Raw genomic sequence first — 249,540 nt, 5'->3', positions numbered from 1 at the left:
GAGATTTGGCATGTCAACAAATCCACTCAAAACTTACATTGTTGTACCATGGAGAGCATTCTGATAGCTTGCATCTCTGTCTGGTATGGGGGGGGGGGGGGCTACTGCACAAGACCAAAAGAAGCTGCAGAGGGTTGTAAATCTAGTCAGCTCCATCTTGGGTTCTAGCCTACAAAGTACCCAGGACATCTTCAAGGAGCGGTGTCTCAGAAAGGCAGCGTCCATTATTAAGGACCTTCAGCACCCAGGTCATGCCCTTTTCTCACTGATACCATCAGGTAGGAGGTACAGAAGCCTGAAGGCACACACTCAGCGATTCAGGAACAGCTCCTTCCCCTCTGCCATCCAATTACTAAATGGACATTTAATCCTTGGACAATGTCTCACTTTTTTTTTTAAATACATAGTTTTTATGTTTTTTCAACAATTTTTAATCTGTTCAGTATATGTATACTGTATAAAATATACTGATAAGATTTACGTTATTTATTATTTTTTCTATATTATGTACAGTATTGCATTGACCTGTTGATACTAAGTTAACAAATTTCACGTCACATGCAGGTGATAATAAATCTGATTCTGATGGATGTCACCTTTTTGGAAGCAACGCCTTGTGAAGATGTTCTCAGTGGTAGAGAGGCTAGTGCCTATGAAGGAACTGGCTGAGCTTGCAATCCTCTGCAGCTTTTTCTGACCCTGCGCATTGAATCTCCATACCAGATGGTGATACAACCATTTAGAATGCTCTACATGGTACATCTGTAGAAATTTGCTGGAGTCTTTGGTGACGTCTCAAACTAATGAAATATAGCTACTGGTGTGCCTTCTTAATAATGACATCAATATGTTGGATCCTGGGTAGACCATAGATGTTGATACCTAGAATTTGAAACTGTTCACCCTTTCCACTCTGGCCCCTTGCTGAGGACTAGGGTGAGTTCTCCCAACTTCTCTTCATTAAGGGTAAGGTCTTATCTGGATTGCTACTTTGGATTCCCTAATGACGACATTGAAAAGTTTAAGAGAAGGGACAGAAATAAATTTGGCAGTAAAGATTATAAATTAAGGATAATAATAGAAAAATCCTCAAGGGTAGTGAATATAGGCAAAGAATAATAATGTCTGCTTAACCCATCTTGACCACCAGCAGAAACTCCAGGCAGCACTATTGCTTTGTTAATGTATACAATTGAATAAACCTGCTCTTTGTACCTAAATAAAATACCAGTAGCTCAGAAAACTGTTGTTAAGCAATCAAGTTACCACAAACTGAACCTTTTTCCCCATTAAATTCTTGGCTGATTAAACTGATTGTTCCTTATTTTTAATTATAGCATTCCTCTTTTTCTTTTAATTCTAACAAAGGGTACCTGCAACATTTATGCTTCTAGTGATAAAATTTAAGAAAATGAGCATAATTACCAATAATTTCAACTAATCTTCATTTTTTTTCCTATATAAAAAAAAGTTGTACTACTTTAGCAACACACAGGCAATTCAATCAGAATTGATTTTGGCAATCTAGTTAAGAACCAAGACCAAAAGATGATTTCAAGGGCCTTTCAAGTCTGCCCACCATTTTAGACCATAAGATATAGGAGCAGAATTAGTCCATTTAACCTATCAGGTTTGTTCTGCCATTTCATCATGGTTGATCCATTTTTTCTCTTAGCCCCAAACTCCTGCATTTCACCCATATCCTTTCATGCCTTGACCAATCAAGAAACTAGCAAACTCTGCGGTAAATATACATAAAGACTTAGCTTCCACAACTGCTGAGAGTAGCAAAGAATTCCACAGATTTGCCACTCTGGCTAAAGAAATCCCTCTTCATCTCTGTTCTAAAAGGACACTCTTCTATTTCTGAGGCTGGTCTTAGGCTCTCCCACCTTTGGAAACATGGTCTACACATCCAATCAAGGCCTTTCACCATTCAATAGGTTTCAATTAGGTCACCCCTCATTTTTCTGAATTCTAGTGAATACAGGCCCAAATGCCAGTCAAAAGACAAACTGTGCAATCCTGGAATCATTTTTGTGAACTTCCTTTGAACCCTCTCCAGTTTTAGCACATCCTTCCTAAGATAAGGGGCCCAAAACTGCTCACAAAACTCCAAGTGAAGTCTCACCAGTGCTTTATAAAGTCTCAACATTAGATCCTTGCTTTTATATTCTAGTCCTCTTGAAATGAATGCTGATATTGCATTTGCCACCCTCATTACAGACTCAACCTGCAAATTAACCTTTAGGGAATCCTGCACAGAAACTCCCAAGTCCCTTTGTGCCTCCGATTTTTGCATTATCTCTCCTTTTAGAAAATAGTCAACCCTTTAATTCCTTCTACCAAAGTGCATGACCATATATTTCCTGATGCTGTATTCTATCTGCCACTTCTTTGTCTATTCTCCTAATTTAAGAACTTCTGTAGCCTCTCTACATCCTCAAAACTACGTGCCCCTCCACCTAAATTTGTATTATCTGCAAACTTTGCAACAAAGCCATCAATTCCATCATCCAAATTATTGACATACTGTGTAACATAAAAATAATTAGTCCCAATACAGACCTCTGCCACTGCTTTATCCATGCTGGAATCTTTCCTGTAATACCATTGGCTCGTAGTTTGTTAAACAACCTCATGGATGGCACCTTGGCAAAGGCCTGAAAACTCAAGTAATTCAGAAGGCAGTGGAGGCCAATTCACTGGATGCTTTCAAGAAAGAGTTAAATAGAGCTCTTAAAGATAGCGGAGTCAAGGGATATGGGGAGAAGGCAGGAACAATGTACTGATTGTGGATGATCAGCCATGATCACATTGAATGGTGGTGCTGGCTCGAAGGGCCGAATAGCCTACTCCTGCACCTATTGTCTATAACATCAACCAATTCTTCTTTGTCTATCCTGCTTGTTACTTCTTCAAAGAATTCCAACAGATTCGTCAGGCTGGAATTTCCCTTGAAGAAACCATGCTATGACCTATTCTGTCATGTACCTCCAAGTACCCTGAAACCATATCCTTAACAATCAACTGCAACATCTTCTCAACCATAGAGGTCAGACCATCTGGCCTATAATTTCCTTTCTTCGACCTCTCTGCCTTCTTGAAGAGTGCAGTAATATTTGCAATTTTCCTGTCTTACAGAACCATTCCAGAATCTAGTGATTCTTGAAAAATCATTACTAATGTTTCCACAATCTCTTCAGCCACCTTTTTCAGAACACTGGTGTGTACAGGTGACTTATCTACCTTCAGATCTTACAGTTTCCCAAGAACCTTCTCCCTAGTAATGGTAACCTCACACACTTCATGAATACTGACACCTGGAACTTCTACCATACCACTAGTGAAGACTGATGCAAAATACTTATTCAGTTTGTCCACCATTTCCTTGTCTCCCATTACTATCTCTCCAGAATTGTTTTCCAGCTGTCTGATAGTTACTCTTGCCTCTCTTTTACACTTTATGTATCTGAAGAAACGTTTGGTGTCTTCTTTAATACTATTGGCTAACCTACTTCTGTATTCCATCTTTACCCTTTTAATGACTTTTTTAGTTACCTTTTATCAGTTTTTAAAAACCTTCCAATCCTCTAATTTCCCACTAATTTTGCTCTATTATATGCCCTCTCTTTGGCTTTTACGTTGGCTTTGACTTCTCTTGTTAGGCATGGTTAGCCACATCTTGCCTTTAGAATACTTCTTCCTCTTTGGAATGTATATATCCTGCGCCTTCCAAATTGCTTCCAGAAATTCCAGTCATTGATGCTCTGCCATCCTCCCTGCCAGTGTTCTTTTCCAATCAATTCTGGCCAACTTGTCTCTCAAGCCTCTATAATTCCCTTTACTCCACTGTAATACTGATACATCTGACTTTAGCTCCTCCTTCTCAAATTTCATTGTAAATTCGTTCATATTATTATCTCTCTCCCCTTATAAGCTCTCTAATCAATTCTGGTTCATTGCATAACACCCAATCCAGAATACCTGATCCTCTAGTGGATTCAGCCATGAGTTGCTCTCAAAAGCCATCTCAGGCATTCTAGAAATTTCCCCTCTTCAAATTCAACACCAATCTGAATTTCCTACTACCTGCATATTGAAACCCCATATGACTATTGTAACATTGCCTTTTTGACATGCATTTTCTATCTCCCATTGTAATTTGTGGACCGCATCCTTTCAACTGTTTGAGGGGTCTGTGTATAACTCACATCAGGGTCTTTTCACCCTTGCATTTCCTTAGCTCTATCCACAATGATTCAACACTTTCTCACCCCATGTCACCTCTTTCTAATGATTTGATGTCATTTTTTACCCACAGAGCAACACTAACCCTCTGCCTTATTTTCGATACAATGTGTATCCTTGAACATTAAGCTCCCAGCTATAATCTTGTTTCATCCATGTGATGCCCACATCATACATTCTCAATCTGTAACTGTTACAAGTTAATCCACCTTATTCTGTAAACTGCGCATTCAGATATAACACCTTAAGTCCTGTATTCGCCCTTTTCGATTTTGTCCTCTTTTTGCATTGGGACTCATCCTGTTAACTGCAATTTTGCCCTATCATCAGCCTGTCATTGCTAGGAGTCTCACTGCACATTACCTCTGTTTTTAAAATTAACTTAAAACAACTCTAGCCAGCCTGCCCACAAGGATATTGGACCTCCACCCCCCCCCCCCCCCCCCCCTTGGTTCAGGTGTCCCTTTTGTACAGGTCGTACTTTCCCCAGAAGAGATCCCAATGATCCGTAAACCTGAATCCCTGCCCCCCTGCTCCAGTTCCTCAGCCATGCACCCAACTGACAAATCATCCTATTCATACTTTCACTGCCATGTGGCACAGGCAGCAAGCCAGGGATTATTACCCTGGAGGTCCTGATTCTCAACTTTCTACCTAGCTCCCTAAAATCTCTCTTCAGGACCTCCTCACCTTGTCTACCTATGTCATTGGTGCCAATATGTACGAAGACTTCTGGCTGCTCACCCTCACCCTTGAGAATGCCATGGACCTGAAATACCATCTGTGTGTCTCTTTCAAGCCCACAAAACATCTCTATTCTTCTGACAAAGGAATCTCCAATCAACACTCTACTCTTCTTCACCTCTCTGCTCTACTGAGCCACAACACCAAACTCAGAGACCCAGTCACTATAGCTCTCTCCCCTCCCCCCCCCGTAGGTTGTCCCTCTCAATAGCATTTGAAGTTGTATAATTATTCTTGAGGGGAACACCCATAGGTGTACTCTACACTGGCTATGCATTTCCCTTTCTTCTGACAGTCACCCAGTTACCTGTCTCTTGCAGGGGTGACTACCTCCCTGTAGCTCCTGTCTATCACCTCCTCATTCCCCCGTATGAATCAAAGATCATCGACCTGCAGCTCCAGTTCCTTAATACATTATCTCAGGAGCTGTAACTTGGTGCACCTTGTGCAGGTGTGTTTGTCTGGGAGACTGGAGGTCCCCCAGACTTCCCACATCCCACAAGGAGTGCAAAAAAAAAATGCCCCGGAGCCATTCTCACTAAACTACTACGCCCTATCAGATGAGAAATGAGCAAATAAGAACAGAGAGAGAGTAACCTTCATAATACTTTACCTCATCCAAACCTGATGAGCCAAAGCCACTCAAAAGACTGGCATACACAAAAGAATGGCTGCACTGCTTGAGCTGAGTTATTTTTATTGGTCCTTTCTAATGAATCCCTTGCTGATTGGTTGCTCCTGAACGCAGAGAAACTCTGCCTTAAAAATCTCAGTTGCTGTCCTGATTGAACAGTAACTCCTTTAACACAGCCCTGAAATTGATTTTGTATGATAGTGGCTGATCTGCCCCAGGCATCAACACCTGTGCCAATTTCACATTGCCCTCAATTCCCCAGTCTTTCAAACACAAAACATCTACCTTCTTTTTCAATACCTCCAGTGACTCTCTGGTAGGAAGTTCCATGGACCACAACACTTTGCATGGAGAAATTCCTACCTACCTAAGTTTTAAATGTCTACCCACTTGAATGTATGTCCCCCTTATTTGAGGAGTGGAAACATCTCAACATTATCATATGCTTCTAGAATTTTTTAATGTTTCAATAACTCCTAATTCTTTTAAACCCTTAACATTTTTTACTGTTTATGATGGGCCATTCCAAGAATTGGTGCACCTTCTCTAGACAGCCTCCAAAGTTCATATCTGGGTGCTTATTTTTTTTAATTAGAAGCCAAAACTGTTCACTGCCCCAGATGCAGCCACATCAAGACCCTGCAGAATTGGAAAAGTACTGGCCTATGCATATCAATTTTCACAACCTTCTACAGCAGTGCAGCTGAGAGCATCCTAACATGCTGCATCACCGTGTGGTACAGAAATTACTCTGTGGTGGACAGGAGGGCTCTGCATCAGGTAGCTAAAATTACCAATACATCACTGGCACCAGCCTATTTGCCATTCAGGATATACAAACAGAAGTTACCGAGAAAAGGCTAGTGATAGATGGAGTTCAACCCAGATAAGTGTGAGGTTGTTCATTTTGGTAGGTCAAATATGATAGCAGAATATAGTATTAATGGCAAGACTTTTGGCAGTGTGGAGGATCAGAGGGATCTTAGGATCCAAGTCCATAGGACGCTCAAAGCTGCTATGTAGGTTGACTCTGTGGTTAAGGAGGCCTTCATCAATCGTGGGTTTGAGTTTAAGAGCCAAGAAGTAATGTTGCAGTGGACCCTGGTCAGACCCCACTTGGAGTACTGTGCTCAATTCTGGTCGCCTCACTACAGGAAGGACGTGGAATAGAAAGGGTTTCAATGTCCATAGTAGACTTGGATAGCTTAGACTCTGCTCCTTCCTCTAAGACTTAATAGTTTGTAAATAACTGAGGATCAGGTACTGACCCTTGGGATACTGATACTGCACTTGTTACATCTTTCTCAAGCATCTGTGGAAAGAGAAACAGGAGGCACTGCCTTGACATCTATCATCAAAGATCCCCATCACCTGGGCTTTACCATCATCTCACAACCACCATTGTGCAGGAGATACAGAAGCAAGAATTCCCACACAAATTCAAGAAAATCCACTTTCCTTCACCAATTGATCCTTGAACCCACCGGCACAACCCCTATTACTGCAGTTTAAAAATCATTTTGCTTATTTTATTCTAATTGTGTTCTTTATTGAGGAAAAATATGCATAATTTCATTTAATTTCAGTTTTTCTTGTGACTGCTGCTTATATGATACAATGTGCCTGTAACGCTGCTGCAAGTAAGTTTTATACACATACTTATGCTTATGACAATAAACTTGACTTTGACTTTAACATTGATAATATTGTATTTCTTCATGACAATAAATGTGACTTAGGTTTAGATTCACTGACTGTTAAAAGACAAATACCAGACAAATCCCCCCTCCCCCACCCATCTGGCTTCACCTATCACCTAGCTTGTACTCTTTCCCCTCCCCCACCCTCTTACTTTGGCTTCTTCTCCCTTCTTTTCCAGTCCTGTTGAAGGGTCTTGGCCCAAAACATCAAATGTTTATACATCTCCTTGGATGCTGCCTGACCTGCTAAATTCCTCCAGCATTTTGTGTGTGTTGCTCCAAATACAAAGTGGCATGCTTTTAAATGAAAGCTTAAAGCAGACGTGCAGCACGAGGATTGTTGTTAACATGGAGAATGGTGGGTGCCTGGAACAGACTGCCAGAGGTGGTGGTGGGTGACATTAAAAACTGGCTGTTAGGCACATAGATATGCAGAGAATGGAGGATATGGATCATCTGCTGGCAAAAAGGATTTAACATAGCTTAGTATGGCATAGTTTAGTATAGTACAGTATGATTTTGTTTCCCTTAGTTTAGTTTAATTGGGTACCTTGGACAGCACAGACATGATGAGCTCAAGGGCCTGTTCCCATGTTGTTCTGGATTTCCATCACCTACAGATTCTTAAGAGATTGAAGATGAGCTTGATTTGTCACATGTACATCGAAACACACGGTGATAATTCATCGTCTGCGTCAAATCAAACCCAATCGTTATGAAAGGTTCGATGGTTCAAAAGGTTCATTTATTAACAATGCATAAATCCATATTCAACTCCGGAATTTGTCGTCTCCAGATCGCTACGATGCAAAGAAAGAACATAAAAGTCATTCTGAGAGAAACATCAAACTCATCCACCCCCGCACAAAAAAGGGCATCTCAATCATAAATCCCCAAAATATTGAAACATTAAAAAGGGAGCAGGTTATTAAGGGTCTCAGCCTGAAGCATCAAATGTTTATTACTTTCCATTGATCTTCTCTACTTGCCGAGTTCTTCAGGCATTTTGTGTTAACTCTGGATTTCCAGCATCTGCAGAATCAGTTGTGTTCAAATCAAATCAGCAATCATTGTGCTGGGCAGCCTTCAATCTTGCCACACTTCCAGCACCAATAAAGCATGCTACAGCTCACTAACCCTAACCAGTCTTTAGACCGTGGGGGAGGACGTGCCAATTCCTTACAGACCCTATCAGCCCCGTTCGAATTGAACCCGGCGCTATAGAATGTTACGCTACCTCTCTCATCAACCTTCCCCCACCTCCCTCAACCTGTCCTGCCCTCTAACCCGACACTAATTAACCTTTGCCCCCACTGACCTGACCCTCACCTTACCTCTCCCCCAACAAACTGGTTCCCATCGACTTCTTCCCATCCACTTGACCCCCACCAATTTCAGCATCCCGTATCACACATCTGCTATCAATAATCCACATCCCTTAATGTTAGTGTCTTGTCCCTTATAAACAATTGTCCCTTGTAAATATTACCGGCCTCATGTCCATCGTCCTTCAGTAATTCCCCCAATGTTTGTGAGCAACTTGTCCATTCCTTATGAATCGTTTTCCTTAGCTACCCTGTCCCTTAGCAGCCAATCACTCCATTTCTTGTGAACCATCCTTTCTTCCATTTCCTTTTCCACCGCCGCCGCTCTTCTTCGGCTCCCAGCTCCAGGGGAAGACACCGCCCGGTCGGACATGTTCCGCTCGCCTCTGCTGGGCCCGTCTCCCAGCAACCACACAGGCTCGCTCAGTCGATACGGAAACCATCGATGGCGATCATCGCCAGTCGCTGGTGGCGCTCGATTGGTGGCGCCTGGCGGAGCCCGGCGGCACAACATGGCGGCGGCGGCGGTGGCGCGGGCCGGGCGGTTGCATGGGCGGCGGATCCCGGTGAGCCAGTGCCACTGACGGCGGCGGGACAGGGGGCGGGTGACTCGTCCCGGGTTGGCCAGCCGCGATGTGTGAGAGTTACGGTCGGGCGCTGCTGCGGGTGGCGGTGGCGCAGATCTGCCAGGCGCTGGGCTGGGACTCTGTGCAGCTCACGGCCTGCGACATCCTCACCGACGTGCTCAACAGGTACATGGAGCAGCTGAGCCACGGCTGCCACCGATACAGCGAGCTTTGTGAGTACCGACGCCGCCGTAGCGCGCACCGGACATATGGGTAGAGGGAGGATTGTGCGGCGGCGGGCATCCCGGAACAACCTGATCCCACTACGATCTCTTACCCCATCAACATCTCTTTCCCCATCAGCCTGTGCTCCCTTCGAAACTGACCTTCATCAACTTCTACTCTCACCAACCTGACGCCTTCCCCGTCAACATCTATCCCTCATCAAACTCTCTCAAGCATCAACATCACATCAACCTGTCCTTCCTTATAACCTGAATCTTATAAACTTCAACCCCCCATCAACCTGTCCTCTCTTCTAACCTGACTCTTATCAATTTCTACCCCACCAACCTATTTCCATCAAACTCGAGCATGAACCCCTCATCAACCACCTCCCATCAATCCCTCCCCTATCAATCTGTCCTCCCTTCAACTCTTATCAATTTTGACCCATACCAACCACCTCCTGATCTCTCCGCATCAACCTGCCTTCACCCCTCTAACCTGACTTTTATGAATCTCTTACCTATCAACCTTTCTCCATCACCTTCCTCACCCAACCAACCAGACCCTCACCTGAATTCTCTCCGTCCACCTGACACCCCCCCCCCACAATTTCAATATGCCTTACAACAGTTTCACTGCTCCTTATCAATAACCCCATTTCTGCTCTTTCAGTCACCCATCTCTGTTGCCTACCTGTGCACCCCCTTTCTCTTCCCCCTCAACCCTCCTTGACCCTGTTGGTTGTTTCCTCCCATCCATTATCAACAGCCTTTCATACCAACAAGCCAACACTCTCTCTAGACTTGCCCTCCCCATTCCTGTTACCCCTGCCAAAGTCCCCCAGTTCCCTGTATTTATCAGTATCTGGTTTTCTATTAACCATTTTCACTGCTGCCAACCCAACACTCACTCAGCTCTGTCCTCTGTTTAGCACAGGACAGTGAATAGAGAGGTCAGTGATTAACCACTAACTAGCCACATAACCGTGCTGCACAGCACACGTGAGCGGGGAGCAAAACTTCTCCCTATTCTCGTCGGACCCCACTAACTCAGTTATCTCCGCTAACTGTGCCACAGCTGGCCTGATGCTATTACAGCTCGAAGTGTTCTGGAGTTTGGAGTTCAGTTCTGGGACTGTTATGTAAGAAGTCTCTGCACATCTTCCCTGTGGAATGTGTGGATTTCTTCCCACAGTCTAAATATGTACTTCGTAGGTTAATTGGTTATGGAAGTTGTCCCGTGATTAGGTTGAGTTAGTCTTGGTTGTGAAGTTGCTGAGGCATCGTGGCTGGAAAGGCCAGAAGGGCCTACTACATACTGTATCACTAAATAAAAATAAAACTCCCATTTACTGTGACCACCATGTCAGTCTATTAATTGCCATGCTCTCCCAATATCAGTTTACTCATCACTAATTACTGGTTTACTCCCTCCTTTGACCTCTGCACTCTCTGTCCTGAGCCAGCAGCCCTTCTGATGTTTCTTCCCTCCCTGCACCTCTCACAGGGGCACGCTGCCAGCAGCCCACAGATTGGAGGCATACTGCTCCAACATTTCTGTTCTGCATTTCGTGAAATAGGGCTAGAAACGGAATGGGTTGCTTGTGCTGGATGAATGGGTAAGACAGATAATTGGGTATAAGAACATAGAATATTTAGTCCTATTTATTGCCACAGATGGCTGTGGAGGACAAATCATTGGGTATATTCAATTCAGTTATAATTGAATGGCAGAGCAGACTTGATGGGCTGAATGGCCTAATTCTGGTCCTATGTCTTATTCTGTGACTTAACAACAACATGTTTGTTTAACAAATATCTCAATCTGTTTGTGAAAGAGAATTCAAAATTTTCTACTACTTACTAATTCTTTCCTTATTCCATTCCTGAAAGCCCTGGTTCTAATTTTTGAACCATGCCCTCTAGTTCTGGACTTTTCAACAGGAGAAAATAGTTTCTTGTTATCTGTTGTAACACACTACATTTCACGATATTTATGATATTTGAGGCTTCATTTTGAGTGTTTATAGAGTTAGATCTATCTTAATTGTAAACACACCTCCATGTGTTTGTGATTTCACATGAAAGTTCGTATCTAATGTGATTTTCCAATATTGATAGCTGGCAGTCACTGTAAAGCAACACTAATGAATGGAAACTTATAAACTCCCTCTTTTTCCCTTTCATACCCACTGTATCTTTGACTATTCAAGTGCTGTAGAAGCAATTAAGAAGCAGTCTATTTGCTTGTTATCTGCACATTTCACAAAACAAGTAAAAAGTAACACACATTCAAAACGCTGGAAGAACTTGGCAGGTTTTGCAGCATCCGTGGAGGGGAATAAACAGTCAATGTTTCAGATAGTGTAGCAGCTAGTGTGACACTATTACAGCGCCAGCAACTAGGTTCATTTGTACGTTCTTCCCATGACTGTTCAGGTTTCCTCTAAATACTCTAGTTTCCTCTCATATTCCACAGCTAAACTTTTTTCTTGCTAATGCATTAGCTTTGGAAATACTACTTTTCTACATTATAAACATAATCATCTGTAAGAGTATTTCATAATTAGATTTACAGCAGTATGTTATTTTTGAAGTGTGTCTTGAGAACTTCTCAATTAAGTATTAAGTAATGCCAACTGTCAATGTTATCACCAGGTATAAATTGAGCTGGTGGATATATATGTTATGCTTAACATGACCACAAATATGCACGGTGAGATTGCATTATATAGGTCTACTCTTTGTACAGTTTATACAGTATATAGTAAATTTTTTGAGACTAGTGTTGCAGTGATGGAGAGGAGGCATTGTTTATTGAGCCCCACGATGAATACACAACAATTGAGAGTTTCGGTGCTACAATTTTTAGTTTACTTTTGATTTGTCCCACCTAAATTATGTATTTTGTGAATGGTTTGTGGCTTTCTCATTGTAATTTGAGAATGTAGTTAGCGCAACACTATAATAGCTTGGGATGTTCCAGTGCTTGGAGTTCAATTCCAGCACCATCTTTAAGGAGTTTGTACATTCTCGCCATGACAGCGTGTGTTTCCTCTGGGTGTTCCAGTTTCCTCCCACAGTGCTGACTACAAACATGGATTCAGTCTATGAATTCAATCAAATGTAGCTCCAGAACAGACTAGAAATGGAACATTTGGATGATCTAATGAGGATTAAAACTTAACTTTCTTCTGATGTGAAATTAACTAGACAGTGTTTATAGACAATGAATTTATAATAAAGACAGGTGACAAAAAGATTTATGAAAGGTAAAAGATTTTCTTTGTACTGTACCCTTAATTATACCCTTTGATTAATAAATAAAATTAAAAGTATATGATTTATCAATTTTCATTGTAAATATTCATAGTGTGTATATCAGAATCAGGCTTATTATCACCAGCATGTGACGTGAAATTTTTTAACTTAGCAGCAGCAGTTTAATGCAATACATAATCTAGCAGAGAGAGAGAGAAAAATAATAATAATAATAATAAATAAAATAAAACATAATAATTAAACAAATAAATCAATTACGTATATTGAATAGATTTTTTTAAGTGCAAAAACAGAAATACTGTATATTTTTAAAAAGTGAGGCTGTGTCCAAAGCTTCAATGTCCATTTAGGAATCGGATGGCAGAGGGGAAGAAGCTGTTCATGAATCGCTGAGTGTGTGCCTTCAGGCTTCTGTATCTCCTACCTGATGGTAACAGTGGGAAAAGGGCATGCTCTGGGTACTGGAGGTCCTTAATAATGGACACTGCCTTTCTGAGACACCGCTCCCTAAAGATGTCTTGGGTACTTTGTAGGCTAGTGCCCAGGGTGGAGCTGACTACTAGATTTACAGCCTGCTGCAGCTTCTTTTGGTCCTGTGCAGTAGCTCCTCCATACCAGACAGTGATGCAGCCTGTCAGAATGCTCTCCATGGTACATCTGTAGAAGTTTTTGAGTGTATTTGTTGACATGCCAAATCTCTTCAAACTCCTAATAAAATATAGCCGCTGTCTTGCCTTCTTTATGACTACATCAATATGTTGGGACCAGGTTAGATCCTCAGAGATCTTGACACCCAGATCTCTCTCCACTTCTGATCTCTATGAGGATTGTTACTTGTGGAGACCCATTGAGATTGCGTCTGCTGTTGACCTATTGTGGCGATAGGCAAATTGCAATGGGTTCAGGTTCTTGCTGAGGCAGGAGTTCAGTCTAGTCATGACCAACCTCTCAAAGCATTTCATCACTGTCGATGTGAGTGCTACCAGGCAGCCCACATTATTCTTCTTTAGCACTGATACAAAGAAAACTTATATTACAAAGAAAAAGCATATAAAGTGCCACGCAGTTTTCAAGCTGCGTAAAAATTTGTTGTGCAGCTGTAAAAAAAAGCTAGAGAGAACATTGCTTAAGACAGTCACCTCCTACTTCTAATTTTTAAAATTAGCTTGAAATCCATGTAACCTATGCAGCAGAAGTGTAGATTTTTAAATAATTTCCACTAACTGATTTCAAATTATTTAATTAAATCCTTCTTTTAGTTAGTGAAGTTGACATTAAAATGAGACTTAAAAGTAACCACTTGTATGTTGTGGATATTTGACAGTTTTAAAGTGTTTGGCTGGAATAACCAATCCTTTTCCAGTAGAGTGGAAGTTAAAAGAATGATTGCCATTGCATTGTGTCATCAGCCAAACTTTGTGCTATGGCTCAGCAGTTTCCAGCATTTTGGCTTAAAATATGTTAGTGACTTTAGAATGCTTCCAGCTCCAATCATCCCAGCCCATGTACTGTAGGTCCTTGCTCCAGCATCAGACAGCAGACTTTGAAGCTCAAAGGTAGGGCAGACTCACTGTAGAGAAACAATTCCCATGTGTTATGCCATTGCATCGTCTTACTAAAACCATTGACTTAAACATGGTCATTGTATATTTTGAAATTCTGATGCCTTTAGTGGGTTATTATTGAAAAATGCTTATGAAGCGGACTAATTGTCTTCTCATTAATTTCACTAAAAAAGCTACTAACCAAGTGAGTTTTTATATCTATATTTAGTGCTTGAAAATTTGTTTTTATATTTTATTTTATTTGGGATGTGGGCGAGTTCAAATTTAATTTGTCCACCCCCTAATTGCTTTCTAGAAGGTGATGGAAAACTAATTATTGAATAACTGCAGCCCTTGTGTTGAGTTCAGGCTGATCAACACCTCCACCCATTAACCTGTCCCACCACCACTACATACACGTCACCTAGCGTCACTTTATGCACATACAATCAGTCTATATATATGACAGTTACTTGTACATTGTGTTTTATAACCATATAACCATATAACAATCACAGCACGGAAACAGGCCATTCCGGCCCTCCTAGTCCGTGCCGAACTCTTAATCTCACCTAGTCCCACCTACCCGCACTCAGCCCATAACCCTCCACTCCTTTCCTGTCCATATACCTATCCAATTTTACCTTAAATGACACAACTGAACTGGCCTCTACTACTTCTACAGGAAGCTCATTCCACACAGCTATCACTCTCTGAGTAAAGAAATACCCCCTCATGTTTCCCTTAAACTTTTGCCCCCTAACTCTCAAATCATGTCCTCTCGTTTGAATCTCCCCTACTCTCAATGGAAACAGCCTATTCACGTCAACTCTATCTATCCCTCTCAACATTTTAAATACCTCGATCAAATCCCCCCTCAACCTTCTACGCTCCAATGAATAGAGACCTAACTTGTTCAACCTTTCTCTGTAACTTAAGTGCTGAAACCCAGGTAACATCCTAGTAAATCGTCTCTGCACTCTCTCTAATTTATTGATATATAAATAAATTTTATAGGATTGCTTTTTTTTAATGCTGCATCATATGCAGAGTAACAATCATTTTATTCTCCTTTACACTTTTTTTTTACTGAGGAATGATAATAAACAACATTGAATCAATGCTGTTGAGTTCCAGGATTTAAATACGATAACCTTGCAGAAATGGTGATGCATTTTCAAGTCAGGTTGTGACTTAGACAACATGCACCTGAAGCTTTGCCCTAATTAATGGTAGACAGTATCGGAATGTACCGTCACAATAGTCATTAAGTTACTGCAGTGTATTTTGGCGATGACACACTGCAGGTACATTGTGATGTGATTGAATGTTTTGGGGAGGATGGGAGCCAGTCAGGTGGCTGCATTGTCCTGGGTCATGCTAAAGTTCAGGCTTGGGAGAATTTTAATTTGGATCTATCCAGTCAAAATAATAGATATATTATTAATAGATAATTAATTACAGTTTAAATGCTAACAAAATAGAATGCTCTTTTATTCTGCATATATTTTCATCATCTTTATTAGTCACATAGATCAATCCAAAATCTTGTGGTACTCACCAAACTCAGCTAGACTTCTACTGGAAATGTTAGAATTTTGCTTTGTGGACTTGGTGTCTGTGTATTGAGGTAACGAAAATCAGCTCAACTTCTCATCCTTGCTTTGAACTTTGGTGCTTTGACAGGTTGATGTGCAGCTTTGAGTGAAAACACATGAAAGCTCACTGTCTGGTTACGCAAAATACATAGCAACAAAACAAGCTATTGGAGGAACTTGCGAGTCAGACAGGATCTATAGAGGAAGTGGATACTCAGTGTTTCAGGTTGATATCCTTCATCTGATCTCCCCTGCTCAACAACCTCCAACCTGATAGTTACCCAACCCTATACAGGTTTCCCCCGCCATCAGAAGCTAGAGCGTTCCTATGAAATGGTTCGTAAGCCGGAATGTCGTAAAATGAAGAAACAATTACCATTTATTTATATGGGAAAAATTTGTGAGCATTTGCAGACCCAAAAAATAACCTACCAAATCATGCCAAATAACACATAAAACCTAAAATAACAGTAACATATAGTAAAAGCATGAATGATATGATAAATACACAGCCTATATAAAGTAGAAATACTTTTCTGCAATCATTGCAGCACTGCCCACTCTAGCGAAAATCTCACGCAAGCGCTCTTGGCAGAAATACTCGGCACAAGCACTCTCAGCAGAAACACATGGCGCAAGCGCTCTCAGCAGAAGCATTCTCTCCAGTAACCTTTAAGCTACGAAGCTGCCAAATCATACCAAATAACAAATTGTACCAAATAACACATAAAAATACACAGCCTATATAAAGTAAAAATAATGTACGTACAGTGTAGTATCACTTACCTTCATCGGGAAGACAGCGAGAACACTGATGATGGTGTGTTAGGCTGAGTCGTCGGAGACTGGGGTGGTGGGACACTGGGGTGTCATCTCATCGTCGTCTGTTTCCATCAGGGTAGGCAGGTTATCTTCTATGTCTGCCTGCCTCGATGTTGAAAGTCAAGGTTCGTCATCTGCTGTGGCTGATGTGGAAGGCTTGAAAAGTGACAGTATGCTTGACCGCTTAGCCTCGCGCATTTTTCTATCATACAGTTCTTAATAAGCACTCAAACCATCCTGCAAATATGCCCTAAATCTATGTACCCTTTCAAAATTAAAGTCGTACTTTTATGCAATCGTTGCAGCATTGTCAATCGCAGCGAGAATCTCACGCAGTTGCTTTACGTTCAGTTCCTGGACGACTTCACTTTCGGTCTGTTCGGTTTCCATTGTTATCCTTTCCTCTTCCAATTGCATCTGCTCTTCATCTATCAGTTCTTGGTCATGGGATGTCAAAACCTCTTCAACATCATCTTCGTCAACTTTCACAAACCAAACTCACTTTGTCCTTACTTAGTTCACCACGATCGAAACGCTTAATTATGTCTAGTTTTACCGTAAGTGTAACACCCTTACAAGCTCTTTTAGGCTATTCCGATACCTTAGAACTCATCTTGCTAATGGATGCACAAAATAAATTGACATAAAGCACAGATGCTCACAGGCACGTGTTCAAGCAGTGGCAGCTAGAATGCAGTTCCGGGGGGAGGAGCTTGGCTGCTCGGGGCGCACGCTGCCTTTTTCATGCGCTACCTTTTTTGCGCACTGTCTTTTTTCATAACAGTGAAATCACCTTCTATTAGCGAAAACAGGTAACTAATGTAGGTTTTTCGTAACAGTGAGGTGTCGAAAAGCCAACGTTCGAAAACCGGGGGACACCTGTACTGTGTTTCTATCTCCTACCCAAGAATCATAAACACTACTCCCCTGGTAGGTGCATTGTTTCTGCCTTTACCCCACTACAGTTACCTCTTCAAACCTTAACGCTTGTCCCTTCTCTTCCCACCTATATCCAGGACACCTTGTGTGCTTCCAACCATTTTAACAACTTCTAATACCTTGACCTTCAAGGTGCATTCCACACCCCTCCCACCCCCATCTTCATTATGGATGTTCGGTCCCTATATAATCCTATTCCCATCAGAAAGGCTTTTAAACTCCATTTCTTTCTAGAACATAGATCCAGCCAGTTCCTCTCCGTCACCTGCCAGAATTTCTGCTTATCCTGAAAAATTTCTCCTTTGAGTCCTCTTGCTTTCAACAAATCAAAGGTGTAACAGTGGGCACTTGCATTGACCCTAGCAATGCCTGCCTTCTTTGTCTATATGGCACAGTCTTTGATCCGAACATACCCTGGCATCACTCGCCAGCTCTTGACAACATCAACTTCACTACCAGCTTCCACCCTGCCTTCATAACAGATAGGAGTTCCCAATCCAAAATGTCGTCTGTCCATTTCCCTCGATGGGTACTACTTGACCTGCTGAGTTCCTCCAGCAGCTCATCTATTTTATGTTTTTATTTGAGATACAGCACGGTAATAAGCTCTTCCAGCCCAACAAACCCATGCTGCCCAGCTACACCAATGTGTTCAATTTACATACATCTTTGGAATGTGGGAGGAATTCAGAGCTCCCAGAGTAAACCCACATGGTCACAGGGAAAGCGTACAAACTCCTTACTGAGATTAGTGGGAATTGAACTGAGGTTGCTGGTGCTGGAAGGGTATTATGCTAATTGCTTTGCTACCATGCCAGCTAAGTTTGCGCTCTTGATTCCAACATCTGCATCTAGTGTCTGCTCATAATACATTGCCTTAAGAAGCAATGGAACAAGTTGAAGAAATGGGTGGTCTACTCTATTTCTATCTTTGCACCTGAGACACTTGAGCAAGTTACTAAATAACTTTGACTGCTTACAGAATAGCAGTGCAAGTTTTTAATACGTTTAGAAGAGTGGTAGAAAAATGAAATGTGCCAAGTTATTTATATAGATGTTAACGCATAGTAATGCAGAAGATTAATTTTCCTGTTTATATACCTTGTAATCACAGTTAATCAGTCAGTTCCATGTGCACCTTAAATGCTGTATTATCGTAGCAGGGATATTGCAGACTGTTGCAAGAAATATAAAGTGCGTGATTTTAACTTTCCACCTATTGATTGGAGCTCCTATTCTGTAAAAGGACTCAATGTGATCAGGGAAGTTTTCTGAATCAGTATATAGAAGTCCCAATGAAGGTCTGCGATACTTGATCTGCTATTAGGGAATGAGGCATCGCAGGTGACAGAAGTTTGTGTAGGGGAACACTTTGCATCTAGTGATCAGAATGCATTTTAGTTTCAAAGTATTTATGGAAGAAGATAGATCTGGTCTGTGGGTTGAGGTTCTAAATTAGAGAAAAGCCTGTTATGATGGTATCAGAAAGGATCTGGCAATTGTGGATTGGGACAGGCTGTTTTTTATAGGTTAAGATATACTTGGTAAATGGGAAGCTTTCAAAAGTGAAATTTTGGGAATATAAAGCTTGTATGTGCCTGTCAGAATTAAAGGTAAAGATCACAGGTTTAGGGAACCTTGGTTTTCAAGAGAGATTGAGGCTCTAGTTAAGAAGAAAAAGGGTGTATAGCAGATATAGGCAGCTAGCAACAAATGAGGTGCTTATGGAGTATAAGAAATGCAAGAAAACACTTTTAGAAAGAAATCAGGGCAGCTAAAAGAAGGCATGAGGTTGTCCAAGCGGACAAAATAAAAGAGAATCCTAGGGATTTTACAGATAATGTTAAGAACAAAAGGATTGCAAGGGACAAAATTGGTCCTCTAGAAGATCAGAATGGTAATCTATGTGTGGAGCCGAAAGAGATAGGGGAGATGGTAAATGGATTTTTTGCATCTGTATTTACTTCGGAGATGGACACTGAATCTATAGAAGTTAGGTACCAGAGGATTGGAAGGTAACTAATGTTGTTCCGCTGCTTAAGAAAGGCTCAAAAAATAAACCAGGAAATCAGTAGTAAGATGGTATTTTAAGGGACCGGAATTATTAGTTTTTGGATAGACATGGACTGTTTAGGGATCGTCAGCTTGGCTTTGTGCATGGTAGATTATGTATAACCAATCTTAGAGTTTTTTTGAGGAAGTAACCAGGAAAGTTGATGAAGATAAAGCAGTAGATATCGTCTGCATGGACTTTAGCAAGGCATTTTACAAGATCATGTGAGGTTAGTCAAGAAGGTTCAGTCGATTGGCAGTCAAGATGAGGTAGTAAACAGGATCAGACATAGGCTTTGTGGAAGAAGCTGTAGAGTGGCAGTAGATGATTGCTTCTCTGACTGGAGGTCTGTGACTAGTGGAGTGTTGCAGGGATCAGTGCTGGGTCCATTGTTATCTATATCAATGATTTATTTGAATGATAATGTGGTTAAATGGATCAGCAAATTTGTGGATGACACCAAGGTTGGAAGTGTAGTGGGATGGCACCAAGATTGCAGCGAGATCTGCACCAGCTGGAAAAATGGGAGATGGGAGATGGAAGTTAATGCGGACAAATGTTGTAGAAGGAAGGGACCTGGGAATACAGATCCATAATTTATTGAAAGCAGCGCCATAGGTAGATAGGGTCATAAAGAAAGCTTTTGGCACATTGGCCTTCGTAAATCAAAGTTTAGAGTACAGGAGATGATATATTATTTGTATTGTTAAAGTTGTATAAGACAATGGTGAGGTCTAATTTGGAGTATTATATGCAGTTTTGGTCACCTACCTGCAGGAAGGATGTAAGTAAGATTGAAAGAGTACAGAGAAAATTTATAAGTACGTTGCTGGGACTGAAGAATCTGAGTTATAAAGGAAAATTGAATAGGTTAGAACTTTATTCCTTGGATCATTGAAGATTTAGGGGAGATTTGATGGAGGTATACAAAATTATGAAAGATGTAGATAGGGTAAATGCAGGCAGGCTTGTTCCACTGAAGTTGGGTGAGGCTACTAGAGGTCATGGGTTGTGAAAAGTTTAAGGGGAACTTAAGGGGAAACTTCTTCACTCAGAGGGTGGGAGAGTGTGGAATGAGCTGTCAATGCAAGTGGTGCTTGCGAGCTCGATTTCAATGTTTAAGGGAAGTTTGTATACATACATGGATGGTTGAAGTATGGAGGGCTGTGATGGTTTAGGTGCAGGTTGATGGGAGTAGGCAATGATTCGGCTAGAAGGGCTTGTTTCTCTGTTGCATTTTTCTATGACTATGACTCTTAAGTTACATGAGTTAATTTTAAAGAAAGGTCCGGGAAATCTAAAATAACAACAGTTCATGCAGCACCTTTGGAGGGAGAAACTGAATATTTCAGTTGATACTGTTCATCAGAACTGCGTTGATAACTTTCTTTCTCCACTAATGCTAACTTGATCTGCTGAGTCTTATTACATCTCCTGTTGCAATTTCTAGACATTGCATTTTATTGCTTTTTGATTACTTCTGAATTCACTAGCACTTTTGTTCAAGGAATGCTTACCTTGAAGAAGCTTTGTTTCTCTCCATACTTCCATTTGTCTTTTACCTTGTTCACTCTCAAAGTTTCTGTTAAGGTCAAAATAAGCTGTTTAATTCAACTTGCACCCTTAGTTCTGATGAAGGACTATTCATTGCTATACAGATACTGTTTGACTGGCTGAATGTTTCCAGAATTTTCTGGGTTTTTTTGGTTAAAAATATTCTGTTTATTATTTTAAAGTACCAAGTTTGGTGGAAAAGGTCAGGTAGCTTGTATAGTTTAAGCATTGGTCTGATTAAAGAGATGATTAAGCTTCAAAGTGGTATAATTGAGTTAACCTTTTCCTGGATTATTGTTTTGGCCTGAGGTTTAGGTTAATCAGCTAAATTAGATTTGGAATTAAGTACATGAGTATTTGTTTTAGTTTTAAAATGGATGCACTGGGTTAGTAATATTTACTAATGTGGCTAAGAACACTTATATGAAAAAAATGCTAGTTGAGCTCATCTGTAAATGTATTTAAAGAACTTGTCCAGAAACATTCACAACAATTTGCCTCACTATTTGAACAAAGTCTATTTTTATTTTAGCTTTTCTATGTTGGAGATTTAATCATAACTCGGTAAAGATAAAGAATTTCATAATATTGTAGTTGTTGTAACTTGGAATTTCTACTTATGTCAAATATGCAATAAATCTTCCCATGGTTCACTCTCAGTAAAATAAATGTTGAATTTATGTACCATGTTTCACTTAATGTTGTTGAAGACTGATTCAGTACAGATAAACACTGAATTTAAGAAGCACTGTCTTTAAATAATAGCATTTAACTTACACAAGCACATCTTCACCCCTGCCTCTGTTGCATTTTTCCTTATTGAGATCATTACTCTTCTTGACTGGACCCATTTCCTTGCTATGACCCCTCATATATTTCTATAAACCCCACGGTAAGTAGACTTAAGAAGACATAATAGACAACTGTTTAGCCAATCAGTTAAATCTGGCCTTCTAGGGTCCTATTGTTTGCCCAAATTGTTCACCATTTTAGGGTGTGTCACATTATAAAACTAGACCCTTCTACATTTTTTTCCCCTACCATAAATCTTTTCTTAAGTCTTCACTCTCACCATGGAATTCATTGTCACTAAAATTGAAGGTATTTTCCTTCCACTGATCATGGGGTCAGTCTTGATTTTGAAGATCTCACTAGTCCTACATTCGCTTTCTTTCCAATCTTGGTCTGTTTTTTTTCCTATTTTATATCAGGGGAGATTGAATGTCAGAGGGCTGATAGAGTAGGATGAAAGAGATTAATAAAGGGATTAACAAATCACCAAGAAAATACTTGCACATGTTTAGAAGCTCCTGGTTCCCTCTAGATATTATTCGCATTGTCTGAAATTCACCTTGAAACCATATATTGTAGAGTGATTTATGAAGGATTAAACATTGTGCTGCTTTCTTGAATTAAGTCAAAGTACAACATTAGATAGTTTGGGATGCCGAACAGGGATATTTTGGTCTTAATATTAATGCATTTTACTCAATTAAAATGAAGCAAAAGGCAGCAGTGTTTCCACCATCTGGTAGTTTGGTATAGAGATGTTGATGGAGACAATTTGGATTGAAATGAACCTTGTGTGTGTTGGTTGGAAACACAAACAGCTCATTTCACTGTATGTTTCGATGTACATGTGATAAATCTGAATCTGAATGCGCAATGGGGGTGCTATGATAGCATAGTAGTTAGCACGGTGCTGTTACAGCTTGGGGCATCGGAGTTCAGAGTTCAATTTCCATGCCGTCTGTAAGAGGTTTGTACATTCTTCCCATGAGGTCATGGGTGTCTTCTGGGTACTCCAGTTTCCTCCCACATTCCAAAGACTTCAGGTTGGTAGGTAAAGTGGTCATTGTAAGCTGTCTTGTCATTAGGCTGGGGATAAATAGGTTGTTGCTGGGCGGTGCATTTCGTTGCACTGGAATGGCCTGTTTCGCGCTCTATCTCTAAATAAAGAAATAAAGTTCAAGATACATTTACACCACAAAAGAACAAATTTGGGAAAAAAAGGGAGTTTAAATAAGAAAAACTGAATAATTATCTGAAAAACCATTTGGGGAAAAAAATAGAGTGCTGGAAAGTAGAAACATAGAGGCAGGTATTGCTGACTATCTGGAACTGTTGGATGTGGAAGGCTGTAATGTGCCCATGGTGGAGATTCTGCTTTTCAGATTGCAGTGAATTTCATTGGAACAGTAAAGAAGGCAAGGACAGAAGAAGTTCGGTATACAATTAAAGTGAGAGCATCCAGAAGCTCCAGATCAAATTTCCTGGCTCAGGGTGGTACAGCAGTGTAACTCATAGTTCACAGTGCCAGAGACCTGGGTTCAATTCTGACTTTGTGCTGCCTGTTGAACACTCCCTGTGCTAGAGCCCTATACCACTCAAAACTTAAAGACAGGTTATCAGTTCAGAAAAGTTTGGTAACTGTAATGAATGTCCTTAAAGTGACGTGAAAGGCATTGTATAAATTAGATTTGATATTTGGTGTCAGTAGGTAGGTCAAGAACTGTAACAGAATAAAAGTAGAGGTTCTGAAAGGTTTTTGTTGCAATTTATTGAAATGGTTGGCAGCAAAGTAGATAAGTCCCAATCCAGAGGGCTTTCATCATAAATTACTACAGGGAGTATGGTTGGAAGCTATAGGGACTTGTGTGACTTAATTTTACAGTCTTCCTTAGAGCAGGAAATGATGCCAGAAGAACACTGGGTTACACATGTTCAAAACTCAACAGCTGCCAGTATGTTTAGCTAAACCGTGCCAGAGAACTTTTTAGTGAAGTACTTAAGTGGCCCTTGCAAAGGTAGGAGCTAATTAATCATTGTTGACACCCTGTTAAAGGCTTTCACAATCTTAGAAGTTGGGAATACAGCTGAAAGTTTTAAATAGCCAAAGTACTTCAGTACTTGTATTATTGTAAAGCTATTAATAAAGTTTAGAGTTGTGGAAGTTTGCTTGATCAGAAACAAGCTGCACGGTGAAAAGCAGCTGTTTTAAAATCCATCAGGCATTTTCAGTCAATGTCAGCAATGACAAAATATTGTCTCATGAAACATTGGCTGTGCATTGTGTTGTGTTTCAAGGAATAAGTTGTTCTTGCCTTTTTGACAAGGGATGCAGTAGGTGAGTTGTAGGAAATAGAAAATGTAAAATTAAAAATGGCTGCACCAGTCATTCAGAGGTTATATACAGGACTCTGAATAATAGCCAGAATGTCAGGTACAAATTACGACAGGAGATAGTAAAAGCATATAAGAAAGGGAATGTTACAGTGGTCATGGGGGACTTCTTTATGTTGGTAGTCTAGGAAAAACAGGTTGGCATTGGATCTCAAGAAAGGGAATTTGTAGAATGCCGAGGAGATGGATTTTCAGAGCAGCTTGTGGTTGAGACCAGTAGGGAAAAGGCAATTCTAGTTTTAGTGTGGTGCAGTGAACCAGTTTTGATTAGGGAGCTAAAAAGGAAAAGGAAAAAGAACCCTTAGAAGACAGTGATCATAATTTGTTCAACTCACTCTACATTTTGAGAGGGAGAAGCTCAAATCAGATTTATCAGTTTGACAGTTGATTAAAAGGAACTACAGAGGAATGAGCGAGGAGCTGACCGAAGTTGATTGGATGACAGGGATGGCAGTAGGGCAGCAATGGCAGGTATTTCTGGGAGTAATTTGGAAAGTGCAGGATCATTTTATCCAAAAGAAGAAGAAACATTGTAAAGGGAGGATGAGGCACCTATAACTGACAAGGGAAGTCAACGACAGCATAAAAGCAAAAGAGAGAACATTTAATATTGCAATGAAGGTAAGCAAGCGATTAAAATGAAGATACCAGAAGTTCTTTTTCAGATGACAAGATGGAGATGTGTCTCTATCAAAGGAGGTGTAAGGCACTCCATCCCTTTGCTAGCCTGCAGGTTGACTTATCGAGTCCTTAGTGAGTACAGGCCCAACACTGGCAAACACTCCTCATATTTAAACCCTTCATTCCCGGAATCATCCTCGTGAACCTCCTCTGGACTCCTCCCAATGACAACACATCCTTTTTGAGATACGGGGCCCAGAACTGTTGACAGTACTCCAAGTGCGACCTGACTAGAGTCTTATAAAAGCTTAGCATTAGCTCCTTGCTTTTATATTCTATTCCCCTTGAAATAAATGCCAACATTGCATTTGCCTACTTTACCACAGATTCAACCTGTAAATTAACCTTCTGGGAGACTTGCATGAGAACTCTTAAAACCCTGTGCCCCTTCTCCCCATTTATATAATAGTTCCTTTTACCAAAATGCATTATCATATGTTTCCCAACACTGTATTCCATCAGTCACTTTTTGGCCCATTCTTCCAATTTGTCTAAGTCCTGCTGCAATCATGCTTCTCCCTTAACACTTCCTACCCCTCCACCTATCTTTGTATCATCTGCAAACTTTGCCACAAAGCCATCAATTCCATTATCCAAATCACTGACAAACAATGTGAAAAGTAGTGGTCCCAATATTAACCCCTGAGGAACGCCATTGATCACTGGCAGCTAACTGGAAAAGGCCCCCTTTATTCCCACTTGCTGCCTCCTGCCTGTCAGCCATTCCTCTATCCATGCCAGTATCTTTCCTGTAATGCATATATGTCAAACTCAAGGCCCGCGGGCCAAATCCGGCCCGCGGTGGAATTATCTTTGGCCCGTGAGATAATATCTAATTACTATTAAAGCTGGCCCCAGTAATCGAAGCGCCTATGGCGTATGATATGGCTAATGCTGAGTTTATTCAGGTACCAGGTTTTCAGGGTTTTTAGTGTTTATTCGGCAGTCTTGCTCGGCAGTCTTCTTCATAAGAAACGGAATTTGTAAAGTGAAACACTTTAGTTATAGCAGAGACTGAGACACGAGAGCAGGCTGAAAAAACGGAGGCAACGAAAGCTGCGTTCGCACGCGTCCGACTGATCTGGCCCGCATGAAGCTGCATTTTGCTCAATCCGGCCCGTGACCTAAAATGAGTTTGACACCCCTGCTAATGCCACAGCATTTTATCTTGTTAAGCAGCCTCATGTGGCACCTTGTCAGAGGCCTTTTAAAAATCCAAGTAAATGGCATCCACTGCCTCTTCTTTGTCCAGACTGCTTGTTTCTTCCTTGAAGAACTTTAACAGCTTTGTCAGGCAAGCTTTCGCTTTACAGAAACCATGCTGGCTTTGAGTTATTTTATCATGTCTCCAAGTACCCCGAAACCCTCATGACTCAGAATGAGATCTGAGATACGAAGATCCTTTGCCAGTATAACAGGATGTTTAGACTCTTCAGGCAGGGCTGCCCTACTAAGCCGGCCACCAACTCTCAGAAAACCATTTTCAAGTACTGGATTGAGCTTGAAAATATGGCTGTTCCTTTTCACACTTTCTTCCCTTGACAAGCTTGAGAATTCATCTGAAAGATTCTTTCTTTGGCAAAACCCAGTGATCTCTATTTCAGCCTTTCTGAGCTCCTCCACTGAGAGACAACATTGGCTGATCTGACCTTTGGCCTTTTCAATCTCTGTCTCCAAAGAATACCCTTGTTGTTCTTCATTCAAGTCAGGCTGAGCAAGAGTGATGTTCAGCTTTTTTCTAAGAAACATGAGCAGATTCTTAAACGTAAGAATCCAGGCCACTCTCTTCCTCAAATGGGTCCAAGATAAGAAGGGTCTCGGCCTGAAACGTCGACAGCGCTTCTCCGTATCGAAGCTGCCTGGCCTGCTGTGTTCTACCAGCATTTTGTGTGTGCTGTTGTTTGAATTTCCAGCATCTGCAGATTTCCTCGTGTTTGCCGAGATAAGAAGTGATAGATTATATGTGTTACTGCATGTACCTCCTCTTCAATCTGCACAACATTCATTGTAACACTGCTCCTAACTTCCAGATAATCTAGCAGGAGTTCTCCAGAACAATTGGGATTCACAGGCCATTCCTTTTCAGGCTGAAGAAGATATTGAAGCCCTGACATCCATGTTTCATTCATCAAGAATGCCGCCATCTTCAACCCTCTAGAGGCCACATCTGTCAGGTTGCTTGAAGTGTTTACATACCTCCATTGAGATGCCTCTGAGACCTTAAGAATTTCTGAAACTCTGATTGCAATGAAGGTTTGGTACCTGGAAGTTTCATTCTTAATATGCTTCAGTACTATCAGTCCAAAAAACTGAGTTGTGCAACTCCTTCCTCCACAATGTGTCCATACGGTTTGCCATCATAGCAACAGTGAGCTCCATACGAAGGATGGAAACTGACTTCAATGGAGCTACCCTAGATTTTCTCATGATAAAAGCACTGTGCATCTAAGAGCGTGTGTTGTGCAACAATTGATAGGTCACTGCTCTATAGCTTTCTTTGCCAGAACCTGTAAAGTGGTGTAATTGTGCAGCAATGACGTTGCCAACATCCAGGGGTTCCAAACATCTAACAATATTGAAGTCTTCCAGCTGCCAGAGTTCTTCCAACTAGCTTGTCCACTCATGAGCAACTGATGTAGATAGGTATAGTATCATCCCAGCCCAGCTCTTTCTGCATAGATCTTGTAGGATTTTCTTAGCACTTAGTAGTACCGGACTCAAGATTCCTAAAGGATCATAAATGGAACTAACTTTGGAGAGGACCCCCCTTCTGGCAAGTGTTCTTTCTTGAATGGTGATCTTAAATTTGAAAGTAGCAGATTGAATGTGAGGCCCCATGTGCCACCTAGGCACTAACGGTTCAAATGATGACGAGATTGAATGCACCATTGCACACCTAGTACTCTCTCCACCAAAGGTATATCTTGATCCACATCGAAATCCTTCATGTTTTTTGCTCTTTGCTCCTCTGGTATCACAGCTAGCACGCCATGTTGCTTATCTACTTTGCGAGTCAAAAGCCACCTTTAGCACAAATGGGAACAAGGTCATTATAGAGAGACACAGCTTCTTCCTCAGAGGACACTGACACAAGGCAGTTATCAACATATGAGGGGTGATTGATAACTTTGTGGCCTAAGGTAGAAGGAGATGAGTTATACAACTCTTGTCACATGCACATGCAGTTCAACTCTGAGCGAAAATGCAGTAAGTTTGAAGTTAGTAACTCATAATCCAAGTTCAAAACTGAGATCCTGTTAACTGTCAGCTCTGGCTGTGCACAATCCCTCCCATCACCATTGTCTCCTTTCAGTGGTCCATTCACAGTCCAACCCAACATTGTTCTAATTGCATAAGGTCCATTATTAACAGTGTGAATTACTTGCAATGGCTTCAATCCTTTAATCAGCTCAATTTCCAAATCAATCTCTGGCAAATGGACATATTTCAAGTGAGACTATTCCTGGAGATCCCTCTGTCATGGAATGTTCCCTCTGTGTACAAGCATACCATACTTCCCTGTATATAGGTGTTATTTAGTTCACAATAGTTTTCACCATCTAAGCCAGCCACTGCAATGTTGAAACAATGTAGCTCCTCATGATCTTCTCTTGACCCATCATGCGTAAGAGAATGCCTGTGAGTTTGAACTTGTACGTTAGGCCTATTGTAGAGAACACTGCTATACTACCGTGATCTAGGAAACCATCAGTAACCACTGTCGTGTTATCCTTCTTAGACTACACTCGTACTGGAATTATGGGAAGTTTACAATCATGATTGCCAACCCCTGTAAAGCCATTGGATACCAGGGCATTGCTGTATCTAATTCTTTCACAGCTTATTTTGATTCTGCACCATTTTTGTTAGAGTGAATATGAAGTATGCTGAGATGTTTAAAACTGTATACCTTGCATAAAAGATGCTTCCTGCAATCTTTGCTGATGTGTCCTATACATAAACAACCAAAGCAGACACCATTTTCTTTTAAGAAGGCAATCTTCTCACTATGAGCCCCTTTCACCAGATGATGGCACAAATCTAGTGTGTGTTCACCCTTGCAGAACAGACAATCCCCTTTAGCTGATGAGACCATTTCCCTTCCATTAGTTCCAGGTTCAGTTTTAGCTTTACTTCTCACAGTGGCAAATCTGCTTTCTGTGGCCTTAGAACAAAGTTGTAGTTAGTTTTGTTCACACATTTGCTTTGCAGTATGTTGATAGAATATCCAGTATATTACCAAAGGCAATCTTTACTTGCCTTTCAATAAAATCAACAATGTCAACAAAAGTGGTCTAAGGGTTGTGCCTTTCTTGCAGTTCACAGACCACTATTCTCCATTTATCCTTAAGCATGTAGGGCTGTTTTTTTATGACAATCAGAATGTTTCAGGCTTGTTCAGCTCATGCATGTACTCCAGGTACTTCGTCCATGGCATTGCAATAGCCTCTAAGAAAAAGACTGCAATCTTGAAGGGCTTTCACATCTTCAGACTTGTTGGGTACCCAAGAAAGAGTGTTTTGCATTTGGCGGATGCAATTTTTTATTTATTACCTAAATGATCCTGCAGTTAAGCCTTAGCCTTGATATATACTTTCTTAGGGTCGAAATGTTGGCAACTTCTGACAAGTTCTCTAGTCCATAGTGTACCGTATCACCATCAAATTAAAATTTTTCTATGTGCTTTTTCAAGATAGGAACTCACACCATAGGACAGTCCTGCTGGAGTACTTTGAGCACTAACTACCTTTGAAGCCCTAAGCACACTAACTTTGGCCATAAGTACGGCAATTTCTTCCTCCATCTTCTTCCTTTTTCATAGCTGTTCCATGAGGAACAGCTTTTGCTCTTCCAGGATATGTTTATCCTTCAGTAATCATTGATGTGTCAATAATGCAGCTAAATCTGCTCTATTCCAGAGGAGGTAATAGATAGAGAAGATTTTCTTCCTGTAGCAGAGCTTCGAGTACTGGCATTTGACATACTGTCGTTAGTTTCACATCATCTTGAGGGTCATCTGCTATATGCATAGTCAAAACATGCCATGGAATTTGAGAAACATTGTCTGTTGGAAGGTGAGGTGCATTTTCATTTATTGCAGCAATATGACCTTCAGTTTTCTCTTGTTCAGTCTAACATGTTTGGGTCAACCATTGTTTCACATCGTCTGTGAATGCACTGCTATAGCTATCAGTGCTTGAAAAACATTCATTCTGGTTTTTTTGCCCTGTTCATCCTTGGGAAGTAATGAAATCAGTATTTGAGCAATACATACAAAATGCTGGAGGAACTTCGCAGGCCAGGCAGCATCTGTGGAAAACAGTCGACGTTTTGGGCCGAACCCTTGTAGATTTAAAAGGTGAGGATAGGGGAGAGAGAACCACCACAGATGAAGTAAAGAGCTGGGAAGTTGATTGGTGAAAGTGACACAGGGCTGAAAAGCGGGATCTCCCAGTGGCCACCCATTTTAAACCCTGTGGCCATTCTTTTAATTACACTTCCCATTCCCATTTTGATAGGTCCGTCCATGGCCTCCTCCACTGTCATGATGAGGCCACACTTAGGTTGGAGGAACAACACCTTATATTCTGTTTGGGTAGCCTCCAACCTGCTGGCATGATCATCGATTTCTCAAATTTCCAGTAATGCCCCCAAATGTCCCGCCCCCTCCATTACCCATACCCTTCTCCCTCTCTCACTCTCACCTCATGCCACTAACAACACAAAGGGTGAACTAACAACCACAACTCATTTACTGTATTTCTCCAAATCTCAACCCATGTGACAAATTGCCGTAACCCATAATAAAAAGGACAACACAATATACAATACAGACAGGCAGAAAATAGATACGTAGCTCCTACAGATGGGCTGAAAGACTGTTTTCTGTGCTTTATAATCCCATCATTCTGTGATTCTATGACTCCACAGCCTTATGTTCTAACCCTTAGAATTAAAGTTGCTTTACATCTGAAAGCAATTTCTCTGTTTAAAGCAACATTGATGCGGTATATTACGTAAAATGTCATAATACAAAACTTAATGATTTTGTTTAATATATATGGATTTCATGTGTTGGTGTACCTTGCTCTTAGACCAGAATAAAGCACATAACATTTTGTTGCACTGGGTATCCTGTACAGATTCCAGTATTTTGCATTCCTTTAGGATGAAGAACAACTTCTTGTATGCCAGTTCTGTGGGTGTTTGAGGTTGTTGGCAGGGCTGTCAGATGGGTATGTGTATGTTCCGCCTGCCTTATAATCTGGGCTTCTGTGTGTTTTTTACGAGTGAACATGAAGTTTTTTAATGCTCTCTTCAATACTCCTTTGTTGGTTTGAGTGGTTGTGTTTTGGGGATTTGGTAGGGAACGTGTCAATTTTACAAGGAGGCTTTGAGTGCATCCTTGTGAAATTTCATCTATCCACATGGTAACCTTTTGCTTTGACAGAACTCCATTGATTTCAGCAGTCAGTTGTTCAGCATGCGGGGAACTTGACTATGTCTGATCTAATTAGGGTTTTGATGTTGCAGATGTTGGTCTGGGAGAGATGTAAACCTGCCAGCAGGTTTAGAAGATATTGCAAAGACACCCATCGAGCACGGACACCTATCCAGGTAGCACGGTAGCATAGGGGTTAATATAAAGCTTATTAGCGCCAGATCAGTGTTCAAACCCTGCCCCTGTCTGTAAGAAGTTTGTATGTTCTCCCTGTGACTGTGTAGAGTTTCCACTGAATGCTGTCTTTCCTCCCACATTCCAAAAAGACATACGGGTTAGGGTTAGTAAATTGTGGGCATGCTATGTTGGCGCTGGAAGCATGGCAACACTTGTGGGCTACCCCAGCATATCCTCAGTCTGACAGTGTTTGACGCATTTCACTGTTTTGATGTTTCAATGTACATGTGACAAATAAAGCTAATCTTTAACTTTAATCTCCAGTGTATTGAAGCATGTACTGCAGGTCACTGTGGACCATGAGCTTTGTTTCATATTGCAAGGGGGGGGGAGGTGTACGCAGTATTGTAATGATTGTAATAGTTACCATGACGTTATTACAGTGCTAGTGAAAGAGTTTCAATTCCCTCTGCTGTCTGTAAGGAGTTTGTATGTTCTTCCCATGATTGCGAGGTTTCCCCCTGGTGCTCCACATTCCAAAGACATGCTGGTTAGTTGGTTAATTGGTCACATGGATGGAATCAGGCAGCATGGGATTGTTGGGCTGGAAGCACAAGTGACTGTGCTGTACCTTTAAATTTTTTTTAGCATGTCGCACCAGACAATCAGCCATTCTTATCTGGTGCGTGGTGTCAGGATTGGTCTCCTTTTGGATTAACCAGGTCACGATATGAACGTTCCTGACTCGACCCTTTTTTTTAATGAGGCCGAGTGGCTAGCTCGACGCTCAACCTGGCATGGATGGAAAGCGTGCTTGGGGGTGGCCTGACTTGGATTCGAACTCAGGAGCCTTCGCTCCAGAGTCCGGCGCTGATGCCATTGTGCCACCAGCCGGCCTATCTTTAAATAAAGATTAGCTAAATAATTTTTTTTTGAGAAGTCAGAGGATCTAATCTGTGGGCATGCTATTTAATAGAACTTTAGACAATAGACAATAGACAGTAGGTGCAGGAGTAGGCCATTCGGCCCTTCTAGCCAGCACCGCCATTCACTGTGATCATGGCTGATCATACACATTCAGTACCCCATTCCTGCCCTCTCCCCATATCCCTTGACCCCGCTATCTATAAGAGCTCTATCTAACTCTCTCTTGAATGCATCCAGAGACTTGGCCTCCACTGCCTTCTGGGGCAGAGCATTCCACATATCCACCACTCTCTGGGTGAAAAAGTTTTTCTGCATCTCTATTCTAAATGGCCTACCCCTTATTCTTAAACTGTGGCCTCTAGTTCTGAACTTACCCATCAGCGGGAACATGCTTCCTGCCTCCAGTGTGTCCAATCCCTTAATAATCTTATATGTTTCAATCAGATCCCCTCTCATCCTTCTAAATTCGTGTATACAAGCCCAGTCGCTCCAATCTTTCAACATATGACAGTCCCGCCATTCTGGGAATTAACCTTGTGAACCTACGCTGCACTCCCTCAATAGCAAGAATGTCCTTCCTCAAATTTGGAGACCAAAACTGCACACAATACTCCAGGTGTGGTCTCACCAGGGCCCTGTACAGCTGCAGAAGGACCTCTTTACTCCTATACTCAATTCCTCTTGTTATAAAAGCCAGCATGCCATTAGCTTTCTTCACTGCCTGCTGTACCTGCATGCTTGCTTTCATTGACTGATGTACAAGAACACCTAGATCTCGTTGTACTTCCCCTTTTCCTAACTTGACTCCATTTAGATAGTAATCTGCCTTCCTGTTCTTGCCACCAAAGTGGATAACCTCACATTTATCCACATTAAACTGCATCTGCCATACATTTGCCCACTCACCCAACATGTCCAAGTCACCCTGCATTCTCATAACATCCTCCTAACATTTTTACACTGCCACCCAGCTTTGTGTCATCAGCAAATTTGCTAATGTTACTTTTAATCCCTTCATCTAAATCATTAATGTATATTGTAAACAGCTGCGGTCCCAGCACCGAACCTTGCGGTACCCCACTGGTCACAGCCTGCCGCTCCGAAAGGGACCCGTTAATCACTACTCTTTGTTTCCTGTCAGCCAGCCAATTTTCAATCCATGTCAGTACTCTGCCCCCAATACCATGTGCCCTAATTTTGCCTACTAATCTCCTATGTGGGACTTTATCAAAAGCTTTCTGGAAGTCCAGGTACACTACATCCACTGGCTCTCCCTTGTCCATTTTCATAGTTACATCCTCAAAAAACTCCAGAAGATTAGTCAAGCATGATTTTCCCTTCATAAATCCATGCTGACTCGGACTGATCCTCCTACTGCTATCCCAATGTGTCGTAATTTCCTCTTTTATAATTGACTCCAGCATCTTTCCCACCACTGACGTCAGGCTAACTGGTCTATAATTCCCTGTTTTCTCTCTCCCTCCTTTCTTGAAAAGTGGGACAACATTAGCCACCCTCCAATCAGCAGGAACTGTTCCTGAATCTGTAGAACATTGGAAAATGATTACCAATGCATCCACGATTTCTAGAGCCACCTCTTTAAGTACCCTGGGATGCAGACCATCAGGTCCCAGGGACTTATCAGCCTTCAGACTCAACAGTCTATCCAACACCATTTCTTGCCTAATATAAATTTCCTTCAGTTCATCCTTTACCCTAGTTCCTTTGGCCACTATTACATCTGGGATATTGTTTGTGTCTTCCCTAGTGAAGACAGATCCAAAGTACTTGTTCAACTCATCTGCCATTTCCTTGTTCCCCATAATAAATTCACCCGTTTCTGTCTTCAATGGCCCAATTTTGGTCTTAACTATTTTTTTTGCTATTCACATACCTAAAGAAGCTTTTACTATCCTCCTTTATATTCTTGGCTAGTTTACCTTCGTACCTCATTTTTTCTTGGCGTATTGCCTTTTTTGTTATCTTCTGTTGCTCTTTAAAAGCTTCCCAGTCCTCCGGTTTCCCGCTCATCTTTGCTATGTTATACTTCTTCTCTTTTATTTTTATACTGCCCTTTACTTCCCTTGTCAGCCACGGCCACCCCTTACTCCCCTTAGGATCTTTCTTCCTCTTTGGAACAAACCGATCCTGCACCTTCTGCATTATTCCCAGAAATACCTGCCATTTTTGTTCCACTGTCTTCCCTGCTAGGGTATTGTTCCATTGAACTTTGGCCAGCTTCTCCCTCATAGCTCCATAGTTCCCTTTGTTCAACTGTAATACTGACACATCCGATTTTCCCTTCTCAAATTGTAGGTTAAAACATATCATATTATGGTCACTATCTCCTAATGGTTCCTTTACCTCGAGGTCCCTGATCAAATCCGGTTCATTGCACAACACTAAATCTAGAATTGCCTTCTGCCTGGTAGGCTCCAGTACAAGCTGTTCTAAGAATCCATCTCGGAGGCACTCCACAAACTCCCTTTCTTGGGGTCCAGTACCATTCTGATTCTCCCAGTCTACCTGCATGTTGAAATCCCCCATGACAACTGTATCATTACCTTTGCGACATGCCAATTTTAACTCTTCATGCAACTTACACCCTACATCCAGACTGCTGTTTGGGGGCCTGTAGATAACTCCCATTAGGGTCTTTCTACCCTTAGAATTTCTCAGTTCTATCCATACTGACTCTACATCCCCAGATTCTATGTCCCCCCTCGCAAGGGACTGAATATCATTCCTCACCAACAGAGCCACCCCACCCCCTCTGCCAGTCAGCCTGTCCTTTCGATAAGATGTATATCCTTGAATATTCATTTCCCAGGCCCTGTCCGCTTGAAGCCATGTCTCAGTTATTCCCACAACATCGTACTTGCCAATTTCCAACTGAACCTCAAGCTCATCTACTTTATTCCTTATACTCCGTGGATTTCATATATAATACTTTTAATTCGGTACTCCCCTCTCCTTTCATATCAACTCATATTTCACTTGGCTATACTGTATGATCTCTTCTTGAGCTTTCTACTCCATTGATTCTGTTGTCCTTTTTAACTTTTCTTATTTTCACTTTCCCTTTAAATCCATCCTTATATTTCCAGTTCATCCCCTCCCCCCCCACTACTTAGTTTAAACACATCCGTGTTGCAGTGGCAAACCTGTCTGCCAGAATGCTGGTCCCCCACCTATTAAAGTGCAACCCGTCCTTTTTGTACAATTCATCCCTACCCCAAAACAGATCCCAGTGGTCCAAGAATGTAAATCCTTGCTTCCTGCACCAGTTCCTCAGCCACACATTCAGATCCATTATCTCCCTGTTCCTGCCCTCTCCAGCACGAGGAACTGGAAGCAAACCAGAGATAACCACCCTGGAAGTCCTGCTTTTCAGCCTTCTTCCGAGTTCTCTGAAGTCCCGCTACAGAATGTCCTTCCTCTTCTTCCCGATGTCATTTGTGCCGACATGCACTACCACTTCCGGCTGTTTACCTTCACCCTTGAGGATTCCCTGCAATCGGTCCGTGATGTCCTGGATCCTAGCACCAGGGAGGCAACACACCATCCTTAAATCTCACCTGTTGCCGCAGAAACCCCTTTCCGTACCTCTTACTATGGAGTCCCCTACTACCACGGCTCTTCCTGATGTCTGACTCCTTGGCTCTGCTTCTGCACCAATTTTCGGCTCACAGACCTGTCCACCTCTCAGACTGGTAGTATCTTCTGTCCTGACACCTTCCAAGAAGGTGAACCTGTTTACGAGAGATACATCCCCTGGGGTCTCCTGTACTTCAAGCATCCTTTCCTTCCTCATCGTCGCCCCCTTTCTCTCTTCCGGTATCCTCGGTGTAACGACCTCACTGTAGGTCCTGTCCAGAAAACCCTCGTTTTCGCAGATAAACCTGAGGTCATCCAGTTCTTTTTTCAGTGCTGCAACATGCTCCTTCAGAAGCTGAATCTGGACACACTTTCCACAGCTGTAGCAGCCGGGGGCACCATCAGTGTCCCTGACCTCCCACATCATGCACGTAGCACACTGAATCAGCTTAGCGGTCATGTCTTCACCCTCTGCAATTGTGCCTGGCGTAGTCTCCTCGCCGAAGACTCTCGAGCCAAAGACTAGCACTTTTCACACCAGGCACTTCCCTTGACCAGTCCACTTCCAGACAGGGAATCAATCGAGTAGAACTTTACAATAGAATCAAAGCTGTTGAATAGTTAGTGCATTTGTGGGAGCCTGAGCGAGTTTAGAGCTACATATAGCAGTTTCCTTAAGAGTCTTTGCTTCTCTGCTAAAACTATATCAACAGATTCTTAAAGTAAGCATTAAAATATGATGGACTGTGTCAGTCGGCAATAAAATGAGTCATTCTGGATGTACTATGAAAACTTAGAGACATGAGTGTTTTGACATCTTTTTACTGGGAAAAGAAAGAAAATGGGCACTTAAGCGTAAATAAGTATCATGGACAACCAGTGATGTATAAAGACAAAGAGGATGAAGATTAGCTTTATTTGTCATATGTACATTGAAGCATTGAAACACACATTGAAATATGTCGCTTACATCAACGACCAACTCCATCTAAAGGCTGATTTATACTTGTGCGTACGGGCTATGCTGTAGCCTACACCGTAGCCCTGATTTTCACTTCTGTGTCGCGAGCATGCGTTGTGTGCGCCAAAACTAGTTGGCGGTGGGGTTTCTATGCCACTGTGTTGAATTTCTTCATGAGAGACATGGACGAGGAAATGCATTTCAAACATTTTCGCATGTCGGCAGGTAGATTTGACAATTTGGTTCATCTATTTCGCATTGGTGTATAGACACGGTGGAGAAGAAGCAACCGGAAATGCGTAGGAGGAAATGAGATGCTACCAAGCAGACCAATCACAGTTGTTGCGGTCTGCGTCGCCGCGACGTGTGAGTTACTTTTTAGGGGAGGTGCATGCCACCCTACAGTGTAGGGTACGCGGTACCTACAGCGTAGATGCGATGCACAAGTATAAATCAACCTTAACGATGTGCTGAAGGCAGTTTGCATGTGTTGCCATGCTTCCAGCGCTAAGATAGCATGAATCAAGATGTGTGAAACATTCAATCATTTGTGAAGAAGGCAGGACTACTTTTCATGGCCAGTAATATTCTTGAGGTGGAAGACTGTGCATGGACATTTTGAGGGAGGGAAAATGATTTGACTGACAGAGAACAGCAGCAAGGTATATTGCATATTCACTAACGGTAGCTCTGCAGAAAGTTCAACATATTTCATTTGCAGAGGTAGCGCGGAAATGCAAAGAGTGCTTCAACTTGCAGCCATTTAATATGGTTAACCAGAGAGCTATAAATTTGACGCACAAAATCAGAAAATGGGAGTAAGTGCGAATGATTACATTGTCACAGTGAAAAACAATCAAGGCATTGCAGCTTTGCAGACTTTTTAGATTGTATTTTGAGTGACAGACTTGTGTGAGGTTTCCAGGGTGGTCAGTTTTGCCATAGGGTGTAATTGAATGTTGATCATCAAAATAAAATGTAATTAAAAATGTGCTGTCCAGATTAATGTATGAATAGCACAGAGGTTCCCAATCTTTTTTTTAATATGTCATGGACCCCAGGTTGGGAGCCTCTAGCTGTAGAGAAAGATTTCACTGTTACAAGTATGAAAATTGCTAAAGTGATTCAGAAAGGTGTGTTGTTGAAGTGAGTATGTGAAAGAATTCTACAAGAATTGTCAAGTGTCCAAAGTAAGTCTTATAGTCTAACATCGAAGGAAGAATGAAATGATGGCAGCTGAAACACTAGCAATAACTAGAGGCAAAGAAGAGTAGTCTCAATTAAATGCAGTACTGATAATCTCCAGACCAGTAAACAAATATAAAAATCAACAATGGGACCTCAGCAACACACACAAAATGCTGGACAAACTCAGCAGGCCAGGTAGCATCTATGGGAAAAGTACAGTTGACATTTCAGGCTGAGAGCCTTACGTCAGCTGTACTTTTTGCCATAGATGCTGCTTGGCCTGCTGAGTTCCTCCAGCATTTTGTGTGTGTTGCTCGGACTTCCAGCATCTGCAGATTTTCTCTTGTTTGTAATGGGACCTCAGTGAAGTATTCTGAAATGTGTCACCTGAAAAGAAATTGAGTATGTATTGGAAATATGATTAGAATTGTCCATGTTTGATCAAATCATCAGAACCAGAATCAGAATAACAATCATGTTTAATATCACTGGCATATGTCATGAAATTGGTTGTTTTGATGCACAGTACTTTGCAATATATAATAATACTGGACAGCAATTTTTTTTTCAAAAGTATTTCTTCCTCAGATATTTTTGTGGTTATGATAGACTACTTGAAGCTGAACACTAATATAATTTGACTACTCGTATCACATGGGACTTTGGATAAACAAGAAATTAATTGTTATTGAATATAATGTGTTTATTTGCATAGTGGTGCTGACGCTTTGCTATAGTTCAACTAAGATAAAAATGTTTTTTTGATGATGTTTCTTTGCACTCAACATCTGAGGTATCTCACTAAATGTCCAACAATAATCAGCCTGGATTGATAGATTCCAGTTGCCCTGATACCATTTCTCCATGCCTGCAGTGTCCTGGTGAAACCTTTCACCATGCTCGTCAAAGACAGCACCAGGATTTGCAGGGAAGAAGTCTAAATAGGAATGCAAAAAATGAATCTTCAGTGACATGTTGCACTTCCATGATTTTGTACGCTTGAATCATGTTGTCAACCAGCTGCATGTAGTTTGGTGTTCTGGAGTTGCCAAGAAAATTTTCAACAATGTCCTTGAACACTTTCCACAAACTTTTCTCTGGTCCCACTAGTTCTTTGAATTTCTTGTCATTGATGATTTGTGGACCAACAATAATACCTTCCTTAACCTTGACATCAGTTATTCTGGGAAACATCTGTTCAAATATCAAAATTATTCACAGAAATTTTTCTGCCTGGTGACAGCAGATTCCATCCTTGCAGTCTTGAACCTAGTAATTTTGCTTTTGCCTTTGACCAAAATCTCTGACCAGGCAATTTAAGTCAGATTGAGTTATCAGTTGAGGCCCACTTGACATAAAAAGTTCAATATCTGTATCAGTTTTTGTCTTTTTACATTCCTGGCTTGTGCATCATGGCATCTTCATCTGTTTCTTCTAGAATCAGTGTCTCTGTTGGCTTTGGTACTGGAAGACTATGGTCATGTAGCACAAGTCTCATGGCTGAAGGAAAATTGGGGTATTCAATGGATTTATTGTTTTTAGCAGAGAAACCAGACACACTGGTCAGACAGAAGTAGCAGTCTGTCACATGATTTTTCTGCTCTCGCCTTATCATTGGGACAGCGAACAGCATTAACTTCCTAATACCTCTGAGCCAGGCTTTAAAATTGACTGCACATGTTGCACAACAAATGTCAGGAACCCTGGCTTTGTCTTGGTCGCCAACACCCAAAAGAGAGCTCATAGGCTTTCTTAATAAGTGGAGTTGTCCTCTGTCTTGGAGATTTAAGCATATGCTCACCAAAAATATACAAGTATTGTGGCTGTTGCAACATTGGTGAGACAGTTTGCTATCACAAATGCTCCTGAAAATACAAATACCTTATTATAGTAAGTACACACAATATGCTATTTGTCTAGAGCTTGCTCATCATTGTGATTGCAAACCATGTACATATAAATACAATGCATGGAATGGTGTGTGCATGATGCTTTTATAGCCTTTCTAAAACCTGTCCTGCCATGCAGCATCCACCCTGCCTAAGCATGACCAAGCGTACCTGAAAAAGATAGAAAACTTTTCAGCTTACACTATGGGCAACGTTTTAATTGATTCAAAATAACAAATATATGCAATTTCAAAAAAATGGTCCATGGTAGGGAAATTTCATGTAATTTTCATGATCAGGAGCCCAATATCCATAAGAAACACCCAAAAGTATTCAGGAAGTAAAATCTTCGATGTCCAGTGTAATAAAAAAAACTATAAATTACAATAAGAAATAAATATATATATAGCGCAAAAACAGCAAGAAAAAGAAAAAAAATCTATAGTGAGGTAGTGTTCATTGTCCATTCAGAAATCTGTTGGCAGAGTGGAAGAAGCTGTTCGTGAATAATTGAGTGTGTATCTTCAGGCTCCCGTGCTTCCTCACTGATGATAGTAATGAGAAGAAGGCATGTTCTGGCTGAAGGGGGCCTTAATGATGGATGCCACCTTTTTGAATATGTCCTCATTGGTGGGGAGGCCAGTGCTCATGATGCAGCTGGCTAAGATTGCAACTTTCTGTAGCATTTTCTAATCCTGGACAGTGGCCTCTCCATGTCAAAGGATGATGGAACCAGTTAGAATGCTTTCCATGGTACATCTGTAGAAATTTGCTAGAGTCTTTGATAACATTCCAGATCTCCTCAAACCCCTAATGAAATATAGCCACTATCCATGCCTTCTTTATAATTGTATCAATATGCTGGACCCAGGATAGGTTTTCAGAGATGTTGATACACAGGAAATTGAAACTGCTCACCCTTTCCACTGCTGATCCCTCGATGAGGATTTGTATGTGTTCCCTTGACTTACCCTTCCTGAAGTACACAATTCAATTCCTTGGTCTTACTGACTTTGAGTGCAAAGTTATTGTTGCGACACCACTCAACCGGCTAATCTGTCTGGCTCCTGAATGCCTCCTTGTCACTGTGTGATCCAACAATAATTGTGTCATCTTCAAATTTATAGATGGCACTTGAGCTGTCCCTAGCTACACAGTCATGGGTGTAGAACGAATAGAGAGGTGAGCTAAGCACACCTCCTTGGGATGCGCCAGTGTTGATTGTCAGAGAGGAGGAGATGTTATTTCCAATCCACACAGACTCTGGTCTCCCAGTGAGGAAGTCAAAGATCCAATTGCAGAGGGAAGTACAGAGGTCCAGGTTTTGGAGCTTGTTGATTAGATCTGTTGAACAGCAGCTTGATGTACAGTAGGTATTGCTTTTGTCCAGGTGATCCAAGACTGAGTGGAGAGTGAAATTACATCCACTGTTGACCTATTGTGGTGACAGGAAAATGCAGCATGTCCAGATCCTTGCTCAGGCAGGAATTGATTCTAGTCAGGACCAACCTCTCAAAGCACTTAATCACTATAGATGTTAGTACATCTGGGCAATTATTGTTGAGGTAGCTCATTCTGCTGTTCTTGGACACTGGTATGATTATTGCTCTTTTAAAGCAGTTGGGAACCTCTGACTGTAGCAGTGAGAGATTGAAGATTTCCTTGAACACACTGGCCATCTGTTTAGTATAGTTTTTCAATCCCCTAGTATCAGGGCCTGAGGCCTCTTGAAAGATATTCTGATATTGGCCTCCAAGACAGTGGTCGCACAGTTACTAGATGCTGTAGGGATTCATAGAGGTGAGTTTTATTCTCCCTTTCAAAGCCTACGTAAAAGGCATTGAGCTCAACTGAGAATGAAGCATCACAGCCATTCATGATGTTAGCTTTCGCTTTGTAAGAAATAATGGCCTGCACACCCTGCTTGACGTGCATTCAATTCCATCTCTAACTTCAATCGGAATAGTTTTTTTTCCCCTCTCTTAAAATAGCCTTCTCTCGGTCAAAACTGAACTTCTTGCATAGTTCTGGATCACCGGTCTTGAATGCCACAGATCTAGCTGTCAGAAGATTATGAATCTCCTGGTTCATCTGCAGCTTTTGGTTTGGGTATGCCCAATATGTTTTTGAAGGCGTACACTCATCCACATAGGTCTTGATGAAGTTGGTGACAACTGTAGTGTATTCATTCAGATTCGAAGATGAGTCCCTGAATATTGTTCCTGAATATTGACTCAGAGCAGTCCTGGAAGTGCTCCTCTGCCTCCCTTGACTGGTATCTTATTTTTCCTCACCACTGGTGCTGCAGTCTTTAGTCTCTGCCTAAACACTGGAAATAGAAGGACATCCAGGTGATCAGACGTGTAAACATTGGGTGGTACAGTAATTGTTCTTGATGATGGCATAACAGTGTTCAAGTATGTTGGCTTCTCTGGTTCCACAGCTAATATGTTGGTGATAGTTGTTCAGACTTATTCAAGCTTGCCTAGTTGAAATTGATCACAACAATATGGAAGGCATATGGGTGCGCTGTTTCGTAACTGCTGATCATGGTACTCTGCTCCTCCAGTGCATGCCTGATGTTGGCCTTGGGTGGAATGTACACCGCTGCCACATTGATGGCAGAAAACTCCCTCGACAGATAAAATGGGCACCATTTGACTGCTGGCTGTTTCAGATATGGTGAGCAGGACTGAGACAGAACGGCCTTGTCTGTGCACTATGATGCATGCTCTGTGCACTTGATGTGCACTATGTCTGTGCACTATGATGTCTTTAAAAGACTGAGCTGTCTTGTCTTTGTGGAGAATAGTGAAGCCATCGGGCTGTGTCCAAAATGGCAGAGGTGAGCCATGTTTCAATGAACCAAAGTACACAGCTGTTCCTGATGCCCCTCTAGTACTGCCATCTTCCTCTGAGGTCTTCAATTTTATTTCCAGAGACTGTACATTCACCAGCAGGAAAGTTGGGAGTGGGGTGGGGGGGGTGGGGGGTGGTGGCCTCAGGCTTCTGTGTTTCGGTCATACCTGCAGACCGGCTCATCTTCCATGCATCCATTTTTTAAGGGGGAACTGGACTCACAACCCAAGTCTGCAGTCCAAAATCAGCTGATATCACTAGATTTGAGTAACAGTTTGTTTCTTAAATGCCTTAAAATGAAGTTGCTCACTGAAGTATGAATGTCTATGACTGGATTTCAGTTGTAGTAGTCCTGAACAGGAATATTTTATGAATCTACTTGGAGCTACACGCAAAGTGTTGCCATTTATCGCTGCCATCATACCACTAGTTTCGCATTTTCAAGTATATTTGATGATGAAACTGTTGTTGGTGTCAATATGGATGGCACTTGTGATATGCAGCAATGTTTGGTGGGCAGCTTATAATAGTACTAGATGTACTTTTTCTGAACTACGATCACTGCAATCCACAGCCTGTAACTTCCCTGTAAGGACTGTACTTTTGAAATATCTAAATGAACTATTGATTTTACGATCTCCTGAAGGACTTGGTGAACTCAACTTTCAGGAATGCAGGTACAGCACCTTGAAGTGCATGAAGGTTGGTTATCGCCGACGAGAGGTTGGAAGAGATGGCCAGGTTAAATATCAAGTCAGTGTCAAGGCTCGAGGGAAGAAAACGAACCGGTATTCAGCCAGACTACTCTTTGCCATCCAGGATCCCCCACCTGAGCTAGTCATGTATGTCTGCATTTGACCTGCCTCCTGTCTTTTCGACAGTACCACCTGGCAGAACGTGCAGGAGTCTTGGACATCACACCTTCAGCTTCAGGAACAGTTGTTGCCTACAAGCATTTGGTTCCTGGACTTGCATAGATGGCTTCACTTGCATCAGCTCTGAACTGACTCCACAGCTGTAGACTCACTTTCAGGGTTTTTGCTTTAGTTATATATAGTGGTACATGGATTCTGAAAATCCATGGGTGCCTGCAAGAAAATTAATCTCAAGGTTGTATATGGTATACATACTGTGATAATGAAGTTACTTTGAACTTTAGAAGGGTTCCAGTGAGTCAAGCCAAATGTTTGCAGGTTCACCAATTCAGGGAACTTTTACAACATTGGAGACAAGTGCATAGCTGATTTGGTTGAACCAAGAGAGGGAAACTAGATACAGGAGACTGTAGATGCTGAATCTAGAGCAAAAACAAAACTATTTTCTGGACAAGACTATCAGTAAGCTTCAAGACATTGGCTTCAATACCTCATTGTGCAATTCAGTCCTTGATTCCTTGCTGTTAGGATTGGCAACAACATCTCCACAACTGCCATCAGCTCGAGTGCTCAGCTCCCTGCTCTTACACTCATGACTACGTGGCTCAGCACAGATCCAGTGCCATATTCAAGTTTGCTGACAACACCACTGTTGCTGGCCAATTCAAAGGTGGTCATAAATCAGCGTATAAGAGGGAGATTGAAAATCTGGTAGAGTGGTGCAACAACAACATCCTCTCACTCAGTGTTAGGAAAACCAAGGAGCTGCTTATTGACTTCAGGAAGAGGAAACCAGAGATCCATGCGCTAGCCCTCATCAGAGGTAGAGAGGATCAGCGACTTTAAATTCCTCAGTGTTAGCATTTTGGAGGACTTGACCTGAGTGGAACACATAAGTGCAATTACAAAGAAAGCATGGCAGCGCCTCTACTTCCTTAGGAGTTTGTGAAGATTCTGCGTGAAATTTAAAACCTTGGTGAATTTCTATGGTCGTGTAATGGGGAATATGTTGACTGACTATGTCACAGCCTACTATGCAAGCTCTAATGCTCTTGAATGGAAAATCATACAAAGAGTGTGAATAAGGCCCAGTCCATCACGGGTAAAGCCCTCCCCACCATTGAGCACATTTACAGAAGGCGTTGTTGCAGGAAATCTGTATCCATCAATGGGGACCCCACCACACAGGTTGTGCTCTCCTTTCGCTGCTGCCATCAGGAAGAAGATACAGATGCCTCCGGACCCTCATCACCAGGTTCAGGAACAGTTATTACCCCTCAATTATTGGGCTTTCAAACCAAAGGTGATAACTTCACTCAACTTTACTTGTCCATCATTGAAATGTTTCCACAACCTATGGACTCACTTTCAATTACTCTTCATTTCATGTTCTCAGTGTATTGCTTATTTATATATTATTGTTATTACTTTACTTTTGTATTTGCAATTTGTTGCCTTTTGCACACTGGCTGAACACTGTATTTCATTGATTCTGTTATGGTTATTATTCTATTTATTGAGTATGCCTGCAGGGAAATGAATCTCAGGGTTGTATTTGATGACATATATGGACTTTGATAATACATTTACTTTGAACTTCTGAACTTTGGAGGAACTGGGAGTCAAGGCAACATCTGTTAGGGAAAAGGGACAATTGAGGTTTTGGTCTGTGACTCTTCATCAGACTGAAGGAGTAGAGAAGTGAGAACCAGCATAAAGAGGTGAGGTGAAGGGGTAAGAACTGGCAAGCGATAGGTGGATCTAGATGAGGAGTGTTGATTGGCTGATGGCAGAGGAGGACAAGGTGAAGAGGGCAGCAGAGTCTGGGAGGTGATAAGTGGAGACAACAAAGGACTGTGGAGTAAAGAATCTACAAAGAAGGGCAGGTACTGTTCTTCAATCTATATACAACTACTGTAATAACACACACTAAATGCTGTAGGAACTCAGCCTGCCAGGCAGCATTGATCGAAAAGAGTACAGTTGACATTTTGGGCTGAGACCCTTCATCAGGATTCAGGGAAAACAAAAGATGAGGAATCAAAGTTAGAATGTGAGGGGAGGGGAGCCTATTATATCTACAACTATTATAGATTCAGTCTATTAACTACAGGTGAAATTACTTGATAGACTGAATCTGTAATAGTTATATATAGAATATAGAACAGTACTACACAGTACAACCCCCCCCCCAACCTTTTAGCTTATTCCAAGATCAATCTATCCCTTCTCTCCCACATAAACTTCCTTTTTCTTTCATCCATGTGCCCACATAAGAATCTCTTAAATGTCCCTAATGTGTCTGCCTTTACCATCACCTTGGCAGTGCATTCCATGCATTTACTACTCTGTAAAAAAAACTTCCTCTGACATTCCCCCTCCCCCCTGATACTTTCCTCCAATCACCTTAAAATGATGCCCTCTTGTAATAACCATTTTCACCCTGGGAAAAAGACTCCAGCTGTCCACTCTATTTATGCCTCTTATATCATCATAATACCTCTATCCAGTCACCTCTCATCCTCTGCTCCAAAAAGCCCACTCAACCTTTCCTCATATGACATGTCCTGTCATCCAGTATTCTGCATGAAGAGTTTACACAAACTTATTTTCAAAGACAGAAAGCTGTGTGGTGTAGTTATGTGTATTATGTAAATAGGTTATGTAATGGCATGAGCATGATGTCTTGTGGTACCTTGCTGTTGGATCAGAATTAAGTACGTACATATGTTCAAAAGCCTGTAGTGCCCTTGAGACATTATTTACATTGTGTGAAGTCCACCTTGAATTATTTTACAATTGAAACCATAGATTTTGGAGTGTTTTATGCAGGATAAAACATTGTGCTGCTTTCTTGCATTAAATCAAAATACAACCAGTCAATTTGGTCTGTTGAACATGGACAATTAAAATGTAGCAAAGAACAGCCATGTTGCTGTCATCTTGTAGTTGAGTGTAATGATGTTGATAGGGACAGGTTGATTTAGAATTGAATATGGAATAGATATCAAACTGTGTTTATGCCACATGGTAACAAATTTCATGACATATACAAGTGAAAATAAACTTAATTCTGACATCAGAATAGTCCAAGTCCTGATATGTACGGGATGAGCCAGGAACCTGGGTCTTTTTCTAGTTGGCAAGATGTTGTGAGTGGTGTAGTACAGGAATCTGGGTTGAGGTCAGAATTCATATAAATGACTTGATTGAAGACACTAAAGGTATGGTTGCTAAAAATGCAAATGACACATATCTAGGAAAGTACATTGTGAAGAGGACATATGTAGAGATATATATGGGGCTGTGACATAAGTCATTGGAGAAACTGGTAGGTGTGCAAGGTCTATGGTCATCAGGACAAGCAGACATTCTCTTGCAGAACCTCTCAATAGAGTCAGTATACTTTGTTCACATGGCATCACAGAGCAATAGAACACTGATACAGGCACTTTGACTCAATGAGTCCCTGCCAACCAGAGTGCCCAACCAACTAGTCCCAATTTCCTGCAATCAGCCCATATCCCTGCAAGCTTCTTCCCTCCATGTATCGATCCAAGTGCTTCTTAAATGATACTATAGTGTCGGCCTCAACTGGAAGTTCGTCATATACTCACGACCCTCTGTGTTGAAAAAGAACAGATGACCGTCTTTCTAATTTCAAAACTGATTACTGGTTGTACTTTACATTTCAAAAGGGTTTTTGAAGATTGGTTCTCATTTCTATTCAGGCCTGCTACCCGTATTCTGTAACATCTGAAATATGCCCCATGTCTGATATTTCCCTAAAAGGCAAAGACCTGCAAGTAGAGTGGAAAAATGTAAAACTGGTCATTCTGAAAGGTGAAAAAAGTATTTATAAAAATGAGGAGGGGTTGCAGAGCTCTAAGATTTAGAAAACTAGTAACTTTGTTTCTCGATGGAGAAATCAAATACAAAAGTAAAGAATTTGGGCTTTAGTCATTGAAGACACTGATGAGAGTAATGCCTGGAATGGGTATTAAAACAATAGGTTGGACGGGCTAGGCTTGTATTTGCTGGAGTACAAAGAGGTGGACTTGATTGAAAATATAAAATTCTGAAATATTTTGATAGTGTGTATATGGAGAGAATCTTTCCATTCATAGGATCTTAAAAAATATGGGTCACTGCTTTAAAATAATGGATTATTATACAAGACAGAGAAAGGACTGTGAGTCTTTGGAGCTCGCTTACTCAAAGGGCAGTGCAAGCAGAGTCTTCGAAAAATTTTAAGGCCGAAATAGATGGCTTCTCGATAAACCAGGGGATGAAAGGTTATCACATTAGTGTGAGTGTAGAGTTGAGGTTGTAAACAGATCAGCTGTGCTTAAGGGGCCAAGTAGCATATTCCTGCTCCTAATTCCCTCGTTCATACAACTTAAAATATAAGAAACCTTATAGAAATACCTTTCTTCAAGGATCAAGGATCAACTTTAGTCACCATATACATTTACAAACATTAGGAATTTCCTGGAACATGCATTAAAAATTAACAATATTCAACAATTATTAAAAATAGAGATATAAAAAATTAAGTTGGTTGAAGTACAGATATGGAATTGAATGTTTTTTTTCTATAATTACAACTTAGTGACCACTTTATTAGGAACCTCCTGTACCTATTAAAGTGGCCACTGTGTGTGTGTTCATCGTCTTCTGCTGGCGTAGCCCACACATTTGATGTGTTGTGCGTTCAGAAATGCTCTTTTTCACACCACTTTGTAAACCATGGTTATTTGAGTTACTGTTGCCTTCCTGTCAGCTTGAGCTAGTTTGCCCATTCTCCTCTGACCTTTCTCATTAACAAGGCATTTTCGCCCACAGAACTACTGCTCACTGATTTTCTTTTTGTTTTTTCACTTTTAAAAAACTTTTTTTAGCATGTCGCACCGGACAGTCAGCTATTCTTGTCTGGCGTGTGGTGTCAGAATTGGTCTCCTTTCGGATGAACCGGGTCACGATATGAACATTCCTGACTCGACCCTTGATTTTTTTTTACGAGGCCGAGTGGCTAGCTCGACGCTGAACCTGGCACGGATGGAAAGCATGCTCAGGGGTGGCCCGACTTGGATTCAAACTCTGGAGCCTTCGCTCCGGAGTCCGGCACTGATCCCATTGCACCACCACATTAATTTCTGTACATTCTGTAGACTGTCGTGTGTGTAAGTCCCAGGAGATCCCAGGCTATTTGGCCCGTAAAACCAGCTAAAAAGCAAATCAAAAGCACTCAAACACTAATTCCTCCTACTTACACCATATCCATATCCATCCATCTTCCTTACATCCACGAGCCCATCCAAACATCTCAAGAGCCTCTAATGTATTTGCCTCCACCACCATTCCAGGTATCCACCACACTGAGTAAAAATACTTACCTTCACATCCCCCTTGAATCTACCCCCTCTCATTTTCAATGCATGGCTTCTGGTTTTAGACATTTCAATCCTGGGAAACGGATACTCTGTGTCCACTCTATTTATGCCTCTCATAATCTTATAAATCTCTGTTGGATCTCCCCTCAGCCTCTGCCACTCCAGAGAAAACAATCCAAGTTTATCCACCCTCTCAAGATAGCACATGCCCCCTAAACCAGGCAGCATCCTGGTAAACCTCTTCTGCGCCCTTTCCAAAGCTTCAACATTCTTCCTATAGTGGGGCAACCAGAACTATATACAATACTCCAGATATGATCTAATCAAGAGTTTTATTATGTTGCAACATAACCACTTGACTTTTGAACTCAATGCCTCGACTAATAAAAGCAAAACCACTTTCAAGGAGTACGAGCTTGGATCCCAAAATCTCTCTGCTCAGCAACATTGTTAAGGACCTTGCCCTTAACAGTGTACTGTCTCCTTGCATTTGCAAAGTGTAACCCCTCACATTTATCGGGTTTAAACTCCATCAGCCATTTCTCAACCTATATTTTCAAATGATCTATATCGCACTGTATTCTTTGCCAGTCTTCTACACGATCCACAACTCCGCCAGTCTTGGTATTATCCACAACTTACTAACCCACTCATCTACATTTACATCTTAGTTTATATGCATCACAAACAACAGGGGTCCCAACACAGATCCCTGTGGAACACCATTAACTACAGACCTCCAGCTCAAATATGTTCCTTCATGCACTACCCTCTGTCTTCTATAGGCAAGCCAATTCTGAATCAAAACAGCCAGTTTGCCATGGACCCCATGCATCTTAATCTTCTGAGTTAGCCTCCCAAGAGGGACTTTGTCAAATGCCTTACTAAAATCCATGTAGACAACATGGGTTTCCAAATGCTCATGTATCCCATCCCTAAGAATTTTCTCCAGCAATTTTCCTACAATTGATGTGAGATTCACCGATCTATAGTTTCCAGGACTTCCCTTTATTCCCTTCTTAAACAGAGGTACAACATTAGCCACTTGCCAGTCTCCAGGACCTCACCTGTAGCTAGAGAGGACACGAAGATACTGATCAAGGCCCCAGCAATCTTGTCTCTTGCCTCTTTCAAAAACATGGAGTAAATCCCATCAGCCCCGGGACTTATCCACCTTAATACTCCTTGACCTCTAAACATCCTAATGTATTTATACACTAAGTAGTGATATCCTGGTCTTGCATATCCTTCTCCTTGGTAAATACTGAAGGAAAGTACTTATTAAGTACCTCACTCACATTCTCCACATCCAAGCTAATGTTCCCTTCTTTATCCTTGAGTAGTCTCACCCTCCCCCTAGTTATCTTCTTGCTCTTAATATACAGTCAGCCCTCCTTATCCGCGAATTCCGCATGCGCGAATTCAACCAACTGTGAATCGCGAAAACCCGAAAGTGCTCTTCTAGCACTTGTTGTTCGAGCTTGTACAGACTTTCTTTTCTTGTCATTATTCCCTAAACAATGCAGTATAACAACTATTTTACATAGCATTTACTTTGCATTAGCTATTATAAGTAATCTAGAGATGATTTAAAGTATATGGGAGGATATGCGTGGGTTATTTTGGATCAGGATCGAAAAAAAATCAGAAGTTCTCTTACTAAGTAAGTCGGAACAGATACATCCAGTATTATTTAGCGTCAGTTAGTCAAACGTTTGTCCGAGTATATAGTTTATATTTTACCTTTCTATGCATATAAAACACTTAAGAACGTACGTTTCAGTGCCAGGCTTGGGAACGGAAGTTCCCGAGTTCGATATAGTGACAGATCGCTCCTGAGTGCGCTCTCCACCTTGCTGGGTTGCTGTGGAGGATCAAAAACCCAAAACCCAATAATTAAACCACTGCATTGCTTAGTAATAATTGTAGCTTTCATCGGGGCAGGGCCTGTCTCACTTTATCCTTTAAAATTGTTCCGATCGTTGACCGATGTAGCCTAATGCTTTTCCAATGACCGATGGCGTTTCACCTCTTTCCGATCACTGTATTATTTCCACTTTATTTTCAATCATGATCGTGATTTTTTTCGTGAACAGAAACACTGCGGATTCAGAGTTCTGCCGCCAGGTCCTAATGTCCACCGCACTGAGACAGGTTAAATAAGGTCTGGGGTTCCGCTGGGTCCTAAGGTCCACCACATTCAGCCAGGTTAAATAAGGGACTTGAGCATCTACGAATTTTAGTATCCGCGAGGGGTCCCGGAACCAATCCCTCACGGATAAGGAGGGCCGACTGTATGTATAAAATGCCATGAGATTCACCTTGATCCTACCTGCCAAGGACTATTTATGGCCCTTCCTGGCTTTCCTAATTCCCTCCTTTATTTCTTTTTTGGCTTTTTTCTACTTGTGCTTTGTTTGATCCTAACTACCAAAGCTTTACATATTTTTCCTTTTTCTTTCTGATTAAATTCATCACCTCTCTGGACATCCAAGGTTCTCTTATTATCCAACCCCATCCTTCCTTCTAATAGGAACATACCTTTACAGTACTCTTCTTCTTCATTCTGATGTTTGGTTTGAATAACAACTGATCCTCTTGAACATGTCTGCATGCTTCTATGCATTGAGTTGCTGCTACATGATTGGCTGATTGGATATTTACATTAATCAGCCGGTGTACCTAATAAAGTGGCCCCTGAGTGTACATACTAATTTAAGTGATATAGACCTTCAAATTGCATACTGTCCTTATTAAATTCTGTTAATGAATTTATTTAAACCTTTTGTTATTAAAATACATTTCATTGGGTATTACAGGTAAACAGTGACTGTCAGTGACCAGCAGAAATGTTTTCTTGGAAAAAGCAAATTGCAAGAAGAAAATGGCACACTTTATTGATATACTAGCACCTTGATTAAGAGGGGAAAAATACATTTGTAGCCATAGTCGTGGGCAGAAACTTAAGCTGATGTTTCCTGTAGCATAAGCAACCTGGCATACAAGTCTGAGGAATTTATCAAAGTTATATGAATATTGCATTTGAAAACTGCTATATTTCTTGTAAAAATGCTGCACTTAGCCATTAACCTTTTTTACTCTTTATCAGATGGTCGTACGGATCCTGTTTTGGACGATCTAGGTCAGGCCTTTAAACTAATGGGAATCAGCCTTTCAGAACTCGAAGACTATATTCACAACCTTGAGCCTATTGGGTTTGCACATCAAATCCCAACATTTCCAGTCAGCAAAAACAATGTGCTTCAGTTCCCACAGCCTGGAGCCAAGAGGCTTGGGGAGGAGAAGGAGTATATTCCAGAATACATGCCACCTCTCATCTCATCACAAGAAGGTGAGCCCTGTATTACATCAGACTTCACTCATTAAGTACTTGAACATGTCTAAGCAATTAAAAACAGCTACTTTTTCTATAATGTCTTTAACATAGCTAGCTGACTGATAACATCTTGCAGGAATGTTAGCAAACACAGTTCACCAATTAGTCTGGACATGCGAGCAGGTACAAGGACAGATGACTAAAGACAATGAAAGAAGCACATCCCTTAAGGGTAAAAAGTGAAGTATGGACACAGATAGTTTAGTGGGAGGAATTCCAAAGTTAAGAGCCTCAATATCTGCCAATATTGGAGAAGCTAAATTGAGGGATAATCAAGAGTCTGGCCAGTGGAAGACAGATAACTTGATGGGTTGTAGCTCTGCTGTTTTCAGAGAAGGGGGAGATGCCTCAAGGTGCAGCGTAGCTGGACATCTTTAAATGTCATGGACCTTTTTTCAAACCAACATCACATATTTTTGACTGCAAGGGGAGCACTAAGTAACTATACATGACCTTGCACCACCATTCAATGAGACCAGTGATTGTGTTTTGTCTTTGCTTAAAATTGCATTCCTCTTGAGGCCTTTTAATTTTGAAACTGATGTAAAAAGCATTTAAAGAGTTCACATCACATTCTCGAAATGTGCAATATATAAGCGATTTAAAAGTGTAATGCTGTTGTTTTGTTGAGACAGCCATGGCAGCCAGCTTTCACACAAGGCATCATGAACAAATAAGATGTATAGTTGGTTTATTTATTTTTGACAGAGTTTCAGAAAAGTACAGGGAAACCCCCTCCCCCACTTTGCAGCTGTTTGGGTCTCAAATTTTCCCTTATAAACTTGATAAGTCACTTCCCAAAGATCTGGGATACAGAATATAAGTGCCTCTCGATGAATTTATATAATTTTAATGTATCCATAGATGTTGTGACTTTGCATTGTGGAAAATCGCAATATAGACCACTTTCTAGGAACACAATCCTGTCCCATAACACAGGTGCCAGATGCAAGGCAACACTTTGACCTTTCACACTCAAACACCCACCTTGTATGGTAAGATGGGGCTTGAGTATAATGTCATTTGGTGACTTCTCCAACAATGAAGCATTCCTCCAGTAATTAACTAAAGCATCAAAGCTAATAATATGTTTAAATTTCTGTTTAAAACGATCAGATCAAGCTTAAGGAATAAGGGTTATCTATTGTGATTAAATACATCAAAACTTGTCTCAGTGGTTGGTTTACTTTCTTTTTAACATTTTGTTGCTGCATATCTCACCACATTGGAAAAGATTCTATATTGGGATGCTCCTTATAACATTAGTTGATGCAGGTATGTGCTATGTTGCAGAAAAATATCAAACTGACACATTTAAAAAAACATACTGTAAGCCTAGAAACTTCAACATGCTTTTTAAAAGTATAACTTTAAGATTGCAAGTTGTCTAGTATATTATCATGCAGTTTCTGTGGAAAGGAATAAAGAGTCAATGCTTCAGGCCAAGACCCTTCATGAGTCCTTATGAAGGATCTCAGTCTGAAACATCGACTCTTTATCCTTTCCTTAGATGCTGCCTGACCTGCTGAGTTCCTCAGCATTTTGTGTGTGTTATCCTGGATTTCCAGCATCTGCAGAATCTCTTGGGTATATAATCATCTTCTATACTGTTTGACATATATAAGCTTGGTAATGTTATATTAACTTCATTTGGGAGAGTTCCTACTGCTTGACTCAGGAGATTGTGGTTTTAAGATGCATTCCAGGAATTGAGTACACAGTCTTGGTTCATTCTCCTGTATAATACAGAGGAAGCACCTCATTGAAAGAAGTGCCAATCTTCTGATGAGACTTTAAGTAGAAAACCAGTCTTACCAGGTAGATGTTAAATATCCTATGGCTTGTAATGTGTGTCACATTGGTTGACCTGCCTGCCATAATAACAGTCATGTACTTCAAAGTAATTCATTTTTGTATTTTATTTTATTTACTCTTGGGATACGGTGTCACTGACAAGGGAGGATTTATTGTCAATCCTTGAAGGGATTAAGAGTCAATTTGTAGTGTGGGACTGGATTCATTTATAGACTAGTTAGGTATGAATGAGTGGCAGTTTCTCTTCTTTAAAGGATATTAGTGAACCAGCTGTGTTTTTACAACACTCTGACAGCTTTCATGGGCATTTTTCTTGTGGGTGCCATGGCACTAATCACCAGATTTATTGAATTTAATGCCACAGTTTGTCATAATGGGGTTTGAACTCACAACTTTTAGATTCAATGCTGTCTGTCCAGTAAACTCTGTGCCTCCTGTACATGAACTCCTTGAAATTTTCTGATGGCATGAAAATGTGCTATAAAATTGGAAATGGTGAATAAGTTATGTAAACTTGATTCTTATATTTAAAGATTATAGCATATCTTAGAATTTGCTATTCAAAGTTTCATTGTGATAACTGACTTGACGTTACTCAGCAGTGTTCCGGGTGACTACTTCAGTGACAGGCAATCTCTTGCAAACCTTATAACTGTTGTTAACATTTATTAATATAACCCTATTTGCTCTGACAGTTTTATGTAAAATTACCTTACTTTTTGCAATTTTACATAAATTTGGCCTCTCTTAGTTGCACATTTTCCCTTGGAGGGGTGCTCTACTATGTTTTTTCTGTGTCTGTAAAAATTTGACCCATCATTTGGGAATTGCTGCCAGAAGCCAAAGTCTCTTTCGACTCTTTCTTCTGTATATTGTTTCCCCCACCAGGGGTTCCCAAACTGGGGTCCATGGTTAATTGTAAGGCTCCATGACATAAGAAGGGTTGGGAACCCCTGCCTTAGCTGGATAACTGAGTAATTGAGTAACTCCATAATTCGTTGTCAGTCCGACCACTGGGCTGTCTTAAAAAATGATATTCTGGCATGTGTTATAGACTAGCTGGATCCGAGTTTTGTTTGTGTGAATCATTGAAGTGGAGTATTGAGAGACACATAAAATTTTAAATCAGTGTTCCCATTATTTCATGCATAGATTGTGTAATGAATTTGAACAAGTTGTGGTGAACTAATTTAAAGATTAAAGTTTAGCTTTATTTATCATTTTGTATATTGAAACATACAGTAAAATGTGGCATTTGAGTCAATGACCAGCACGGTCTGAGGATGTGCTGGGGGCAGTGTGCAACTATTGACACAGCTCTGGTGTCAACATAGCATGCCCACAAATTACTAACCTTAACCTTTTCATTTTTGGAATGTGGGAGAAAATCAGGCCACCTGGAGAAAACCCACATGGTCACAGGGAAAACATAGAAACTCCTTACAGACAGTAGTGGGTATTGAACCCAGCTCACTGGCACTGTAAAGCATCACACTAACTTCTAGGCTACAGTGCAGCCCCACAATTTGGGATTCAATCAATAATTAGATTTATGTAATGCCTTTTGCAACTTCAAAATTTTCCATGGTCCTTTGATTTACTGACATTGAAGTTTGTTTAAAATGTCATTATGTTATAATGCAGGAAAGACACAGACACTTTGCACAGCATTTGTGGTGGATATTCAATGGAATTTTGTGTGAATGGATAACTGAGGCAATTAGATTTCTCAGTGAGCAGATGTACCACATCTCATCTTCTGTTGAGCTCTTTGCTGCCTTCCAGACTTGACATTGAATTCTCCAATTTTGGATTACCCTTTCTGTTTGTTGGTATTGGGCCATTTCTCCTTGTCATCATTTTGGCTTTTTCTTGTGTTGTTGATAAAGCTTGGTCTGCTGGGCACATTGCTATGAGCATTACACGACACAGACAGAGATAATCTAACACTAAATGCAAGTTCTCCATTAATGCATTTGATTTCAGTCTGTCAGAGATGTTTCATCTGTTCTACCTATTCCTCTCCTACCATCTCAGCTGCTGAAAACTAATATTTCAGAAATGTAACGTGATAGGGGTGTTTTATGATGATAAAGAGACATTGATCGATTGGATAGCCATTGCCTTTTTTCTAGGGTGAAAATAACCAACATAAGAGGTCATAATTTTAAGGTGATTGGAGGAGAGTACAGGGGGATGTTAAAGGTAGTTTTTTTTTAATACAGCAAGGTGGGTGCATGGAATGCACTGCCAAGGGTGATGATAGAAGCAGATAAATTAGAGACATTTAAACGACTCAAATAGACACATGGAGGGCTATGTGGAGGAAAGGGTTAGATTGATCTTGGAGTGGGTTAAAAGGTCGGCACAACATCATGGGCTAAAGGGCCTGTACTGTGTTGTTGTTTGATGTTCTATATTCTCTCTCTCTTCCAATTCTGATGAAAAGTCTCAAACCTGAGGCATTCGCTGTTTCTCTTCCTTTCAGGCTGACCCACTGGGCATTTCCAGCATTTTCTGCTTTTTTACCCAGATTTTCAGCATCTACATTTAATTTTGATTGCATGTTGTCAGAATCAGAATCAGGTTTATTATTACTGACATGTTGTGAAAATTGGTATTTTGTGGCAGCACAGCTTTCAGCGCAGACATGGAGAGCACCTATGGTCTTCACTTGCTGAAAGCAGCAAATTAATTCCCAATTTTACCAGAAAAAAAACTTTTAACAATTTGTGATCAGCTGTAACTCTTCTAACTCATTTGATCCCTATATCTGAATTACCACATTAAAAATCACTGCCTTGTACCCATTATTCTATTCTGGTGTGCTGTCTGTAAATTGAACTTTCCTGTGTTTGGCACACAGTAATTTAATATTAGCAAAGGGACACAGCAAAAGAAAGTACAGTGAGAAAGCCACACATAATAAACAATCTTTTTCAAAAAATTTGACCCAGATATCCTTGAGGTGGTGAGACCTAATGTGGATTGGGGGGTTTACTTTGTCTCTGTCCACAACAAGTAGGGTTTCCTAGTGGCCAACCATTTTAATTCCAATTTCCATTCGCATTCAGACTTGGCAGACAGACATACTTTATTGATCCCAAGGGAAATCATTTATGACCCTCCTCTACTGCCACATTGACGCCACTCTCAGGTTGGAGGAACAACACCTGATGTTCCATTTGGGGAGCCTCCAACCTGACAGCATGAACATTCACTTCTCTAACATCCAGTAATTTCTCTCCCCACATCCCTTCTCTGGCTCCTCTCTTACACCTTCTCTTTACCTGTTCATCACCTCCTTCTGATGGCCCTCCTCCTTCCCTTCCTCTTATGGTCCACTCTCCTCTCCTATCAGATTCCTCCTTCTTCTGCCCTTTACCTTTTCCACCTATCACCTCCCAACTTCTCACTTCATTATCCATCTCCTACCCATCTACTTCCCCCCTCAGTTGGCTTCACCCATCATCTGCTAGCTTGTACTCCTTTCCTTCTTTCACTTGGCTTTCTGCCTCCTCCTCTTTTCCAGTCCTGATGAAGGGTCTCAGCCTGAAATATTGACTGTTTATTTCCTTCCATATGCTGTCCTATGGAGTTCCTCTGGCATCTTGAGAGTATTACTCCAGATAACCTTGGAGCAACTTACCTCCTTGGGATGTCAGCCAGTTTCTTGTTGAATCTTCTCTTAACTTTGTGTAGACTCCCCAGTACAAAATTTCCCAACAGAACTATCTCTGCCTTGATCAGTGAAAAGTCATACCATTAAAATGTAAGTTTTAGAATTTTTAGAAAATAAAAGTAAATGAATCAAAAGAAAAATGTAAAGATATCTGCCACCAATACCTCCTCCTCAAAATCAGTCCGATGGGTTCACAGATACAGTGAGATTTTCCCATGTAATTGCTGGAAAACTGCAGGAATTACAATTTCACCACTGCATTGGCGAGGGAGTAAGTCAAGAGCACAATCGGGATTTGTTGTCAGATGCTGGATTTTTTTTAGAAATACAGAATAATAGCAGGCCCCTCTAGCCCAGCGAACCCAAACGGCCAACCTGTGTGACTTTGGAATGTGGGAGAACATGGACCTTACTGCATTCAGGGGGAGAACACACAAATTCCTTACAGAGAGTGGTGAATTTGAACCCAGGTCGCTGGCACTGTAAGTGTATCATAGAAAGTGATTGGTTAACCCTCTGTTCAAGGACAAGCTGAAGGTTTTTGACATAAGGGAGGAAGTCAGAGCACCCAGACGAAACCCACACGGCTGACCCCTTAGAGAAAGTGGCCAGAACCAAACTTTGATTGGAGATCACTGGCATTGTAAAGTGATTGCCCTAACCGCTGTACTGCTGTGCCACTTTTAAAAGACTGCTTTGAAGGAACTTACGTTGCTGTTATTACTGGGAAGTTCAAAGCCTGAAGCAGGGACAATTAATAATTAAATTGCAAATTATTTATTGCAGAATTATGGTCAGATAGTCAGACTGACCAATAGTTCAGGCTTAATCCCTTCAACAAACTTTTTATTTTTTATATATTAAAAGAAGATAACATGAAGGTTGTGAAATCTGTTTTACATTATTGTAAGTTCAGGAGTGAGACACTTATTTGCATGTGCAAAGTCAACATTTTTAAATTAAAGAACTAAATTATTCTAGCGTATGATTAGAATGGGATGATTATTCTTTCATTTGGGATACTGTGTTTATTGTGACAACTCAGCATACCATTTCCAGGAATTCAAATAATCTGTGACCTGTAACATCTTTCCTTTGTCAGTTCCCCATAACCCTCAATTACCTGAAATTTTCAGTTAATTGAGCCATTGGTTAATCAGGCAGCCACTTATTTACTATGCCACTTAATTGGGACAGGAGACTGTCAAACAATTTCTACAAGCGTCAGTTGCTGGCACTTGCGTAGCTGTTAAACACAACACCGTGCTTTGAGCAAAGTATTTTTAAATAGCATCAGTTGCATGTGTTTGCATTCAAAAAGCTGCAATTTTTGTCACTGATATTTAACAAGAAATAAACAGTAAGACAATTCAAAATTGTTTTGCTCACAGCAGTTTCAGGCATTCAGAGTTGAAGATGCCAGAAACAGCTGGGAGTTTCATGAAACAATTTTATGACTTTAACTAGTTAGGAACTATGAAAAATTTGAAGGTATTGACAGTTATCTTGAAGGTTACGATGAAAATGAAGATTTAGAGGATGTAGTCATTGAAACATTGTATCTGTGTTTGCACTAGGTGTCTGTGCTGATTTTGTTGATTTACTGTCAGAAGAACACATTAGCATACACTGGATAAATTCCACCATCGATAACTATTAAGAACTAATATACAGTTTTATAGTACTGTGATCATATTGGTAGTGTTCTGATTTGTTCTGTATTTCAATTAAATACATAATCTGTTACTCAGTTTTATCTTTTTATAACTTTTTAACTATTTCCATAAAACTTCTGTTTAATTGAGGCAGCCACTATTTTGGGCCAAAATGTACTGGTCCTGATGAATTCCAGTTAACTGGAATCTACTGTATTTATCTACCTTCACATTCAACTATATCTAATGATCTGGAATCCACCACCCTTGGGGCTAGGAATTTTTGAGAATACTCACTACCATGAAAGAACAAATTTCTTCATACCCTAGTTTTAAATGCCTGAAACCTTATCTTTATAGTCTTGTCGCCATGTTTATGGCTCTCACTAGTGGAAGCATTGTGGCATCTACCCTACCAAGCCTCCTTAGGATCTTCCATTTTGGAATAAGATTGCTTTTCATTCTTGTAAGACATAGTTGCCAAGTTAACACTGATCAAGTCAACTGCTGGAGGACTCCAGTTCTAGGTGCTCTCATATCTCCTATTTAAAATCTGTTTACATCCCTTTTTGTGCAAATCACCAGGACACTCATGTACTGAAGAATGACAATAAACAAACTTGAAGCTGATCTGGCAAGGATTTTAGGTAAAAGAATATTGTGAAATATGTAGTTTGAGCAAAGATGATGGGTGCAGTCATTTAATTGAATTACAGAATCTGACTATCCTCAGATTTCCAGATAAATTCACACTGTACATTTGCTGGAAAGACTCTTGAGACCATTTAAATGGACACGAGAGGGTGAAGGTGAAGAAAGGCCAGAAATATTGTCTTCACTCCTGCCATTAAACACAGCAGATGGTATTGTGAGAGTTAACAGTAACAGCGGATGGGGTTGTCTTAAGTTCCAATATCATTGTGTTTCTTCATTTAACCTAATATCTGATCTTGCATCTGAGTACTGTGGCTGCATTCATCAGAGTATAATGCATTTTTAATTCCAGGGCCACGTTCATTAGTAACTATGGGGATGGGGATTCATCCTTTGTCACTTGCACAAGATGGGCAGTTTACTTGAGGCTAGAGATTATATGAGCTGGAGGGGAAACAGGAATAAAATAGTTCTGTCATCCTAGCAGAGAATAAATTAAATGGAGGACACCAACATTTATCTTGAGGATGGAGGGAACACGATCAACATAGAGCCCATTATTTTTGCAGCTTATGGGACTTAAGAGAGAAAGAGAAATCACAATAACCGTCTAAAAGTTCTATTTACAGGAGTATAATTGAGTAATCCTGTTTTTTATTTTGAATTGTGTGAATAACTGTGATTGCAGATGGCTGTGATTTTTGGTTCCAGATTCAGATTCATTTATTTATTGCATGTCCATCGAAACATGCAGTGAAATACACCGTTTCCGTTAACAACCAATGTAACCTAAAGATGTGATGAGGACAGCCCGCCACATTCTGATGCCAAATTAGCACGCACACAATGTTCAGCAGAGTAACTCACAGCAACAGAATAACAGCTACAAAAGAACAACAGGAAAATAAGCCCTGATCTTCACACCCTACCACCCATCCATGCACACACATTTTTATACACTGAAATGAGTTTTCTATTAGTTTCCCATTGCCAGATAAAATTAAGAAATTGCTGCATTTATATGTAATTATAGGAGAATTTTTGAAAGTGAAGGATTTACTAAGAAGGAACTAAGAAAATTAAAGCAAGAAAAATTAATGGCATGGGCTTTACTTTGAATATATATCGGAATATATTGATTTTTCTGAATAAAAATCAAATTATTATTGGAAGGAGCCTACAGGAGGTAACATTGGGCATAAAGTTGGCAGCAGAAAGCAGACCAACAATAGTTTTATTTCTGGCTTCTTCCCCCTTCCCTTCCATTTCTGATGAAGAGTCTTGGTACAAAACATCAACTGCATAATCCCCTCCCATAGATGCTGTCTGACCTGCTGAGTTCCTCCAGCATTTTGTATGTGCTTTTCTTGATTTTCAGCATCATGTAGAATCCTTTGTGTTTATACTTTTATAGTGTTATCAGTTTGATCTGCAATGGCCACCTTATTAAGTACAGGTTTGGAACCCAATGTTGTCCCTTGCTGCTGTAGTTCAGCGCATGATGGGCTTAGAGATGCTGTTCTATACAACACTGTTGTAAAGTGTGATTACTTGAGTTACTGTCACCTTCCTGTTTGCTTGAACCAGTCTGGCCATTCTCTTCTGACCACTTTCATTAACAAGGTATTTATGCCTACAGAACTGCCACACACTGATTGCTTTTAGATTTTTGCCCCATTCTCTTAAATTCTAGAGACTGTTGTGCATGAAAATCCCAGGAGATCAACAGTTTCTGAGTTACTCAAACTGCCCCATCTGGCACCAATAATCATTCCACTATCAAAGTCACTAAGATCACATATCTTGACCATGTCTGCATGATTTTATGCATTGAGTTGCTGCCACATGATTAGATATTTGCATAAACCAGCATTTGTACAGCTGTACCTAATAAAGTGGCCACTGTGTAGATGCCATGAAAATTAAGTTTTTTTTTCAGTAGCAACATTCCACTACGAGACAAGGACAAATATAATTTATATTAATTTTATGAGTATATTCACTTATACATAACTTGCATGTATGCAAAATGAAATAACTAACATAAATCAGATTTAGATTTATTACTTGTATATGGAAGCATACAGCAACACAACCTTAGGATGTGCTGGGGGCAACCCACAGGTGCCGCCACACATTCAAGATAAATATAGAAATATTAGTGCAAGAAAGAGAGAGTGGAAGGAAATATAATTCAAGGGCATGTTAATCTCCAAAATTTATGCCACTTACATCTTCCTATCCCCCTTCTAAAGAGACATTCCCCTCTGCAACCCTATCACCCACCTTCATCAACCATTCCCCACCTCACATCTTTCCATGCAATGGCAGAAGATGCAACATAAGGCCACAAGGAATAGGAGCAGAATTAGGCCATTCAACCCACCAGTCTTCTCCACCATTCAATCATGGCTGATTTATTTTCCCTCTCAACCCCATTCTCTTGTCTTCTCCTTGTAACATCTGACTACCTTACCTCTACTTTAAATATACCCAATGCCTTGACCTTCATGACTAACTGTGACAATGAATTCCACAGATTCACCACTCTCTGGCTAAAGAAATTCCTCCTCATCTCTGTTCTGAAGTGGCATTTGCCTTTTACTCTGAAGTTGTACCCTCTGGTCCTAGACTCTCCCACTAATGGAAACACCTTTCCACGTCAACATTGTTCAAGATGGCATCTGCATTTTATCTCCTCTTCTCCCACCATCTAGGAACCCAAACATTACTTCTTGGTGAAACAGCCATTCAATTCTCAATGTAATATCTTCTTGGAGAAAACAAATATAGACTGAGTGATATTTTGTAGAATACCTCAATTCAATTCACAAGAGCAAGTCACTTGCCTTTTTTCTTTTTTTTTCCTCATTTATTTTGAATTGCTGCTGTAAGTGTTATTCTCAATTTTGGTGAGTGCTCTTTCACAGACCATTCCCCTCCAGTAACTTTACATATTTATTTCTTTACCTTCCTAGTTCTGACGAAGGGTCTTTGAACAGAAATTTTAACTTAGCAAGTCTTTAGTACGAGGAGAAACTAAGTTTCTTCCAGCATTCTCTGAATTTGGAATATTCGACTTTCTTTTTTCTCTCTTGTTATAATAAACCCTTGCTGGTTTATGTTGAAAACATGTTTGGTGTTGCAGACAGTGTTGGAATCTCTTTTTTCCCAACTTTTTAATGTAATTTCTAAATATATTATTGCCCAGTTCATTTGGTTGTCAAAGCAAATGATGCATTTGTTTCAAAAAACATGTGATAAATGAATCAGAGAATGCTAGGAGTACTCAGCATGATAGGCAGCATCTGTAGAGAGAGAAGTAAAATGAATGTTTCCAATCATTGACCTTTCATCAAGAATCTCTTCTGATGTTCTGATTCAGCAATTTCTGTTACTATTTCAAAATTACTTCTGATTTTCAAATAATTGTTTGATACAGCATTAAGTATTTAATTTGGGAATTTACTTTTGATCACCATCATCAGATACAATCAGTCTATGTATATAACAGTTGCATGTACATTGTGTTTTATAGGATTGCTTTTGTTTTTATGTATTGTGTTTTTTTGGTTTTTTTTATTGTGTTCTGTATGCTTATTGTGATTTTTATGGGCTTCATCAGATATGGAGTAGCAGTCATTTTGTTCTTTACACTCGTGTACTAAAGAATGGCAGTAAATAATTTTGAATCATGAATCTTGGGACTTGCTTCTTTTGATCTTAAGTCTCATCTTGGACTTGCTGAATTCTAACTATGCCCTCAGTGTTATGGACCCTCCACTTTACCCTTATCTGTTTCCTTACATTTTGCATAGTCGTTATTTTGTACACTTAAAGGAATGTTGCGTCTGTCTCTGTTTTTTGAAAAAATCGATTTTTTTCTGCTGAGAGGATAGATTTAAGTTATAATGAGATGAGACAGGTAAAATGAAGAGTAAGTTTCAGAATGTCAAAAATCAAGATGCTGGACCTTGTTAGCAAGCAGGAAGTAAAGTTGAAAAGGGAATAAAGTAGATCATAAAGTTGTCCAGCATCCTTTCCAGAGAAGTAGCAGTCCACATAAGTAAGCCAAGTATGAGAGAGGGAATTAATTAGCCTGTTCAGAATTTGGCTTTAATAATTTACATTGTGATTAATACTCCTTTGAAATTAAACAGTGTAAAAAACACATTTAGCTCATTTTATGGAATGAGTCTGACATAATAGTACCGTAGATTCCGGACTACAGAGCGCACCTGATTAAAAGCCGCTGGCTCTAATTTTAGAAAGAAAATCAATTTTGTACTTGTACAGGCCGCACCGGATTTTCGGCCGCAGGTGTCCCACATTGTAATATGAGATATTTACACAGAAAGATATTACACGTGAGGATTTTTTAACTTTTAATTAAATCCATATGGTAACATAAACAAATACATATTGCAAATGCGTTTTTTCGAACCGTGCCTGTAACGCGGCTACTTTTAAATATACGTTGTGTATACTTTTTTACTGAACAACATTCCAATATCTCCTAACGACTGGTAAAAAATATATATACTGCAGCCTACCAGGAAAAGTTATTGATCGCCTTTAACTTAAAAGCAGCGTTCGCTCAGATCCAATGCCGCTCGCGTAATGTGCTCGCCCCCCTCCTTCCCGTTTATCGCAAACGGCATTTTTCCCACAAGACGCGGCGAAACCGGGTGTGACGTCATAGCATCCCGCGATGTAGTACAGAAAGCAAATATAGTTAAAACACTTCTAACTTTAACTAGAAAATGAATTACTAAGCGAAAATATTATAAACTAAATAACTGCCATAAAGGCAGCACAATGCTTTTCTTCGAGTGTTTTCCATGTTGATGAGGGTGAGTACAAATGACTGATTTACAATAATTTAATTGTGAAAGTGCGCTTGATTTATCGTACAATTTCATTGGACCTCTGTGAACTACTCATCAATTTTATTGGTCTACTGTTACAAGGCAAAATGTTTTGGGCGGCATGAAAAAAATCATGCGTTAGCCGCACCGTATTAAAGGCCGCAGTGTTCAAAGCTGTTCAAAATGTGGGGAAAAAGTAGCGGCTTATAATCCGACATCTACGGTAATTACTTTTGCCACCTATTTTGATCAAGCAAACTGTTTTGAAACATCTGTTGTAGGACACTTGCATAAGGCAGTCTTCAGCTACCAAATTATTTATGTGGTGTGGCAATAGTATTTTCATTATACTATGTTACTGCCCAAAACTTAGTAAGATACCATGCTAGGAAAGACTTAATAGATGCGTTAATTTACAGTGTGAGGTAGTTCTTAGTAAATACTAGCTTTTAGTAAATACTAGCTTTTCATTGTTCACAAAATGGATTTCCTAATGTTCATAGAGCTCTAAGTTAATAAGGACTTTGATGATGTGCAAATTGTATAATTCATTTTGATATTTTATTATGTAAACTAATTTCTAAATATTATAGTCATTTAGAGTCAGTCTTGCAGTGTGCTTCAACTCCTCAAGGTGGCAATCTTGGTTCAAATTTGGTTATATTTCTGAGCTTTGTCATTAAAACAGAGTGATACAAGAAACATAAGGAATAAAAAGCAAGAATCTGCCATTCAGCATGATTATGGCTGTGTTTTTATCTTGGATTCCCTTTCCTGTACTTGCTCCATATACTTCGATTTCAATAATATCCTAAGATCAAGTTGAGGCACTGAAAAACCCAATAAACCTCAGAATGGCTGGATTGGATGCAGTATCAAAATTCAGGCACCTTACATATATATTTTGTAGAAAAGTATGAATTACTTGCTTAAGTGACATCAGTCGCAAAGTTCAATGTTTGTCACTTTTTGCTATAGAATTTGCTGAGTATGATTTTTGTTGCATGGCAGTGAAACAGTTAGCATAACGCTATTACCATCCCAGCAATCCAGGTTCAATTTCCACCACTCTGTAAGGAGTTTGTACATTCTCCTGGTAACCAAGTGGGTTTCCTGTGGGTGCTCTGGTTTCCCCTCACATTCAAAAGACATATGGGTTAGAGTTAGTAAGCTGTGCGCATACTATGTTGGCACCAGACGTATGACGACACCTGTGGGTTACCCCATCTAGTCATCACCCTTGGGACTGTGTTGGTTATTGACACAAATGATGCGTGTGGTAAATAAAGGCAATCTTTTTTCTCTTTTTGAATATTGAATATTTGACTCAGTCAAATGAAAATTACCTATTATTAATGTTCTGCCTTATGTTGTGTCCATCCCCAATATTACAAAAAAGATAATTCGCTAATAGCATCCGGTCTTAATGCAATTATCCTATTAAGACCATGCTGAACGGTCTAAATGTTAATAAAGCAATGTCCTATGCTGAGGTTTTAATTGCACTTAATTAGGTGTAATCACAATGACTTGATTCATTTTTAAAAGTGGAAAATTTACCTTGTTTGCATGGGAGGTCTTGAAGGGGAGGACTCCTGGCGGTCCTGGGGGAAGGACTGAAACAGAGACCTGTGACCTCTGCGCAGTGCTGTCTGCTCTTTGGCTTTCTTACTGCTCCTACCCTAAATCAAGATTCATTAGAGTCTGCAGAACCAGTAAATGAAATCTTCCTTTGGATATTCTGCAGATCTTGGGAGACCCAGCATGGACTCATACAGCCCATGACAGCATGGGGGTCTCATACTACTGGGACCACAGAGAGTACAGTACTCTCCAGTCAGCAGAGTCCACTGTCTGCCTGTCGCTGATAGTATTCCTTTTAAGTAAAACTGCCTGCATTTAGTGAGTGAGGGTCACAGGCTCAGACGTTTTTGAATTAGTTAAGAATTCTACAGGTCTCATTCCATTCCTTTTGTAGAACACTAATTATCCCTGTCACACGCTATTAAGAAAGAGTTGACAGGAAATAATAGTTCAGGACCAACCGGCAATTGAGTGAGACATGCAGGAACCTCTAGTGCCACATGAACTCAGGAAGGATCGCTTTTCATTTCCTCCTGGCTCCAGCGTGTTTAGGGAGAAGAATGCCTGGCTTGAATTTAAAAGTGCAGGCTTAGATTCTTTTAGGGTTTCTCTACCCTCTGACAGCACAATAAATAATGTTGGTTTCCTGATAGGTGACTCATCTCAGCTGGACTTCAGTTCAACATGAACTACTTCTGACCACTGAAAAACGCTAACCATTGGCTACTAGTGCTTGCAGAATTTTAGAATCCCTCGGTCTCAGCCTCCTCAACTGTTGTAACTAAGCTTTTAGATGACAGTTGTGTGCAATCTATTCTGCTTTAATAAGGTTACTGTGAATTTAGACATACTGTAGTCCTTCTTTCCCCATCATAACCTGCCAAAGATTTACAAGCATAAATTGAGAAAACTGTGACAATAGAGTCATTATGCAACATACGCTGTCAGCGATAAATTGTATTTGTATTTAGATGGATAAAACATTGTTTGCTCAGATTCTAACATATTGAAACAAAATGGTTTCTTTTCATTTTAAATGTCATAAATATAATGACAGTCTTTTTGCTGTTCTTAAGAAAGAATACTTCTGTAAAAGGAAAGAAGTCTGACGCTCTACTGACTGAGTATAGATCCAATGGATAGCCACAGTCATTTTCACAGGGCAGAAGTGGTAAATACAAGGGGGCATAACTTGAAGGTGATGGGAGGAAAGTATAGGGGGGGGGATGTCAGAGGTAGGATTTTTCACACGGAGAGAGATGTGGGTGTTTGGAACGGTTGCGAGGGGTGGTGGTAGAGGCAGATACATTTAGGAAACACTTAGATAGACACTTGGATGATAGAAAAATGGAGGACTATGCAGAAGGGAAGGATTAGATTGATCTTAGAGTAGGTTAAAGAGGTTGACACCATATCATGGGCTGAAAGGCCTGGACTGTGTTGTAATGTTGTAATCCTGACGAAGGCTGTCGGCCCAAAACGTCAACAGTGCTTCCCCCTATAGTGTGTGTTGTAATGTTCTATGTATGAATGTTTAAGGATGGAAACCAGAACATCTCAGTGTGGCTAAAGTCAGTTTGTCACATGGAACTAGGACATTAATTAAAAAAAGGAAGACTGTTTTGGAAAATGGAAAGCACTAATTTTTCCCGGAATTAAGAAGCCACTGTTGTGCAGATACATATCCCCGGTAATTGTCCCAGATATTGCTTGTCTCTGCAATTGCATGTGTGTATCAATGGAATTTCTTTTATCAGGTGTACATATGGAGTGATAACTTCTAGTTTTCAACATAGTTGAAATTTAGTAATTTTGTTGCTGATTGTGTATTTTGTTAACTAGTTCCTTTCTTGGAAAACATGAGGTGCCAATGTTATAAAAGTGTTTTGGAATTTTGCTAACCAGTTGTATTCATTATCCATTCCCTGGTTTCTGTTAAGAAAATTATATACTTGATTTCAAATTGCATAAGAAACAATTTTCCTGTGAATCTCCTGTCACATGACTTCCTCAATAGCCATTCTTTTTTCCCCCCATTCCACCTAATTGTGCTCCAGGAGCTCAGCAGGTCATGCAACATATATGGAGAGGAATAAACAGTTGATTTTTTGGGTCAAGACTTTTCATCAGGACATTCTTCTCCATAGATACTGCCTAACCTGCTGAGTTCCACCAGCATTTTGTGTATTCCTTTGGATTTCCATCATCAGCAGAATCTTTTGTGTTTATAACTGTTCTCCAACAGGATTCAATTGTCAGCATCTCTGTGCTTCATTCCCCTTTACCCAAACTCTGTGTTAGATTTATTGCTATCATTGCAGATCTCAGTTTACTTCCAAGATGCTCTTTAACTTAATATATTTTACCTTGCACATCATGAAAATGTGGACGGTAACGGAGAATAAACCATACTGATTCTTAAGTGGAAGTCGTTAGGTTTTCTTTTGATACCATGAATGAAATCAGATGTATTTTACTGTGCTTCTTATGGACAAACAACAAAAGCTCTTGAATCCCAACCTGGAATTATATTAATTGATAGATGAATCTTCAACAGATTATTTTGTGCGTTGGTGTTTTACTTGCCCTGCCCTTAATTCAGCACATTCCACATTCTCATGCTGACAGTTTTGTAGTTTTTTTTAAGCTTTGTGTAGAACCATGATATTCTTCTGACAAACGTTTGTCTCCCATACAAATAAAGCTTTCCTGTCTTTATCACCAAATGGCTTTATAAAACACCGCTCATATTACAAATAAATTCTTCTTGAGCTTTTGCCTGGATACTGTTCCCGGCTGGAAGCTCAAGAAGAGTTTATTCTTCTTGTACGCTGGGTAGCACTAGATTATTAGTATTAGTTTTTTTTTAAGTCAGAATGAAATTTATTTCATGAATAACTATAAGAGGCAGATTATATCTTCGTTCTCAGAAAGAGAGCTGCATTTATAACCAACCTGGACTAATATAAAAATTTACAGAGTGTTAACACCTTTTTGTAAATATAGTCAAAAACATATGTGACAAATCATTTCCTGCAAATCTGTACTTCCTTATCTTTCCACTGGGTGGTGATGTTAAACCAAGTTTCTCATGGTCAATTGCTTAGTCAACAAGATGTCTAAACCAGATGTCTTTATCCTTCATGACCACATTTTTAAGTTCACTTGGAAGCAATATGTAAATGCAAAATAATGCTAAATGTTTTTATTATTGATATGTGAATAAAAGCAGTTTGGCTAAGTAATAAATGTATTCAAAACAAAATAGTAAATGATACATAGACTTTATATGAATTATGTCAACTCCATCCTCAAAAACGTATTATAATAATACGTCTCTCAGAGAAGTTTTGAAGGAAATACTGTATTTGGATTGAATGTGTTATTGACACTAAGTTTATTAAAACATCAGTTCATGAATTAAAATCTTATTGAATTTTTCTTCTAAAACTTGCAGTACTTTTTAATGTAAATTTTATGGTTGTTTTCTTTGCAATCAGTGGTTTCTTCATTGTGTGCTTTGCAGGTTGTATCAAGTCTGCTTATAGATCTAAATTGTACAAGACTTTGGGTAATTAATTTACTTGGGACATGTCTGTACTTATCTTTTAGAAAATGTTTGAAAAGGAATTTTTGTGGGTGATATTTGGACTAATATACACGTGGCTATTTCTGAGCCGCTGGTTCTAATGATTGGCCATTCCCAGCAAGGGGACATTTCTCTTGTATTTTTGGAAACTACTGTTACATTTTAGCTGAACATTTATCTGAGTTAATATTCCAGCCCTTGTCCAAAGATATAGAATAGAAGGGATTCGAAGACGAAAATATTATGCTATTGGCTTAGAAGCTGCATTTACACAACAGTCTTCAAAGATGGACCCTGATCTCCAGTGTTGATTTTGATCATCAGTTAAGGGTATTTATATTTTTATAGATTTATTTAGGAGCTAAAACCTGTAAATGTTGACATTCTTGAAATTCCTCATTAGTGCTAGATATTTTGCTGCTTTCTTTGGGCAGTTTGATTACAGGATTTTAAAGTCTTATTACTATTTATACATATATTACAAATCTGTTAAAAGGAAACTGCCTTTATGTACACATACACGAGTTATTTATAATATGTTCCCTAGATTGCTGCAACAGCCATTTGGGAATTTTTAATTTCATAGCTAGAAATATGCGCAATAAATTGGTAAAAGAAGGTAAGGTATTTTATCATAATTAATTTAAAAAACTAATTGTTTTAGCACGACATTTAGTGAGAATCTGGACATGTTATGATTGGTACCGATTGTGGGCGACAGTCATATAAACATCTTAAATGTTAAGCTCTTTCATATGAATTTAGATTGTAATGTCATTGTGGAGGACTTTATTAATCCTTTTAAAATTCAGCCTTATTTCTTGCTGCCTTTTTCTTAACCAACTGGTTGAATGAAACTGCTTAGCTTTGTCTCTGATTTTATGGCATGTGTCCAAGTGTGTTTGCAAATGTATGCTTGCAAAGAAAAATGATTTGAAACATTGTTGACACTTAAATGCGCCACAGTCTTAGGCTTCTAAGCATCTCTGAAAAGCAACCTCATCTCCCAGCAGAGACTAACAAAGAAATGCTGCTGGGCTTCTTTGCTAACACTTCATCGGATGAGGTATCTGGGGAATGGAATGGGTTAAAAATTAAACTTGCTAAGTGCTGAGAAAGAATGTTGACCAGAAGTAGTTCATTAAATTCTCACTGACTAAAAGCTGTATCCAGAGGTTCAAATCCAAATTCTCTAGACCAACAAAAATGTACCAAGACAAAACCATGCAGTCCAGTATTACTTTATTTAGAATTCAAACATCAAATAACTTATATCAAGGTTTTTCTGGTGGAGGTCAGCTTTTTCAATTGCATTGGGTAAGTAAAATGGAGTTGAATGGGAGAGAAACAATCATTTTATAAAGCATACTTTTCTGCTTCTGATCTGTTTCTATCCAGGCACCATCAGGTTAATCAGATTTTAATCTTTTCTTAAGAAAAAACAATCTTAATGAAATGGATCTGTCTTTATTTTACTGCAAATGAAGAGGATATGTTGCTCTTGTAAATTATCTGAGGGCTGTAGTGAATAAAATCCAGATCTCAGGAGACTAATATGCAGATTCATCTTATTCCTGTCCCTGCAATTGTTTTTCAAAAGAGTTAGATCAATTTCACAATAGTTTTCCTTCTACCAACTGATTTTGCTGCTGATATACCCTTCCAATATTATCTCTACAGCTCTTATCTCTCTACGTTTCACTCACTGGAGGCTATCAGTTTTTGTAGTCTTCAATATTTCTTCAGTACCAAGTCCACATAATTTAAAGAGACCGTTTCATTTGCACAGATAAGAGGGTTGGGATCAATGCGGTCAGAATTTATTTTGCTTTGTATCAAGTTTGTTTGCTGATTTTGGTCAGGATTAGTTCTGATATTTTAAATGCTCCCTTTGACTTGCCATTGGCACAAGAAGTCCAGACTTCAAAACAAAATTATGTTCCATGTAACAGTACTATATATCATAATGACTTTTATTCCCTTTAACCTTCAGTCTGACATATATTTGAACAAGAGAAATAAATTTGGGGGTGGTACGATAGCGTAGCAGTCAGGGTAATGCTATTACAAAGCCAGCAACCCGGATTCCATTCTTGCTGCAGTCTGTAAAAAGTCAGTAAGTTTTCCCCATGACCATATTGGTTTCCTCCAACATCCCAAAGATATGCAGTCAGCAGGTTAATTGGTCACATGAGTGTAATTGACTGGCATTGGCTTGTTGGGCCATAAGGGCCTATTGCCATAATGTGTCTCTAAATTTTTTTAAATGTACAGAAAGTTCATTAATGTTCTAGTCAGTTTCTGTATATTTTAGAAACTTTATGTAGAGGGGTTGAGGGTCATTCTGTACATAACTGCTGTAAAATCAGAAGTCATACATGCAAGTGGAAGATATTTGCAGAATTAATGTTATTGGTTTATAGTTAAGTGCTGCTAAAGCTAAGTCCATAATATTAGAATAGAGGCTATATTCATTTTTGTTGTAAGATAGAGTAACCCAGCAGTCTGTCTCATCCAGCTGGCAGATGATCGGAGTGATGGTCAAGGGCTAGGGAAGTATGATTTGTTCATGCAGAGGCAAGGAGATATATGTACTAATGCATCATGCATCACTTTTCTATTCCAATGACCTGTCCCAAATCATCGTAAGGGACTTTGGGACTAAATCTGATCTTTTCTCAGGTACATGTTATATGCCTTAGAAATGGACTTCAAGATTGTTTTATTATCGTTCTTCAGTAAATGAGTGTAAAGGAGAATGAAATGATAGTTACTCCAGATCTGTTGCAAAATAAAGAACACAATAAAAAAACAATAAGTATAAATATAAAAGCAATCCTATAAAACACAATGTACAATTAACTAACTAAACTTTGCTGTATAGAAGGCATGAAAATGCATGGTTTAGGTTTTGAAGTTTAATTGCTTCCTCTCCCCACTAATTTTCCTTCGAACTTTTCCTTTTTTTTCCCTAAAAAGTTGCAATATTATGGGATTCAGTACTCAGGATTGATTGTTGTTTCTGCCTCATATAATTGGTTCTGCCTTGTTGTTCTTGTATGTGGTAAATTGAATCATGACCCTTGTTAAAGACCCTGTTAGGCTATAGATTTCTTAGCAGTACAATAGCTAGTTTATAGAGCACAAGATATTCTCAATTGAATTTATTTGTTTTAGTTATTAGTTAAACATAACGAGTAACAAAAAATTGAAAGCAACACACGCAAAATACTGAAGATCAGGCAGCATCGATGGAAATGAATAAATAGTTAACATTTTGGGCCAAGACCCTTAATCAGAACTGGAAAGAAAGGGGCCAGAACAAGAGGGTGGGGGAGGGGAAGGAGTACAAGCTAGAAAGCGATAGGTGAAGCCATGATGGGTGGGGGAGGAAGTAAGAAGTAGGGAGTTGATAGATGGAAAAGGTAAAGGGCTGCAGAAGAAGGAACCTGATAGGAGAGGATAGTGGACCATGGGAGAAAAGGAAAGAGGAGGGGCATGGGGGGTGGGAGGAGGTAATAGGCTGATGAGGAGTAGAGGAGAGGTGGGAGGGAGCCAAAATGGGGAATGAAAGAAGGAGGTGGGTAGAAGGGGTAAAATTACCAGAGATTAGAGAAACCGAAGAAAACCTACTGCACGTAGAATATAGTCAGCATAGAAACAGGCCCTTTGGCCCATCTAGTCATGCTGAACTATTAATCTGCCTAGTCCCATCAACCTGCACCTGGACCGTAGCCCACCCATACCCCTTCCATCCATGTACTTATCCAAATTTTTCTTAAATGTTGCATTTGAACTGGCATCCACCACTTCCACTGGCAGCTTGTTCCACTCTCTCACCAACCTCTGAGTGAAGAAGTTCCCCCCATGTTCCACTTTAACATTCCACCTTTCAACCTTAAGCCATGACCTCTAGATTTAGTCTCACCCTGCCTCAGTGAAAAAAGCCTGCTTGCATTTTCCCTATCTTTACTGCTCATAATTTTGTATATCTCAATCAAATCTCCTCTCATTCTTTTAGGGAATAAACCTATTCAACCTTTCCCTGTAATTCAGGTCTACAAGCTTTGGAAATATCTTTGTAAGTTTTCTCTGCACTCTTTCAATCTTATTGACATTTTTCCTGTAGGTAGGTTACCAAAACTGCACACAGTACTCCAAATCAGGCCTTACAACATCAACATAACATCCTAACTCCTGTACTGAATACTTTGATTTACAAAAGCCAACGTGCACAAATTTTCCTTGTTACCCTATAAACCAGTGATGGCACTTTTTTATGTTTCCAGATGCCTATGTTCTACTGCACTGCTCAGTTCCCTACTGCTCACTGTGTAAATCCTACCCTGCTTCGTTCTCCCAAAGTGCAACACCTCACACTTGTCTGAATTAAATTCCATCTGCTATTTTTCAACCAATTTTTCCAGCTTGTCCAGATCCCACTCCAAGTTTTGATAGTCTTCCTTGCTGTCCACCACACCCCCAATGTTGGTGTCATCTGCAAATTTACTGATCCAGATAACCACATTATCATCCAGATCGTACATCCCATCACATGATCAGCTACCTTCTACCTTCCCCTGCAACTCTTGATTCTGTGCAAGAGATCTTCAAATAGTGCTATTTTAATAATAAACTGAGTGGGATGTTTTGCTGTGGGCTCTTCAGCACTTGGAGAAGGTGTCAAGCACAATACATCTTTGTGCAATTATATGTTCACAGGCAAAAGCCAAATCATTCCCTGTAGCTTCCACAGTATTTACTTGGTGGAACTAATTGGATACAGAGTGTTTGCTTTCTTTAAGAGGCTCCTGCCATATTTTGTCATTCCAGCCATCTGCCTAATTGAAACCTATCAAATATTGAAAGGCATAGATAGAGTGGATGTGGATAGGATGTTTCTTGTAGTGGAGGAGGCTAGGGCCAGAGGACACAGCCTTGGAATGGAGGGATATCCCTTTAGAACAGAGCTGAGGAGGGATTTCTTTAAACATATGGTGGTGAATCTGTGGAATTCATTGCCACAGATGGCTGTGGAGGCTATCATTGGGTATATTTAAAGCAGAAGTTGATAGGTCTTTGAATAATAATGGTGTCAAAGGTTATGGGGGAAAAGGAAGGAGAATTGGATTGAGAAGGATAATAAAGTCAGCCATGATGGAGCAATCTCAAAGGGCTCCTATGTCTTCAAATTTTGCTCCTATGTCTTATTGTCTTGTGGCCTCAATAAACCCATTCAGTTATTGTTTTGATGTTCTGGGATAATCTTGCTGTTCCTTGACTTGAAGTAAATTTCTAAAACTAGCCTTATCAAAGCAGTCTTTACTGGGCTAAGTTTATTGCAGCGGCAAGGTATTTCATTTTTGAAAGTTGATTGGAAGTTGAGGCCTGATGGCTGGAGCTCCAAATCTGTGAATCTCTTAGTCAGGTTCATGTGGCTGGGATTTGACAATTTCTTTGGGGACTGTGTTTGTGCGTGGGTAGAAAGGAGGGAGGTGTGGGGCTTGATTCGCTTTTGTTGCTCGGTATGTTCTGTTTGTTGTGTTCCATGTTGTTCTTCCAAGCATTGTGAGCATGCCATGTTGGCAATGGAATGTGTGGCAACACATGCAGGCTTTCCCCAGCACATCCTTGAGTGGGTTGGTTGTTAAAGCAAATGACACATTTTGCTATATGTTATAACTAAATGTGAATTTGTATCTCCGGTGTTGTCTGTATGTCTATGGTTTTATAAGGCAGAAGAATGGGATTGAGAGGGATAATAAAATCAGCCTTGATGAAATGGCAGAGCAGACGTGGTGGGCTGATTGGCCTAATTCTGCTCCTATATCTTATGGTATTCTACGATGTTAAACAGTTATTGGCTATGGTAGGATTCACTAATGAAGCTTGCGTTCCAATGATAACTTCTAGAGGCTAATTCAGTAAATATAGTACCTTAACCAAAAGCAGCAACCCAGGCAAGTAATCAGCTCCTATATTACTGGAATATCTGGCAACTGTTTTTTGTTTGAAGACTTAATACTCTGCTTCAGTACAAGGCCTCAGCAGAACAATAGGTTATTTGTGAGTGGTAACTTAAAAGGGTCAGCCTAATCGGTACTACAATAGCAACTTCATACAGTACTAAGGTGCTGCTCAACAGCATGGGGAAAACGGATGTTCAACCAAGGAAAGAGAGATCTGGTGATGACTGATAACTAATTAGTGTAGTGCCAGTGCTGGAGACTGAAGAATCAGTTACTAAATGGAATGAGGAAAAATATTATCTGCTTAAGGGATTTACCTTCCTCTGGTAACACGTTGGTTAACATGATCCCCGTTAAAAAATTCTGTGCCATTTCAACACTATCCAGTACAAAGGTTGAAGTATATTAAAGAAAAATTAAATCTACATTAGTGTGTTCGTTAATTTACATCTGTAATATTAAATCATTATTGTGACTTTTGCTTAGTAACAGAAAACAGAAAAATACTTTGGTGTGCTGTGGACATTTTGGGAAGTACATAAGTGAAATTTGAATAAGATCTGTAGGAAAGTACTAATCTAACAAGTATTAGACTAATAGCAGAAAGTTCCTTATACAGTCATAGAGCACTCTAGCACAGAAGCAGGTGCCTTAGACCATCTAGTCTATGCCAAATTATTATCCCAACGACCGGCACCCAGATCATTGCCCTCTGTACCCCTCCCTTCAGCTATCCAACTTTTTCTTGAATATTGAAATTGAACCCACAACCACCACTTCCCCTGGCTGCTTGGTCCACACTCTCATCATCCTTTGAGTGAAGAAGTCCACCCTCATTTTCCCTTTAAGCATTTCACCTTTCACCCTTAACCCATGACCTTTAGTTTGTAGTCTCACTCAACCTCGGTGAAAAAAATCTGTTTGCATTTACCCTATTTATATGCTTCATAATTTTGCATACTTATTATAATTTGTAAAAAGAACAGAAATAATCTCCATTATCGGAAGAACTGAAGAACATTTTGGAAGACATGACACTTTAGACCTCAGTACTTATTGGTTGAGGTCACAGGATTATCAACTCAACTTCATCTAAACCATTGAGATCCGAAGTTCAAAAGCTGAATGCTGGAAGCAGGAAGTGTTGCAAACGCTCAGCAATCAGGCAGCTTTCTATGGAGGGAGAAACAGAGTTAATGTCTCAGATCCACAACTGTTCTCAGGACTGTGAGAAATCTACACGTTTTCTAATTTCCTTGTGCTGTGCAGATTCTATTTCTGTAGTGAAGTCCTTAAATTTTTTTTGAGTCAAAAAGAGGTCTGAAATTACTTTCAATCTGAAAGATAATAAAATGCATTCTTCATGAAGACTCTTATTGATTAAAAAATACCAGTGCCCACAGAAATCCAATTCCTTCCTTCCTATTCCAGTGGTTTTCTATTAACAATTTAGGGTTTATCCTAACTATCTGTACTCAAGCTGAAATGAGCAGGGAATTTAGAAGCTAAAAGCAGATTCAGATTCAAATTCAGATTTACTTATCGCATATACGTGAAAACATACAGTGAAATTCTGGGACTAAGCAGAATAATATTTCAGCACAAACTAGATGGGCCAAAGGGCCTGTATCTGTAATGGAGTGTTTAGTGACTATATCACTCTAAATTTGTCATTTGTACTGAAAATCAATACACCTAAAGATTTAATGGGGACAGTGCACAGTGTTGCCACACATTGCGGCACCAGCATAGTATGCCCACCATGTTCAGCAGAGCATCACAGAACACAACAAGCATCAAAACAACAATAGCAAACAAACCCCTTTCCTCCTTCCCACCCACTCACCCACTTCATCTTCAGGCCTCCAGTCTCCAGGCCTTCATCAACAGTCTTCAATTTCCAGTCTTTTGATCAATCTTCAGGCTTCAATCTAAAGTATCAACCTTTGGACTAGTTGATAATGGGATCCCAATCTCCAGGCTTGAACTCTGAATTGGGTGGCCATTTTGCAGAAAACATATAATACCAATTTCCAGATGCCCGTCACTTCAGTCCCACTCCACCACCACTTTGAACTCTGCTTTGGGCCTCTTACAATGCTCTACTGATGCTTCATCTTAAGCTCAACCTTCTGTTTGGATAAATTGTAGTGACTCAGAACTTAATTGTTAGTGTATTCTTTCACTAACTACTATTCTCTCCCCTCCAGATTTAGCTTTCAATTTATTACTTGTATTGTTTTTCAAGGAAATTTCTCCACAATTGAGATGTGCTTATTCTCACATTTCCAGTTCGGATGAAGGGTCCTTGGCCCAAAATTTCATCTTGGTTTCTCTCTTCACTGATGCTGCTTTACCCACTGAGTATTAAAGTATTTATTACTAGTTTTTTTTAAATACTGGCTCCTATCTTAAGCTCCCTCATTACAACATCCATCACAGCTGTAGAGATTATTAATAGATCAGTGCCGACTGCAGATCGTTTGTGATTCTAAGAATGTGTAGCATTGGTTCAGACAATCAATCAGAAAGCACTCGGTTTCTCTATATTTTAATTTTTGATGAGTCTTCCAGCACAACTGAACAGCTTGCCTGCACCTTCCTCCCCCCATGTGTACCTGTAAATGAAAAGTAGCCATTTGGTGTAGAAGTTAATTGACTATCTATGCCTCAGCATCGTTTATTCACCAAACATGAAAACAAATGCTTGTTTGACACATTTTTCAAACTATTATTTGTGAACTACATGGAATCTTACAACAGATAAGATGGCCACTTTAGATCATAAGACAGGAGCAGGTATAGGCCATTTGGCCAGTCGAGTCTCCTCCACCATTCTATCATGGCTGATTTATTAGAACCACTCAGCCCCATTCTCCTGCCCTTTCCTGGTAACCTTTGATGTCCTTACTAATCAAGAACCTATCAAACTCTGCTACAAATATACCCATTGACTTGGCCTCCACGGCTGTCTGTGGCAATAAATTCCACAGATTCACTGCCCTCTTGCTGAAGAAATTTCTCCTCATCTCTGTTCTAAAAGGAGGTCCTATTTCTGAGAGTGTGCCTTCTGGTCCTAGAATGCCCGTAAGTCCTAGACTTACAGGAAGCATCCTCTCCATGTCTACTCTATCTAAGCATTTCAATATCCGATACTTGTCCAATATTATATTGGTTCTACCCAAGTACAGTCCTAGACTTACAGGAAGCATCCTCTCCATGTCTACTCTATCTAAGCATTTCAATATCCGATACTTGTCCAATATTATATTGGTTCTACCCAAGTACAATCACAAAGAGAAAATCTGCAGATTCTGGAAATCCAAGCAATATAAGTGCTATCTGGCCTGCTGAGTTCCTCCAGTATTTTGTGTGTGCTGCCAGGACAAGTACAAATGGGAGAAAGGAATTGAAGAATGCAAGTACTTACCTAGTTAAAACACAATGAAATTTTTCTCTAAGTCCAGCCTGTTATATCTCTTTGTTGCAGGTATCCCAGACTTTTCATGCATTTGAGACATTTGAACACTCAGTTCTACTAATCATCTGTGTAAATCCTCTCATTTTCACAAGCACTTCTGTACCAATTTTGTAATAGGAATATCAAACTATGCATAATATTCTCTAATTTAACCAAGTTTCTTCACAATTTTGTCTTAACTTGTCTGCTCCAGATTGATCTTTGTTTGTACTCTATTGCATTGATTTAAGTTCCTCTACCCCTAAATTCCTTGAATCTTTCAACTCATTTGATACTGTTTTCCATGAAGCAGATTGTTTCCTTACTCCTCTTAACAAAACTCACCACCTCTCTCTAAACTAACATGGAATTTATTTGCCAACCATTGGCGTTACTGTTTTTTGACAAAAAAAAATTAACCTGGAATGTTAATTCTAGCTTTTCATACATGCCTGTTCAGTTGAGTATTGTTCACCAATTTTTCAAGTTTTTTTTTTACTTATTTCAAGTTTCCAGTTTACATCTTGTGTTTTGCAAGGAAACATGAGCAAGTGTAGCCTGTTTGGCCCCTTGAGGCTAGTCCCATCATTCATGACTAGTCTGCTCCATGCCTCATTATGTGCCATAAAGCCATAAGACCATAAAATATAGGAGCAGAATTAAGCCATTCGGTTCATCGAGTCTGCTCTGCTATTCCACCATGGCTGATTTATTTTCCCTCTCAACCCCATTCTCCTGCCTTCGCCCATGACCTTTGTCACCAGTTACTAATCAAGAATCTACAAACTTTATACCCAATGAATTGGTGTCCACAGCTGTCTGTGGCAATGAATTCCACAGATTCACCATCCTTTGGCAAAATAAGCTCCAATCCGTCTCTGTTTCTACTTATTTATGTCCATCTATTCTAAGTCGGTACCCTCTAGTCCTAGACTCCCCCACCACATCCTCTCTACATCCACTCCATCTAGACCTTTCAGTGCTCAATAGATTTCAGTGAGATTCCCCGCCATTCTCCTGAACTCCAGTGAGTACTGCTTCTTAGTCTTCAATTCATTGATCTCTCAAAATATTTAAATAGCCCCAATAATCTAGCGTGTGCAATCCTTCCATGCAGAAAACTACAGAAAATTATCATTCTTCTTTTCTTCATATTATGATTATTGTCTTGATGTACATTGATTGCATTTGTGTGGTCCAGAATGTGTACTATGTTTCTGTAACCTTAGGAGCACTTATATTTTGGCTCACTAAGTAAAAGAATATTTGAACAAGTTGTCTGAAGCTATCACTGATCCCTTCCTGGTACCAAATAAGGCAATGTGCTGCCAAAATTTTTCTTGTTTGTAGGGTGCAAAACAGCAACTTCTATTTAAAGAACATACTCAATGAGATAAAATGAGCCAAGCTACTTAATATGAAGAATCTTAAACAAAATATTGACAGAGAGATGTATATGTGAGACCAAATGCTTGCTCACAGAGAAAGATTTAAATGAGTCTTAAAGGAAGAGAGAAGAGGAACAGTGACTGGAAGTTTTGAGAGTTTGGCATCTGGGGCAGTGGAGCAATTAAACTCTGAAGTGAGCAAAAAGCCAGAATGGAAGGAATGTAGATGTAGAGTGACACATAAAAAGTGCTGTTTGGAACTCAGCAGGTGAGGCAGCATCTATGGAAAGGAATAAGCAGTTGATGTTTTTGGCTGAGACCCTTCATCAGGACTGGAAAGGAAGGGAGAAGAAGCCAGAGTCCTCTCTTCCTTTTCCATCCTGATGAAGGGTCTTGGTCCAAAACATTGACTGTTTTTTACTTTCCATAGATCCTGCCTGATCTGCTGAGTCCTTCCAGCATTTTGTATGTTACTTTGGATTTCCAACATCTGCTAAATCTCTTGTTTGAGTGTAGACGTAGAGCTGAAGGAGATTACAGAGAAAGCAGAAGGCAAAGTCATAGAGCAATTTAAAAAGCATGCAATGAATATGATTTTTCTTGAGTAATTTTATACATTTATTGTTCAATGCTTTTATTTGATGTAAGTTTTAGCTTGAATGAAACACAACTTGTATTTACAGTTTGATTAAAAAGCCCAGGCAGTTCTTAAGGAGAGGCTCATATCAATGCAATGTTTTTCATAACTTCAAAATATGCACTCAATGCCCACGTAATTAGGTACACCTATACACTTGTTTGTTAATGCAAATATCTAATCAGCCAATCATGTAGCAGCAAGTCAATATATAAGAGCATGCAGATATTGTCAAGAGGTTCAATTGTTGTTCAAACATCAGGAAAATAGGAAAAAATGTTATCTAAGCAAATTTGACTGTGGATTGGTTGCTGGTGCCAGACAGGGTGATTTCAGTACCTCAGAAACAGCTGACCCCTGGGATTTTCATGCACAAGTCCCTAGAACAGGGGTTCCCAACCTGGGGTCCATGGACCCCTTGTTTAATGGTAAGGCTCCATGGCATAAAAAAGGTTGGGAACCACTGCTCTAGAGTTTAGAGAGAGGATGGTGTGAAAAACAAAAAGAAAATCATCCAGTGAAATTCTGTTAATGAGAGAAGTCAGAGGAGAATGGCCAGACAACAGCAGAAGACCACGAGTTCCTCTCCTGTACCTCATAAAGGGGCCACTGAGTGTATAGGTTCATTTAGAATAGCACTGTTCATTAGAGGATAAATTTTAAGTATCAAAACGTTTGACTTGCTTACTATTAGCTATATAGTTCCTGAAGTGCTTGAAGTTTACCTTTTGTGTAGGTTTTAAAAATTCAAAAAGATTACTGGATTGCTTCAACAAGAATACCTGTTTAAGGAATTTGGTGCCTTGATTGGCAGAAGTTACTAGGAACTCTGATCCATTTTCCAGAAAATATCTTGATCTTTGCAGTTTAGCTGAAGGATTGCAGGTGAAATTAATGTGGATGTTTAGGAAGCCATCAAGTGAAAGGTTCTAATGTCATGCAACAATAAATAATTGAAAAAGCTGATAATACGTTCTGTATTTTATTCGTTGCATACAAAGACTGAGATAGCCAGATTAAGAAGATCAAAAGTACAGAACATGGAACAGATTATTGTTTCTAGTGCAACCTGGATCACTGGTTTAAAACAATCTATTATGCCTAAAACTGCTTGACCAATCATGAGATTAGAGAACAGAAAGTTGCTGGTGGTTTCTAAGCAACAGACAGATACTGTAAAATTACAAATCTTCATTGGGGAAACTCAGCTAATCTCATAGAAATGCAGATAGTTTTGTCAAGTGAGAAAGTTTAGATCCACTTTTATGTGTGCAGATGATTTTTGGCAGCCAAGCTTCCATTCTTTTCCAGTTGCTTGGTTAGGACAGTTTACCTTTGTTGCAAAGAATAGTTTTGAATTTTATAGCCTACAGTAAATGTCATTCATACAGGCCTTGATAAAATCCCATTTTGTGTATGACAGAACAGAATTGTCTTTCAAAATGTGTGCTGCATTTCCAATTGGTTGATGTCAGAGAATAGATTTTGTCTATTTTTTCTATGGAATAATGTTATATGTGTTTATTTCAAGTGCAAATTAATATTTAGTACATTGCAACCTCACTGTTGACAGTGAACTTTCAATGAGAATACTTTAACTAATCACACGAAATTCTCTTTTGTGAAAGTTTACCACAATTGTTCCTTTTTTTTAATTCTCCTAATCAGTGATTGGTATTGGATGTCTAATTGGATGATCTTGATAATACGTTCTGTATTTTATTACTTAAACCATGCAGTATTAAGTGGAGGGTATGTATGAAATATTACTTGTGAATATTTAAATACACATCAGCTTAAAATATAATTGTAATTTGTGTGGGAAAGCTAGATTTCTTTACACAATGAATTATACTGATTGGCTTACAAATGTTATTTGTTCTTTTACTCTTTTTAAAATCCAAAGGCTATAATCTAAAGTAACCCTTTTTAGGATTATAAAACGTGAGATTCTTCGGTGGTTTTCTAATTGCTTGTGACAAATTGGCATATCACAAAGTGATTGTTTTTCTTTTTGTAATATCATATGCCATTCAGCAGTAATTATTAGGTTTAATATTCATGATAATTGAACAAATAGTTTTCAATGATTTGAGCATCTAGCTACTTACTTATATGAGAATACCACTTTACATTTGACTTGCAGGGACGGCTGTTATACACATACTACATTAAATTAAATTAAATTAAATAAGGCACAAAAAGTGTGGAGCTGTTGCATCTCCAAAATGGATTAGTGCAAAAGAAAATACATTTGTTAGAGCTAGTCAGGCTTTCCTTCCTGCTAAGTATTTGAGCTCTTGGATGGGTTGAAAGTTAATGATTAGCATCAATTTGGATTATTAGTGAAAGCCAAGTATATACATGCTCGGAGTTCTTTATTCCTTTGTTTTATCAGCAATGACTTTAAAATTTGAAGAAAAGAAAATGCTTGTGTTAACAGTATACTCCATATTGTACTTAACATATTTTTAATTATTCCAAGAAATTTTTGAAGAAAAAAATGACTAGCTGCCGCAATGGCAGTGGTTTTACTAACAGTCAGGTCCACAATGTAAATCACTCCTCATATTCATCATGGTGTGCATATTGCATTTTTCTTAACCACCATACCTCGGTTTTTAAAATACAATGTGCACAAAATCTGTAAACTGTTGGCCATTTACCATTTTCCATTGTTTTAAGTCTTCCTCATTTATGGCAATTAAGTTTTTATGTTTCACTATTTCTGGCTATTAGATTTAACATTGTTGGACTAATTAGAGCAATATTAGTAGAAAATTGTCCAGATGATAATTGAACTAAAACAATGTTGACTTCAGTTTTAACAGCATTATCAAAAAGAGAATCTGGCCTTTGTATGCACTAAATAAGGTACAAAAAATGTGGAGCTGTTGCTTCTCCAAAATGGATTAGTGCAAAAGAGAATACATTTGTTAGTGCTAGTCAATCTTTCCTTCCTGCTAAGCATTTGAGCTCTTGGATGGGTTGAAAGTTAATGATTAGCATCTATTTGGATTATAACTAAATAATAGATATCCGTTTCACTATTTCTGTTGGGGAAGAATATAATTGATAGCCGGTGGTGTTTGAGACCACAGATCTCCCTGTCAGGTAGTGCTGTGCCTCTTTCAGATTTGTGCTTGCAAAAGCAAACGCAAAAGCAGCTGAACTGTGTGCAACTCGTATGTAAGTACTGAACCAGGTGACCCATCAAAAAGGATTAGGAACTGAGGAATAAAATTGGTTACCTGATCATTTAAATTGCTTAATAATCCCAGTCAGGCTTCACTTTGACGTCCCCAATGTCGGTGATCTGATTGTTTTGATAAGAAGCAAGTAGATTAGTTTGGTTGGTATATGTGCAAACCTTCACATTCTTTTCAATTGAATTCCTTTCATTATTTTAGCCTGTCATCTTTGGTATTAGAACCTGTTAAGTTATATTATGTAAAAATCAGTTGAATGATCCAGAAGTAATTTCATTATTGAAATAATTGAAAATTGGAATTTTTTAAGAGTGCTGCAAGAAGGAAAAAAGGAATGTTTTAAATAGCCAGAACTTATGGTTAATAATTATATTGAATGAACTTGAAGGCATTTATTTAGTATTATTAATTTAGTTTTCCAACATCAGGTAAATATACAAGAAATTCATTAATTTCTTGAGGATTATATTGATATGGTTAGATGATTAGAACAAGGAGGTGTTTAAGTACCTGTTGGGCCTGTTTCTCAGCTATACATTTCTAGTAGATTCCCAACGATGGTACATATCTGTCATGACGGCATGCAAATATTCCCACAGTTGCAACATTCCTGCGTTTGTCAATGCCGTGTGAAGGTGGTCTTCAGTTTACCTTGTTATTTCTACACTAATTAATATATTTTGATCTTCTCTGAAGTGTCCATATTCCTTCTTTGCTCTCCGTGACTACCACATACCTTACATTGTGTGAATGGATTTTAACACCCACTCAGCCTAAAGTAAATGTATCCCTGTTTAGTAACCACTTGCCTTAAGTGTCCACTTTCATCAGTCCCACAAAGACCACTTAATGACACTTAAGTGTGGAAGTAATATCCACCACATGTTTGTGTCCGATGGTGTTTTTCCAATCAGTAATAGGTGGCACAGGTATTGTTTTCAATGTTTTCTTTTGCCAGCATGACATCACCACACATTGTACATTGTTTCATTGCAATTAGTTATGCATTTTTGTGAAATAAAAGAAGAAATATCTCATTACAAATTATTTGCCTTGCCTGAATGCTTATTCAAGTTATGATTGTTGCATATGAAACTTATTCAGTTGCAGGGTTGAATTGGAGTTGGAATACTGCTGCCAGTGATTATAAATCTCCACCTTAAGTAGCATTAGATGTTCCGAAACAACCACCTGTCTGCTGGAAGGTTTGAAGGCAAATCCCTTTAGCTGCTGTAACTAATAAAGGGTTCAAAATGTGCATACGCATGAATGGTTCATGCTGATTAATCTTTGTGCTTTCAAGTCTATTTTCCCAAACAGGTACTCAATTCATGTCATTGTTTAACTCAACATTTTTAATGGCCAGCAGCAGCTAAAATCAGAAATTTACAGCTCTCTCAATGGACCATATCCTTTTTGAAGATTATTTTTATGTATACAAGACAATATGTAAACTGCGTAATAAACATTCTAGCCAAAGGGCTTGATTTTTTGCCATGTTATTTTAAAAATGTTGTATTTTTGAAGATAATGGCCAGTGAAACTTGACATTAATTATTTTTTCCATGTAAACTATGCTTTGATGATACGTTTGGAAAGATCTGTTTCTTTTCTGAGACTTAAGTGTTTATAATGTGCAACTACATTGAATGTGCAGTTCAACACCACTAATGTATGCCATTTAAGCTTCACGTGAGCCCTACTCTGACTTTTACTTCATGTAAAACAGCTTGCCCACACTGGTTTCTGGACACTAACCTTCCTTGTAGTTTGCTATTATGTCTTCTCAGTCTCCCTTGCACCTGCGACATGAGCTATGTGTGTACTCTTTCCACCGATGATAAACAATGAAAGTACAGAGACGATCCCATGATCAGTATGTGAGATCTATTTGCCAGTGTTCGTGTTCAAATTAGATAAGTTAGTGACAGCCTCTGGGGGAAGGATTATTAATGTTGAGAAACACACTCAAAATGCTGGAGGAACTTAGCAAATAACAATTGGGGGGGGGAGGATGCAGAATAAATATTGACATTTTGGGCTGAGCTCTTCATCAGGACTCCAAGACATTAATACAAACACGAAATTTGGAACAGCACAAAAAGCAAGTTCAATTCAGAGAGTGAGGCAACATCTTTATAGGGGAATAAACAATCAATGTTTTGGCTAAGACCCTTCACCAGGACTAGAAAGGAAGTGTGCAGAAGCCAGAATGAGAAGGTTAAGGGAAAGGGGAGGAGTGCAAGCTGGCAGGTGATAGCTGAGACCAGGTGGGGGGGAAGGTGGGTGGGTGGGGGAATTGACTTGTACACTCTGGAATTTTTTTTCTGAAGTACTTAGCAACAAGAAATGAAGAGAAGCTTGTTTGGCACCACTGAAAACAGTAGATTTCCTTCCTTTGTCACAGTTCAATAAGAGATAAAGGAAGGAAGAGAAAGTCAGATAAATCATTGGTTTTATTTTGGAGAACACTGCCCCTATTACAGTGATTCTCCCTTGAGTTTTATGTGCACATTAGCACTTGTAGCCTTTTATCTGGTTCACTGTTTTTGGGCAGGTGCAATAAAAAATATCCAGCAATAGAATTAAAGGTCAATTACTGTTGTCAGTAATGCTTCAGAGTTCGTGAGATTTTGGCTGTATGGTCAGTGTTTATGTGATTGTGCTCTTTGCTTTGACTTCACTTGATATACTAAATGACGGTGGGATATAATGTGATGGTAACAAAAATACTCTTTTCCGGCCAAGCCTTTTATTGAATATAACATAGTTATGGTTTTTCTTTGTCTTAGAATCAAAATAATAGAATAGCCTGATGAGTGTTACCTATTTTATATAATTCTTTATAATTGCTGAATTTTTTTTTTGTAATTTGCACCAACACACCACAGCAAATTTCTAATTCATGTAAATGTATGTGTTGCATATAAAGTTGATCCTTAATTAAAAAGAATTGGGTTAAATATGAATCAGAATCAGGTTTAATTTCACTGATACACAAAAGATTCTGCAAATGCTGGAAATCCAGAGCAACATGCACAAAATGCTAGAGGAACTCAGTAGGTCAGGCAGCATTGAAATGAATAAACAGTCAGTATTTCAGGCCAAGACCCTTCTTTGGGACTGGAAGGGAAGATGCCAGAATAAAAGTGGGGGTAGGGGAAAGAGGACTAAATAGAAAGTGATAAGTGAAGCCAGGTGGGTGGGAAAGATAAAGGGCTGGAGAAAAGGAATCTAATAGGAGAGGAGAGTGGACCATGGAAGAAAGGGGAGAAGGAGGGACACCAGGGGGAGGTGATAGGCAGGTGAGGAGAAGATGTAAGAGGCCAGAGTGGGGAATAAAAGAAGAGGGAAGGGGGAGGGGAAAATATACCAGAAGGAGAAATCAGTATTCATACCATCTAGGCAGGCTACCTAGACAGAATATGAGGTGTTGTTCTTCCACTGAAATCATGGCAAAAATGGAGGCCATGGGCTGACATGTTGGAACAGGAATGTGGATAGGAGTTAAAATGATCAGCCACCAACAGATTCCGCTTTAGGCGAAGGGAGCAGAGGTGCTTGACAAAGCGATTTCCCCAATCTATGTTGGTCCTCACCAATGTAGAGGAGACCGCATCAGGTGCTCTGGATACAATAGACAACCCCAATAGATTTTGCAGGTGGAGTGTTGCCTCATCTGGAAGGACTGTTTGGGACTCTGAATGAATGTAAGGGAGGAGGTGAATAGGCTGTGTAACATTTCTGTTGCTTGCAGGGGTATGTGTCAGGAGGGACATTAGCGGGGAAGGATGAATAGTCAAAAGAATCATGGAGGGAGCAAGCTCTGCGGAAAGCAGAGATGTGTGAGGGCGGTGGGGGAGTTAAAGATGTGTTTGGTGGTAGGATCCTGTTAATGATGGCAGAAGATGCGGAGGCTCATGGGGTGGTAGGTGACGATAAGATGGGGTGAGTGAGGATGTCTGGGAAATGGAGAATGCAGGTGAGGGCAGCATCAATGGTGGACGAAGGGAAAGCCCATTATTTGAAAAAGTAAATAACAGTGATATATGTTGTGAAAATTGTTGTTTTGTGGCAGCAGTACAGTGCAATGCATAAAAAGCTATAATTTATAGTAAGAAATATAGTGCAAAAAGAGAGCAAAAATAGAGAGGCACTGTTCAAATCTGAGGACGGAGGGGAAGAAGCTCTTCTTAAAACATTGAGTGGGTGTCTTCCTCTCTGATGGTAGCAATAAGAAGAGAGCATGTCCTGACTGCAGTGCCCAAGATTGTCATTGATGTAATGATTAGGACATCTGAGGATCTTAATGAAAACTGCTTTTTGTATTACGCTTGATATTTGATCATTCTAATAAGAAAAAAGGAATAGCAGCGTTCAATCAGGTCACAAGCAAAATGTATAAATTAGGCAATTTAGTTTTAAGGTAAAACACTTCATTTTGCCTTTCAATCAAATATTTTCAAAACTGTAAAGCTAAATTATAAAATAAGGAATGAAATGATACTCCAGTGTAAAATTACATGGATCTATTAAACAGGCAATTTGTCAAGGAACATTTTTAAACTTTGTGGCCACCTGGTTACTTAAGGGATTATTATGGAATTTGTTGGCAAATTGGTTTCCAAAATGTGACATGCATTAAAATAATTTCAATTTATTGAATGAAACCAAAGATGAATAAGTGAGTGCTATAACTGCTTTAGGCTCAGTTAACTTTGCAGCTGGCAGTTTGTCACTTGGCAATTTGCCAGGAGTGTCATGTACAGTCACTGATTTGGCAAAGTGCCAAGGGATCTGGTCTGAGGTTGTTCCCAGTACTAGGGTTAGATTTTAGGTTAGGAAACATAATATGGTATATGTTCTTTTACTGGTGCTGATATTCTGTCTAAGAATCGCCAAGAGTTAGCACTTTAACTTGGATTTTGCCTTCATACTCTAAGCTCAAAAATAGTGACAGTGCTTATTTGAAACTTGGAAGTGCAAGAGGAATGAATATCAATGTTCTGATTTATTCTATGTTTACTTATTTAAAGAGAATAAATTTTGTTGTGGAGAAATCGAGTTGAACTTAAAATACCTGATAAGTGCAGTTGTTCCCAACAGAATTTGGAAATGATAAGTTGCCAGGGATAATAAACATTTGAAGACAGTACAGACATTTCTGCTAAAATGTGCCTTAGGCTTTATCAATTGTTTGGTTTTAACCATCAATTCTGTAACAGTATTTGCATGAGGAATGCTCCTTCGGCAGTATTCAACAGTGACTCTTAAACTAATTTCAGAATCTGCAAAATAAAATACTATATTATAGAGTTTTCAAACTTCAGTCCAACCCTGGTGTTGAGAACGGACCTGATCTCTTGATTATTTCCTCAAGAAGTCCATTGGAATTGAAGGCTCAGAGCAACTATACTTATCAATTGGATTGTAAAGGGTAACAGTCCCTTTATCTGCAACATCTTAAGCAGAAGGTTGTAGAGAAATAAATTTGTGTTGGTTATGTGGATTTGACAAAAGTTTCAATTTGTGCTGCATTGGAAGCTTGGTCATAAACTATAAGAGACAAGTTTTAAACACCTATCAGGAAGTGCTTTACACATTGTTGGGGTTAAACTAATAGATCAACTGAAGAGCAAAATGGATGCTCCAATAGAAAGAGTTGTATCACAATTTTGAATGATTGAGAAAAGATGTGAATCACTTTCATTGAACCTATAACACTTTGCATGCAAAGGTATAAGTTCCTCGATGTTCAAATTTGTGGGATTGTTGGGTAGAGAGGAGGAGCAGAACTTCACAATAGAAATATGTTTCAGAATAAAGGTAAGTGCTGAGAGCAAATAGAGAATCAGTGAGGTTTCAAAGTTGTCCAAATCAAAAATACAAAATGCTGGGAAATAATAGGTCACAAATCAAAGGAATCAATCACATACTTCCCAATGTCATTACCCATATAGTTGGTTATGAACTCATTGCTAATTTTATCGATGTTTTGCTAAGTCTTTGAACTGTTTTTTGGACGTGTAGTTTTATACCAGCCACTGAGCTAGTACACACTACAGTTAGCCCATTGTTCACTGTAGAATAGTTATCTTGCCATTAGTATTTCTGACCTCAATATTCGTCCACATGAGCTCTACTCAAATGATAAAGCTTGATTTTTCAGAAGTTAGAATTTTAAAACTTCAGAGCATCTTGGGTAGAATGTAGGCAGAACCAAATTACTAACATCAGAACCCAAGCATATACTGTGGGCAGTTCCTATGTGTCACTGCACATTCTGACACCAACATAGCATGCTCACAATGTTCAGCAGAACAATACAACAGCAGCAAAGCAAGCCCCTTTTCTCCCTCCCACCCACTTGTATGAGTCCTGGGTGGAAGCCTGGAGGCAGCCGGTTTTGAGGTTGGAGATCCAGTCCTCCAGCCGTAGGACAGGCTACCTTTGGGCTACAGTGGAATTGCAGAGTCACAGACATCAAGCCTCCGACTTTCCCACTGGACTCGCTGATTAACAAACATCGGACCTTCGAATTTTGGGCGCACTGACCCAGGGCTTCAACCATCAGGCCTTGAGTTCTGGACCTACCGACCAGCCTTCAATCTTCAGAATCAACTACAATACTCAACAGTGACTGCACCCCTAAAAATTCAGACCTCAAACTCGGACTTGCATAGCCCTACGATACTGGAACTCAGTGACCAGAGGCTGTGTCCAGCCCTCATGCCTGCTGCACACGTGGACCTCCAATCTTGAGACTGCTAACCTGGGGCATACTCACGAGGCCCACTGACCTCACTCATTGACATTAAAGTTTACCTATTAATTCCAATTAGATAACTGTCTTAACTTAGGAATTAATTATATTTCTTAGAAATTTGCATAAACATTTTGATGATTAATGATCATACACACCTTTATCTCAGATCTCACTCTTAAAGGAGTTCAGGCATCTACGTTCAGCTTTGTGGATCTCTTTTTATCTCCTTATGTAATTTGTGCTCTTGAGTTTCGCATCAGACTGAATGATTTTTGCCTGCAGCAAATTTGCATTGTAAATCTAGAGTAGTAGCATAGCCTGATGATATAGGAAGCCCAGGAGTTGTAGGCTTGCACATTTTGTTTAGATACTGCAGAGGGGATAAATCCACCACTCATAAATCCAGGCACTCCAATGCATTTAGGATCTTGTTATCCTTAGTTAAGTATTCTTGAGATGTTCAGAGACAAGGGTTCTCCAACAGAAAGTGGTGGGTGGCCCTCTTCACCATTGATACATCATCAAAGACCCCACTATTCAGGCTTGCCCTCTTCTTGCTACTACAGGAGCTTTAGGTCGCATATCACCAGGTTCAGTAACAGTTATTACCCTACAACCATCAGGCACCTGAACCAGCATGGATAACTTCACTCACCCCACTCTGAACTAATTTTCTGACCTACTGACTGACTTTCAAGGACTCTACAACTGATGTTCTCAGTACTTTTTTTATTTGCGTAGTCTTCTAAATGGACCATGGACCCATGAATGCTACCTCACTTTTCTCTCTCTTTTTGTACTTCTTATCAACTTTTTTGTATTTCTTGTAACTTTTTATTTTTATTTTCATTATGATTTTTTATGTCACAAAACAACAAATTTCATGACACATGTCAATGATGATAAAGCTGACTTTGATTTTGATTCTTTTGCACATTGATTGTTTGCCAGTCTTTCTTTATGTATGGTTTTTCATAAATTCTGTTGTTCTTTTTAACTCTTTTAGTAAGTGCCTGCAAGAAAATGAATTTCAAGGTAGTTTATGATAAAATAAACATACTTTGGTAATAAATTTACTTTGAGCTTTGATTCTTGTTTATCATTATATTTTCAACCATGTATGGAGTTGCAGCTGGACCCTAGAAGCAACTCTGGTTTAGACCTCTCCATGTCTGGAACCTGAACTCCGGGTATTAGTGTCCAAGTATATCAAACCCTTTAGGTGGTCCATTATGCTGTTGAGTGGTTCTTTTCTTGATAAGCTTGAATTTATCCAGAGTTTTACTTTAACTGAAGCCAAGAAACAGAGTTGGTTCTTGACATTTGAACGTCGAAACCCAATACCAGATGACAGTTTATGAAATGTTACAGCTTTCAACCGCCAACTGATTTGTGTTAACTTAAAAGAACATATGCACACAAAATGAAAGTGGTTTGATCTTGGACTTTTAGAGGATTAGACAGTTCTTTACAAATTATGATGATCTGTTTATGAGATTTAATCATTATTTCTCTCAAAATAAACCAAGTTTAGTGATTTTCATTGATAAGTATAACATATCCAGAGAATAATTAATTTGATATCAACGGGTCTTTGACTGAACAGGAAAACATCCTTGGGTGAACTGTATGTGTCTTAAAAGCACAGAACACCATTGGCAATGTATAGTGAGAGCACTCGTACTAACAGACTGCAGTGGTTCAAGAAAATTTCAGATTCAGTTTCTTTCAAATTCAGTTTATTTGTTATTCTTTTAATTATATAGAGATACAGCACTGTAACAGGCCCTAACGGCCCAACGAGCCACTGCTACTCAATAATAGCCATGTGACCAATTAACTTACTAACCCGTATGTCTTTACAGTGTGGAAGGAAACCGGATGCAACGGCAGTAAATGAACCTGGGTAGATGGTGCTTGTAAACGGAACGGTACCATCCTGCTCTACTATTCATTTATTTATTCATTCATAACATGTAACACACAGTGAAATGTGTCATTAGTGTTAACAACCAACATAATGTAAATATGTGCTGGGGCAGCCCGCAAATGTCACCACATACTCTGGCCTCAACGTAGTATGTCTACTATGTTCAGTAGAACAACACATCCAACAGAACAACAGTAACAAAAGAACATCAGGAAAACAAGGCCTGTTTCATCTCCCACCCACACATTCCACCAACTGCACCACCACCAACTTCAAGAGCAATTAGAGCTGCATCATTAATGCTGGTCTTGCTAGTCACAGGCAGATAAGGATAACGTTTAAACATCAGGCAGGTAAAATGCAAAGGTCACCAAGGCATAAAAGAGCTTGGGAGAATGATGCAGCACTAGATCTCAACTTGATAGATGGGTAAATGGGCATACTATTACTTGAAGAAATTTTGTCACCCTGCTTGTGCTCTCCTTACAAAGTAATCAGTACTAGATGGCTTAATGATGGATACACTTCTGGGGTCATGGAATTTGATTCAAGTGGATGATCTTGTTTAGTACTTAGCAAAGCAACTTTATCTTGTGATTCATTTTCTTGCAGGCATTTATAGGACAATAAAGAAATACAATAGAATTTACAAAATACTATACGTAAACAAAGACTGACAAACAATGAATGTGTAAAAGAAGACAAATTTTACAAATAAAAATAATACTGAGTACATGAGTTATAATTAGTACTTGAAAGTGAAACTGTAGGTTGTAGAATTAGTTCAGAGTTGAGGTGAGTGAAATTATCCACGCTGGTTGAAGAGCCTGATGGTTGTTGGGTAATAACTGTTCTTGAACCTGGCGGCGTGGTACCTAAGGCTCCTGTACCTCCTGAATGATGGTGGTAGCGAGAAGAGAGCATAGCCTGGATGGTGGGTGGGGGGGGGGGGGGTGTCTTTGTTTCAATGTGCATGTGATAAATCTGAATCTGAACTCTTATTGATGCTTATAAAATAAAAGTAACTTTGAGGATAACTGACAGATTGAATTTGGCACTTGAAAACTCTTTAACTCACTCATTTACTGGACACATTTAATTATGGGCCACCTCAGCTGAGCTCTTCACGGTGAAAGTTCTTTGAGCATAGAAAGTTTCTATGTGATAATGTATTACAGTTAATTCATAAGATTGCTATATTGCAACAGACTAGTTATTTGATATGAATTACTTTGCACTCTGCATTTAGATAGGTATTTAAACAAATATGCTGAGAGCAATAGAGAGGTCCAGCATGTAACAGGGCCTTCAGCCTTCCCAGTCTGTCCTGACTGACTGCCCGTAAATGTCGTAGCAAAGCAGGACACACTTGGAACAGGATTTTACTTATTCCACACTATTTTCTATTCACAAAAATCTGATCACTGTGGTCCTCTGTTTCTGAGTAAACAGAAGAAACATTTAGCAAATCCATACTGTTGTGGGCTCTATGGAACTAAGGGATTAGGCAAATTGATCACAAATCTGAGGGTGACAGGGAGGAAGTCATTAAGGAAAATTATGTCTATTCAGGGGCTTTAGTTCCATTATAGAATAACTGGATTGATGTGTTGAAGAGGATTTGACAAAGGGTGATTCTGGGAATAAGACTTATAATTTGTCCAATCCTATGATTCTTAACCTGTCATAACTTACAGTATTGTTCTTAACAAATTTCCTTTATTTCTATTAGCTTTAGTTGCATGGAAAAACTTGGAAAACTGGCAACTTTTTTCCGTTAAGACAATATGATCCCGGGCAGAAGGCATCAGTACTGTGCAGATAAGGAAGTTATTTAATTTTGGACACAAATTTAGACCCAGAGCACGAGCACAAAATTAGCAAAGCGCAAATAAAATTAGTTAGGAGAAATGCTCCTCCCCTCAGAGCAGCAGAGCAGAGGGTAAGCCTTCAAGCAAGAACTTAAGTGAACATCACGCATATCTTTTAATGAAACAAATAAATAATCATTTAAGAACAACATTGAAGGTTCAAGTTCAGTACCCCTTATCCAAAGCGCTTGGGGATTGAAGTGTTTTGGATTTTGGATGTATTTTTTGGATTTTAGAATACATAATGAAATAGCTTAGGAACACCATAATTTCCAACTCTGAATTTATGTGCTATCGGTATGCAGTCTTTGTCTTACACTTGTCCATCACATAGATGTATGTACTTAACAGTAAAAATTATTACATACCATTAATATTATGAAAATAGGTGTGCAGGGTAACAGAAGCAGTACGGCAGCTTTTGAACAACAAAAAAATGGCAGGCTTTCATTCTCCACCTAAAATGCTATGTTTTGATTAGAAGGTTTCAGTACAGTATATTTGTATTTTACTTTTTATTAAGTTTTATGTAAGGTATAAAAAGAATCAGCATCGTAGACTTGTTCTGGTGCTAAATTTTCATGATCAGTAGATGCTATAAAAATTTAAAGCCATGCCTTTTCTTACATTTCTGCAAACAGCCTACTGAATAATCATAATTACCTTCAATTTTCAGTTTGTTGTGATAGATCTTTGCTTGTTTCATCATCAGCATTCAGTTAAGCAGCATATATTTGCTGACGAAACACAATCGAGATCTCTGTATTTTGATTTGCAGTGTTTTTTCTATTTTTCATTCACTTCTGTTCATTACATATGTGAGGGCACTTCTCAGAACTGTCTGTGGTGCACAGGGGCCTGCGCAATGTCTGGGAACCTTCCCTGCGTCATGTGTAATTTTCCATTTGTGATGTCATGTCAGCATTCAAAAACAAAAATTGAATTTCAGAGGCTTTCACAATTTTGGATAAGGGGTGCTCAACCTGTAAGGAACTAAATTCTCACGGGAAAATGGTGAGTCCTGAGCTGCAGGGAACTTCAGAGTGTTAAAAAGAAGCAACTTACGAATAAAAGAATGCTATACTTCCTTGAAAGAAGCTGCCTTGTGTCAGCACTGTTTAGAAATTATATCAGTATTGTACATGTGCATTTCTCACTCATCCTAAAATATTCCCATACCTACCAGTCCAGCTGTCATGAAATCTACAAATGAACTGCTGACTGATTTTCATAGTTTAAGTGAACACAAGGCGACCAACACTGTTGAACACAGAAATCTCAAGGAAACGCCGTATATTGTAAAGTGGTAAAATTAACTAATTGTAATCACTTTTAAATGCACCAGATTGGTATGCTTTGTGTACATGACATTGCAGTTTGATAGCCGGGAGTTTTGGGAAGGGGGCAATTTTGAAATTATTAAGTGCATGAGCTTGTTGTAAATAAGACCATAAGACATAGGAACAGAATTAAGTCATTCGGCCCATTGAAGTAGCTCCACAATTCTAACATGGCTGAATACCAGAAATTCAGGTGTGTTCGGGGGTGGGGGGGACACAAAAGATAATAGCAATTGCATTCACAAGCAGAAGGTGAATCTGAAAGATCTGATAGATAAGTCACCTGGACCAGATGGAGTATGCCCCAGGGTTCTAAGAGAGGTAGCTGAAGAGATTTGTAGAGGCTTCCACAATGGTAGTGAAGGGAGGAGGTGTAGGGGCAGGTGTAGCACTTCCTCTTCCCTCACTACCATTCAGAGCCCAAACAGTCCTTCCAGGTGAGGGACACGTCACCTGTGAGTATGTTGGCATCATATACTGTGTCCGCTACTCCCGGTATAGCTCCTGCATATCAGTGAGACACAATGTAGATTAGGAGACCACTTCACTGAGCACCTACGGTCCATCTGCCAGAAGAAGCGAGATCTCAGTGGCCACCCATTTTAATTCCACTTCCCATTTCTATTCTGATATGTCAATCCATGGCCTCCTCCATAGTTGAGTTAAAGCCACACTTAGATTGGAGGAACAACAGCTTACGTTTGATATGGGTAGCCTCCAATGATGGGATGAACATCAATTTCTCAAATTTTCGGTAATATCCCCCACCCCCTTTTCCCTTTCTCACCTTTTCTCCTTCCCTGTCATTGCCTCCCTCTGGTGCTCCTCCCTTCCTTTTCTTTCTTTCATGGCTTCTCCTATTAGATTCTCCCTTCCCCAGTCCTATATCTCTTCCACCAATCAACTTCACAGATTTTAACTTCACCCCTCCCCCCACCTTTTAACTCTACTCCCCATCTTTTTTTCTCTAGTTCTGCTGAAGGGTCTCAGCCTGAAATGTTGACTGTTTACTCTTTTCCATAGATGCTGCCTGGCCTGCTCAGTTCCACCAGCATTTTGTGTCTGTTGCCCAGAATGAAAGTGTTGCATATTTAAAATTTCAATAATATTTGAGTAATCGTGTTGTAAATTGGTTGATTAAGCATTCTTGTTTGTTTAAATAATTAATTACAGGTTATATGAAAAAATACATTAATTGCATATGTCATCACATTACCATGTGATACATGCACGCTTTGCTTTAAAAAAATTTGAACTTAGCCCCGCATTCCTGCACTCTATGTTTTCCTTTCAATTTGATTAATATTTTGAAGTTCCAAAACATAACATTGGCAACAAGGTATTTTTAAAACAAACCCAGGATATCTACCAACCCATTCAAACACAGTGAGACATTTGAACTAAAAAAAATCACAGCGAGAGCAATGGTGAGTAAAAAATGCAAAGCAACCCAGCATGTACAGAGAGTTGAATTACAAAAACTAGAGCAACACATGTTCTTTGGAAGGAAAGATACAATAACATTCATAAAAGAAGTCGGAAAAACAGAAGAATTCACAAATTTGTAGAGTGATTATCGGGTGATAATAATAATTTAAAAGAGAATCAGAAATGCCAGGCTACGTCAGGAAGATTGATGCATTTGATTAAGCAACAGGTTAACTGGCTCATGTATACTGAGCTATTGGAACTGCATCTTGACGCAAATGAAATAGCCAATGAGAGGCGGTGCCAATTTTCTTAAGTACATTGGGTTTAAAGGTATACAGTTTGCTTCAAAGTTTGACTGCTCCAGCCAAACTTGCAGAAATGAGATTTGCTGATATTGTCAAAATAATGTAGGAACATATAGAACCAAAGGCATTGTTGATTGCAGAATGTTTTAGTTTTAATAAGTGGAATCAATAAAGAAGGGGAGTCAATTTAGATACACTGAGATTGTTTTGTTTGTGGAACCTTACAAGAAAACAATCAAAAATGGCTCCTAACTAAAGCGCAACTTATATTTAAAAGAGCTGTTGAAATCGCTGTTTCAGTGGAAACCGCAGACAGAGATATGTAATTGAGTTGCTGTCAGGAATGAAAATGAGCATGAATAAAATTGCGGCATCTAAACAGAAACCAGCCTGGCCAAACAAATTGTGTTACTATGTGGCAAGGGCTCACCTGCAACAAACAAATGCTGATTAAAAAACGAAACTTGGAGAAAATGTAACAAAGTTGGCCACATACAAAGAGCATGGTGGACAGACAAAAAATGGACTGTACAGAGAAGAGAAAAAGCTAAAGTGTCAAGTTGCAGTTTCAAGAAGATCACTAATCTGCACACTATTGGTGAAAAAAAACTGGTGATGATGAGAGTGACTCTGGACTGTGTAGCCTTGAGAGTTACAGTGTGAAAACTAACAATAGACGAGCAATATGGCTTATGCAAGAAGTGAACGGCAGATTAATTAAAATGAAATGAATTGCTGGTTCAGCTGTTTCAGTCATTCCACCAAGTGTGTTTTAAAGATTCGAAACTAAAGGCTGCAAATATTCAACTAATAACTTATACCGGAGAAAAGGTAACTCCTGTTGGAGTGATATCTGTAACAATGAAATACAAAAACCAACAAGCCACATTGAGCTCATATGTGGTAAAAACAGAAGGACCAGGATTGCAGGGACATGATTGGCTGAGACAACTACAACTTGATTGAAGATCCATCCACAATTTGCAAGTTACATTGCCTATATAAAAAAAAGTCCACTGGACATGAATTAAAAAGGTACTGAGTGATGCCAAAACTGTCTCTATGCTGCACACAATGAACCATTGCCCAATAGAGGGCAAACAGATATTGGTGCCAACCTCTGTGCCTCTGGTTGAAAAGCATATTGGACCAAGGAAGGACCATGCTGCTCAGAGGAATCACGAAGTAACGAAAACAGTGGTCCAACTACAGCAGTTTTATTGGCAGCATTTCTGAGAAAGCTTCTGATATGTAAATCAAGCAGTTACTTGTGAAATGTGGCTTGGTTTTAGGCTGGAAGAGTTCAAGGAGCTTCAGGAAAGTTACAAGCATTCAGCTTTTGTGAGTACAGAAAAGTTATTGCATGAACTTCAAGTGGGAGAGACAAAAAGCTGTTTGTAAAAGTAGATGCAAAGACCAAAGCCCAGCTGGATGAATGGAAGGCCTAAGACAAAGGAGTCAATGGAGATATGAAAACAGGATTCAAAAGAGGATGTTGTGGATGAGAAAACCAAGAGGAGAGATCAGATCGTAAAGGGAAAAATAAGAAGGATTAGTAAGAGAATATTCCAAGGAACTGAATGCACCTTCATTCAGTTTGTGCAAAAAGAAAAACGAAGGAAGAGATGGAGAGAAAGAAAATGAATGAGAAAGAGAAAGGTATGACAGAGAATAAATGTAAGAAAGAAACAGAAAGGGATCAATGTAGATCCATAGAGAGAAAAAGAGAAGAAAGGTGTCCAAAGCTGTCAGAACTACTTCCTGCAGTCTCAGTGTCATCTCTACAACCACCACAGGGAAGGTCCCCGAACTGAGATTGTTTCACAACTACAAGTCTCACCTGCTTGTCAGGAAAGATGTTATCCCACGAGAGTAAGAAATCCTCCACAGCATTTAAATCTTTCACCCTGAATGGGACAATTTAAAATTTACTATGCTGTGGATGATGGTACTGCTAACCTGCAGCACAACCTTTTAGTGATCAGTGTACTTGTATACTGGGTATGCCTTTGTTCTTTTGCCACACCTTGACTTGTGTCTTTCAAGTAATGTGAAATCTGTTCTTCCTACCAAAATGTGCTGTCTTCTGTTTATCTGTGTTGAGCTTCTGCCAAGCGTGGGCTCTTTCTCTAAGCTTATTAATATCTTCCGGTAATTTGTAGCAGCACTGACTATCTTCTCTCTTTCACACTTCCCCAAACAAGGAAGCAAAGGTTTTGGTTCCTCCAACAACAAGCCTCACAATCCCTGCTCCCAGTACCTGAAAATATTGGGGAATTCTTGGTGTTAGAATTTCTGTCTCCAATCTTCGGGGATTGGGCCCATACCTTAGCTGGAATTCTGTCACCAGTGTCAGAGAGAAAATCAAGATGTACAAAAAAGCTGGATGAACTCAGCAGGTTGGGCAGCATCTGTTGAAAGAAGCAGTCAACGTTTCGGGTTGAAACCCTCAGAGAAAATGTGTGTTCCTGGGGCTTTTCTGGCTGACGGTTGTCGTAGGTTAAGGATGAAAGATGAATTTAAGGGGAAACTTTGAGGGAACTTCTTCACTCAGAGGGAGGTGCAAGTGTGGAACAAGGTGCTAAAGGAAGTGGGAGATGTGGGTTTAATTTCAACAATTAAGTGAAGTTTGGATAAGTATATGGACAGGAGGGGTATCAAGGGTGTGGGTTGATGGTACTGGGCAGAATAGTAGTTCACCATGGACTACATGGGTAGAAGGGCCTGTTTCTGTGCTGTAGTGCTCTAGCACTCTAATAACAAAGAAAGTACAACTGCAGTGCAAGCAGACAACAAGGTGCAAGACCATAATACGGTAGACGTCAAGAGTCCCATCTTATCATACATGTATGAGACCATCAACACGCTGGAGGCTGCCTTCATCATTGCCGGTGACTTTAACTGAGCGTCGCTGATGAAAGTCTCTCTGAAGTTTTGTCAGCACATCCAGGTGAGCACTTAAGGAGTTATACTTGACCATTTATACACTCCTTTCCACAACGCTTACAAAGCTCTCCTTCACCCAGCTTTTGGAAAATCAGATCACTTTTCAATCCTCCTTTTGCTGACATACAGACAGAAGCTGAAATAAGAGGCGGCTTTAGTTAAAACCATCTACTATTGGTCCGACCATTCGGCCTCCGAATCAGGACGGTTTCGATGACGTCAATTGGAATATCTTCTATGATGAGGATGTCTCCGAGTTCACTGATGGAGTCACGTGCTTCACCCAGAAGTGCAACAGTGTCCCCCAGAAGTCGGTCAGGGTCTTCCTGAACCAGAAACCCTGGATCAATAGTTCCGTGGGAACAGCACTTGGAGCGCGACATCGAGCTTACATGGCTGCCATTCAGCTAGAGCTCAAGGAAAGCAGCTATGATCTGCGCAAAGCTATCAAGGCTGTGAAACAACAATATAGGTACAAGATTGAGTCAAGATTCACAACGAATAGCACACGTGATTTGTGGTGAGGGCTGCATACCGTTACATACTTCAAAGCCAAACATGGTGTTGCCGCCAAGATTGCTGCCTCTCTCCCAGATGATCTCAATCGCTTTTATGCTCGGTTCAATGTCGCTAACTCTGAGCGTCTGAGGAAAGCCACCGCTACAACTTGCATCCTGGACATCTCTGAGGCTGAGGTAGCAGATGCTTCCAACGAGTGGACAGTCGCAAAGCTGCGGAACCAGATGGCATCCCAGGGCAACTGGCAGGTGTGATAATTGACATGTTTAATCTCTCCTTCTCCCAGTGTAGAGTGACCTCCTGCTTCGAATTATCCACTATTGTCCCTGTACCAAAAAAGACCACGGTAACATGTTGCACTCACCTCAATAATAAGCAGATGCTTTGAGAGGCTGGTCAAGGATTACATCTGCAGCTTGCTACCACCCAAACTGGACTTCCTACAACTTGCCTACCTACACAACCGATCGACAGACAATGCAATAGCCACTGCTCTACATACCGTCCTTACACATCTGCTGAAGAAGGATGATTATGTGTGAATGCTATTCTTGGACTACAGTTCAGCATTCTGCACCATTGTTCCATCCAGGCTCGACAAGAAGCTCAGAGACCTCAGCCTTGACCCTGCCTTGTGCAGATAGATCCTGGACTTCCTGTCAGGTCGCCAGCAGGTGGTAAGAGTGGGCTCCCTCACCTCTGCCCCTCAGGGGCTTTTTACCATGACTGTGTCACCGCCCACAGGAATATAGAAGTTTTTGAGTGTATTTGTTGACATGCCAAATCTCTTCAAACTCCTAATAAAGTATAGCTGCTGTCTTGCCTTCTTTATAACTGCATCGATATGTTAGGACCAGGTTAGATCCTCAGAGATCTTGAGACCCAGGAACTTGAAGATGCTCACTGTCTCCACTTCTGATCTGTCTATGAGGATTGGTATTTGTTCCTTCATCTTGCCCTTCCTGAAGTCCACAGTCAGCTCTTTCGTCTTACTGATGTTGAGTGCCTGATTGTTGCTGCAGCACCATTCCACTAGTTGGCATATCTCACTCCTATATGCCCTCTCATCACCACCTGAGATTCTACTAACAATGGTTGTATCATCAGCAAATTTATAGATGGTATTTGAGCTATGCCTAGCCACACAGTCATGTGTACATAGAGAGTAGAGCAGTGGACTAAGCACACACCCCTGAGGTGCCACAGTGTTGATCGTCAATGAGGAGGATATGTTATCACCAATCTGCACAGATTGTGGTCTTCTGGTTAGGAAGTCGGGGATCCGATTGCAGATGGAGGTACAGAGGCCTAGGTTCTGCAACTTCTCAATTAGTATTGTGGGAATGATGGTATTAAATGCTGAGCTATAGTCGATGAACAGCATCCTGACGTAGGTGTTTGTGTGGTCCAGGTGGTCTAAAGCTGTCTGGAGAGCCATTGAGATTGCGTCTGCTGTTGACCTATTGTGGCGATAGGCAAATTGCAATGGGTCCAGGTCCTTGCTGAGGCAGGAGTTCAGTCTAGTCATGACCAATTTCTCAAAGCATTTCATCACTGTCAATGTGAGTGCTACTGGCCAATAATCATTAAGGCAGTCCACATTATTCTTCTTAGGCACTGGTATGATTGTTGCCTTTTTGAAGCAATTGGGAACTTCCACCCGTAGCTGTGAGAGGTTGAAAATGTTCTTGAATACTCCCACTAGTTGGTTGGCACAGGTTTTCAGAGCCTTACCAGGTACTCCATCAGAACCTTCTGCCCTGCGAGGGTTTACTCTCTTTAAAGACAGCCTAACATTGGCCTCTGAAATGGAGATTACAGGGTCATCAGGTGCAGCAGGGATCTTCACAACTGCACCTGATGTGCAGGTGCACACCCTAACCCTAACCCTAGTTGTGTTCTCCCTTTCAAAGCGTGCATAGAAGGCAGTGAGTTCATCTGGAAGTGAAACATCGCTGCCATTCATGCTATTGAGTTTCGCTTTGTAGAAAGTAATGTCTTGCAGACCCTGCCAGAGTTGTCGTGCATCCGATGTCACCTCCAACCTTGTTTGAAACAGCTTTAAGTTCCTCAGCATCCACATCACTGAGGACCTCACGTGGTCTGTACACACCAGCTGTGTGGTGAATAAGAAACCAAAGTGCCTCTTTCACCTCAGACGATTGAGGAAGTTTGGTATGGGCCCCGAAGTTCTAAGAATTTCCTACAGGGGCACGATTAAGAGCATCCTGACTGGCTGCATCACTGCCTGGTATGGGAACTGTATCTCCCTCAATCGCAGGACTCTGCAGAGAGTGGTGCGGACAGCCCAGTGCATCTGTAGTTGTGAGCTTCCCATGATTCATGACATTTACAAGGACAGATGTATAAAACGGACCCGTAGGATCACTGGGGACCCGAGTCACCCAACCACAATCTATTCCAGCTGCTACCATCCAGGAAATGGTACCGCAACATAAATGCCCGGACCAACAGGCTCTGGGACAGCTTCTTCCACCAGGCCATCAGACTGATTAACTCACGCTGATTTGAGTGTATTTCTATGTTATATTGACTGTTCTATTTATTATAAATTACTGTGATTGCACATTTGGACAGAGATGTAACGTAAAGATTTTTACTCCTCATGTATGTGAAGGATGTAAGAAATAAAGTCAATTCAATTCAATTCAGTGAGGAATGTTCAGTAGTCAAATACAGTTTCAACTGATATTGCAATTATTTGTAGTGAGGTCTAACTGGTCACATGCCTTTAATTTGTGCTTGATAAATACAAAGCGAATTGTGAACATCCCAAGTAATTTTTGACTGGAGGCATTTTCTTAATCAAACAGAGCAATGATGACAGTTTGAATTTCACCAGTAATCATTCCTACAGATAGTTGTCAGATAATTTATAGGAAAAGTCCTGACAGGTCATGATTGCAATTTTAAATGCCATTGGATGTAGTATTGACTTGTGCCACACTAAGCTACTTTGGCTATTATTGCTCTTTCTCTTTTCCACAGATATAATTTTGATTAGACTGTGACACTATAGCATACTACAATAACTGCATGGTAACGTCAAGATTAGTGAAATACTCTTACATCAACAGTTACCTGGGTTCAGTTCTGCCCTGAGGGTCAGGAGTTTGTATGTTCTTCCTGTGGCTGCATGGGTTTCTTCTGGATGCTGCGGTTTTCTCTCACATCCCAAAGACATATGGGATGGTAGGTTAATTGGTCACATGGGTATAGTTGGGCAGCACAAGCTTGTTCCGCTGGAAGGGCTTGTTACCATACTGTATCTCCAGATCAGATCAAAATAAAATAAATTGAATCTATGTCATTATAATAAGTTGCATCTGAAGAGTTTATGCTGCATCTCCAAGCTACTGTCCCTGTTTATTCTAACTTACCTGAAAGCCATATCTATTTTACTGAGAAAAATTATCACTGAAAAATGCAGTGAGTTGAATGGGTGGCCACTAAGTTTTCTAAGGAATGGGTAGATGTTGCTTTCTTTTTGTCTTAAAACTCCAAAAGCATGACAATGTCAGCTCATTTTCCTAACTAAGTTGTAGTGAAGATCAAACAATAGGCCGCTGGAGCCATTGGTCAGTGTTAGATCCTGATGTTTTTCATCTGGGGTTCTTTAGAAGTCAAGAGTGAGGCATAAAACTTGGTGCTTATCATAAGAGCAGAATTAGGCCTTTTGGCCCATTGATCTGCTTCACCATTCCTAATGGCTGATTTATTATCCCTCTCAATCCCATTCTCATGTTTTCTCCCCATAACCTCTGATGCCTGGACTAATTAAAAAACTATCAACCGCATCTTTAAATATACCCAGTGACCTGGCCTCCACAGCCATCTGTAGCAATCAATTCCACAGATTCATCATCCTCTGTCTAAAGAAATTCCTTTTCATCTCTGTTCTAAATTGATGCCCCTCTATTCTGAGGCCGCACCCTCTGGTCCTAAACTCTTTCACTATAGGAAACATCTTCTCCACACCCTCTCTGTCTAGGCCTTTCAATATTCGGTTGATTTCAATGAGATCCCTCTTCATTCTTCTAAATTCCAGTGAGTTCAGGCTCAGAGCCATCAAACACTTCTCATACATTAACCCTTTCATTCCTGGGATCATTTGTGTGAACCTCCTCTGGAGCTTCTCCAATGCTAGCATGCCTTTTCTTAGATAAGACACCCAAAACGGCTCACAATATTCCAAGTTCAGTCTGACCAATGGCATATAAAGCCTCAGCATTACTTGCTTGTTTTTATATTCTAGTCCTCTCAAAATGATTGATTATTAAGCATTACAAGAGTGAGTCAAGGGAGTAAGTTGAAGTGACGGTGGAGAGAGAGAGAAAGACAGAGTCAAAGAGACCAAAGCAGCATGACTTGGTCCTCTTAATCCATTTTGCTGATAACACATTCTATTCTAATTCCATTGTTTAAATTAAACAATAAGATAGCCCCATTCAATTAATGTGATACCTGCCAATAAGATCAAGAAGTTACAAGGCAATTGCAACCACTATAAAACACACTGAACAATTACACATGTATAGGTAATTTAATAAATATACAAGCAAGCCTAAGAAAATTAAACTATAAGGTATGTAACAGTTATACAGTCCAATCCAACATTAGTTTAGACTTGCAGTTGGGAAAAGTAATGTGCTTAATAAAAGTCCACTGATCCTCTAGGATTGGAATGTTATTCCACTGTGTGCACAAGTATTTATTGAAAATACATGCACCCAGGGCATGTCCTTTTCTCACTGTTACCACCAGGTAGAAGATACAGAAGCCTGAAAGCACACACTCAGCGATTAATGGAACAGCTTCTTCCCCTCTGCCATCTGATTCCTAAATGGACATTGAAGCTTTGGACACTACCTCACTTATTTTTAATATACAGTATTTCTGTTTTTTGCACATTTAAAAAAATCTATTCATTATATGTAATTGATTTACTTGTTTATTTATTATTATGTTTTATTTTATTTATTATTTTTTTCTCTCTCTGCTAGATTATGTATTGCATTGAACTGCTGCTGCTAAGTTAACAAATTTCACATCACATGCCGGTGTTAATAAGCCTGATTCTGATTCTGGATTATAAAATTTACTTACACCATGTGACTATTATGGGAATGTTTACATTTATATAATAGACATGTTTAAAAAAAAAATTTTTTAATTCCCTGAGGTAATGCAAGCATGTAATTTTGTAAAATTACATCATATTTCAGCATGTCTTAAATGTTTCAATTCATTATTGCTTAGTGAGGGACTTTTAGTTTTGGAATGTATTCAATTGCGTGGTTTAAAAAGGTAAACAGTTTGAACAGTATCACAAAATGCTGGAGGAATTCAGCAAGTCAGGGAACATCTATGGAGGGGAATAAACAAGACAACATTTCAACGTCAGTGGTTTATTCTCCTCCATAGATGCTCTCTGACCTGCTGAGTTCCTCCAGCATTTTGTATGTGTTGCTCAAGATTTCCAGCATCTGCAGAGCCCCTTGTGTTTTGAGCAGTGTCAACATGATTGCTAATGAAAGTATATTCTTAATGTAAAGTACCACATTATTTCAGTTATTATGTCACACATTATTAAACTTCAACGCTGTTGTCCAATGGAGAACACCTTACTCCTCCAAAAAGTGAGAGCCATGTATTACCACACTCTGGCTTTATTACTTTGAATTAATTCTGCACCCTCTGGTTTATTGAGCATATCCACTGGTTGCTTTGGCATAATGGATTTGTTTGCAATTGCTAATTAATTATTTACAAAAAATGTGTTCTTAGCATTTAATTGCAGGAAGGATGTGTAATAATCATTTACAAATAGATTCCTAACCTGTGTAATTCCTCAGGTTTTTCACCACTTACTCGACTTACTTTAATTATCCCATTGTTCAAAATGCAGTTCTCTAGAGCCTGTGATTTCACCTCTAGCCAATTGGCTGATGTTTGAGCCATCCTCAATGAATAGTGCACCACCATTTTTCTGGATTCAAACCTGGCAGACTGCCAAAAATAATGCAATTTGATTTAATTCTATTGGCTGCATGTAGTCTAATGTCATTAACAATAGCACAGCTTTGGTGTTCTTAGAACTAAATCCTGAACAGAAAAACAGGTTTCATATCCTTTAATCATGTATCACCATTTCCGTTGCCAACTTCAGGATTCAAATTGTGGTCCACTTAGATATAAGGTTAAGTTGAATGCTGTAATTCTTGAACAATTTTTTAAAATGTCTTCAGTTGCTATCTAATTTAAGCTATCCTATTTATTTTTGTACCAAACAGCTCTGAGAATTCAAACCTATTTTTATTTGATTAAGTATTTAATCATAATTTCTGTATGCTCCATGCAGAAGGAAAAGGTTCTAAATTACTGTATAAGCTTTTTGCATTTTGGCAGAGATCAACTTGAAAATTCACGATTTTTGAATGTTAATTCCAGTACACAAGTGTAAAGGAGAACAGATTAATTGTTATTCCGGATCCGATGCAGCACAAAAAAGCACAGTAAGATAACACCATAATAAATAAACACAATAAACATAAATACATTGGATAGCTTAAATACATAGAAAGATTCTATATCCACGAAGTGACACTAGGCGCAGGGTATCTATACATAAGGTGACTGACAAGAAATGATGACATAGTGGTGGTTGGGGGTGTGGAGGGGTAGTTTAGTGAGTGGAGCTGTTGATTAGCCTTGAGGAAAGTAACTGTTTCTGAGTCTGATAGTCCTACATTGATGCAATGTAGCCTCCTCCCTGATGGGTGTGGGACAAACAGTCCATGAGCAGGGTGGGTGGGATCCTTCATGATGTTACTGGCTCTCTTCAGAATTCAAATCAGGTTTAATATCACTGGCATATGTTGTGAAATTTGTTAACTTTGCGGCAGCAGTACAATGCGATACATGGTAAATATAGAAATAAACTGAATTTCAGTAACTATAAAATAATTAAAATAAATGGTGCAAAAACAGAAATAAAAATGTCCATTTAGAATTCAGATGGCAGAGGGAAAGAAGCTGTTCCTGAATCACTGAGTATGTGCCTTCAGGCTTTTATACCTCCTTCTGGATGGTAACAATGCGAAGAGGGCATGCCCTGGGTGGTGGGTGTCCTTAATGATGGAGACTGCCTTTCTGAGGCACCACTCCTTGAAGATGTCTTGGATACTACAGAGGCTAGTACTCTTGATGGAGCTGACTAATTTAACAACTTTCTGCAGCTTACTTTGATCCTGTGCAGTAGCCCCTCTCCTCCCCCCCATACTAGACAATGATGCAGCCAGTCAGAATGCTCTCCACAGTTCATCTGGAGATGTTTTCGAGTGTTTTAGGTGACAAACCAAACCTCCTCAAACTCCTAATGAAGTAAAGCCGTTGTCTTGCCTTCTTTATAGCTGCATCAAAATGATGCTTCCAAGTTAGGTCCTCATAGATATTGACGCCCAGGAACGAACTTGTTCACTTTCTTCCACCTGATCCATCTTTGAGGATTGTTTTCTGTCTCTGTCTTACCCTTTCTGAAGTCCATAATCGGAGCTTTGGTCCTACTAATGAGTACAAGATTGTTGCTACCACACCACTCAATTAGCTGCTACATCTTGCTCTTATACGCCCTCTCATCACCATCTGAGATTCTGCCAACAGTGGCTATATCATCAGCAAATTTATAGGTGGCATTTGAGCTATCCCTAGCCACACAGTCATGGGTGTAGAGAGATTAGAGCAGTGGGTCAAACACACATTCCTGAGGTGCACACATATTGATTGTCAGTGAGGTGAAGATGTTATTACCAGTCCATGCAGATTGTGGTCTTTTGGCAACATTTTATGTATATGTTCTTGACCGTAGGTAGGCTGGTGCTGGTGATGCATTGGGCAGTTTTGACTACCTGTTGTAGAGCCTTCCTGTCCACCGCAATGCAGTTTCTGTACCCTGTAGTGATGCAGCTTGTTAGGATGCTCTCCGCTGCACATCTGTAAAAGACGGGAGATTACATGTGCATCGTCCAGCTTGCCATAGGTTTAGTTTGCTGTTAATACAGTTGCGATTGTGGTGTTTATGTTTTTGCCTGCCTTATACCACCCCAAATCTTTGGAACACCCTTCAAAACTATTGCTCATTGATAGGGTGGATAAGAAGGCATATGGTGTGTTGTAAACACAAGAGATTCTGCAGATGCTGGACATCCAGAGTAACACACAAAATTCTTCGAGGATTTCATCCTCATCAATTCATTGTTGAGGATGAGGACCAGTTATGCCGGACGGAAGGCAGTGGTGGTGGATGGGAACTTTTTGGATCTTTTGTTGAGGGAGAAAAAGCAGAGAGATTTAAGACATTCCTGATAGGAGCTAGAAGTCTATAGAGACTGGACATCCATGATGAAAATAACACAGTCAGGGCCAGGGAATTGTAAGTTGTTGAGGAGAGAGTGTGTGAAGTATTGCAGATGCAGGTGGGAAAGCACTAAACAAGGGGGATAGAATGGAATCGAGGTATGTGGACACGAGTTCAGTAGGGCAGGAGCAAACACAGACAGTGGGCTTATCCAGACAATAAGGTTTGTGGATCTTGTGTAGGAGGTAGAAACAGGCAGTGCAGTGTAAGGGAATTATGAGTTTGTTGGCAGTGGATAAAAGTTCTCCAGAGTTGATGAGACAATTTTCTGATGGTCTGGAGTGGGGTCCTTTTCAAGGGGTAAATAAGAAGAGGTGACTCAGAGTTGCTGCCTGGCCTCAGCAAGGTAGAGGTCTTGTCATATGTTGGCCTTTATTAATCAGAGGGTTGAGTTTAAGAGCCACAAGGTAGTGTTGCAACTCTATAAAACTCTGTCTAGACCACTCTTGGAATATTGTGTCTAGTTCTGGTCATCTTTTTTATAGGAAGGATGTGGAAGCTTTAGAGAGAGCACAGAGAGTTTTACCAGGATGGTGCTTGGATTAGAAAGCATGTTTTATGAGGAAAGGTTGAGCAAGCTACTGCCTCTTTTCTTTGGAGCGAAGGAGGATGAGAGGTGACTTGATAGAGGTGTACAAAGTAATGTGTGTCATAGGTAGAGTGGACAGCCAGAGAGTTTCCCACGGTGGAAATGGCTAACACGGGAAGACATAACTTTAAGGGAGGAGAGTATAGGGATGATGTCAGTTAGGTTTTTTCACACACAGAGAGTAGTAGGATCATGGGACATACTGTGAAAGGGTTCTGAAAGAGGCAGATACATTAGGCTTATTCAGATAGCCATATTGGATGAAAGAAAATTGGAGGGCTATGTGGCAGAGAAGAGTTAGATTGATCTTGGAATAGGTAAAAAGGTCAGTACAACTTTGTGGGCCAAATGGCCTGTACTGCACTGTAATGTTCTATGTTTAAGTTTAACATGCTGTCTGCTGAGACATATAAATGCCGCCCATAAACGTTGTCACACTTCCCGTGTCAACATAGTATGCCCACAACTCACTAATGCTAACCCTTTGGAATGTGGGAGGAAACCCACATGGTCATGGGGAGAATGTACAAGCACCTTGCAGATAGCAATGGGGGTTGAACCCTGATTGTTGATTGCTGGCTGGTGCTGTAAAGGAATGCCATAACCACTACACTGTCATGCCACCCTATCCATCTAACTGTCAGTGGATGAGATAGATAAAATCAGTGAATCTCACTTTTAAAACAACTGACCATCCTCTGCATTTTGGGACAGAAAATTTCAAAAATTCACATTCTGGTCTAATTGTCCAATCTTTTATCTGTTACTTGGACTGCACCCGAATTCATAATTTACTGTCCACTGTTTAAAGCCTTTTGAGCACTTGTATCCACCTCTTCTATTTCGTTTTCCCACTTAGTACAGCTGTCAGCTTGCAAGAAATAATAAATATAATCTTTGGTAGGAATATATATAAGTATGTTAATATGTGACTCTTCCTTGCCCAGTTCTTAAATTCTGTCAACATGTGCTTAGCGTGGACACTTAATAATATAACTAAAGTAAAACCACTAGTTATGGACAAACTTGCTTTGATTTCATGATCTGAGTTTTTGGCTGTTGGGTAGAGGCATCAATTGACTGATGGAGCTGAGGGACAGGGCCAGGTGAGAAAGTTATTTAACAGCCTGCCAGCTTGTACTCATTCCCCCCCCCCCCACCAGCCCCCTCCCACCCTACCAGCCTTCTTATTCGAGTTTCTGCCTCCATTTCTTCCAGTCCTGATGAAGTGATCTGTCCAAAACATTGACTGTTTATTCCTTTCCATCAATGCTACCTGACTTGCCAGCTTCCTTCAGCACTTTCTTTGTGTGGCTTTTGTTTTTCTGTATGTGATATGATTGCAATTTTGAATAGGTTGATTCAGTTATGAAATATTAATGTGCAATGTGAAATTATAATTATTAGAACATATCACACCCAATATTAACAAAGATTTATATTAAAAATCAAATTCTATTTGGTACTTAATTATATGTTATAATGCTTTTACTCAGCAATAAAGTCATTGCTCATCAGTAAGATGATTTCTTGAAATTTTGATTGCAGTGATGTAGCTGTTTAGCCATCTCTGCATCGCTGGGCAACATAAGTGAATGCAAAATTGCAATCCTATTGATTCCCAATAGAACATTGAATTAGTAAGGTCACGCAAATTGGTTTAGCTTTTTTCTCTCTCAGTTGAACTGATAATAGAACCTATCCACATAATTCACATACCTTTTCAATATAACCACTGTGATCAAGCTGTGTACAGTTATTATTCCATTCCCTTCCGGACATTTTATTTGCCACCAAGAATTTTATGAACTTCCAGTTGTTAACACCCAGTAACACACATGAAGTACCGCAGGAACTGAGCAAGTCAGGCAGCATCTATGGAGAGACTAAACAGTTGACGTTTGAGGCCAAGATCCTTCATCAGAATTGGAAAAGACCTGATGAAGGTCCTCGGTCAGAAACATGGACTGTTTAGTCCCCTCTGTAGATGCTGTCTTGCTGAGTTATTCCAGTATCTGCAGAATCTCTTGTGTGGATGAATCAGAATCAGGTTTATTATCACCAGCATGTGACGTGAAATTTGTTCAACTTAGCAGTAGCAGTTAAATGCAATACATAATCTAGCAGAGAAAAAAAAAAAATAATAAATAAATAAACAAGTAAATTAATTACGTATATTGAATAGATTTTTTTTAAATGTGCAAAAACAAAAATACTGTATATTTTTTAAAAAGTGAGGTAGTGTCCAGAGATTCAATCTTCATTTAGGAATTGGATGATAGAGAGGAAGAAACTGTTCCTGAAACGCTCAGAGTGTGCCTTCAGGCTTCTGTATCTCCTGCCTGATGGTAACAGTGAGAAAAGAACATGCCCTGGGCGCTGGAGGTTCTTAATAATGGATGTCGCCTTTCTGACACACCGCTCCCTAAAGATGTCCTGGGTACTTTGTAGGCTAGTACCCAAGATGGAGCTGACTAGATGTACAACCTTCTGCAGCTTATTTCGGTCCTGTGCAGTAGCCCCACCATACCAGACAGTAATGCAGCCTGTCAGAATGCTCTCCATGATACAACTATAGAAGTTTTTGAGTGTATTTGTTGACATGCCAAATCTCTTCAAACTCCTAATAAAGTATAGCTGCTGTCTTGCCTTCTTTGTAACTGCATCAATATGTTGGGACCAGGTTAGAGATCTTGACACCCAGGAACTTGAAGCTGCTCACTCTCTCCACTTCTGATCCCTCTATGAGGATTAGTATTTGTTTCTTTGTATTATCCTTCCTGAAGTCCACAGTCAGCTCTTTCGTCTTACTGACGTTGAATGCCAGGTTGTTGCTGCGGCACCACTCCACTAGTTGGCATATCTCACTCCTGTATGCACTCTCGTTGCCGCCTGAGATTCTACGAACAATGGCTTGTTACACCCAGTAATATTGTTCACTCTTGTAGTTATTAGATGCTAACCAAAGTTATTTTTTTTTATTTTCTTCCCTTGGTACTTATCAGTGCAATTGAAACATGTGGAAACAAAACAGAAAATGCTGCAAATACTCAGCTGGCCAGGCAGTATTTAAATAAGACTAAGAGCAGCATTTGTCAAGAGACAGTTCAGTCTGCTTTACCATAAGTAAAGGAAGTTAGAAATCGTATAGAAAAGTGGAATGAATATCTCTGAAAAGGAGGAAACCAAGAGAATCTAAATGACACGGAAAGTGGTGGTATCAGCTGAATGGGGCTGTTAAAACCCCAATTTTATCAATGTTAACTAGCACTGTATGCCATTATTGAGGTAATATTTCAACAAACCTTGACCTCAGTTCTCAGCTGATGCCACCACTACTGGTGTCACACAGTCTCTCCACAGACATTCCCATGGTTCTTCCGATTCCTCTTCTTACTCTGCAGCTAGAAACATGTTTGATTTTTAAGTTTTCCTAGTTCTTAATGAAAATTCATTGACCTGAAAAAATATCAGATCTATGAACAGACAATGAATCAACCCATGAACACTGCCTCACTATTTTTGCTCTCTTTTTACACTACTTATTTAATCTGAATTTTAAGATACGTTTATTATTGTAACTTAGTTTTTTTGTATGTATTGCACTGTAGTATTGCACAAATCAACAAATTTCACAACGTGTCAGTGAAAATAAACCTGATTCTAATTTGACATTAACTCATAGATGCTGTCTGAGCTGCTGATTATTTACAATAGTCTGTTTTTTGCAGTATCTGCAGATTTATTTAGCCTTTGTGTACTTTAGTACTCTTTAAATTAGAGCTCTACGATCTTTGTATGATTATTTAACAATAATAACTCCCTCTGGAGTTACATGCCCCGTCCTTAGGAAGTCTTTACATGTCCCAACAAGGAAGCTGGCAGCCAGCAAGATTGAGTCCCAAAGTTGCCATTTTAGGGTGAAAAGACATCTCAAGCTTGGGCATCCAATGTGATACCCAGTCAGTCTTGCATGGATACTCACAAGGGGTCTCGCACAGTCAGGAAAGCTAAGTTGCCACTGTGACTTAGATACAGCTGTATACTCTAAATATATGTGTAGAATAATTCCACAGTTGTTCCAAACATGCTAAAAAGATGACCAAGAAATTATTAGCTGCATTGTATTGCAGAAGTCTTCCTGTGGGAGGAGGTTCAGCAATAAAAGTGGAATGCCATGTGTTACCCTCAATAGCATTGTCAATTTCATTTGCTGTGGGGTAGAGATTTATGCTCTGTTGTTTGCACTAAATGTGCAATGAGGTTATGTATGATTATAGGATTTTGCTTCAAATTGTCTTCTATTGACATTGTTAGGTGTATTTAGTAGGAGGATTGAGAACAAATGATGGAGAAAGGGATAGATTGCACTGACAGATTTACACGAGGTAAAACAGAAGACTGAAATGGAGTAGAGGAGTTATCCTGGGCTGGTTGGCCAAAATGGCCTCATTCTATACTGCAATCCTCAAGTTATATTAACACTATTGCTGTGTTCACAAAAGGCCATATGACTAGCTGAAATTTTTATTTGATTTAGAGATAGATCATGGTAAGAGGCTCTTACTGCCGAACCTGGGACTTTGGCACTGTAATTGTGTTACGCAAACTGCTACGCCGCCATGCCACCCACATCTAGTGGTGGAATCTGGGGAGTACTGATGAGAATGTGAGGTGAATAAAACACAATGGGATTAGTGTCCATTGGTAGTTGATAGTACAGACTTGATAGGCTGAAAGTCCCTTTTTACTCTCTCTCTGAGTAAATGCTGGTGTCAAGTGAAATCTTGGTGTGCTTGATCACAGAAGTTAAAATGCAGGTTCAGCACATCAGAAAAAACTTTGTAACATCCTGACTTTTTGTGCGAGGAAGAACATTTTACTTTGTTGGATATCTGATAAGGCCCCTGGACTTTTTGGTTGGCGTAAATTAATCATGGAATACAGTCCTGTGGACTTTTTGACATGTATGGTACACTCAGAAACAAATGGTTTTCATAAAACATGGCAACCTTTTCTGCAGTAAATAGCTGTAAACCTGTCTGCTATAATAATAAGGGCTTTTGTATAGGATGTTGTGGTGATGTTTATATTTTGATGGAAGTGTTCTGATACCTGATATCTGTGAGGGGAAGAAATGTAAATGTAAGTGTATCTGGAAATTGAAAGTTTTGTTATGCTGAGCAAAAATAAATTTTAAAAAATACAGTTTCAAAAGCAATTAGGAATTCAAATTTTATGGGTGTTTATTCCAAGCATCTTGGCACTTATTCAAGTATTTTGGAATACATAAATAAGGAAGGTTTGCTGAGACTGAACAGGGCTTGAAAGTCAAAGTAAATTTATTATCGAAGTATGTATATGTCACCATATGCTACCTTGAGACTCCTTGGACTTTGATTAGACTTCATCTGAAGTTAATCACTTTTCTCAACTTGGCCAGTCACAACTTAGTGAGCAAATGTTTATGTTTTTTTAAAATATTATCTATTAGAGATACTGTAGGCCTTTCTGGACCATTGAGCTGTGTCGGCAGCAACCCACTAGTTTAACCCCAGTCTAATGAAAGGACAATTTAACTTACTAGCCGGTACAACTTTGGATTGTGGGAGGAAACCAGAGCACCCAGAGCTAACCCTCACTTATCGCACCGATTGGACATACAAACTCATTACACAGCACATTGGGATTGAACTCCAATCTCCGATGCAGCAAGCAGTAATAGCATCATACTAACAGCTATGCTTCTTGCAAAATGCCAAACTTGCCAGGACAAAGCTATGCACTTAGTTTTCATGCCACTGCAAATCTCATCTTTGTTTTAGACATCCTTCGCACTTTGACCATCTTCTTATAACCTGTCCCCCAATTAATCTATAGCAGCAAATCTCCTTATTTAATCTTTGCCAGTAATCCTGTGTGCTACTACAAAGCCAACATCTGGAGATGGACTCCATTAAGCTACAAAAGGGTAAAATTGATGACACTTGAACTATGGTACCTGCAGCTAATTTGGAGCAGAAAGCAGTTCACAGAAGACACAGCAGGACACAGTTGCATATGTATTCATGGCAAATGTGAAGTGGAACTATTCACAGCAGGAATATCTTATTGGAAAGAAATTAAATATGCTTTAGTTAGGATTTCAATCACATCTGAGTACCATTACCTGCATTAATAAGAAACAAAAATTGGAAATGCTGAAAGCGCCTAGCAGGTCAGGCATCGTTCATGGAGAGATAACAGTGTCAATATTTTAGGTCAGTGAACCTTTGAAGAAGTGAAAACTAAGCATGTTTTAAGATATAGAGAGTGGAAGAGAGGTGGGAGATGTAAGTGAGCACTTGAGGTTACAATTAAACTTTTATTAAATAGTGAGTGGGCTTGAGAGGTTGAGAAGCCCACTGTTGCTATTATTTTATAAACTGGTAGAGAAGATGGAATGCCAGTTATACGGCGCTAACCAGATGGGAAATAAGAAGCTAGTTTGGATTGTCCCTAATGGTTTGATATTGAAGATGACAATTTCATATCTTTTTTTGCTGGATATTTCAGTTTCAGTTTGTTCCTTTTGTTTTGTTTTCTTTGTTTAACTGCCAACATTATAAAGTAATGATGGACCCTTGACCATAATCTAACTCATTATGATCTTGGACCTTATTGTCTACTTGCATTGCATTTTCTCTGTAGCTGTTGCAATTTATTATGCACTGTCTTCTGTTGTTGCTTGCCTTGTACCACATTGATGATTTGACCTGCACAAATAGTATACAAGGCAAGCTTTTCACTGTGCCTCGATATGTGTGATAATAATAAACCAATTCCAATTTTAAATGTGAAAATAAATAAGAGGTTGAATGGGCCTTGGGATAATGCACTTGGTATGAAATAAGAGAATATTTTGAAGAGAATCTATTGGTTTTTACCATGTTTATTTTCATGTTTGTAGGCTAATTTTTATTGGTTTATGGACAAAGATGAAGATGTAAAGGAAAATGTTGAAATTACCAATTTCATTGATTGTTTAGCAACAGGAAGAACTTTTACCTCCCACTTTGCTGGACTTCAGCCATTTCGGTTCAAAAACATGCTAGGCTTCATGGAATTAAGCACTGATCAATAAGTTTTTTGATGATCTGTGAGTGAGCTCTATCGGATAGATGAATGGGTCAATCGCCCAATTATGCCTGCATATAGGAGGCACTATTGTGGCATGGGTTTTCGAGTGCACGGTTTTTGTCTCAATGGGCCCGGTTCATAGATCCCATGCTGGAAGTTGCCCAGCATGTACTATTACTAACATGACCTAGTAAAACTGTTTAATCATACTACTCCATTGTCATCTTTGCTCCACATATATGTAACAACTTGGAGATGATGAAAGACAGAAAATTGAGTCCTAATTATGCTCTGCTCTATCTTCACCCCTTTCTATGATGCTGTTTTACCACAAGAGGCCCAAAAATAACTGTTGTTCACTATTGAACTCAAAATAGTTCCAACTGACCCATTGCTGCATGGTTTTACAAGAAGTTTGAGGCATGTCCTGGTAGACCTCCAAAAGACAGATAGATTTGATATCAAAAATTGAATTTCTTCCTGAATATGGGCCCCTAATGAGAGAGGACTGCCAATCTGCTCATAACAGTTAATGATGGAATCTATTTTTGATCTGTATCAATTGCTATAGATGTATTTGCTCGGTCAAATCCATTCATTGCAGACAAAGAGGGTAATATTCAACATATGGAAGTAAGTTAAGTTGTTAGAAGCCCATGTAGGATCACTATCCCACTTACCCTTGTTGTGGATATTATTGTAATTCAAGAAGATAATCAAATGGCTTTCATATTTTTTCAGTAGTGGATATCAACTCAAATTTTCGAACTTGCAGTTTGTTAGTATTGTCAAGCTAAAAATGATAGAGATATCTCGATTGTCTGTTTCCTCTTTGAAAAAGATATTCAGCGTAATCTAGACTTATTCCCCAAACAGCATCTTTTCACAAGTGGAAAGCATCAACAGCCTTTTCTAAGATTTGTTAAGAAAACTAAACATTTAGTTTAATGAGTGAAACAGTGAATAGCTATCTTATAAGCAGTCATTCTTTGTAAATATTCATTATATTCAAAGAGTGCCTCCAAAAAAATTACTTGCTAAATGGTATTCATATATACGTAGTGGTCAATTGATTAGGTACACCTGTACATCTCCTCATTAATGCAAATTTCTAATCAGCCAATCATGTAGGCAGCAACTCAATGCATAAAAGCATGCAGACATGGTCAAGAGATTCCGTTGTTGTTCACACCAAACATCAGAATGGGGAAGAAATGTGATCCAAGTGATTTTTCCACGGAATGATTGTTGGCACCAGAGGGGATAGTTTGAGTATCTCAGAAGCTGCTGATCCCCTGGGATTTTCACGCACAACGGTCTCTAGAGCTTACAGAGAACAGCGCAAAAAACAAGTAACATCCTGTGAGCAACAGTTCTGTGGGTGAAAACATCTTGTTTATGAGAGAGGTCAGAGGAGAATGCCAGATTGGTTCAAGCTGACAGGATTTGACAGTAACTCAAATAACCACACATTACAATAGTGGTGTTATAACGAGCATCTCTGAATGCAAACCCGTCTGACCATGAAGTGGGTGGGCTACAACATTAGCTGCAGAAACAGCAGAAGACCACATTGGGCTCCAAGGTGTACCTAATATAACGGCTGCTGTCTTACATTGCCTGTGCTTCACTCATTATGACTAGAGGTCTTGTATTTTAGCTTTACCTAACTCAGTATTCTGCAGTAGATGTATTTTTATTAATATGGTTAAAATAATGCATTTTTATTTGAATAATATTTCAGGGCACAGCCACCAACTATAAGACTCCAAACTTTACAGTACATTAACTCTGCTGACGCTAGGATATTAATTTGCTTGGAAGACTTTTGAAATGCTATCTGAACTTGATTTTCCACTCTTTGATTTCTGTCTTAGATCCAAAGATTGTGCTAATCATTTTGGTAGCTAAGAACGAAAACTAGTGGAACCTTGGGGACCAGTCAAACCACTGTCTAAGATGTCAGGCAAGCTGTTTTGAGTCAGAAACTACAGTGGTTTTGGAGATAAAGTACTTGCAAATTTCACTATGGACAATATCGTAGTGATTATAGTGACTACAGACAATATCAGACATCTGCTGGATATTGAGGAGAAAAATAGTGATTAACTCCACACACTACAATGCTAGATATTTCTGTGTTTGAAGAAATTTGATTCGCCCAGAGTGTAAATGAGATCAAACCTTCAGTGAGTGTCAGTGTTCATTTAGCTAAACTTCCAAAGTGAAGCCAGATGAGTATCACCACTTGTAGGGTGGTAATCCTGTTACAACAATGAAAGCATAGAGATCTTATTATATTTAATTGGCTAGTTAATCTAAGAAACGCTCGTATTTGGTAAGGGAAAGGAAAATAAATTCACAGGTGATTTAATATACTGGGTGCTTCAAAGTGGATGCATTGATTGTGATCTTTCAAAATTTCCTAGATTTTGGCGAGATCCCAAGAGATTATAAAACTGCAAATGTAATGCTCTATTCAAGAAACTACAAACCAGCTAGTATGATAGTTTTCATTGGGAAATTTTCAGGAAATAGTAGCAGGGTACTTATAATCAGTCCCATAACATAGCTTTTCTAAGAAACGAAATGCTGTTTAACAAATTTTTTGAAGTTCTGTGAGTGTGTAGCAAGCAGGCTAGATAAAAGAGAACCGGTAGATGCAATATATTTATATTTTCAGAAAACATTCTTAACGGGGTAATGCATGGGCTAACTAACAGAAAACAGAGTTGGAATGAATAGATAATTTTCAAGTTAGCATGCTGCACATTAGAATTTATAAAGAATAAGAGACAATGTCAATTAAATATATTTTAGACTTAAGAGGCGTTGACGGTGGATGCTAAGAGGCTACTTTCCCTTGTGAGGAATTCCTGAACTTGTAAGGTGCATTGTTGTATATAGCTGGTTGAAACAGCATTTACCAAAAAATCTTCCCTGATTCCTGGTTCATTGGTTATTAATAGTTTATATTAAAGTATTCTTTTCAGAATAGAAAACAATGCTATGTAATTCTATTGAAACATCTCAGTTCTTTGATAGTTTGACTGCTGCTGATAAGCAGCATTTTACTTCCACCTGGTTTGTATATTGAGGTGCCATAAGATTATATTTATAGTTCAAATGTAAATCCTAATCCTTGATATAGTAAAGCAAAAATATAATTGCATTGGACTTTTGTCATATTGCTTTTCTGAACCAAGTCTACAATACACAGATAATACAGGATGGCATGGTAGAGTAGCAGTTAGAACAGTGCTTTACAGTCATCGATCAGGGTTAATTTCCTGCCACTGTCTGTAAGGAGTTTGTACAATCTCGCCATAACCATGTGGGTTTTCTCTGGGTGCAGTGGTTTCCTCCCAGGTTCTAAAGATGTATGGCTTAGCGCTAATAAATTCTCAGCATCCTATGTTGGTGCCGGAAGCGTAGCAAAGCTATTGGACTGCCCCTGGCACAATCCTCAGACTGTGTTGTTTGTCGATGCAAACAACGCATTTCATTGTATGTTTTGATATACATGTGACAAATACAGTTAATCTTTAATCTTTAGGATTTTAGATAGAGCATACCGGTACCTGAAAAATAATTTTTGCTTGAAGATTTTGTTTGATGTGAACTGTAAAAGCAAAAGTAAAAGTGGTTAAAATACATAATAACCTTGAAATTGTGGTTTGAAACATCTGACTGGTATCAGTTGTTTCAGTTCTAAATTATTTTATGAAGGTGTTTTAATGTGTTTTTAGTCAATTTGACTCTAGGCAAGAGGCTATGATGTGTACTGTATAACCATGATATGTGATAATGTTCACACAAGAGGTTTAATCAGTAATCTGTGATTGATCATAGAGAAATTCAATTTCCACAATATGAGGTATTATATCTATAACTAGGGGATATCATGATAGACCACCTGTCTCTAACTGTGTCATCATGTTGTCACTCGAACAGCTGAATTGCATAGTTAATAATGCAGCTAAGGATTTTGTAGGTTTTAACCAAAGACCATGCACAAAAATTGAAATATAACATTACATTCCTAAAGGAGGTAAATAGACTAGAATTACTGGTCATAATGAAAAGATACAGTACCGCATTTTCCTGTTACCAGGGGATAAAAGATAGGATTTAACCATAGTATGAAATGTAGGGGGAAGATTACATTTCAGAGCAACCACGAGTTCATTTAGTAACATAAAAAAGTACCTCTAATAACACTGAATGCAAAGACTAGACTGCTGAATACAAACAATGTATTAAGAATGATGTTATGCCTCATAGAGCTGGCTCTGGGAGAAATGCACTGATAAATGTGCTGATAAATTAACAAAACAGGGGCTGCTGCCACAAAGCCTGTTGTGGACTAAAGAAGTGTCCAGTTAGAGTAAATTTCATTGCCTGGCCAAACGATGAAATTAAGTATAATTTGTTGAATGGAAGTGGCAGTGAGATGGTTTGAAAATGCTCCTGGGAGCAGCAAACAATCAATTTGCTGAAGTGAAGTAAACTCGGTCAGTAGATGGAGACGTGCCTGCTGCAGGAAACTTGCATTTCAGCAGATTATTATTACAACACCAGTTATGGTATGCCAAGAAATGCTTTACAGCACAAAACAGACAACTGGTTTCTAGTTACGTGAGCAATGTAATTAAAGAAAGGAAACTTCCCCATATTCAGATAAAAATAGCAGCATTGCAATTATTTTTCTTTAAAATAAAGATCAAATATTATACAAATAACAAGATTATTCCATACATTTCTGGTTTAAAGTTTTCTACGTTGTATTTATTATAAAGTGACCACTACACTGCAACAGTGTAGTATTTCGTACCTCTTATATTGAGCATAGCTCAATAAAGGGCTGCAGTCCTAATAATGTACTATTACCAAGGTCCATTAAATCAAGTTTCATACCATAAAATTGTTAATGCTGCTTTGTCCTCGATCACAAGATATTCTTTTCAAATTCAAATGACTTTGGTAACACTCCATGTCAAAATGGACTGCTACACAGTTTAAAAATATAAAAAAAATGAAATGCCACTATCTTCTCTGACAGCTTGATGTTATCTGAAATCCTCAGTTGGATTTCTGGTTTGTAATTCACTTACAGCTATCCATTATCCTTCGATTAAAAACTGAGTTCAGTTGCTTGTCTGTGAATTTGGAATAGTAAATAGAAAAACCATTAATGCTGGATTGTGATGTTAAAGCAGAAAATGCTAAAAATGTAGTTTAGGTTAATTGGCATCCGAAAGCACGACGGATTATGAAAGAACCCTTCAAAATTAGGGAAACAGTACATTTGTAATTGTCTTTCAACTTCAGATATTAATCAATCTTTTACGAATTTAAGGCTTCCAAATTCACATTTGGATTTTTGCAGCAATCGAGCCCTTTTAAATTACAAATAAAAAATATGTAATTATTTACGTCCATTACTATCCATTGTCCAAGCCTCTAAATTCCCATTCTACTCTTGCTAGAAAGTCTCATAAGCATCAAAAGTAAGATCCCCTTTTCCTAAAGTTTCCACTCTGTTACCACATAGACCAAACTTGGCAGATGGACAATCCATATAGTCATATCACTCTACAAATAATAATTATTGCTTGTTGCAAGTTCATTAGATTTAACTTAAATCCAGAGAAACCCCCCCCCCCCCGATCTTGCATTGAGCAGGACTAAAGTTTTTTTTAAATGTATTTTATTGGGGTATGGTCATTATTGGCAAAACCAGCACTAGTTGTCCAACTCTGACTCCCCAACTATATTTCAATAGGAGTTGAAAGATTTCACATGTCACCTTAACTCAAGAAAATTTCTACAGATGTAATGTAGAGAGCATTCTAACTGGTTGCATCACTATCTGATATGGAGGGGCTACTGCACAGGATCAACAAAAGCTGCCGAGGGTTGTAAACTGAGCCAGCTCCATCATGGGCGCTAGCCTTCCTAGCATCAAGGACATCTTCAAAAACGCAGCAAAAATAATTAGGACCTTCACCATTCAGGACCTGCCCTCTTCACATTATATCGTCACAGAGCAGATACAAGAGCTTGAAGACACACACTCAACATTTTAGGAACAGCATCCTTGGCCATCTGAAATCTGAATGGTCCATGAACACTTCCTCCATATTTTGCTCTCTTTTTTTTGTCCATCCTTTCCTATCCATATATCTATACAAGTACCTTTTAACTGTTGTTAATGTACCCGCTTCAGTCACTTCCCCAACAGCTCATTCCCTCTGGGTAAAAAAGTTGCCCCTCAGGTTCCTATTAAATCTTTTCCTTCACACCTTAAACCTATGCCCTCTAGTTTTCGGTTCCTCAGCCCTGGAAATATGAGCGGGATCTTCTTTACTCAGAGGATGGTGGGCGTATGGAATGAGCTGCCAACAGAAGTAGTGGATGCAGGTTCAGCTGCAACATTTAAGATAAGATTGGATAAGTAAAGGGATGAGGGTGGTGTAGATGGCTATGATCCAGGTATGGTGGATGAGACTATACATTGAAACAGGTCAGCATGGACTAGATGGGCTGAAGAGCTTGTTTCTGTGCTGTTGTATTCTATGATAGTACTTAACAGTTGCAGCAGCACCTTGGACAATCTTCAGACATGGGGTTGTAGTAACTTCTGTACTACATATACTATGCAATGACCATCTCCAACAAGACAACATCTAAATGTCTGAATGAATTAAATTTCTACTTTCATCGGTGGGGCTACAGCAAAAAGGCCAATAAAATCGTATGTAAGAGAAATTGACACCTGATTGAAGATCTTGAAGGTGCACACTGTCACCTCACTGTTAGAATAGATAGTGTTTTTTCTTGAAGACCTCATTAAGTTTTCCCCTATTTGTTCTTTCTTATTTGCATTTGTATTTCATGTTGCTTGCATTTACATCCCTGCAGTTATCATCTGATGAGTGAAAGGCAGAGTGAACAGGCAGCAAAATCTAGTGGATAATTCTGCATTTTGTCCAGCAGAACATCTTTTCCAGCTGAATCCACTTGGTTCCTTTTGAATTTGTTAGCCTGTTGCAAAGCCCTCAGGTCTCTGACTATGGGTGAAATTTTTACAGAGTGCAGTTAATGCTCACGCTCAGATCTGTCTGTATGAAGGAGCAACACAAGGGAGGAGAAGGCAGCATCTGGCCATTCAATGGGTAAAATCCAGGGAATATTTAGAGCTGGCAGAATAAAATCATAAAACAAAACAATGCAAAGGAATAGAAGAGGAAGAGTAAGAGAAGTAAAAAGAAAGGAGTTTATGAAATTCACAACATAAACACTATTACATGCCAGCAACACGTTCATTTTCGCTGCTGTCTATAAGGAGTTTTACGTTCTCACCATGACCACGTGGGTTTTTTCCCATGTTCCATAGACATACAAGGTTAGTAGGTTACTTGGTCACATTTGTGTAATTGGGCATTGCGGGCTCACTGGCCAGAAGGGCCTGTTACCATGCTGTATCTCGAAATAAAAGATAATAAAAATCTATTCTTATCATTGGGAAGTGGCAGGACCAGTTTTATTATCTCTGATATATGTCATGAAATTTGTTGTTTTACAGCAGCAGTATTGTGCAAAACAAGAATTTGCCAAAGCACACTCAGCCATCTGTAATGTGTCTCTCAATTGTATTTTCCTTAATTTGTAAGCATGAAAGAAATAAAATTGGTACTGCAATCTAATAGCATCACACACAAAATGCTGAAGGAACTCAATAAGTCAGGCAGCGTCAATGGATGAGAATAAATAGTCAATATTTTGGTCCAAGACCTTTCATCAGAACTGTAAAGGACGGGGAAAGAAGTTGGCAGATGATAAGTGAAACCAGATGAGAGGGAAGGTTGGGTGGCTGGAGGAAGGGGGTTGAAGTTAGAAATTGTCAGATGACAGGTGGAAAAGGTAAAGGGCTGAAGAAGAAAGACTCATAGGAGAAGAGAGTGGACCATGGAAGGTAGGAAAGGAGGAGGGCCATCAGTGGGAGGTGATGGGCAGGTAAGAAGAAGGGAAGGTGTAAGAGGGGAGCCAGAATGGGGAATGGAATGGGGGGAGAGAAATTACCAGAAATTAGTGAAACTGAGGTTCATGCCATCGGGTTGCAGGCTACTCAGATGAAATAGGAGGTGTTGCTCCTCCAATCTGTATTTGGCTTCATCATGGCAGGAGAGGAGTCCATGTACAGAAATGTCAGAATGATAATGGAAAGTTGAATTGAAATGGGTGGCCACCAGGAGATCCTGCCTATTTTGGCAGACGGAGTGAAGGTGCCGAGAAAGATGTCCCTCAATCTGTGTTGGATCTCACCGATGTAGAGGAGGCCGCACCTGGAGCACTGTAGACACTTGATGAACCTGGCAGGCTCACAGAGTGTCGTTTCATCAAAATGTCTATGACTCTGAATGGTGGTGAGGGAGAAGGTGTAGGTGCAGGTGTTGTACTTGTCATATTTGCAGAGATAAGTGTCAGAAGAGAGATAAGTGGCGAGGGACAAATGGACAAGGAAGTCAAGTAGAGAGTGATCCCTACAGAAAGCAGAGTAGAGGGGAGATTGTGCTTAGTGGTAGGACCCTGTTGGAGATGACAGTATTTATGGAGAATGACGTGCTGAATACAGAGTCTGGTGGGATGGTCTGATGGCATGAACATCAATTGAGAATCAGGTTTAATATCACTGGATATGTCATTTGTTGTTTTGCAGTACATTGCTATACATAATACAAAAAAACTATCAAATAAGAAGTATACGTATGTGTGGATGCTGGGGAAGTTAGCACCCATGGTGGAATTGGCTGAGTTCACAAGTTTCTGCAGCCTTTTCGGATCCTGTGCATTGGCCCCTTCTAACCGGGTGGTGATGCAACCAGTTATAGTGCTAACTTCTGGTGATTTCTTCCCCCCTTCCTCCTTTTCTTGTTTTCCATTCCCTATTCTGGTTACCCCTTCTCTTCCCTTCCATAAATGCAGCTTGGTTTGCTGAATTTCTCAAGCATTCTTTGTGTACTGGTCTAGATTTCCAGCACCTGTGTAAACTTCTGTGTTTGTAACTACAATCTAATAGTTCTGAAAATTATACTGAAGAATCAGAATTATAATTATTATCGTTATCTAATATGGCATGAAATCTTGTTTTGCGATGCATAAAATTACCATGCAGATACTTAGAATTACTATAAATTACAAAAATAAACAGATAATGCAAACAAAGGTATAGCAAGTTAGTGTTCAGGGCCTATCCGAAGTCTGATGGTGAAGGGCAAGAAGCTGTTTTTGAATCGAGTCCCAATGTCATAAATAGCGCATCAATGTTCCAATAATGGTTAATTTTCTGTCACTTTTTAGATGATCTTTGTGGTGGTAAGTCATATACATTTGGTTCTGAATCTTAACTTTTCCTTCTTTTCCTAAATTGCTATTATTTTAATATACTTTTTCCATTAAAACTAGTTCAGCAGCTCAGCTACTAGGGACATTCAGAGCAGAAGGCATGAGAATTAATTCCTTACCCATTATGAGGTAGTTGAGCCTAACTATACCTGTTCATTGTCCTGCACCTCCTTTTGTTCAGGATACTTGAGAAGGAAAAGTTGGTTGCTCTCAGGAAGCTCAGATTCATCTTTGGGAAAACAATATTCAGTCCCTCCATAACCAGTGCACTGTTGCTGTGGTGTACATTATCTGCAATATGCAACATGCATTCCAGCAAGTGACAAGGCTTCTGTAACAGAAGCTCCAACACCCTTAATCAAGGCCCAAAGACTCAACCCAATATCAACATCCTTGTGTGGTCTGAAGTTGGAGGTTTGATGTCTGCAAGTCTGAGAAACCAGGGACAAGGACTGAAGCCCGTTATCTGTCTGGGTGTGTGGGTGGGTGGGATAGGAAAGTGGCTTGTTTTGCCTTTGTTTTGTTGTTCCTGCTTGTGTTTTTCTGTGGAATATTGTGGGCACGCTATGTTGGCATCGGAATATGTTGCGACACTTATGGGCTGCCCTTAGGACATCATTGAGTGTGCTGGTTTTAACCCAAATGATGCATTTCACTGTATGTTTAATTATATATGTGATAAATTTGAAATGTTAGGGAGTTACATAGGAAAACATTCACTTACGACAAGCCACACAACATCCTGCTTTGAAACCATACATCAAGTTCTTTTATTATTGTTGATAAAAGTATGCTTCATGTACAGGCAAACTTTAAGCCTTTGATTTACAAATTCAAAGCTATATTTATTTTATTATTATTGTTATTAAACATTTATTCTTAACTGTCTAACGCATTGCTGGCATCAAGGACATGTATACAGAAAGGTGTCAGAGAAAGTCCAGCAATACCATGAAGGATCCCACCCACCCTGCTTATGGAGGATTGTTTGTACCATTCCCATCAGGGAAGAAGCCATGCAGTATCCATGTCAGAACAACCGGACTCAAAAACAGTTACTTCTCACAAGCCATCACGCTGATCAACTCCTTCGCCCATTAACCCACCCCACCAACCCCATCAAATGCTACTTTATAATTTCCTGTCAGTTGCCTTCTGTACAAATACTCCTGTGCCTTGCAACACTTTATGTACTTAACAATCAGTGATAAGCTAATCTTATGTATTTCTGTTTGCTGTGTTCTTTGTGCCTATTGTGTTTCTTTTATGCTGCATTAGATCTGGAGGAGCAATCATTTCGTTCTCCTTTGCACTTGTGTACTGAAGAATGACAATCAACAGTCTTGAATCTTGATCTTGAATACAGTGGCAATTATAAATACTATTAAGTAAATATCATGCAAGCTGCTATCACTACACACGGTCTAGCCTATAAAATAACCGAGGCCCAATGCACGCACTTTATTTCAGAGTGGTAATTGATCAACACACCTTTTTTGGCCGGTTTACTCGGTTGGAAATCTGTATTTCTGTGTGGCAAACAACTCCCAACACTTATACAAAATACTTGGGCTCAATGTAAACTGACTTATTAGCCTCTCATGTTTAGAGATGCTACAAGTATTTATTCACGACTGGGTCTTTCTTTCTCTTTCAAACTGCCTTTAAGCAATTCTTTACTAAAACGCTGTGTTTCTGTGTCATGTTACAGCTGTAATTATATTGGACAGCTCGATGTATTGCTCTACCTGGTGAAAGAAACTAATTTGACTTGTGACAGTGATTCTTCCACACAGCTCCAAATATACCCACATCCCTTCCTCTATGAGTAAATGAATTAAGCATGCGTGCCACCACTCAATGGCCACAAAGGAACTGCCAGTGCTTGCTGTATGTAGTATATATAATGAATGTCAATGTGATTCATGCAATAAGTTACTTTTAAATGTTCTGATGCTCAGTCATGCAACATTTAACTATGAGTTTATTGAGACCCTGCAAATCCCTCCTTCCAGGAAGCAGAATTGTTATGTTAACTACCTTTCCTTTTAGATATATATATTTAGTCTCTGTGAACTCAACTGCTTTGCAGACATTTCTTATAACTGGTTTTATTCTGAACAGACAGTGAAGGCAAAAGTTCTATTATTCTTTTCACAGGACAATGAGAATGTGAACTGCCTACATCGTCAACTTCTAATAGAATCAAAATCTGATTTTGATTATACCAGTTGATAAACAAACTATAAATTGCAGTAAGAAATTGTTATATATAGATCTATGTATTTATATAAATTTAAATTAAATAAGTAGTGCAATAAAGAGCAAAAAATAGTAAGATAGTGTTCATATGCTGCTTTTGTGTTCATAGGGGTAAAAATAAGTAATTCTTCTCAGAAACAAAATAGGTCAATACAGTTTCCAAAGAAGTATGCAGAATTAGTATTTTCTTTTTGGTGTTGCACAGCCAAACGGAGGTCATTTTTTTCCCATACATTTACCCATTGGGTTTCATAATTCATTTTGCAACGTGCGCAGTTGTAACTGATTTTATCTTTCTTAGATTCAAAGGCTGCATTTCATTTGCAATTCTAAACAGGAGTTGCTGCTTTACATTGCAGGTCACTGAAGGTGACAGCTATTTCAGTATTTTTTTCCTGAAGGGTAGTACTAGTTTTTTAAATAGCTATGGTTCACTTCATTGCCCTGCAGTATTCAATAAAGGAAGGATCTTGCATTCAGCAATGTGGTCCAGCACAGTAGTAGCTCACAGCTAAATGTTAATCACTGAAGAATTGTCTCTTGCATGCTCAGCAACTGCTGGTTTTTCACCTATAGATTTTGTGTGAATTGACTTTGCTGTCACCAGAATAGCACAGGCTGAGATGTGGCAATTCGGCTAGGTATCCCCGTCAGATTAGCTTGGACAAGCAACATCTCAGAGTTATTTTCCTAAGGCAACTTTAAAGTATAACAGAGCACCAGTTAACAGCATATATGTCAAGTTTTGTAATGAATCTACTGAAAGAATTAGTTGATAAAATGCCTCACACATGCATATAACTGAACTTCGTAGTTGCTAGCATGCCCTGTTTTTATGTACTTGATTAAAGTGAGACTGATTTTTTAAATGGATGCGAAAGTTAAAACTAACACCAAGAGTCGTATGATCAGCGGATGGAGTATTTAAGCAGAAGCACTTGAAAGGCATAATGAAAGTTCGTTAAACAATGTTCTGAGTGAGTATACTGGGGTATTACAATCACAATATTATTGTCTAAGCTTTAAAGGAACAAACTAATATGTATTAGTTTATCTTTTATTGCTAATTGTATATTATTGTTTCTTAACTGTTTTGAGGTGTGAGTGTTTTTGACACTTTCATCTTCCTTCATACCAATCAATAAAGAAAATACATACAGATAATGGCTGTATGTAAGATTTTAAATTACCCCATTGTTTGACTTTCACCTCAATCTGCCAAGCTGGAACTTGGCAGGTATCTGTTTTTTTTCTTGTGTTTTACACTAAAACACATTGAAGCATGTAATAATTAAATACAAATGTTTTTAGTGAGAATATTCACAAGGGCTTCATAGCTTTGAAGCTGAAAGGTCGAAAACGTCGGACTTGAGCTTCGTTTGTGGTAAAGTTGCTTTCCAGTATGTAGCATAGTCAGTGATTTTGCAATTTTAAAAACTCAGACGACGTAATAGCTGTAAACTATCATTGCTGACCTTAAGCTAAAATCCTTTATTACGTGTGCACTATACGTTTCTGACATTGTTGTGATGTTTGCCATAGTTAAACACCTCCTCAAAAATTGTGGATGTTGGAATGTCATACAGCTATATTAATGTCACAAACCAAGTTGGTCTATTTTCAACATACCCATTGTAAGAGAAAGTTCCTGTCCATTTCATAGCTATTGTGGCTTTTCATGACTTCAACTTTGAAACAGCCTGTCTCTTTATAATGTGTCCCTTTTTCTGTGTGTAATATTCACAAAAATAAACAAATGCCATTTATTTATTAGAATATCATCATTAAAATTAGATTAAAGCTGTTGTCAGTTTGGAAATACACATTATTTATTAGGTTGTAATGAGCAATTTCTGTAAGAAGGACGTTTATACGTTTTGTCTATTCCAAGTCTCTATTCCATTTGAATGTCTGCAGTTAAACACGAGTAAATACAGCATATTCTGTTGTTGAAAAATCACAGGCTCTGAAGGTCAAATCTTCTCTTCCTCTCTCCCTCATCACTCTCTCCTCTTCCCTCACCCCCCTCTCAACCCTCTCCTCCATCTCCCCCTCTTAAAATTTCTTAAGTTTTCCTGCAGGCACAATTAACATATTGTAGAGGAGGACCAGATTACTTTAAAATATTATCCAAGAACTTCAAGAAATGGATTAAATGTAGCTATAGTAATAATAGAGTTCAATCTTGAATTGACCATTGTAACAGAGTGTTCAAGTGATAAATGATGTAAATTCATTATTGGTCAATCACTTAGCAAGAGTACAGATAAAAAGTTGTTTGAATTTTTTTCATTATTTGCTTATGTGTTCATTTAAGTGGAATTGAATGTAGACAGAGTGTCTCGGCAAAGTAATTGCTGTCTTTGCTTTCATTTTTTCTTTAATCATGACAGTCTGTATGGGTTTTACCTGTTTGGCAATCTCTCCATCTTATCTTTTTCAGTATATACCATTCTTTTCATTCTTGCATACCTATTCCATTTTTTACTCTTTCAGGGTTCTATTCCTTGTATTACTTTTGTAATGAGGTCTGGAATGACTTGTTAGGTTTGCAACTACAGCCTGTTGTTCATACCACTAATGGAGGTTGAGACGCCAGACTGTTTTGAAATTTGTGTGATCTCTCTTTGACCCTTACGATTTGAAGAGTGAGTTTTCATACCAAGATTCATGTTGCGCAAAGCAAAAGTTGTAAAAAATTTTTTTAAAAGGTGGTCAACCACCTTAATCATTTTCTTAGCCTAGATGAAGGTTTGTCTAAACAAAACCATGATACCTTCAGAAATTTCATTGTAAACCTAAGAACACCATTTGTCTTTATACAAGATACCTTAGGTCGTGTAGTGGTTAGCACGACGTTGTTATAGTTCGGGGTGCTCGGGAGTTCAGAGGTCAATTCCAGTACCCTCTTTAAGAAGTTTGTACGTTCTCCCTGTGAACTGTGTGGGTTTCCTTCCGGTGTTACAGTTTCCTCCCACAGTCCAAAGACTTACCAATCAGTAGGTTAATTCATCATTAGTCGAAACCTACCAAATGTTCAAAGGACTAGATAAGGTGGATGTGGAGAGGATGTTTCCTATGGTGGGGATGTCCAGAACTCGAAGGGGCGACCCTTTAGAACAGAGTTAGAAGGAATTTTTTAGGCAGAGAGTAGTGAATCTGGGGAATGTTGTGCTACAGACAGCTGTGGAGGACAAGAACCTTGAAAATCGATAGTTTCCTGATTGGTCAGGACATCAATGGTTATGGTGAGAAGGCAGGTGTATGGGGTTGAGTGGGATCCAGGATCAGCCATGATGGAATGGTGGAGCAGACTCGATGGGCTGAGAGGCCTAATTCTGCTTCTATGTCTTTTGGTCTTATAGTCATTGTAAATTATCCTGTGATTAGTCTAGCGTTACACAGATGGGTTGCTGAGTGGTGCAGCTCATTGGGCCAGAAGGGCCTGTTCCACACTGTACCTCTAAATTAATAAATAATGAGCTTCATTTAGACCATTGTCTAATTTTGATCTCTTTGTATACTTATGGTTATTGGGATTTTGGTAAAATGCAAAAGAGCCAAGTTTCAAGTATCTCATATGCCTGGGTAATATGAAAAAAACTTGGTCTAGGGATTGGAGAAGACTTCAGGACTCCAGGAACAATAAATATATATTGTACCCTCTCACTGGGCATAGGGACCCAAATGAGATGAGTTTATTAGTTTCTTTAGCCACAGGGTGATGAATCGGTGGAATTTGTCACCACAGACAACTATGGAGGCCAAGTCACTGGCAGAGGTTGATAGGTTCTTCGTTAGTAAGGGCTTCAAAGGTTACTGGGAGAAGATAGGAGAATGGGGTTGAGAGGGGTAATAAATCAGCCATGATGGAAGAGTAGAGCAGACTTGATGGGCTGAATGGCCTAATTCAGCTCCTATGTTTTATGATCTAAGAATAGTCTGTAAATTAGCTGGATATTCACAGATACTGACTACACCCAAAATGTACTACACTTGACTATTCGATTGACAAGACAAAATAATGAAGGGACTTTATGAAATAAAGGACTAATGAAGTGCACTATATATATTAATAGGTTAGAGAGAAATGATATCAATTTCAAAACAAGGGAAGATTGTATGTTAATCAATTTTCTTAGTGAAGAGAACTGTGGAAAGAAGCTGGTACACATGCAATGTAAACAGCATTTCTATACTTTTCCAGGAAAGAACTGGGTGTGTTCCCATCTGAACCATAATTCTGATTTCCTTCACTGATGATGGGCAAAAGAGATATTTTGTAGATGTTTCTTTTGCATGCCCAAATTGTCCACAGCTTTTACTTTGTTTTGCTTCTCATTTGGCTTTGCTGGCTCAAGAGTATGCATCATGAACTATAGAGGATAGTGTACTATTGTTTACTATTTTTGAACGTATATCATACCTCATTAAGTCTTCATTATTTGAAAGGGAAAAGAGCATGGACTTCCCACAACAACAAAGGAATGAGCTGAAAAGTGGAAGCACACAGGAGCTCATCTCCATTGGCAAACCCATGGACATCTTCCTGACCCTGGTGCACCCATCCCAACCAGAACCCTGATTCCAACCACACACCCTGCCCGCACTTCAGACTTCAATTCCAGGCATACCCTGGCATTACATTCCTCCATCTCATGGCAAATAGGATTCACCAGACACCATAGGAGCACACAATTCTACTAATATTGCCAATAACTGACTTCACTAGCATGTAGATCTGTGGATAGGTAGGAAAATGGGAACCTTGGTCAGCAAAGCCTGTTTCTAGTTGAAAGAACTCGGCCCGAAACGTCAGCTCATTATTCCTCTCTATAGGTGCTGCCTGACCTGCTAAGTTCCTCTGGAATTTTGTGTGTTGTTCTGGATTTCCAGCATTTGCGGAATCTCCTGTGTTTATCATTGTAAATTATTGGATGATATATGAGTATTTTGTATTTTTTAAAAACTGAAATGGTGTTCATGGGTGGTAGTAGTAGTAGTAGTAGTAGTGTTATCTTAATTTTACTCCACTGTTGTTACAAGACAGCCAAATCTCTATGGAATATGTTGCTAAGTTTGTCAGAAAATATAGTAGTAACAAAATTATTTTGTAGTCAAACTAATAAACAGAAAATGTTTGAAACACTTAGCAAGGCAAGCAGTATCTGTGGAGGGAAAAAGAGTTAAGGTTTCAGCCTTGTAATTTGAAGTTTTAATCTTAACCATGCACTGACAATACCACAACACACACAAAATGCTGGTAGAACACAGCAGGCTAGGCAGCATCTATAGGGAGAAGCACTGTTGACGTTTCGGGCCGAGACCCTTCGTCAGGACAATACCATCTTTTTCAATTATCCAAGATAGGAAATATTTTCATCAACAATACTTAAATTTGTGATATTAATGTGTACTTGAATCATTACTTCTGAAAAAATGGTAATGGAAGACATAGCAATAGAAACAAAATTATCAGCAAAGAAACTGCCTATAGATATGCTATAGTTGCAAAGGGCTAAGCTTCTTTTGAAGGAATAAAGATGTGTACTTTCTGGTGAGAAGCTGAGGTACAGATTTTTGGTACAGATTTGACAGTGGGTTCCCTCCTTCCATTTATAGTCAAATAAAGGCAAAAAAAATGCTCTTACCAAAAAACTGAGAAGTTCACAATTATCTCATTGGTAAAGATTGTCTTCAACAAGGAAGGTGGCAGTTTTTAAGAGTATAAAAATACCTCCCCTCTCTATTGTGCTTTGTATTGTAGAGGACCACGCACTGCAGTGTAGGAATTGGTTGGGTTTCAGGGTTAGGAGTTGAGGCTATAGAGGCAACTGCACAGAATAGCGGTTTGTTCCCAGATTATTCATTATTCATTCTTACAACCCATACAACACAAAAATTGGCCTGTGATCAAGATTACTTAATAATTGTATGGATCTTTTCATTTTTCTTGCATAAAGTCAGGCCTTTCTTGGCAATATTCTGCAGATGATCATTTTATTCTCCATTCATTCCTTAAATAGTCATTGCTGTAAAGCCATTACCAACCATTGATTAATATAAAAGATAACTACAGCTTATGTGTACATTATGAAACAAGCAACAAAAACTCATCTCTTTTATATGCTGCTTTTATGTTTTAATCAGTGTATAAAAAGAAAGTTTGATGCATTCTTGTAAATATTTAAGCTTTACATTTAGGAATAAATATTACAGCTTCAATATATTTTCATTTAGTGGCCCTTGTGTCTTCTGTTTAATGTAAACCTTTATATTAATGATCTTGATTCTTTGTTGTAAAGTAAAATATTTGTGCTCAGCTGTTCTTGTATAAATAATGGAAGAATTATTTTACTGAGTGGATTTCTCCACATAAGTAGACAGGTTTTAACTCCTTCTCTGTAACATTTGGTCTGCAGTGAATGAGTGTTGCTGTAGGTGCCACTTTTTGAGTAAATAACATTTTGATTTTTTTGCTATTTTTCTGTGCACAGTAAATATCAATCAAATCTTGGAAGCAACAGGCAGAAATTCTGAGCTTGAGAGAATGTAAAATATATTGTATTAGTAGTGCTGGATATAATAATTAAATATGTTTACTTCAATGGATATGTCATTTCAACTGGCAGGAAGTATGGGAGCCTTAGGTCCTACACCACCAGATTCAGGAACAGTTATTACCCTATAACCATCAGGCTCCTGAACCTGCATGGATAACTTCAATCACAACTCTGAACAGATTTCTCAACCTATAGACTCACTTTCAATATCTCTACAACTCATATTCTCTCCACATTATTTATTTTTATTTGCAAGTTTGTCTTTTGGATATTAGTTGGTTGTCAGTCTATATTTATTATAGCTTTTTATGTTCCATTGTATTTCTTTATTTTCCTGCATATGCTTGCAAGAAAATGAAACTCAAGATGGTACATGGTAACATATATGTACTTTGATACTAAATTTACTTTGACTATAGATATTAACTTAGTTTTCATGGTGTCGGACCAAATAAGTTATCAGAAATCTGCTCCTTCTGCCGTAGTTAAAAACAATAAATAAAGCATGTAACATTGAGAATAATCTCAACATTGTTTTATTGCAATTTATTTCAGATAAATGCCAGTTTTTCCTTAACTCACATATCAGGAAAAACAATCCTTAATTTGATTTCTGGATCTCAGGCATAGATCTAAACCAGAAAATGCTGGAGGAGTTTACCATCTGCATAAGTATGGATACCATCACTGCCTCGATAACTTCCCTTTTCCTGTGCTTTCCACGAAAGAAATTTAATCACAACCATAACTACAGTTATTAAAAAAACCTTAACTGCTAAACTAATACGTGCTGGAACTATATAATTCCAGCATTTTCAATCATCATTTGTACCATATGAATAATAAAATGTTAGTGAAAGAAGGATTACAGTACTTAGTTATATTGATGCCAATCACATTTCCCATTTTGTCCTCCTTTCTGTCTGTGCCAGCCCTAACAGACTTTTTCCGACATCATTTTGTGTATTACTCTTCTGTACGGTCTTTTACTTGTGCATTCTTTTCAATTTCTCATACATAAAACCTCAGATAGATCAGTGTTTTAAGGTATTGCGTTCCAAGTAACCTGGAACTTTGATGTAAAATGCATTCCAATAAATATCCTAACTTTAATCAATGCAAATTACACCATATATAATATAGGATATTTATATAATCCCATAAATCAATATTAAGTGACAGTCATAAAACAGCACTTTGAACTTCATGTCTTTGGGATCTGGTTCGTAGTTATCAATGCCTAAACCTTGCCCTATGTTACAGGGTAGCATCAGATTTGCAGAGTTGAATAAGATAAAGGAAAATCATATCAGGTAATGGCACACTTTGATTTATCATCTTGATAATTGTTGGAACATGAACTTGACAACAAGTCAGAGAAATAGCCCATTACTCCAAAAAATAATTCCTTTATGATTAATAAATGTTTCAGTACATACTTATTTTCGAAGAAGTGAGCATTGAAATTTATTCCATTATTTTAATACATACAAATTCTATGAGTGCATTGGGTGTAGTTATCTTCAGAGAAACAGAAAGCAAGACAATTTGATTTAGAAGATGGTGCGTTGATATTGAAGTGAATAATTAATTATTTATTTAGGTGATTATCATTTTTTAAACTCTCCAAATCATAACTTTATTTGTTAAGTTGCACACCAGCAGTTTATACAGTGCTGAAAGAAGCCATTCTCTGGGATTCAGAGCGGTACCTTTATGGAATCCATTCCTGAACCTCTGAAACACCATCTTCGAGTGCCTCATTCGATCTGTCCCAGTTGTGTTTCCCGTTTTTGGCTTTTACATTCCAGTTATACTTCCTCTTTCCCTTGGCAGAATAGGTACATTTACCATAAAGTTTCTGCAGGTGAAATGCTTTAGCCCCATACTGTTGGCAAAGAATGTGAGTCTTGTTCCACCTCTTACAAAATATTGTCCCTGCGCATTTACAAGTTCAAACTTGTGGGTTATCGCTGTCCATTTTGTAGCTGATTGTGACAGCTGTGAAAAATCTGAAATCAACATTCTACTGTAAAATAATGACCAGGGTGAACAGAAATTACACTAATCATCAAAATAAGAATTTTCTAAAACACCACAATCTGTTGATGACTTTCATGTATTGTTATTGTTAAATGACAAGACTTGCAATGAGGTTTTAAGTGGCATTTTTTTCTTGCCAATAAACAAAGGTTTATTGGCATCCATGGGTGGTCATTTTCTTTGATGAAACTGTCTCTCAATCATGAAATTTAAAAAAACTTCTAAAACACTTTAGTCCTGACGAAGGGTCTCGGCCCGAAACGTCGACAGCGCTTCTCCCTATAGATGCTGCCTGGCCTGCTGTGTTCTACCAGCATTTTGTGTGTGTTGTTGTTTGAATCTCCAGCATCTGCAGATTCCCTCGTGTTTGTTCTAAAATACTTGTTAGGATTTAATTATTTCTCTTTGTAGTTCATAATGTATATGTATATTTTGGCAGTGATGAAGAAATCAGTGAAGGTGTAGAGTGTAGTAAATTGTAAGTAGTTTTCTATCTGTCAACGTACCGGCATAAGTAATCTTCTGTGATTTTGTAATTCTGCGCAAACATAGAACTCCCAAAATTTGTACTAACTGTTTACAGCAGCTTCTTCAACTGTGCTGCAGTGTTGGACAACTCTTGGTGTCCAATTCGATGCTTAAATTTGGGACAATTCTCCAGCATTTTTGGTGAAGAATCTGCATGAACAAGTGGATGTAACACAGAGACAGCTTGTCTATTCCTTGTAGTTGTAGGAAAGGCTAGGGTAAGTGACAGAATATTCAGATTGTTAATTGGTTAAGTTTATTTGTGTTTAAAGTTTGTATTTTTACTTTTAATACTAATTTCAATAATTTTAATGTTTTCCAATATCAATCATATTCCAAGTTTTTGAGCTTTAAACCAGGGATATAGCTTACCCAGCAATCACAATATCTTTCAGCTGTTTTGTGGAAGGATGGGATTCATTGTAGCAATGTCCACCCTGTAATATATCTGACTGCCTGCTGGGTCAGTGGAAACTTGGTTCTTTCTGTTTCACTCCGCACAAATGCTGTTGTCTGACTTGTTAAATATTTCCAGCATTTTCTGTTTTTCTAATGTTTTGCTTTTGTTTTGCTTTCCGATAGTTGAAGGTAAGTAGGCTGACTCCAAATTCTGGACTAATAACTTCACATATTTTACCTGACTACCAACACAATTTTGATCATTTTAAGGGCTGTGATTGTTTAACTCATACTGCTGAAATCATTGTAATCTTTTCAGAACCAAATGCATTCATTATTAGTTAAGACCAAGAATTCATATAATCTGATTAAAGAGAGATTGTCTTTCTTTGTCACATATACATTGAAACATTCTGTAAAATATGTTGTTTATATCATCAACTTACACAGAACAAGGATGTACTAAGGCAGCCTGCAAGAGTTGCCATGCTTACACACCAACATTGCATGCCCATAACCTAATAACTCTTAATTTGTACATCTTTAGAATGTGGGAGGAAACCAGAATACCCAGAGAAAATCCACACAGTCACGTGGAAAACGTACAAGCTCCTTACTGACAGTGGAAGAAATAGAACCCCAATCGCTGTAAAGCATTATGCTACCATGTCGCCCCATTCTAGTGTTTAAACTATTACTGTTTGTTTAGATGCCAATTGGAAAATACTTTTGTAGGCTGAGTATTATGCACCAGGTATTGAATGTTAACATCTGGAACAATTTGCTGTGTTTACTGTTTGTTGGGTTGTTTTTTTCTGTGTATCTGTTGAGCAATTGCTTCTATATTGGTAGTGTAAGCAGCAGCTCCATCATGGACACCAGCCTCCGCACCATCGAGGACCTCTTCAAAAGGCAATACCTCAAAAAAGCAGCATCCAGTTTTAAGAATCCCCCACCACCCAGGACATTCCCTCTTTTCATTACTACTATTAGAAGGGGGGGGGGGGGGCATGTGAAGCCATATACTCAACATTTTAGGAACAGCTTCTTCCCCTCTGCCATCAGATCTCTGAATGATCCATGAACACTGCCTCACTATTTTTTACTAAGTTAATTAAAGACCTACAAAAAATACATATATATATCCACACACATTTATATTTATATACTTCATAGTATATGTTATGTATTGTACTATATTGCTGGTGCAAAACAACTAATTTCACAACATAAATGTGAGATTCTGAAGATGCTGGAACTCCAGAGCAATACACACAAAATGCTGGCAGAACTCAGTAGGTCAGGCAACGTCTATGAAGAGGAATAAGCAGTTGATGTTAAGGGCTGAGACTCTTCTTCAGGACTGTTCATGACATCTGTCAATTATAATAAACTGATTCTGAACCTTCAACATGAATACATGGTCTGGGCTTGCTTTCCACAGCTGTATTGAGACATATGTGCAGTTAATATACCACAAACCTACTTGTTTATTCTGGCAATTTAGAGAATGTTATAAAGTTCCTGTGGCACTACTTAAAAGAAGAACCAATGTATCTTAGCCAACATTCCATACTCAAGCAGCAATCTAACCTCAATCAATATCAGCAGCACAAGGTCAAACATGCTTATGTCAGGGGAATATTGGTACAGAATGGTGGCCACATTTGCCATGTATGACTGTATTTATGCTAATTTTGTTTTTTTATATAAGAAGCCTGAATTTAAAGTTAAACATCCTGAATATTTGTGCTTAAATTAATTTAAATTCAAATATTTGTTGATTAGTGGAAGAGAGGTTACCCCTTGGGAATATTAAGCCAGGCAGAACTGAATTAGCAGTTTACCATCAGAGCTCAAGTATCCCATGGGTTAATAATTGTTAGTAATTCTGTTCCCATGAATAGTCAGATGCAGTAACTCTGCAAACTAGTTATTCCTTAGTGTCATCAACATTTGCTTAAACAAAAAGGTCCATTTTAAGAAGATAACAAAAAATAAAAGGAGCCTGACAATTCTTTGTTGCAGTCCTATATTTTATTTTAAATTGACTAATGGGATTATGATGGTGACAGTCTTTGAGAAACAGATATTTCTTCTGCCAGGACTATGCCAGGTGTCATTTGTAAAGGTCATGAAATGAGTCTCTTTGAAATCTAATGTAAGGTATTGTGTCAGTTTATTAAGTTTTATTTTGTAGAGCGGTTGAAACAGTGACAATAATGGCAACATCAGCCGTTCTAGATTGAAATGCTAGGCAAATTACTCTGTGAACTTTATGTATTCTCTGTGAAGTGACCTTCAACTATTCTTTGGCAACTATTTGAAATACATTTTATCAAATCTTCAGATAATGTGTAATTAGATTCCAGAACTACTGTACGTGATTTTGATTTGTAATGTAATGTCTGACTCAAACGCAGCAGGCAATTAAAAATGGAGAAAAGTTATATTGGCTGTTATAACCTGCGGTTCATTTTTTTCCCTCACTTTTATTTTGTCTTTCATATTCATCACCATTTCTTTCAAAGTGTTTTTATGCTAAAAACATGTCTGAAACAGGAGCTTTTGTTTTTAGTGGTTGATATTAAAAAGTAATTACATTTTAAGCATAAATTTTGACATGTAAAATCTAGGAGACAGGACAATTATTGTGTTTATTTGAAAATAATTTCAGCCGCTTAAATAAATTGGCACTTGGAAAAATAATCCACCCTTCTTAGTTGTACTTTTGACGACACATTTGTCTGGGATTCAGAGGATGTTATAAGGTTGACTCATCCAGACATTGACTTTGCTTAGCAATGTCAAAGTCTCTCTTTTTATTTATGAGAATATTGTTCATATCTGACTCAAAGTGTTTAGATCAATATATTAGACCAGAGTGAGCTCACAACTATTTCAGTGACTCTGTTAAAATATTTGTAATTATTTTTCAAAGTACTTTATAAAATGAGAAGGAAGATACATATGTTTAAATGTATTGTTGCAAGTTAAACAGGGGGTTAGTCTATTCCATTCATAGGAAGAAACTTAGCCTTGCAGTGAATCTCATTTGAATCAAATCAGAATACATGTATTGGCCATAAAATATTGTGTACAGTTTTTGAGTTCTGATTTGGAAAAGCACATAGCATTTTTGTTTCCATTTATGGTCCTGATTTCTGTTATCATGCTTATAATTAGAACCTGCTTTTGTTTAAATTCTAGTCACACAAAAAGTTTTGGTTTCCAACTTACCATGCCATATGCTATGACAGAAGCATTTGAAGTTTGAATAAGGACAGTCTCTAATCTTTGTTTTAAAACAGCAAACCTCCGTGAGCAACTGTTACAAGATCTGTATTGGTATGGCTCATTATTTTAATAATGTATTCCACTTCATCAACATCTATGTATATTTTTAAAACTGTAAAACTGTACTGCAGTGTGATTTTTAAGAGATTCATATTTGCCTGACAACAATACATGCCTTCTGTGTATATAATTCTAGAGATACTCATTTTAGAAATATCCTCTAGTAGATTTTATTTTAACAATGTACAAATTTTCAATTTGTATATATTTTGTTTTTTTAAGTCTTCAATTACTTTAACTTGGAAGTGTGCACTTCTCAAAAACATCCTCCTTAAATACCTTGAGTGAAAAATGAAGCTTATCTAAGTTATTTATTTTTACCTCCACTTCACACTTCTTGGGGAAAAATATATTTTTAAAATTCTGAAGTTCTGGGTATTTATCAAGTTAAAAGATATTGTAAGTATTTCCATCGTTTATAAATGTGTTGATGTCTGTAGAGAGATCGACATTAGTTTACTGAACAGACCTGACGTGTCAGCAATACTCGCAGTAACAGCCCAAAATAAAGATGACAAAATTAAAATGGAGTTTCAAGGCCATTCTATTGGGAATCCTTATTAATTGATTCATCATGGCACTTGAGAAAGGTTATATCGGGATATCTAACTGAATCTAAGCAAAATGTTGCATATTCTCAGAATGTGAACAAAAATTAAATACTGCAGACTAGTGTAGGTATAGCTCAAAATGACATTCAGAAATGGGCATAATTTATAAATACTTATCAAAAAGTACTTAAATTAATTTGATAATTTAGATTATTTTACTGTAGGTTTTAATACATATTAAGGTTTAGTTGAAAAGGTGTTATGTATGTTTATCAGTTTTAAAGAAATTATTATTTTAGTGTTCAGATAAGCAAAATTGTTTACCAGGAAATAATACAATGTTGAATTTATCTAAAAAAAGGAATGAGATAAATAAGACAAGATAAAAATAAAAATGATGAATACAGATTAGTAATGAATGTTTTTGAATAAATTTATAATTTAAAGTTTAGAGAGAAGGAAGTCAAGAAATCAAACTTATTCCATGTTTATGAGTTACAAATCAAGGAAGCTTTTCCATCCCTCTCCTCCTAAAATAAGCAGGAGTTATATTTGGCAGTCCAAGTGTTGTGAGTGTAGTGATAACAGGATCCGGATTCTTTCGCTTTTCCATTTTTTTAATATCTGGAGTCACTATTTTTTAAAATACATCTTCTAATGTTAATACATTCATGTAGATTTTGGTGTATTCAGTAATAGCATGTGCATTCACTGCAACTCCAAAAGTATATTTTTCCCCCAATGTTCTCAATGAAACTTGGAAAGAGGCAAAGGTTTATTGTTCTGGAAAATGCTGGGACTGTAGGCATCCAAGCTTGGTGATCTAAGGACAAAAGAGCCATCTTAATTTTACTTTGAAACATGTGTTGTGAAATTTACCTGTTGTAATCGCAGTAACTTGGAGTGGACTTTTGCTAGGTGGTGAGTGGGACAGAATAGTGTGTTGTACAGTTTCACATGCCAGTGCATGTTGCTGCATGCCGTAAGTCTGGATGACATCCATTGTCATTCAGCCGTTTCTTTCTCATGGAGATGCCAGACATCAGGCGCCAGTCTGTTTGGTCTTTTCACCGTGATTGCTGCAAGAATGCCAGCCCACTATATGGATGGCACGTAACCAGCAGATAAGTGGGAGCATGTAGTACAAATTAGGCACATTGTCATATCTTTAGCAAAAATGCTGTTACCATGCAGTGGTATGTATGTGCTGCATGGGGGTCCAATAGATTTTTGTAAAAGGCTTTTTACACCAATCACTTAAAAACTGCAGGTGTGTGAAGCAATTCTTTCAGTTTTAACTACTGATTTTTTGGGGGATATGTGCGATTCTATTTAAAATGAAAATACATTAATAGTCAGAAATATTATCTCATTTTATCTCTTTCTGTAAACTTGGGCTTGTAGTTCTGATGCAGTTTTTCCCCCTCTTTAATTATTCTCTTTAGTGTCTTGAACAATGTACTTATCCTTTAAACTGATCCTATGCAACATTTTACCTTATATTTACGTCGGTACGCTCTGATCCGGCATTTCTATCCACTTAGAAATTCTGTCCAAAATTTTTTATATTTAGCTAGTCTCTTCATATGTTTTGCTTATTTGTTAAAGATTGAAATTTTTGCAAAATACTGTCTATGCAGGATCCTCCCAATGGTTTGAATATATAAGTTCAAAATTTCCTCAAAGTTTGCGTAGAATTTTGATCAAAGAAACAATTTGGCAATTTCAAAACTTTTACATTTCCTTGTTTCATTTTGTTGCTTGTTGAACATTTTAACCATGAACAAGAATAGGGTACTTGCTCTAATAAAGGAAGTTGTCATCATATTGGAATATCCAGTTGTCAAATGCATACTGGTTCCTTTGGAGTTTTATTTGTAAATAAAATTTCGAAGATTGGATTGGTATACATTAGATATAGTCCAGAAAGTATTTTACTTTTGTTTTACCGTGAATAGATTTGTTTAAGGTAGGACCAAAATAAGATATTGTTTTAATAAAATTGTGTGGGGCTTGTGAATATAAAAGAGAAAGCATTTCTGTTCTCAAAAAGGTTCTTCATAGTGAAAAAATCTGATGAACTGGTCCAGCTGACCATTTAAAAAGCATGATTTGTTTGAACTATATCTTATTTGAGACACAACTCTTTAAGTCCCTCCATTCTGTGCTATGGCTTTGACTTTTTAATGTCTTGTTTACTTCAGTTTTGTACATGTATTTTGGATTAGTGGCCAAATGTCCGTTAGATGAAATCACAAATAATTACTCCAGATAGTCCCCATTATTTTAATCAAGGTTTTAAATGCATTGTAAGCACGTAAGCATGCTTTTTTCTTCAAACTGTATAAGCCTTTGAAGTGCAGATGAAACATGGTTCTTTTGCCACAGTGATGGTGATTTTATAAAATTACAAGCTGGTAGCAATTGAAATGCAGTGGAAATAATGTTTCCATTGATCTTAGCAAGTAAATGATTTTTAAATTTTTTTTTCTTCCTCCCCTTTCGAGGGAGAAGTTTTAGTGCTATTGTCGTTGGATCTCAAGACTCTAAATTTCTTTGACCTTTCAGATGAACCCATCCTGAACGTAAACATTTTCTTGACACAGTTAGAAAAGGGGCCAGCAGATCTGGAGAGTATTAGTGGCGCTATATTTTGAGAGAAGTGAGGTCCCCAGGTAATTCTGTAGAGTTCCTTTCCAAGCCACAGTAAGTTTAGGCTACATTTTTTAAAAGTAGCATAAAGGGTTCACTGCCAATGCCTCTTCAGCTTTTTGAACTGTGATTAGTTGAAAACTTAATTATGCTTTGCCTCTGCCATGAACCTAGAACTATACAGTGTAACTTCAATACAGTCTTTGTATATTTGATTTCTAGCAAAAAACTTGGCTGCTAATTTCTTGCAGCCTAAATGATACCAAAATATAAATTGAAAACAATGCAGTGCAGAGAATCTGCATTACTCTTTAGGAACTGTATAGTTTGCTTTTTTAATTTACTGCAAAGTTCATTTTTAAAAATCTGCTTTCATTTAAATACAGACTTTCATAATGTCTGTTGTGATTATTGCACAGTTATGCATTATAAAATTAATCCACACTTGTTCAATTATATTTTTTTCCAGTTACCCATTCCTCGGCCAAATCATACAGTTTAAAATTGTGAAAGGAAAAAATGAATAATGTCATTATGTAATGAAAACTATTTAAAATCATAGTTCTTTTCTCTTTATTTCACATACTGTATTAGTTTAAAGCAATTTATATTGTTGAAAAAATAAACTTTTTGAGGATCTTTTTGATCTGAAAACAAAAAGGTATTATCTTAAGAGTCCCAAGATCTTCAATTAGTTGTGTGCTCTTGAGAATATGTTTAGTTAATATGGATAGATGCACCCAAAAACAAAAAGAAAAGGAACTTGTCTTTTTTTAAATGAGATGCCTAATATGTTTCTATAGAAGCAATAGGTTTTCTCAATGTACAGCAGAGGACTGTGACATTAATCATTGAAACGCCAAATCTGTTCATTGATGTTACCTGTACAGTTGCGCACATAGCTTTATCTAAATCAGTTTGGTAATTTTAAGAACAGTACCTGGTTTATGAATTGAAAAGTCTCCTTTTGTGGTTTAACAGGCTTAAAATCTTAATTTACACAGCAGGTAACTTTTTTACTAAAGGTTAAAAAATGAATTGCAAAGCATTGTGCAAGAATTCTTATTTTAAATAAGCAGCTGAAGACTAATTTATCGATAACCCAGTCAATCCTGTGGCTCATCCTTGCATGAGCTGCCAAGTAGATCAGAGAAGTACAGAAAGGCATGAAAGGAAAGAACAAATAATCGGTTAAACAGTACTGTACAGAAGGATTAGATACAAATATATAGCTAGGGTGCCTAAGACTTTTGCATTGTGCTGCAGTAATTTTATGTATTGCACTGTATTGCTGCTGCAATAAGAAACAAATTTCATAACATGTGAGTGATGATAAATTTGATTCCATTGTGGGTCTCTATTGTGGACTGAGAGTAGGAAGGGGACAGGGAGAGGGGAATCATGGTCAGGAAAAGGGGAAAGGAGAGAGGAGAGCGGGAAGCACCAGAGAGACATTCTGTAATGATCAATAAACCAATTGTTTAGAATCAAATGACCTTGCCTGGTGTCTCAGGTCTAGGAGCGAATGCAGCCACACCACAACCCACCCCTGGCAGTCCTTCTCTGTCACCTGTCCCACACCCTTCCCGCGGTGCCTCGCCCTCACCATTCCTAACATCCTTTGCTCCCGTCAAATTTACAAACTCGGTCTCCGCTCCACATTGACAAATACAGTGCTGTAAAGTGAAGAAAAAAAGCAAAATAGGGGGGAAAAGATCAAAATTTAAGATTAAGTAATGTAGTTTAAGTTTACAGTATTTAACTTGATTTCATCTTGCAGCTAATCAGCCCTGACAACCTTTATATTGTGTTTCCTTTTAAAAGTTTTGTTTGACACAAAAGGGAAAAACAATAGAAGTCATCTGAGGGAGTTTCATTGTTTGTACTTCATAAATCCATAATTTAATAATCTTTAGTACTCATTTCCATGGAAAATACACAGCTGCTTAATGTCCACTCTAGGAGTATTGTGACATACTGTAAGAATTCTTCAGTGTTCAGTTGTAATCATTTGAAATCAGTACAATATTTGATATTTATAGATTGATTTGCCACAGGTGGAAGCCATTCAGCCCATTGTGACGTCTTTACTAGAACGATCTTATTAATCCCAGTCCCAGATAGCCCGGTTTCTGATGGCCTTAAAATTATCCATCCTGTTTTTTAGAATACTGCTATTACATTCACCCTATTTTCATGCAGTGAGTTCCAGATCAGGGCAGCTTACTGTAGAGAAATATACAGTTAGTGGCCACTTTGTTAGCTACCTCCTGTGCCCAATAGAGTGGCCACTGAGTGTATGTTTGTGGTCTCCTGCTGTTGTAACCCATCCACTTCAAGGTTTGACATGTTGTGCATTCAGAGCTGCTCTTCTGTGCACCACTATTGCAATACGTTGTTATTTGAGTTACTGTTGCCTTCCTGTTAACTTGAACCAGTGTGGCCATTCTCCTCTGACTTCTTTCATTGACAAGGCATTTTTTCCCCACAGACTTGCCACTCACTGGATGTTATTTTGTTTCTCGCACCATTCTCTATAAACTCTAGAGACTGTTGTTCATGAAAATCCCAGGAGATCAGCAGTTTCTGAGATGCTGAAACCACCCCATCTGTCACAAACAGTCATTCCTTGGTCACAGTCACTTAGATCACATTTCTTCCCCACCCTGATGTTTGGTCTGAACAACAACTGAACCTCTTGACCATATCTGCATGCTTTTATGCATTGAGTTGCTGCCACATGATTGTCTGATTTGATATTTGCATTGACAAGCAGGTGTCCCTAATAAAGTTGCTACTGAATGTATTTCCTCATTACTCCTTTTTTTTAGTATCAGAATCAGGTTCAATATCACTGGCATATGTCGTGAACTTTGTTGTTTTGTGGCTGCAGTACATTACAATACATAATAATAAAAAATGATAAATTACAATAAGAAATGTAAGGAAAAATCAAATTTGTACTACTTCATTTACTACTTCTTGCTGCTTCATTTAAAATGGTATCTTCTTGCTCGTTATCATTCATCTTTCCAAATGTATCATCTGTTGATAACTACAATGTAATAATGTTAGTATGTCATGGTTTTTTTAGTCATTCAATCTTCTGAAGTATCTTGTTATTATCATTTGAGTTTCATAATACATCGTCCTCACCAGCATAGCTTGTATATCAGATTGGGCACATGAGGATTCTAAGTTTGAGCCCTAGCCTTAATATAGGAGATACTACCCCAGTCCTGAGCTATCTTGTGTAAGAGTGGCCAAGCTGACAGGAAAAGTGAATGACTCTAATAATAATATTACACCAAACAAAGGATCTTGGCACAAAATGCCAACTGTTTATTCCCCTCTGTTGATGCTGCTTGACTTGCTGAATTCCTCCAGCATCTTGTGTGTTTTGCTCCAGATTTTCAACATCTGCAGAATCTCTTGTGTTCACAGATCACTTAGTTACTCTATACTAACCCAGGGTATGAAATGTTCCATGTGTGGTAACAGTTACCTGTTGAGAGCTAGGAAGGAAGTGTGTGTCTTAGCATCTTTAAAAAACATCCCAATATCATAGTACCAGTGATAGCTGCTCTGTTCTTTGGGCACTGCTGCTACATGATGGGAGGAGAGCTCAGCTTAACAGTTCGGCCAAGGGTTTCTGCCATCTTTAATCGTAGGGCGGCAGGGTGATGTGAATACAGAATTTCTTTAAAACTGGGTAGCAGCATCCAAAGGCTTTACTATACCCCAACATTGAGGTAAAAACACACTGAAATACTTATATTACAGCCATGATCACTGTCTGTAAACCATCTTCTCTTTGAGGTTGAACATACTGTAAATGCCAGCCAAGTCCATGTCATAAGGATGAAGCACCAAAGAGGTCAGATAATCCCAGAAGATCTCCAGTTTCATTGTCCTAGGTGTGGCAATGCGTTTACATGTGAATGGGGTTTCAAAAACTGGACTGGGTTTTAGAATCTGGGTGTGATCTCCAGGTGCAGTTCTGAGAGGATCTGCCCTACTAAGAGAGCAGCAAAGGAGATTTACTGGAATAATTCCTGGAAGAAAGAAGGTAAGTACCGTAGATGCCGGATTATAAGCCGCTACTTTTTTCCCGCGCTTTGAACAGCTTTGAACACTGCGGCCTTTACTACGGTGCGGCTAATGCATGGTTTTTTTTCATGCCGCCAAAAACATTTTGCCTCGTAACAGTAGACCAATAAAATTGATGAGTAGTTCACAGAGGTCCAATGAAATTGTACGATAAATCAAGCGCACTTTCACAATTAAATTATTGTAAATCAGTCATTTGTACTCACCCTCATCAACATGGAAAACACTCGAAGAAAAGCATTGTGCTGCCTTTATGGCAGTTATTTAGTTTGTAATATTTTCGCTTAGTAATTCATTTGTTAGTATTTTCTAGTTAAAGTTAGAAGTGTTTTAAGTATATTTGTTTTCTGTACTACATGCTATGACGTCACATCCGGTTTCGCCACGTCTTGTGGGGAAATACCGGTTTGCGATAAACGGAAAGGTGGGGGGGGAGCGCATTAGACCCGAGCGAAAACGCTGCTTTTAAGTTAAAGGCGATCAATAACTTTTCCTGGTAGGCTGCAGTATATATTTTTTTACCAGTCGTTAGGAGATATTGGAATGTTGTTTGTGCACTGTTCAGTAAAAAAGTATACGCAACGTAATTTGTGTGTTACCGATACGTATGTATATTTAAAAGTAGCCGTGTTACAGGCACGGTTCGAAAAAAAGCATTTGCAATATGTATTTGTTTATGTTACCATACGGATTTAATTAAAAGTTAAAAAATCCTCACGTGTAATATCTTTCTGTGTAAATATCTCATATTACAACGTGGGACACCTGCGGCTTAAAATCCAGTGCGGCTTGTACAAGTACAAAATTGATTTTCTTTCTAAAATTAGAGCCTGCGGCTTTTAATCAGGTGTGCTCTGTAGTACGGAATCTACGGTAGGTTGGAGAGGTTGAATGGTTCTCCTTGGAAAAGTGGAGGTTGACTATATACTGAATAAGATTTATTTATTTAATTATTCTTCTATATTATGTATTGCATTGAACTGCTGCTACTAAGTTAACAAATTTCATGTCACATGCCGGTGATAATAAACCTGATTTTGAAAGGAGATCTGAGAGAAATGTATAAAATCATAAAGGACATGAATTGTTTCTATAATCTACATACTCACTTTCAAGGACTCTTTACAACCCATGTTCTTGATATTATTTTCTATTTGCAGTTTGCCTTCTTTTGCACATTGATTGTTTGTCAGTCTTTGTTTATGTGTAGTTTTTTGTAAAGTTCTGTTGTATTTTTTCCTTGTAAATGCCTGCAAGTAAATGAATCTCAAGGTAGTATATGATAACATATACGTACTTTGATAATAAATTTACTTTGAACTTTGAGAACATGAAGAGAAATGGCAAAATATTATCAAGAATCATAGAACTGAATCATTTGATGAAAAGTCCAAAAGGCAACACAAGTAAATGGTTGCCTTATACTGTAGCAAATGGTTCAAGTTTGGAGTATGTTGTTAGCTGTGAAACCATTCAAAATAAAGCTGGATATTTAACTGAAAGGCCAGAATTAGCAACGAAGAGGAATAAGTAAAAACAAGTATTGAACTCAGTGGGATGAACAGCCACCTTAATGCTTTAATTATTATGTGATATGGTGAAAAGAGAATATTCAACCTGTTAAGTTCATACCAGCACTAGGTAAAAAGCAACACAGATAGTTTCTCTAACTCTGCCCAAAGTGTAAAATGTTTGGTACCTAGTAGACTCAAGAGACCACAGAAACTGGAAATCTGGATCAACATACACACAGAATGCTCCAATATTTTATATATGTTGATCCAAGTATGGTACATACTCTATTGTGTCTTTGGTACATGCAGGGCAGCATAATCAAGCAGCAGTTACCATAATGCTGGTACGCCAGTGATGACCGATCAGTACTCAATTCCCGCTGCTACATATAAGGAATTTGTATGTTCTCCCTGTGACCATGTGGGTTTCCTCTGGGTGCTCCGGTTTCCTCCCACATTCCAAACGTATGGGTTGGTGTTAGTGACTTGTGAGCATGTTATGTTGATGCTGGAAGCATAGTGGCACTCATGGGCTGTTCAGCACAATCCTGGCTGATTTGATGTGACGTAAACAACACATTTCACTGTATATTTCAATGTATATGTGACTAATAAATGTAATCATTCTTTCATTCTCTCTTTTTTCTATTGTAAAAAGAACACTTTAAGCAAATTTTAAATTCAGTGATTTTTTTTTCCAGCCAGTTTCATTGTTTTGATCAGAAAATTTCAGATAATTTAAATCAAATCAGTCAAGATTCCATCCCCAAATCAGTGGAACAGAAGAAAGCTCATATCCTGGTGTGTGGTTTTGAGGTGAATAAACACTGTATTTTAATTAAAGTGGAAATTACATTAAAAGAAAATCTCAGGTTTTTACATATATGTTAAGAAGTGCATCCATAATTGAGTTACTTATTTCCGTTGTAAAGCAGTGACCTGGTCTGGAAAATTTTGTGGGTTATTTAATTTAATTGGTTTGGCACAACATTGTGGGTGAAAGGACCTGTTCTTGTGCTGTTCAGTTCTATGTTCTATAACCCTAGTAAGGACTATAATGACTGAATAAAGCAAATTCTGTATTTTGTGCAAGGAATTTTGGTCCCATAACTCTTTCTGATTTGCTGTGAAAATGTTTTTAAAGGAGCAATATCAAACATTTAAATGCACTTCTGGAGAATGCCGGTCATGCAGTCTACCAGGAAGGGTTAATAGAGAAAAAAGTATTTTTGCATTCCAAAAAGAAAAACAATGTCCTAACTCTAATTGTCAGTAGGAAATTGTTGCATACATTAAATGTTTCACCTGAGTGAGAGTCAAATTCCTTGCGGCAAAAATGGATCATGTACTGTACTGTGTCATCACTTGTTCAGCTATAAAAAGCAATTTGTCATTCCTCACCCTATGTTTATTGTTTACTTTTCTCAGCTTGGCGCCAAGCATTGCAAAAGCTAGGAGTTGAAAACATTTTGTTTTGGGGACGAGCACTGCCTGCGGTTTTGCCAACGCTCTGATCAAAAGGAATCTATTGTATAAACAATATGTAATTGGTTATGCTTCCTCGCTGAGCCTTATGCATTACAAGCCAACCAGAGGAAGATGTGGGTTTGGATGTCCCTTTTGGGTTTCGGTCTGTTGCAGTACTTTTTTCTGCTGTACATACCATAGTCTTACATTGGTGCCACTGTGACCTAGGGTAAGTATGCATGTGGTTCCATAATCATTTGCAGTGGTCCAAATCATTCAGCTTTCTCTCCTGTGATGTCATGCCGATCAAATGATTTAGCTGTACATTTTAAGTGCAGCTACTGAGCAAGCCTTCAAACAGTCAGCTTAATGATCGCCCTTCACACAATAGAAAATTATTAACCCTTTAAGGACCTGGGAGTATTTTTAAATAAAATGCATTAACTCATACTTTTTCTACTTTCCAGTGATAACGTAATTTCCTGTTGTTGTAGCTATTTTGAAACTATTCAAAAGTTCAAAGCAGATTTCTTATCAAAGTAGGTACAGTGGATTCCTGCAAATTGGGCCATTGGTTAATCGAGGCACCTGCTTATTTGGGACAAATGTTAAAGAACAAAAACTAATCAAGAAAATATCCGTAATTTCCTTCGTTCATTTGGGACACTATACAGCTTAACTTTTGCCGAACAGTTTCTAACTAATGTCAATTGTGTGCACTTGTATAGTTGTTAGACGCAACACCATGTTTCAAGTGAGCAGTTTTTAATTAAGGTCAGTTGTATTTGTTTGTGTTCAAAAGCAGTGATTTTTGTTAGCAATAAGGCAATTCGGAACTGTTATTGCTGCTGCAATTACAAGCATTAAGGCTTGAGCGAAAAACAAAACAATTTTAGTGCTTCAACAAGTTAGAAACTACGAATAATTTGAAGGAATTGACAATCATCTTGAATGTTACAATGCAAATGAAGATTTGGAGGATGGTATAAAAGTGATCAATTTCTGCACTAGGTGTCTGTGCTGATTTTGTTAATTTTCAGCAAAAAACAGAATGTGGATGAATTCCTCCTTCAATAAGTATTAGGAATGCACAATTTTATAGTTCAGTAGTAGTATTGGTAGTGTTCTAATGTGTTCTGTATTTTATTTAAATACATAATTTGTTACTCAGTTTGTCTTTTTAACTATTTCCTTGAAACTTCAGCTAATTGGGGTAGCTGTTTAATTTGGGCCAAAATGTACTGGTGTCAATGTGTCCTTGTTAATTGGAATACACTGTATATGTCATCATATACATACTTTTAAATTCATTTTCTTGCAAGCATTTACAGGAAAATAAAGAAATACAACAGAATTTATGAAAAACTATACATAACAAAGACTGACAAATGTCCACCATTACATTCAATCAGCAAAATGTTTCATGCATGATGACTTAAAATCCAAAATGTCTGCAATAACTCTTCCACCAGTAATACTACTTAACAGAAAAGATCTATGTTTGATACACAAGATCCTATTTCAGTGGTAGTTCAATTTATTTCCAATTATCTTCCATTTACAGTTTTGTAGTCAATGTTGATCATATGTGACCTGCAGTCAAAACCTGTAACACTTGGTTTGCCTATCTGGAAGGCAAAGGAAGCAATAGTTTCTCTCCCCCCCCCCCCCCCCCCCACCGCCCCTTTTATTCTTGCTGTAGTTTATACCTGCTGTTGTGAAAACAATTAACAAAGCTGAATATGTGTATAATACTTGTATGCAGAGAGTTGTCAGTAATGAGTGGAAGAAGCCGACTAAAGCAAGTTGCCATTTCACTTCATGAATTATTGTACTTGGCCATGACTGAGAATGATTAACGAAGCATGGATGCATTCCCTAAAAATCCTAACTAGAACAATATAATTAGATTATACAGATTGCTGTATGGACCCTTATAAACAGTCCAGATCTAATCCGGTTTCGGTTTGTGGATATCTAACAACATATTTAAGGGAACTGGGATAAGTACTGTTTCAGTTGACTCGGTTTTATTTGAGTTCCAAATTGTTTTTATTCTAAGACAGGTCCATGACACTTGTTTTACTTGTATCTAAAGATTACATGAATTTGAGTTTTTGAATGCAGGTCTCTCTTTCAGCAGCTGTTGTAGTTTCTCATAGTCATCCACAACCCTCATAATTCTTGAAGTTACATCTTGGATGGTGTGGCCTGGGATTAACTGTCACCCAATTTTACATTAACTAAGTTTATACATGATGGTAGTACATAGGGAAGGAGGGAAGGCTGAGAGGATTGGGATGAGGGATAACTAAATAAGAAGTAGTGCGTATGCGTGTTGGTGGTTCAATAGACAATAGACAGTAGGTGCAGGAGTAGGCCATTCGGCCCTTCTAGCAGCACGCCATTCACTGTGATCATGGCTGATCATACACAATCAGTACCCCGTTCCTGCCCTCTCCCCATATCCCTTGACCCCGCTATCTATAAGAGCTCTATCTAACTCTATCTTGAATGCATCCAGAGACTTGGCCTCCACTGCCTTCTGGGGCAGAGCATTGCTTCTTTGTGCGCCCGGACATGTGTAATATGCTTATACAGCAGAGCCAAGTTTCCAATAGTCATGAACCTCCTTGCCGTTCTGCCAAATCCCATTTTTTTAGCTGGTGTGCCACCAGCCATCTCATGTTAAAAGAATTTGTGCATAGTCATTATCCACACCCAGAGCTTGGAATTAAAGCAAATCATCCTCTACCCCAAGGGACCACGAAAAATATTTCAGAAGTTCCACATCATTCCATTCTGGAAATTAATACTTTAATCGCTACAAATTTTGGGAGATACGTGGATGTAAAGCTACAAAAATATTGTAACACATACTGCGAATCTGAGCTTATCTGAGCAGGTAATTTCTTAAAATGCTGCTGATTGAATCAAAACCCAGTAATTCTTAAATGTATAGTCAAACTTTACAACCATAATCAAAATACTGTGCTTGTGCCACTGCAGACAATATGAACAATCTGTTATGAATGATTTCATTTCACAAAAGATTTAGGTCAGTACAGTACTCGTTTGAAATTTAGCCATTTAAAATGCACTTTCTTTCTAACCGTAGTAAAACACTAGATGGCATTGCTGATGAGTGTTTTCTATGAGGATATTCAGGAGCTTCTACAAGAATGGTCAAGAGTTGTAATAACCTGACCAGAGTACTTCACAAGTCGTGAGAGAAATTCCCATCAACTGAATAATGTCAAGGACTTTCAATTAACTCTTCAACTAAAACTGTTACAACACCTTGACTCATCAGCCAGTTTCTCATTGAAATATAAGATTCTGAGGCAATTTATTATTGTGGAATCAGGATCAGGTTTATTATCAGTGGCATATGTCGTGAAATTTGTTGTTTTGCAGCAGCAGTACCATGGCTGTGACTGTGGATTTCAGCTGTGGTAGTCCTGAACAGAGAATATTTAACGATCCCCTTCAGAGCTGCATACAAAGTGTCATCACTTTCCGGTGCCAGATCTGTCGAGCTGTAGGGACGTTCTCCCTGGTAAGGAAATTCTTGCACTAGGATATAAAATCTCAGGATTAGACATCATTCATTTAAGACTAGGATGAGAAAGAATTTTGTCATTAAGTGGAACCAAGGCTGAGGTGGACTATAGGGGAATAAGAATTACAGAACTAGGCCAATAAAGTGAAGTTGACACCAAAGATCAGATCAACTACGAGCTTATTGAATGGCACCCCAGGCTCAAGGGGCCATAAGGACTACTCCTGTTTCTTATGTAAACTCTTCAAAGGCCATCATGCATTCCTTCATGGAATATTAGGTGCTAAGAAAATACACACTTGCCTAATAGGGAAATTAAGCTATTAAGAAAATAGATGCATTTGTTGCATTGACTGTGAGAATCTTCTTGCTTTTTTTTAATACTGAAAATTGCATTAGTACCCAGCAAAAGAAATCAAAAATCAGATTAAATCTTTATTATAGTACTTACTGTAAATCAAATAACTGACTTTAAGTTAACTATGCACAGGGGAGATCTGTGTGCAGACTCAACTGTTTACTGTTTAATTGAAAGCATATGCAGTTTGCAAAGTGATTCCTCTCTGGATAATTCAACAGCTTAGTCTTTAATTGAGAGTCAAAAAGTTTTCAGGTGACTCCCCTTTGCAATGAGGTTCAATGATTCACTTAATTTATCCTCATCCTCCCTGGTTAGAGGATTCTAAGCTAATCTAACTGAGAGCTAGGTAGAATTTATTTTTTAAAAAAAATTAGAATCATATGGGTCCAATTCTACCACCAACTGCTCTGACTATGTTGAATGGTAGGCCATCAGCCTGAATAATGTTGAATGTTTTCTTTTCAGTGAATTTGATCTCTCTGTTTAGAAGCATTAAATGGCAACCACCAAATGACCATTCAGATGTGTCATACCAAAAACATGACAGGAAATGAGCCACAACAAATTGTAATTTTTTAATGTAAGGATGATTGTGATTGTTAAGTACTTTAAGAACTGGTTAATGTGAAAACATAAACTATCCACCACAATGACATATCACAACCATCCCTTTCATGTTTAAAGTCTAATATGTCATAGTTTATTCCAAATGTTTGTTTATTGCTTATGGTAAATACCATGTTCACCCACATAACTGCTGTTTCATAAGATGATTCAAAACGTACCTTTACAGTAGACTTTGACAATGTAACATGCTTGCCTGTGCATAGCTGCTTATCAATTTTTATCCTGTTAAAACAATAACTAAACTCCAAAATTATTTTTTTCTATACTCTAGTCCATTCAGATACTGTTGATCACTGTATTTCCAATTTCCACTCATGCTTGCCAATTTTTCACCCATATTTTAGAGACAGGATACTAAATTTTGAATATTATTTTCCAAACAGCAGAAGTTATGAACTAACCTTGATTAACCTGTCCAATAATTCAAGCTACAAAATTGCAAAAACCTATTTTATTTATTTTCTGGTACCCAAAGAGATTCTTACAGGCCACTTTAGGGAAGTACGTTAGATATGCCTGGTTCCATAAGTGCATAGATATTTGTGAATATCTAAAAAAAAAGCTTAGGGTTCTTGCTCTCTCCATTTTAACTGAGAAGCAGCATGATTTAATGATAAATGACGTGGAATTTAATAAATCTTCTACACTTTCTCCCTTCATATACCCATTCCCAACCCAGGAAATTTTGTAAATCAGGATTTCACAGTTCACTGAATTTACCTTTCATTAAAAATCAGAACTGTTGGGAGGCAGCTGAGTGTCGATGCACAGTGAAAAGTTTTCTGTATAGTGTTAACCCTACATTGTAAAAGCATATTCAAAATGTTGGAGGAACTCAGCAGGTCAGGCAGCATCCATGGAAATGAATAAACAGTCAACGTTTCAGGCCAGGGACTGAAAAAGAAGGGATAAGAAGGTGGGCGGACTTTGCACTTGTCATCTGTTGTGAAATTCCAAACTGATTAAAGATTGGTTTGGGTTATATAGTATATAATTAAATTTGTGGATGTGATATCTTCAATTGCTGAAAGACAAACTATTTGTAGTAACGGGAAGTATGCTGAGTTATTACCTGAATTTGATTTTGATTTCAAGTAACTTTTTCAAGGGAATCTTTATCTTTACTATAGTCTTTTACTTTACCTTCACCCCTCCCCTTCACATTTTTGTACTGGCTATCTCCCTTCTAACTTTTAGTCCAGTTGAAGGGCCTAAATCTGAAATGTTGACTGTACTTTACTTCCATAGATATTGGCTGATCCACTGCATTACTCCAGCATCTTGTGTTAAATCAATTTTATTCTCCCTATAAATGTTTTTACTCTTAAAAATCATGCAGGAGCCTTTGCCTATTTCTAGACTCTCATAAAGATGGCAGTGGGACTCTTGAACTGTGGCTACTCTTGTGCAGATTAAACTTTGCTACACATGGCTGTCCAAGTTAAAGTTCAAAGTAAATTTATTATCAAAGTGCATATATGTCACCATATACTACCCTGAGATTCATTTCCTTGTCATTAACAGTAGATACAAAAAACTCACATTAGAATCAATGAAAAGCTACACACAAAGGCAGGCAGATGAGCAATGTGCAAAAGATGGCAAATTGTGCAAATACAAAAAGAGAAATAATATTGATGGTTAGTTTAGACCAGTGGTTCCCAACGTGGGGCGTACGCCCCACAGGGGGGTAATTTGATTTTTAAGGGGGGCAATTCGAGAATGAGTTATTAACAGTGAATTTTTTCTAGTAAGTCTGTGTGAGTATGAGTGTGTGTGCGAGTTAATACATATGTGTATATACAGTATGCATACATAAAAATACTTGTGTGTATGTACGTGTAATTGCGTATGTACTGTATATATAGTGTATCACCATCATTACAACCATCAAATGGCTTTCATAATTAAATTAATGAATTGACTGATGTAGGAAGGAACGAATGAACAAGTCCAAACGCGTAAGAAACTCGTACGAGGTCGCGCCAATGCTGCTTTTTGCAGTAGCTTTCGGTTCTTGGTGGTGTGAAGGTGTGTACATTGCGTCATCTCTTTTAAACGGTGTATCTGTCTTTGTATGCTGTAGAAACGAATCGGCATTGTTTTATTTATTTATTATTATTATTTTAATATCACTTAATGTTCTTTTTTTACAATTTCTTAGTAATTTCTGCCTCAGAACTTTAACAGTCCTTTGGTTCTTTTATTTTTCTCTTTCATGAATGCCATGTTCTTTGGAAGCTTGTTTAAACCAAGTTAATGGTCTTTTAGGCTTCCTCCAGGTGAATAGGAGTTCACTTTTTGAATAATAAGAATTATATATCACCACAGGGGGCATCAGGATTTTAGAGGTGATTAGGTGGGGCATGGCCAAAAAAAGGTTGGGAACCACTGGTTTAGATGGTACAAACGTACATTCCTTAAAGGGAAATGGTAGGCTGCAGATTGCAGTGAAGTAGTTCAGAAGAAATACATCTGGAAGTTTTGTGAGCTGACCGCAAAATGTCACCAAGTATCGCTAGCACCATTGTAAATGGATAATTCCTGGTGGTTAAAGTTGTAACTACTTGTTGACGTGATTTATACCAAACTAGATGTGATTTTGTTGTGGATTATGATTATCAATCAGTTTGAGTGAGGTTATCTTGAGCAATTTAAGATTTCAGTCATCTTGATTGCCTTGATACCCTTTTAATGTCCCCATTGATTTGAAGAAATGAATTTTGGTTTTCACAACCGACCATCAGATGACGCTGCTTCAGATTTAAATTTCTGTAATTTATGATGTGTAGGAAGCTGGTGAATGGACTGAGATATTATAGTTCTTGTGCAGGATCAGTAGAAAAATTGTGCATCTTTAGCCTAGACTTACCGTGTAGAAGGTCATCTAATCGTTCTCTGTAAAGCTCAGTTTGTAACAGTAAATAACATCCTATGTCACTTATCTGTAAACAAAATCACTTCACCTTTCTTCTGAACTTGTCATAGAGCCTGCAATTACCTTGTCTACATTAGCAAAAAGAGGGCTGCGTTTACAATAATTCTACCCAGAGGGCATTCAAATCTGGTAGGGCATTTGTATGAGGACCCTGTGCAGATAGCAAGCCTTTTCTCAGAACAATGTTACCTAACTAATCCTTAGCCCATGTGATGAGTTGGCAACCCTTGCATCTGTTGAAATGGGGCAGAATCAGGTTTAATATCACTGACATATGTCATGAAATTTGTTGTTTTGTGACAGCAGTACAGTCCAAGGCATAAAACATACTATAAATGAAAATAAGAAATATATATTAAAATATTAACTTAAATAATTATTGCAAAAAGAGAGCAAAAATAGTGAGCTAGTTTTCATGGGTTGGTTCATTGTCCTTTCAGAAATATGATGATGGAGAAGAAGCTGTTTCTAACAACTGACTGAACTGTCAGAGAGGGACAGAAATGAGTAATACACATTTTTAAATACATTCAAGTGACCACATTATTAGGTACATCCTGTATACCTGCTTGTTACTGCAAATATCTAATCAGCCAATCATGTCAAGTCAAGTCAAGTCCAAGTCACTTTTTATTGTCATTTTGACCATAACTGCTGGTACAGTACATAGTAAAAACGAGACAACGTTTTTCAGGACCATAGTGCTACATGAAACAGTACAAAAACTACACTGAACTACGTAAAAACAACACAGAAAAAAAAACTACACTAGACTACAGACCTACCCAGGACTGCATAATGTGCACAAAACAATGCAGGCATTACAATAAATAATAAACAAGACAATAGGCACCGTAGAGGGCAGTAAGTTGGTGTCAGTCCAGGCTCTGGGTATTGAGGAGTCTGATGGCTTGGGGGAAGAAACTGTTACATAGTCTGGTCGTGAGAGCCCGAATACTTCGATGCCTTTTCCCAGATGGCAGGAGGGAGAAGAGTTTGTATGTGGGGTGCGTGGGGTCCTTCATAATGCTGTTTGCTTTGCGGATGCAGTGTGTAGTGTAAATGTCTGTAATGGCAAGAAGAGAGACCCCGATGATCTTCTTAGCTGACCTCACTATCCACTGTAGGGTCTTACGATCCGAGGTGGTGCAATTTCCAAACCAGGCAGTGATGCAGCTGCTCAGGATGCTCTCAATACAACCTCTGTAGAATGTGATGAGGATGGGGGGGTGGGAGATGGACTTACCTCAGCCTTCGCAGAAAGTAGAGACGCTGCTGGACTTTCTTTGCTATGGAGCTGGTGTTGAGGGACCAGGTGAACACCAAGAAATTTGGTGCTCTTAACGATCTCTACCGAGGAGCTGACGATGTTCAGCGGGGAGTGGTCGCTCCGTGCCCTCCTGAAGTCAACAACCATCTCTTTTGTTTTGTTCACCTTCAGAGACAGGTTGTTGGCTCTGCACCAGTCCGTTAGCCGCTGCACCTCCTCTCTGTATGCTGACTCGTCGTTCTTGCTGATGAGACCCACCACAGTCGTGTCATCGGCGAACTTGATGATACAGTTCGAGCTGTGTGTTGCAGCACAGTCGTGGGTCAGCAGAGTGAACAGCAGTGGACTGAGCACACGGCCCTGGGGAGTGCCCGTGCTCACTGTGATGGTGTTGGAGATGCTGCCTCCGATCCGGACTGACTGAGGTCTCCCAGTCAGGAAGTGTAGTATCTAGTTGCAGAGGGAGGTGTTCAGGCCCAGTAGGCTCAGCTTTCCAATCAGTTTCTAAGGGATGATTGTGTTGAATGCTGAACTGAAGTCTATAAATAGCATTCGAACTGACATGTCTTTTTTGTCCAGGTGGGTTAGGGCCAAGTGGAGGGTGATAGCAATGGTATCGTCTGTTGAACAGTTGGGACGGTACGCAAACTGCAGGGGGCCCAGTGAGGGGGGCAGCAGGGTCTTGATGTGCCTCATGACAAGCCTTTCAAAACACTTCATGATGATGGCTGTGAGTGCAACGGGACAGTAGTCATTGAGGCAGGACACTGAAGACTTCTTTGGCACAGAGACGATGGTGGCGGCCTTGAAGCACGTTGGAATGATGGCGCTGCTCAGGGAGATGTTGAAGATGTCAGTGAGAACATCTGCTAGCTGGTCTGCACATTCTCTAAGCACTCTACCAGGAATATTGTCTGGTCCAGCAGCCTTCCGTGGGTTGACCCTGCACAGGGTTCTTTCTTACATCAGCCACGGTGAGGCATAACACCTGATCATTTGGAGGAGGGGTGGACTTCCTCGCCACCGCGTCATTTTCTGCCTCAAGATGTCCTGAATGCCCTTCCACATGCGCCGTGTGTTGCCACTGTCCTGGAAGTGGCTGTGAATTCGCTGGGCAGCATTTCAATGCATAAAAGCATGCAGAGATGGTCAAGAGATTCAAAAGTTGTTCAAACCAAACATCAGATAGGGGAAGAAATGTGATCTAAGTGAGTTTGACCGTTAGCGCCAAACAGGGTGGTTTGAGTATCCAGGAAACTGCTAATCGCTTGGGATTTTTATGCTAGAGTTTACAGGGAACAGTGCGAAAAACAAATAAACATCCAGCGAGTGGAAGTTCTGTGGGTGAAAATGGCTTGTTATTGAGAGAAATCAGAGGAGAATGGACAGACTGGTTCAAGTTAACAGGAAGGCTACAGTAGTTGAAATAACCATGCATTACAACGGGGCTATGCAGAAGAGCATCTCTGAATACACAACATGTCAGAACTTGGGGGGGGGGGGGGGGGTGCTATAGCAACAAAAAAATCACACCGGCTTCCACTCCTGTATCTAATAAGGTAGCCTCTGAGTTTATGTTTTGCAGCAATTTTACCACTGATTCTTATCCTTTATATGTGGGTAATTAGTATACAACTAAACAGGTATCTTACAGCCTACTGTTGATGTTTCCAAGTTTTGGTGTACAGGTTTCCCCCGCTACCCAAAGGTAGAGCGTTCCTATGAAACCGTTTGTAAGCTGAAATGTCGTAAAGCGAAGAAGCAATTACTATTAATTTATATGGGAAAAATTTTTGAGCATTCCCAGACCCCAAAAAATAACCTACCAAACCATACCAAATAACACATAAAACCTAAAAATAACACGAACATATAGTAAAAGCAGGAATGATATGATATGATAAATATACAGCCTATATAAAGTAGAAATATTGTATGCATGGTGTAGTTTCACTTATCAGAATAGAGAAGACAGCGAGCCAAAATCGATTTGGAGAAAAAAAATCGCTGCGTACATGCATGCACACACAACTGCCCACACAAGGCTTCACGGTCATGGTAGTCTTTCTTGGGGTAAACACACGTATAAAGCGGGCGTCTTTTTTCATAAAAGCGAAAATCCTCTTTGTTTAGCGAAAACAGGTACTAACTAATGTAGATCTTTCGTAACTGAGCTGTCGTAAAGCGAACGTTCGAAAACTGGGGCCACCTGTACATCATTTGATCTATCCAATAAGTAATCTAAATTTGCAAACCCTTCTATAAACAAAGTCAAAGTAAAAATTATCAAAGTTTGTATGTGTTCATGAGATTAATTTTCTTACAGGCATTTACAGGGAAAAAAGAAATACAATGTAATTTACAAAAAGCTGTACATAAAAAGACAAAGACTGACAAAACAACCAATGTTCAGAAGACAAACTGTACAAGACAAATGGGCACCACGATAGCGTAGCAGTTAGCGTAACAGTATTTCAGCTCGGGGCATCAGAGTTTGGAGTTCAGTCCCAGAGTCCTCTGTAAGAAGTTTGTACATCCTCCCTGTGGAATGCTTGGTTTTTCTCCGAGTGCTTCAGTTTCCACCCACATTCCAAAGATGTACCAGCCAGTGGGTTAATTGGTCATTGTAAATTGTCCCGTGATTAGATTAAGATTTAAATTGGTGCCGCTAGAAGGGCTGGAAAGGTCTGTTCCAAGTGGTATCAATAAATTAATAAATAAACAAACAAACAAACACTGATAGCATGAGTTGTAAAGAGTTCTTGAAAGTGAGTCTGTGGGTTGTGGAATCAGTACAGATTTAAAGTGAGTGAAGTTTTTCACATCGATTCAGGAACCTGATGGTTCCTTGATACTTCAGCTACAGCTCCCAGTTTAGAATAAAGAAATGCAATAGAACTTATGAAAAATGATACGTAAATAAAAACTGGCAAACAGCCAATGTTCAAAAGAAGACTATTTGTGGAAATAAAGAAAAAGATAAATAATACTGAGAACGTGAGTTGTAGAGTCCTTGAAAATGAGTCCATAGGATGTGGAATCAGTTCAGAGTTGGTGAGTGAAGTTATCAATGCTAGTTCAGGAGCCCAATGGTTGTCAGATAATAACTGTTCCTGAACCTTAAAACTTGAAAAAAACTATAGAATGATAAAGTTAATTGTTCAAGAAATCTGTGAAATACATTATTTGTTATAGGGGAACACACTAAATCCCTTCTTTTGATCTCAGAAACAATGAGGATGAGTTGTTTTGTTCTAATAATGTATGCTGAATTAAAAATTTCCAATTTTGCTACATTTGAATGGGGCTGTAACATTATTTTGGTAGAAGCTTTGATGGTTGAACATTGGGAACATGAGCAAGTAGTGAAAGAGGGAAGTGAAAGGAAAGGCAAGTTTGGAATCAGTTTATAAAGCTAAATCGAAACCACAAAACTTCTTATTTTTACTTTAAAAGGTAGGCAGTAAAGATTCATTTTTATATTACAGACATATAAAAGAAGAACAAAGAGTCATGAATAAGGATTTCACTAAATTTGCCAACAACGGTATATGTTGTCCTAATTGTACAAATGTCTGTGACTCAATAAAAGTTAAATGGGTTTAAAAGAATAATCTTAGAACAATTTAAAATGAACAACAAAGAGGAAGAAATAGATTAAAAGGAAAGCATCTTGTGAAAGTTAATATGAAAGATAATTAAAAGAAGGGACCAAATAATGGGAGAAATATTTGGAATGGAATCTTTTCTGTTTTTGAACATAGAACATTGAACAATGCAGCAGAGTACAGGCTCTTCAGCCCACAATATTGTGCAAACCTTTTAAGCCACTCTAAAATCCATCTAACCCTTCCTTCCTACATAGCTCTCCATTTTTCTATCATCCATGTTTGTATCTAATTGTATCAAGGCACCCACCACTCTGTGTAAAAAAGGCCTAGCTCTGACATCCCCCCTATACTTTACTTCAATTACCTTAAGATTATGCCCCCTTGTATTAGCCATTTCTTCCCTGAGAAAAAGACTGCCTATCCACTCGATCTGTGCCTCTTATCATCTTGATCAAATGTTACATATAATAAAAAGTTTATAATTTCAATTACGCTGGTTGCATTGAGGCAAAACAGCCCGGTCTATGCTTTTGAAGGTGCATTGACCTTACAAACCTGCATTTCATATATGTTGCAAAACCTTTTACTTTTATTGAGTGTACAGCTTATTTGTGAGTTTAAATAAATGACTTAAACTTCAAAGAAGTATTGACAGTAGATTTGAGACAATTGCGTACATTTGCATTTGAATAATTCAAACTATTGTTGTATGCTTTTTGAATAACGTAAGACCATAAGACACAGGAGCAGAATTAGGCCATGTGGCCCATCGAGTCTGCTCCACCATTCCATCATGGCTGATTTATTATACCTCTCAACTCCATTCTGCTGTCTTCTCCCCGTAACCTTTGACGCCCGTACTAATCAAGAACCTATTGATTTACGCTTTAAAAATACACAGTACCTTGGCCTCCAAAGCCATCTATGGCAATGAATTCCACAGATTTACCATTCTCTGGCTAAAGAAATATCTCTTCATCTCTGTTCTCTGTAAAAGGGAATGCACAGAGAGTGAATAAGACTGCCATGTGTTCTGTTAAAATATTGCTGATCACTCAGTGACCTTTTAGCATGTAGCTAAATAATTACCTGTTATTAGTGTTAATGGCATTGGAAGAGTTAATCCTTTTTTGTCATTGTCTGTTAGTTAATCCTTCTATAATACATTTTCCCCTCTTTGGCATCTGTGAGTTTCCTTCTCTGTACATCCCTCTGTGATTGCAAACTAGAAAAAAAAAGTGATTGTGGGAAGTGAGGGAATCACTGGAGGCCAATGAGGAAAGTAGGCCTTATCTCAAGCAATTAATCAAGAAACTCATATTGTGTGACAATTATTCAAAGCCAGTTCAAAAATAGCTCAGAGCTGGAGGTGCAGAGATTATTTTTCCAGAATTTTGTCAAGGTCATTATAAGCATTGAGCAAGTCTGTAGCACTGTAGAAAATGCATGGTTGACAGGAGATGGTGAGGCATGTTTAAGAATGTCTTATGCAGTTTACAGTAATGGAACATACTGGAACATAATCTAATGGACATGTCAGGTAACTTATAAATTAATGCCACATAAACCCTAAAGCAATTCTGGAACATGACCATTAAAAAATAATAGAGCTGAGGGAAATGTTTGTTGAAAGTGTTATAACCCTTTTCAGAGGGGAAACCTTATACAATAGATTCAAGTTGAAATACAAATCCTTGCAGTGAGAGCGAGTCACTGCATGTTTTCGGAACCTAACTGATTAATGTTAGAATGGATGCAGATGTAACCTTTATGTTCAGTACCAGCAAATATTTCTGTTGGGTCTCCCAAAGCATTACATGTAGGAGTGTCTGGTGTTCTTTGTGTGTGATCCTGCCTGTGAACATTGCTTCCTCTTCATCCCTTCCCACATAATAAAATAAAATCCCTTGCATCAAGTAGAAACTGCTTATTTTGAAGCTGCATGGTAGCATAGTGGTTAACATAACACTTTGCAGTACAGTGATCAGAAGATTAGGGTTCAATTTCTGCAGCTGTCTGTAAGGAGTATGAACCCCATGACAGCATGGGTTTCCTCCAGGTGTTCCACATTCTTCCTACATTCCAAAGCTGTACAGTATAAGTTAGGGGTAGTTGTGGGCAGGCGATGTTGGCACCAGAAGAATGGCAAGACTTGTGGGCTGCCCCCAGCACATGCTCAGACTGTGTTGGTTGTTGATGCAAAATGACACATTTCACTGTATTTCAATGTACATGTGACAAATAAAGCTAATCTTTAAGTCTTTATTTTAAGCAAGCATACTCTCGGTGTATCCCCATTACTTTCAGCAGTGTTTCTAGTTGAAGATTTATTCTCATAATTTATATCATACTAATGTAACTTCAACTAGAACAGTGCTTAAAACACTGGTAATCCAGTTAAATTGTCAACAAAAGCTTAAAATTTAGGCTGTTATGAACAAACCGATAAGTAGCTTAATTATTAATATTTATGAATATATAACTTCTGTGGGATTTCATTATCAAAATTTACAAATTGAAAGAATCTGTCCACTTGGGACATATCTATACATTTATATTTATATATATTTCCTTCGGGGGATGTGTGCAAGATATTGAATTTTTAAAACTTCTTGGCTTTTCCAGGAGATTATATGATTACAATCAGAAAGGTAGTCTGTAAATTATGATGCACCCAACATTTCTAAACAGATTTCCAAGTTATTGTCACATTGCTGGTTTGTGTGAGCCACCTATGTAGACTATAACACCCATGTTTCCTGAACTACAGTGGTGTCTATATTCTGTCTGCTTCACAGAGTGTGAGACACTTTGGGACATCTGAGGTCATAAAAATTGTATGTAAATATAGGGGTTTTTTTGTTGTGTCATGGTTACCTTGGAAAGAGAGGAACCAACTTTTTTACTCTTGTCCATTTCTCATGCCTTGGGCATTCTCTGCTAAATGAGCTGTCAGTCGAAGCTACAAAAATACATTTGAAACATTGAAGATTCAGGAATACAGCATTGAAACAGGCCATTTTGGCTCAACTGATCCATGAAAACCAAGTTATTTACCTAAGCTAATCCACTTGCCTGCACTTGTCCATACCTCTCTAAACCTTCCCTGTCCATGTCCTTGTCCAAGGGTCGTTTGTATGGTGTATTGGTACCCACCTCTACCACTTCCTATGGCAGTTCTTTTCACATACCCACTACCTTTAAGCCTTACATTTAGTACTCACCTGCTGAAGTATTATCCAAAACCTTTCTATATTTTTGCATGTAATGCTGACCGTTGTGGACATGCTATGTCAGCACCAGAATGTGTGGCAACATTTGCGGGCTGTTCCCAGCGCATCCTTAGATTGTGTTGATCATTAACGCAAGCATTGCATTTCACTATTTGGATGTGCATGCTATTAATAAATAAATCTGACTTTGAATCTGAATATGAAGAAATTAAGGCATTTCCTAATGAGACTCATACACAAAATGGTGGAGAAATCCAGCAGTCTGATAGTATCTGTGGAGGAAAATAAACAGTTAATGTTTGGCTTGAAACATTAAATGTTTATTCCTCTCAATTGCTACCTGACCTGCTGAGTTCCTCCAGCATTTTGTGTGTGTGTTGCTCTGGATTTCCAGCATCTACAGAGCATTTGTGTTTATGACACTCATTGTGCCTTTGTTTGTCCCTATGATGGTATAATATGAATATGCATCATACAGTCATGGTGTCAGTTTTTTGATGGTTTATTACATGAAACAATATGGTCCATTTCTGTTGAGAACAAAAATGCTGCTTGAAACTTCAGTATCGTTAAATGGAGTGTCAGCTGGCAAAGTTCCCCACTGCCTACTTGTAATATTACCCCTAATGTGCTGCATTGTTGGACAAATAGAGAATTGTTCTTTTGAGATTGTAGTGTGAAGGAACATTACAATCCTTCAACATAACCTATTCAAGTTACCTGTTCAAGTTAGTAATCCATGATTTCTGAATTCCAGTATTTTTCTGTATGAGGCCTGTGGAAGCAGATAGTTTTAGTTGTAAATTGCAACTTTAACGTGCACATGCAGTCATAGAGATGGAAAAGTGTTTGAAGTCTAGAGCAGAATGATTTTCATGGCTTGTTACCAAAAACTTTGACCAATTTCTATAAATGCACAGTGGAAATTATCATAACTGGTTGTATCGTGATCAGATATGGAAACACTAATGCCCAGGAACAGAAAGGGCCTACAGAAAGTGGTGAATACAGCCCAGTCCATCACAGGTAATGCCCTCCCCACCATAGATTTAAATCAGAGATTGCTGGTGGTGTGTCTCAAAGGACTGGAAGAGCCTTCTCCACACTGGGTCTCTAAATAAATAAAATTTACACTGAGCACTTCCACAAGAAAGGAGCATCCATCATCAAAGATCATCATACCTGTAAGACAGGTATAGGCAACAAGGAGCAAATAAGGTGCTTGAGTATAAAAAAGTGCAAGAACATACTTAAGAAAGAAATCAGGAGGGCTAAAAGAAGACATGAGGTTGCTTTGGCAGTCAAGGTGAAGGATAATCCTAAGAGCAAAAGGATAGTAAGGGATAAAATTGGTCCTCTTGAAGATCAGAGTGGTGGGCTATGTATGGAACCAAAAAAAATGGGGGAGATCTTAAAAGGGTTTTTTACATCTATATTTACTCAGGAAACTGGCAAGGAGTCTATGGAAATAAGGCAAACAAATAGTGAAGTCATAGAACCTATACAGATTAAAGAGGAGGAGGTGCTTGCTGTCTTGAGGCAAATCAGAGTTGATAAATCCCCAGGACCTGACAGGATATTCCCTCGGACCTTGAAGGAGACTAGTGTTGAAATTGCAGGGGCCCTGGCAGATATATTTAAAATGTCAATATCCACGGATGAGGTGCCGGAGGATTGGAGGATAGCTCATGTTGTTCCATTGTTTAAAAAAGGCTCTGAAAGTAATCCGGGAAATTATAGGTCGGTAAGTTCGACGTCAGTTGTAGGCAAATTATTGGAAGAAGTATTAAGAGATAGAATCTACAAGTATTTGGATAAACAGGGACATTAGGGAAAGTCAACATGACTTTGAGCGTGGTAGGTCATATTTAACCAATCTGTTAGAGTTTTTGGAGGAGATTACCAGGAAAGTGGATGAAGGGAAGGCAGTGGATGCTGTCTAAATGGACTTCAGTAAGGTCTTTGACAAGGTCCCGCATGGGAAGTTAGGTAGGAAGATTCAGTCGCTAGGTATACATGGTGAAGTAGTAAATTGGTTTAGACATTGGCTCAATGGGAGAAGCCAGAGAGTGATAGTGGAGGATTGCTTCTCTGAGTGGAGGCCTGTGACTAGTGGTGTGCCACAGGAATCAGTGCTGGGTCCATTGTTATTTGTCATGTATATCAATGATCTGGATGATAATGTGGTAAATTGGATCAGCAAATTTGCTGATGATACAAAGATTGAAGGTGCAGAGGACAGTAAGGAAGGTTTTCAAAGCTTGCAGAGGGATTTGGACCAGCTGGAAAAATGGGCTGACAAATGGCAGATGGAGTTTAATATAGACAAGAGTGAGGTATTGCACTTTGGAAGGACAAACCAAGGTAGAACATACAAGGTAAATGGTAGGACACTGAGGAGTGCAGTAGAACAGAAGGATCTGGGAATACAGATACATAATTCCCTAAAAGTGGTGTCACAGTAGATAGGGTCGTAAAGAGAGCTTTATAAATCAAAGTATTGAGTATAAGAGTTGGAATGTTATGGTGAGGTTGTATAAGGCATTGGTGAGGCTGAATTTGGAGTATTGTGTGCATTTTTGTCACCAGATTACAGGAAGGGTATTAATAAGGTTGAAAGAATGCAGAGAAGGTTTAAAAGGATGTTGCTAGAACTTGAGAAACTCAGTTACCGAGAAAGGTTGAATAGGTTAGGACTTTATTCCCTGGAGCATAGAAGAATGAGGGGAGACTTGATAGAGGTGTATAAAAGTATGATGGATATAGATAGAGTGAATGCAAGCAGGCTCTTTCCACTGAGGCTAGGGAAGAAAAAAACCAGAGGACATGGGTTAAGGGTGAATAGGGAAAAGTTTAAAGGGAACATTAGGGGGAGCTTCTTCACACAGAGAGTAGTGGGAGTGTGGAATGAGCTGCCAGTTGAAGTGGTGAATGCAGGCTCACTTTTAACATTTAAGAAAAACTTGGACAGGTACATGGATGAGAGGGGTATGGAGGGATATGGTCTAGGTGCAGGTCAGTGGGACGAGGCAGAAAAATGTTTCGGCACAGCCAAGAAGGGCCAAAAGGCCTGTTTCTGTGTTGCAATGTTCTATGGTTGAATGGTTTTAGACCCCCCACCATCTGGGCCATGCACTCTTCTCGCTACCACCATCATTCCGGAGGTGCAGGAGCCTTAGGTACCACGCCACCAGGTTCAAGAACAGTTATTACCCAACAACCATCAGGCTCTTCAACCAGCGTGGATAATTTCACTCACCTCAACTCTGAACTAATTCTACAACCTACAGTTTCACTTTCAAGTACTAATTATAACTCATGCACTCAGTACTATTTTTTATTTGTAAACTTTGTCTTCTTTTACACATTTGTTTGTCATTCTTTGTTTATGTTCAGTTTTTTGTAAATTCTATTGTATTTCTTTATTGTCCTATAAATGCCTGCAAGAAAATGAATCACAAGATAAAGTTGCTTTGCTAAGTACTAAACAAGATCATCCACTTGAATCAAATTCCATGACCCCAGAAGTGTATCCATCATTAAGCCATCTAGTACTGATTACTTTGTAAGGAGAGCACAAGCAGGGTGACAAAATTTCTTCAAGTAATAGTATGCCCATTTACCCATCTATCAAGTTGAGATCTAGTGCTGCATCATTCTCCCAAGCTCTTTTATGCCTTGGTGACCTTTGCATTTTACCTGCCTGATGTTTAAACGTTATCCTTATCTGCCTGTGACTAGCAAGACCAGCATTAATGATGCAGCTCTAATTGCTCTTGAAGTTGGTGGTGATGTGGTTGGTGGAATGTGTGGGTGGGAGATGAAACAGGCCTTGTTTTCCTGATGTTCTTTTGTTACTGTTGTTCTGTTGGATGTGTTGTTCTACTGAACATAGTAGACATACTACGTTGAGGCCAGAGTATGTGGTGACGTTTGCGGGCTGCCCCAGCACATATTTACATTATGTTGGTTGTTAACACTAATGACACATTTCACTGTGTGTTACATGTTATGAATGAATAAATAAATGAATAGTAGAGCCGGATGGTACCGTTCCGTTTACAAGCACCATCTACCCAGGTTCATTTACTGCCGTTGCATCCGGTTTCCACCCATGTTGTAAAGACATATGGGTTAGTAGGTTAATTGGTCACATGGCTATTATTGGGTAGCACTGGCTCGTTGGGCCAGAAAGGCCTGTTACAGTGCATTTCTATATAATGAAAAGAATAATAAATAAACTGAATTTGAAAGAAACTGAATCTGAAATTTTCTTGAACCACTGCAGTCTGTTAGTACGAGTGCTCTCACTATACATTGCCAATGGTGTTCTGTGCTTTTAAGACACATCAGAGAAATGCTGTCACCCTTGAAGGTTAAAAACTACCGGTCTGATGAATGTTGTTAAGGAAGCCTTAGAAAGTTATTGCAGACCATCCAGGACTTGAGGATTTGAGTTATTGGGAACAGTTGAATAGATTTGGACTTTTTACCCTAGAGTGGAGCAGAACAGGGGCAGATTTACATAGAAATAGAAAACCTACAGAACAATACAGGCCCTTTGGCCCACAAAGCTGTGCCAAACACGTCCTTACCATGGAACTACCTAGGCTTACCTATAGCCCTCTATTTTTCTAAGCTCCATGTACCTGATGGAGGTTTTCAAAAGAATGAGGTGTATAGATAGGGTAAGTGCAAGCAGGCTTTTTCCACTGAAGCTGGGTGAGACTAGAACTAGAGGTCATGGGTTAGGTTGAAAGCTGAAATATTCATGAGGAATATGAGGGGGAACTTCTTCACTCAGAGGATGGTATGCGTGTGGAATGAACTGTCAGTGGAAAGTGTGGATGTGGGTTTGATTCATTATTTAAGAGTGCATGGATAGGAGGGCTATGGAGGTCAATGGTCCGGGTGCAGGTTGATGGGACTAATTAGTAACATGGGCTGAAGGTCCTGTATGATTCTGTGGCTCTATCAGTACACCGGAGCAGCCATGAAGAGATTCAAAGTACATTTATTATCAAGGTATGTATGCAGCATACAACCCCGAGATCCCTCTTCTTCACATACAGCCACGAAACAAAGAACCTTGGAACCTGTTCAAAGAGAAAAAAGATCAACCTCTCCCCCCGTGCACAAAAAAATTGCACAAACAGAAACAAAAAAAATGAGCAAAACACACAGACACAAAATCAAAAAGACACATTTCAGTTCAGCTCAGTTATTCGTAGGCCGTCTGAATCAAAATTGCCCAAACTATCAACAAAAAAAGAGCAACCAGAAAAACTAGAAACACATCATAACGTGAATTAGAGCCCAGTCCACAAACTGTGTGGATTAAACTTCGCTCCAGCACCATCTTTCAACAGCATCAAAGGAGAGAGAGAGTTTACAGTTTATTCAAACACAAGGGGCTTCCGTCAGGAGCAGCGAGCGAGAAGGAGAAAAAGAGATCGTCACACACAGACACCTTCCAACCGCAGCAATAAGCAAGAGACAGGTAGACAGCGCTTGAACACTCATTCACCCTCCGCAACTGCCTCAACGATTTCAATCTACCTCAGCATTTAATTTGGCAAGATCGGTGAGAAATGGAGCCGATCATAGGCCTGCGTCACGTCTTCAGGTTTCCGTGCCTCCATGCTGCACGCTTTGCTCGCAGCCTCGTAGAACCCTTTCGGAGACAGCAAAGCATTGGATAGCTCGATCGGCCTGAAGACACAGCACCAGAATGTAGATCATAGGCTCCAATGGTAGCAGAACCACATTTGAAATAAAAGGAAGACACAAAAGAAGTGAAGGGAGTAGCTTCGTAAACCATCATGAGGATGCGGCCCTTCATACCGTTGTTCGCTGGCACCTTCTTCAGCAACCATTAGCTGATAGTGGAGGGTGTGAAGATTAATGTGGTGGCTGCCAATCAAATGGATTGCTTTATTGGGACAGTAATATACTACTTGTATGTTGCTGTATTTCATCTATCCATCAAATCCTAATTTAAAATTTTAAATAATTATTTTCAACTATTGGAACAACTCTGATTTCTTTTATTTCATTTGCACTGTTGCCTTTAAACAACCTACAACGAAGACCTGAAGAGCCCAGATATCTTACTAAAATAATGGTAATGAATTCAAAATAGGGCAAACTATAGCTTTGTCTGTAATTCAATATTTCTCACATTACTACCACAATTATGTCTATATGATTACATTAGCCCATTACTAGGAGAGTGCCACACTATCAGGGTGCAGTAATCTCAATGAGGTATTAAAAGTCTACCAATACAGGTGAATACTAGCCGTGTCTTGACTTTTTGATTAACATGAAGTCCTACTAATTCCCGACCAATGTTTTCCTTTAAACAGCCACCATGAAAATCTGATAAAGATGGTTACTCATCTTCCTCTCTGTGTGATCTTGTCTGTCACATGTAAAATGGCTGATGCATTTGGTCTTGAAATAAGCCATTGTGAAAGCACCTCCTCAGAAATGATAAATATTTTCACGTAAGCAATTAAAATCAGCTTTATTTGTCACATGTATAGCAAAATATTGAAACATGCAGTGATATGCATTGCATTGCAATACAGTACAACTAACTGCTGGAGGAACAGCAGTTCAAGCGGCATCTATGGAAAGGAATAAAGAGTCGACATTTCGGGTCACTACCCTTCATCAGGACATTATTGAAATATATTGCTTTGCAACAACATCCAACACTATCCAAAGATGTTCTGGGGACAGCCCGCAAGTGTCGCCATGCTTCCGGTGCTAAATAACATGTCTACAACTCGCTAACCCTAACGTATACGTCTTTCAAATATGGGAGGAACTTGAGCACTCGGAGGAAACCCACGGTCACAGGTGCATGTACAATCTCCTTACAGGCAGCTGTGGGAACTGAACCCCAATCTGGCACTGTAAAGCATTGCACTAACTGCTATGCTATTGTAAATAGTAAATACTATTTACTTTTGTAAATATTAAAAAGTATTATTTACAATTATGTAGAGTGAACAGTGGAAGATTGCATAAACCTATCTTTGGAAGTTAGGTAAAAAGATATTTTTCACATCCTTAAATCTCAATGTTAAGTCTAAAAAGCTATCCATCAAAGACCTTTATCAAATAAACAATAAAGTTTAACCTCAGTTACACCTCTTGTGGATTATGAAACTTTGTTTTTAAAAGTGCCATTCTATAATATAAGTTTCATGCACAAGGTGCTCATTTTCTGACTGTTAGGTTTACATGGAGATTTGCAAATTACAGAGGTATTCTGTTTCTTGAGCTTCTGCTTCTCAAGAAAAGTTGAAGAGTGAAGTTAATTTTGCAGCAAGTATTTTGATAAAGTATTGACTATTAAAGTTTGCTTCCTTAATTTAAAGAAATGTCAGTTTAAAAATAAATTAATGTAAAACTTAAACTGTGTTGTTCAACATTCTCAAATGTATTTGATATAAAACTGAAACCTAATGCTAGTAGCTATTGGCTGAGGAAATCTGTGCCTGCAGAGCATTTTTAGATTTGTAAATATTTTGTACAGTTTTTTTATTAAAATAAGTCAGATCAATAAAGAATATCAATAGAGTATTTCAGTTTATGGAATCATATTCATCATACATTACCCAATTCAAAACTTAATGCTATAATAACAGTACAGATGTACATATTTGCAATAACCATTTGTACTTAGTACATTGCACAACAAATCACAATGAGTTATTTTCACGCCTACTTATTGTAAAAACATTTACTTGTATCTATTTTTAAAATCAATTCTAGTTACTTTTTTCGACCAGGTAGTGTGAAATCTCATTTGCCATTATAGTTGTTAAATGTAACTGACGTCATATAGTTACCATCTGTTGTAACAGATGGGTTACTTAATCCTTGACCTTGCCTTTTTGATAAAATCCAACACATTTCTATATTAGTGTAGAGTTTACAATGTTGTGGCTATTTCTGAATGATTTGTACTCGAGTAGTTCCAGAGATGGGGTATTTTAGTCTACACTATTGTTGGTCCCTTCTCAGCAAAAAAATTGAGATGAGATTTGATAAAAGCCTACAAGGTCCTGCTGGATTTTGATAGGTAAATAGAGAGAAGCTGTTGCCATTTGCACATGGCTCAAGGATGTAATCACATAGATTCAGAGTGATGGGGAAAAGACATAGAGGGCATTTGAAGAAAATGCTATTTATGGAGCTGTCATGATCTGGAACACTGTGTAAACAGTCAATGGAAGCTTTCAATAGAAAATTAAGTGGCCATAAGTGGGAATAAAATGCAAGCCTACAGGGAACAAGCAAGTGCAAAAGAACAAATGGGGGTTCAATTCCTGCCACTATTTGTAAGGAATTTGTATGTTGTTCCCCCAACCCTGTATTTTCCTCCAAGTGCTTCAGTTTCCTCCCACAGTCCAAAGACATACGGGTTAGGGGTAGTGAGTTGTGGGCATGCTATGCTGGTGCTGAAAATGTGCCCACCACTTTCCTTGCTGATTTGATTTCAATCAGAACAAAGTATTTCACAGTATGTTTCGAGGTACATGTGACAAATAAAGCTAATCTTTACATCTGTTTGTCTGTATTGTGGTTTGGGTAAAAACTGCAAACCTGGCCAAAAATCAAGTGGGCTTTGTACAAGTAAACCAAGGGCAACCAAATGTCTTACCCTGAACATTTCCAGTACTTTAAGGTACTTTTCTTTAGCATGGCGACACTTGCGGGCTGCTTCCGACGCACATTCAGACTGTGTTGGTCGTTGATGCGAATGATGCATTACACTATTTTTAATGTACATGTGACAAATAAAGCTAATCTTTAATGCAAAATTCTTGCAAGCAAGTTTAATTGAATACAGAATTAGGTTCACTGTTTCAATTAATATATCTCTCTTAAGATTAAAATTAAAGAAGATAACATGACTCTGTTCTGCCTCACATCGATTTTTGTAACAGTCAATTTCTAAGTTGTTTTTAATACCTCTTGCCTCTTTGGCCCTTTTGTTTGGTAAAGAAATGAGTTGCTTGCCCGAAGTGACACTGAAGTAAATGCAGAAGATGTCACAGGCCAACTTATTAAACAACTTTTATTTGTTTTATGAAATATTGTTTTCCATCTTTTCTTTCAGAGGAGATGTACCTCCATCCTGTGTTTAAGTGTTTGCAGATCTGATGCACACCAATAGAGCTTTAAGTTTATATTAACTGGTGACTGAATAATAGTCAGTGACGAACAAAGGTGATTTAAAATATCTGAAGGAGGTAAAAGATGTAAGAGAAACTGCTGTTATCATAGCTTCATATCATAAGCAACTGCTGGGCACCAATTGAGCAGCATGTGCTTGTCAGTCAAGCAACCTTTCTGAACAGTTGTCATTGGTGGTAACTATAGAAACCCTCCAACTATGCCCCTATCTTATTCAAGCAGGAGTTATATGATCCAGTGGTATTAACATATAGATTAGGCCATTCATAATACTGTAAATTGTTTCACCTTTCTATGCTTACAGAGTCCAGTAGCTGCTTTACTCTGCGTTGTAGAATTGTGCATTTGGATGTCACAGTGATTTTTAACTTTTTTAAAATGTAATATCTGCTCAGCTATTAAAGAAGAATCCTATTAATTCATTTTATTCCTCTTCTAAACACCTTTGTGGTTTAGTACAATCTGAATAATCGTGCTTACAATTGTAATAATAGGAGGGGAAGACAGCTGTGTGAATATTGTGTGTTTTAAATATTCTTACTCAGTATCTGTATTAATATTTGCTATGGGTCATGCCTTGCTGCTTACTAAGAATTCTGAAGTTGACTCCATTTCTTTACAAATTGTAGTTTAAGGGCAGTCCTGGTGGGCTTTTAGTTGTGAATAATAATTTACTGTTTTCCTTTGAACTGACCAAATTTAGTATCCAGAAGTGATTTTGCTCTTTGTAGTACTTGTATATATAAAATTACTCTTTGAATAATTTTTAATAGAATCACTTTGATAGGTCAAGTGCAGTTGTAGTTTATGGCCATTGTATCTCATTGACTTACCAAGCATCTTTCCATCATGGATTTAGTTACTAGCAACATTTTCATGACAGCTCTTTATTGGTTCCACTCAGATTCAGATTTTTTTATTACATGTTATGTTGAAGAAGAAGTGTTTTGTTTGTGTTAACACCCAAGGATGTGCTGAGGGAAGCCCGCAAGTGTTACCACATGTTCTAGCACTAACACAGCTTGCCCTCCATACTCAGCAGTACAACACAGAACATAAATGACAAGACAAGACCCGTTCCTCCCTCTCAAATACCCATCGACCCACACACATACACAGTCCTCCAACCCCTGCAATAGCCTGTCTTTAGCAGACTCATGGATTCACAGAAACTGGGCCGTCAACTACACCAGCTGACTCAGAGATTCATAGACACGGGGCTCTGGCCATTAGACTTCAATTTCTCAACTTTCCGATCGAACTTCAGGCTTTGATATAGGACTTGCTGATGATGACGGATGAGGATCTGAACTCCAGGCCTCGATGGCCAGACACACCAATGACGGGACCTCAATACTAGGCCTCGAATGCTGGTCTCGCCAGTTGGTGTACCTAAATGACCTGGCCCTCGTGATTTCTGTCTACAAGGAATTCCAATCCCGGAACATGCCAGTGACTTGCTGGCCTGGGGAAGGTGAGGGTGGGGGCAATCAGCTCCATGCACAGCTGGCCTGACATCTGACCATGCCCACATCACTAGCCTTCAAACGCGCAGTGCAGACTTGTCCTCTAACTCCCCCACATCCCTGTCCCTAAACCCTAACCTGACCTCTAACTCCTCTCTCTGTCCCCAAAACCATCCCTACAAAGCCAAGAATACACCTAAGGCTTGGCCTCGACAGAAACCGCAGTTCAGGGTCATCATGACTGGAACTCATTCATGTCAAAAGGGGATTTATTTGTCTCACATCGAAACATCAAAACGTAGAGTGAAATGCGTCTTTGCCATCAACAGACAATACAGTCCGAGGATGTGCTGAGGGCAGCGCGCAAGGGTCGCCATGCTTCCAACACCAATATAATATGCTCACAATTTGTTAACCCTAGCCCATATGTCTTTGAAATGTGGGAGGAAGCCAGAGCACACAGAGGAGAACCACACGGCCATGGGAAGAACATACAGACTCCTTACAGACAGCAGCAAGAATTGAATCCCGATTGGTAATCCTTGGAGCTGTATGGTGCTGCGCTATCCTCTACTCTACCATGCTGCCCATCTTTGGGATTGTAGCTGATGTCATTATTAATTAGTTCTAGGTTAGCAAAATATTAATACTGAAATGTTCTTCAGTTTTAGAATACTGATAAGACAATCAGCCTGTTTGATTATAAATACTGTGTCCTTATTCATAACTCCATTTCTCCTTTGTTGATCTTCCATTTCAGAGTTTCATGGATTGTTCAGGCTATTTAATTGAATTCCACCATTTTATAAGGAGTGCTAATTTCATTGAGTTCCCAAAAAGGCCACTCCATGCTGTGTACTGAAGGTCCACTTTATTTGATACACCTGTACACCTGCTCATTAATACAAATATCTAATCAACCAATCATGTGACAGCAACTCAATGAATAAAAGCATGCAGACATGGTCAAGAGGTTCTGTTGTTGTTCAGACCAGATATCAGACCATGGAATAAATGTGATTTAAGTGACTCTGACCAAGGAATGATTGTTGGTGCCATATGGGCTGTTTGAGTATTTCAGAAACTGTTGATCTCCTGGAATTTTCATGCACAATGGTCTCTAGAGTTTACAGAGAATGGTGCCAAAAAAAATTCTAGTGAGTGGCAGTTCTGTGGGCGAAAGTGCTTTGTTATTGAGAGAGGTGAGAGTAGAATGGCCAAACTGGTTCAAGCTGACAGGCAAGTGACAGTAACTCAAATAATCACACGTTACATAAGTAGGGTGCTGAAGACCTTGAAGTGGATGGCCTACAGCAGCAGAAGACCACGAGCGTACACAAAGTGGCCACAGAGTGTGCATTGCTTAGTTAATAATTATTAACAGCCTATTTTCCTGGCATGTATACATAACAGGTGCTATATTGACAGTAGCAGACTGTAATTCCATCTGGGTATGCTGACATTTGTAGGCTACTTATGTTGCAATCTATCTTCATCAGAACACTTTAGAAAATGTTGTTGTCTTAGCCATGCTATCTTTTAGAATAAACCGTTTTGTTCTATAAAATCTGAATTATTTATTTTGGAAGTGAGTCAAGTAAGCAATGCAAGTCACTACAATGCACAAGTGTCACAAAACAATCCAGCTCAACTTTGTTTGCACTTTTTGGATAGGGAAATGTCCCAAGAAATGGAGTAAAAGTATGTATTAGGAAAGGGATATTCATATGAGGATATCGAATGGTTTTGAAGAAAGATTAAAAAATGGCAGATAGTGCAGGGTATTCAACTTTGTATCTCCAGCCAGCTTTGGTGGGATTATAGGGAGAGGTTTGGGTTTGAATAGAGTGCATTGATTGTGAGGCAAGAGACTGAAGATGCTGGAATCTGGAGAGACAAACCATCTGCTGGAGGAACTCTGCAGGTCAAGCAGCATCTGTGAAGGGGTCATCCAGTCCTGGTGCAGACCCGAAAAGTTAACAATTCCTTTCCCTCTAGAGATGCTACTCAGCCGCTGGGTTCCTCCAGCAGAGTGTCTGTTCACATAGGATGAAAGTTGTCTAATTCAGCCAAAGTCAGTGGTCAGATAAGGAGATGAGAATTCATGATAAAGTTACACAATTTATAAAAGGAAAAAGTAGCGTTTTTCTGTCCAGTTTTTAGCAGAAGGAAATTGTAATTTATTCGAAGACTGGAGGGACAGTGAAGTGATGGTAACATGAATGAAAAAATTTAGGTTTTATAGTCCTCAGTGTATGTTGGATCATTGCATCAGTTCAGTACCTTCCTGGTGAACTGGCGGATCTCTTCTGACTCACCTCAACGCCTGAGAGAATTGTCTATTTTGCATGATGCTCAGCAAGCTGGGCATCAGAATTTTTCCCAGCCATGTTGCTCTCTCTTTCCTTTCTCCACCACTTCTCCTCCTCCCCAATCAAATCTTAACTCCTTCTGTGAATGGTGACAAACTGTTAAGCAGCTAACTGGAGCACAAGGCTTCAAGAACATCCTCATCCTCTGTGAAGGTAACCCCAACATTGAGTGCTAAAGAATGGGTTGGAACATCAGCTACATTGTCTAATCAGAAGCAATGATGTAGATGGCAAATCTCAGCTTCTTCCTGAGATCTCCAGCATCACAAATACCAGTCTTCAACCAGTTCAGTTCAGTCCACGTTTTTTCAAGCAATAGCTCAAAAACCAGACATGGGCCCAGCTGCAATACTAAAGGAACAAACCACACCTCCAGTTCAGATGCAACCCTGATAATGTGGAAAATCTGTTAGGTATATTCTGTTAATTAAAAACAAGACAAATCCAGTCTATCTATTTATAACTCAAATAATCTGATCTCAATCATCAGTTGTAAGGTGCTTCTACATTCTCTCCATGATCAAGTGGATGCTCTGGGTTCCTCCCACACTCCAAGCATGTATGAGTTTGGGTTAGGTTTAACTTGCTGTAATGGTGTCATAATCTCTGTATAACCAAAGTATGCATATTAGAGTCTCAAGTGGCTGCAGATGTAAGAATGTGGAGCCAAATAGAACAAACCCTCCTGGAGAACTCAGAAGGATGATCAACGTTTCAAGTTGAGATTCTGTTTTGGGACCATTATATGTTGACTTTGAAATGAGAGATTAAAGTGGTTCAGGTGATACCAAAAATTGCATTGTCATGAATTAAGAATTAGGTACTTGTTCCCTTCATTTGAATAAACAATGTGTACATTCACGCATCCTGGCCAGAGTTCTTCATTTAAACAAAGAAAATGAAATCACTTTTTTCTTTTAGTTCATCTATTATTCCTGAAATATTTTATGAAGACATTTCTTTGAGAATGCCTCCATAACAAGTAACTGCCATTAATTGTAGTGACAAATTGAAGTAACAAATATGATTGTTGGTTGTAATACCATGAAAATCATAATTCTATTCAAATTGCAAGTTGCATCTTGTTAATGTGTTGCATTTTATTCAACAGAGGAAGAAGAAGAGCAGGTCCCCACTGATGGAGGTACATCAGCGGAAGCAATGCAGGTCCCTCTTGAGGAGGAAGAGGAGGAAATGGAGGAGGAAGAAGCAGTTAACGATGAGAACATTTTGGGCAAAAGGCCACTGGAAAGCCCAGACTCGGTCGATTTACCAGTTGCAAAGCGAGCCCGAACAGCTGGATGTAAAACGGAAAGCCCTGAAGGTGTTTTGGAACCCAGAGAACCTTTAAGTATGATCAACTCTCAAAGAGTGCCTCCTGTTTTGTCTCCAGTTCCACCACCAGATCATTCTGACTCACTGCCACTTTCCCCTGAACCTCCAATGCTTGCACCAATACCCAAACCATCACAACTTTCAACCCCCAAAACTTCAGATTCTAAAGCATTTACATCTAAAGTCAAATCTAAGATCTTGTCTTCATCAACTCAAAAACCTAAATCCCCAAAAGGAACTCATTTGGCGCTTCTGGGAAGCCCCATTCGTTCCCCAAAAGCTTCTTTAAAAACGGACAAAAAATCACCAATGCGCACAAAAAGTCCCAAAAGCCCTAAAAGTCCTAAAGTACCACCAAATGTTTCTCATTCTATAGCCAAGAACGAAATGCCAAACAGAACACCTTTGTCTGTCTGTAATTCTGGGCTTGAAAAGCTTGGTAAAGAAAACATTCAAACTAAACAGCAGTCACATACATCGATTGAAGTGGAGAAACCAACTCTTTCAGATACATCGCCAAAAAAATTGCCAGTGCCTGATAAGAGTATTGATGACTCTATCGATGCTGTTATCGCTCGTGCTTGTGCCGAGCGTGAGCCCGACCCCTTTGAATTTTCCTCAGGCTCAGAATCCGAAGGGGAAATCTTCACCAGCCCCAGAAGACTTACTATTTCAGAGTCTTCAACCCCACGGATGTTTTCCCTGTCCAGCAGCTTTAGTAGGGGGAGTGCAACCCCTGTGTCATCATCTGCCCCAACAACTAGCACAAATGTGTCATGGACGTTAGACGATTCCATCAATGAAGTTGTTAGGAAGGCAAGCATGGGTACACCCCCTTCTGTTCCTGCATCAGTTCCTTACCTGTCTTCCCCATCTGCTTCGCCGCCTACTCCGGAGCCTCTCCTCAAACTCTACGAAGAGCGTACAAAGCACACATCTTCATCTGATGTGAAGAAAAAGCTGAAGAAAGAAATTAAGATGAAAATTAAGAAAAAAGAAAAGGAAAAGCTGAAAGAGAAGGATAAAGAGAAAAAGGAAAAGGGTAAAGACAAGGAGAAAAACAAGGAGAAGGAAAAGGAGGCCAACAAAGAGTCTAAAGTTTTTAAAGAACTTCCTAAAGACCATGAGGCAGATCCATTTAAATTTAGACTGAAAGATGACGTAAAGGCAAAACATAAAGATGGGATCACTAAAAAGGACAAAGAAAAACACAAGGAAAAGAAGAAAGAAAAAGAAAAGGGTAAGAAGGATAAAGAAAAGAATAAAGATAAACATAAAGTTAAGAATGCTTTAGCACCAATCCCATTTGTTCCAAAAGAACCCCTGTTCAGTACCCCAAGCAGCGTTAGGAGTCCGTCTGTTTTGCCTACTGTGCCTCCTATGGCTCCAGAAAGACTATTTGAAGAGAAACCTAAAGATAAAGACAAGAAGAAAGACAAAAAGGAGAAAAAGAAAAAGAAAGATAAGGACAAGGACAGGATGAAAGAAAAGGAGAAAAAGGAGAAAGAAAAGAAGGAGAAGGAAAAAGAAAAAGAGAAAGAAAAGGATAAGCATAAACATGAAAAGGTATGTAATACTATGGTAAAATGCTTTAAAAGTGAGTCTTTAACAATACACACAGATACCTAGAGGAACTTAACAGGTCAGGCAGCATTTGTGGAGAAAACGGTCAATGTTTCTTCTTCAGCCCTTTACCTCTTCTATCACCTCCCTGCTTCTCACTTCATCCCTCCTCCCCACCCACTCATATCCCTACTAACCTATGACCTTTCCCTCTGGCTTTTTCATCTTTCCTTCCCAGTTTTGAAGAAGGGTCTCAGCCTGAAATGTTAACTGTTTATTCCTCCCACCCCGCACCTCATAGATGCTGCTGGCTGCTGACCTGCTGAGTTCCTCCAGCATTTTAGAAACAGAAACATAGTAAACCTACAGCACAATACAGGCCCTTCGGCCCACAAAGTTGTGCCGAACATGTCCCTACCTTAGAAATTACTAGGCTTACCTATAGCCTTCTATTTTTCTAACATCCATGTACCTATCCAAAAGTCTCTTAAAAGACCCTATCTTATCCATCTCCAGCACCATTGCCGGCAGCCCATTCCATGCACTTACTACTCTCTGAGTAAAAAACTTACCCCTGACATCTCCTCTGTACCCCAGCACCTTAAACCTGTGTCTTCTTGTGACAACTATTTCAGCCCTGGGAAAAAGCCTCTGACTATCCACATGATCAATGCCTCTCATCATCTTATACACCTCTATCAGGTCGCCTCTCATCCTCCGTCGCTCCAAGGAGAAAAAGCTGAGTTCACTCAACCTGCTTTCATAAGGCATGCTTCCCAATCCAGGCAATGTCCTTGTAAATCTCCTCTGCACCCTTTCTATGGCTTCCACATCCCTCTTGTAGTGAGGCGACCTGAACTGAGCACAGTACTCCAAGTGAGGTCTGACCAGGGCCCCTATATAGCTGCAACATTACCTCTCGGCTCCTAAATTCAATTCCACGATTAATGAAGGCCAATACACCAAATCCCTTCTTAACCACAGCGTCAACCTGCGCAGCTGCTTTGAACGTCCTATGGACTCGGACCCCAAGATCCCTCTGATCCTCCACACTGCCAAGAGTCTTACCATTAATACTATATTCTGCCATCATATTTAACCTACCAAAATGAACCACTTCATGCTTATCTGTGTTGAACTCCATCTGCCACTTCTCAGCCCAGATTTGCATCCTATCAATGTTCCTCTATAACCTCTGACAGCCCCCCACACTATCCACAACACCTCCAACCTTTGTGTCATTAGCAAACTTACTAACCCATCCCTCCACTTCCTCATCCAGGTCATTTATAAAAATCATGAAGAGTAAGGGTCCCAGAACAGATCCCTGAGGCACACCACTGGTCACCGACCTCCATGCAGAATATGACCTGTCTACAACCACTCTTTGCCTTCTCTGGGCAAACCAGTTCTGGATCCACAAAGCAATGTCCCCTTGGATCCCATGCCTCCTTACTTTCTCAATAAGGCTTGCATGGAGTACCTTATCAAATGCCTTGCTGAAATCCATTTTGTGTGTGTTGCTCTGGATTTCCAGCCTCTGAAGAATTTCTTGTGTTTAGTGAGTCGTTTAATATTTAAGTATATCCATTGCAAAATTGAACTACCATCTAAAATATTAACTATTCATCACAAATTACACTGGACAGCAATTTTTTTTCAAAAGTGTTGCTTCTTCAGAATTTTTTGTGATTGTGTTAGACCACCTGAAGCTGAACACAAATATAATTTCAGGACTCTTATACTACATAGGAATTTGAAGAAAGGTGTTTTTATTGAATATAATGCATTTAGTTGCATAAAGGTGCTGATGCTTTGCAGTGCTGAAAATGTCTAGTTGATTATTTTCATTTGTACTCAGTGTCTGAGGCTTTTTGCTTTAGTGTCCAACCAGCCAGCATTGATGGATTCTCATTGCCCTGATAACATTTCTGCATGACTGCAATGTCCTGGTGAAACCTTTCACCATGCATGTCTTTAACAGCACCAAGGGAAGAAGTCTAAATGGGAATGCAGAAAATGAATCTTCAGTGCTATGTTACACTTCATGGTTTTGTGTGCTTGAAGCATGTTGTCAGCCAGCTGCATATAGTTTGTTGCTCTGTAACTGCCAAGAAAATTTTCAACAACATCCCTGAATGCTTTCCATGGAATTTTCACTGATCCCACTAGAAGTTCTTCGAATTGTCAGTCATTGATGACCTGTTTGATTTGTTGACCAACAAAAATGCCTTTCTTAATCTTGCCATTGATAATTCTGGGAAACATCTGTCCCAAATTTCGAAATCCTTCATGCTGATTTTTGTGTCTGGTGACAGCAGATTCCGCCTTTGCAGTCTTGAAGCCAGTAATTCTGCCTTTGACAAACCCAAGTCTCTGACCAGGTCATTTAACTAAAACTGAGTTATCAGATGAGGCTCACTGGACATAAAGGGTTCAAAATTAGTATCTGTATCAGAGTCATTTTCCATTTCTGACTTTTGTATTGTGGCATAAGATCATAAGTTATAGGAGCAGAATTACGCTATTTGCCCAATCAAGTCTGATCCGCCATTCAATCATGATTGATCCTTTTTTCCCTTCCTCAGCCCCACTCTTGGCCTTCTCCCCGTTACCTTTGATGCCATGGCCAATCAAGAACCTATCAATCTCGACCTTAAATACACCCAATGACCTTGCCTTCCCAGCTGTCCATGGTAACAAATTCCAGAAATTCACCACCCTCTGGCTAAAGGAATTTCTCCGCATCTCTTTTTTAAATGGACACCCCTCTATCATAAGACTGTGCCCTCTTGTCCTAGACTCCCCCACCGGGGAAACATCCTTTTCACATCTACTCTGTCTAGGCCTTTCAACATTCGAAAAGTTTCAATGAGAACCCCTCTCGTCCTTCTAAATTCCAGCAAGTACAGATTGTTTGCCTCCTCTAGACTCCAGGACTCTGGTGGCTTCTGTACAGGAAGACTATCATAATGTGACACGGGTCTCATAGCTGAGGCGAGATTGAGGGATTCATTGGATTCCTTGCTTTTAGCAGAGAAACCAGATGCACCGGTTAGACAGAAGTAGAAGTCTGTCACATTACCCTTCTGCATTTGCCATACCATCAAGCCAGCAAACGGCATTGACTTCCAAGTACCTCTGAGCCAAGTGCTAAGATTTGATAGCGCATGTTATGCAACATAAGTGAGGAACCCAGGCTTTATCTTGGTCACCAATTTTACATAGAAAGTAGAACTCACCGGCTTTCATGCTCCGTCTTTGAGATTTAAGCATACGTTCGCCAAAAATAAACAGAAAGTATCAAGGCTGTTGCAACATTGGTGAGACATTTTGCTTTCACAAATACTCCTGAAAATGTAATTACTTCATTATAATGTGTACACACAAGTATGTGCATAGAGCATGCGCAGCAGCGTGATTGCAAACTGCTATATATGTAAATGCAATGAACAGTGTGTGCATGATGTTTCATTAGCCTTTCTGAAATCTGTCCTGCCATGTAGCATCCACCCTGCCTAAGCATGCCCAGGCATGCCTGTTCAAGGTAGAAAACTTTTCAGCTTACGTTATGAGCAACATTTTAATTGACTTGAATCATGAATTGAAATACCAAATATAGGCCATTAAAGAATGGTGTGTGATGGGGAAACTTCATGGTGCTTTCATGATCAGCAGCTCAAAATCTGTAAGATACACCCAAAAGTATTCAGGAAGCAAAATCTTTGTTGTCCAGTGTTATTTATGTAAGAATATTGATCTTATTTCTTTTAAAGGCCGATTTTGGGCAGATGGCAAGCTACAATAAAACCCAGCAGCAAAACTTTAAAAACCCACACCCATCCCTTTTTTAAACTGAATCATTGGGTTATTTATTTATTTGTTTATTCAATGCTATGGAACTCTCTTTTCTCATTGCAGTATTTCCATTTGCATAAACACTAGCCATTTGAGTTGGTTTGCAATAGAGCAGTTTGATAAAATAGTAGTTCAAAATATTGATTATATCTGTGTTATTTTGCTGAGCATTGTGGACTTGTTATGTTGGTGCTCCGGAGTCTCTGGTGAAGCTTGTAGACTGCCACCACCACACTCTCAGGTGTGTTGGTTGTTAACACAGATGACACACGTCACTGTATGTTTCGATGTTCATGTGATAAATAAACTTGAATCTTGCATCTTGATTTCATAAAATATAATGTGAAGTGCTCTGATTGGCTGGTTCTCAGTCTTCTCAAGTTTGTGGTCTGAATGATGTCTTTACTGAACTTCATATTCAGCTCTGAGATCTTTTCTCTTGCTGCATATTATTCATTGTAAAGAAAATCATGGAGCCAGAAGACACCAGATGTTCCTAGATACTATTGTAATTTAGATTAATCTGCTTAGATAAGCTTCGAAGTTAGGGTTTTTGTTGCTGCGAGACAGGATTTTTTTAAAAATTCAGAGATCAGCCGTAACGCTTTCACTTTGTGATGGCACATCACGGGTGCCATAGAAGAAATGTAAAGCAGCAGAGCATTATCAGTTTGTGCCTTGAGGTATGCAGTAAAAAGAATCTAAATCACTGAAGATTAAGGGAAAAATGCAACACACTCCAAAAGGGGGCTTATGTGACTGGTATTATTTATCCAGGTGAAAAGAATGATGCTTATATATAAGACTGTGAACAAATCCACTGGCAATGTATTTCTAGCACTCCACAAAGGAGTCTTATGTTGGTGGCCCTTTGCTATCTTGCTTTGAACCCTGTCACGAGTCTCCGCTAGTCCTCTTACTAAATTCAGCTTCTGTTACTGTTGTCTTTTCCTTTCAGCTTTACAAACTCATATTCATTCACAACTACTTCAAGTCCACACAGCCTTGCAAAGCATGGGTTGTATGAGAAATGTCTTATTTGTATCAACTAGTGATAATTGAAGTGCCATCTTCACCAGACTGCAACTTAATTCATCACAAAGAATTTATTTAAAATTTAAGAACATGGGTATAATTATGATATTTAAAGATTATTGTGTTGCTCAAAGTTATAAGTTTACATCAGTGGGAAGCGGAATCAGTCAAATATATTTTAAATAAATTTTGTCCAACAAAATGTATTAAATCACAAATTTGACCTTAATTCATTCAAATTAGAGACATAGAGGACTACACAATAGAAACACGCCCTTCAGCCCATCTAGACTGTGCTGAGGTGTTATTCTTCCCAGTCCCATTGACCTGTACCTGAACCATAGCCCTCCATACCCCTCCTGTTCATGTACCTATCCAAACTTCTCTTAAGTGTTAAAGGTGAACCCATATCCATCACTTCTGTTGGCAGCTTGTTCCACACTTTCACCACCTTCTGAGTGAAAAAAGTTCCACTTAAACATTTCACCTTTTCACCCTTAACCCATGATCTTTAGTTCTAGTTTCATTCAAAATTCTTCAACAATAAATTACAATAGGGGACAGGCTAAAGCATGAAGCGGAAGGCTTCATAAAAAGCATACGATTGTCTTTAAGCCAAGATAGCCTTATGGAAAAAAGAAAATTGAAGATTTATGAGAATATTAAATTGTATAGTTTACTCGGAAATAAGAAAGAAGGAAACGTCCTGCTAAAAAGTGATTGATACCAGAGAACTCCAGTGGCTACATCTTTACACAAGTGATTTGTTCAATTTTACTCAATTGAGAGACAATCTGTAGCCCAGTTGATGATAAATGGAAACAAATGGAGCACAATTACATTTAAACAAGAAACTAAAATAAGGAGCACATGTTGAATTAAGTAAGCGCAGTAAGACCCCTCGGCCCACGATGTTGTGCCAACCTTTTAGTCTACTGCAAGGTCAATCTAACCCTTCCCTCCCACATAGCTTCTATTTTGCTTTCATCCATGTGCCTGTTTAAGAATCTCTTAAATGTCCCTAATATATCTGCCTCTACCAACACCCCTGACAGCACAAACCACTCTCTGTACAATAAAACCAATTTCTGACATCCTTCCCCCACCCCCCACATAGCTTCCTCCAATCACCTTAAGATTATGCCCTCTTTGTATTAGACTTTCTAACATTCTACCCTGATGAAAAATGGCGGGCTGTCTACTCTATCATCTTATACACCTCTATCAAGTCACCTCTTATCTTCCTTTGCCCCAAAGAGAAAAGCCCTAGTTCGCTCAACCTACCCTTATAAGACATGCTCTGGGCAGCATTCTGGTAAATCTCCACTGCATCCCCTCTGACACTTAGACATCCTTCCTGTAATGCAGTGAACCCAGTATTCCAAGTGTGGTCTAACCAGTGTTTTATAGAATTGCAACATTACTTTGAGAGGCTCTTGAACTCAATCCCCTAACTAACAAGGCCAACATAACATACACCTTCTTAACCATCCCTTCATCTTGTGTGGCAATTTTGAGGGATCCATAGATATTAACCCCAATCTCCCTTTCTTTCTCCACACTACTAAGAATCCTGCCATTAATCCTGTACTCTGCCATCAAATTTGACTTTCCAAAGATGACTAAATAGTCATCTGATACACTGAGATTTGCATACAGAGCATGTAATTATAACAAAAGGTTCATACAAGGCCATATTAGCAGAGGGAGACAGAGAAAATGCAATTTTGAAATGTACTTAATCCCTGATATTTGTTAGATCCAATGTGAAATACTGGTTGTAATAATAAGTCATTGAAACAGAATTAAGCCATTCAGCCCATCAAATCTGTTCTGCTGTTCCACCATGGCTGATTTATGCCCTTAAATGCTCATACTAATTAAGAACCGATCAACCTCGGCTTTAAATATACCCTATGACTTGGCCTCACAGCTATCTGTAGCAGTGACTCCCACAGATACACCTGGCTGAAGAAATTCCTTTTCAGCTCTATTCTGAAGGGATGTATTTGTATTTTGATGCTGTGCCCTCTGGTCCTAGACTCCCCCACTACTGGAAATGTTCTCTCTATGCCCATTTTATCTAGGCCTTTCAATATTCAATAGGTTTCAATAAGATCCCTCCCTCATTCTTCGAAACTCCAGAATCTTACTGTGGGGGGAGTGTAGTATCGAGGAATCAAGTTATTCCCATATGGGAACCTTGAGTTTTGAGCAAGGATGAAGAAGTTACCATTTTTCAGTATCCGTCATCAAATGGAGTGCCTTCACTTCCTCTTGTAGTCTGACAAGGAAAATGCAAAGGTGGTGCGCCATGAGATACCATACCTTCCTTTCATTTATTTGTTTTCATCTTCATAAATTTAGATTCAAATTATTGTTATATGCACCACTGTGCAGTGAAATTCTTTGCCCATGTGAAGCTCACAGAGCAAATGGTATACATGGTAATAATAAAAAACTTCAGTGATGAGCACAAAACAACCAAATGATGCAAACATAATAGTGCAAAAAGAAATGCTGAAGTGATAATAATGTAATAACTGAGAGAGGTAAAATTCAGAATTAAGTTTGTCAGTCTGATGGTCTTCTTCAGGATGGGAAAAAAAGTCATTTTTTTTTACTCATCCAGTCTACCCTCAGAACAGGCCCTTTGTCCCACAATGTCTGTAACGATCATGCCAAATTAAACTAAACCTATCTGTCGATACCTGACTCATATCCCTCCATTACATGCAGTTTTTGTGTGCCTGTCTAAATGCCTCTCATACACCACTATCGCGTCAGCTTACACCACCAGCCCTGACGGTGTGTTCCAGGTGCCTGCTCCTCTGTGTGGGGAAAAAAAAACATAACCCACATATCTCCTTAAACTTTTCCCTCCTCCCTTTAAGTTATGCCTCTAGTATTTGACATTCCTACCCTGAAAAAAAAGACTGACTATGTGCCTTATTGATGCCTGTCATAATTTTATCAACTTCTATCTGGTCTCCTTGTAGCTTCCGACGTTCCAGAGAAAACAACCCAAACTTGCCCAACCTCTCCTTACAGCTAATATTCTGCAACCCAGGCAGCATTCTGGTAAACATCTTCTGCACATGTCTGAAACCTCCATTTCCTTCCTGTAATGGGGGCAACCAGAAGTGCACTTAATGCTCCATATACAGCCTAACCCTTATTGAAAAGTTTGCTCTTTCCTCTACCGATAAAGTAACACATCAACCCATCTCTCTCTGAGCCCTACTTCTCAAATCTGAATAAAATGCCTTGATTAGTAGGTTTTGAGGATATCTGTGTGCTTAGATTAATATCCATGCAAGATACAAGGTACTTCATTGGCACTTAGTATATTAATTACCACGAATTTGGTGTTCTTCCATAAAAAACTCCGTAATAAGAACTGTAATAAAGCATATTGTTTTATGATTTTGCCCTGCGCCTTTTGCAAATTTGAGTAATGACTGGTCAAATTAGGCTGGCATCGGGGCAGACCAGTTAGCAGAAAGCTTTACAGTGCCAGCAACCTGTGTTCAATTGAATGCCACTGTCTGTAAGGAGTTTGTATGTTCTCACCATGACCATGTGGGGTTCCCCTAGGTGTTCTGGTTTCCTTCCAGATTCCAGAGATGTGCGGATTAGTAGGTTCATTGGTCACATGGGTATAATTGGGCATCACGGGCTCGTTGGGCCAGAAGAGCCTGTTACCATGCTGTATATAAATCAAATAAATACAAGTATCCCTTTATTAGTAACTGCAACTGCTAAAGAAGCAACATGTTCAAAAGAGGTCCAGTTTCTTTCCTTCTGGTTGGACAATGATTGCTGAATGATTGTAGATCTGTAGGTAACCAGTCTCACACAGACTGAAAAACAAGCTTAATCGTTTCCATCCACTGAAAGATAAATTTATTTACAATTCTCAGAACAAACTAGTGCAGTGTAACAGCCTTTATCTACTTACTGATGTTGTCGCTACCTTTGCCTTGCCCTCTCTGATTAATTGCTGTCTTACCATTACACATAAGAGTATCCTGCTATGCTCTTTATGGCCATATCATTACAGGGCACCTAACCTTTACTTTCCTTATCTGCTTCCCTGAAAATAATGCTGTGATATGAATTCACAGGTAATGGCAGCCAGTAGTGGCATGCATAAGTAGCCATTTGTCAAGTGAGAGCCAAGGCGTGATTGCTTGCAAAATGTTCAGCCATGAGGAGAGAAGAGCACATTGTAGCTGAATCGATTTGCACCTAAATTTCACATGCATTAACCTCCCAACAAAACTGACTAAATGGAGCTCAGAGCTAATAGCTATTCCCTGCCCTGAGAAATTCTCTATAAACCAGAACAGCTTCTTGTCCTTTTGATTCAGTAAAACGTCAGAACAAATCCACGAAAGAAAGATGAAAGATTAACTTTATTTGTCACATGTACATCGAAACGCATCATTGACCAAGACAGTCCAATGATGTGCTGGGGGCAGCCCGCACATGTCGCCATGCCACGACACCAACATAACATGCCCACAACTTACTAACCCTAACTATAACCATATAACTTTGAAATGTGGAAGGAACCCAGAGTGTCTGGAGGAAACCCACATAGTCACAAGGAAGATCTATAAATTCCCGACAAACAGTGGCAGGAATTGAACCCTGATCGCTGGTGCTATAAGCCACTAAACCAAGTGATCGCTATGCTGATTGGATGATGCCAGGTACCTGTGATCCTGCTTCAAATAAGTTTTTCATTGTGCCTTTGCAGACATAGCAGTGCAGATGAGAAAATGCTTGATTTTGACTCGGGTTGAGCTGACTTCACTTCCTATCTGGGGAAGATTTTCTTGCAGATCGGTATTTTTTTTCAAGTTTCGTTAAAGAGGTCCTTTTATTCACTTTAATCCTTTTGATATGTAGCTCTGACTAATCTCAGATAGGGAAAGTTAAATCCATTCTAGAATTAAAATAAATGAACCTGATTAGATAAAGGCTTCTTTTTTTTAAAAAAAAATCATGTTTTTAACAATAATCTTTGTGAATCTATAAAAAAAAAGGCTTTCCTCTTCATTCTATAATCTAGATCTAGATGATCAAATTGATAAGATTTTTAGATGAACTGCACAGATCTGCTAATAGTCTTTTTTGCAAATTCTCTGTTGGCAGAAACGGCAGGTTTTGATCACTTCACTATTCTTCATTTGAAATAAAGATAATAGCATTTTAATCTCTTCTATTGCAATGTTTCTGATTTTACACAGCCAGTAATTTCTGCACATTCTGTCTGTTCCTTCTGAGTGACAAATATCTAGTTCATAAAACTCTTCTTCCCTACATCATGCAGTTTTTAAAGCAAGGTACCAGTTTAAAGTGGACCAAATATTAATCATCAAGCTACTGTTGATCTGTCACCCCTTCCTACTCTAGTGTTAAAATTTTTGAATCTCATACTCAGCTATTGTGTCATTTGCTTTACTAAACTCTTCATAAAATCCTTCCTACTTGGAATTGCTCTTTCACTTTTAATATTTCTGTTAAAATGATCCTCGTATGATATTATCCAAATTCCCTGCCAAGATTATTGCAAAGGTTTATCATTCTGCAGAATTTTGCTTTTGTTAATTGCATCTTTTTTCCTCACTCCATGACTCCATTATTGCAGAGTGTTGACGTAAAATAAACCTTTTCTATCTTTACAGGAGGGGTCTAAACTTCATAATATGATGATTAACATTGTTTCTGAGAATTCCATCTCCAGTTGGGCTTAGAAAAAAGCAAATGGATTTGTTTTACATTGATATTCTTTGGCATGAAAGAAACAGTCAAAGGATCTGTGAAATCGTTTCTAACTAGCTCTTGCATAAACCATAAATAGGTCAATTTAGACTACCTGTATAGATTCCACATATACAGTTGCTGCAAAGGGCATTTTAATGGTCAGTGCAAAAATATTAGTCCCTCAGAACTTGGGAACATAGCCTCAGGCTTATTCTCTCAATTGTCTAAATAGGTAGATAGATAATTTATTGATTCCAAAGGAAATTACAGTGTCACAGTAGCATTACAAGTGCAAAATATTGATATTCGACTTGGTCTGTGTTGTGTTAAAAGGATTATTCTGTAGTTCCTTTAAGAGCCGAGCAAACAGCTGTCTTAGAAAGCAATGGTTAATCTCATACTGGTGTTCAAGTAAAGAGCAAGGTACTCGAACTTCTATTTTGCTATGTTATCTAAATTGTTACTGCATTCTAGTTAAGGACACAGAAATGCACTGTCCTTTTTATTATCTATACTTGTTTTTGAGTTCTTGCTTAAATTTCTGGTGTAAGTCCTTTAATCCTCCATTGTGCATCGCTTCACACATCAAAGCAGCTTCCTAACTACCTAGATTTTCCGCCAATTTACCTTAAACAGGAGGAAAATCCAGTCTGGAGAGAATGGGTTATAATTGTATTGCATAACACCTGCCTATAGCAAAAAAAACGGAAATATTATTATGTTGCTGTCACAACCTCCACAGTAGTTTGGCGTCCAACTTTCTGAATTATTCACCTCATGCTTACGTGCTACTTCATCGGTGAAATTCCTCATTGAGATTAGTGAAAAGGACTAGTCCCTACTAAGACTATTTTTAAAGGCAAAACCCTCCCCACCATTGAACAATTTACAAGGAGCACTGTCCCAAGAAAGCAATGTCCATCATCCCTGTCATCGAAACCATGTTCTCTTCTCACTGCTACCATCGGGCAGGAGGTACAGGAACCTTTGGTCCTACACCATCAGATTCAGGGACAGTTATTACCCTTCAACCATCAGGCTTTTGAAACATGGATGGCTTCACTCATCTCAATGCTAAACTGACTCCAAAACCTATAAACTCACTGTCAAGGACTCTACAACTCATGTTCTCACGTGTTCTCGTCATTCACTTTTTTATGTATTATTTGCATGATTTGACCTTCTTTGCACATTGGAAGTTTGTCAGCCTTTGATATGTATAGTTTTTTGTAAACTCTATTGTAGTTCTTTATTTTCCTATAAATGCCTGCAAGAAAATTAATCTACATGCTTTGATAGTAAATTTACCGTGAACTTTGAACTTTGACTTGGAGAGGCCATATATAGCAGAAGCTCCGCATTTCAGTAGGCGACTCACCACCATCTTTATGAGAGTCTAAAAATAGGCAAAAGCTCCTGTCTCGTTGGCAGTTCCCCCATTTTTTTTCAAACAAATATACGAAAAGGGAGAATAAAATTGATGTACCACACAAGATGCTGGAGGAATTCAGCAGGTCAGGCAGCATCTATGAAGGGAAACGAACAGTCAACATTTCGGGTTGAACTGAAAGTTAGAGAGGAGTTTGCCGGTATAAAGAGGTGAGGGAAGAAAAGTCTGATAGGTGAATCCATGGAAGAATGGGTAATAGGAAGGTGGGGGAGATAAGAGAGTGGGAATGGCACCAGAAGCTGGGAGGTGAGAGATGTAAGTGACAAAGGTCTGAAGTTGATGGAATCTGATAGGACAAGAAGGTGGGGCATGGAATAAACTGTGGAAGGTGGTGAGGGCAGATGGGAACAGCATATCATTATTCATTCTCATGCAGATTGATAGATAAATTTGGTTTGTATTCTCTTGAATTTCGAAGAATAAGTAATGACCTCATCAAAAGATTCTAAAGGGGTTAATCTAGTTGGTGCTGAAAATCCAGAGTTATGGGGCTTCATCTCAAGGTAAAGAATATTCCTCTTAGGACTGAACAGAAGAACTTTCAGATGTTATGCAATCTCCTGCAATTATATCTTTCATTTCACGCACATCTGCTTTTGTCCTCCAGCTTCTGCATCCATCACATAATTCTTCGAAACTTCCGCCACCTCCCACCACCAAACACGTCTTACCCTCCACTTACTGCTTTCGGCAGGGATCGCTGCCAATGCAACTCCTTTGTCCATTCGTCTCTCCCCACTGATCTCCCTCCTGGCACTTATCCTTGCAAGCGGAACAAGTACTACACCTGCCCCTACACCTCCTCCCTCACTACCATTCAGGGCCCCAACCAGTCCTTCCAGGTTAGGCAACAATTCACCTGTGAGTCTGTTGGGGTCACATACTATGTACACTGCTCCCAGTGTGGCCTCTTGTATATCGGTGAGTCCGAATGTAGATTGGGAGACCACTTCGCTGAACATCTAAGCTTCATCCACCAGAATAAGCGGGATCTCCCAGTGGCCACCCATTTTAATTCCACTTCCTATTCCCATTCCGATATGTTCATCCATGGCCACCTCCACTGTCGGGATGAGGCCACACTTAGGTTGGAGGAACTACACCTTATATTCCATTTGGGTAGCCTCCAACCTGATGGCATGAACATCAATTTCTCAAACTTCCAGTAATGCTTCTCACTCCAGGGACGTTATTTTCTACTATTTCTTATAACTTCAGGATGTTTGATAATTGGGCCCTAAAAGATGAGAAAGATATTTTTAAAATTAGAGTTGTAGAGTCATAGAACACTTCAGCACAGGAAAAGGCCCTTCGACCTATCCAATCCATGCCGAACTGTTATTCCACCTAGTCCCAAACCTGGACCATGGCACTCCCATCCATGTATTTATATAAGCTTCTCTTGAACCTGCATCCTTTTCTTCCACTGGCATTTTGTTCCACTTTCTCACCACCCTCTGAGTGAAGAAGTTTCCCCTCAGGTTCCCTTTCAATACTTCACCTTTCACTCTCAACCAACCTCAGAGGGAAAAAAAGCCTGATTACATTTTGCCTATCTATACCCTTCATAATTCTGTATACCTCTATCAAATCTCCCCTCATATGTTTTCAGGGAATAAAGTTCTAACCTATTCAATCTTTCCCTACATTCAGGTCTTCAAGTTCTGGCAACATTGTTTAAACTTTCTGTATGCTCTTTCAACCTTACTAATACCAATCAAGGATAGTGATATTTAAAGATACCTCATCATTTATTTTGAAGGCCTTTCTTTTCAGTTTCCTACTTTTTGAACATTGGAGAATCTATTTTTAGTTTGCAGGAAGGCTTCTTGCCACAAATGTAATCCCATAATAGTATGTTTGATGCAGGATAGGAATTGCAATGTACTTTACCCAACCATATCTGGTTTTATGTAAACATAATATATCTTATTTTTTCAGCATGAAGTAATTTGACCAGCTTAATGTCAAAATGACTTTATACAGACTTTGAGTGTAGCACCAATATGGAAGCCAGTTTATTGTATAATAATTCTCACTGTATTTCTGTGGCAGGCAAAACCTGAGACAAATATACCAGCTCCCTCTCCTGTTATTCCAAGGCTTACACTGAGAGTTGGCGCTGGTCAGGATAAAATGTGAGTATTGTATTTTATTTTAATTATTTTGGGTAATTGTATTAACTCCAATGGAATTTATTTTCATTGGAGTAAAATTTGCAGTTTAGTACTTCAATTTCCTTCCTGTAGCTATTTGGCACAGATCAGGATATGATGTGAATATTGTATTTTGTAAAATTATTTAGAGTAATTGTTCTTTGCATTAACATGAACTTCAATGGAATTTATTTTCAGGAGTAAAATTTATAGTTTATAACTCTAATTTTCTCCCTGAAGCTATAATGCAGAACACAGATATCTATTTCTGATATAATTGATTTGGGGCTGGAATTGTTGGGCTACATGGCACTGTATTAAGTGAATAAACTGTAGACTTATTGAGAAACGAGTATTGATCAGATTGAATAAATGTTTATACTCACTTTAGTGAACCCCTTTTATTCATGTGCAACATTTCAATCCCAAGTTTTTTATTGAAAGAAGTACTCCAGATCTCTTCAGCCAAGTCAGATGTACCAGCTTCAGTGGTAATGGTGGAGTGGTTTGGAAAGGCAGACAGTTGTATGGATAGACATGAAAAATTAAAGAACAAATTTTTAATGTGCTTCCAATATTAAAACAAATGCATGCAAAGTTGAAGTAAGTAAGAGGATTGGAACCGCATGTGATAATTTGTTATGTTATTTAGCCAAAGTTTGTTTTTTTTTTACTGTCTTTGTAATTTGTTATCACTCTGCAATATTATTTGGAACCAAACCATTTATTGGAATCCAGTTTCTATTTCATTGACTCCTTGACTAAAGACGGAGGAACGTTCAACAACTTCAGCATCTCATGGGTCACGAAGTCTGTCTCTGAATACTTAATATGTTGTTTGAAAATTTAATCACTTGGGAAAAGGGATGACTTTCGTCTTTTGGGTTAGGATTAGTAAGTTGTGGACATGTTATGGTGGCACTGGAAGTACGGTGACTCTTAAGGGCTGCCCCTAGCACAAATGTGTTGGTCATTGACGCATTTCACATTATATTTCCACATACATTACTGTGCAAAATCCTTAGGCACATACAATTAATATAGTTAGGGTGCTTAAGACTTTTGCACAGTACTGTAGTTAATAATAGGTTAATGGCTCCGTCTGTCTAAGTAGACAATGGATACGCCCAGATTAGGATTCAGTTGGGTGTGGAACAGCGTCGGCTGTGGCTGAATAAGCCGATTCTTGAGCGGCAGTCCTTGGCACAGCTGCTGCACACGAAGGCTGATAGCTGTGGCAGGGTTGTGACTAACGCAGCTTTCCTTCTCTCTCTTCTGTTGCACCACAGTCAAGTTTGTTTCTCCTCTGCATTGATAATGCCTGTACGTACAGCCTGTCGCCAAGTGCAGCGATTTGCAACTGTCTCGTCCCGGGTGTCCACCCTGATAATCAGTAGACTTCAGGTCACGTTTACAAACATCCCTGTAACGCAACAGTGGGCACCCTATGTGGTGAGTTCTCCGTATAGGATGTCCTTGGGGATGCGGCCATCCTACGTGCGGCGGACGTGGCCAAGCTAGCGCAGTTGTCACTGTGTGAGAAGGACATACATGCTTGGCATGCTGGCCTGGTCCATGACGTCCTTGTTTGGCCCACGGTCTTTCCAGGAAATGCCCAGGATCCGACACAAGCACCATAGGTGGAAGCTGTTGAGGCAGTGCTCTTGGCGCGCGTAGGTTATCCAACTCTCGCTGCCATAGAGAAGAGTACTCAGTACGCAGTCTCTGTACACTGCAGTCTTTTTGGCTGCGGTGAGCTTGTTGTTTTTCCACGCTCTCTTTTTTTCAGCTTGGCCACAGCAGCAGTGGCTTTCCCTATTCGCCTGTTGAGCTCTGGATCAAGGGACAGGTTGCTGGAGACTGTTGATCCTAGGTAGGTGAATTCATCTACTACTTGCAGGGTGTGGTGGCCGATGCTGATGCTGGGGACTCACTTGCTCACGGCAAAGACGGCATCCCTGCAGAAGTGATCCAGTTTGGGAAACCAGTGCTCATAAGCCATCTTCACGAGCTGCTCTGCCAGTGCTGTGAGGAGGAATCAGTTCCCCAAGACAGGCGACACACAAACGTCATCACATTGTTCGAGAATAAGGGAGACCACAATGACTGTGATAATTACAGAGGCATATACCTGCTCAACGCCATTGGCAAAGCGTTTGCCCGAGTGGTTCTGAAGCGACTGCAGGCACTGGCAGAACGCATCTACCCTGAGTCCCAGTGTGGCTTCAGTGCAGAGAGATCCACCATCAACATGATCTTCTCACTCAGGCAGCTGCAAGAGAAGAACCGGGAGCAGAGACAGCCTTTGTACGTTGCCTTTAATGATCTGACCAAGGCTTTTGACCTGGTTAGCAGAAGAGGCCTCTTCGCACTCCTGAAGAAGATCGGATGCCCATCAAAGCTGCTGAATCTCATCGCCTCTTTCCATGACGGCATGCAGGGGACAGTACAATTTGATGGATCATCCTCAGAGCTCTTCCCCATCCAAAGCGGAGTGAAGCAGGGTTGCATCCTTGCCCCAACACTCTTCGGGATCTTCTCTCTCGTACTGTTGTACATTTTCAGGACATCTGATGATGGAGTGTACCTACACACTAGGTCCAATGGCAAGCTCTTCAACCTTGCACGCCTCAGATCAAAGACCAAAGTGCGACAGGTCCTGATCCGGGAGATACTCTTCGCTGATGATGCTGCCCTGACGTCACACACACAGACTATTCAGTTCCCTGGCACATGCTTGCCAAGAGTTTGGCCTCACCATCAGTCTGAAGAAGACAGAGATCATGGGCCTGTCCCACACCTTCCCTGCAGTGCACCACTCTGGCCATTCCTAATGTCCTTTGCTCCCGTCAGATCTACAAACTTGCTCTCCACTCCACATTGACAAATATAATACTGTGCAATAGTCTTTGACACCCTAGGTATTTATATGTACATAATAATTTTACATAGTACTGTAGAAGTGACAAACTAAGCTAATCCTTAATCTCTGTCTTTAACTTTAAGCCATGCTACTTTGAAATGGGAATTCATTAACTAATTTCTTCTTTTTGCAGTAATATCAAATGAGTAATTCTCATTAGTTTCCAGTGATTAATAAAATCAGGGGAAAGTAGTGAGATGGAACAAAACAAAAGAGCATCGTAAATGGAAGCTGGAAATATTAGTAATTACCACAAAAAATGAGGAATTGCAAATGCTGGGAACTGTAAATAGAGCATGAATAAGCTGGAAGTATCTGTCTAATTCTTTAGCCCTGTTGTAATGCTCTTTCCATCTCAATAAATTAATGGCGCAGTTATATTGTAGACTGTTTCAGCAAAACTAAGCTCATGCCTGTGTATTAATAGAGGTAATTGATGCTCTGATGGGAATACTGCGCAGTTAGATTCCAACCTCTTCTTTGTAGGCAAATCATACAGTTGCTGGAAACTCTGTGTCACGACAGTGTTCTGTGCCGTTCTATATCTGACTCACAAAGATATTACAACTACTAAAGCTTAGCCTATCGCACACAGAAAAACTGAGAACATCTTTAGTTATTTTGTACTTTTAAGTGTTTATAACACATAGGAACAGTACAGCACTGGACAGGCTATTCTGCCCATGAGGGTCTGATCTTGATGCCGATTTGCATGAGTGAAAATCTGTCTTCCTGTGTATTTAAAGATAAAGATTAAAGATTAGCTTTATTTGTCATACGTACATCAAAACATACAGTGCAAGGTGTCAGTTAAGTCAATAACCAACACAGTTCGATGATGTGTTGGGGCAATCTGCAAGGGTCGCAGTGCTTCTGTCACCAACATAGTATGCCCACAACTTACTGTTATTGGAATGTGGGAAGCAAGCAGAGCACTTGAAAGAAACCCATGTGGTCACAGTGAGAATGTACAAACTTACAAGCAGCGCCAGGAATTAAACCAGTGTTACTTGCACTGTAAAGTGCTACTGTAACCCTTATGCACTATTCACCATATCCCTTCATTCCTTTCATATTTCATGTATATATCTAAAAGCTTCTTAAACTTTACCAAACTGCCTGCCTCCAGTGCTAGCCCTGAGTAACCCATTCAGGCATCTTCCACTCTGAATGAAAAAAACTTGCTCTTCACTTCAACTTTAAACCTCTCCCCTCTAACCTTAAAAACATGTCCTCAGGTGTTTGCACCCTAGGGAAAAGATTAGGACTGGGGTTCTGAAAAGATCCTTTTTGGAAAGACTGGTAGAGATAGTAGAAAGGAATTCTCATAGTGTAGATATCTGCAACTATTATTTTTTCCTAAAGTATTTTTTGACAATAGTTCCAACTAACAGCTAATAAAAATTAGATTTTTTTTGGCACGGCCAGTAAATTAACAGTTGGTATAATGCTATTACAGTGCAAGCAAACCAGTTAATTCTGTTGCTATCTGTAAGGAGTTTGTACGTTCTGCCGATGACCACGTAGGTTCCTGTGGGTGCTCATGGTTTCTCCCACATTCCAAAGATGTGTGGGTTATTAGATTAATAAGTCTCATGAATGTCATTGGGTCAGAAGGGCCTGCTGCGGTATTACAACTCTAAATAAAAATAAAATAAAACATAGTCATTTTGAAATAATTATAATTGGAATTAATTACTAATAGTGATTGACATTGCTTCAAAATTTGATTAGTGGATTCCAGAAAATTGGGACACATAGGGGCCAGTATACTTTGGTCCAATTAAGTGGCTGCCCCAATTAGTTAAAAGGGTATGAAAAAGATGAACTACTATTTAACTGAGTAACAAATTACATATTTAAATGAAATACAGAAAAAAAATGAAAATACTAGCAAAATGACTACAGTACTATAACACTGTCCATTAGTTCCTAAAATTTATTGATGGAGGAAATCATACAGTGTACGCTGCCACGTTCTTTTGCTCAACACCTTCTATGCTCCCTTTGAAAGGGAGAATATAACTACTTCTGTGAAGATCCTTGCTGCACCCGGTGACTCCGTGATTCTGTCTCGGAGACTGATGTTAGGCTGGCTTTAAGGAGGGTGAACCCTCACAAGGCTGCACGCCCTGGTGGAGTACCTGGTAAGGTTCGGAAAACTTGTGCTAACCAATTGGTGGAAGTATTCAAGAACATTTTCAGTATCTCACTACTATGGTGGGAAGTTCCCACCTGCTTCAAAAAGGCAACATTAATACCAGTGCCTAAGAAAAATAATGTGGGCTGCCTTAATGACTTGCCAAGTAGCACTCATGTTCACGGTGATCAAATGCTTTGAGATGTTGGTTATGACTAGAATGAACTCCTGCCTCAGCAAGGACCTGGACCCACTGCAATTTGCCTGTCACCACAGTAGGTCTACAGCAGTTGCAATCTCAATGGCTCTTCACACAGCCTTAGATCACCTGGACACCTATGTTAGGATGCTGCTCAGTGTTTAAAACCCTCATTTCCACAATCCTGATTGATAAGTTAAAGAACCCAGGTGTCTGTACCTCCCTCTGCAATTGGATCCTTGACTTCCTAACTGGAAGACCACAATCTGTGCGGTTTGGTGATAATATCTCATCCTCACTGGCACATCTCGGGCTTGTGCTTAGCCCATGGTTCTACTCTCTCTATACCCATGACTGTGTGGCTAGGTAGAGCTCAATTACTATCTATAAATTTGCTGATGACACAGCCATTGATGGTAAAATCTCAGGTGGAGATGAAAACGCCTACAGAAGTGAGATATACCAGTTAGTTGAGTGGTGTTGCAGCAACAACCTTGCATTCAATGTCAGTAAGATGAAATTGCTGATTATGGACTTCAGGAAGGGTAAGACAAGGGAATACAAACCAATCCTCATGGGCGGATCCAAAGTGGAGAGAGTGCGCAATTTCAAGTTCCTGGATGTCAAGATCTCTAAGGATATAACTTGGTCTCAACATATTTATGCAGCTATAAAGAAGGCAAGACAGCAGCTATATTTCATTAGGAGTTTGAAGAGTTTGGTTTCTCAACTAAAACACTTGAAAACTTCTATAGATGTACCATGGACAGCACCTTGACAGGCTGCATCACTGTCAGGTATGGGGGTGGGGGTTACTGCACAAGACTGAAAGAAGCTGCAGAAAGTCAGCTCCATCTTGGGCACTAGCCTCCATAGAACCCAAGACATCTTCAAGTAGTGGTGCCTCAGCAAGGCAGCGTCTATTATCAAGGGCCCCCATCACCCAGGGCATGCCCTCTTCGCATTGTTACCATCAGGAAGGAGGTACAGAAGCCTGAAGCCATGCACACAGCTTCTTCCCCTCTGCCATATGACTCCTAAATGGACATTCAACCCATGAACAATACCTCACTTTTAAATATATATATATATTATTGATATTTTTGCACTATTTTTAATCTTTTGAATATGCATGCATATCATCATCATCATCAGGTGCCATGCCCAGATTGAGCTTTGACTACCATAGCCCACACTCTCCTGTTTCGGGTCAAGTGGATCAATTCATTGGTGTTCATATACTTTCTGTAATTGGTTTAATTACTTTTTCTATATTATTAAGTATTACATTGAACTGCTGCTACTAACTTAACAAATTTCACAACACATGCCAGTGGAAATAAACCTGATTCTGATTCTGATTCTTTTGAGTGACTGTGAATTAACAAAAGCAGCACAAACACCTAGTGTAGATAATCGATCCATTATGCGATCCATTGCTTTCTTTGAACCTGTTTCATTGGCACTGTAGAAGGAGTCCTCCTGCTTGCATATAGGCAGAGGCTAAAGAGCAAAACTGAAGAGATTAGGAAAACAAAGAGGTAGTCCCAGGAGGCAGATACACGATTGCTTTGACTGTGCCATGTTCAAAGGCTGATCTGTGGATCTGAATGAATACACCATGGTTGCCACTGACTTTATGAAAACAGTTGTAGGTGAGCATGTCCCCCCTAAATCATTCAGAGTTTTCCCCTACCAGAAGACCTGGATGAACCAGGAGACCCACAGTCCGCTGAGGGCCAGGTCAGGGGCATTCAGGTCCGGTGACCAAGAAAGTTACAGGAGGTCCAGGTACGGTCTCCAAAAAGCCATCTCACAGGTGAAGTGGCAATTCCAGACCAAATTTGACTTAACGAGTGATACTCAACAGTTGTGGCAGGGCTTGAATGCTATCACCTCTCATAGAGTAAAATCAAGTGACATAAGCAACAGGACTTCACTTACAGATAAGCTCAATATCTTCTATGCTTGCTTTGACCGTCAAAGCATGGAAGAACTATCATGAACTCACATAGCCCCCGATGATCCTGTGGTTTCAGTCTCTGAGGCCAATATACGAGGAACCTTCATGAAGGTGAACACATGAAAAGCATTCTACCTAGACCAGGTACCTGGCCACGTGCTAAAGACCTGTGTTGATCAACCAGCTAGAGTGTTCACTGAAATCTTTAACTTCTCGTTTCAGCAATCTAAGATCAAGCATTTCAGGTACTGATATAAGGCTGCATTTATACCGGTGCCTAAGAAAAACGTGGTAATCTGCCTCAATGACGATCATCTAGTAACATTCTCCGGGCGCAGCGACAGCCTCTCCCCTCCCCGATAGGAGAGTGATCCCCCAGTAATGAAAAGGCAGGTAGCTGGCTCTCACCTTCTGCATTCTGCCTCTGCTTCCTGGAATTCTCTTCCTGCTCAGCATTCAATACCATCATCCCCTCAAAACTAATCAATAAGCTTCAAGACCTTGTGCAATTGGGTCCTCAGTTTCCTCACTTGCAGACCCCAGTCATTTCAGATTGGCAACAGCTCCTGCACAATCTCCATCAGCACAGGTGCACCACAAGGCTGCGTGCTTAGCCCCCTGCTCTACTCGCTTTACACTTATGACTGTGTGGTCATGCACAGTTCCAATGTTATATATAAGTTTGTTGCCAACACTGTTGTAGGCCGAACCAAAGATGGTGACTAATGAGCATATAGAAGAGAGATTGAAAATCTGGCTGAGTGGTGCCAAACCAACAACTTCTTACTCAGTTTCAGCAAGACCAAGGGGCTGATTATTGACTTCAGGAGGAGGAAACCAGAGGTCCATGAGCCAGTCCTCCCTGGAGGATCAGAGATGCAGAGGGTCAGTAACTTTAAATTTCTCAGTGTTATCATTTCAGAGGATCTGTCCTGGGCCTAGCACATAAGTGCCATTATAAGCAAGGCACGGCAGCGCATCTACTTCCTTAGGAGTTTGTGAAGATTTGGCATGGCATCCGAAACTTTGGCAAACTTCCACTGATATGTGGTGGAGAGTAAATTGACTGGCTGCATCACAGCCTGGTATGGAAATGCCAATGTCCTTGAACAAAAAGTCCTAGTCCATCACGGGTAAAACCCTCCCCACCATTGAGCACATCTACATGAAGCATTGTCACAGAAAAGCAGCATCCATCATCAAGGGACCTCCAGCACCCAGACCATGCTCTCTTCTCACTGCTGACATCAGGAAGAAGGTACAGGAGCCTGAGAACTCACACCACCAGATTCAAGAACAGTTATTACCCCTCAACTGTCAAGCTCTTGAACCAAAGGGGATAACTTTACTTTGCCCTTTACTTGAAACTTTGCAACTTTACTTGAAGTGTTCCCACAACCTCTGGACTCACGTCCAAGGACTCTTCATCTTATGCTCTCAATATTTATTGCTGTTTGTTTATTTTTATTATTTCTTTCTTTTTGCAATTGCACAGTTTGTTGTCTTTTGCACACAGTTGAATGCCCAAGTTGGTGTGGTCTTTCATTGATTCTATAATGATTATTCTATTTTGGATTTATTGAGTATGCCTGCAAGATGCTGGAAATCCAGAGTAACACACACAAATGCTGGAGGAACTCAGAAGTCAGACAGCCTCTGCAGAAAGGAATAAAGATTTGACGTTTTGGACCAAGACCCTTCATCCCAAAATGCAGACTCCTTATTCCTTTTCATAGATGCTGCTTGACCTGCTGAATTCCTCCAGCAATTTGTGTGTGTTAGTCTTCTTTCCAATGGAAATGCTTTAAGTAAGGTGCATGTATCATGTTTTTGTCTTATCTATTGCTTTTATCCCAGTACACCACTGAAACAACAGGTCATGCAGCTGATAAAGCACACATTGATCAAATCAACTAAATAGACTGCATCTAAGTGGAATTTGGCAAACACCATTTGTCTTTCATAATCGTTGCAAACTAACTGCTCCAAGTTAATCAGGTCAGGTGTGTTATTGTAGGTATAGGAGCTGTCATCGTACAATAGTGCAACAAAACAAAAAATGTAAAAGCAACTGTGATTTCAGGGATTACTGTATACTTTTGACTGAAAACATGAATGCTGTCTTCATGAATCTTTTCAACTGTGACTGATCTTAGGATAATTTATTGGTTTAAGATGGCCATTTAGCAGCACGCTTGAAGTTTGCTCAATTTTTTGTGGCATATGTAAATTGTGCGATAAAACCTTCAAAGGTATCATTTACCGTGCAAGGGGCAAGAAACCCATCTCGGATAGCAGATTATCTGTCTCAGGTTCTTTTGTGAGGAAGGAAATAGGTAACTGATAAATAAAACAAATGGCTTTTAAACAATAAATTCATCTAATTCCTGACTAGTTTTCAGTGATCAACATAATCATGTATCTATATGAATGGAGTGGAAAAGATGTTGGAGGTAATAGTGAGTGGGAATTAAACCAAAGTGGAAAGCTAGAAATATCAGTACTTAACAAATGGAATAATTGAGCAATATACCTTGGATACAAGCCTCTTGGCCAAACCAGTCCATGCCAACCACATCCACCTAGCTAGTCCCAATTTCTTGCATTCAGCATATATACCCCCAAGCCCCACCTTTTTATTTGCTTCTTAAATGACATTATTGTACTCCCTTCAGCCACATCCTCTGGCAGCTCATTCCATATAATCACTAGCCTCTGCATCAAAAAGTTGGCCCTCGGGTCCCTTTCAAATCTTTCCCCTCTCTCCTTAGATCTATGCCTCCTCGTTTTGGATCTCCCTATCCTGGGGAAAAGACTTTCAACATCCACCTTATCTCATAATTTTATACACTTCTATAACTGAGTTATAAAAATATAAAGCCAAAAGTCCAAATGCATATCTACCTATTAAAAAGGACCAAGCTAAGAAAATAGCCTGTAATTGTAATATAAATGCGGTCCTGTGTGAAATCCAACCTTATGTTTTCCATTATGATTATTTGAACACTGAAGATTATGAGATTATGTTCCTGTCTTGTATTTCACTTACATGTATGCAGTGTTCTTCAAGTATATATTTGTAGCAGTTGATGACTTGTAGGAAGGAATGGGGGATGTACAGAGGGAAATCGTTCCTGTCTTGAATGTAAGACAAGTTGGTTGACTTTGTAATGACGGTATTGCCGGGGGGGGGGGGGGGGGGGTTGTTTTAGGGCAGTCCATTGCGTGAAGTCATTTTGCCTGAGGAATGTAGTATGGAGCACCAAAATAAGTTGCCTATTTCAAATTGTATTTGTTTATTATTGTCACATGTACCAAGGTATTGTGAATAACTTGTTAGTGTATTGAGTTAAAACAAGGTAAAACAATAACAGTGCTGAATAAAATGTAAAAGTGACTGAAAAGTGCAATAGAACATAGAACAATACAGCACAGCACAGGCCCTTAGGCTCACAATGTCATGCCGACCCTAAACCCTGCCTCTCATATAACCCTCCACCTTAAATTCCTCCATATACCTGTCTAGTAGTCTCTTAAATTTCACTAGTGTATCTGCCTCTACCACTGACTCAGGCAGTGCAAACCACGCACCAACCACACTCTGAGTGAGAATCTTCCTCTAATATCCCCCTTGAATTTTCCACCCCTTACCTTAAAGCCATGTCCCCTTGTATTGAGCAGTGGTGCCCTGGGGAAGAGGCACTGGCTGTCCACTCTATTTATTCCTCTTAATATCTTGTATACCTCTATCATGTCTCCTCTCATTCTCCTTCTCTCCAGAGAGTAAAGCCCTAGCTCCCTCAATCTCTGATTATAATGCATACACTCTAAACCAGGCAGCATCCTGGTAAATCTCTGTATCCTTTCCAATGCTTCCACATCCTTCCTATAGTGAGGCGACCAGAACTGGATTCGGTACTCCAAGTGTGGCCTAACCAGAGTTTTATAGAGCTGCATCATTACCCTGTGACTCTTAAACTCTATCCCTCGACCCTCGAATTATGAAAGCTAACACTCCGTAAGCTTTCTTAACTACCCTATCTACCTGTGAGGCATCTTTCAGGGATCTGTGGACATGTACCCCCAGATCCCTCTGCTCCTCCACACTCCCAAGTATCCTGCCATTTACTTTGTACTCTGCCTTGGAGTTTGTCCTTCCAAAGTGTACCACTTCACACTTCTCTGGGTTGAACTCCATCTGCCACTTCTCAGCCCACTTCTGCATCCTATCAATGTCTGTCTGCAATCTTCGACAATCCTCAACACTATCCACAACCCCACCAACTTTTGTGTCATCTGCAAACTTGCCAACCCACCTTTCTACCCCCACATCCAGGTCATTAATAAAAATCACAAAAAGTAGAGACCCCAGAACTGATACTTGTGGGACACCACTCATCACAACCCTCCAATCCAAATGTACTCCCTCCACCACGACCCTCTGCTTACTGCAGGCAAGCCAATTCTCAATCCACCTGGCCAAACTTCCCTGGATCCCATGCCTTCTGACTTTCTGAATAAGCCTACCGTGTGCAGGTAAACAACGTGCAAGATCATGATATTTCTCTCAGTTATATCAGATAATCAAGAAAACACATCCGCTAACTCAACAGTTTGAAAAATTACTGCAAACTCTCTATTTTTATTTAAGTTCCCTAATATGTGCAATTTATATGTTCATCTTTGAACATTGTCTTAAAAATTAAATCTCCTTAGATTTGTTTCAGCTTAATTCTGCCACTGTTCCATTTTCTGCATGAAACACTCTCACTGTAAAAACCTTAAAGCTGCAATTTGCCGCATTGCATCGTTGTGTTTGCCCATTACCTGTGTGCTATTTACCTCCATTGAATAACATCTTGTTTTAAAAATCCTTCAATTTGTAATTCCCTCCTGGCCTCACTGCTCCTTCGGCCGATAGCCTTCTTGTACATCTTCATGGCTTTAATTCCAGTGGACTGCGCTTTGTTATATTTACTGTCTCCTCCTTTGTATTCCATCTGTGCCACCAACTTCCATGTCACTCAGATCAAGAGTTCCCATCCTAAACTCCCTTTGCGTCTTTCCTTCCTGATCATAATTTAGCTCTTTGCTCAAAGTTTGGTCATTTTGCTCTGTTGTCTGCTTAATGGTTCCGTGTTAGACTTAATGCAATAATACTTGTGCATCACCTCAATTCGTGAAAATCATGACATAAATGCAAGTCATTGTTGAATTTTTTTTAAGTATCTCTTAGCTTTCTCAATGGGAAGAGCTAACAAATAATTTGCAAAGTTTGCAAATTTATCTATGCAAGAATATCATTACAAATAAAAGAAATACTAAATGGAGAGAAAATAATAGTGGAAATACTGATGTGGATTGAACACAAAATTCTGTAGGTCAGATAAACCCAAATGAGGCTTAATTCACTAGCTGAATTCAGTGCTTTGGTGTAAAGAGTCTATCTGTAGATGTGATCAACACACAAAAAAATCATTGCTTTCCTTAATCACTTTAGAAGATCTTATCTTCAATGGCTCCAAATTTTAACTGACTCATGGTGGTTTTAAGCATTTATTTGGGTCTGTTCAGGTACCACTTTAAAAACTTAATTCAGCTAATGATTTTTTTAAATCAACCTCTCTTCAATAAGAACTCAGCCTAGTAATCACTCTGCTAATGTAATTGACTGAGTCATATTTATTGTTTTTAAATAAAATTAGTCGTAAATTTCTTCACCCCTGTTGATGTCATTGTGTGAGCAATTTGTCATTTCTCTTCTGTGACCCTGATGTGGCATTTTCTAAGGACTGCATCTCTAATGTGAATCTAGATCCTTTTGCAGAGAACTGCGAATTTATTTCATCAATCTTCTGAAATAATAATTCCAGAGTAATGTGTTAAAGGCTGGTGCTTAAATGATATATAATATTTTACTGCTTTAAGCATAGTCATTTAAAATAAGTTGATCTGAATTCAATATCCAGAGAGGGAAGTATTTTTACTCATCCCAATATTCTCATATTCTTTATAAATAGCTATGTATCATTTTTAAATTCTGCATCAGGTTTGTCTCTGAATGAGACACCAGACCATCAGACATAGGAACAGAATTAGGCCATTCCTCCAACCCTATAGCACTCTAGCCAATGACCATCCGGTCTGCTCCACAAGCGATGATGCACATACAATTTCTTGACTTTCAAAAATTAGCGATATTGTACTCCTTGTTTTACCTGCCTCAGGTAGTGCAGTAACAGGTGTTTATGGTACACGTTTACTTATGAAGAGCAGTCACATCTTTTACTCAGAATATCAAAGTGTATCTGTGCATTTCTGACTTGAGGTTCTTCTGCAGAGTCCAGCACAGCAGAACAGCATCTGCAACTTGATATTTTATATCATCAAACAGCACAGAAGTGAGATTTGCGAAGATGCATGTCTATGCATTATATTATCATTCAATGAAAAATTCTCACATCTACATTTGATAGTTATCTGTAGGAGTACGTCAGCTTTAAAGACCATAATTTTTGGTCAGCTTCTTCTGACATCATCATCAATTGATCAATGTTGATTTAAAATGCAAATCTATATGCAATTTAGAATAAAATGAACATCCATGCAGTTGAGTGAACCAGAGTAAATTCTTGAGTATTTGGTACATCTATCAGAATATTAGTATCACCTGTTTTCTGTGCAATTTTTTTTAATCAACCCTTTAAAAAAAGTAAGCTTCACTTTAATCAGCATCACTTCCAAAGAATCACATCCTTAGCACAAAATATTTATTTAAAGCAACAAGCTAGCAATAGTTTTACACACAGTAATTGTTTGGTACTAAATCCACACCAGTTAATCAAGAAGTGAGAGCAGGTCATTAGCTATTTAGTTGAATCTCCTAACTAGCAACTTCAGACTCAAAATCAGGTGTATTATCACTGACATATGTTGTAATATTTGTTGTTCTGCAGCAGAAATATAAAGTAATATGCAAAAAAGTATAAGTTTTAATAAGAAATAAGTAGGTAGTGCAAAAAGAGAGCAAAATAATGAGGTAGAGTTCAAGGATTCATTAAGGATCAAAGATCAACTTTCTTTGCCATATGCATTTAGATGTATTAGGAATTTGCTGTGGTCTTTTGGTCAGGGTATGACATGTAACAAAAAAGCAACAGTCAACTATTATAAAGAATAAAGAAATATGTAAAAAATAAACTTAGAGGTGGTCCATTAAGAAATCTTATGGTGGAAGGGAATAAGCTGTTCCTAAAACATATGTGTTCAGGTTCCTGTACCTCCTTCCCAATGGTAGTAATGAGAAGAGGGCTTGTCCTGGATTGTGAGGGTCCTTAATAGTGAATGCCGCTTTCTTGAGGCACTGTCTTTTGAAGAACTTTACAAAACTGTGTTCTGAGTCATGTGTAAGCAACTGCAATTTTGTTTGGCATAGGAGTGAAGGTTAGAGTGACATTACTACAGCTCAGGCATCAGAGTTTGGAGTTCATTTATGGCAGTGTTTGTAAGGAGTTTGTATGTCCTCCCCATGACTGCACTGGTTTCCTGCCACAGTCTGTACCAGCTAGTAGGTTAATTGGTCATTGAAAATTGTCCTGTGATTAGGCTATGGTTAAGTAGGTGGGTTGCTGGGTGGTGCAGCTTGTTGGGCCAGAAAAGTCTGTTCTGGATTGTATTTCTGATAGATAGATAAATAAGGTAGAACTAGGTGAGGAAGCCAAGTGGAATATGCTGAGGAAGGAGGAGATTTAAAGTTGGGAAGACAACTCAAGACAAAGGAGATGATAGTGGATTTCAGGAGACATCCCCCCACTATGTCTCCCCTCACAGTCCTCAGCAGCCCTGTGTCCACCGTGGAGAACTTCAGGTTCCTGGGAACCACCATCTCTCAGGATCTGAAGTGGGAGCAGAACATCAGCTCCATCCTGAAAAAGGCCCAGCAGCGGATGTATTTCCTGCGGCTCTTGAGGAAATACGGTCTGCCTCAGGAATTGCTGCTTCAGTTCTACACTGCAGTCATTGAGTCTGTCCTGTGCACCTCCATCATTGTGTGGTTTGGAGCCGCCACCAAGCAGGATAGAACCAGACTACAGCCCACAGTGAGGACTGCGGAGTGCATTATTGGAGCCTCCCTGCCCTCTATTGTGGACCTGTACTCTTCCAGGTTGAAGAAGAGGGCGGGGAACATCATAAAGGACTCCTCCCATCCTGCGCACGGACTGTTTGATCTGCTTCCGTCTGGTAGGCGCTTCAGATCCCTCCAGACTAAGACTAATAGGCACTGGAGAAGTTTTTTCCCTACTGCGGTCACTTTGCTGAACAGTTAACTGCCGGTTAACTGTCGGCTAACTATTACTTGGATTGCACTACCTGTATGTATAATCTATATTTTCATTTATATTTATCATTATTATTGTTATGAGCAGAGAGACAACATCTGCCGGAAGTAAATTCCTTGTATGTGCAAAGGTACTTGGCGATTAAAGTCTGATTCTGATTCTGTTAGTGGGTGATAGCTAGAAACAAATAAACTGAGAGATAAAAACAGGCAGATGGCATTTCAGATTAAGACCCTTCATCTGGACTGAAAGAGTGGAGGAGTCTATGTTTCACCATGTTCTCCCACCATCTTTCAGTCCAGATGATAGGTTACAGAGGCTACCATTTACTTCCATTAAAATGTTACCTTCAACTACAAAACAGTGGCAAAAAAAAACAAAGAAAACTACTAAATACCTTATTAATAGCACTTTATTAATAATGATCAACACTAGCAATGGCGCTATGGCAGTGGCGGAGGTGCAGGGAAGACATGGTCAAGGAAAGCGAAAGTAGAGTCGGGGTCAAAGCAGAACCGTGGCATCCCCAACAGCAAGGAAAGTCCCAGTGTCTGATCGATTTAAGTGCTGAGCTGAATCGTGGCCGTGGGTTTCAGGCCCCAGAGTGGTCCAAGAGCAAGAAACAACTTGATGTTTGGACAATTTTAAGCACCAGGCCAGATTGAAAATATCACAGTGATACCTGGCTTTGCTTCTGTGGTCTCGCAACATTTACTCAGCTTTGCAATGAATTGAAGTTGGGGCTTGCTCCAGCTGCAGTAAAGCCTGACTTCATGTCTTTTGTAAAACTTCAGTTCTGAAACTATTTGCTTACTGTTATTGTTTGCAAGATTTGTTTTTCTATCTCTCTCTCCCTCTCACTCCCCCTCCCTTCCTTTCTTCTTCCCTCCCTTCCTCCCTTCCTTCCCCTCCCCTCCCCCACATTGGGTGTTTGATGGGTTTTTTCATGAGCTGTTTTGAGGTTTCTTTGTTTTGTGGCTACCTGTAAGGAGGCGTATCTCAGGGTTGAATGATGTGTACAGACTTTGATAATAAATATACTTTCAACTTTGAACTTAGATGTTGCCTGACCCAGCATTTAGTATGTTGCTTCAGATTACAGGATCTGCAGTCTCTTGTATCTACATCAAATCCATGGCTCCTAATTCAACTGAAAACAGCTAACTAGTCTTTAAATGATTAAACATTCTTTCACATGGGTGTAAGATCTGTCTTGTCTCTTAAAGCTAAAATTACACATTCTATAATTTTTCCTCATGTTTGGAACCCTCATTTTAAATTGAGATGAAGTAATCTGGAATGTTAAAGCAGTCCGTACACTTATGTCAGCTATAGTCTCTTGAGATTACTGTGCTAATTAAATGTATCTTCCTTGTTGGTACAATAGAAAAAAAATGTTTTGTTTTGTGGTGACTGACTCTCTTATATGAGTCTTAAGAAATCTGGTGAATGAACAGTTGTCTAAAAGTTACAGAATTAATTGTGAGACCTAAGTGAGCGAAGCACTTTCAGTATTAGGTAATTTACATGGCAGGCAATATAATGTTTGTACACAATAGCTACATAATAGGATTATTACTCTCCTGGCATGGCTTTCTCCATTGAATGAATGTGTATAACCTTACATCAAAATATATGTTCAAGGTCAGGTTGGATTGACTCATTGGTAAGTTGTCAAACATTGGGCTTACATTTCAGCTTGTCTCAATGTGTGTGTTAACACCATAAGAACACAGGAGCAGAATTAGGCCATTCAGCCCATTGAGTCTGCTCTGCCATTCCACCATGGCTGATCCATTTTCTCTCTCAACCTCATTCTCTTGCCTTCCCCCCTTAACCTTTGACGCCCTTGCTAATCAAGCACCTATCAACCTCTGGTTTAAATATACTCAATGATTTTCCTCCACAGATTCACCACCCTCTGGCTAAAGAAATCTATTCTCATCTCTGTTCTAAATGGACATCCTTATACTCTGAGGATGTGCCCTCTGGTCCTAGAGTTTCCCCACTATGGAAAACATCCTCTCCACATTCACTTTCAATACTCAGTAGGTTTCAATAAGATCCCCCGTTATTCTTCTAAATAAAGAATTCTTCTATTCTTCTAAATAAAGAATTCTTCTATTCTTCTAAACTCCAGCGAGTATAGGTCCAGAGGACATCAAATGCTATCCATACACTTTTTTTGTGACAGGGAGTTGGGTAAAGAGACCCTTGTGAAAGCCCTTCCTGTAACACATTTTCATGAATGTAGCCAGTGTTTTCAGTGACAGAAATGCGACATAGAGCCATTATTAACCTCAGATGTGGACAGTGTTTGTTCCCTCGTATCTGTTCAATTGGCCTGCTGTAGGAACTGTTACTTACAAACTGTGTGCAAGCAAAGGTGATAGCTTAGAAAGAAAAAATGGATGGATAATTGTATTGTGCAAGGCGAACTCTACAAAAAAGCAGAAATGGACTCCTGCAAAGCTTTGCCTCCATTTTCAACTTCAAACGGTGATGTGGGCTAATATTAGTCATGGAAGTAATTATTAATGAAATTTACAATTGCAGCAGTAAAATCAGAGAGAATAGGATTAAGGTGAGAGGGGAAAGATTAAGATGAGGGGCAACTGTGGTTACACTTGTGGGCTGCCCTCAGCACAATCCTTACTGACAGTACAGTAAGCAGCTTGCTGTCCTAGAGACGAGACCTCAGCAGTGGCAGGGTATTCATTAGTCTCACCGCCTGAGGGAAGAAGCTGTTACCCAGTCTAGCAGTCCTAGTCCCGATGCTTCTGTGCCTCCTTCCTGGCGATAGTTGGTGAAGGAGATTGTGGGATGGGTGGTAGAGATCCTCAACAATACTTCAGGTCCTTTGTTTTCAGAGCTCCCGGTAAATGTCAAAAATAGAGGGAGGGAGACCCGAATGATCCTCTCAGCAGTTTTTACTATCTTTCAGACTGATGTTTTTATAGCTTCCGTACCACACAATAATGCAGCCAGACAGGACACTCTAGATGGTGCTCCTGTAGAAAGTTGAATGAAAGGGGCAAGGAGTCTTGCATGCCTCAGACTCCTTGGAAAATGTAGACACTGCTATTTAGACGCTGTAAATGAAAATGTAGACGCTGAAAATGTATCCTATTCTTGACTAGTGAGGAGGTGGTGTGGGTCCAAGTAAGGCCGTCCATAATGTGCACACCAAGGAACTTTGTGCTCTTCACTCTCTCCACGGCATAGCCATTGATATATAATGAAGAGTGTTCGACCTGTGCCTTACTGAAGTTCACAATCATCTCTTTTGTCTTGTCCATGTTGAGACTTAGGCTGTTGTTCTCTTACCAATTGACAAGCCTCTCTACCTCCTATCTGTATGCCGACTCATCCAGTTACAGAGAGGGGTGTTGAGTCCCAGCGAGGGCAGTTTACTCACCAGCTTTTGGGTGATGATCATGTTATGTAGCGAACTGAAGTTGATGAACAACAATCTGGCATATGAAGCATTATTTTCTAGGTAGAATTGGACAGAATGGAGGGCCAAGTCTATAGCATCATCAGTGGATTGATTTGTGCATTTGGCAAACTGGAAATGGTCCATTGTAGCTAGAAGGTGGGTTTTTATATGATCCATTATCAGCCGTTCAAGGCACTTCCTGATTGTTGAAGTCAGTGCCACTGGGCGATAATCATTTAGGCCAGTTACTGTTGCTCTCTTGGGCACCGGAATATTGGTAGCTGCCTTGAAACATGCAGAGACAGTGGACTGTTTCAGAGAGATAATAAAGATGTCTGTTAAGACCTCTGTTAACTGGGCCACACAGTCCTGCAGCAGCTGACCAGGTATATTGTCCAGTCCTGCAGCTTTGTGTGGGTTTAGCCTAGCTAGGGTCCTTCTCATCTCGCCTACAGCCAGACAGGGTGCCTGTTCCTCACATCATTCAATTGGTCAAGTTGTGCATAGAAAGCATTCAGCCTACCAAGAAGGGAGGCGTCGCTGTCGACATGTAGGGTTGACTTGTGATTGTTTATGGTTTGTATACCTTGCTGCATGCACCGCATGTCCCTGGTGTCACAAAGGTGTTTGATTTTCTGTGTATACTCATGCTTTGTCTTCCTGACGGCACGGGAGATTGTGGCTCTGATCCCTAAACAGTGCACAAACCTCTGCAGTCAGCTCTGGTTTTTGGTTTGCCCTGGCAGTGTAGTGTTTAATCACTGTAACATCCTCAATGCACTTTCCTGTCTAACCATATTCATCAAAGTTGAATTGACGATCGTTGATAGCTGCCTCCCTTGAACAGGCTCCGGTGAGCGCTTTCGAAGCAGTCCTGCAGCGCTGAGATTGCACCTTCTGGCAAAGTCCTGATCTCCCTGTGAACTGGTTTGATTTACTTAACCAGTGGTCTGCATGCAGGGATTAGCAAAATGGATATGTGGTCTGAGTTTCCAAGGTGAGGGCGTGATACAACCTTATAGGCTCCACAAACATTGGTATGAACCAGGTCTAATATTTTCTCTTCTCTGGTTGTGAAGTTGGCATACTGGTAGAACTTTGACAGGACTGTTCTTAAGTTGGCATGATTGAAGTCACTGGCAATAATGAAGTCACCACGGGGTGAGTGGTCTTGAGGTTACAGATTGCACCGTAGAGCTTGTGCAGTGCTTCCCCAGTAGTAGCACAGTGGGGGGGAGGGGGAATGCAAACAGCAATAATCACAATGTCAATGAACTCCCTTGGTAATTAGAAGGGCCTACACGTCACCATTAAAAACTCATCTGCAGGGAGTAGGGGGCCATCACTACTGAGGGATTCACACACCAGTGCACACACAGACCTCCTCCATGGGTCTTGCCAGAAGCCACAGCATTTCTGTCTGCCCAAAAAGAGATTACGCCTTCGAGCTGGAATGGTGCCTTGAAGCCACCATCTGTCAATGAACCCACAACCCTCCTTTTACTTGCCAACTCTTGCCCCACCCCTTTCTTCCATCTTTTTATACTGGCTATCTCCCCTTTATCTTTCAATCCAGATGAAAAGGCTTCACCCGAGGTCTCAGCTTTCCATTTCTCCCCATAATTGCTGCCTGACCTGCTGAGTTTCTTCAACATTTCTTCTGCGTTCTTTCTAGCATAACATCTCTCTTACGAGAAATATGCACGTAAGTGCCATTACAAAGAAAGTACGGCATGCCTCTACTTTCGTAGAAGCTTGCGAAGATTTGGCATGTCATCTAAAACATTTTTAGATGTGTGGTAGAGAGAATATTGACCTGTTTCATAAGAACATTAGAAATAGGAGCAGGAGTAGGCCATCTGGCCCGTCGAGCCTGCTCCACCATTCAATAAGATCATGGCTGATCTGGCCTTGAACTCATCTCCACCGACCTGCCTTTTCCCCATAACCCTTAATTCTCCAACTATGCAAGAATCTATCTAACCTTGTCTTAAATATATTTACTGAGGTAGCTTCCACTGCCTAACCTTTGTCTTGTACTTAATTTGCACAGAGTCAATAAATACAGATTTTTTGTGTAATAACAGATATAATATGAAGAAGCTGAAAATCAAAGTCAGTGAACCAGGAAGATTTTCCGGTGTCATAAAAATATAACTGTATGCCATTATAAATGGTTAAAAGTTTCCTTTTAAGTATTAAGATCCTTAGAAGTATTCCAGGTGGAAGTAGATATTTTATGAAAGATCAGAGATCTGAGGGCTGTGAGGAATTAGAACAGAAGTCTGGGCAGATCAGTCATGATCATGTTCAATGGTGGGGCAGGCTTGAGAGGCAAAATGGTCGCCTTCTGCTCCTAGTCTCTTGTGTTTTGTTCCTTGCCCCAATAAATTTTGTTCTTAATTTCAAACATTTTCAAAAAGAAGAAAATAAATACAGCTGTAAACACACTTTGTGATTCAGTGTTGTTTCAGTTGAATGCAGAAATGCCGATTGCAGCCTTAAGCATTTATGTACACCATTAAGGGTAAGTAAGAAAATGAGTAATAGAAGCCCATGCCTGTTTTAGCCCTGTTACATTAGAAATCTTTACTTGCACACTAATCACTTCTTTGCTCAGCTATTGTAATCTATTCTTTGTAAATTTTCTCATCCTATACCTTCAGAAGCACTAAGGTCCAAACTTCTGGTCCATCCAGTCTGATATTTGGTCTTGCCTGATGATCATCCTTGATGTACATAGGCTCCCCATTCTGAAACGAAATTGGTTCATCCTTCTTGTCCACTTTATAAATCCCCCTGCTGTTGTTATCCCAAATTATTTCTGCATGATTCTCCACCTCTCCGTCAGATTTTGAAGTTGTATCTCCCTCCATCTCTGGTCTTTCGGTACTTTCCCTGTGACAGTGTAGTTCCACAACACTGGTTGGATTCTGAGGACATCGCTGGGGCACACAGCAGCACTACCAGAGTAGCCGCTGTCTGGAATTGTCAGAGACCTTCTGCACTGTCTGTGTGGAATCTGCATATTCTCTCTGTAAATGCCTGGGTTTCCTCCCACATCCCAAGCTGTCAGTTGACCATGTAAACTGCTCCTTGCAAATTGTGAATTGGTGAGGGGAGCAGAAAAGTATGAGGGGATAATGAAACATGAAATGTATGATTAGAAACAAATGGGTGTTTAATTAGAGTGGACTCATGGGTGGAAAGCTTATTTCTGTTTTGTATCTCTCTCTGGCTGTAGAGCCACTCCCAAAGGCCTTTCTTCATGTGTGAACCAGATGGTAAATAAACAGATTAGGCACAGAGGATATTGGAGCCAAGCTGATTCTATCCTCCATTGACAAAGTAAGAAGTATAGCTATATTTCTCTACCTGTTTTAGACCATAGGAGCAGATTAGGCCATTCAACCTGTCAAGTCTGTATCTCCATTCGATTATGGCTGATTTATTTTCCTTCTCAACCCCAATCTCCTTCCTTCTCCCAGTAACCTTTGATGTCCTTAGTAAGCAAGAACCTATCAACCTCCACTTTAAATATACCCAGTGACTTGGCCTCCATTGCTGTCTGTGGCAATGAATTCCACAGACTCACCACCTTCTGTCTTCGTCTCTGTTCTAAAGGGAGATCCTTCAATGATTAGCTGATGGTAACTGATGCATACTGCTCCTTTACTGGATCCCTTGTTAAAATGTAATGTAAATGTGTAAAAATTCTGAATGTAGTGTATCGACACACAAAATGCTAGAGGGACTCAGCAAGTCCAGCAGCATCTACAGAGGGAAACGAAAAGTCAACAATGTTCAAAGTACATTTATTATCAAAGTATGTATACCATATACAACCTTGAGATTTGTCTCCTTATAGACAGCCACAAAACTAAGAAACCCAAAGGAACCCGTTTTTTAAAAAGGTAGTCAAACATCCAATGTGCAGAAAAAAAACAAATCGTGAAAACAATGAAAGTAAGCAAATAACATTCAGAACTGAAGTTCACAAAAGTGAATTCACAGCCACGAAGCCACTCATCGCTGCAATTTGGGTCATCAGGACTATCGGGATCTTGTGAAGACAGTGCTAGCGAGATGCAGTGAAGCTTTGTAGGCAGTGAACAAAACTACTAACATTCTACTAAATATACTTCTTCAGGACTATGATCATTGCAATCCACTGCCTGTAATTTGCTGCTGGGAGGTGTGCTTTTGAGCTGTCTGTAGAACCTGGCATTTTTGTGGTATCCTGAAATATCTGGCAAACTGGACTCTTGAGAATGCAGATATGGCCACAATGGCCTTTGCTGGAGCGGACTTGGGACCAGACTGAAGTGCCAGGGCCTGGGCCTGAGAGTGGCTAACAAACCAATGTTTGACCAGTTTAAACACTGAACCAGATTAAAAAGATTAAGCCATCGAGGCCCAGGGCGGAGGATGGACTGTACTGTTCAGCTCTCTACTCTGGGAGTCTTTACTCGCCTCTGCACTGACCGACTGCAGCGCAGAGCTGGTTACATGACTGTGGACTTACATTCCGGGACTCTGCAGTTCATGTTCTGTTGATTGTTTTTTTAAAAATTTTTGCACAGTATGTTCTTCCCTTTTCACACATTGGATGTATGACTGTCTTTGTGGAATTTCGTGAATTATATTGTGTTTCTTTGTTTTGTGGGTGACTGCAAGAAAATGAATCCCATGGTTGTATATGGTATACACACTTTGATAATAAATGTACTTTGAACCAGCGTTTTGTATGTTCCTCCAGATTTCCAGCATCTGTTGTCTCCTTTGTATAGCCAGTGTAGTCTATCAGTTACATTTCTAAGTACTTGCTCATTCTCCATGTTCCCAATTGATATGGATCTTGTTGGAACAGAACATTATCCCTGCACCCTGTTGTATATTTCATGTGTGGACACGTTTTCTGCAATAATGTGGATTGAATATGTGGCATTTTAAAACACTATAGTTTACTGAGTGGCCATTGTCACATTTGAAACCTTAGTTTTGCAACTCAGATATTATGTGTTTTGAAGCTCCTCCTCAAGTAATCTGTCATTTCAAATGCCAGAAGTCTGTGAAAGGATTGTGTGATAACAAATAATCATGCTAGAATGTGGATATTAGCGTCAGCTATGTGATAAAAAGATATGATGCACTGGAGTCAAAGAACCATTATGGGCCAGACAGGAGACACTCTGCGCGATGGTCATTTTTATTGGTCACTGCAGTTCTTTTGATATTTTTTCTCAGAAACACATTTTCAAATGTGGTATTATATTTGGATATTTAAGTTTAATTGATTGCAGCAATAAATTTTTGTAGGGGTTGGAGACATTTCCCAAGCTGTAGCTTTGAGTTCACTGGGCATCTGTGACTGTCCCTCGCTATTACTTTAGGAAGGAAATTCTGCAGTAGATAATGATTTCAAAATCCCTTTTAAGTGCAAGCCTAATAACGTCCTGTCTTTGTGCATGTCCCATTTTGCACTGATTAGACTGTTCAGTAGCCTTTTGAACTAATTTTAGCAGGGGACCCAAGCCTTATTTTAAACTTTACTTTCCCACATACAAGTGAGACGAAAAATATTCTCCTTCTGTCTGGCAAATGGTTATTTGAGAGGGTCATAAGTGGGTTAGCCCTCGTCCGTCACCCATGTTGAGTTCATGATCAGTTCAACTTAGTAATTATTAAATGGTTGGGTCAGGGCACAAATCATTTCTGCTTTCCTTGGGAATTAGAATTTTCCAACCAAACATCCTTTTGTTTTGACCAAAATCTTTTTTTTTTGACAACTTGATTCAAAGTATCTGAATGAAAGATTCAGGAGCACTCTGTGCCAATTTCCTATTAGAAAAGCAAGAAGAAGATTAAGCTTCCATGTTCTGTGTCCTGTAGTATACCTCCATTGTATCAGTCTTGCTGACCCATTCTACTCATTTCCAAATCGGCCCTTTAATTGTGTTTGTTTCCTAACCATGTAGTTAAGTTGTTAGTTATTGCTAAATTCAGAATAGTTTTAAAATGAGTCAGGGTCAATATAATTTACATTGCCTACAAAGGTTTCCATTCAGACATTTGAGTGGAACTTCATATATTAATGTTGAATAAATTGTGCTGATATTGTGGTGTATAATTTGTTCTATATCCATCACATGACTAATTCATACTCTTTAGGGCAGCACAGTAGTGGCACAGTTAGCGTAATGGTATTACAGTGCCAGTGATCTGGGTTCAATTCCTGCCACCGTTTGTGAAGAGTTTGTACCTTCTCTCCGTGACTGCATGGGCTTCCTCAGGTGCTCCGGTTTCCTCCCACATTATCAAAAACATACAAGCCAGTAGATTAATTGGTCACATGGGAGTAATTGAGTGGCATCAGCTCATTGAGCCTGAAGCGCCTGTTATCATGCTGTACCTCTAAAATAAAAATAAAATAAAATATTGTGATTCTTTTTTTAAAAACTGTACAATACCCACACTCTAAGATAATGATTGAGTCAAAATGATTTCTTGGACTACAGCTGCACCACCAGTCTGCTTCAACAGTGGGTTGTAATTATACACTCAGTGGCCAGTTTTTTAGGTACAGGTGTGGAACCTGGTGTAGACTTCAGCTGCTGTAGTCGATCCACTTCAAGACTTGACGTGTGTTCAGAGATGTTCTTTTGCACACTGTTGAATTGTGTGGTTGTTTGAGTTACTGTCGCTTTTCTGTCAGCTGAACCAGTCTGGCTATTCTCCTCAGACCTCTCTCATTAACAATGCGTTTTCATCCACAGAACTGTTGCTCACTGCATGTAATTGTTTTTTGCACCACTCTCTAGAGACTGTTGTGCATGAAAATCCCAGGAGATCAGCAGCTTCTGAGATACTCAAACCATCCCGTCCAGCTCCAACAACCATTCCATGGTCAAAGTCACTTAGATCACATTTCCTCCCTATTCTGATGTTTGGTCTAAACAACAGCAGAACCTCTTGATCATGTCTACATATGCCTTTATGCATTGAGTTGTTGCCAGCTGATTAGCTGATTATTGAGCAGGTGTACGGATGTACTTATTAAAATGGTCACTGAGTGTAAATTCTTATATCAGCATTTGTGAACAGAAGCCTAACCTTGTAAAATTCAAAATACAGGTTGAGTACCCCTCATCTGAAACGGTTGAATTGTTTAATATTTTGGATTTTTTCATAATTTAGAATATTTGCATCTATGTAATGAGACAGTTTGGGGATAGGACCCAAGTCTAAACACAAAATCCATTAACAATACGAATACAGCTTATAGATATATCTTGAAGTTAGCTTTATATAATATTTTAATAGTTTTGTGCATGAAACAATAATGTGTACATTGAGCCATCAGAAAGGTAAGCTATCACTACCTTGGCCACCCAAGTGGACAGTCAGTGGCTGTTTGATATCAGCATCATTCCTGACTCTGAATTTATGTGCTACTGGTAAGCAGCCTTTGTCGTACATTTGTTGGTTTCACATATGTACTGATGAAACCCTTCAGCATATTTGATTTTCAAAAGCAATAATCCTAGCAAACTCATCAATGAATTTCTGTGGCTGATTCATGATCAGTAAATGATTTACCTTAAATTTTCAGTTCATCATGATAGATCTTTGCTTGTTTCATGATCAGCGTACCGTTAAGCAGCTTATTTTCACTCCAGTGCTGACGAATCCACTCTTTCAATACACAATCGAGACCTTCATTTTTTTTTGCTTTTTGTAGTGTTTCTCAATTTTCACCATACTCCTCTGTCAGATTCTTCACACTTACACGGCTGTCAAGTTTTTCCAATAATTCTGTGTTATAGATAAACATAAGTGCTTCCTCTTTTTCTTTTCACTATTACACATAGGGGTAACAGCAGGCTTTTTTGACATTTTCAACAATATTTTCACAACTTAGAGAAGAGAACAGAATAAGCATAAAACACATGGTAATCACGGTGAGCAATGCACGAAGGTCTGGCTGTGATGACTGTTGAAAACAAACTGGCACGAACAGGTCTCACGCGATATGTGAGGTCACTTCTCAGAACTGTCTGTGGAGCGCAGAGACCTGTGCATTGCCTGAGAACCTTCCCGGCATCTTGTGGGATTTTCCATTTGTGGCATCATGTCAGTGCTCAAAAAAAATTTGGATTTCGCAGATTTTCGGTTAAGTGGTGCTCAAACTATATAAACAGTTTATGAAATGAACAATGCTGAAAAAAAGGGGAAGGTATAGGTGTTGGGTAGATGCAAAGAGAGGAACAAACTAATGCTCTGTGCCGGAGATGCTGCTGTAGTAAGTTTTTAATTGTATCTGTGCATTCATATACTTGTGCATATGACAATAAATTCTGACAGTAAACTTTGATTTTGACCTTGACCAACCATTGTCAGAGAAAGAGCATTTGCCGGTAGATAGATAGATAGATACTTTATTTATCCCCATGGGGAAATTCAACTTTTTTCCAATGTCCCATACACTTGTTGTAGCAAGTAAGTAGGTAGGTAGGTAGGTGTTCCAAATCAAAGCATTTTATTAAAACTTAAAATTTTGTTCTGGGAGATTATATATCAATAACTGCACGCAATTACTTTAACCTTTACTGATCTATATAAGGAAGTATCTTATTCTTCCTTTGTATCATTACCACTTTCATCTTGACCACCCTGTACTCTTGTGCCATGTACAGTTTTTCCCTCCAAGAAGTAACCTCCCTGTTTTAGATCCACAGGCGCAGTCTGCCATGGTTCAAAAATTGAACTTTTCTATAATTGGGTAGGTGCCCAACAGACACCAAGCCACTTCATTGTCTTTCCATAATCCTGTGACTAATTTTAGTCTCAGTAGTGTGGAATTAAAGGACGTTAGAAATTGGAGCAAGAATTGGATAGATGCTCCTTTGGCCCCACCATAGTTGTGTAATTAATGCTTTAAATCCCATCATGGTCTGCATGAACGTGTAGATTTCCTCTGGGTTTTCTGATTTCCTCCCACATTGCAAAGACATAGGGGCTAGGGTTAGTAAGTTGTGGGCACGCTATGTTGGCATCAGAATCATGGGGACACTTGTCAGCTGCCTCCCGGCACTTCTCAAATTACATCGGTCATTGACGTAAACAACGCATTCCACTGTATGTTTTGATATAGAAACATAGAAAATAGGTGCAGGAGTAGGCCATTCGGCCCTTCGAGCCTGCACCGCTATTCAGTATGATCATGGCTGATCATCCAACTCAGAACCCTGTACCTGCTTTCTCTCCATACCCCCTGATCCCTTTAGCCACAAGGGCCATATCTAACTTCCTCTTAAATATAGCCAATGAACCGGCCTCAACTGTTTCCTGTGGCAGAGAATTCCACAGATACACCATTCTCTGTGTGAAGAAGTTTTTCCTCATCTTGGTCCTAAAAGGCTTCCCCTTTATCCTTAAACTGTGACCCCTCATTCTGGACTTCCCCAACATCAGAAACAATCTTCCTGCATCTAGCCTGTCCAATCCCTTTAGAATTTTATATGTTTGAATAAGATCCCCCCTCAATCTTCTAAATTCCAGTGAGTATAAGCCTATGCATATAAGTATATGCATCTGACAGATAAAGCTAATCTTTATCTTTTTTGTTCGTATCACCTAATTAGTGGGATTATCTAACTATTTACCTGTCCACTTTCCAACCAGTCCCCATTTTCTTTCAGCCCAGAAATTCAGAATCTTCCATTATGTCTAGTGACACAGGTGAGTCTACACTTAGAGGCTCTGTGTACTCAAAAGTCTATGTACAACCTTCTTAGTGAGGAAATTTCTCTTCATCACAAGCCCCTGATATTGAAACTCTGGGTGATATTGATATCCCCATGTTATTAACACTTCTGCCAAAAGACATGATTTCAGCTCAGACTAGTCTTGAAGCGGGCTCTCAGCCAGAAACATCAACTATCCTATTGCCACCACAGTTGCTGCTTGACCCGCTAAGTTTCTGTAGCAGTTTTTTTTTTGCTCCAGATTCCATCATCTGCAGTCTCTTGTAAAGTTAAAGATTAGCTTTATTTGTCACATGTACATTGAAACATACAATGAGGATTGAGCTAGGACAGCTCAACTCACTAACCTAACCCATACGTTTTTGGAACATGGGAGGAAATGGGAGCCTCAGGAGGAAGCCCACGTGGTCATTTGGAGAACGTACATACTTCTGACAGACAGCAGCTGGCACCGTCATAGTGTTATGCTAACCATTACACTTAAGCCAGCGTGTGGTGTAGTGAACTTCTAAGCAAGTGGTCTCCAGGGTTCGAATCTGGCCAGCTCCTTGGACATCCAGGCTGGGTTGAGCATTGAGCATGCAACCCACCCTCTTAAAAAAAAAGCAAAACACAAATGTTAAGGAAACAGCAAAAAAAACACCATAAGGTGTGATAAAGTAACTACATACAGCAACTGTTACACTACCATGTCTCAGCTATAATTATCCTAGTGATTATATGTTACCCCATTTCCAAGACAAGAGTATATTTCTTCGGTACAAAGACCAAGTGCGACAAAGAACAAGTGTGATCCTGCTCCTTTGTTGCAGTAAGATTTCCTTATTCTTGTACTGCCATGTAACCTGAAATGTTAACTACTACCCCCTCCACAGATGCTGCCTGATCTGTTGAGTATTTCCAACTTTTGCTGTTTTTGTTTCTATTTACCTTTTCACTCGCCCTCTGCATCTTGTGGTTTGCAAACTTTCATTCTCCTGGCAGTTCTAATCTTTCCCCCGTGCAGCCATACTCTGGATGTGCCCAAACCCGAACAAGTAACTAATGTGAATGAAATTAGGACTAGATTATTTTGATTTTCATGAATTATTTTATTTCATTTGAAGTTAATGCTGCCATGAAGTTCCAGCTAAGATGTAGGAGACTAAATTTAGGTATAAAGATCAGTCCAATTTTTGTGATTGTAGATCATACCATAAACTTTAAGACCTGAGATAAAGCACTTCAGATTTTTGGGATTTGCTTCCACCCATGTCAATCTTAATTTTGTCTTATTTCCTGTGTGCCCTTTTCTGAAGTCAGAATGACATGTTATGGAAAGGTCACGTTGTTTGTTCCTTTCTTAAATAATTGCTATGTCTATGTGTAATATATCCTTCAAGGTTAATCTAATGAATTTTCATTTTGTAATTTCACAATCACTAAGATGTGGATGTTACTGGTCACATTTGTTTCCAGAATGGTTCCTGTATAACCAAATAACTTTAACAGATAAATTGTCCCAAATAGTTCACACAATTACAATAGAGGCAAAATAAAACGCATTTTTGAACTGCAACATCTCACAATATGACCTATAAGCACTTAAATATACACTCTGTGGCCACTTTATTAGGTACACCTGTATACCTGTAGTAATGCAAATATCTGAACAGCCAATCATGTGGCAGCAACTCAGTGTATTGTAGCATGCATACATGGTCAAGAGGTTCGGTTGTTGTTCAGACCAAACATCAGAATGGAGAAGAAATGTAATCTAAGTGCCTTTGACCATGGAACGATTTTGGTGCCAAACAGAGTGGTTTGAGTATCTCAGAAACTGCTGATCTCCTGGGATTTTCACACACAGCAGAGAGTTTACAGAGAATGGTATGAAAAAAATGTTCTATGAGCTGCAGTTGTGTGGGCAAAAATACCTTGCTAATGAGAGATGTGGGAGAATGGTCAAACTGGTTCAACCTGACAGGAAAGTGATAGTAACTCAAATTACAACAGTAATGTGTAGAAGAGCATTTCTAAACATACAACATGTAGAACCTTGAAGTGGGTGGGCTACAGCAGCAGAAGATCACAAACATTAGTTCACTAGCCACTTTATTAGGTACAGGAGGTACCTCGGAAAATGGCCATTTGGTATATATGTCAAATGCAAAAGAACTGGAACTTTGAACAATATTTCAGCATTGTTTACATGTTGCTAGATTTTATCATGGTGAACATTATACAAGTAAACTTCTACCAGTCTAGAAGAAATTCTTTTAATCTTTCAATTTAGACTATATTTGGTATATAGGTGGAAGCTTTGAATAAGGATGTGCTAACCATATTTAGTTTCTTGTAATCCTTGAATAATTACTTTAATTACTTTTTGATTGCATTTAAGTGGTGGTTGACATGACCTTTCAAACTGAAATATCCCTGGAGACATTCTTGTCTTCTAAAGATAGTTTGGCAATGTCTGATACAAAGGACATTATGTACTGTACTTTCCAATGCAACAAAAAATACAGTAAGCTCAGAACGGAATTTGGAAAAAACTTGCATTAAATAATGAGTGTGCACATTTGTAATTGTTTTCTTAATCAGATGCAGGTACAGCCGTACCTTATTATCCTTCTCAGAATGAAAAGTTTAAAGGTTAACTTTGCAGGTTGTATCAGTGGTAAGGAAGGCAAATGCAATGTTAGATTTGTTTCAAGGGAACTAGAATATAAAAGTAAGTATGTAATGCTGAGGCTTTATAATGCATTGTGCATACTGCACTTGGAGTATTGTGAGCTGTTTTAGGCCCCATATCTGAGAAAGGATGTGTTGAGGAAGTTTACAATAATGATCCAGAAATGAAAGTGTTAACATATTAGGAGAATTTTATGGCTTTGGGTCTGTACTCACTGGAGTTTAGAGGAACAACAGGGTGGGCGAAGAATCTCATTAATTGAAAGGTCTGTAACAGCCTCAAGATACAGAAAGGTTCCTTCAGAACAGAGTTGAGGAGGAATTTCTTTAGCCAGAGGGTGATTTATCTTTCAATTGAGCTAGTTTTAGTATAAGACAACCACAACTTTGTTGTTTCTTTGTTTTCTATCTCTCTCTCTCTCTCTCTCTCTCCCTCCCCCGTCCCCCTCCTCTCTCCCTCTCCCTCCCTTACAGTCGAGTTAGTTGGTTACGATTACTTTTCAATGTTATGAACATCTAATAAAACATCTATAATTACAAGATTTACGCCTCATTCTTGACTTCCAAAAAAACCTCTGTGCTAATATCACCAGATCCAACACCAGTTATATACAGTACAGTTCTACACTAATTGTTCTAGTCTTCCCTTCTAGGTAATTCAGGTAATTATATATCACGTATACATCATTTACATTAGATATATATCAATTGTGATCTCACTGTGTGGTGAAGTAGACTTGGGATCGAATATTCGGCTGTTGTCGCTCATGTATTCCTATCTGAACCCTATTTTTAATATTTGATCTTGCAAAACCTTCACATCTTTATTTTTCCTTTGTAACAACAGTCACAGCACCTCAAAGCACATGGTGTGCTTTATGATATTTCACAAAGGCTTTTTTAAAGATTGACCATACTCTGAATGGGTGTGTGAATGCACAAACCAAACTGGCAAAGGTATCAAAGAAGAATTGATGGGAGTGCATCAGGTATTGCTTCTTAGAACAGTACATTATGGAAACTGCCTAGTCATGGGCTATTTTTGCATTTGATCATGAATAGTGAGGAATGATTAATAAGTGATTTTGTGGTTAAAATTCCCCTGAGAGGTGGAGACCACAGTACGATAGTATTCCAGATACCGCTTGAAGGTGAACACAACAGCACCAAAATTACTGCTTTAATTTATATGAGGGCATTTATCACAATATGAAGATGGAGTTGCCCAAGCTGAACCTGTGAAAGTAGGGTCTTCGAGCATGGAAACAGGACCTTCAGCTCAACTCGTCCATGTTGCCCAGTGAGTGAATCCCATCCACCTGTGTTTAGCAGAAGGCTTTTATATGTTGCTAATGTGTCTGCCTGAACCACTATTTCCAGCAGCTCATTCCAAGTATACACCATTCTTTGCATGAAGAAGCTGCCCCTACTGTTTCTTTCAAATCTCTCACCTTTGATCTTAAACTTAAACTCTTTTGTTTTTATTGCCCCCTCCCTTTGAAAAAGACCACATGGTTTCACCCTGCCTATGCCCCTCATGATCCTATATACCTCTGTCAGCCATCTCTCAATCGCCTGCATTTCAGGGAATAAAGGACAGGTAAATAAACTAAAAGCTGGGTAAGTAAATGAACATTGGCTAATATTCCAACAGCTATTGTTTCTCAGCAAGAATTTATCCCATTTGGAAGAGAGATCCCATGAGAAAGAGTCACAACCTGTGGTTAACAAAGGAAATCAAGGATAATGTTAAATTGGAAAGAAGAGCAAGGGTGATGCTATGTCAGGGGACTGGGAGCAGTGAAAAATTAAATGGCGAATGAAACGGCAGAAAGTTGATTTGAGTAAGCACTTGTGTGTAATATCAGATTGAATAGTGTAGTGGTCAGTACAGCGCTTTACAGTACAGACGACCCAGGTTCATTTCCCACCTGTAAGGAGTGTGCGTTCTCCCCGTGACCGTGTGGGTTTCCTCTGGGTGCTCCGATTTCCTCCTGCAGTCCAAAGATATACTGCTGGTAGATTAACTGGTCATTGTAAATTGCTGTATGATTAAGCCTGGATTAAACTGGAGATTGCTCTGCAGCGTGAAGGGCCGGAAAGGCCTTTTCCGTGCTGTATCTCAATAAATTAAATAAAATAAATAAATGTTAAGTGTTTCTTTAGATATATATAAATAGAAAGAAGGTGGCTATTGTAAGTGTGGGACCTCTAGAGAATTAATAACAGGAAGTGAAGAACTGGCAGGTATGTTAAATCAATATTTTACATCAGTCTTTGTCTTGGAGGACACTGTAAATATACCTAAGATAACAGATGGGCTCAACACGGAGGAACTTGTAAAAATCTTAGTCACAGTCCCTAGCTTGCTGTCTGCAAATACAGGCCAGGGGCTGAAGGTTGGCGGCCTATCCTCAGGTCGGAGGCCTGTCTGTGTTTGTGTGTGTGTGTGTGGATGGGAGGGAGGGAAAGGGCTTCTTTTGCTGCTGCTGTTTTGTTTCATCAGTGTTGTTGTTGCTTGTGTTGTTTTGAATATTGTGGGCATGCTCCGCTGGCATCAGAATGTGTGGTGACACTTGCATATCCTTAGATTGTTATTGCAAACAATGCATTTCACTGTATGTTACACTGTACATGTAATAAATACTCTCAGTGACCACTTTATTTGGTACAGTCTACACCTCACTTAACACATTTCCATTGGAAACAAAATTATTTGGTTATTAAACCTGATTATTTCAATTTATCACTATTTGTGAGACAGCTGTGCTTACACCCAGTGGTCACTTTGTTAGATACAGGAGTAGAACTCAGTGTTGTCTTCTGCTACTGTTGTAAGGTGTGGTTTTTCAATTTACCGGCAGCTTCCTGTCATTCTCCTCTGGCCTTTCCCATTAACAAGGCAATTTCAGTCACAGAATTTCCATTCACTGGATGTTTTCTTTTTGTCTTTTTGCACCATTCGGACTACAGCATAGTGGTGAGCATGATGGTTTACAGTACCAGTGACCCAAGTTAATTCCCACTGCTGCCTGTAAGAAATTTGTACACTCCCCCTGCGACCAAGTGATTTTCGTCTAGGTTTCCTTCCATAGTCTAAAGACCTACTAGTTTGCTAGTTAATAGGTTAATCAGTCATTGTAAGTTGTCCCATGATTCGACCTGAACTAAATCATGGGATTGCTGTACAACAGGGCTTGAAAGGCCTATTATGTGCTGTATCTCAAAAAATAAACAAGCAAACAAGTAAACTATTCTCGGTAAACTCTAGAGACTGTTGAGTATGAAAATACCAGGAGATCAACAGTTTCTGAGATACTCAAACCACCACATCTGGCACCAACAATCATTCCACGATCAAGGTCAATTAGAACAAATTTCTTCCCCATTCCAATGTTTGGTCTGAACAACAACTGAACCTTTTGACCATGTAGTATGTTTTAATGCACTGAGTTGCTGCCACATGATTGGCTGATTAGATATTTGCATTATCAAGCAGGTGTACTGGTGGCCACCGAGTGTAAATGAATCTGAGTCGCAAGGAACAAAGTATTAGAGAGAAAATGACAAGGCTAAAGGTGGATAAATCAGCAGGACTACCCCCATGGGTTTTAAAGGAAGTAGCTGCAGAGATGGTGGACCCATTGGTTGAAGTTCCTCAAAACTCTAAATTCTGAGAACGTACCAGAAGAATAAGCAATATGAATTTCTTAAGAAAAATAGGGATTAAGAGAGAATGAGAGGGACTATAAACCACTTAGTTTAACATCTATTGTTGGCGAGATGCTAATGTCGATGATCAAAGAAAAATAATTATTTAGGAAAACTAACTATAATCAAACTTAATCAATGTTGTATTATGAAAGGTAAATAGTGTTTGATAAATTTGCTCAAATGTTTTGAGATTGCAATGGAGAAAGTTGATAGAGGATAACCTGTAGTTGTGGTATATTTAGATTTCCAGAAGGCTTTTGATAAGGTGCTACACAAACAGCTGGTACAAAAATTACAAGCTGAAGGTATTGGAAGAAGTTAATACAGACTGAATACAGGGATGGAATAAATGGCAAACAAGAGAAAGGCTGCTAATGCTGGAAATCCAAGCAACGTGCACAAAATGCTGGAGGAACTCAGCAGGTCAGGCAGCATCTATGGAAAAAAGTAGTCGATGTTTTGGGCCAAAACCCTTTGGCAGGACTGGAGAAAAAAAGCTGAGGGGTTATTTTGAAAGGTGGGAGTAAGGGAGAGAGAAACACCAAGCAATACCTAGAAAAACCAAGTGAAACTTGGAGGGGGAGGGATGAAGCAAAGAGCTAGGAAGTTGACTGGTGAAAAAGATAGGCCATGGAAGAAAGAAGAAAGGGGGAGAGGGAGGAATGCCGGAGGGAGGTGATGGGAGGGCAAGGAGTTAACATGAGACAGGGACCAGGGGATGGGAAATGGTGAAGGGGGTTTGGTAGAGGCATTACTGGAAGTTTGAGAAATTGATGTTACAAAATCAATGGAATAAATGGTCCTCTTTCAGACTGGAAGGAGAATCCCCAAAATGGTTCTTGGCCATCACTTGTTAACTATAAACTATTAGCATTAATGACTTGGAAGAGGGAACAAAATGCAAGGTTTCCAAGTTTGCCATGTTGCAAGTGAAAGGCTATGTTGCACTGAGGATATTGTGATTCTACATTGGGATATAGATACACTGGGTGATTGTGCAAAAAGCTGGCAAGTGTCAGTTTAAGGTGACAAAATGTGAAGCCATGCACTTCAGTGAGAGGAATTAAAAAGGTGGACTGTAATCAAAATGAAGAAGGACTGAATGTCAGTGAAGCATAGAGGAATCTAGGTATTCTAGTGCATGAATCATAAAAGTAGTTTGGCAGGTGCAACAAGTAGTTCAGAAGGAAAACAGCCTTACTGTGAAAGGGTTGGAGTTTAAAAACAGGGATTTTTTTTTCAGTTGTACAGGGTATCAGTAGGGTCACATATGGAATGCTGCACACAGTTCTTGTCTGTTACCTGAAGAAGGATATTATAGTCAATTGAAAGGAGAGTCACAAGAGATAGGAGCAGATTTAAGCCATTTGACCCATCAAGTCTGCTCCACCACTCCATCATGGCTGACTTGTTATCCTCTCAACCCCATATTCCTGTCTTTTCCCTGTAACCTTTGATGCCCTAACAAACCAAGAACCTATCAACCTCCACTTTAAATATACTCAATGACTTAGCCTCCACAGCCATCTGTGGCAATGAATTCTGCAGATTCACCATCCTCTAACGAAAGAAATTTCTTCTAAATGGATGTCCCTCTTTTCTGAGGTTGTATCCTCTGGTCCTAGAGTCCCATTATAGGAAACGTCCCCACCACGTCCACTCTAGACTTTTCAGTATTCAGTAGGTTTCAATGAGATTCCCCTCATTCTTCTAAGCTTCACTGAATACAGGCCCAGAGCTATCAAATGCTCTTCATATGTTAATCCCTTTATTCCCAGAATCATTCTCATGAACCACCTCTGGGCCCTCTCCAATACCAGACTAATTCTTGGGATCAGAAGGTTGTTTTGACAAGAGAAGCCAGACAGTATGGAAATGTATTTCTTGGAGCTTAAAAGAATGAAGGTTGACCTTATTTAAACCATTTCCGATCCTTCAGTGGTTTGACAGGGTAGGTGTTTAGATATTTCTAGTAGTGGGAGAGTCATGAACAAAGGGAGATATCTTGATAAAGGACCAATTATTTGGAACTGAGGTGTGTGGAATTTTCTTCTCTCAGAAGGAAGTAAAACTTTGGAATTCTCTGTCCCCTAGGGTGGTGGAGGTCGGATCATTGGGTGTATTTAAGGTGAAGATAGATAAATACTTAAAAGATGGAGGAATTGGGGAATTGGGCACAGAAGAGGAGTTACTGTCAGCCTAGATCAGCCGTGATCGTATTGGAATGGTGGAGCTGCCATGAAGGGTCTGGTGGCTTTCACCTGCTTTTTTTCCTAGTATTTACTTTTAGTAAAGGCTGAGATGCCATGTGACCCTGTATGTATTGATGCAAAAACAAAATTGTTGTGAGCACAGTCACATGTCACTCAGAAAGTAAATCTCCGTGTTTCTGTCGAGTTGCAAAGAGGAGAAAATCTTCAAACTCTCAACAGTAATGAAATCTAACCTTGATGAAACCACATCAAGGTTAGATTTCATTATGAGAGGTAATGTAAATGGTCTCTTTCCACTGAGGTTAGGTGAGTCTAGAACTAAAGGTCATAGATTAAGAGTGAAATATTTAAGGGACACCTGGAGGGGGTCTTCTTCATTCAGAGGACGATGTGAGTGTGGAACGAGCTGCCAGAGGAAGTGGTGGATGCAAATTTGTTTTCAACATTTAAGAAAAGTTTGGAAGTACATGGACAGAGGGAGAGAGATTGAAAATTTGGCTGAGTGGTGTAATAACAATAATATAAATAAGACTTGTAAACTTCAGGAGAAGGGTTATCATCAGAAGATCAGAGGTGGTGGGTCAGTAGCTAAATTCCTGGGTGTCACTATCTCAGAGGACCTGTTCTGTACCTATCATATAAATATAATTTTAAAGAAAGCACAACAGTGCCTCTATTTCCTCAGGAGTCTGTGGAGATTCAGCAAGTTATCGAAATCCTTGGCAAACCTCTATAGATGTGTGGTGGAAAGTGTACTGACTGACTGCATTACAGTCTGGTGTGGGAACACCAATGCCTTTGAGTGGAAAATCCTGGAAAAGGTAGTGGATTCGGCCCAGTACATCACAGGTAAAGCTCTCCCAACCATTGAGCACATCGACATGAAAAGTTGTCATAGATAAGCAGCATCCATCATCAAGGATCCTCACCACCCAGGTCATGTTCTTTTCCCATTGCTGCCATCAGGTAGAAGGTTCAGGTGCCTCAGGACTCATACCACCAGGTTCAAGAACAATTACCACCCTCCAACCATAAGGCTCTTGAACAAAGGGGATATTTACATTCTATTTCTGGTGTTCCCACAATCAACTATCTTACTTTAAGGACTCTTTATCTTGTTATTTCATGCTCTCATAATTTATTGCTGTTTATTTATATTTGCATTTGCATAGTTTGTTGTTCAGTGATCCTGTTTACAGTTACTGCTCTATAGATTTGCTAAGTATTCCCACAGGAAGACAAATCTCAGGGTTGTATGTGGTGACATGTATGTACTTTGATAATAAATTTTACTTTGAGCTATGAACAGAGGGATATGGAGGGCTATCGTCCAGGTGCAAGTCAATAGTACAAGGCAGAAATACAGTTCAGCATGGATTAGATGGGCCGATGGGCTAGTTTCTGTTCTGTAGTGCTCTATGACTCTGACACGTTTACTGGCCCATTCTCAACAATAACAATTGCAGGAGTTCAATCCTTCAGAATTGATCCAAATTAAATGAACGACCACCTCCCCTCTCCATGCACCGGGCTTCAACCTGAACCATTGACAATTTCTTTCCTCCCGCAGATGCTGCTTAACCTGCTGAGTTCCCCCAGTAGGTTGTTTGTTGTTGCAGATACCAGCAATTGCAGTCTCCTGTGTCTCAGATTTAATACGTTGATTAATATTTTGTGGCCGGCAAAATTAAATTATATTTTCTGTTTCTTTTTTTTTTCTCAGTGTCATCAGCAAGGTCGTCCCCGTCTCAGAGGCTAAGCCCTCACCTCCAGCAGGGCACCCAAAGACTCCTCCGCCTCCATCCCCAGCACCTCTGTCAGCTCACATGGCTCTAGCTCTGACACCAGCTCCACTGCCTCCACCCACAGCAGTTCCATCTCCTGTTCCTGCACTTCCTGTCGCGTCTCCTGCAGCCACTTGTTCTGCTGCAGGAGCTTCTAAGACGCCAGTCAGAAGTGTGGTCACAGAGACTGTCAGTACTTATGTGGTGAGTAATGTTTCTTATGTTCATATTTGGTACCGTTTCTCATTTCTACATATAAATTCAAAATAAATTTGAAACTTCCAAAGCAAAGAAGCAATTGTTTATAAAACATGCATCAAACCTTCATTTTCTTCACCGTCCTGTAAGTTTTCATGGTTTTGAGCTAAAAGGAAATACTAACAAGAGTTCCTTAACATAAGCTGCATTGCAGCATTTGTTTCCTGCCTCATAACTCCAATTTCCCCAGCTCTCCCACAAGATACCGTGGATCAGTTCCATGAAACCATAAGTAACTTATCATTTTTAAATGTGACATTTGGTATGGCTTACATGTGAAAAGCTTTTGATTTGTATGCTATGCAGAATTGCACTAAGGTAGAAGAAAGACTTTGTCTACTAGTTCAGTGTATTTGAAGGCATGATACACTGTTTTAGTAACAGAAAAACTGCAGGGCAGTAAACAAGTAAAGTTCATAGGCCACAATGAGGTAGATTGGAAGATCAAGATTTCATCTTTTAATCTATGAAAGGTCCATTCAAAAATCTAATAACAGCAGGATAGAAGCTGTCCTTGAGCTTGCGGGCTATGAATTCTCAGGCTTTTGTATCTTCTGCCCGTTGTGAGGGAGGAGAAGAGAGAATGTCCCGAGGGGAAAAAGCTGTTCTTAAAATACTGAGTGTATGTCTTCAGACTCCTGTACTTCATCCCTGATGGGAGTAATGAGAAGAGGGTATGTCCTTGGTGGTGAGGGTCCTTAAAAATAGATACCATCTTCTTGAGGCATTGCCTTTTGAAGATGTCCTCAATGCTGGGGGGCTAATGGGACTAAGGTGGGAAGGGTCCTTGATTATATTGTGCTTCCCCAAGGCAGTGGATCATGGCAAACATTAGTTACTGCACTGCACCACAAGCAAACTTCATTGTACACTACACTACTTTCTTGTAAAAGCATTCAAAATTACTTTAGAGTAACTTAAAATGGATTTAGAGACCAGTAAATGAAGAATTGAGGGCTGTGACAAAAAGCAAGACATGGTGATAGATTGTAAGGAGGTTTTTGGAGGAAAGGGAAGAGATTAATAAGACAGGAAACTTAAGGGTTAAATTTATGGAGTTCAGGGCTACAGCAGTGTAAGCCATGTAACAGAAATTGAGCAGGAAGAATGCAGATTCAGATTTATTTATCATATTTACATGGAAAAGTACAGTGAAATGCCTCATTTGCGTTACCAACCAATGCAAACCGAGGGATGTGCTGGAAGCAGCCTGTAAATGGCACCCCACATTCCAATGCCAACATAGCATGCCCTCAATTCTCGGAAGAGTAACACAGAATACAACAAGCAACAAAACAACAGTAGCAAAACAAGCCCTTTCCCCCTCACAGAAAATGACTTATATCTACCCAGTACTAACTTATACAGCACAGAAACAGGTCCTTTACCCTAGTTGATCCATGCTTTTGTAAGACAATCCCATTTGCTTGCATTTGGCCCATATTCCTCTAAATCTTTCCTAAGCATGTACTCATCTAAATGGACTTTTTAAACCTCGTAAGACTGTGTAGAACTTCTGAATAACTTTACATGAAAGCAATCCAGAATGAAGCTTCCTAGCAGTACATAACAGTATCTAAAAGGATAAGCTGCTTGTAGTTTTATGGAACTGTAATTATACCTATCTTTACCCACCACCTCTGGCAGCTCGCTCCCTTGTGCCCAGCACCCTCTTGTCTACAAAAACTCTGCCCCTTTAAGGCAGAAGATGTTGACTTCAAGTTTCTACAAGGTCTAGCCAGTTCTGAAAGTTCAATGCAAATTGAGTACTACTATTTTACCCCATTCACTTTCCATTGCTGAGTAGTTCATTTGTTTGCTTAGTAAATTGGAATATTCCCCAGTGAATATAAAGCTCATTTCAAGATCTGTATTTTTTTTTACTAATAGTTCTGTTGTCTTGTGCCATGCTCCTAAGAGAGTTTATCACCGTGGAATGTACAGCCAGGGAAGGAAGCTTGCACTGTCCACCCATTTCCTATGTTACAGTTGCTATGTTTTGTGTGCTCCGTTCCCTGACTGAACAACTTGAAATGCTGGAACCTTAAGTGTATCTGCTTCTCGGCAATACCATTGAGTTTTGCTTCAAGATAGGACTAGTAGGTACAATGTTTGTAACAAACTTTTGTGAAATATCCAACTAAACAGATGAGTTTTGAGAATTCTATTAGCAAGCATAGTTTATTTTCTGAAAGTGTTGTTTGTGTTAAACTGCCCATACATTTCCCCTAGTATGCCATGGGCCATTCAAGAGCAATGTAAACTGAGGCGTGAGGACTTAAGTATTTTTTTAACATGTCAAAAGAAACCAATGTAAAACTCCTGACATCATCGCACAGCACTCTAAATACAGTTGGTGCCTGATCACATCCAGCCATTCTTAGCATCGAATAGTATTTGAATCTTGGTAGATTGGTGCATGCACATGTTGCAATGTAATCTGTACTATGCAGCAGTACTGAAATAACAATCAAGTAAATTAAATACTTTCAGACAAACAAGCCTCCAGGGAAAGTGCTTAGTAGCTTACTTATGGAAAATGCACATCACTGTCTTCTCCAGAAGCATTCTACTTGGTCCAAGCAATCTGATTTTTCCACCTGCCAGTTTTGAAATCTGTTGTCAGTTTAGTTAATTCAAGATAGTTAATAGCTTTTGTTAGGTTCTGTAGATAGCTTTTCACATCTACCTAAGCAGGTAGACCCAGAGTCTTAGATTGATGTCCCTGTTCACCTAGTTATCAGTAAGAAGCTGAAGTAAAAATAAAACTGTGTTCTCCTGAACTTAATTACTTTAAGAAAGAAGGGAGAAATGAAATTATTGTGAAAATATAATTAGCTGAAATTACTAAACAGTTTTCCTGACTGTATTGCATGTTAAAAAGTTACATATAAGTTAATTGTGCTATAATAGCACCAGACAACAGATGCAGAGATGTGTCCTCTTTGTTTTCAGATAGAACACTGTGGTATATCAGATGTTTACAAGTGATAATGTACTCCTTAAATGTGAAAATGCGGCACTGGAGAAGTGTTCTGGTAGTGTGTAAGCCACGTTGCACACAGAACATCTGATCCACTGTGTCTTTGACATGAGCTCCAAATAAGCATATATAACTCCACCAACTGCATGGACAAATTTTATCCATCAGGAACCCACAATGCCGGACAGAATGAGAGAGCACGAGTAACAGTTGCTGTATTTAATTGTTTCCATAATAAGACTATCAAACGTAGGCCATTCAGCCCATCAAGTCTGCTCTGCATTCAATCATAGCTGATTTATTACCCCTCTCAACCCCATTCTCCTGCCTTCTCCCTGTAACGTTTGAACCCCTTACTAGTCATGAACCTAACAGGTGTACAAGTTACGCAGATCTCTGCAGTGACAATAAACCCCAGAGTTAATTTTAAGAAAAAATGAATTAATTCCTTTAGCTTGCCTAAATGTTCTGACCTTTGCATTAAAGGTACTTGGGTGGAGCTTCGATCATATTCTCCAAGCTCCAATTACTTTCCTCAAATGACTGTACCAGATAAATGATTTTAAGCAGTATTAGCGAGCTGACTAATCTGACATTTGGGCATGCTATGTTGGCATTGGAAGCATGGTGGCATTTGTGAGCTGTCCGCAGCACATCCTCAGATTTTGATGGTTGTCAGCACAAGTGACAAATTTCACTGCAAGTTTTGCTGTCCATGTGTTAGATAAATAAAATCTAAATAAATCTAATCAGCAGTGGGTGGTTCTTTGTTAATGCTCAGTCTTTTATTGGATGTCCACATATATCCTTTAATGAACACAGTTGCTTCCTTCCACCGACATCAGAAACCTACCCCATATTTCTGGTTGCCAGGGTCAGTCATAATTCCTACACATCGGACTAATGTAACATCACAGCAGACAAAGTCTGCATTTATCTTGGATGAACAGTGCAATGAAGTGTTGATATTTTTTATATACAGCCCTTTTTCCCCTTAGGATTCCTGTCAAATTCTATGATGACATTCTGAGCTCCTCCCACTTTCCATCAATGAAATATATTTTGCTGATCCTGAATCAGAAAACTGGAATAAAATGGAGATCTTTGCGGCATGTACTTCTGTACAATAGGTAGATTATTATACAGCAAACATTTTTTCACTGTTATCTGAAAACTGTTCTTCTCCTTTTCTTCCCCATCGTACATCCAGATTCGTGATGAATGGGGAAATCAGATCTGGATCTGCCCTGGCTGCAACAAGCCAGATGATGGCAGCCCAATGATTGGTTGCGATGACTGTGACGACTGGTACCACTGGTAAGAAACTTCTGAATTTCTTGACTGTACTCTCTAGACTTAAGCTGGCATAGCATGAACAGAAGTAACAAAGTGGCTTTATCCTGATTAGTTACAGTATTTGGTGCATTTTACAAATGAAGCAAACTGAAATAGCAGGTACAGCTACATTTTCTACATCTCCTCACTGTTTCAATTGGGTCTAATGTTTGAGCAATAATGAAAAGTCCAGTGAGTGGTGTGACTAGAGATTGGGTTTAAGTTTTGCTGATAAAGGTCCCTGATGCCACTTTCCTTCCTTGCACTATTTTTCTCTATCCTTCTATCAATATCACTCTATCTCTATTTCTACCTCTCTATATCTCTACCTCTGTATCTCCTTCTCCATCTCCCTCTCTGTCTCCTATCTGATTCCCATACTTCAGCCACCTTTGCTTCATTGAGATTGAGCCCAGCCTCCAGAGTGACACATCATAGAAAAGCAGCCCTTTGGCTCACCAACCTCCAACCCCTACCCCTCACCCCCCCCCCCCCCCCACCTGGCACCAATCCTACACTAATCCCATTCTTTATTCTCCCTCCTTAACCATCGGCTCTGCCCCAGATTCTATCTCTTATCTCTACACCAGGGACAACTTAGAGAGTACATTTAACCTACCAAACCACACAGCTTCGGGCTATGGGATGGATTAGGAAAAATTGAGCGAGCTACAAGTTTTCTCTTTTGAGCCAAGGAGGATGGTGAGAGGTGACTTGATAGAGGTGTATAAGAAGCATAGATGAGTGGAAAGCTGGTACCTTTAATTGCCAAGTGGAAATAACTGGTACAAAGGAGCATAATTTTAAGATAAGTTCTTTACACGGAGAGTGGTGGGTGCGTGGAGTGCCCTGTCAGGGGTAGGGAAAGAAACAGATACATTGGGGACATTAGAGAACGTTAGATAGGCACGTAAATAATTTTTTTTAAACGGACGGCTGTTTAGGAGGGAAGGGTTAGAACATAGAACTGTACAGAAGAGGAACAGGCCCTTCCAATTAAATTAGTAATCAAATGGTCAACTAAACTGATCTCTTCTGCTTCAGAATGTCCATATTCCTCCATTTTCCTCACATTCATGCAGTGCAGGCAGCACATTCCAGATATCCACCACTCTCTGTAAAAAACCTTGACCCTTGCATCTCTTTTGAAATTACCCCCTCTCACTTTTAAATACATGCTCTCTGGTATTTGACATTTCAACCCTGAGAAAAAGATGCTGTCTGTCTAATCTATCCATGCTTCCCATAATCTTATAAACCTCTATCAGGTCTCCCCTCATCCTCCGCTGTTCCAGAGAAAACAACCCAAGTTTGTCCAACCTCTTGTTAAAAGCATTGAGCATCTAGTTTTGATTGACCTTCAAGCAGTTTAAGAACTGGGCACAAAATCATTGACCGACAGGCCTGTACTGTGTTGGAATGCTCTGTGTTCTATCAAACCAGGCCACTCAGAGAAAACCCAGAGAACATGCAAACTCCACATCGACAGCACACGAGTCAGGATTGAACCTGGGTCTCTAAAATCATGAGTCAGCAGCTCCACCAGCTGTGCCATCATTGAATCCATTCATCCATGCAACCACTCATTTCACCTTTTAAACACTTTTACTAAAATCATAACAACCTGCTGAAAGAGAGGCAGGAGAACTGGCTGCAACACTCCAGGTCACCACAACTTAAAAATTGACTTTATATTTGTACACTGACACACAAAATGCTGGAGGAACTCAGTAAGTCAGGCAGCATCTGTGGAAAGGAATAAAGAGTCGACATTTTGGGCCATGACCCTTCATCATGACTGGAAAGGAAGGGCGAGATACCCAGAATAAGAAGGTGGGGGTACCGGTGTCAGTACAGGCTGCCAGCGATAGGTGAAGCCAGGTGAGGGGGAAGGTGGGTGGTGGGGGGAGATGAAGTAGGAAGCTGAGAGGCCTTCGGTGGAAAAGATAAAGGGCTGAAGAAGAAGGAATCTGGAAGAAGGAGTGGACCATGGGAGAAAGCGGGCCACTAGAGGGAGGTGACAGGCAGATTTGGAGAAGAGAAGGATTAAGAGGGGAGCCGGAATGGGGAATGGGAAAAGAAAGGGCCCAAACTGTCAACTCTCCATGGACACTGCCTAAGCCTGCTACGTTCCTCCAACATTTTGTGTGTGTTACTTGTGTTTTGCTAAACTTCAGTGATAAGGCTTATGAGAGATGGTTCAATAACCAAGTGGTGTCTGCATTGTTGCTCATTGCTAAATAACTGGAATTATGATGGTATCTCATTTTCCCCCAGGCCGTGTGTCGGGATCAGTGCAGCACCCCCTGATGAAGTGCAGTGGTTTTGCCCCAAGTGCATCAACAAGAAGAAGGAGAAAAAACACAAGCGAAAGAAATCTCGAGCCCATTAAGAAGGTTTCCAGACTGCATACCCTTTTTATATTTAGCAGCAGACTCTTCCTGTTCAGTTCCATTTGAAAGGACTGCAATGGTGATGAGTTGTGTAAATCCGACACCTGATTAGTGGCTTTGTACAGTGCAGTAAATTTTAAAAAATTAGCTCAAATTCCACCCATTTCCAGGAAAAGGCTGAAGAATGAACCCTTTGTTAGCCTTTTTGTGTAATTAATTGTATACTTTTAAAATGAAAGTTTGTATTATACACCACAATCATTTTTTTTTTGCATTCTGTATGGACTCATCATTCTCTTAGTTCTGCTTGTAATATATTTTATCTTCTCTGCTCAGAACTCTCATTGCTTTAACCAACAGTGGCATTGTGATTGTAACCAAAATAGTGGATTGCTAAGGTTTATTAAGAGAATAAATTACATTTTTTTAAAAAAATATCTGTACTGGGAAGTAATGTATTTGTGATGCTGCTTTCAAAAAATGAATGGATTGCAACACATGCCTTCAGAATTTCAATTGGTACATTGCTTTCAAAGAACTTTATTCTCAGAGCATCAGGATCTTACAGTTACAAAAAAAAAAGAGATTAAATAGCTTTAAAATAAATATTCATTCTCAGAAATGTATGTGCTTTTTCAGAATTCGGTTATTTCGGACCTTGACGAATTGAATCTTGCAACACACCTTCATTAACACAAGAGATTCTGCAGGTGCTAGAAATCCGGAGTAACACACTGAAGTGCTGAGTGAACTCAGCAGGTCAGGTGCCAACTCTAGAAAGGAATAATTGTCCACTGTTTATACTTCTTCATGGATGCTGTCTGGCCTCCTGTGTTTCTCCAGCATGTATGTTACACACCTTCACTGCCAGAAAACAGTTAAACTAGAATTCACAGTCTGCAACACTGCTTTCTGCTAATCTCAGGTTTGAATCTCTAGCTTAACCTTCTCCAGTTCTAACCCTGCCCACATTTAGTTTTACAGAGTTATACAGCATGGGAACAGGCCTTTTGGCTCAACTTGTCCATGCTGACATCTATCCAAGCAAGCGCCAATTGCCTATATTTGGCCTCATCACTCTAAAACTTTTCTATCCGCTTAACTGTCTAAATGTTTTTTAAATGCCTCCACTACATCCTCGAGCAGCTCATTCTATGTACCCTCCAGCCAGTGTGTGAGAAGGTTACCCTGGAAAATGGAGGCAGCCACGGAGGGTGATGGATGGGAAAACAAAGGCCCGGGTGCTGGAAACCTGATAAAGGAGGAAGGTAATAATGGGAAACATTGCAGGAGAGGTGAAAGTCAGACAGAAACAGGACCAGATAGTGGAGGGGGATGGAGCAGGTGAGAGAAATGTGTGAGTGAATGTAACTGGGAAAGTGAGGGCTAAATTAGCATGAGGTCTTGGATGGTGGGAAAGGGGATAACAACGTGTGGTCCAGAGGACTGGAAGGACAGAAAGCAAGAAAGAGGGAAAGTGAGGGAGAGAAAAGGGATTGAGAGAGAGACAGAGTAGTGTGAATGTGGTTTGGTACAAATAATAAAGATTTTAGATTTCAGATTCATGTCATGTTTAATTATAGAATTTTGAAGCCATTCGGACCATCAGTCTGTACTGGTTAAGCCCATTGCCCTGATCTATCCCCGCAGCTTCTCAATTTAAAAATGCAAACACGAGGAAATCTGCAGATGCTGGAAATTCAAGCAACACACACAAAATGCTGGTGGAACACAGCAGGCCAGGCAGCATCTATAGGAAGAACACTGTCGACATTTCAACTTCAAGACGAAGGGTCCCGGCCCAAAACGTCAATAGTGCTTCTTCCTATAGATGCTGCCTGGCCTGCTGTGTTCCACCAGCATTTTGTGTGGGTAGCCTCTCAATTTGTTCATCCTCAAATGCCTATCCAGTTCCCTGTTCAAAGGCTTTATTGATCCTAGTTCTGCCATTCTTACAGGCAACGTCAAAAGTTCAAAGTAAATTTATTTTTGAAGTACATATACAGTATATTACCATTTGTTACCTTGAGATTCAGTTTCTTGAAGGAATTTCCAAGAAAAATGAAATACAATAGAATTTTACAAAAAGCATACATAAACTGGCAAAGGCTGACAAACAACCAGTGGACAAAATAAGACAAGCAATACAAATAAAAATAATACTGAAAACAAAGAGTTGTGAAGAGACCCTTGAAGGTCAGTCTGTAGATCATAGAATCAATTCAGAATTGTGAGTGAAGTTATCTACACCATTTCAGAAGACTGATAGTTATAGGGTAATAACTGATCTTGGCCTGGATGGTGGAGGTCCTTGATGATGGATGATGCTTTCTTGTGGCAGCTCTCCATGTAATTGTGCTCAATAGAGTCACAGAGCTTTCAACATGGAAATTAGTCTCTTTGGCTGTACCTATCCATGCCGACCCGGTATGGAAGCACCCAATGCCCAGGAATGCAAAAGTCTAGAAAGTGGTGGGTACAGTGCAGACTGTAACATGCAAAGCCCTCACCACCACTGAGCACATTTACTGCCTTTCACATCTGATCCATCCTTCCATCCACCAGCTCTTGCTCCATCCTCTCCCCTCACCTCTGTATATTGGCCAACTCCCCTCTACCTTTCAGTCCAGATGAGGATTCTTGACCCACAATGTCGACTGTTCATTCTCCTCCATTGATGCTGCCTTACCTGCTGAGTTCCTCCTGCATCTTGTGTGTTGCTCCAGATTTCAGTATTTGCAGTCTGGCATCTCCCAAGATTTTCAGATCAGGAACAGAGCAACGAGCTAAAGCAGTTTCAACAAAGACATCTCTATCAATTTTGTAAGCCAAAGGAATGCAATTATGATTTTTGAAATGAATGAACATTGAATATCTCAATTAGGATGGAATGACACAGGAGATTTTATGAAGAATCAGAATTAGGGTTTATATCACTGTCATACTGTATGTTGTGAAATGAGTCGTTCTGTGGTAGCAGTACACTGCAATACATAAAAATACTATAAATTCCAATAAAAAATATTTTTTTTAAATGAAATGAGTAGTGCAAAAATAGTGAGGTAGTGTTCATGGATTGGTTGATTGTCCACTCAGAGATCTGATGGCAAAGGGGAAGAAGCTGTTCCTAAAACATTGAATGTATGTCTTCAAGCTCCTGTACCTCCTCCCTGATGGTAGCAATGAGAAGAAAGCAAGTCCTGTGTGCTGAGGTCCTTAATGTTGAATGCCGCCTGTTTTAGGCATCACCTTTTGAAGGTGTCCTCGATGCTGGTGAGGTTAGTGCCCATGATGGAGCTGGCTGAATTTGCAACTTCCTGCAGCTGAATAATCCAACAAATGAAGGAAACTTAACAAAAGACCAAACAAAGAGCTTCAGTGGCATAAGGGGAGTATTTTAGCATGAGTCATAAGTAGACATTGCAGGAATTAACATTTTTAAAAGAATTAGTCACTGTAGCCAGAGGCATTGGTTTATATTGATCTTTGAAGCGCATATAACTGCTCTTTATGAACAAAGAATACAAATGCTTAGTATTATTGTTACCAACATAAAGTAATTACTATGCCATTCACAAAGTTACTCCTACATGGATGGTCCCTAGCCTGGCTTTGAAATGAGAAGGATTGGGCATGGGGCTATCAACTCCATCCCAGAGCTATAGAAATGCCAGAAGCCTGATCCCTGGGAGAGGAAGGATCTCTGATGAAAGGCTACACCTGGAGACAACTTGAACAACTGTCCCAGGACAGAGGACTCTGGTAAACTGCTGTCGGCAACCTAGGCCCCAGTAGTGATGGTGGACTTAAGTAAGTATTTACAAAGTGAATGAATCAAAATGACACTTGGCTGTCTCCAAATTCACTTCCTGGGCCCTGCGTGTTTCAGGATCCATTATAAACCAGCACCCTCAGTAGAGATGGCCCTGACAATGCCTAGTATTTGATGGCTGTTACTAATTAAACACTAAAGTGTATGGGTGGTTATAACTCAACCACATTGGTGACATTGGAGCCACATGTCGGTCAGAATGGGCAAGGGTGGTAGATTCTCTTCCCTGACAGATATTAGCAAATCTGGTAACTTTTTAATGACAATTCAAAGTAAAATTATTATCAAACTGCACAAGCATCACCATTGAGCACATCCACACAGAGCGC

At 39.4% G+C, this 249,540-nt stretch overlaps 1 protein-coding gene across 3 annotated transcripts; it reads left to right on the top strand.

Annotated features, from left to right (window-relative positions):
• The first annotated feature begins 9,150 nt into the window (after positions 1 to 9,150).
• taf3 (TAF3 RNA polymerase II, TATA box binding protein (TBP)-associated facto) lies at positions 9,151 to 246,001 on the top strand. 3 transcript variants are annotated; one of them, XM_073066522.1, is made up of 8 exons: positions 9,328 to 9,453; positions 31,638 to 31,721; positions 52,521 to 52,763; positions 183,193 to 184,982; positions 199,153 to 199,235; positions 238,350 to 238,614; positions 242,862 to 242,968; positions 245,264 to 246,001. In XM_073066522.1, exons 3-8 carry the CDS (start codon positions 52,571 to 52,573, stop codon positions 245,376 to 245,378), a joined length of 2,553 nt encoding a protein of 850 aa, XP_072922623.1. In that variant the 5' UTR covers positions 9,328 to 9,453; positions 31,638 to 31,721; positions 52,521 to 52,570; the 3' UTR covers positions 245,379 to 246,001. The 3 variants fall into 3 exon arrangements, with proteins under 3 accessions (XP_072922622.1, XP_072922623.1, XP_072922624.1); XM_073066521.1 differs by lacking the exon at positions 31,638 to 31,721 and having other exon boundaries at positions 9,151 to 9,453; XM_073066523.1 differs by lacking the exons at positions 9,328 to 9,453; positions 31,638 to 31,721; positions 52,521 to 52,763 and adding an exon at positions 130,963 to 131,218.
• Positions 246,002 to 249,540: the final 3,539 nt, after the last annotated feature.

Source organism: Hemitrygon akajei, chromosome 14 (genome assembly GCF_048418815.1).
Source record: "Hemitrygon akajei chromosome 14, sHemAka1.3, whole genome shotgun sequence".
NCBI classification, from domain to species: domain Eukaryota; kingdom Metazoa; phylum Chordata; class Chondrichthyes; order Myliobatiformes; family Dasyatidae; genus Hemitrygon; species Hemitrygon akajei.
The sequence above is the reverse complement of the archived record's forward strand: the minus strand, read 5'-3'. Positions and strand labels throughout refer to the sequence as shown.

Bases quoted from the DNA above. Each gene is read 5' to 3' on its own strand.
- taf3 (XM_073066521.1), top strand. From the start codon at position 9,288: ATGTGTGAGAGTTACGGTCGGGCGCTGCTGCGGGTGGCGGTGGCGCAG. The intron at 184,983-199,152 runs GTATGTAATACT...TTTCTGTGGCAG, and splicing joins ATAAGCATAAACATGAAAAG to GCAAAACCTGAGACAAATAT. The intron at 238,615-242,861 runs GTGAGTAATGTT...TCGTACATCCAG, and splicing joins AGACTGTCAGTACTTATGTG to ATTCGTGATGAATGGGGAAA.